Source organism: Lonchura striata, chromosome 18, assembly GCF_050655825.1.
Source record: "Lonchura striata isolate lonStrDom1 chromosome 18, ASM5065582v1, whole genome shotgun sequence".
Classification (NCBI taxonomy): Eukaryota; Metazoa; Chordata; class Aves; order Passeriformes; family Estrildidae; genus Lonchura; species Lonchura striata.
This window is the reverse complement of record NC_140720.1, coordinates 12,552,506-12,833,037: the sequence shown is the minus strand read 5'-3', so window position 1 is coordinate 12,833,037 and position 280,532 is coordinate 12,552,506. Positions and strand designations below refer to the sequence as shown.

General features: G+C 44.5%; 13 protein-coding genes and 2 long non-coding RNA genes across 28 annotated transcripts in view; 7 read left to right on the top strand and 8 right to left on the bottom strand.

Moving 5' to 3' along the window:
• The window catches only part of LOC146765836 (ubiquitin carboxyl-terminal hydrolase 42-like), a 3,561-nt gene extending 1,390 nt beyond the window's left edge, over positions 1-2,171 (top strand). The window contains exons 4-8 of the mRNA XM_085556465.1: positions 465-547; positions 780-891; positions 1,150-1,290; positions 1,843-1,943; positions 2,159-2,171. Coding sequence (XP_085412591.1) covers positions 465-547; positions 780-891; positions 1,150-1,290; positions 1,843-1,943; positions 2,159-2,171 — 450 coding nt within the window. The remainder of the gene's footprint in view (positions 1-464; positions 548-779; positions 892-1,149; positions 1,291-1,842; positions 1,944-2,158) is intronic.
• A 3,419-nt stretch (positions 2,172-5,590) lies between these two features.
• LOC110474901 (ADP-ribosylhydrolase ARH1) lies at positions 5,591-9,499 on the top strand. Its single transcript, XM_021538694.3, has 7 exons — positions 5,591-5,929; positions 5,997-6,220; positions 7,398-7,496; positions 7,567-7,672; positions 8,284-8,363; positions 8,434-8,617; positions 9,103-9,499. Exons 1-7 carry the CDS (start codon positions 5,919-5,921, stop codon positions 9,473-9,475), a joined length of 1,077 nt encoding a protein of 358 aa, XP_021394369.1. The 5' UTR covers positions 5,591-5,918; the 3' UTR covers positions 9,476-9,499.
• A 2,347-nt stretch (positions 9,500-11,846) lies between these two features.
• CCDC61 (coiled-coil domain containing 61) lies at positions 11,847-15,116 on the top strand. Of its 2 annotated transcripts, none has more exons than XM_085556533.1 (14): positions 11,847-11,887; positions 12,725-12,885; positions 12,966-13,048; positions 13,144-13,301; positions 13,375-13,503; positions 13,598-13,673; positions 13,756-13,838; positions 13,927-14,039; positions 14,134-14,212; positions 14,317-14,381; positions 14,472-14,550; positions 14,620-14,683; positions 14,775-14,841; positions 14,930-15,116. In XM_085556533.1, the coding sequence occupies exons 2-14, from the start codon at positions 12,738-12,740 to the stop codon at positions 15,025-15,027; spliced, it is 1,242 nt and encodes a 413-aa protein (XP_085412659.1). In that variant the 5' UTR covers positions 11,847-11,887; positions 12,725-12,737; the 3' UTR covers positions 15,028-15,116. The 2 variants fall into 2 exon arrangements, with proteins under 2 accessions (XP_085412659.1, XP_085412658.1); XM_085556532.1 differs by having other exon boundaries at positions 11,847-12,531; positions 12,591-12,885.
• A 260-nt stretch (positions 15,117-15,376) lies between these two features.
• BLOC1S3 (biogenesis of lysosomal organelles complex 1 subunit 3) lies at positions 15,377-16,944 on the bottom strand. Its single transcript, XM_021538696.4, has 2 exons — positions 16,804-16,944; positions 15,377-16,246 (listed from the first exon to the last, which is right to left on the bottom strand). The coding sequence occupies exon 2, from the start codon at positions 16,241-16,243 to the stop codon at positions 15,761-15,763; it is 483 nt and encodes a 160-aa protein (XP_021394371.1). The 5' UTR covers positions 16,244-16,246; positions 16,804-16,944; the 3' UTR covers positions 15,377-15,760.
• A 611-nt stretch (positions 16,945-17,555) lies between these two features.
• On the top strand, positions 17,556-25,047 carry DHRS7C (dehydrogenase/reductase 7C). Its single transcript, XM_021538698.3, has 7 exons — positions 17,556-18,404; positions 18,871-19,026; positions 21,146-21,258; positions 22,212-22,422; positions 22,686-22,778; positions 23,806-23,961; positions 24,452-25,047. Exons 2-7 carry the CDS (start codon positions 18,873-18,875, stop codon positions 24,658-24,660), a joined length of 936 nt encoding a protein of 311 aa, XP_021394373.1. The 5' UTR covers positions 17,556-18,404; positions 18,871-18,872; the 3' UTR covers positions 24,661-25,047.
• A 119-nt stretch (positions 25,048-25,166) lies between these two features.
• LOC110474896 (germ cell-specific gene 1-like protein) lies at positions 25,167-43,986 on the bottom strand. Its single transcript, XM_021538690.4, has 5 exons — positions 33,417-43,986; positions 31,682-31,729; positions 29,706-29,858; positions 29,375-29,486; positions 25,167-28,631 (listed from the first exon to the last, which is right to left on the bottom strand). Exons 1-5 carry the CDS (start codon positions 33,760-33,762, stop codon positions 28,376-28,378), a joined length of 915 nt encoding a protein of 304 aa, XP_021394365.1. The 5' UTR covers positions 33,763-43,986; the 3' UTR covers positions 25,167-28,375.
• Positions 35,229-56,240, top strand: GLP2R (glucagon like peptide 2 receptor). Its single transcript, XM_085556531.1, has 13 exons — positions 35,229-35,529; positions 39,976-40,084; positions 40,691-40,795; positions 41,805-41,926; positions 43,984-44,090; positions 44,674-44,830; positions 45,514-45,673; positions 45,796-45,856; positions 47,385-47,454; positions 47,900-47,988; positions 49,029-49,167; positions 53,424-53,465; positions 53,917-56,240. Exons 1-13 carry the CDS (start codon positions 35,425-35,427, stop codon positions 54,232-54,234), a joined length of 1,584 nt encoding a protein of 527 aa, XP_085412657.1. The 5' UTR covers positions 35,229-35,424; the 3' UTR covers positions 54,235-56,240.
• A 5,024-nt stretch (positions 56,241-61,264) lies between these two features.
• Positions 61,265-136,621, bottom strand: GAS7 (growth arrest specific 7). 7 transcript variants are annotated; one of them, XR_014949267.1, is made up of 14 exons: positions 136,369-136,621; positions 109,337-109,460; positions 98,619-98,690; positions 97,021-97,106; positions 93,621-93,674; positions 85,537-85,626; positions 84,635-84,750; positions 79,767-79,841; positions 77,104-77,182; positions 75,858-75,986; positions 73,937-74,060; positions 72,113-72,192; positions 70,758-71,008; positions 61,265-70,068 (listed from the first exon to the last, which is right to left on the bottom strand). XR_014949267.1 is itself a non-coding variant. In XM_021538702.4 (14 exons), exons 1-14 carry the CDS (start codon positions 136,549-136,551, stop codon positions 69,955-69,957), a joined length of 1,425 nt encoding a protein of 474 aa, XP_021394377.1. In that variant the 5' UTR covers positions 136,552-136,616; the 3' UTR covers positions 61,265-69,954. The 7 variants fall into 7 exon arrangements, 6 of the variants coding, with proteins under 6 accessions (XP_021394377.1, XP_021394378.1, XP_085412654.1 ...); XM_021538702.4 differs by having other exon boundaries at positions 70,758-70,856; positions 136,369-136,616; XM_021538703.3 differs by having other exon boundaries at positions 70,758-70,856; positions 109,337-109,457; positions 136,369-136,616.
• An 11,804-nt stretch (positions 136,622-148,425) lies between these two features.
• On the bottom strand, positions 148,426-175,771 carry LOC110474909 (myosin-4-like). Its single transcript, XM_085556515.1, has 41 exons — positions 175,648-175,771; positions 175,087-175,122; positions 173,380-173,596; positions 173,141-173,284; positions 172,893-173,049; positions 172,334-172,361; positions 172,133-172,244; positions 169,090-169,182; positions 168,930-168,993; positions 168,742-168,840; positions 168,543-168,646; positions 168,184-168,322; positions 167,701-167,819; positions 167,450-167,599; positions 167,200-167,370; positions 166,554-166,863; positions 165,502-165,581; positions 164,870-164,957; positions 164,081-164,198; positions 163,381-163,504; positions 162,795-162,931; positions 161,861-162,116; positions 161,006-161,248; positions 160,153-160,329; positions 159,417-159,562; positions 159,240-159,330; positions 158,091-158,480; positions 157,879-158,005; positions 157,298-157,416; positions 156,528-156,724; positions 155,856-156,039; positions 154,835-155,000; positions 153,927-154,051; positions 153,027-153,335; positions 152,734-152,937; positions 152,194-152,319; positions 150,929-151,099; positions 149,715-149,819; positions 149,540-149,635; positions 149,017-149,151; positions 148,426-148,679 (listed from the first exon to the last, which is right to left on the bottom strand). Exons 3-41 carry the CDS (start codon positions 173,581-173,583, stop codon positions 148,665-148,667), a joined length of 5,823 nt encoding a protein of 1,940 aa, XP_085412641.1. The 5' UTR covers positions 173,584-173,596; positions 175,087-175,122; positions 175,648-175,771; the 3' UTR covers positions 148,426-148,664.
• Positions 175,772-179,171: 3,400 nt separating this feature from the next.
• Positions 179,172-197,415, bottom strand: LOC110474914 (myosin-1B). 4 transcript variants are annotated; one of them, XM_085556514.1, is made up of 40 exons: positions 197,256-197,360; positions 196,919-196,957; positions 194,729-194,966; positions 194,482-194,625; positions 194,234-194,390; positions 193,897-193,924; positions 193,684-193,798; positions 193,512-193,604; positions 193,350-193,413; positions 193,174-193,272; positions 192,965-193,068; positions 192,746-192,884; positions 191,491-191,609; positions 191,239-191,388; positions 190,443-190,613; positions 189,716-190,025; positions 188,959-189,035; positions 188,576-188,663; positions 188,372-188,489; positions 188,009-188,132; positions 187,790-187,926; positions 186,803-187,058; positions 185,771-186,013; positions 185,494-185,670; positions 185,267-185,412; positions 185,089-185,179; positions 184,611-185,000; positions 184,134-184,260; positions 183,483-183,601; positions 182,971-183,167; positions 182,404-182,587; positions 182,152-182,317; positions 181,862-181,986; positions 181,364-181,672; positions 181,059-181,262; positions 180,519-180,644; positions 180,254-180,424; positions 180,062-180,166; positions 179,701-179,796; positions 179,172-179,470 (listed from the first exon to the last, which is right to left on the bottom strand). In XM_085556514.1, exons 3-40 carry the CDS (start codon positions 194,930-194,932, stop codon positions 179,318-179,320), a joined length of 5,826 nt encoding a protein of 1,941 aa, XP_085412640.1. In that variant the 5' UTR covers positions 194,933-194,966; positions 196,919-196,957; positions 197,256-197,360; the 3' UTR covers positions 179,172-179,317. The 4 variants fall into 4 exon arrangements, with proteins under 4 accessions (XP_085412640.1, XP_085412637.1, XP_085412638.1 ...); XM_085556511.1 differs by lacking the exon at positions 196,919-196,957 and adding an exon at positions 195,368-195,446 and having other exon boundaries at positions 197,256-197,324; XM_085556512.1 differs by lacking the exon at positions 196,919-196,957 and adding an exon at positions 196,987-197,087 and having other exon boundaries at positions 197,256-197,304.
• A 3,614-nt stretch (positions 197,416-201,029) lies between these two features.
• LOC144247224 (myosin-1B-like) lies at positions 201,030-216,345 on the bottom strand. The gene is made up of 40 exons (XM_085556510.1): positions 216,253-216,345; positions 216,016-216,059; positions 214,880-215,117; positions 214,651-214,794; positions 214,403-214,559; positions 213,769-213,796; positions 213,556-213,670; positions 213,384-213,476; positions 213,222-213,285; positions 213,046-213,144; positions 212,837-212,940; positions 212,618-212,756; positions 212,147-212,265; positions 211,906-212,055; positions 211,153-211,323; positions 210,604-210,910; positions 210,326-210,408; positions 209,819-209,906; positions 209,607-209,724; positions 208,798-208,921; positions 208,579-208,715; positions 208,220-208,475; positions 207,305-207,547; positions 207,028-207,204; positions 206,801-206,946; positions 206,623-206,713; positions 206,145-206,534; positions 205,903-206,029; positions 205,548-205,666; positions 205,103-205,299; positions 204,580-204,763; positions 204,328-204,493; positions 204,038-204,162; positions 203,583-203,891; positions 203,238-203,441; positions 202,492-202,617; positions 202,227-202,397; positions 202,035-202,139; positions 201,800-201,895; positions 201,030-201,296 (listed from the first exon to the last, which is right to left on the bottom strand). Exons 3-40 carry the CDS (start codon positions 215,081-215,083, stop codon positions 201,144-201,146), a joined length of 5,829 nt encoding a protein of 1,942 aa, XP_085412636.1. The 5' UTR covers positions 215,084-215,117; positions 216,016-216,059; positions 216,253-216,345; the 3' UTR covers positions 201,030-201,143.
• Positions 216,346-223,667: 7,322 nt separating this feature from the next.
• LOC146765835 (uncharacterized) lies at positions 223,668-245,166 on the top strand. Its single transcript, XR_014949268.1, has 4 exons — positions 223,668-224,025; positions 227,400-227,468; positions 227,547-227,657; positions 244,904-245,166. It is a non-coding gene; the product is annotated as an uncharacterized LOC146765835 (long non-coding RNA).
• On the bottom strand, positions 228,931-246,794 carry LOC144247225 (myosin heavy chain, skeletal muscle, adult-like). 4 transcript variants are annotated; one of them, XM_077787328.2, is made up of 40 exons: positions 246,715-246,794; positions 246,474-246,520; positions 244,890-245,130; positions 244,662-244,805; positions 244,414-244,570; positions 244,079-244,106; positions 243,866-243,980; positions 243,689-243,781; positions 242,621-242,684; positions 242,430-242,528; positions 242,233-242,336; positions 242,014-242,152; positions 241,647-241,765; positions 241,401-241,550; positions 240,522-240,692; positions 239,973-240,279; positions 239,810-239,889; positions 239,192-239,279; positions 238,981-239,098; positions 238,629-238,752; positions 238,410-238,546; positions 238,051-238,306; positions 237,336-237,578; positions 237,053-237,229; positions 236,826-236,971; positions 236,648-236,738; positions 236,170-236,559; positions 235,928-236,054; positions 235,574-235,692; positions 235,100-235,296; positions 234,646-234,829; positions 234,394-234,559; positions 234,104-234,228; positions 233,523-233,831; positions 233,168-233,371; positions 232,792-232,917; positions 232,527-232,697; positions 232,335-232,439; positions 232,101-232,196; positions 228,931-231,707 (listed from the first exon to the last, which is right to left on the bottom strand). In XM_077787328.2, exons 3-40 carry the CDS (start codon positions 245,091-245,093, stop codon positions 231,555-231,557), a joined length of 5,826 nt encoding a protein of 1,941 aa, XP_077643454.1. In that variant the 5' UTR covers positions 245,094-245,130; positions 246,474-246,520; positions 246,715-246,794; the 3' UTR covers positions 228,931-231,554. The 4 variants fall into 4 exon arrangements, with proteins under 4 accessions (XP_077643454.1, XP_085412632.1, XP_085412633.1 ...); XM_085556506.1 differs by having other exon boundaries at positions 238,981-239,279; XM_085556507.1 differs by lacking the exon at positions 246,715-246,794 and having other exon boundaries at positions 238,981-239,279; positions 246,474-246,559.
• Positions 246,795-254,634: 7,840 nt separating this feature from the next.
• On the bottom strand, positions 254,635-271,814 carry LOC144247226 (myosin heavy chain, skeletal muscle, adult). The gene is made up of 40 exons (XM_077787329.2): positions 271,707-271,814; positions 271,471-271,518; positions 269,721-269,961; positions 269,492-269,635; positions 269,244-269,400; positions 268,907-268,934; positions 268,694-268,808; positions 268,508-268,600; positions 267,589-267,652; positions 267,327-267,425; positions 267,121-267,224; positions 266,907-267,045; positions 266,176-266,294; positions 265,927-266,076; positions 265,046-265,216; positions 264,031-264,340; positions 263,829-263,911; positions 263,270-263,357; positions 263,059-263,176; positions 262,780-262,903; positions 262,561-262,697; positions 262,202-262,457; positions 261,275-261,517; positions 260,992-261,168; positions 260,765-260,910; positions 260,587-260,677; positions 260,109-260,498; positions 259,744-259,870; positions 259,526-259,644; positions 259,055-259,251; positions 258,513-258,696; positions 258,272-258,437; positions 257,988-258,112; positions 257,529-257,837; positions 256,609-256,812; positions 256,164-256,289; positions 255,899-256,069; positions 255,707-255,811; positions 255,472-255,567; positions 254,635-254,911 (listed from the first exon to the last, which is right to left on the bottom strand). The coding sequence occupies exons 3-40, from the start codon at positions 269,922-269,924 to the stop codon at positions 254,756-254,758; spliced, it is 5,835 nt and encodes a 1,944-aa protein (XP_077643455.2). The 5' UTR covers positions 269,925-269,961; positions 271,471-271,518; positions 271,707-271,814; the 3' UTR covers positions 254,635-254,755.
• Positions 261,344-270,518, top strand: LOC146765834 (uncharacterized). The gene is made up of 2 exons (XR_014949272.1): positions 261,344-262,733; positions 268,484-270,518. It is a non-coding gene; the product is annotated as an uncharacterized LOC146765834 (long non-coding RNA).
• Positions 271,815-280,532: the final 8,718 nt, after the last annotated feature.

Genomic DNA, 280,532 nt, shown 5'->3' with positions numbered 1-280,532 from the left:
CACTTGTCTTAAAAACCTATGCTGCGAGCACAAGGGAGCTTGGTGGTGAGTGGGAAGGGGAAATCACAGTCCTCAGTGTCCTCCTGCAGAGGCCATGGCACTGCTCTGCCCCTGCTGCTGGCTTTGGGCTGGACTAGCAATCATTACCCCCTCTGCAGCCTTGACACACTCTCCTGCTCCTTGATTTGCCCTCCCTCAATACCCACCTGGCTCCCAGGATCAGCTTTCACTGCTGATGCCCCTGCATGCCTTTGGTAGTTGAACTGCGTGGTGCCAACACAGAGCTCTTGGTGACTCTGGGAGCCCCTGGGACACGAGGGAGATGTTCAGCATCACACCCTCCTTCTGCCTCCTTCTGGGGTGATGCTGGCTCTCCTCAGCATCAGCTGCCTCAGGCTTCTTGCCAGCTCCTGGGAAGTGTTTGGGTGAGAGCCTTTCCTGCAGCTCCTTTCTCTTTCCTCCAGGCAGCCTCGTCCCTCACCACAATTCTGGAGGACTGTGTGACACCCAAGCAGCTGGATCAGAAAAGGTGCTTCAGATGTAGCAAGTAAGATGTTTCCACACGACATAATAACAGCAATCCTGCGTGAGGGGCTGCATGACACTGCACTCATCTTCTCAGGAGGTTTCATGCACAATAACAAGACACAACTTTTTTAACATGCCTCTGAATAACTTTAAAATAGCATAAGGATGTGTGAGATGGGGGAAAGGTTGCCCGGCCTTCCTGGGGGGAGACAGGGTGCATTTCAGCACTTGGCTGTGTGCTTGCTTTCAAGGTGTAAGAAGAAAGCTGCTGCCTCCAAGAAGGTCACAGTCCACCGTGCACCCCGAGTCCTCACGCTGTGTCTGGAAAGGGCTGACCAGCGGACTGGCACAAAGATCGACAAGGTGTGCATGCAAGGGGAGTGCAACTTTCTCTTCCCAAAGCAGACAATTCCCCAAAGCTCTGTCACAAGATGCTCACATTGGGATTTTTGCATTCCCTTCTGGGGAGAGGAGAATTCCCATGAAAAGACGAGGCAGGACTCTGTTTTCAGCCAAAGCATCTCTGTCAGAGCAGTTTCCTGCCACCCAAGCATGACGTGCTGAATGCTATTTAATGTGGTAGCTTAGGATCCTTCCTGAGCCCTTCTGGTGTCTTTGTAGTTTGTGGAGTATCCTGAGTACTTGGATCTTCGGCCATACATGTCTGACACAGCTGGAGGACCCCTCCTCTGCTCCCTGTATGCCATCGTGGTTCACAGTGGGGACACCTGTTTCGAAGGACACTTCTTGTGCTATGCAAAGGTAAAGAGCAACTTCCCTCCTGACAGGGGGAAATGTGTGCTGGGAAAGACAAACTTTCCCAGCAGTGTTACTGGCAGCCAAGGTTTTGGGGGAGAAGGTCTCCTTTGGGGCTTGATTGGATTTGTTTTTGTGTACTCCTGGTTTGGCAGTTTTCTGCCTTTGGTGTTGTGGAGATGTGGATGTGACAGTCTGGTCAGAGAGAAAAAGCTTTCCCATGGGTTGGTCTGGGAGCCTTTGGGAGCTGGAGAGAAATCATGATACAAAATGGAAACAATCCACAGGTGTTGTTTGTAATCAGCTGTTTTCCTCATAAGGTTGTTCACCAAAGGGTGGTTTCTTAATTAGCCAATGGTGGCAGTGTTTTGATGAAAGGACCAATTGGGTCCACCAGTAGTGAAGTCGAGTATAAAAAGGAAAGGGTTCCTCATAAAATTGTTGTTAGCCTTCTGAAAATGCATGTATGTCACACATTTATCTGTGTCATTTCTGACCCAACGGAGGCATGAAGAAACCCTGCAGTTCCTCTCCAGAACTGGGTGCCTTTCTTTGCAGGCCAGCGATGGGCTGTGGTACAAGATGGACGATGAGTCTGTGGATAGTTGTGACATCCACACAGTTCTAGGGCAGCAAGCCTACTTGCTGTTTTATGCCAGGTGAGAACCAGGATTGTGTGGTAAGAAAATGTTTCCTTATCCTGAATTAGCTGTTTGTCTTCTCATCCTCCGGAGTGTTTCTGCCATAGGAGACAATTTCTTCCTGCACTCTCCAATGCTACCACTTCTGAAATATCCCACTCCAGTCCTCCTCTTTCCCTGCCAGGCTTTAGGGTGCTGCCCTGTGTAAACTGCCTCTTGTCTGCTCTCTGAAGCTGGCTTGTGTAGAGGACTTAAAGGGATCCCCTTGGAAAGATGGGGAGAGCCTCCTTGTCAGGGAGTGTAGTGATGGAGGAAGGGGAAATTATTTTCAAGTGAAAGAGGGAAGATTTAGTTTAGATACTGGGCAGAAATTGTTCCCTGTGAGGCTGGTGAGGCCCTGGCACAGGATGTCCAGAGAAGCTGTGGCTGCCCCTGGATCCCTGGAAGTGTCCAAGGCCAGGTTGGACAGGGCTTGGAGCAACCTGGGATAGTGAAAGGTATCCCTGCCCATGGCATGGGGGTTGGAATGAGATTTCTTTCATCCAAATTCTAGGATTATGTGAAGTGGAGGCCATAGGGGGTAAAAAGATGAGGACTTTCTCTGACAGTGGCATACCTGGTGGGAAAACTTTAATTACACTCCCCACTGGTGACCTTGGTTAAATTTCTCTGTTGCTCCAAGAAAATCACTAAATCCCAGAGGAATCTACAAGGAATTCCTGAAGCAGAGATAACTCTGTTTTTCCTCCAGGTGCTCGGATTTGAAAATAAGAGAAATGATGGCTTCCTCACCAGCACCACCATATTCCCATGGCATGCTTGGTGAGGGAGGGGCCAGCCAGCAGCAGAGAGGTTCCTCAGCACCACAGGATCTGCCTGGCAGGATGAAGGAGATGCACAGTCAGAGGAACCATGCCAGGGAGAGAGCCCGGAGCAGATCCCCACCGTGGGGCGATGATCTCTGCAGCTGGATCATCAACAGCACCAACTATGGCAGTTTAACAGGAAGAAGGAGGAAGAGAAGCAGTCATTTAGACCTTGACCACGCTCCCAGGAATGCCACAGCTCCAGGGCTCGCTGATAGGATCTGCCAGCAGGTACCTGCACCAAGCCTGGCTTGGGTGCAAACCTTGACAGTACAAAGAGAGCTGGGCAGATCCTCATGGCAGGACTACAGTCTCTGGAGCCAGGCTGTGGAGATCACAAACTCTTACCTGATGCTGTGGAGGTCTGAGCATCCCAGAGATGCATGTCAGACAAACACAGCCTGGATGATGCAGCGGCCCAGCATCTGAAACAAACAAAAACCCACTTGTTTGGAACCAGCAGGCAGAAAAGCCAAAGCCAGAATTAACACCCCTTGTTGGGTCCTTGGAGGACCAGATCTAAGTATGTTTTGTCTCAAACATTCTGATTATTACAATAGGAAAGGTTGTCGGAGAAGACTGCTGAGGAAAATTCCTGCTCTGCTTTGACACTCATACTCACTTCCCAGAAGAGGCCCAAAAGAGCATGCACAAAGAAAACAGCACAAAAAAATTAGTCTGTGTCAGCGGTAGGCACCAAATTAACTACAAAAAGAAGCCAATTGGCCCCCTGGCTCTTTTTCTTTTTTTTCTCTGGCTTTTTTTTGTCTTGCAATCCCTGCTCCAGACCATCCACACTAGAATCAACAGGGAATCTATGGACTGGTGATAAGCTTTGTCCTCTCTCCCTTTTCTGTCTTTATTACTCGCCTCCCTTGCTTCATCTGGGCAAAGCATGGCAATGATTCTATCCCTTGCTCCAGACTGAAGTTTGTTGTGGGAGCTCGTGCAAGTGTGCTGTGCCTTGTTAGCCAGCACTTTGGGGGAGCTTGTGGTGGGAGTTGAGAAATTATTGAAATGTACTATACAAAATTAACAGCTTGTCAGCCACCACTCACGGCAGCTAATGTAGAATTTAAGGGTTTGTTAGCCAGCATCATTTTGCTGGTAGCCAGAGTTATGACAACAATAAAACATAAAGAATTCCATGACACATCATCCAGTGTCTTTGTTGAGCCTGATGACAATTTCCAGTGAACATCATGCCTCTGACTAGTGGGTTGTGACATCATATGAATAATTTACAGGGTGTTTCCTCCTTTGTAGGTTTTGAGGCAGCTGGTGGAAATACCCACAGTGTGATGTCTGTGTGATGAGATTTTGAGAGCTGTGTGCTTGCGTGTGCCCATCTAGCAATCTGTTGTTTTAAATATAAAGTTTAAGTCACTGGAAGGGACGTGGGCTGGATGTGCCAATAGTGACTGAAAAGGGCTGGAGAGCCAGGCCTTGAGGGTGGACCACAAGTATGGAGCCAGGAACCAACAGCACCTCCCAAGGGTCAGGGGCTGATCCTGTTTTGGATGCTGGGGCAGAGAGGGTGCTCAGCAAGCTGGCAGGGGACACCAGGAGTGGTGCTTGGGTCAGGGGGCTCACCCCACTCCAGCAGTGACAAGGGCAGAGTGTCAGCCTGGAGGAGGGAGGAGCAGGTGATCGGACTCCTGCAATGCCAGAGAGGAAAAAGAGGAGTGCAGGAAGTACCAAAAGTGTCTCTAGTAGGGAGCAGCTTGCACAAAGAGCAGCAGCAGACCACCCTGACTCTCCTCCGAGTCTCTAATAAGAAACACTCAGAGAAACACTGCAGCAACCTGCACAGCTCTGCCAGCTGCTCACTCGCCCACGGTGAGGCTTGGACACGAAGAACAGGAGTCCCTTCAGAAGTTCCCTGCTCATCCAGGCTGGTTATGATCCCCAGCAGCTCATCTCCCAGCACACAGAACAGCCTGCTGCTGTGCCTTCAGGATTCCTTTGCTGAAGTACATCCATCCTTCCTGGATCCCTTTGTTTTTAAGGGCTGCTTCCCAAGGAACTTTCCAAATCAGCTTCTTGAAAAGGTCAAAGTCTGCCCTCCAGAAGCCCAGTGTGGAAGGTTTGTTGGTGCCTCTCCTGGTTTCACCAATTAGTGAGAATTCAATTATTTCATGATCATCAACCTGGAGTTATGATTCAGACATAAACTTGCCTTCAGAAGCAAACCCTGAGGTGGCACTTTAATTTCTGTAGGGTGTGATCAAGCAAGAAAGAACAGAGGTTTGGTTGTTGGTGGGTTTTTTTTGTTTGTTTGGTTGGGTTTTTTTAACTGGGAAAAGAGCCAAATTGCCTGAAAAGAACATTTTGGAGAGGAAAAGCCTTGCTTGGAACTCACAACAAAGAGAAGTTGTGAACTGAAACATTCTTTGGACACGAAAAATGAGACTTTGTAGCCTAAAAGGAGCTGATTAGGAAGCCAGAACTAAGACCCTAGGAAGGAAACAAAGTTTCGGACCATCGAAATTTGGATTTGTAGCCTAGGCAGGATTTCTGTCCAATAAATGAGGGTTTGGATCCGAAAGATGAAACTCTGTGCCCTAAAAAAAGCAACAGCTAATATAAGAGAGGTTGGGAGCCAAAAATTAGGATTTTGGGCCTAAACTGGAGGCTTTAGGCATGAAAAAAATTAATAGGTGAGATGCCACAAATGACCATGTGGACCCTGCAATGGAGGTGATCCTCTCTGGCCCCAAGAAGCGAAGCTTTGGTGCTGACTAGAGGGCTTCAGGCACTCCAGTGGAAACTTCAGTGGTAAAAGAGGGTTTTGAACCCTCCAAAAGAAGGTTTCGTTCTTAAATAGGGGGCTTGGGGCTCTAAAAATCAACCTTTGAAAACAGTTTGAACCTTGAAGTTTGGTTTTGCGCTTTGTTGCCACAGTTTAAAGCTTTGTCCCTGAAAAGATTTGGGGCCCCTGGAGCCTCTCTTTCCCTCTGCCTCCCCCACCCAGGATGGCCCTGGAGTCCCTTGCTGCTTTCTCCCCCTGGCTGTGGGGCAGCAGCCCTGTACCCCACATCCCCGGAGTGTTCTGGTCCCCTTAAGGGCCCCTGGCCAGCACTGGCCGCATGCCCTGAGCCTGACAGGCGTTCCCAGCTGCTGCACCATGGAGGAGACGTGAGTGCAGCGGGACCCCTGGGGCTTCCCCCGCCACTGGCACCCCCTGAACCCTCTGTCCCCCCAGGGTGCCCTCGGTGGAGACCTACGAGGCAGCCATGGTGCTGAGCGGGGTGGGGGACGCGCTGGGCTACCGGGGAGCCCGCTGGGAATACTGCACCTCGGGCCCCCAGATCCACGGCGAGCTGGCCGAGCTGGGGGGGCTGGCAGCCATCAGCCTGGAGCCCCCCGAGTGGCCCGTCAGCGATGACACCGTCCTGCACCTCGCCACCGCCGAGGGGCTGGCCACAGGTGCGGGGACTCAGTGACGCCCCACCGACACAAGGGAGGGGTCCCTGGGGTTGGGGTCCCCGTTGTACCCCGGGCTGGCATTGGAGGGGGGTGTCACTGAATGTTCCCTAAGGGGTGGGGGGTCCCTGTTGTGTTCCTTGGGTTGCGTGGTTGGTGTCTGGGGGTGTGGCTGGGTGTCCCCTTATAGCCCCAGGATATGTTGGGGAGGTCCCAGTGACATCCCTGAGTCAAGCTGGAGGATTGCTGGGATTGTCCAGCTCTGCAGGGAGCTTTGGGGCATCTTTATTCCACTCTCCCCACCTTTTGGCAGTTTCCAGGGAGGCTTCAGGGGATGTGCATCCTTGTTTCCTCTAGGTGTGGGTGGTGTGGGGATTGTGAGTGTGTCTATGTGCATGGGGACTGTAAGTATGTCTATGTCTGTGTGGTTTCCCTCATTTATGTGCCCTTTTCTCCCATACTGGGTGCTGGAGACAGGGACACTCCCCTCCCACTTTGGGAACATGGCAGGGTACCCCTTTCCACTCAGCTTGCAGTGCTCAGGAAGAGTCCCCATTTCTCCACTTGTAGGAATGTGGCCCCTGTTGACGGAGCAGACAAGTTACCCTTTGTCTCCTTAAAAAGGAGAAAAGCCCAAAAGTCTCTCTCGTCAATTTGGTTAAAAGACATCTCACAGGACCTTGGGGACTTCACCTCAAACTTAAGGATAGCTAATTGGACATGAGCCAAAAAGTCCTGCCTAAGCAATTCACTAGAAAAGAAGAGAACAAAATAAAGAAATAGCTTTTGTGAAGTGTTTTAGCAGCAGCAAGAACCTCTTGCCCTGGCTCAGTTTTTCTCTGTAAAGAGCTTTTTTATTTTGCCTTTTATTGAAACTTTTTTGTTTCCAACACTGTCACAAGGGCCATCATACTACTTTTATGCCACCTGGGGTAGCTGAGCTATCAAGGGTATAATACTTGTCTATGAGAGCTTATGAGACCTAGCTCGAATAGACCAAGTATTATCCAGTAAACTTATCCTGCAGTTTTGGGGGGTCTGTGGGGCAGTGTGCCCTTTCCCCACATTTTTGGGGGTGGTGCAATGGGGGTCTTCTTCTCCCCTTTCAGTTTTGGGGGGTTCATGGGGCCTCTCCCTGCCAGCCTGGGTAACCTGGGTGTGTTCTTCACACCCTGCACAGGCCTGGAGGGAGAGCCCCTCCTGCAGGAGCTGGCTCGCCGCTATGTGGCCGCCATGGGGGACATGGAGGGACGCAAGCCCGGACCCAGCAGCATCCTAGGTGAGCAGGGCCCGAGCAACTGGGGAGAGGCAGGGGGCTCAGGGAGCCTCACGCCCCCGTGTCCCCCCAGGCACCTCCCAGCTGCGGCCGGGGGAGCCCGAGGGTTATCGCATCCCCTTCAACCCCCGCGGCACCGGCTGCGGGGCTGCCATGCGCAGCCTGGCCATCGGCCTCAGGTGGGCACGGGGACACCTGGGGACACCTGGGGACATGGGTGTGGGTATCAGAGCTGGGGGAATGGGGACGGGGATGTTAGAATGAGGGGGAGTGACATGGGATGGGGATAAGAGCTGGGGGAGTGGGGACATGAGGATGTGTGAGCTGGGGAAATGGGAGTGTCAGAGCTGGAGGGGAGGTGAAGGGATGGAGTAGGGTAAGAGGGACATGAGGATGTCAGAGGGAGAGGAATGGGGACACAGAGTGGAGTGGGGACATGGAGTTGGTAGAGCTGGAGGGGACAAGGTCCAGAGCCTGGGGACATGTGGTGCTGGAGCTGGGAGGCTGGGGGCAGAGAACATGGTGACAGCAATAGGGAAGAGGGACACCGGTCCCCAGGACTTGGGGACATGTGGTGCTGGACCGAAAACATGGGGGCAGCAATAGGGAAGAAGGACAAAGAGGGACACAGGTCACAGAGCAGCTAAGAGTGGGATGTGGAAGTGATGGGGCTGGGAGAATGGGCACAGCAGGGACAAGGAGAGCAGGGACAAAGGTGGTGGTATGGGAATGGGGACAAGACTGGAAATACAGGAGCAGGGGAGTGGGGACTGGTCTGATGCCAGCGCAGGTACCCACACGCCTCAGAGCTGCCAACTCTGATCCGGGTGAGCATCGAGAGCGGGCGCATGACCCACCACCACCCCACCGGTGAGTGCCAGACGGGCAGGGGAGGGCTGGAGGGAACAGCAGAACACCCCTGAAGCCCCTGTCCCCACAGGATACCTTGGAGCACTGGCAGTGGCCCTCTTTGGGGCACTGGGGGCTCGGGGCGAACCCCCAGAACGCTGGGGGGCTGAGCTGCTGCGGGTCCTGCCCCTGGCATGGGACTACGTGGAGGGCACCGGCGTGGCCGTGGAGGACAATGCTGCTGCCTGGCCATTCTTTGGGGAGGCGTGGCACCGGTGAGGGGGCACTGTGAGGGTTCTGGGGGGACTCTGGGAGCACAAGGAGGGGCTGGGAGGATACTGCAAAGGGCTCAGGGGTCCATTAGTGCCACTGGTGCCATCCAGGCTGTCTGACGGTCCTGGCAGGGCACTGCAGTGGTGTCACTGGTGCCACTGCTGACCCTGATGCCCAGTCTGTTCACAGGGCTGGCAGTGCCCATCGTGTCCCTCGTGTCCCTGCCAGAGATGTCATCCTCAGGGACAGTGACCTTTGTGTCCCTGGGTTCCTGGGGCATTGAGCTTTCTTGGTGTTACTGAATGCCCATGGCATCCAGTGCCTTGCTACCCCCAGTTTTTTCTGACTGTCCCCAGTGTCCCCACAGCTCTCTGGGGTCACAGGGGTGCTGGGGAGCCGCAGCCCAGTGACCCCCAGTTCACTGCTCACCCCATTGCGTGGTGACACCGGTGTCCCCAGCGACCTCCACGTCCCCCTGTGTCCGCAGGTACCTGGCCTCGCGTGGGCTCCTGGAAGGCGGCGGCCCGCCGCGGGTGCCATCCCTCGCATCCGCAGCGGAGCGGGACACCGAGTACCTCGGCTGGGCGTTGGACGGGTGGCCGGGGCGCAGCGGCCACGACGCCCCCATGGTGGCCCTGGAGGCGCTGCTGGCGGCCGGCGGGAGCTGGGAGGAGCTGTGTGCCCGGGCGGTGCTGCACGGCGGGGACAGCGATTCCACGGGCACCATCGCCGCCGGCTGCTGGGGGCTGCGGGGCGCGCTGGCCGCCGTGCCCCCGGGGCTGCACCGCCGCCTCGAGTACCGCGGGCGGCTCCGCGATGCTGCCCGGAGGCTCCACGCCCTGGCCTGGGGGGCACGCTGAGATAATAAACTGAAATAAACAGGGCTTGTGCCTTTGTTAATGGTCAGCTCTTTATTCAAAAGATCAGCTGGGCAGGGGGTTCGACACGGAGCTCGAGAGTCTGGTACTGAAATCCCCAGCAGCAGCTGTCCCCTCTCCTTTCCTTGTGATGACACCAGGGAAATCTCCTTTGTTCCTGCTTCCCACAGCCCACTCTAGTCTCATCCTCCGTAGGTGATGGTGACAGGTCAAACATCCATCGGGGGATGCGTTTTCCTCAGCCAGCATACCGTACCTGTCCAGCCCCCTCAGCTGTGTTTAATTCTTCATTTAGGGGTGTCCTTATCCCCCAAAACACGCTCCTATGGTTCCATGGCTTCCCCTATTTGCATCTCAGTCCTAGAATGGCAGCATGGGTGGGGGGGGTAGGTGATCTCCAAGTGGTTTAGAGAAAACAAACAGAGCAATTAGCTAATTAATATTTCAATATCAGCACTTAACTAGAGCTAGCAACTGTTCCGGTGTTGCCATGGGAATCAAGAAGGCCCCGTCCACCCAGCACTGGGAACTTTGTTCATTACAGGTCCCTGGGATCTTCTGCTGTCCCTCCCCACGGAAAGCTCCCGAGGGCACAGCAGAGACCAGCGTGGGGGTCACAGAGGGGCTTGGGGATGAGAGAAATAGCAGATTTGTGTTCACAAACAAGCTGTGGGTCTGCTGGTGGGTAAAACTGGCACTGAGAGGTAAAAGAAACAATGGGAAGGATTCCACTCATTGATGAATGGAAACAAGATGTTTGCTTTTACAAATAAGCTTTAGGTTCGCTGATAAATGGGATATTGAAAAGTGAAAGAAACAATGGGGGAAAACCCTAAATTCTGTAGGAATTAAAAATTTAAATGGAGTGCTATACATTAGAGAGAAATTTCTGGTATCAGGCACATCGGGAAGTCTGAGCCTCTCAAGTACTTCAGGCAATGGGGAAAGAGGAAGGGAAATGTGGAAAATTGGGGCTACATCCTCCAGAAACTGGAGAGACCCCAGGGGAATGCCCCATGACCTCTCCCTTTATTTGAATAAAGTAGAAGGACTCTTGTGTCTCCTTTTTGGACATAAACCTCTGATGTTTGTAGATTAATTTTCCTGACAGGGGTTAACAGGCCTTGGTGAAGCAAGGCCCTTCAGGGTGTGCTGGGGTCCAAGGTGTTATGTGTAGTAGATATAATTCGCACCATTTCTGGTATGATATATGTGATATTGAATATTTGTTAGAGTATACACGTTTGTATTAGGAGTAAAGCAAACCCCAGGGTGACCACCAGAGCTGTGGCCAGCTGGCCTCTTAGTCCTGCCAGGGCAGAGAGCCCAGAACCTGCCCGAGGAGCCCCAGTCACCCCCAGAGTCAAAAACACCTCCCGAGTCACTCTGGGTCTGCATTTGTGCCCTGCACCTCTCATCCTGCCTCTGCTTGTGCATAAGGTCCAAAGTGTTACTCTTCAGATTCAGCCCCAAGCTTCCCAAACCTTTATTTACACAACGCAATCCTCAAAATCAAGGGAAACAGCATCACTTTTAAATCACCAAATCCTACACGTGGAAGACCAGTCAATTTATGCTCCAAACCGGCATTTTTGCGCTACAAAACCACACTTATACATTGCAAGGTTTATGCTTTTAAAGCTCAAACTCATTTAGAGGGCCCGGAGTGCCATTTTGAAGGTCCCAAGTTGGATGTGGGGCGCTCACAATGCCACCAGTGCCACCCACTGCCCAGACAAAGGCTGAGAAGGGCTGCTGGAAGTCCCTGGGGCGGTTTTGGGGTGTGCTGAGGGCTGTATTTACTCTCCTCCCCAATGTTTTATGGGGGCCAACCTCCTGCAAGGTTCTGGAGCCTTGGGGATGCCCCTTCCAACCATTTCAGGAGGGGATCATCCCAAACACTGGGGCTCTCCAGTGCAGTCCTGCAGCCTCTAGGGGCATCCCGCAGTCCCTCACTGGTTAATAAAAGCAGGTTCGAGGTTCTTGTCGCTTCCCTCCTGCAGTGCCTCAGGTTCTGTCCTGTCCCGGGCACAGTATCCCGTTCGTATCCCACACGGGAACGGGACGCGGCCGCCATCAATGGCTCCACCCCACTCAGGCAGCAGAGAGGGCGTGGCTCCACCTCCGCCTCAAAATGAATGACAGCTCCATTAACCAATGGCGCAGCGCGAACAGGAGGCGGGCTTCGCCGGACAGCCAATAGCAGCGGGAGGCCGGCGGGCAGCGCAGAGCGGCTAACGGCATTGCGATGACGGACGGCTCCAGCAGCCAATGAGCGGCGGAGAGCGGCGCGGCCAGCCAATGAGGCGGGGGTGCGGCGGGGCGGGGCGGGGCGGGGCCGGGGCCGGGCGGTGAGGCGGGGCTTGGCCGAGGCGCGGCGGATGGCGGCGGGCGGTGAGGCTCCCGCGGTGCGGCCGCGCTGCTCGCTCGGCTGAGCGAGACCGCGGGCTCGGCCACCCCCGCTTCCCCTCCCTCGGTACCTCCTGAACGGGCCCGCCAAGCGCTGGGATTCGCACTGCCCCGCAGGCAGCACGGCTCTCCCCTTGTTCCTCTGTATTCTCTCCACCCCTCCGCGCTGCGCCCGCCCCCAGCAGAGCCCAAGTCAACAAAAGCTCCAGGGTCCGCTCGTGGCGTTGTGGGCTCCCCGTTCGCTCCTGCTCTGCACTCACCAGCCCAGAGCCCACCCGAGCTCCGCTGTTCCGAGCCCTCCAGCGGGGGTCCTCTTTCCCGAGGGCATCCTGTGTATCTCTGGGGGTGCCCTCTGTGTCCCTGGGGTGCCCCTCCCTGCCCAGGGTGCCCTCCGTGTCTCTGGGGTGCCCTCAGTGTCTCTGGGGGTACTCTCTGTGTCCCTGGGGTGGCCTCTGTGTCTCTGGGGTGCCCTCTGTATCTCTGGGGGTGCCCTCTGTATTTCTGGGGGTGCCCTCCGTATCTCTGAGGGTGCCCTCTGTGTCCCTGGGGTGGCCTCTGTGTCCCTGGGGTGCCCTCCGTGTCTCTGGGGGTGCCCTCTGTGTCCCTGGGGTGCCCTCTGTGTCCCTGGGGTGCCCTCTGTGTCTCTGGGGGTGCCCTCTGTGTCCCTTGGGCGCCCCTGCCTGCCCAGGTGCCCTCTGTGTCCCTGGGGTGCCCTCTGTGTCTCTGGGGGTGCCCTCTGTGTCCCTGGGGTGCCCCTGCCTGCCCAGGTGCCCTCTGTGTCCCTGGGGTGCCCCTGCCTGCCCTGGTGCGCTCTGCCCGCAGAGCCCCTGGTGCCATGGGCGAGCCGCGGTACCTGCAGGCCGAGTGCGCTTTCCGGCCCGGGGCGCACACGGTGCGGGTGACCCTGAGCCGCAGCACGCTGCGGGTGGAGGTGGAGGCTCACGGCACCAGCGACCTGTGGAGGGGAGAGTTCGATGCCGCCTGTGAGTGCCGGAGGGATCCTGGGGGCTGAGGGGATCTCCCACGGCTGCCACTGACCGAAACATCTCCCTGCTCCTCGCAGTTATCGAGGACCTGACCCGCAAAACGGGGAATTTCAAGCAGTTTGGCATTTTCTGCAGCATGCTGGAGTCGGCACTGACACAGGTGTGGCTGTGCTGCTCTCCCACACGGTGTTTTGGGGGTACCTGGGCTGGGGTGTGTGTTGGACTGAACCCTCCAGCTTCTCAAACTTTCTGCAGAGCAGCGACTCTGTCAGCCTGGAGCTCCTCACCTTCACCGACCTGGAGACCCTGCACAGTCGGAAAGTGGGAGCAATCAGCCGGCCTCCCCCTTCCACCTCTTCCCCCCTCAACACCAAGCGCTACCTCATCCTGGTCTACTCTGTGGAGTTCGATAGGTGACAAGGGACACCAGGCAGGAGTCACGGGGGAGTGACTCCAGCCTCACCCCCTGCTCGTGTTCTCCTCCAGGATCCATTACCCGCTGCCACTGCCCTACGCGGGGCGGCCGGACCTTGTGGCACTGGTGCGGGAGCTGCAGGAGCAGCTGGGCCAGCTCCGGGCCTGGCGCCTGGAGGAGACCCAGCACTTGCGGGATGCGTGAGTGGGGCTGGTGACACCAGGATGGGGTTGGGGGTTCCTGTCTCTCAGGGTGAGGAAGAACCCCCAGACCACCCCCTGCCATTCCTCCCAGGCTGTGGAAGGCGCTGGAGGAGAAGAGGGCAGCAGAGCGCCGGCACCAGTGCGAGTACCGGCAGCTGGCTGCAGAGGTGGGCTGGGAGGGGTGGGAGTTGCTCTGGGAAAGGACGGGGGCTGCCAGATGCACAGTAAGCCTTTCTTCCCCCCTCGAAGCTGGCCCAGGCAAAGGCGTCAGAGCAGAAGCTGCAGCTGCGGGTGAAGAACCTGACAGCTGAACTGGCCTCCTGCAGGAGAGGGTGAGGCTGGGGTGAACCCTACAGGAGGACCCTCACCACCGTGGGGTGTCCCCCTGTCCCCCCATGATGGTACTGGTCCTCTTGGCAGCCGCCAGAAATCTGCCAGCCCGGCCCCACGTGCCCGGGAGCGACGCTCGGCATCCCTGGAGAGCCACAGGAGCAGCCGGGGCCACCCCTCGCCAAAGTCCCTGTCACCTGCAGGTGTGGGACACTTGGGAGCACACACCCAGGAGTGGAGACAGGACATGGCTCGCTCCCTCCTCACCCTGATCCCCTCCTCTGCCTCCCCTGCCAGGCTCCCGCCCACCACGCTTCGACCCCACTGCCTTTGTCAGGGCCCGGCAGCACCGGCAGAAGGAAGCTGAGCTCAGAAAGTAAGCGGTGCTGAGAGCTCGTCACCATCCCTCCCTGGTACTCGGAGGTCTCCTCCTCCCTCGAGCCCCATCTTCCCCCTGACCACCATCTCCCTTGGGTGCAGCCAGCGGCGTGGAGTGGCTTCTGGCAGCAGCAGCCCAGCGAGGAGCCACCAGCGCAGCTCGTCTGGTGAGTGGGGGCAGGAGGAGGGCTGGGGGTGCACCCACTGCGTGCTGGGGCTCCTTCCTCAGCTTCCCCCACCCCCATTTCTCCCTGCAGCTGACAGCTCCCGGAGCTGGCGCCTGGGAGGGAGCCCTGGCAGCAAAGGCCATGAGCGCCCCGAGCCCGTGCCCTGCAGGTAATGCTGGGGTAGGGCAGGATGCTTGGGAATCCCTTCCAGCACCCTTTAATCACCCCCCTTGGGCAGGGACAGGAGAGTGACCCGTACACGGAGACCCCTGAGCACCTCGCTCTGCAATGGCCCCTCTGTGGTGAGTGGCTGCCCCTCTGGGGCTCCCCCGCCCCTCTTCATCCCAAAGCAAGGGGACCAGAAGGTCACTGGTGACCCCAACCTCCCCCCAGGTGCCTCGCCCAGCTGCCGGCCACAAGCTGCCGGTGCGCAGGACTGCTGGCAAGCACCCTGGTAAAGGTGAGGCCCTACCTGAGCCCCTAGATAGTTGAGGGATACCCCAATCCAGACCTTTGTTAACCCTTTTTTCCTGCACTGACCTCCCCAGAGAACCGCTCCAAGGAGCCCTCAGCTGAACTGGCTGAGATCGATGCCCGGCTGCAGGCTCTGCAGGAGTACATGGACAGCCTGAACACCTGCATGTGACCCCCCTCCAGGGACACACACCCTCTCCCTGTGTCCTCTGGAGTTTTGGTACAAATGTCCCCACAAATAAACCCTTCTTTGGCCCCAGAGCCAAGTGTCCTTCTTGGGATGGGGCGAGGTCAGTGTCCCCAGGGGGGGACACAGTGTTGGGGCTGGGGGCACCAGGGACATCGCAAGATGGTGACAGTACCAGTGCTTGGGGACATGGGGAATACAACCCAGGCCACCAATTTAATCCCCTGGGCTACCAGTAAACTCAAATGTGACACCAGCACCCATGTCACCCTACTCTGTCCAGCTCCTGCAACACTTCTGCCCTCACAGTGCTGGCCAAGCTCCCCACTATAGCTCTGACACCACCACAGCTTTATTCAGTTCCATGTCACATAAAACAGCGGCATTTGGGGACAATGGTGACAAGCCAGCACCAGGCTGCAGTTCAGGGATGGTGGCAGCTGGCCAGGGGAGCACGCAGGTCCTGGGGCACCAGGCTGGCGGTCTCTGTGCCAAAACCACTGTTTGGTGTCACTGTGGCTACACTGGTGACGATGCCACCGTGGTGAGGAGGTCTTCAGGGTCAGTGCGGGGTGCTGCAAACACGACTCGATGTCACCACAACTCAAGCCTCAGCAGGATGCTGCACTGACGACCCTGCCGCGGCAGATACAAGTGGCGATGCCGAGGACAGCAGTGCTGGTGCCAGCCGCAGCGGGGCTGCCGAACGCGGTGCCGGTCAGAGCTGCCCGCGGATGTCGGGCAGGAGCTGACACGCCGTGACGATGTCGATGGTGTCCGCCACGGCGCACAGGTCGCGGCGGGCCAGGCGCAGGCAGTGCGCGGCCGCAGCCGCGGTCACCTGCGCCCGGCCCAGCGCTCCCTCCAGCCCGCCCAGGCTGCGGGCGGCGCCGCCGTAGCTCTGCCGGAGGGCGCTGCCCACCGCCGCCCGCAGCCGCGCCGAGCCCTCCCGCAGCCGCTGCTGCAGCAGCGAGGGGCCGCCCGCCCACACGGCCGCCGGCTCCTCCGCCAGCACCGGCGGCGTCTTCGGCCTCTGCTGCTCCTCCTCCTCCTCCTCCTCCTCTTCCGTCTCGGAGGCTTCGCCCGGCACCTTCAGCCCGGCTGCGGGGGCCTCCCCGCCCGTCTCCACCAGCAGCTCTGGCTCCGAGTCGCTCTCGGAGGCTTCGCCCGGCACCACCCGGGGAGGGCGGGGGGCGGCCATGGCCTGGGGGGGCACGGGCGGCGTCAGGGCCGGCACCGGGAGCGGCACCGGGGGGACCCGGCCTCGACCCTGCGGAGCCGCTCCCCATCCCCCGCGCTCTGACCCGCTGAGCGATCCCGGGGGCTCCAGAGCCCCGCGGTGACCCCGAATCCCTCGGTGACCCCGAATCCCCCGGTAACCCCACATCCCCCGGTGACCCCACATCCCCCGGTGACCCCGAATACCCCGGTAACCCCGAATACCCCGGTGACCCCACATCCCCCGGTGACCCCACATCCCCCGGTGACCCCACATCTCCCCGGTGACCCCGAATCCCCCGGTGACCCCACATCCCCGCGGTGACCCCACATCCCCCGGTGACCCCGAATCCCTCGGTGACCCCACATCCCCCCGGTGACCCCGAATCCCTCGATGACCCCGAATCCCCCGGTGACCCCGAATCCCCCGGTGACCCCACATCCCCCGGTGACCCCGAATCCCTCGGTGACCCCACATGCCCCCGGTGACCCCGAATCCCCCGGTGACCCCACATCCCCCGGGTCCCCCCGGGTCTCTCCCACCTCCGGCCCGCAGCGCCGCGGGTCACATGACGCGCTGCCCACGTGACGCACCCGGAAGTGGCGGCTCCCGCAGGCCCAGGCGCGCAAACAACGCGCGATAAAGAGAGAAACCAGATTTCATATAATATAAATGCGTAATATCACACCATGGGGCTTCATAACCTAAAGCTGGAATTGCACAATTAACTCCAATATGCTAATGGAGCAGAACTTACCAAAGTGAGAGCCCTCGTGACCATTTTGGTTCATCTTGGGTGCAGCCCTGGCTGGGCTCTGGTACTGCCCAAGGTGGATCCATGAGGAGATTGTTTAATAAATCCCTGCTTTATTCTTTAGCTCTGTCCAGCCTCTGCTCTAGGCCAGCCTTCTCAAGGCATCACCCTCTAGACCAATTTTTAAATGTTCCTCTGGTGTTCCCAGCAGTGCTCTGAAGGTGGCAGTGCATAACTGGTACTTCTAGTATTTTCTCAGTGCATTTCTCTGGTATTTCTGACTCAGATTCCTGTGATTCTGAAGATTTGGGTGTTTTGGTTAATGCACTCAACGTATATCTGCATTTTACCAGATAACTCAGTTTTTCTTTACAATTTTTCATTATATTAATGGACATGATATCATTTTATCTTTACAGTCTTACACACTGTGGGCTATCTAGTTCTTTCAACTGAGTTTTTCCTAGTATTTCTTACATTTCTTATAACTTTATTCTGGTTCATTTGGAAACAAATCACTTGGAACCCAAATAAATCCTCTATCTCTAGTGTGTGCTTTGTGGTATTTTGTAATTGGACAGAAAAATTCAAATTGCGGGGGACAGGTGGTTGGTTATTGGGTTAAAAGTAAAAATTACTTAGGTGTCATTTCTTAATTGGATATTTTAGCCTTAAAAGACCTTGTAGAAAAAGATGGTTAGCCATTTTTTGGCTTGGCAGTAGAATGCTGTAGAAATCGGGACTTGCAAGACTGTAGATAGTCTTACAGATAAGAAATAATATAATAATAGATAAGAAATAATAAACATCTGAGTCTGAACACCAAATACCATCCTGAGCGCTTCAACCGCGACCTTGGCAGAGGCAGAAAAGAAGTTAAAAATCGACAGAAAAAGAGGTGGTTCTTTGTACAAGTCAATTAATACTGTTCTAAGAGCTATTCTGTGAAAAATAAGTTAAAAATCAAGAGGAGGAGATGTGGTTCTTGATACAGTTGAATTAATACTGTTTCAAGAGCTTTTCTGTGAAAAAGAAATTAAAGCGTTGACAGAAGGAGAGGTGGTACAAGTGAATTGATACTGTACGAAGAACTTTCCTGTGGAGAAAAAAAAGTTAAAAATTGCCAGAAGGAGGGTTGGTTCTTGGTACAGGTGGATTGATCCCGTTCTCAGAGCTTTTCTGTGGCTGCCCAGGCTGTTGGTGGGTAGGTCAGGCATGCAGATCACTCTGCCAGGCTATATTTACCCTGCCACCAGGCCATACATAGCCACTCTCACTCAGCCTCAACAAATCAGTGCTCTGTGAAAGTGCTAAAGGATCTTAATTAAACCTGGAATTGCAAAAATACAATAGAATGGTCTGTCTGTATCTGGAGACTTCATAGCCATGGTAAGTGATTGTATTTTCTCTGTCTTTTAGAACAGAAAAGGCTTCTGTTGTTTAATCTGAAATTTGGATTAAAAGCTTTTTCTCTGTTTTCTAATAATAGCAGTGTAATTAAAAGTTCAGTGTTTATATTTTGCCTCAAGGCATAATAGGATATACATATATTTATACATGCATACATATATTTTTTATTATTGTCTTGCCTACATACAGTAATTTTGCATAAAAGGAACCCAGATTTGCCTAGCCCATAGAAAGATGAGGAAAACAGACAAAGAAACAACATTGCCCTGTTTATTAAAAAAAACAATATTGCACCATTGATTGGACAATTACCTTCCTACTGTTTCAAATGCTTTGACATGCTGATCAGTATATTTTCTATATCAGAAAACACCAGGAATAACTGAAAAATAATGAATGTGTGTTGTGATTGCTGTACTCTCATGTGGTCTTTTGTTCCCCACAGCCATGGGTGTGTTTTCTGTACTTGCTCTGCCATTGCTTCTCTTGGGGATCAGTGGAATTATTTATATTTACCAGTCAGTCAGGTGGCTGCTGTCCAAGTCAGCGGTGCAGAACAAGGTGGTGGTGATCACAGATGCCATCTCTGGACTAGGCAAGGGTGAGTTGTCTCCTTTTTCTCAGAAGCAGCCAGATGTAGGAATGTGCTCCCTGTTGATGGAGTAAACAAGTTACTTTTTGTCTCCTTAAAAAGGAAAAAAACCCAGAAGTTTCTCTCCTCAATTTGGTTAAAAGACATCTCATAGGACCTTGGGGACTTCACCTCAAACTTAAGGATAGCCAATTGGACAGAAGCCAAAAGGTTCCACCTGAGAAAAGAAGAGAACAAAAGAATTAAATTACTTTTGTGAAGTTTTTTAGCAGGAGCAAGAACCTCTTGCCCTCGTTAGGTTTTTCTCTGTAAAGAGCTTTTTTATTTTGCCTTTTATTAAAACTTTTCTGTTTACAACCCTGTCACAGGAGCCATCCTGCTACTTTTATGCCATCTGAGGTAGCTGAGCTATCAAGGGTAATAATAATAATGCTTATAAATAAGATCATCACATAAGCTCTCAGAAATAATGTTTATTTCTGAGAACTTATGAGACTGGCTCCAAGAGATGAGTATTAGCCAGAGAGCGACCCTCTGGGTGGTAAACTTGCACACATTGCCTTGGATACTTTCAGAACTGGCTGGATGAAGCAGGAGTTAATAAATATATTTATAAACAAATCCTATGGTTTTGAAGTGTATCTTTTTAGCCTCAGCCATGGGAACTGTTGGTACAGGAGTAGGAGCTGCAGAGCTTTGTGTTTATTTGATTCAATGGAAGGAGAGGTTTTGGAAGAACACAGAGTGTTATTTTTAGCATGTTGCTACTGTAAGATCTCATTTCACAGGCTGTCAGTGCAGGGTGGCTGCATGAACAGGTGTCACCTTACTTTTTACATGTTCCTTTATATATATATATAATATAATTATATTTATACTATATTATATATTATATTACATTATATATGTTGTATATTGAATTATGCTACATTTATTATATTATATTACATTATTAATATAATATAATATAATATAACATTATATTACATTATATATAATATTATATTATATTACATTATATATAATATAATATTATATATATTACATTGCATTACATTCCATTACAGTGTATATATTGAATATTATAATATTATAATATTGCATTACATTACATTATTATATATAAATATACCTATGACCAGTATCCCATAGGTTGACCAGGATGTTATTTGCAGGCTTGAATGAGTCCAAATAATGCAAAATTAACTTTCCACTCTGGCATATGTGCTGGCCATCCATTCCAAGCTTTAAAATTCCAGCTGTGTGGCCAGCTGCTGTGGGTGTGGGCTCTAAGGAAACCACCAAATTCTTTTCCTACATGCCAGAATTTCTGGACTAAAGGGGATATTCATCAAAGTTAAAAAAGAGAAACAAATCTGTGATGATTGAAGATGTTTTCAGTGGTTTGTGATTGTTATTGAAACCTAGTTCCTGTTTCTTCTGAGTGCTGGAACTCAAAAAAGTTCAGGGAAGTTCTAGAGAACATCATTGGTTTCTCTTTTCACCTTGATTGCTGTCCACATTGGAGTTTTTTTCTCATTTTTTTTCACAAGATTGCCTCAACTGTTGTTTATAGGGAAAATGTTGCTATAATTGTTCTGGCAAATACTCTTTTGGGCATTAAATTAAGAATCCTTCTATGTTAGAAAAAAAAATAATAAAATTACTGTTGTAAATAATGAAAAAGATTACTTAAATAAAATCTTCCAGCTGCACAGGTTTGCAAAACTACAAGGGTGGATCCATAAATATTTCCATACAGATATTAAGAGTCTAACATAGTCATTTAAGAAATCTAAAATGGGTAGACTAGTATAACTGGATTTCCTGTGGGTGCTGAAATCTGGAGGAAATATTTCCTAGAGAACAGCAAGCCACAGCACTGGGGTTGTTCTGTTGCCCATTCAACACAGGCATTATCCCATTGCATTAAATTTAATTTTAATTTATTTCTCATCTATGTACTATCACAAATCAATGCTTTCTTTTTTCTCATATTATTTAAAATTAAAGAATTTTAAAGCAGGGATTTAACACCCTTTGCAAAATCAGCATCCCATTTCAAGCAAAATAATCAAAATCAATTTTCCACTATTGTAATTATTTTTTTAATGTCTTTCTCTCCTAGAATGTTCTCGTGTGTTTCATGCAGGAGGAGCAAGGCTTGTGTTGTGTGGCAGGACGTGGGAAAAGTTGGAAGCCTTGTATGATGCTTTAATTAGTGTGACAGACCCCAGCACGGTAGGTGTTCATAGCCTGGGATAAGCCCTGCTCAGGGACAGAATGGAATTTTAATTCCAGTAAAACAATGGAATTTTAATTCCAGCAAAACAATGTCCAAGAAACACGATTTGCTCTCAGTGATGGCTTTGGTCACCCAGGTACCAACAGCAAACACATCCAGAGAGACATGATGCCAAAATCCTGCTCTAATCCTGTGGAGCATATCCTGGGTTCTGCACAAGCCACCAGCTGGAAATCCTCAGCAGAGGAACTTGCCTGATAAATTGGATAAAATAGATTCAAATGTTTCCTTTAATGGCAGGAAGTGCTGTCAGTTTTTCATATCATTTGTTTGCTCAAGGAGTGGGAGATAGGTCTAAAGATCAAATTCATTTTGAGCTTCTTCATAATTTGGGGGAAAGTCTCAGGTATTTCACTCCACCCAGAGCCACCCCTGCCATGGCAGGGACACCTCCCACTGTCCCAGCTCCTCCCAGCCCTGTCCAGCCTGGCTTGGGCACTGCCAGGGATCCAGGAGCAGCCCCAGATTCTCTGGGTACCCTGTGCCAGGGCATCCCCACCCTCCCAAGGAGGAATTCCCCCTAATATCTAATTTAGCCATTCGCTGTGTCAGTGGGAAGGCATTCCCTGTGTCCTGTCCTTCCATCCCTTTGTCCAAAGTCCCTCTCCAGCTTTCCTGGAGCCCCTTCAGGCCCTGGAAGCAGCATTAAAATCTCCCAGAGCCTTCTCCAGGCTGAACAACCCCGGCTCTCATTGCTGAACTATCTTCTTTTTACAGTGAGATGATCTTAAAATCCTAAATTTATGTGAGAATGACAAAAACACTTCCAAGTATCAAGGTAAATTCATTTACAAGACAAGGAAATAGAAATAGAAATACAATTACAGATACAGTTTGTATATAATAAATATTCATTCAGACTGACTGAAATGAGGTTTTTGTTCACCAGACATATGCACCAAAGCTGATTCTTCTGGATATCACAGACATAAGCTGCATTCGAGATGTTGCCAAGGAAATCCTGAACTGCTATGGCTGTGTGGATATACTGATCAACAATGCAAGCATGAAGGTGAAAGGAGCAGTGCAGAGCATTTCACTGGAACTTGATAAAAAGATCATGGATGCCAACTATTTTGGACCTATCACATTAACCAAAGGTATTTTTTTTTTTTTTTTTTTTTTTCTGTTACCACTTAAAGCACATTGGCAATTAAATGGGTTAACACTGGAACCAACTCTGCATGTGGAATTCAGGTGAGGTCTAGAAGACAATTACCAGTTATTGGATTTTGTGATACTTTTTCTTGCAGTATTGAGACAACCTTTAGTGAATTTGTGCTATTTACACTTCAGCTGTTGCTCCTTTTCACTAAATACACCTTTACTTATGTGTCTCTTTCTTGTCTTTCTCTTTTTGCAGCCATTCTCCCCAACATGATCTCAAGGAGAACTGGCCAAATTGTTCTAATTAATAGCATCCAAGGGAAAATAGGAATTCCATTTCGTGCAGCTTGTAAGTCACACATTGCAAAAGCATTCATTCTAATGCAAAAGTTGTGAGGAGACCATGACACTCATCATAGGTTATTAAAAGTGCTAATTTGCATCCAAATTTGGCATTGCTACAGCATTTGGCTGAAATTTTTTCCAATTGGAAATAGTTAAAATGCTACCTTAGAAATGTGACTGCTGCCTAGGGGACTTGGGAGTTTTTACAATGCCCCAGCCAATATTTATTAGCATAAAGAAATAGAAATAGAAATAGAAATAGAAATAGAAATAGAAATAGCATGATATGAAGCTGCCAGAAGAAGGAATGTCAAAATGAGTGCATGGAGAAGCATCTCTCTATTCCCAGAGCCCACCTAGAAATGCACAGGTTGATTTTCCCTGTAAACTGAGGCAAATAAAAGTGATTGAGCACTTTGCAACTCTGCTGCACTGAGCATACAGTTCTGTTTGTTGGTCAAGATTCACACACTGTCATCTTATTCCTACTGTTCTCAATAAAAAGGCTCTAAAAGCAGATAAAGAAGTGTTCACTTTAGCATTGAAAGCTGCTGCAGGGCAAAGTGCTAATTAGTTTACAAAGCATGAGGAGCACTGCATTCCAGCAGTGCATGTGTCCCACTGCATTTTATGGATGTGTTACAAACTGCAGAAACAGGTGTGAGGACTCATCTCAGGGACAATTCCACCACCAAAGACATTTTTGAGCTGTCAGGATAACAGAATTGTTATTTCCTAACCCAGGATGTGCAGTTTCTGACTGGGAAATGCAGAATGTGCTCTTTGACATGGCCAAGAGACTGCATGCACAGATGTCCTATACAGATAATTTCTTATTATTCTTATTATTTCTTATTATTCTTATTGCTTGTTTTAAAGATGTCATACGATAATTTCACTGTCTGAAATAATTCTTTTGCATTTTGGTTAATCATTCTGTGCTCATTTTCCCAAACACTGGTGTTTTATTATACACCTGCTTCCATGAAATCATATCTCTAAACATTCATATGTGTGTTTTTTACTTTTAGATGCTGCTTCCAAGCATGCTGCTGTAGGCTTTTTTGATTGTCTTAGAGCTGAAATGGAAGAATTTGATATTTCTGTCAGCACTGTGAGTCCAACCTTCATCTGTTCATACCATCGCCAGCCAGCACCTGGCAACTGGGAGGCATCTATTTGGAAATGTAAGTCTGGGTGGATGAAGGTGAGGCACATAAAGCAGGAGGGAGGCTTTTCCAGGGTTAAAAAAAAAAAAAAGAAAAATAATGGAAATGACAGAAAGGATGAACGGGCATGAGGAGCAAAAGAAAAGAGATATTGGAGAGGTAATATTAGCCAGGTGAAAAGAGAAGGAATGTGAAATGAGACAATGTTAACATAAATAAAAAAGAAAATAAATGTATCAGCGCTTCAGGAATGGAGGGGGAGGAGAGCACAAAAGGTCCAAAAGGACAATTCCACTGCACTCAGATTTCTCCTACCCTTAGGGACTGTAAGAATTTTACCTCAATTATGAAAAGATCTTGGCCACATATTGATGAGGAGAATGGAGTGGGGAAGGCATTGAAAGTACATAGAAATGAAACTGCTTTGACTGATTCACTAGCTGTGTGCCTTTGTGCCTGCCTGCCTGCCTTCCTGCCTGTCTGTAGCTCTCACTCCTCTCTCATTTAGTCTTTTTCAGGAAGGTGTCCTATGGTGTGCACCCCGTGGAGGTGGCAGAGGAGGTCCTTGCCACGGTGAGCAGGAAGAAGCAGGAGGTGCTTATGGCCAATCCCATCCCCAGAGCAGCAGTTTACATCAGAACATTCTTCCCCGAGCTGTTTTTTGCCATTGTTGCCTCAGGGATTAGGGAAAAGCTGAAGACAGAAGAGGAAAATTAATTTTGTTCAGTTATTTTCCTTGCTTTTGACTTGGGAAAAAAAAAAGGTTTCTGTTTTGAATGTCAGTGACTTGTGCTGCTTTCTATGAGTAGAATAACACCACTATTATTGACACACACAATCATCTATAAAGCTTCTACTCTTCTGCTTTTAGGGATTATCCAATGTGCCACTGGAACCAAACTGCTCTTGCTGCTACAAATCCCATTGCTCACATAACTTCCAGCACCAGCTCACTTCTATACTGCGAAAAATGCCAATCACTTGGTTTTTAAAATTTTAAAAGTTTAATAATAATAAAATGGTTATAAAAATAGTAATACAATTAGAGTAATAAAGTTTAGAGTTAGGACAATTACAAGACAATAAAAAGCAAAGAATTACGGACATCCGGATGCTCTTGGACACTAAATTGTGAAAAGCATGACTTGTGAACAAAGGAATCACCTTTAAAACAATACACTTGTTGCATATTCATATATCCTTCATGGTTATGCATACATTCTATTTAAAACAAGAAACTCTGTTGTATGTCAACTGTTTCCTTTAATCCCCTGGCGTCTTCGAGTCTGAGCAAGGCCTGAAGAAATTAGTTTATTCTGATGAGAAAACCATAAATTCCTCTCCTTTGGAAGATTTAGGTGTTCCTCGAAGCAAGTATCTCATTCCTAAAAATAACAAAAAAAACCCTTCCCCCCCAACATACATAGTCTTTATTTTAACTACTGAAATCTTCATTTTAACTACAAAAGCACAACTAATCAATATCATGTAATACATATAGTAACTATCTGCATAGAGCCATATAATATGCATTGTTCACATATACCTCATTCATAACACAATCACCAAACATGAAAGGAGTTCTGGGGGCAAAGGAACATCTGTCATCTTGCAGGGACTTGAACCTTACACCAGTATCCCATCAAGAACGTTTCTAAAAACAGATTTTTTTTTAAATCTAGAAAGCAGAAGACAGTGATATCTTAATTAATGATTTTCAAATTCCTAAAATGTTCTGCAGAGAAGGCAGGACTGAACTGCTCTCTATGCCTGCTGGAGTAAGACAGTGTGCTAAAATTGCTGCCAAGGAGATTTACAGGCACAGCATTTTCTGCTAAGAATAGTTAAGCACAAAGGAGAGATTGCCACAGAAATTTTCAAATGCCTGTCTTCAGAAGCTTTAAAGAAGAGATTAATGAAACATCTGTAAAAAAGCAATGTAGCTTTAGTTTATCCTGCCTAAAAGAAAAGAAGGATTAGATGACCTTTTAAATGGGTCACACTTTTCTCTAATTCAGTGGCTTTTTCTCATCTTGAAGATGAGGTTTCTCCACTGGTATTTTAGACATAATATTTTTTTTTTTCCCTCTGGGGAAATCTATTATTTAATATGAAGTTTTCTATTTCATTTCTTGTTCTCTGTTTCTCTCTCTCACCTGTGGATAATATATTGCACATAAAAATATTATGATAAGAAAAATAAATATTAAGACAAGTTCAGGATAACAGGAATTGCATCCCAGAGGTGCCAATTTCTCTCATTAGCTTCCAGTGGTAACCAGGACTGCTGTAGATCTGTGCCTGAAATTTACTGAGATGCCATATTCATCAAAATTGATTGGATCTAATGAATCAGAATAAAAATGCTGCTGGTTTTCCTCTGCTTTCAAATAATGTGGTTCCAGGATGTACTGGGTGTCAAAAGTTAAAATAAGAGGCAGAATATAAAATTGTGGCTTTCAAATAGGGCTAAGAAATCTTGCATTTCATCAGGTGAATTTATTTACCAGATATCCAGCAGAAAACATGCAGCTTCTTGAATAGTTTGCATGAGAAAGACACACAGTTTGAAATTTAAGAATGGATCTGGGTGGATTCTTACTGCACAATAACGTAAAAAGCCCTTGCCCACCCACAGCACTTTATATGCATGCAAACCTGTGTAAGAAACAATCCTGAGGAAACAGCATATGGCAGAGACTGTCAGGCTGTGTTAGTAACATGCAGGCTAAGAAAAAAAACAAGGCACTTGCATAAATTGGATTTTTCAAAGGACTTGGAGGCATCAACCAAGTATGTTCCTGGACGAGGTGGAAATTCTTCCATGACATCCAGGAACAGCATGAGATGGGTAAAAATCTATTGTAAAGAAGAGTTAGGGTTGACAAAAAGCAGAAAGTCAGATGGAATCAGAAATAATTCCTCTGTTGGTGAAGATGTCAGAAACATATCCATCCCAAAGAAATGAGTGAATCGAGGGGAAGGAATCAAGATCTTGTGTTTTGGTCAAGGGATTGAGACTGCTCCTAACAGAGTGGGCACCAAACTCTAGGAACTGCTTTGTTCCCCTGCTGGACTGCAGGTGGCAGTTTCAGAGCACTGGAAAGGATAAAAACAGACTTTTCTAAAGATTACAGAGCAAACCTTACTGCTATCTGCAGCCACCTGGTAGGATGGTGTAGGGAATATGGAGCCAGATTCTTATCAAATATGCACAGAAGAAAGAAAAAGGTAGTGGGCACCAACTGGAACAAATGACATTCTGGTTTGATTCAAGAAATTGTTTTTACACTTGCAGCAGGGAAGCTTTGGGACCTGTTGCCAATGAGGTCAGGAAATCTCATTTCTTGAATATATTCAATACATGCACAAAAACTCTCCTCTCTTACCACCAATGATTTTCTTAATGATGCTTCTCTGTTATCAGCTCCACCTTATCCCTGGCCATAACCTGACCTGTTACAGTTCCTGCTGGCATAACAAGCTCAAACTCTATTTATTGCCTGAATAAAGATATATGGGGACTTTTCCAAAGCCCAGAGCTGCTCAGGAGACTGTGTAAGACCTGTGCCACCCATTGTTTCCCAAGGGGCTCAATAACAGGAGTAATCACCCAAGTGAAGGAAATCTGGTGTCCAACCAAGCAGGCCCACGGCTCAGTTCCATGAGGAAGCTCCATGTTCCTGATCTGTGATGATTGCAATCATTCCCACCTCCCCATCTTTAATCTGATTATAGATTCTTCATGTATAAATGTATACATCAAATTCTGATTCTTTCTGACTCTGTTCCCAGAATGATTCCTGGTTCCATAGATGAGTTGTGTGCTGTCCACAACCAGGTATTTTTCAGATTTCAGTTTGCCTCCTTATCAATCTTCCCAATTTTATTTTGCCTTCTTATTTTAAGTAAGTGTTTCCACTGAAACCTGTTCCCTCTACCAGCCTTCATTTCACAGCAAATCCACTGTGTGTGTGTGATGAAACTCTTGAACCATAAGTTGAGGTCCACAGATTTTCTTGGAGAGACTGAACCTTCCACCACAAAAAATTATCCAAGCTGTGCACCACATGCTTTATTTGCTGCCCTGCTTCTCATGGGTTTTGGTTTCAGGATGGAATTTTTTACTTTTTAATAAAGAATCAGGGTGGAGTGATGCTCTAAAATTCTAAGAAACTCATATATTCTCTATCACCATTAGAAACTGCTTAAAAACTAGACCTGGGGGGAAGCTGTGTCACTGTTGTTATCTGAACCGAGCCACCTGAATCTTCTTTTCCAATACCAAGACTTCCTTGAAACATCCAGGAAATACAATTTCTTTATTAAGAAAAATAAACAATGCTACACATTGATACATTTTATTCATTAGCACTGCTTTGTTTGGATCTAGGATTATGATTTACAGAATGCTTGGAGATCAGGTTCAGCTTTACAGGACTGAAATCGTGGCCAGGTGACGCAGACTTCTCAAGGCGTGTGTGGGGTCGTCTGTGGTGTTTTGGAAAGAGTTCACATACACATTGCAAACCTTCTCTGGAGCTGTGTGCTCAGGAAACCTGTACTGAATCCTAAAGCTCCTTTCCAGCTTTTTCCTTTTGTGCTTGAATTCCAAGATAGTTTTTGTGTATTTGTTGATAGTGGTGACAGCTGCAGCCATGCAGCAAGCGAAGGAGGTCCACGCAAGGCTGAAAACAAAAAAAAGAAAAATTAGCAGAAATTAGCAGGGCATTTTCATATTCAAGTCCTTCTATTTTAATTTTGAAAACACCTCTTATGTTTGATTGTGTTGCAAGGGAAAGATGAACAGGCTAGGTGAAGGAGAAATACTCTTGATCAATGACCATTTACAGGTCTTGTTGCAATATCTACATTTAGCAAACCTGTTTAATGAAACCCGACCTCCAATTTCTCTATTTAAGCTCTATTTAAGCTTTACTTCTCTATTAACCTTAGAGCTTAATATCAGAAAGTAGTTTATTAAAAAAAAAAAAAGAGGAATGCATAAAAAGTTAAAAGGTGCAGTTATTATGACTATAAATCTCACAGGGGACACTGAGAAAAATGTGAGGTACCCAAATGTGTTAAAAAGAGCTATTACATATCTCAGGAAAGCAGGTTCAGAGCATTGAAATGCATTCCTGAGGAAATGCATGGTGTGGTAAACAGAGAAAAAAGGACATCAACTCTGAAATGTTAAAACAGAATTTAAAAAAAATATTTAAAAATACAGTTTGTTAAAAATGTGTGAAATTAAAAGCAGCATGTAAAAATATGGCCACATGAGCATGAATTGGAAGGTTCAGGTGGGGTCAGGTTCTCCCAGGGAACAGTGATGACACCTGGTTACTGAGCTGCATCCTCAGAAGTGAAATTAGTTAAAGGCATTGCTTATAAATTAGACATAATTCAAATATAAACCAGTCAGTACCCATAGGACCAGCCATAATCCCAAGTGTGAGGTCTCCAGTCCTCAGGACCAAGATTTACAGTCATTTGAAATACAGTCGTGTACATCATGTGAGCAACCATGCCCAGAAGACCTAAAAAATACAATGTTATAGTAATATCAGTTATTTAGTCTTTGGCAACCAACCTGACAACGAAACAAAAAATGAGCAAATTAAAACAATTAAGTTAAAGATAGCAAAAGCCACAAATATAACATTTGAAATAGACGACATTAAGAAATGCTTAAGTGAAAATAATATTTTCCCATGTAATTTTGCTTCACTTTGTGAAATGGGGATGCTTAACTGTACCTGCTAACACGGTGACCACTGCAGAGAAGGCGTTGATCTTCAGCCCATCAATGACAGAGCTGTAGTAGCATATTTCTACTGACATGAGAATGTTCCCAGTCAGGAGCAAAACCACGTAGAGAAGCTCTGCTACAATAGACAGCCATAAAACCCCTGGAAACCAAATCAACAGCACTGATATTATCAGCAATCATTCCAGAATTGCACCATTTCCTTCTTCATTTGTATTGTTCATGCAAAGTTAAGCAGAAACACAAGGGCTGTGAGGATGCTGTGATAGTGAGAATATCTGTGGAGGACTCCAGTGTCAATGGACACCCCAAATTATAATTATTGGAAAAGCAGTTGCATGTTTCTCCTACACACTCAGAAGGTGGGACAGTGTGGTTTTATACTCTGTAGCTACCCTAAAATCACCATGAACCAAAGTTGATATAAAAAGAACCAAAGTTAATATAAAAGCTTTGGCAATATAAAAAGAACTGTTGCTGTCACGGTTCTGAGTGCAGAGAGGAGCAGCTAACAAACAGCCTGGAGGCCATGCACACACCTACACTGCCTGTGGGTCCAGTCATTCAATAAAATCTTCCCCACAGACTTAACTTTGAACCAAACAGCATCTTGATTGTTTTTGGACAGAGAAGCCTTCATGAGCCCAGACAGCCTCCAGGTTTCGCTGAGATTCATTTCCCTAGTAATCTGCTAATTCCCCTCTTTTTGGAGATCTGGTAATTACATCTTATGCAAGAAATTAATCCTCCCATTAAAGTCTCTCAGCCTGCTGTCTGACCTTTAGCGTGCTGATGTCCCACAGCCAGGAGCAGGAGGCCTCCTTGTGTCCAAATTTGCTGTAGCAAGATCTGGCAAATGGTCTTCCCCAAACTTTTTAAAAACCAAATGTGTCCTGAGACACATTGTAGATTCAAGCAGTGATTTCACGTGAAGATGTGCACAAACAATCATAATTTAAAAATTGAAACACTGCTGGGACACATCCTTGATTACCAGACACAACCAAGGGCAGGAGGCAGCATTTGTGTGGTGTGTAACTCAAATTCTGGCTTGGACAATTGATTCATGGGCCATTTAGACATGAAATTCTTGGGCCAAGTTATGTGTGGGTGTTCTTGGACATGGTTTTTTTCTCCAGAAAATCTATCTCTGTAAAAAATTATGATTTTCATCAGGAACTCCAGATGCTGCATTGCCCAACAGTTCTGGCTGCTCCAGCTGTAAGAGTTTGCATCTGAACATTTTTGGCCAGTGAGGCTTTGTAAGAAATGCACTGAACAGGGATCAGCCCTGTGTGTGAGAGCCAGGGGGGAGAAATTCGGGGAGGCTGAGCCTGCTGCACCCTGAGTTTGGCTCACACACCATGTGCAGAACACAAACCTGTTCTGGGCAGGGTTTCCACACAGCAATGTTTTATAAGAATATTGGAAATATTCCATAATTAGAATTCTAATTATTTATTAAGAATTCATTTTTCTTTATTAAGAATTATTGAATATTCTTTGAAAGAAGAGAATGGAAACGTCTCCTCACAGCTCTGAGTAAGGCACAGGGATGCAGATTCCACCAAGGCTGGTTTGGTGCACAGCAGAGCTCCCTCAATCCCCTCAGCACACAAACCTCCTGGTGGATGTTCACACACTGCCACAGAATTCCTGGCTGCAAATATGGAAGTATGAGGAGACAGAGGGCAAAAATACACAAATTTGGACTTCCAGCACCCATATTCAAATTTCAAAAGCCATTCATATTCTAGTGGTGTGTCTTCAGAAAGGCATGCATTGATATTATAAGTCATATAACCTTAATTTTGGAGTTGGAAAACTAAATAAAGAAGAAAAAATACTCTTTATGATTAAAGCGAGCATTTTTGAAATGGATTAATTTTATTTAATGCAGAATACTTATATTGGAAAGTGTGATCAGGAAAGTTTTGACTACAGACAAAAAATATACATGTCTACCTCGATCAGAAGCTGGAGTCAGACTGATAAAGCTTCTACATGTCTCACCTAAAAAAACAAAAAAATAAATCAAATTCAGGATTATTTTGGATTTTGTAATTATCTAAAGAAATAGATTAATAGAAAGAAGAAAATGCAGAATCTATCATACAGGCAGAAAGTGAGAAGATGGGGAGAGGCTGTTTTTAGTGTACACAGAGACCCTGGCACATCAACCTTCTCCTGGGGTTTGAGCAGAGTCCTCACAAGGTGGAACCTGCCTGGAAGACTTGGAGAAAGGCTGTGAATTCATTTCCATGGGGAGGTGGCTGTGAGAGCCAGGAGAGGAGAATTCCTCTGCAGAAGTGGCAGCCTGGGAGAAATCTCCTGTTAGGGCAGAGCTGCTCTCCTCACGGCTGCTGCTCACACAAATTCCCCCTAAGCTTCATTCCAATTTCTTCCTGTAAGCTTTGATTTTCAAACCCACATGAACTCCTGCCCCCCACACAGATGCTGTGAACAAAGCTCTCGGAATTAAATCTCTGATCTCAACATGCTGGGTGGTTTTTTTCCAGCTCCTAACTGCACCAAATCAGAAAACATGAGTTTCCAAAAATGAGGTTCCAAAGCAGATGCTCAAATTACACAAGCCTGGTGCCCAGAGCATGGGTAAAAAGTGGCTTTTGGACACGTAATTTGCTCTGATCTTTGACATTTTCCCCTTGAAACTGCACAACTTACAAGAACTTCTGGTAGAACTGGACTTCAGGACAGCTGACAGTGAAAATATTTGTATTTTATGGCATAGGTGACAGCTGCTTTGATTTCTCTGAAGTTCTGTTCTACCTGTTGCTTTCAAACTGATTAGGACAATCAAAGGAAAAACTTAATGTTGATCTGGTTTTACAAGAAATGCTCGAATTCTTGAATCAGCAATTCCCTTATACAAAAATACAAAATTTACTAGAAAGTTTCTGTAATGGCAAGCTAATAATTTCATATAAATATGAAAACTATTTCAATGATTTCCTTCTAATAATATTTACATATGCAGAGTGAGCCCAAATTAAATGCCACCTCTTATGGCTAGTAAGTCTCCATGTCATGTTTTAGCAGGATTAAATATTCCTCTTCTGCTTTGATTTATGCAAGATGAGATCACATTAAGAAAGTAGAAATATTTGTGCCCAAGAGGAAATCCAGGAAGTAATTTAGATCCCAAATATATATTAGTGCAAATGATTAAAAAAATAAAAATAAAATCAGTTTTTGTTTTTTATGTTGCCATAGGGGATCGGAAGGAATTATTTAAAGCAAGTATGCTTATTTTTGTCCGAAGGAATAAAACCACTGGAAAAATTAAATGCTTTCTTGTTAATGTCATTTGACTTGCTGTTACGGTGTGTGGAATAAAAACCAAATAATCTTTATGTGAAACAGAACCTGCCAGCTAAATCAAAGCCACAACCTGTCACCCTAATGTCCTTAGAATTTATTAGGAATTTATTAGGAATAAATTTTGGGAATTTTAGGAAAAATTGTAATAAATCAGGAATTTATTAGAATTTATTAGGAATTTTTTTAGGAATTGACTGGGCAGTATCCTCTAAGGTCCCCTTTGCCAGAGGAGAGCAACTTTTTAACGACGTAAACACCATAAAACATCGGAATTAATGAAGCAGAAGGGAAGGACGCACTAAATAAGTAGGAAGAGCCACGATGACTTAATGAAATAAATTTCCACGGCGTTGCTCACCTTCTTCATTGATGATTTCCTCACAGGAGTACCAGATGCCAGCGTGGAACTTCTTCTCCACAAACTTGTCATCGCCAGTCTCCCAGATGTACTGCACAGCCTGGCTGCCGTTGCCGTCGGCGCTGTTGAAGCGGATGCACAGGTCCCCTCTGCTGTCCCCTCTGCTGTCCCCTCTGCTGTCCCCTCTGCTGTCCCCTTTGCAGAAAGGTTTGGCCACTTTCCTGGTGCCTTCGCACCAGTGGCTGCTGCTGAAAGCTGTGATGGAGAAGACTAAAGAGAGGAAACTCAGGGAAAATGCTGCTGAGGCTCTGTGCCTCCTGTCTGCCTCCGGGATGGAGGTTGGCATCTTCCAGGGCAGCAGTTATTCCAGAAATTCCCTTTTGCAAATTTGTGCCCGATGGAACACCTGCCTGCCTTCACCACCCCGTCCTTCATCCCTCCCACAAAATTGTGCTGGCTTAGGAGTTTAAGGCAGAGAGCAGAGATCTGGGCATGACCAGAAATCATGTGGCAGGGGAGATTAAGAATAAAGGACAGTGTTGCTTGGCAGCAGTGTATTGTGAAAGAAATATAAGGAATTGTGACAATAAATGGTAATTTGCCCCATGAATCACACACAGAACACAGAAACATTGGAAGTACAATGTGCAATCACTAAAGTTTCATTTATACAAACAAAACATGTCTATTTACCTTGATTGGAGTCACACTGATGGAATCTCTCTATTCCTTAGCTAAGGAATAAACAAAATCTCACAGTTCCAAATGCTCCTGTGACACTGAACACTTTAAGTTGAGCACAGTTGTGACTTTTGCTATTAAAAAAACTGGTAAGGAGCTAAAACTGGTTGGTCAGCTCCAGATTTCACAGCATGCAGCACTAGAAGGGTGGCTGCCTACCTTCAGAGCTCCACCAGCCACAAATAAAAGTCATAAATTACCTGATTTGCTCTTGATGGTTTCCTGGGCACTGTCCAGTCTGTCCCCCAGGCTTCCTACACAAAGTTTTTCTGTGTTCTGAGGTGTTGTTTATTGGTTTCATGAGGTGCATATAAATATGCATACATATATTAAAAATATATACCTATATATAAAATAAATATGTATATATATATATATATAAATATATACATATATCTATAGCTGTATAAATATATATATGTTTTGTGAAGCTGTTTTGCATTATGCGTATAAATATATATGTGTGTAAATATATACATATGTATATATATCAATAAAAATATATGCATATATCTATGTATAAGTATATATGTGTGTTTTTGTGAACCTGGATTGCATTATGTGTATAAATATATATATCTATAAATATATACATATATGTGTGTGTATATATATAAATAAAAATATATACAGATATCTATGTATAAGTATATATGTGAGTTTTTATGAAGCTGGATTGCATTATGTATATAAATATATCTATAAATATATATGCATGTATATATACAAATAAAAATACATACATACATCTATATATGTATAAATAATATGTGTTTTTGTGAAGCTGGTTTGCATTATGTGTATAAATATATATGTCTATAAATATATACATATATGTGTGTGTATATAAAAATAAAAATATATGCATATATCTATACATGTAAAAATATATATGTGTGTTTTTATGAAGCTGGATTGCATTCTGGAAAAATCACTGGCAAAATTCCTGTGGAGCTTCAAGGAACAGGATCAGCCCTTGCATGTTTTAACAGTTTTCTGACTTCTCATTGGCTAGTGGAGCAGCTCAGTAAGCAGAGTTGCTGTGAAGTTTAGACTGAGCTCTCTGCCTTTACTCAGAAAAACCAAAACATAGTTGGAGTCTAGCAAAGCTGAACACTCCAGGAGACTTCCTCACTAATTTGGAAAGAGCATTCATGGAACAGTGGCATTCATAAAAGAAGACATTTTTACTTCTATTATTTTTTTATTATTAATATAATTGATCTTTAGAGTGAAATAGCAGCATATTGGGGACAAATTTATTCGAATGGGCATGGTGACACTTTTTGCTCTCCATTCCAGCATGGGACTCTGGTCCAGGATAGCTCCAACATCTGCCAGCTCTATCATGATATTGTTTCTTGTGAAACAGGTAAGCTAATTCAATAACTAATAATGGACTCTAGAAAAGTGAATTCCTAGCACGTAGCATTTTAACAAACAAAAAAGCGTGTTTGTTCCAAAGATCCATCCAACATAAAAATTTATTTTTATTGCTAATTAGTCATGAGAAATAAAGGCTGCAAAGCTGTAGAGTTTTATATTAGAACTCTCTCTGACTAGGGAATTTATTACCATTTTATTCTATTAATCCTCATTCATGCAGCGAATAAATTATGTTTACAACCATTTGCACAATCCCTTTTCATACCAGTATTGATTGGTATTGAATTAAATTTGTTTTCCTACCAGATAAAAATACTATCATGAATCACATTTTTTTTCTACTGTTTTTTCTGTGTTCTAAACCCAGCTGTGATTTGTTTCTGGCACTGACTTGTGAAGATTGAATCTCCAATTTGTGAAATCTGGCTGGTTTTGTTCTGCACCTCACCTTCATGCAGAAAGCAAATAAATCTAGATGAGATTTCTGCTTTTATTTCTTTTACGGATCCACTAAACCATTTTATTTTTACTTTTTGCCTAAATCTTTACAGAATTCTAAACACTTGGCTCTTACTTACCTTACAAATTGGAAAGGGTTTAGGTATTTAATGAGAAAATATCTCAGTGTAATTCAATTCGAGGAAATTTTCATGTAGGTTTTTAGTAATCCTTATTTATTTATTAATATCAATCTTGACTGGAATAAATTTTTTTTTAAATTACTGATATTTGGTAAATTTCAATTTAAATGATTAAAATTCACACATATATTTAGGGTACATTTCTTGGACATGTATGAGCATCAGGGCAACAAACTGAAGGTAAAAAGGTGCTTATATCCACTTATTCTCTATTTTCTTGGGTTTCTAAGAAAGTGGGTGTGCAGCTTTATGTGCTGTAGAGCCCATATATGTGTTTCTAACATTTTTATAAAGAAAAAATTACCAGGAGACAAATACATATATATATTTAAAGAAAATATTCCTAATATTTTCATATAATTCAAATCTAGAACTTCTCTGCATAGAGCTTGTGTTTATAGAACTGAAAGAACTCTCAGATTTGTGAGACACCTCACCCAAAGCATTAGTTCCATCAGTGCTAACAGAAAATCTCCCAAATACTTCTGCAAAGTCAAAACTTTGCTGGACTAATCACAGTGAATTAATTTGTCATAGTGGCTCTTGCAACTTGTTTAAAGAAATATGTGCTGCATTTCTTTATATTTTGTTTCATAAGAAAGAAACATTTAAAGGAATAACAGCCATAAATCACTATATCTGTATTTTCTAGCAAAAACCTCTATAGACAGGAAAAATCTCCACCATGCTAAACCTGGATCAGGGCTGGAAGAATGAATAAATATTTTTCAGCTTTTATTTTTAGTTTATGCCCAAACTGAAGGGGCTTTTTTCTGTCCATAAGGGCATAGTTGAATAAACAGAAACATTTCATTTCACTGCCAGCTTAGTATAAAAAATATAATGGGTTCAATTCTGACTTTACTGTGGTCAGTTATAAAAAACTTAAATTCAAATTGGTCTGCATCCAAATATAATCCATTTCCTAAATGGAAGCTTCAGGCAGCTTTTTCTTCTTCATCCAACAAATGTCTAAAGAGTGGCGTCTCCTTGGTGCTATCTCAGTAAATGGCCAGACACTTCCAGGGAATTTGGATTAAATTTCCTCATGGGTGAACTTCAGTGCAAGCAGGGGCCAGGCTGGCAGGCTGAGGCTGTTTCCTTTTTTACAAAAAAAAAATCTTCTGACAACCTGAAATGATGTCCAGTGTAGGGCAAAAGACCATGGGACTTTCTGAGCTTCTTTCTTGGCTTTGTGGCCAAAACAAATTTATCTCACAAATCTTTACACCAATAGTGACCAAGCATTGGCTATGTGACCACCAAAAGAAACTTATCTCACAAGTATTTATATCAATAATGGCCAGGCATTGGCTATGAGACCAAAACAAATTTATCTCACAAATATTTACATAAATAGTGACCAAGTATTGGCTATGTGGCCACCAAAAGAAACTTATCTCACAGGTATTTACATCAATAGCGATTAGAAATTGGCTATATGAGAAAAACAAATTTATCTCACAAGCATTTACATCAATAACGACCAGGCATTGGCTATGAGACCAAAACAAATTTATCTCATAAATATTTACATCAATAGTGATCAGGTATTGTCTTTGTGACCAAAACAAATTTATCTCACAGGTATTTATATCAATGGTGACCGTTGGCTATATGACCACCAAGAGAAATTTATCTCACAAATATTTACACCAATAGTGACCAAGTATTGGTTATGTGACCACCAAAAGAAACTTATCTCACAAGTATTTATATCAATAATAATCAGGTATTGTCTGTGTGACCAAAACAAATTTATCTCCCAAATATTTCCATCAATAGTGATCAGGTATTGGCTATGTGACCACCAAAACAAATTTATCTCACAAATCTTTACATCAATGGTGAACACGTATTGTCTGTGTGACCAAAACAAACTGATCTCACAGGTATTTATATCAATAGTGACCAATAGGTGCTGGCTGTGTGTCCGTGCCTGCAGATTTGAGGAAATGGACAATTCCATCAGGAAGGGATGTGGAATTGTCATTTAGGCCTAACCTGATGCTCACTCTTGTTGAGTGGGGAATCACTGAATTCCTCAATTCCAGGAACGTTCCTCCTCTCCAGGAACGGAGCTGCCAGTTGGCCATGCAAGGTTTCCTTGGGTTTCCTTGGGTTTCCTTGGGTTTCCTTGGGTTTCCTTGGGTTTCCTTGGCTCTTTAACGTGTTTGTTTATCAGACCCTGGAGTGTTCTTCCTCCAGCCCAGCAGCTCTGTCACAAATGCGTCATCTCCAATCTCTGCCTCTTCAGATGGGGTTCACTGACCCACGAGGCCCTGAGGAATCTCCCCTGGCTCCCAGAAGTTTGGGGCCTGCAGCAGGGAAATGTCAAGATGCTTTTTTATTTTGGAAACATGCATTCCTTTCTCATGGCTGCTGTAAATATTCTCTCCTTATCTTGCAGGCACATCCATGGAAGAATGATTAGAGTTTTTCTACTCCCTCATGCTTAAAGTGGGTGTCTGAAATTAGATGAGAGACTAAAAGCAGAGTATTGAGCAGGCAATACTCTTTGAAAGTAGTGAAATACACAGTGAAAACGTGCATGAAATAGTGATCCTGCCCAACAACTAATTCACCAAAACATTGTTCTTGTTTTGAAAGTAAATAAATATTATTTATTCGTTAAAATAAAAGCAAACCATAGGTTTAAAGGAACAAAGGTGAAGTTCACAGCCATATATTTTTCTGGTTACATAGCTCAAGCTCTTGGCACATCACCATGTTCAGGCAACATCAGGGCAACCACAAATGTGTTCAAGGCAGTTCTAAAGAAAGGGTGTAGTTCAGAGAAGAAGAAACTGACTTTTCCTGGAGAACTGAAAGGCACCTTTTAGTAAAAGTTTTTTTAGAAAACTTAAATATTTTCTTAGTTCTCCAAAATTTGCTCCTTAGAATTGGTAACATTTTCAACCAGTAATGAATGTTTAATTTTTGGTGACGTAGCAGCAGCAATCTTTGACTGCTCTGGCCTCTGAAAGCCCTGGTGTCAGGAGACCAGGGGGTTGATTGCACAGAGGGGCCCAGGATGGTGTTCTCTTCTATGGATAAATAATGATCAAGTCATTATTTATCCATAGATTCTACACTGAGCTGTAAGCAGCATCTCCCATTATCCCTCCTGACCTGCCTTTCTTCACCCAAATCATCAAGTGCTTTTGCATTTAATTCTTCTGGTTTCAGCCATTGCTTTCCTAAACAGCAATTATCAGCTGTGACCCCCTTAAAGACCCCTGCAGCCAGATAAAAATGTGGGTGTCATTTTATTGTGTGGGAAATCTAGAGGGCAAAGACTCTTCCCACCTATGGAGACAATAGGAAAGAAAAGCAGTGCCCTATTGAGGCAAAAAAGGGCAACACGGTGTAAATGGTGAATAAAACTAAAATATACAGAAGTGTTTCTTAAAAAAGAAAAAAAAACCAAAAAGGAAAAAGAGGAATAGAAAGATGTCTATGGCACAGTTGCAGCTGCTGGTGAAATAAGTGGTCTGTGAAATGCTGGGCAGGAGAACAGAATGCACCAGGGGAAAGGTGTTAGTAGCTAAATAGCATTGCCTATTCATTATTGTTTTATTCAACTGTTTTTTTGTTGTACTACTCAACCAGGTATGCTTGATTATCTTTAAATATATTCTAAAACCAAAAAGCCCTTTAGATTTTTTACCTACAATTCCTCCATTCTCCTTTCCTCTCCTCATTTCCATGCTCAGACCAGAATTTCTTGTAATGGAAAGAAACTTGTCATTAAGGACTAAAAGGTTCTAACTGATTTTTCTCGTGTACAGTATTTTCACTCCCAGGCCAAAGGTTCTCTACTGGAAAAAACCACTACTGGATGGAACAAATACAAACAGGAGTGCTTGAAAATGCTGCAGGAATCATCTGTAGATAGTGGTAAGGAATTAAGCAATGAAGAAATTTATTAAGACTGACAAATATGCAAAAATTATCTCGTATGTTTGTTCCTACATTCTAAATGTAGAACAATTCACCTGGCACAAATATCAGCCTGAAGTCCCTTGTTTATTTCCCTTTCTCTGTGGTTATACAATCATATAATCACAGAAAACCTGAGCTGGAAGGACCCACAAGGATCTCCCAGTTCAGTCCCTCTCCCTGCACAGACCCCCCAACAATCCCACCTGGACATCCTGGGGAGCCTGGGCAGTGCCAGCACCCTCAGGGGGAAGAACCTTTCCCAAAATCCACCCCAAACCCCTGGCACAGCTCCAGCCATTCCTTGGGTTCTGTCACTGTCACAGAGCAGAGGTCGGAGCTGTCCCTGTGCTGTTCCTCAAAAGGAATCTGCATACCCTGGAGAGGTCTGACCTCAGCTTCCTTGTGATTTTAAGCAATAAACTTATCTCATACACATTTATCTGCAACATCTGGTTACTCTGGAGTGGCTCACAGATTCCCTGGGACAGTGCAGAGTGCTTTCCCTGGCTGCCCGTTGTCTGCACAACTTTTGGTGAAACTTTTATTTGCTTCTCTCCCCAGGAGTCCATTGCAATGGGACATTTGATCAATTTGTTTGCTGGCCTTACTCACCCCCAGGAAATGTCTCCGTTCCTTGTCCTTCGTATTTGCCATGGCTGGAAAATGGTAATGTCAAAGTGGGAATGTCAAAGTGGGAATGTCAAAGTAGGAATGTCAAATTGGGAAGGTCAAATTGGGAATGTCAATGGGGGAAGGTCAAATTGGGAATGTCAAAGTGGGAATGTCAAAGGGGGAATGTCAAAGGGGGAATGTCAAAGTGGTAACTTCTCTTGGAGTCTGTGCCAGGAATTCAGCCAAAGGACACGTGGTGCTTGTCTGTCTTGCCCCAGTGTCCTCTGAAGTGGAGTCTCACTTCTTTCTACCACTTCTGAACTGAGGCACAGAATCATTTTTGATGTTTATTTGCTCTTTCTCTCCATCTGTGCTTGCCACAGCTCTGTATTGACAGCTGGAGAGCAGCACTTGCAAAGCCATGTAAACCTGTATAGTGGTTTTGGGTTGTCAGTTTGAGATTTTTTGGTTAATGTGCAAATTAGTGGGGTGGGTTTAGTGCTGTTCAATTATTAGTGCCCTCACTGGAATGTAATACTTATTACATTAATACATATTACTTATATGTATTATTACTCATTATTATTGTATGTACTTATTATTATTATATGCATTATTACTTATTACTTATTATTGCGTATATTGCTTATTAATTATTATAATTATTTATTTTATTATAATTATTTATTAACTATATTAATTATTACTTACATTCTACTAGAATGTAATACTTAGCTATTTTTTGATGTGATCACCCATTCACGAGCTTAATGAGGAAAAATGAATACAGGGAGATGAAGGGTTCTCTTTTGGATGTACTGTGTGGGTTTTCTTGTAAAAAACAGGTACATTCTGGGAATTCATTTCTGCTGGATTACATTCCTACTTTGTCCTTTGTAATGATAAAAAATATATTGATAAAGACAAAAGAAAAGTGGGTTTTATTCTCGTTTTTGAGTATGGATGGTGTGGAGGCTGTTGTGGAGGTAGAAATCTTTCAAATGTGTATGAAAAATGAAATCTCTATTTTGACCTTTCAAACTAAAACTCTGTTTACTTTCAGGAAGTGTAGGACATGTATACAGAGTCTGCTTGGATGAAGGGATTTGGCAAACAAAGGAAAATTCCACAGACATTTGGCGGGATAGTTCAGAATGTTCTGAGAAAAATCATTTCCAAAAAAATGTAAGTATGTTTTATATTATGGTTGAAAACTTTAATCATCCTAATCCTTTCATGAGTAACTGACAAAACATTTCCATTTAATACCTGCAAAGAATCTTCAGATGTCATTTAAATTACCAAATAGAAAGCTGTTATTTTATTTATAAGAAGCAGAAAAAAAATATTAAAGGGGATTCCTGCTTTACATGCCACAAGTTATTTTCTGTTCAGAGTCCAGGTGCTGATTTTCTCCTAATAAAATAGAAAAACACTGCAACTTGTCAAGCAAGTAAGCATCCCAGCATCTCCCCAAATCACACTGGTGTGTGAAAGTCAGACAATTCCTCCTTCCCTTCTGAGCCTTTCAGCATTTAATGAGCTGTTCATTGGTTATTTCAAAGTTAGCTGGTCAGAGACTGGAGGATTCACCCTTGTCTAATGCCATCCTTCCTGTATTTCTCATATTGCATCAGGCCAGGGGCTGGATTCTATCAGCCAAACTTCTTTTGCCATGGAATTCAGAATTAGGTCTCTTAGGTAAGCACTATCCCTACTATTTTTTATTTTTATTACTGACAGAGTGTTGTTTCTTACTTTATCAAGTAACACTGCTTTACTGATTGGTTATGAAACATTATTAGTTTAGTATCTCTGAGTATTACTACACTATTACTAAGCTCTTTATATGGTAAATACATGAGTTTCCAAACCTTCAGTTTATTTATGCAAATGTAATAAATATTCATAAATGCTGAGTGTTTTCCAAGGATTGTTGTCCATTCTGCATAGCATATTTGTTTCTGCAAGGCATATTATTTCATCTTGTGTGACAGCAGAAAATTTCTTTGAAAGCTTTAACCAGCTTTCCTACCAAGACTAAATGTGGGCTTGTTTTGTTTTATTTAATTGAATAAATTTTATTCAATTTGTTTTGTTTTATTTAATTGAATAAAAGGGACAATTTGTTTGTTTTATTTAACTGAAATCCCCCAAGCTGTTGGAAATAACCCAGAGCCAGTATCTTCACCCACCAGAGGAATCAGCTTGGTTTCATGTGCTTTGGTGTTGCAAAATTGAAATAGCCAAGATGATAATTTGGGATTTTTGCAAGGTTTTTACCTGCTGGAATGTTTCCATGGAGCAGAGTGACCAACAGCTGGGAATCTCCTGCCCCCACACTGCTTCAGCCCCTTCAAGAGAGGCATGGATCACTAGCATGAAATTATTAGAGAAAACTGCTGGCAGGAAAACACTGCCAAATCCCTGGTGCTGAGTAGTAGAACAAGAAAAACAGCAAAATCACTGAGGAAAATACACAAATTCCAAGAAATATATAAAAAATATACACATATCCTGTATCTCATCTTCAGAGATGCTTTCCCTGGGCTGGAAGTTTGGAGAGTTGGGAGGCAGACATAAGCAGCTAAAATGGAAAAAACTTAGGAAAAAGAAATGTTAAATTAGGGAAATTGAAAGGAAATTTGTGCAGGGGCAGGAGCTGGATTTCAACAATCCTGGTTGGTACTTACAATTCAGGATGTCCTATGATAATCTATGAAAGTGTGAGTGGTTCTCTTCCTCCTCTGAGGTCTTGTTTGTCATTCAAAGACATTCAAGACAGCTCTAATTTATTAATTATATTTTTTCCTTTGAATTCAAGACAGAAGTCAGCCTGTTTCAATAGCCAGAGCTGGCTCCCAGAATTGTGCAGAGCTGGTTGGTGGCTGTGTGTCCAGGCCACTCACGCACTTGGTGCGCAGGTTGTGTTGATCTCTGCAGCTGCCAACCCACCAGCATCCTCCTGGCGCACAAGAATCGTGGCTACCTCATTTGTGATTTGGGCTACAAGTGGTGATTGGGCAGGAGAAAGCTGGGATTAGTCTGGGAGTGCCTTTGGATTGAAAAAGGAGCTCGGCGTGCAAGCATCTGTGTCACACACTGATTTCAAAAGGCAGTGCAGAGAGCAGGGATCAGAATCCTGCCCTGGCTCCTTCAAAGTGATCCCCCAAGTTTCTGGGCTGTGTTTCTGCCCCGTCCCCCTGCCTACACAACACATTTTTCTTCTTTTTTATTCCCAGGAAGAAGAACATAAACTACTCACCACGTTACAGCTGTTGTACACGATAGGATATTACTTTTCTCTCATCTCACTGGTACTAGCTCTGCTTATACTTTCTTTACTCAGGTTAGTAAAAATTTACATGCATTTTAAACATACACAGCTGTGTACTCATACTCTCTTTTTTATGAAATTGAAGTAATCATTTAGTCTTCCAGTAACTGAAGGGGCTACAAAAAAGCTGGGGATGAGCTTTGGAAAAGGGCATGGAGTGATAGGACAAGGGGGAATGGCTTTGAGCTGAAATGATGGATTTAGTTTAGGTGTTAAGTAGAAATTCTTTGTTAAGTAGAAATTCTTTGCTGTGAGGCCCTGGCACAGGTCATCCAGAGAAACTGCCCCATTCCTGGAAGATTTTAAGGCCTTGGAACAACCTGATCTAGTGGAAGGTGTCCTTGCCCATGGCAGGGAGGATGGAATGGGATGGGTCTTCAAATCCTTTCCAACCCAAACCATTCTGTTGCTCCCAAGTAAATAACTTGTATTTCTCCAAGGAGCAATACAAATGCAGTTTCTAAGCAGAATGCATTGATGGCAATAATATGAATAAAAGAGTTGTTTTGCTGGGTTTTTGTTGGCTTTAAAAAAATTTATTTCTGCAAACTAGATATATTCTGGAGGGTTCATACATTATTTTTTTCCCCCACAGAAAACTTCACTGCACAAGAAACTACATCCATATGAATTTATTTGCATCCTTTATCTTGCGTGCTGCAGCAGTTCTGATAAAAGACTCTGTGTACTACAACATTTATTCCAAAAGGCCGAATGATGAAAGTGGATGGATATTATACCTCAGTCCAGAGGTAATGTGTTAATTCATAGCTAATAATAAATGTGTGCTTCTAGTGCTCATAACAGTTACAGGTTTTGGAAGTTTGCCCTACAGCATCAAGTGTTTGTAAGCTGAGCTTTGGGTGCTGGAATTTTGTTGATAAAAGTTGGGGTAATCAAGATGAAATCCTGATTGTAAGAGATTTCTTTTAAATGAACTGGAAGAACAAATTAATCGATTGTAATATTTAGAAACAGTCACTTAAGCAAAGCATCTTGCACCTTGTAGCCTTTAGAAAGAAATCCTTGTTTATTTGGCACTGATTATATATATCCATAAATAAATAAATATATATAATATATAATATGTATATATTATTATATAGAAGTATAATTATATAAATATATTATATATTATAATAAATATATTGTATATTTCTAATAACTGTATATAAAATATAAAGTGATTATATATTATATAGTTTTTATATATTAAATATATTTATAAATGTATATATTTATATATATATTTAATATATAAAAACTATATAATGTATATATGTATATTGTTGTAGGAATAGAGCTTGTCCACATCAACAAGGAAAATTATCTGCAAGATAATGAAAGATAATTATTATTTCAACACCTCATCAGTAAAAACCCTCACATGCAGATCACGACATCTGTATTTACTCCTGGTCTCTCATTCCTACAGATTGTAATCATTTGCAGGACTGCCCAGTTTTTCATGCATTACTTTGTGGGGGCAAATTACTTCTGGCTGTTAGTGGAAGGAATTTACCTGCATACATTATTGATAACTGTGGTGCTCTCTGAAAGAAGACTGCTCCAGTCATACATTGTCATAGGATGGGGTAAGTGCACTTAAAGTATTTCCAACACTGATTTTGCTGAGTCAGGGGAGGATATTTTGTAAAGGAAAAAAAAAAAATATTTCTACAAGCTTGGCTGGAATAGATTCTTCTTTTCTTTTCAGTTGTTCCAATCCTGTTTGTGGGCCCATGGGGAATAAGCAGATCCAGACTGGAGAATACTGGGTAAGTTATTAAATAAAATTTTCTTTGGAATCCTGACTTTGTTTGCTTGGCTGAAAGCCCTTGGCAGTTCTTGACACAAGAACTGAGCAGCAAATTATCAGATTATACAGCACCTATGTATACTTGTTATGTTTTCAAGGTTCCCTTTAGTACTTTTACATAAAAAAAAAAAAAAAAACAAAAAACTTCTGGGAATTCTCAGATTTACTTGTGCATTTAGCAAGGAGTAGAATGAACTTTCACTGTTCCTGAGGTGTTCATCCATTTACATGAAGCAATTGGATATTTTACCTCAGTCCAGAGGTAATGTGTTAATTCATAGCTAATAATAAATGTGTGCTTCTAGTGCTCATAACAGTTACAGGTTTTGGAAGTTTGCCCTACAGCATCAAGTGTTTGAGGTGTTTGTAAGCTGAGCTTTGGATGCTAGAATTTTGTTGATAAAAGTTGGGGTAATCAAGATGAAATCCTGATTGTAAGAGATTTCTTTTAAATGAACTGGAAGAACAAATTGTAATTTTTAGAAACAGCCTATATATATATATATATATATATATATATTATATATATGTATAAATATACATATATATAAATGCTATATATATATATACAAATTGTAATTTTTAGAACACAAACTTTTAGAATTTTGTGATTGTAATATTTAGAAACAGCCACTTAAGCAAAACAACTCACAACTTGTAGCCTTACTAACCTGTCAGTCCTTTCCTTGGAGACCACCTACACTTTGAGTTTATTTCATATTCACTGTCACTTTTTAAAGAAAAAAAGGAAATTGTAATGACAAAACCTGATAGTGACTGAGAGCTGATATTTGGTGAGGGCATCAGGGACAGTAACATGCACCAGTTTTTGGTCTTCAGTGATGCTCTTGGTGACATCACATGAACTTTGTGCTTTATGTATGGAATCTTTTTTTCTTCTCTTATTTTTTGTGGTTTCCGGAGAATTTTATTTGCAACATGGATAATAAGCAACATCCAAACCATATTTATGGTCTTACCGAGTCAGATGTCAGATAAATTCTATACGACAAGCCCCAAATCCTACAGTACCTCAGGCTAATTAGCAAGAAGAAATAAGAAAAAATAGAAGGTTAAAGCAGGAGAAAAAGAGACAGCTTCAAGAAAACTGTATGCATATTTTTTAGCAGATCGAGAAGGATGGTCACAATTCCCAGTTCATTCATTTCCGATCTCCAGTTTCAGATAGATAATTTAAGTAGGATTAATTCCATTATGAGGGTTTGGTGTCATGTTTTGTGGATTCAAAGACTGAGTTTGCCAGATTTATGGTCCAGGAAAACCTGTATCAACATTCATGTGGATAGACCTTCAGAGCTGTTGGTGAAACTCTTCCTAGTTATATTGTTTTATTCCATTTCTTTTGGGGGCCACCTGAAAAAACTGAACTTCACCAAATTCCTTTTGAAATAAATAGATAAGTTAACTGAGCATTCTTTTTTTTTTTTTTTCCTATGAAAATAATTATATTTTAAATTATTCTCCAGGTGCTGGGGAACAAATGAACACATGGGAATCTGGTGGATCATCCGAGGACCAATGTTATTTTCCATTGCAGTAAGAATTATATCACCTGTATTATTTTCCCCTCCTTGGTCTTTGTAATTAGTGCCATTTTTGCCCTTCAAAATTTTGGAACAAATAAGATACAGTTTTCTGACACAGAAATATCAAGGGAGACATAAAGTGACAGAAGGGATGACATTTTGTTCAAAAAATGAGGAAACAGGGCTCTGTGTTAAAAAAAAGAAATGTGATTTTGTAGTGGAAGATCATATATCAAATTATTTGTCAGGCTAAATAAGGCAATGCTGTTACTCAGTTTTGCATATTTAGTATGTAACAAAAACCAGCTTGTATTCCAGCCTCATCCCAGCTGCATTCCAGTTTTTTGGTGGCTAATTTTGCAAGTGTTTAATATCAATTACACATTGATTTAGTAGTTAACTGATGAGTGCAATAACATTTGCTGTAAATAAATCATTATGTGTTTTCCTTCCAGGTTAACTTTGGCATCTTCTTAAAAATTCTCAGAATGCTGATTTCCAAACTAAAAGCTCAGCAAATGACCTTCCACGACTACAAATACAGGTTTGTAACAAATGACACAGAAGTCCTGAAAGCTTTTTGCTTGAGTTGGGTCTTGTGAACTATTAGAGAATTTATCACACTTGAGATAGCTTGGCTACGTCAAGTGGCATCAAATTAGTAAGATGGTTTTTGAGGTAGTGTTGGAAACAGAAAAAGTTTAATAAAAGGCAAAATAACAAAGCTTTTTTAGAGAAAAATTGAGCTAGGGGTAAGTGGTTTTGGTTAAAACACCCAACCGAAGTGATTATTTCTTTTGTTCTCTTCTTTTTGTAGTGAATTACTTAGGTAGGGATTTTTTGGCCTCTGTCTAATTGGGTAGCTCTAGGTCTGAAGTGAAGTTTTAAAGGATTTATGAGGTGTCTTTTTATGAAATTGAGGAGAGAAACTTTTGAGCTTTTTGGTTTTTTTTTTAAGTAGACAAAGAATAATTTGGCCACTTTGTTAACAGAGGGTACATTCCTACAAACTCCTGGTCCTTTTTTAAATGTTTTGTCACATCAAAAACTTGTCAGCTCCCCCTAAAGATGTACCCACCAGCACCAGGTGTAATATATATTCAGAATATGGGAAATAGCTATATTCTGAATATTCAGAATAGGAAAGCAGGCTCCACAGACATTTCCATGTCTGGGGGGCAAAGGCAGCTCAGCAGCATTTTCACCAAGGTTCTCAGTGCACTGAGATCTCTGCTCTCAGGATCTCCTCTCACACCTGCTGTGTGACACATCTTTCCCTTTGTTTCCAAAACTCAGAAGAAAAGGAAAAACCCTCCAGCACTATGTTTGTGGCCTGAGAGAGAATCAGAATTACTTTATTCTGGCCAGGATGTGCCATGGAAAATATTTTATTTACACAAGCCTTTTAAATAGACTTTCCACTGATTTATGCATACATTATTCTCAAAATCACAAAACTGCTACCATTCCAAAGTCAGAATATTGAGGACATGTTTTTGGAATAATTTCTTTGTGTCTGAGCTTTTGATTTTTGTCACCAAGGATGTTTAAAAAAATACAATTATGAAACATTTTCTTTTTAAGATTGGCAAGATCTACACTTGTGCTGATTCCATTGTTGGGGATCCACGAATTTGTGTTTACCTTCATCACTGATGAACAGGTGGAAGGACTTTCAAGACATATAAGACTTTTCATTCAGCTGACAATGAGCTCATTTCATGTAAGTACTGTTTTGCAAATATTGGTTTTAGGGTTCATGGATCCATGTGCATTTACTGCTCACCACAGTTATAGTGAATTCTGGTTTAATATTATATCCCAACCAACAGTGTCTCTAAATACACTGTTGCAGTAACAAGATAAAATACTTATAAATAAATATAATGTTCTCAAACAACAAAAAAAAGGGTCTGACATTTTCAGAAAAAAAGGTAATAGGTAACAGCTTCTCACAGACCCCTGCAAACAGGATTAAAATGGTCCATTTAAAACACTCCCAGCCAAAATCACAACCATGAGAACATCTGCCTCATCCAAGGTTTGGGCTCGATTTTCCTAAAGGATGTTTGTTCTCCTTAACAGCAAAGTGACACTCCCAGGTGCACACTCACAGAAGTGCTGTACACCTGCAGCAAGTTTTAGTTGTAGGAGAAAATTTGTCAGAGCCCTCACATGATGGAACAGAAAAACGGAGCAGTATTGTAAATGCAGGTGAACCCAGTGGGAAGAAATGCTGATGTCTGACTCAGTTCAGAAGGCTGAATGATTTCTTTATTATAACTATGCTATAATACATTAATATACTATTTAATGGAGATACTAAAACAACAAACCTACTTTTTCTAACTACCATATCTAACTCACTTCCAACTTGTGACCCTCTCTGAGAGTCCAGCCCCAGGTGGGTTGGATTGGCCACCAGGCTCAAACAATCCTCACCAGAATCCAACCAAGCATCACCCCAGGTAAACAATTCTCCAAACACATTCCACATAGGAAAACAAGGAGCAGAAATAGAAATTGTTTTCTATGTCTTCTCTCTGTGCTCCTCTATGAAAAAATCCTGAGAGAGAGAGAATGTGCCTGCACAGAGCAGCATCTGCAGGTGGAAAAGAAGTTTCTCACCCACACAGGCAGGAGTGTTTTAGAGCTGTTCAGGTATTTGCCTTAGTCTGGTGTGAGTAGGAGGAAGCTGAGGTGAGGAAGGGAGCGTGGATGGATGTCAGCTGCAGGACTCGGGCTGAAGGAGCCACACTCCCATCCAACAGCCAGTTCCAGACCCCAGTGATTCTCAGGTGGCCACTCCTGCTCAGGCTGTGCCTCCCTGTAGCCATCTGCTCTCCAGTTTGCCAAGCCAGAGCACTGGGCACTGGCACAAAACATTGCTGTCTGCCTGTCCTGAGCGCTGCAGCCCTGCTAAGTAATTAATTTCTGAGAGTACTAATGAGCCTGCCAAGCAAAGTTGTCCTTTCCCCACATCTTCCTGCCTTGATCTGTCTGGGGCACCAGGACAACAATTTCCAGACCTTTATTTGCTGCAAAGCCCAGTAATTTCTCTGGTTCCAGGTGGCTGCTCCTCAGGAATTCACTGCTCTGACACTGCTGCCTTCTTCTGCAGCCTGAGGCCATCTGAGCATTGCTGCCCTTTTCCCACAGTTTATGATAATCCTGGTTTTCACCTTTGCACATATGCACCTGGGCTCGGGTGTATATATGCATCAGTGTTTTGGCACCATTATTGAGGCTCTACTTTAAAATTTCCACCACAGCTTGAGGGAAAAAAATATCCTGAGTGACAGCAGAGGATTCCTGGAGAGCCACAACCCCAAAGAGCCTGCTGACATGGTGTTCACAAAATCCCAGAGTTATTTGTGTTGGACGGGACCTTAATGTTGGAGTATTAATTTCCTTGGTTAGAAATATCCTTACTTGGAGAGGTTGCAGTGCCTTGATGTTATTTTAAAAGTGCAGAATCATTTTAAGTGAAGATTTTATTTACTGGCTTGTACAAAGAAATCTGATATATAAACCAGCTTATTCATCCTTGCTAAAGAACACAAACTTCATTCCTTTTAGAGAAACATGCATGAGCTTGGCAGCATGTCATGCTTTAGATGCAAAGCTCCATTAAAAAATACCCAGAGATCTCAGCCAATGTTTATTGCAGATTCTCTTTTTTAGCTGCAGCATTATTTATGAAGGGATTAGCCAAAAAGCACATAAACTGTACCCAATTACATTTGTTTAGTCTGTAAATCTTCTCAGTAGTTTAAAAAGGCAGTTAAACTGTTTTGTTAAAGAAAAACAATTATCCCTGGGATCTCAGCTGAAGGTTTAACTCAAACATTTTCAAGGAGCACAAAATTAAATTCTAAATAGGAGTTCTCTTGTAGGTAGGATGCTGCTTTGCTGTAGGAAATGAGGCAATCCAAACATCTTGGCTCCCTTTTGCATGGAAATTGTTACACTGGAAAAAACCACTGGTTTCTGGTGGAGATAACCCAGTTATGTGATGAGTAATTTATCACATTGCAATTGTCATTAGAACTGAAGAACAACTTTGAGGCTTAGGTGTGCATCTGTCCTTTCCTATTGGTGTCTCTGCTCATGAACGTTTCTTCTGAATTTTTGGTTCTCCGTTGTCACTCACACTGGGATAATTCTGAAAATGTGTGTTTGAGAAATCACAACGCATTGGGAAGCTTTCTAAGTGTGAAAATCAATTTACTGGGAGAAAATGAGTAAGCATGAAAGAAACCAGGATATGAAGTGAACAGCAAATATAAACAATCAGCAAAGTTTTCCACCTTCTGGTGGGATTTTCCAGTGCTCTGCCCCTGCAGCAGCAGTGAAGGAGATCCCAGAGGTATTTCCAAACTGAAATCAGCCCAGGGAGGCTCAGAGGCAGCTCCTGCTCCACCGAGCCTCTGCCTTGCTCACAGTGCCTATCACCAGGCTTAGCAGGCTCAGGAGTGGAATTTAAATCCTCTTTCTGCTTGTGGTGCCTGTGAGGCCAAATTTAGAGTTCATACCCGTAACAAAAAGCCCCCCAAAGCACCCAGCAGAGTAATGAACTTTGTACCCCCCAAAAAAGAGAATTGCCTCCAGGAGCAGCAGAAGTGCTGCATTAAAAGTTGCTTTTTAAGCTAGTAAATTTGTATTTAATATAATATATTTAAATATTTAAAATAATAGATGAGACTACATGATATATTTATGTGATATATATCACATAAATATCACCTGTTAATATCACCTATTATTAACTCAATAATCACCTATTGTCATTAATATCACCTATTAACTAATATCACCTATTATTAACACCTATTATTATCACCTATTAATATCACCTATTATTAACTCTAATTAACTATATCCTCCTACCATAACCCAGGTGAAGCATGAAAAATGCTAGAAATAAAATACATGGAGAAAGCAATTCTGTTTGCTATTTCTCCTGTCCCTATTTCCACTGCACATATGCTCAAGGAATTAATGACTCTAAATAATTCAGGACTGCTAGAAAATTAACAGCAGGCTCAGAAAGCTATCGGTTAATTCTGGGTATAATGAAAAATGTTGAAGCTTCTGTGTATGTGGATTTCTTTTTAAACTTTTGTCTGAGCAAAGCAGAAACGTTTCTGGGAAAATATGAGTGTGGGAACAATTAAATGCTGTCAACTGAATTGCACCTTTGTAGCTGTGATATAAATATTGCCTTGGGACTCAGAGTATTTATTCTCTCAATCAGAAGTTTTGTCACAGATGCCTTCAGACACGCCAAAAAAGGGCATTTCCTGAAGCAGTGGGAATAAATCTGCATGTCTGTGGGGCTGAGATGCAGCCTGTAAGCTGCTTTAGCCTGAGCTCAAACCCAGACAGAGAGAGGAAAATGGAAATAATAATTCTGGGGTTGGTTTAAAACAAGTTGCATCTGTAGGATTTTTTTAAGGTGCTCATCTGAATCAATTTCAAAGGAAAAACAGCAAATGGCCATAACACTCAATATAGCTGAACTTTGAACTAACACTAATCACTTAAAAAAGAAATAATTTGTAAAAAGAGCCCAAATGAGCTCTCGGTAGTATCATTCACAAACCCAAACAAGCATATAGATAAAATGAGAAACCAAGCTGCATTTTTTTTTATTTTAGCACATGTGGAAATAGCAGCAGTCATGGTATAACAGCAATAGTTTGAAAAAAAAGTATGTGGTAGCAAAATGATAAAACTGGGTTTTGCAATCTGTTCTTCAGCATCTGCACAAAATGTGCCCTGCACTTGCCAAGGAACTGCCCAAAAACAAGTGACTGGGTATGTCATTAATGAAGAAATGCAAGCAACTAGTTCCCTTTTTGAACATTAAGGAACACTGTTTGTATTTATGGTTTTAACACTAATGTCACCTTTAAATTAGAGCTTCAGGTATTTCCTGCATGCTGATTTTTTCCTCTCACTCCTTTTTTCTTACAGGGATTTTTGGTAGCAGTTCTCTATTGCTTTGCTAACGGAGAGGTAAGACACAACTCTGAGTTCTTAGTTCATTAGTAAAGTGTATTAATGACACCAAGAAGGATGAACACACTGAGCAGATAAATGCTTTAACAGAACAAAGCAGCTACACCAGCACAACACTTGGGTAAAGCTGGTGGTCCTGGTTGCCACAGCCCCTGGGCTTTCCTCCTCCTCCTCGTCCTCCTCCTCGAACAGGGGAGTCCCTTGAGCTCTCACACACATCCCATTTGCAGAGGAAAAACTTTCCTAAGTCAGGGTGAAGAGGCTGGACTCTTCAGATTGATTGAGCAAACAAATCTGTCTCCACCCTACAAGCAGCAGGTGCAAGGTGAAGCCCAAAGGGGCAGGAAGCTCAGCACCCCTCAGTTCCTCTCGCTTTACACCTGGTATTTGTGCCAGAGAGCTCCAGGGTGCCCACGTGCCATAGCAATGACCACGTTCTCCTCCTCAGGTGAAAGCAGAGCTGCAGAAGCAGTGGTCCCGCTTCCTGCTGGCAGATCCCTTTGGCTGCAAGCTCTGCTTTCTAGGGGAAAACATCAAATACCTCAGGAAGTGCTCACAGAAACGGCAAAAACAGCAGCTGAGCAGCAGGCAGCGCTTCTGCCTGGAGCTGAGCAAGCCCTGGGAGCTGCAGCTGCAGAAGGTGCTGGGCAGGCAGAGCACAGAGGCCACGGCAGGCCCTGCCCAGATGAGCATGTCCGACAGCAGCGAGGGAGAGGTCACCACCGGCGAAACCACCGAGGAGGTCTTCGAGGAAAGCGAAATTTAGGAAGCTGTCCCCCCGGGCCAGCACCTGCCAGCAGCAGTGCTCGGAAAATTGGAGTGTTCATCTCTCAGCTGCAGGCTGCTCGGGGTGTGCAGTGCAAGGACGAGGCCGGTGATAGCCCAGCTGTTCCTGTTTTCTTGCTCTGGGCAAAATGTTATTTATCGGGACATTGCTAACCTGTGTGGCTGGGGAGAAGAAGACTTCTGATGGAGCATTTTGGCTTTTGTGGAGTGCACAAGGAAGCAGGATGAACTCTGGAAATAAGTGGGCTCTGGAGACACGTTTTGGCACCTTCATCCACATGTGACAGGCTTTGAGTCACGTCATGAGCAGTCAGCTTTTCTTTTTCATAGGAGTGGCTCATAAACAGAGAGACGTGTGTGGAGAACTCCAGCACAGACTGAAATCATACTCCCTCTCAAGAAAACCACCCCCAATTTTAGGAGAAACCAGACCACACATATATGTCTGTGTGTGTGTGTGTGTGTGTGTGTATATATATATATATATGTGTGTGTGTGTGTGTGTGTGTGTGTATGTATGTATGTATATATATCTATATCTATATATAGATATAAAACCCAAAAAACAAACTTGGGAAGAACCAAGTTTTTGCTTTTCCATTTTTGAGCATCTTCACTGAAAGTTTAGTGGTGGAAATGTCATTATGAGATGAAAACCCAAAATACTTCCATGGAATGTGCCCAAGTGAAATGTTCTGATACAATTTTTGTTACCTTTTTTCTTTTTCTTTTTTTGACACAAGCCACTGTGACTTCTGGTTTGCCCTACATGTGTCCTTAATGACAAAACAGGGGTAATTGCTGCCTCCACCTTCCTCCCAGGGGACCCAAAATGGATAAAGACATGGGATTGTGACAGCACCAAAAGAGTATTGTGAAATCCTTCTTCCTCCAATTAACAAGAGCCATGGTGAAGTTTCATTTCTCACATCCAAACTCAAACCTATGAAATACAATCGAGTTTGTTAAAATTCTATGATCCCACTTATGTAACTTACCAATGCTTTTATGATTATTTATCAGGCTACAAAAGTTTAGCCATGCAACCTGTGGTATTTATAGTCTTTTATTGCAAAGAATAGATCAAGTCATTGACTAGCACTAGTTCAAGAACCTATTTCTGGCACTTTAAAAAGGTATTTCTTTTATAGGTCTATCTGTGTTAACCTATTTAATCAATACCAAGTTGTATATTTCAGTGATATATTAATAAACCGTAAATGTTCGATCCATTTTAAAATAATTTATCTGCAGTTTTTAGAGGGGCTTTTTACTAGAATAAGAATTCTGCTTATATAGAATTTTACTGTAATGGATTTCTTCAGCAGCCACTGGAAACACCAGACACCACACATGCACACTTTGCCTCTTCCTCAATTAAAAACAGACTGATTTCTTCTAGAGCCATTGTTTAAGACATTAAAGAGACTGAGGTGGTTTAGAATGTGTTTTACTTAGGTGTTAAAACCATTGACATTTTAAGATTTTATGGCATCTCAGTGAAAGAGTTTACTTTTAAATTGCATTTTAAAAATTTTCATTAGGTCAAGGAGCCAGTTTTCTGTGTTTTGAACAGCAGTCCCTCGAGCTACATTTTCTCCTCTCTATTATGTGTTTGGGCTTTTTGCCTCCTTCAGTTTATAAAAATCAACTCTTGTTATATAAGCAGGCCCTGTTGGCCTGAGGAATGATCCAGACAAAAACAACCATCACATGGATTCCTTCAGAAAGCGCCTTTCTAAGTAGGTAACAGCAAGAATATAACATTATTTATTTTACAGTATTATTACAAGCTCCTAATTTCTAAATATTTCTAAAGACAGCAGCGAACTTCACATATCTCAGTGAGAGCCAGGAATAGCTGACCGTCCTCCTGGGAACTTGGAGGTCAGGAATCCTCCTGGGATTTTCTTTCCACTTTTTGTGGAGCCCTTGGAGGGATAAAACCACCTGCAGGGGATACTGCAAGTGCAAGGCTGGACACAGAAACAGTGGCAAGGTGCCACTGTCACTGCCAGAAATCAAGGGGTGGGATTATTTTTAAGTTAAGAACGATTTCTTGCTTAGAAAAACATCAATAAGTGAGATTTTAGAGGAGTAGGCATTTGGCTATAGCTTAAGAGTAGTTACAAGTTTTTTTGTTACAAGGTAATATATAACTTTCTAATAATATATTAGAAATATTAGAAATAATATTAGAAATTATAATAATATTAGAAATAATTTTCATTTGGCTATACCTTAAGAGCAGTTACAAGATTTTTTGCTATAAGGTAATATATAACTTTCTAATAATATATTAGCAATATTACTCATAATATTATTAGAAATATTAGGAATAATATTATAAATATTATTATTAATAATATATAATGTTTTCTTCTATAAGCAACTAAGAGACAGTTGCTACAGGGTTTATTTTACTTTTCTAACTTACCAGTTTTACTCACTTTTTCTGCACTGTGGATATTTTTAACCAATGGGCTTCTAACTCATAGGCACACATCTGCTTCTGTTATAATTTCTAAACTCTTGGTTTATTCTATACAACCACACCCTTAAATTATCAATTTAGATTGTTCTATTGTATACATTGACATGAGTTTCTCCTGATCTTTCTTAAGTCCCTAAGCACAGTTTCTCATGATTATTCTTATGATTAAACAGTAATTATATTTAATTACTAAACAATCATCACATCTAACAATTATATCATTTATCATGTACTAGCTACACAGGTGCAGTTCTAGCAAGGTACAAGGTCTTCCTGTACCTAGGGTATTTTTTCTTTTCAGGGCCTACTAAGCTTAATTTTCCTTCTAACCCTAAATCCCCATAATTTTAAAACCTTTTTACTATCACTGGGAGTCTGGGCTCTGCTGAGTCAATCCACTGAGAAACACAAAGTGATCTATTAATCCTCAGGACATCAGAGACAACCCATGCCCAATCCTGACTGCACAACTTTGGAGTTTTCTTTGCCAAGGGTTTCACTTTCTGTCAAAACCTCCAGGATTAAAAAAAAAAAAAAAAAAAAATTTGCATTCCAAGCCCAGAATAGCCTGTGGGGGTCAGAAGAGCTTTGCCATGAGATGTGGTGTGATAACTGATCTGATATGTAAGATTTATTGATCTCAGTAATCTCCTGGGAGACAGGCTATTAATCTTTGATATTTTACTACACCTAGACCACAACCTCCCAGACACAGTGGCTCCTCCTACAGCCAGAGATGTCAACTGTATGCTAATTATTCATGTGTACTTACATTCTTTGTTAAATATATTGCTTCTACACGCCAGAGTCTGTGCCTCAGAGGCTCAAAGAGTGAAGCACAAACATTCCATTCTGGAAAGCTCTGTCAGTTATGCCTTGGAATTAATAATACTGATCCTTCCTTTCACTTCTTTTCATTTGACTCTGGAATTTTCTTCCCTTTTCCCATCAGTCTGAGCTCCCATTAAGGAAAATTCTGTGATCTGTAAAATCCTTCATGAAGTTATTTTGCTAACATCATCTTTCCCAACTCCCATAGAAACCACCATTCTGGATTTTTAGCTATTTTTTTTCCACCTGCCATTTCAAATCTCACAAATTCTCTGCTGTGCTAAATGTCATCTCGTGTTCAGATATTTCTGCAGTCCTTCCTGGAGCCACACACAACTACAGTGAGAAGCAGCTGCTTGTGAGCTTCATCACTGCAATTAGCTCCAGGAAATTAAAGTTCAGCTGCCACATACCCAGCCCTCAAAGGCTGTTTCCTTGTGCATCACATTGGCTCAGCAAAGAGGATGCAAAACACCACCCAGAAGAACTAAGGAAAGGAACAAAACCAACAAAAAGGCACTAGGAGGAATTCTTTAGCTTTTTCCTTTCTCCTTTGCCTTTCAGGGAAGGAAGGGGGTGGATTTATTTGAGAAAGGTATCACAGAGGATCAGTTATCAATCACTGACTAAACTGTCCATCTATTTATCTGTTGGGAGGCAAAAAATCTGTCAAGTGCTGTTTAACTCCAACACTGAAGTTCGCTGCTGTCTTCTAGAAATATTTAGAAATTAGGAGCTTGTAATAATTCTGTAAAATAAATAATGTTATATTCTTGCTGTTATCTACTTCCTGCTGGGGAAAGGTCCCTGAGCAGAGGATCCAAGTGTAATCTAGGGTTGAATCAGGATGTGTTCCATGTAATTCATGACAAAGCTTTCTCCTCCCACCCTTCCCTATGAAACTGGTGCTTACTGGTCGCTGTCATGCCAGCACACCTGGCTATGTGGACTAATCCAGAGTTCTACTTCTCCCAGATTTGGGAGGGAAGAAATGAATTTGTTTCTGCAAGAGAGGAAAAGCACAAGGCCAGGAAGGTCAGAAAGGCAGTGAGCACACACCTGCCTGTGTGTCTGTGAGCTGCACACAATTTGCAGGCACTCCCAGGAGGATGTGGGCCAACTGAAGCATCCCTGAGAGCTGTGAGCCGTGCTAGCAGGGTGTCTGGACTTAACCCCACATTTCCACATTCCACCACAGCACCATCCACTCTTCCTCCCTTTTACAAACTTGCAGAAAGTGGAAGGGCAGTGGGAAGAGCCCCTGAAGCCAGAAAGCAGAGTTGTAGAACTCAGCTTAAAGACATCCAAGCAGCTGGCATAAAAAACCCAGCCCCAGTCTGTTTGAGCAAAGAACCCGAGACATGTGACACAGTCTTAAAACATTTTCTAAGTCTAAAAAAAACCCAAAAAAATTAAAAAAAACCCCATTGCTCTGTAAACAAAAATATTGTAATTCTGCTGTAGCTCTGGGAGACTTGAGTGTTTGGTTTTCTACTTGATAAAACAGGAAGTCAGAATCAAATCTGAGCTGAAGGTTTTCATCCTCTGCTTTCAGGGACTTGTGAAAACAACAGTGCAAACAGCCTGCAGCACAGACCACCGAAGTTGGACTGTTTGTCCCTACAATAAATACTTCACCAGTGCATGTTTGTAATTTTTTTCATTTGTATAAGGACTGAGACAGCAACTTCCCCAGGGAAGAAACATGACATGAGTATTTCTGTGGTTCCAGTCAAACTGGAGGATTGTGACTGCTGAAACTTCCCTGTGTGTGAGCTTAGTTCAAAGTAAGCTGTGCAAATAGAATTCCCTGGGCCATCTGACCATCAGTTCAGAAACTGCCACTGTGTCCACTGAAACCACATATCACAAATGGTGCTAGTGCAGCAAACCAGATTACAAGATCTGAGTTAAACCAACTCCTTTAACTTTACACATCACTTCATTTTTACTTTACACATAGCTTTACTTCTAAGGGCCTCATGCAGAACACAGGTCACATTGACTTCTGAAGGTTTAAAACCCTTTTCAGCACATCCACCTTGTAGAACCAGTTTAACTGTTTCACTTGACTCCCAGCACTAGCCATGTCTACTCCTATTTCAAGGGCCATATGTGAATCCTCCCATGAACACTGCAAATCATCATGAACATCTGTGACCTTCTGCAGGCTGTCTGGCTGTCCATCCTAAGCCCTGCAAGGCAGAGTTGTCTCTTTGTGTGCCCAGTGGCCAACACAGATGAAGACAGATCCAACCCCCAGAAGCACCACCAGGACTTACCTGCCTTGGGGCTGGCCCGTGGGTCCAGGAGCAGTGCTTTAAGTTCAGGCCTGAGACATCTGTAGGTGCAGTCATTCCTGCTTTTCCCCTTGGATGGACATCAGAAGTCAAAGGCTTAATTACATTATGGAATCCAAGGTGATTTTTAAATTATTATGGCTGCAGAAGCCATAGCACAGATATTCCTATACAGAATGGTGTTAAGCCTTGGGACCTCTGCATCCAAATATTGCAGACTGCAAGGCTGCCACCCTGCCACTGCCAATACCTGCTCTGGTCCTCTAACTGTGATGTTTTGCTGGGCACTGGACTACACCAGCACAGCAAATGGCTTGTTCAGTATCTCCCCAGTTTGGGTTTCCAGGTCGTGTCAAATCCTCTCCAAGGAATTGCTTTTTGCTGTCAGGGTGCAGCTACATGAACCACAGCATGTGGAGGGTACTCACCAGCTGCTCTGCACCATGAATCAGAACCTGAAACAGCCTTCTGGGATTTTTTTAACATATTTAGGCAACTTGGGACAAGGTGCAAAGACACTGCTGTGAAAACCGAGCTTCCACCTGGAACTTTTTCAATGTTTAACCTTCAGTGTCTTCTCCTTTCTGAGAAGAGTGTGCACACCTCTGCCATCACTTCCCACCTCCATGCACAACCACAGAGTGCAGGGGGTTGCAGAAAGCAGGTCTTACATGAGTTGAAAACTGGAAAAATTCCTAGAAAGAATCTCCCAAGGGGTTTATGAGATGTATGGATGACACACCCTGCTGGAAGAGGGGCAGAAGTGTGACCCCCAGCTGCTCTGAGCCCCCTTCCACAGGCAGGTGTTGGGTTAGGCAGGGTTTTGGCAGGCCTGACTTTGATTTTGTCAGAAAACCTGTCAGCATGCATGTTAACTCAAATATCAAAAGGAGAAAAACTATTAATGAGGTTTTACAGCAGTGATTTCAACTGAGCTTCCAGGTGCACGTGAAGCTTGAAAGTAAAGGATTGACTGGGTGGGGAAGAGCTCTAGATCACTTAAAACACAAAACCACACCCATTCCATGGCCCCAGCTCTCAGGCTGCTCATGGTCAGCTTGCTTGCTTCAGAGCCACTTAACCACATGTAGTTTCTTAAACTGATTTCCAGAAAAAAAAAAAAAATTGAAAATAAAAACTGTAGGAAACCATACTTGTCTGAATATCACATGAAGATCTGAAAAGGGTAAGCACAAGAAGATTACACCCCAGTGATGTGGCTGCAAAATGAAGCTACATTAAGCTAATATAATAGTAATAAATAAATATAATAATAAATAGAATAAAGTCTATGCGGCACCCCACAATGTCTTTGATCAAACTGCACTGGTGAGGTTTGGGGCTGTGGGAGGAGAAAAAGCAACTGGGAAAAGACAATTCCATGCTCAATGTGTCTGTACAGTTTATTTTACAGGAGATGAGATGAGCACTATGGTGTATATAAACTTGCAGAACAATATAGGAAAATACAGTTTAACCATATGAAATTGTTTTACAGTAAGACAGAAAAATTACATAGAGGAAATACCTTCAACACTGAAGGACAAGATCCACAGCTGACATCAAGTAGCTTCTACTGAACCCTGCCAGTTTATTTGAGCTGAAGATCTGCCCCTTAAATCTTTTCTTCATTCAACTTAAGTTCAGTAAGTGATTCCTTCATCTATCCTTAGGGAACAAAAGCCATCCCATAATTTCCACAATGATCCAAGATCTACTAGTAACCCAGACAGAGGCTGTGTGATATATAAACTATTTAAGGGGTCTAGTCAGCCAAAATTTATGGAATTTATAAAATTTTGGTTAAGCATCTTTAAAAACAAGTCATTAGTACTGGCAAAAGACAACTTTCCTAGAAATTCAGAAGTATTTAGGAAAACTTACACAAAAAGGACCAAAGAAGCAACTTAATTTTGGTAGAAAACTCTGGTTTAGTGTATGACTGGTATCTGGCCTGCCTGGGAATCCCTGCTGCTGCAGAACTGCCCAGTGGAATTCTCAGTCTTGTGTTGCACAAAATAAGGGAATCATCTAAGGAGAAGAAAGTATTTTTGTCCAACAGTAGTACCTGCTGTTTTCATAATGGATAGAAGCTGCTGTCCCTAAAGAGCGTTTTTGACCTAAAGGAGTATGGACATCCCAATTCCTTAGGCTATTCTGATAATCTCAGCCATTTCATCAAAAAACTCCAAAGGAACAAGGGATTTCAGGTCAACCATTCCCAAATTCTGGGATTAACATGACTGATTATTTTGTTAGCAGATGTGAGATCCCTGAAATCAAATTCAGCTTTTGAGTTCCAGGACCAGAACATTTCTTCCCTGCAACTTCTGTAAAAAAAAAAAAATAATAAAAATTGTGGGCTCTTAAAAAAATTATTATTATTAATTAATATTATGCAATAGTGTAACAACTCTTTTATGTAAAATTATCACTGCGTACTATTTCTATGCAGATTTCCCTGCTTATTCTACTGAGACCGAGGATGGGTCCAAAGATTAGTTTCAATGCAGTTTCTTTTGAAGTCTTATTTTTTCTATTCCATTTTCAGGATTGAGAATTTAGGATGCCTGAGCTGGACAGCAAACTCGCAGAGCCAAAGGCAGGTCTCCTGGAGATGTGGCTGTCCTAAGAGGGAGCACAGTTCAGAGCAAGGAAGGGGCTGAGCCCAGTGGCTGCTCCTGAGATTTGGCAATTTGTAGGGTAAATCTGTATTTTTCACATGCTTGTAGCAGATAATATTTAAAGAGGCACTTCAAGGGGATTTACTAGCAGAATTTTAATAGGGTTGTGATACAAGCCATTACTCAGTTACTTGTTAAATCAGTAGCCCTAAAAGACTGCATATATTCAAAATTATAGTCCTGTCCACTCACTGAACCTGGATAGAACAGCTGGAAAGCTTTTCTTCTGAATATCCACTGAGTTTATCTCTTATGACACACCTGAAATAGTTCAACTTAATGTAAGTTGAGGGAATTAAATGTGCATGTCTCAAATCTATACATGTTTTTTTTTCCGTGATTATTATGTGGTTAATCTAAGACTTATTTTTTTTTTTTAATTGGTCTATGAAAGATCTTTTCCACATACAGTTCTTAGACTCAGATGCATCATTAGGCACAAAAGGTTTCTGCCTTGAGGAATGCATGGGATTAGAAATTTAGGTTGAATTGTGCTATGTGTTGGTCCCTTCAGAAAAACATCCAGGAAGGAAAAAGAAACTGCAGCTAGCACAAAAAGAAGTTATTACGCTTCCAAACCTGGTGGCTGATTAAAAAAAAATCCAAAACAAACCCCAAAATAACATCTCCAAAAAAGCTCTTAAAACCCTCAGAGAACAGCCAAAAGCGTGAAGTTTGGTTAGCACATTGAAATAACAGATATGTTCTACGGAATTTCAAAATTCAAGTGTTGTACTTCACTGATGAAGGGCTGGCTACAGTGACAACAGAGAGGCAAAAATAAAGAGTTGAAAGATGCACCTCATATGAATAAAATCTACTGTAAGACAAAGCAGTGGGTGTTGTTCTTACAACAGTGCTTCTCAGGAAAAGACAAGGGTTTGCTGCCAGGAAAGACTTCATTCCCACTGTGCATCAGCAGGGCTGTGTGCTCCAGGCTCCTGGAGCACAGCAGGCTCAGCAGCCCTGCCCTGGCACAGCCAAATAAATGCCAGAGCCCCTCTGCAGCCCCCAGGGCAGCACTGGCACCTGCACGCTTCCATGGGTGCAGAGCTGAGCTCTGGATCAGACAGACACATCCCAGCACTGATTTCCAGTGAGCTGGACAGCTCTGTATCAGACAGACACATCCCAGCACTGATTTCCAGTGAGCTGGACAGCCCTGTATCAGACAGACACATCCCAGCACTGATTTCCAGTGAGCTGGACAGCCCTGTATCAGACAGACACATCCCAGCACTGATTTCCAGTGAGCTGGACAGCTCTGTATCAGACAGACACATCCCAGCACTGATTTCCAGTGAGCTGGACAGCTCTGTATCAGACAGACACATCCCAGCACTGATTTCCAGCTTCTGAGCAGGACTGGGACAGTTCTGGGCTCCTCACTTATCATTACTCAATGCCCATCAGGGTCTGGGAGAGGTGCCACTGAAGTAACCACCTTCCTGCCCTATGTGTCTGCTGTAATCTGAATTTACCTGTGACTCTTGCCCACCTGGTTGAGATAGATGTGGCCAGCAGGCTCCTCTGGTGCTCACAGGATGCCTGTGGGCTGTTGCCCATCCCTGTGAGGGGATGGCAGGAATGTCCTCACAGCAGCAACTCCTCAGAGCCAACGCTGCAGCAGCCTCTGCCACGCCACTCTGCTATTCCAACACATGCTGGGGAGCAAAAAGCCTGCAGGCTTTCCAGAGAGCTCTGTGAGCTGAAAAGATCATTATTTTGAAAACTGCCTTTTTGACACTGCCTTTTGCAGATGTAGTTGCCAAATGAGAGGAATGTCAGGGTGAGCAGGACTGCCCTCAGGACACTGCTGCCATCTCTGGGAGCAGACACAGCAGGCTGCACCAGTGGACAAGAGCACAGGAGATACTGTGAAACAGTAAATCTGCTTTCAGTTCAGAAGGAAACATCCAATAACCACGTCACGAAGCCACATCTACTCATTCCAGGGGGACCTTCAAAGTGCTTGTCTGGATTTCTTAAGGTGCTTGGTAGTGAAGGACCCACCTGGGTAAGCAGTGCCCTTCCTCTCCCTGTGTGTGACTGAAGAAACAGATGGGCAGAGATTCTTTGTCTCTGAATTATGGATTTGAGTTTTTACAGCTGCTCCAGAGGTGTGTTCTGACTGCAGCCCCACACAAGAACATACTGGAGCTGCTGGGAGCTGCACAGAGAGCAACTACACTTTAATTATTTCTCATTTCTTAATATTTACTTTATCCATGTAGTTGAATACAAGTAAGGAAAGAAGAGGCTTGTGCATTTCTGTTTGTTAGCCTGATTTTCAAAGAGTCTTATCTCTTAGCTCCCTGTTGTATTCCAAGAAATCTCTGAGTGCTGAGCACTTCCAAAGAACAGGTGAGGAATGCCCATTTCTATATAATAAGCCTAACTTGCAGCCAATATTTAAATAATGACATTAAAAACAGACAATTCTAGGAAGTCCTAACAAAGCCTGAGAAACTATGACTGCTACAAGCATAAAGAAATTTCCTGTGAATGCCCCACATAAAACTCATTTTAGGGAAAAAAACCGCAAAAAACTAGCCCAAGTAAAGACAAAAAAAAAAAAAAAAAGCTGCATAAAGGGAAAAAGAAGCAGTGCACAAGGTTGCATGCTGCCTGTCAGGCACTCAAGAAGTGTGATTTCAGTGTTTATCTGTGCAATAATGGGGAGCACAGGGGGAAAGGGAGTCTAGAAACATAACAGGGATTTCTGTATGATTTTCACTGCTGTTACAGTATTTTAAAATAAAATTTAAAAAATTAAAGCTATCTTCTACAATTCCAGTGTCCAATAATGAACTTATGTCCCTATAAGGGAGCAACCAAAGTCTTTCAGAAGATGTCCAACCCATAGAAGTGATGAACAAGTGTGAGTTACAGAGATGACTGAACCTGGAGCAAACTGAGAATTGGGCCTTTTTGGGATATTACTCCAAGAAAGAAATTGGAATCTTGCTGCTAATGGGAGAAGAGTGCATTTGGCCCATGTGGTAAAGGACTCACTGCTTTTAGCTAATAAACTCCAACAGGAATCAGCCAACAGCACTGGATCCAGAATGAGTTCTGGCAGGAAATGAGCTGAAAGAATTCCTTAGAGAGAAAGATGTTCAACTTTGCTTTGGAGACACAGGCAGGAAGGTGTGGATGAGGAGTAAAAAGTTCTCATTCTGTATGGCAGCTGAGGCTACAGCTGGCAAATCTCACCAGCTGTGGCACTGAGCTGAAGCCATGGAGTTCAGGAAGCCCAGAGAAGGGCCAAAAGGCTCTGGCTGAAATGGAAAATGCCACAGAAATCTCCAGCACAGGACAAGAGTGTGACAGCATCACTCAGACCACGAGGGAGCTCACAGGTGTGGCAGCACTCCCAAAACATAGGTGGCTTAACAGGTCAGGGCAAGCAGAGCTACCTGCTAAGGGCCTGAGGAAAATCCCCCCTTGTTTCACCTCTGGCAGTGAAAGCAAACAGTGTTAGCTGAGAAATGAGCTGCTCTGTGACCTCAGAGCAGGCAGAGCTGAGAGAACCCTGCCAATCTGAGCCCACAGTGACTAAAGCAGCAAAAGCTCACACCAGGCGTGGGAGGTGCCAGATGAAATGAGATGATGCCAAAGCTCAGTACTGGAGGTAAAGGATTTCCTTTGGTATTCCATTAATCAGTTACACTGCAGCTGTGTCATGCAGCATCCACGCATGCTGGAATTTTAATAAAACACAAGTTTGATCTTGCTCTGGAGAAGCAGGAGCATGAAGACAGGCTGGGCTCCACTGCATATTTGAAAGTCAGTGGAAGACAAAGAGAGCAATGCTGAAACTCCCAAAATTACCTGTGAGAGCAGGAATCCATGCTCTCCTTTACATGTGCCACTTCCCTCTTTGAAGATGCTGCCTGTTAGAAGCAAGGAACTCCAGCATGGCCTGACCTGTAAGGCATCACTACCCAAAATCCATCAGTCAGAGAAGGCAATGAGCCAGGTAACACTGATCTGCAGGGTCATAGCAAGAGGGAGTAGCATCTTTTGAAAGAAATAAGCTGAAAATGGTTTACAAGCAACAGCAAAACTTGCACTGAGTACAGATGGAAGTGTTGTGGATGAACATCTCACCTGTGGTGGAGCAGGGCTGGGAAAGATCACCAGCCAGGTAGCTGTGCTCTCCTCTGGTCATTGAAGTGAAAACCAGACACAGCCTCCACCAAGAGAATTGCTGTTCTGGGCAACCCACATCCCTGAAACATTTCAAATGGACCGAGAGGTAGAAGCAGGAAAACTGTCTGGAAATAAAACCAGAAGTAAGGAAAAAAAAAAAAAAAAACAAACCATAAAAAACAACAACCCCAAACCAACAAAAACAACAAACCCTCGAACTAAGAATTTAGAGCAGCATAAATACACCTTAGCAGAGGAACCAAAACACATTACAGTCCCCAGAGAAACTTATGCTAATGGACAGTATTTCCAGTCCAAAATAGATAAAGTAACAAACACCTTTAAAGAAAGAGGAAAAATAAAGTGTAATTGCTAACGAATTATTTCAGGTATTTATTAAGGAAAATACTGTATAAAGTGCACAACTAGCTTTGTTTTGCAATCAAAGTAAGAACGTGCTGAGGCATTGTCAAGATTACCATTGTCAATTTACAATACAGCCTAGAACAGGGGGCAACGTGAAATGCAGTTTTCATGTATTCACATTATTTTGGCCACTGAAGTTTTCGAAGTTCAACCTGCACTTGTGGCTTAAAAAATAAAAAGTGCCTATCCTCTGAAGTGCAAGGCAAGAGTTCCTACACACTGATGTAGGAATGTGCCCCTGTTGACAGAGTAAACAAGTTACTTTTTGTCTCCTTAAAAAGGAAAAAGTCCAGAAGTTTCTCTCCTCAATTTGGTTAAAAGACATCTCATAGGACCTTCACCTCAAACTTAAGGATAGCTAATGGGACAGGAGCCAAAAAGTCCTGCCTAAGCAATTCACTAGAAAAGAAGAGAATAGAAGATGTAATTGCTTTTGTAAAGTGTTTTAGCAGGAGCAAGAACCTCTTGCCCTGACTCGGTTTTTTCTGTAAAAAGCTTTTTTATTTTGCCTTTTATTAAAAATTTTTGTTTCCAACACTGTCACAGGAGCCATCCTGCTACTTTTATGCCACCTGAGGTAGCTGAGCTATCTTGGGTATAATGCTTGTCTATGAGAGCTTATGAGACCTAGCATGAAGAGAAAAAGAATTACACTGATATGGCCAAAAATTAGTAAGACACAGAGTGAATCAGTAGAAAGACTGAAAAGGAGAGATCATCAACTGCCCTGCTTGAGGGCAGAAGGAAGGAGAAGAAGATTCCAGGGAGGCTCTCACTAAGCTCAAGGACACTCAGGAAAACCAGAGACTTCAGCTGGTGCTGCAGTGCTCTGTGCAGGAACTCAGGTGAGGCTTTTCCAACACCAAGAATAAAACTGGAGACCCAATTCCCAAGTGTGCAGCACAGAAGTGTCACACCAGGAGCAGTGATCCTGAGTGTGCAGCAGCCATGGCACTCCATCTGCCAACGTGCAAAGGATGCTAAGGGTTTCTAAAGGTCAATGAAGCAGCAGAGGAGTGGGTTATGAAGGCATTTGCAAGACAGGAATGAACCTGTACTAGTAAAGAGATGGTTGGGAAAAAGGGAGCAGTATGAGAACAATGCAATAATAATTTAGAAATAATAAACCAGAAAAATAACCACTGCAGCAATGTTACAAACGTGCTTCAGGTATGACTTTTCTGTGTCTCAGTTTTTATTTCCAAAGAGGAATATTGACTCCCAATGATCCAGACCCAGAATCTGCAGGATGATGAACAAAAACCTGGAGCAGTAGTAGAACAAAAGAAGGATGCAGTTCTGGGGTTGGGGAGAAAAAGACAGTAACAGTGAGATAAAATGGAACGAAACTGTGGATCAAATGAAATAGTATGGTTTGGGATATTGTAGCTAAGAAAACAGTAAACACTGAGTAAAGGCCACAGTGGTGAGAATCAAGATTTCTCCTGGATTGAAAGGAAGAATGTGAATAATCTTTGCATTGTGTGAAATGCTGAAAAAATATATTAACAGCAACTCTGAATACTCAATCAGAAATAACAGCAGAAGAAAATAAATACAATTTCAAAACCAGTCTCCAAACTACATTACACAATTTGCTAAGAGCAATGTTGAATTTTTGGTGGTTTGCAGTAAGGGTAAATGGCCTGGGGTGACTTTATGATGCTCATCATTTGCCCTAAACCAGGACAGTAACATAGAAAAAAACTCAGGCTAAGACTCTGATGGCACAGAAGTGCTGGGCACCTACATCTACACTGAATGCAATCTAGCATCACATAGTCATGGCACCTTTGAAAATCAGGCTCCAAAAAGATAACAGCCAAAATTTAGCAGGACAAACCCAGTAATTAAAAATACCTAAAGGCTGTGGCATTCACCTGAAGAAACCAAAAAATGAAATCTAAACCTGAATCCTAAGTAAACTATTAGAGGACTGTCTTTAAGGAGATTCTGTGGAAAAACACCTTGCATGAGCAGGGAAGATTTTAAACATCTCATTTATTCCTTGGAATACAACCTCCTTCTGTCATTGAGGGCACTCTGACAGCTAATGAGGTAGGTATAGTACAACCAAGTCTTTCCTGATAAAAAATTGTGATGGTAACATTTTCAAACTTACCGACTGGCCGACAACAGAAATCATGAAAATGAGTTTATGTATCCCTGAGAGGGAGTATAAAACAGGAAGAACAGGAATCCTCTCCGTAGATTTTGGGAGAAGGGCCATCACTTCACTGCCATGGTGAAAGACAGTGTTCTATGAAAGCAATGTATTCACACAACACTGCTGCAGGATACACAGATTTGATAAACGGGGGAGCCAGGAAAGCTAATTGACTTGCCTATGGCCATGAGAGCAGTCAGTGATAGACCTGGGATTCCTGATCAGGACCTCCTTGCCTCCTGCATCAGATTCAGTTCTCTCCTCGCTGGCCAGAGGCTCTCTGCCTGGTTGTTCTAACACACTGTATAGAGATAGTCATGCAAGGGGTGGAGCACAAAGTCACTGAAGAACAGGGCACTTTCTGTGCCAGGAAGCAGATTTCTCCTGGAAGCTGCGTGCAATTGGGAACCTCTGGTGGGAAGCACACATCTGCTTTTTTCACCCTGGAATGTCTGGTGCTTAAGGCTTAGCACAACGAGGACCATTGTAATGACTAAATGGAACAGAGATAGCCCATACAGGCATAAATTACAAGGTGTCTGTCTGGTAGTGAAACAACCTTTTCCCTATGCTCTTTTGACCCTTAAAACAAACATTAGCCTGCTTAATTCAGTGGACTCATCACATCCAACCATAGATCAGTCTATATTTCCATGTCCACAGGTCGGATATCTCCAGTTTTGTGTTCTTTTACCCACAGTTCCCTGTCTTTGGCAGGATCCACTTTCCGAAGCAACTGATCCACAAGTTCTACTGTCTGAAATGAAGAAAACAAGAATCCAAATGTCAAGGGCACACTTCAAGCAGAGAGTCATAGTTCTGACATGCAGAGCAGCTGTGGGCATGCATACACTGCATCTGCAGACAAGTCAGAGCTGCACCTACATGAGACTGGATGGACAAGACAGGTCTGAACAGAAGCAGAGAAGAGGGAAACTTAACATGATGAAGCAGAGACAGGTTTCCTGTGCCAGGCAGCAGCCAGGCAGCCTCTGACTCCCGTCCTGCAATCTGCACCTTACACCAAACACAGCTGTACTGAGTCAGCGTGCATTCCCCATACTTTAATATTTGCTAAACGGCCAGTTTTTAATAAGGAAAATATATATACGCTCCCTTTTCCAACAGTGAAACAATTCAGCACAAACAGAACACCACATGGAGTAGTACATCATGCTGGGAGAGCTACTAATGGCTCATGCTGGCCAAGTGCACTTCAGTTGGCTGTGTCTCCCTCAGGAAAGCGCTGTGATCCAGCAGTAGGAACTGTGATGAGAGAGTCCTGCACTGCAGGGAGGCAGCACAGCACTGCTGCAGACTAACAGGCTGCCTGCAGACACTTCCCCCACATCCTCTGACAAAAGCCAGTCAGAGCAGGTCAGGAGGGACCATTCTGCTCACTTGAGGGCAGTGGAGGCACAGAGAGCAAACGAAAAGCACACTTACACTTTGGTTGAACATGTCTGTCTCGTGCCGCAGCTGTGTGTACTGGCACAGATGCTGCCGAATCATCTCCACCCTTTCAACTTCTAGTCTCTCAAGCTCCTGGACATGAAGAAAAACAAGTCCATATTTTTACTGGAACCTGAGCTTGGAGGCCCAGAGAAAGGATGATACACAAAAGGCTGCCAGTAGGTGCGATACTGCCCCAGGGTCATGCTTGGGAGCTGGACTCTGTGGTTGCACATTCCTCTGCTCTGCAAAGAATAAGAAACAGCAAGCAACAGCAGTCATCTCAGCCTAGCAATGGAAAAGAAGGTCAAACCTTTCCAAAAGGTTCCAAAACTGAGAAAACCAAGGCAGAGAGTGGAGCCACTGCCTTCAGAGATGCTGCAAGCAAGAGGGAATCAGTTTCCTGCAAGTTTTGTGGGCTTTACTGCTAGCTACAGAAATCACAGTGGTTCTCTGGGGCAGCAGAAAGCACGCTGGGGGGGATGGCACCCCCATTCCAAGCAGACACCTGTTAGAGCACAGTTCACCAGATGATGAGCTGGGACAAGCTTCCACCTTGCTCAGCTGGCAGTAGGCAGAACCCAGCAACACTTTAGTTGGAAAGGCAGGTGATTTCTGTCTTTCCTCCTGATATTTTCTGCCTCCCTCTCGTTCTGGATTCTAATATTATACCCCAAAATCTGCATTTAGTCCTTCAGGACTGAATACACTGAGCACAGTGTGCAGTTTGGGGCACTACAGTATAAAAGAAGACCTTAAGCTGTTAAGAATGTCCAAAGCAGGGTCACAAAGACAAAAAAGGGTCTGGAGGGGAAGCCTTAGGGGAGGCTCTGGTAAGATCCCACCTGGAGCACTGCAGCCAGCTCTGGGGTTGGCAGCACAAGAAGGATGTGCAGCTTCTGGGTTAAGTCCAGAGGAGGCCACGGAGATGCTCCAAGGCAGCTTGTAGCAAGCCAGGCTGAGACAACTGAGGCTGTTAAGTCTGCAGAAGAGATGGCCCTTGGGAGACTTCAAAGAAAACTGTGAAATTGTGGAATAGAAAAATTCCTTAAGGTATAAATGGATTTGGTGATTTACCGTGTGTTTTTCTTGTGCTTTACTTCATCCTTCCTAAGGACAATTTCAGTGTTCTGGCCCCTAAGCAGCCCTGAACTGGTTTAATGCCTTCTGCAAAGAAACAATTATTTCTTCTTTCCCCTATTGACGAGTTTTTCTTAGGACTGAGAACGGGATAAACAATGTGAGATTCATTACCCAATTTTCCCCACTGCTTTGCACTGAACTTGCTGTGAATGATGAATACTGTAGGCTGTGACAATTCTGCAAGGGTTGTTTTAGTTGTTACATACCAGAGTGGTGGTCACCATCTCCTCAAACCACTTGGACTGGGCTTGATTGTAAAGATCCACACAGCGCATCAGGTCATCCCCTGGAAGAGTCAAAGCAGCAACATCACTCTTGTCTAGCCAGAGCTTAGCAGGAAAGTGCAGGTAGGTTTTGTAAACCCCAAGGATTTGAAGATGAACCCTGGTGGAGCTCAGAGGAGTTGGACCAACATTTCAAGTAAATGCATGCACTTGATGTATGGCAAAAAAGCAGGTGACTGGGGTGAGAATGAATAGGGGCAAGGACAAGAGTTTGAAAGAAAAATATAAGCATTAAGAGTAGTATTTTACAAAATGCCCAGAAAAAAAAAAAAAAAAAAAAGGCAAGTTACTTCAGTTTAAAAAAAAAGCCATAGATGGAAAGTTGTCTTTGAAAAATAAAGTAGTTAAAATGGGAAATCAGCAATGGTGAGTTCTGGAACTGCAGGGCAGCGCTCTGTAGGTGAGACTGCAGTCTAAGGGGTCTCTGTCTCAAAGGGGAGGGATGCATCAGGCCCCAGCTGTTGGATGAAGGAATGCCTCATGCATGTTCCAGCCTCTGGAATGCCCAATTCCACCTATCCTGAATTCAGAACTCTTATGGACCACTCTGACAAGGAACAGCCTTTGTTGAAGGGATGAATCATGGAAGGCCTAGCTAAAACTCCAGCTCCTTCTGTAGCCAGGGCAGTAGCACAAGAAGATTCAGTCCTTCCAATTTTGTTCTTTGTTGCAGGACTCTGCACTGACAGAGGGGGAAAGGCAGATGGCAAATTTGGAAAATAACTCTCAGAGATTGCTGCTTTCCAGGTAGGAAATTCTCTTTGTTCCTTAAATGAGGCTCTATTTCTTTTCCCTCTCTGATCTTCAGCTCTCCCTTGCTTGTTCAACAAAAATTGATTATGAACAATTTCTAAGGACCTGAGGAACAAAGAGAGACTGTGAATTTTCAGGTGAAAAAAGACCATCTCTTACAGAGCCTCCTGTTCTTAAGTCATAACTTTGATTTCTCCTCAAATGATTGCCTGTACACATGGTCACACTGCCAGGGACTCTTCCCAGACTCCTTAAAGCCCAGACACATATCCTGAACTTTTAAAAACCTCAAAACTTTGAAGGACCACTCTGCCAAGGAACAGCCCTTGTTGAAAGGATGAAACATGGAAGGCCTAGCAAAAACTTATTTTCAGACAAGGTACTAAGCTGCATGTATCAGCTTTGCAGATCTCAAAAAAGTTCCTGATGGATCCTGCAGATGTGGCTTGAGCCTCTGTAAAACATGCACGGGTCAGAGGAACTGGCTGTATCCTCAGTACAGGACAGCACACACTACTATATTCTCAGCATTCCTAGAAGAGAAATTATTTTAGTCACTGAGTAGCAGTGGGAAAAAAAACCAAAAAAATCACTTTCAAGGAAAAAGACAGTAATAGTAAGTGTAATAGCACCCACAAAGTTGTGGGTGAGTGTGATTTAGGAAAGAACCAAGGAAGGAACTCTGATTTATGGAAGAAACACCCTCAGCTAAGCTTCTCTGAATCTGACTTTGGAAGTTCCACAAACATTCAGTAATCTAAGGACACCTTCATGAAACAGATAACTCACCCTACTTTTGCCATTCTTACCTCAACTATCAGTAATTTGTGACATCTGATTTGGAAATACTAGGCTTGTTTCTTTTGAGGATTTAACACCATACAGATTTGTAGCATGGTCCACTTTGACTTTTTTTTACAATATTAAAAACAAGCGCTACGTGGGTGGATTCCACGTGGCTCTTGCTGTGTGCTGAAGGGCACAGGCACTCACCTGCCTGGGTGGACTTCCTTCGGGCTTTCTTGATCTCCTCTTCTGTCTTGTTGCTGAGTTTCACCTCCAGCTGCTGTGTTTTCATTTCCAGATCCTTCTGCCTCTCTGTCAAGGCTTTCCGGGCCTTGGAGTAATGAAGGAGAGTCAGAAGTTACAGAGAAAAAGATCTGGCAGCTGCTTTCAGCCATGCAGGACTCCTTCACACAAGTGGTTCTCAGCAAGGAGTCAGTAACTTTGCATGGAACTGGGTCCTAACAGGGATTCAGGTTCTTACAACACCATGTGGAGCTCACAGAAGTGTCCTGTGGCCACAAAGGAGTCACCACCAACAAATCACAAACTCATCTGAACTCCTCACAGTCTTAGAAAGACAAGGACTAATGTCATCATCAGGCTCTCCTGTTTCTTAATAGTTTTCTCATTGTTTCTGGAAGAAAAGAGAGCTGGAGCCTCTTTCAAATGTCTTAAACAGCATCATGACCAAGACACCTCCTCCATTCACTTTTCTTAGGATCTGAATAGTTGAAGTAATTTCAGGTATCTTACAAAATTTGTCTTTAAGTAAGTTCTGGACTCAAGGTACACCTATCACAAACTAACAATAGGAACTTAATTCAGAAAAACTTATTCAGGTTCATGCCAACAGTAGAAATCAAGCACCTGAGGTCTGGTTACAACTGGTGACTTGAACTACTTTACTTAGAAGTTCTTCAAGCTGTTAAAACCTGATTTATCAGTACAAATATATATTATATAGGTAAATTAGTAGAGTACCTTAACAAATAAACATTGTTACATGCTGGCTGATAAATACATAAAAATAATTCGTTTTGCATGGATTTGTTATAAAACATGTCACATTTGTTCTTTATACTGTACTAGTGTTTCAAACTAAATTGGCATATTTTCTTAGAACTTTGCAGTTTTTTACAGTCACACCAGCCTAAAAGTTACAGGTCTGATGAAGCATTCCTGGAATTTTTTCCATGTGCAGTTCCAAGGCCCTGGTGGGTCCTGCAGGTCTGGAGATGGAGCTGCAGGAGAGCTGAAGGGAGTGCAGAGAGTCACAGCTCTTCCCTTCTTCCCAAGGTAATTCTGAATTCACTCTTCCCAGTATTGCTATTGAGTTGCTTTGCAGATAAGAGTGTGAAGAACTTCGTGTTTTGCAGAAAAATGCCTTCCCTGCAGACACTCAGCCTAACGACTTTGTGTATCCTGCCACAGCTCTGTCCCTGGGGAACTCCTGCTGAGCTTTAATGAAAGTACAAACAGCTTCGGGGATGACTGGGAATGGTATTTTCCCTGCCAATTTACGCCCAAAAGCAAACTCATGAGGATACAATTTGGCAGCTGAGACACAAGCATCCCCATTTCTGCCAGCTGCTGCTGGGAGATCATATTTTGTGAGTCTAACTCCCTGCAGCACAACCTCAGCCACCTCCTGCTTGGTGTTACATCAGCCCATTACTGGGTGCTCCTGCTGTTTGGATTTTTTCAGTGAAGATGTTTCTTGTGAAGGGTTTGTGATTTGCCAGGCCAGGGTCCAGCTGCTTTTGGCCACTGAGCCAGGTGAGTCTCTGACCTGACCCTGCTGCCATTCTGAGGCAAGGTGCCCTAAATTTTGAAGACAACAGATGCACACTAATAAGAAGTATTTGCATGAAGTTTATTGCCCCAAGATGGCAAGGGGAGGATGAACCAAAAAGCCACTTCAGCAGCAGGATGTTTGCCCCTCACTTGCCAGAACTCAGCTAAACACTGAACTGTTTCTGGGCAAAAAAACCCCTATTTCTGGGGCTGGGCAAAGCACAGCTAACAGTGAAAGCCCTCAACAGGAACAGCTGTGATAGAACAGAAACTCTCGATGGGCAGCTGCTCTTCTCAAAGCAGCAGTGCCTCAAAGCCTCCAGGCTGCTCCCACCTTTTCCACAGCCGTGTAGCGGCTGGCCAGGTGCTTCCGCAAGTCCGCGATGTGGTGGTCACACTTCTTCATGTCCTTCTTGAAGTTCTCTCTGAAGTTCAGCAGGGGTTTCTCTACCTCGCTCTGGAGCTGGCAATGAAAACAAAGAAATGGCACTAATGAGGAGCCAGGCAGTAATTCCTGGCTCTTCACACAGCCACAGAATCGCTAAGCTGGAAAAAACCTCCAAAATCATCAAGTTCCGTCGTCAACCCAGGGCTGTCAGGTCCCACCACTAAACCCTGCCCCTAAAGTGCCACATCCACGTGTTTCTTGCACACAAACAGTAGGAAGGATTTGGAGGATGCCACAGGAGTTTCTGTGCAGAGTTTAAGGAGAAATAAAATAATGGAAAAGCCCCTTTCGACCTGTCCTGCCTACACACACACATCATTCCAAGGTGCATTTTTCCTTTTGGAAAACAATACAGGGGGACAATGGGGAGCAAAAAGTATTTCACTAATTACAGGCCTGATGTCGAAGTTTAAGGCAGAGCAGTGGGTTACCAAGGCAGCAGCTGGTTGCCTGAGTAACCTCTGCTGAATTGCTTACAAATGGTGCAGAGCTATAATTTTCCTCCAGAACATGGCTGTTGTGCTGAGATATCTGCCACTGTATTGAACTTGAACACCTACAGAGGTTACCAGAATGTAACAGGATTTAAGAGCATGTCACATGTGGTGGAAAAAACCCAGATAAATACCATAATTTGTAAAAGAAATCTCCTTGGGCATCACTTGAGATGAAACCCAAAAATAACATGATGTTCCCGGCAGACTTTTGAGAAAGGCTAATGATACAAAAAAAGCCAGAATTCTGGTTCTCTTCCTTCCAGACAGATAGAGTAGATTCTTGTTGAGAAGCCAAATATTGCTTTTCATTTCTTCCTTTGCAGAAGTGAAGTGTACAAGCATTAGTTAAATTTACTGGCTGGAACACAGAGCCCAGGTGAACAACATCTAGAATCAGTTTGGATTCTTTTTTATGAAAAATTAAAGATAGATGTGTTTTAATTTACTCATCAGGTAGACAAAATAACCTGATTTTGAAAGGAAGACTGGACAGAGTTTCAGTAAGTTTGTTCACCAACTTATTAATTCTTCTAAATTTGTACCACATGCATGTGTATTTACCCCACTAACATGCACTGAAGGGAGAGGCCCACCAATTGAGGGCAAAAATCTTTGGAAAAGAAAGAACCATTTACCTTGGAAGAAAATTTGAGATGAACCTCTGCTTCATCAGCTAAACTCTTCTTGAGCTGAGCCCAAGCTTCTCCCAGTGTGCTAAAGGAAGAGAAGGACAATGATCAGACCCTCTGCCATCCTTCCTCGTGGGATCTGTCACAGAAATCTGGCACGACACTTTGTACCATATCTTGATCAGCAAAATCATGGAAAAGGGTAACAGAAATCTGAGGAAACAACCAACCTTTGTGACCAAGGCAGAATTACGTTGGCACTGCTTGCAGCAGATCTTTGAAAACCCAGTTCATGACAATCTCCACTTACAGAGACACCAGAGCCTCCCTCAGCAAGACTCTTCAGTATCTTATCCTCACCATAACAAAGAACCAATGCAGTTTTTCTGCCTCCTCTACTTTACACCCTGCTTCAGAGAACAGATTTTCACTTCAGCTGAAAAGTCTTGGAGAAGCTTTTCAGCACTTGAAAATATCACTGTTGTCTTTTTCCTTCAGATTATTTCCAGGACAGTGTCAGCTGAGGTACACTCCTCCAGATCCTCTACGACAGCCCAGACTCCTCTTAAAGCATCATAACTAAAACTACACTGTCCCCAGCACAGTACAACTCCAGGGGCTAAACTGGTAACAGATCCTTTTGTATCAGACACTCTTCTACATATTTCAATGCGATTGCCTTTTTAGACAACAGCATGAAGTTGTTGATGAATAAGCTTGTGATTCACTATAGCCAGATCCTTCTCCCACAAACTGTTATGTAACTGTATCTTTCACATCCTGTGAAAGTATAAAACCCGCTGCTTTGTCCTCATTAAAATGCATATTTTTTTCAGTTAATTTATCCATTTTAACATGAGAATTTTGAATTGCAACCTTTTCTTCAAATTACACATTCCAACCCTCCCAGCTCTGTCATATCTCTGAATACAGTAAATCCATCATTTCTTCTATCACAGGTTGTTCATTACAAAAACATTTTAAAGCCCCCTGGACTGAGGACAAACCCTTTGGGATCTCATTCCACAGCTACTTTCTGCAGTTTAGTTTCTGTAAGCAGTGGGTTTTTCCTACCTAGTTTTTTGCACATTAAGTTTTATTTAGGCCAACATTTCTCTTGTCTGCCTACGAGAATCTCCCATCACAAAAAGCAATACTAAATTAAGAGCTGTGATGCTTGACCTACTCTCTTACTCCATCACTGAAGGAATTTAGGTTGGCTTGGCATGGTTCTCTATGCATATAAAACAACTGCTCATCTCCTTTTTGAAAATTTGATGGTTTATTCCACCACTCTGCAAAGGTTAAATAAAGCTGAGTCTACAGTTCCTGGCTCTTTCTGTCTCTTCCCTAGCCTATTTTCAAGGATAATGAGATTTGACTGCTCTGATAGCCTGAAAAATCACCTGTCACCTGCAATCTCAAACGAATGATCTGTCACCTCTGATGCTGCTGCAGGGACTCGAGTATGGAGTGTGGTGTTCATCAGCTAAACAACTTAGATACACCTACAGAAGTGCTCCCAATATTGCTCCTTCCCTGAGGTCATCGCCCACTGCCCAGTTCCCACTGACACTAATTACACTAATTACAGGTAACACTGTTATCTGATCCAGAAGAGCACCACTGGACAGTGCTTTCAGCTCCCTGCACTCTGCACTATGCCCTTTCCAGCCCCCTGCTTCAACATTTTTTAGGCTTGAGTGCTCATTCCCTTTCTCTCTTTTCACCTACTCTGGCCTAGTTTCCTTCCCCTTCATTGTTTGTCATTCCCTCCTTTTCCCATTGGGGGCAGGAGAAAGTGGAAGGAAGATGTGGAAGAAAGTGGGTTTGGCTTTGCTAGGATCAGCTGAGCATCCCCTAAGGAGAAAGGAGGGCAAAAACCACTGCCACTGGAGGTGCTCAGGGCAGTAACAGCCCAGTTATCCTCCTGCAATTTCTGTCCTTGACTCCTGGAAGCTGAGCAAAACACCTCCTGCAGCTTCAGTGCTGGCAGAAACACACTGTGTCAGAGGTGAGGACAGTGATTTCCAGCTTTGGCCTCCAGTGCTCAGAGGGTTTCTGGTGAAACAGACAGGCAACCAAGGTCTCATCCTTCAGGAGTGGTGCCTTTGCATTATTCCTGAAGAACTGCACTGCCTAGTCTCTTCTTAATAACTTCCTGAGTGTGCAAATGTTGGAAATAAGCAGTAGTCTGCTGCTTTTCTTGAAGAGCCAGAACCCTGATGAGAAGAGACTGCTTTATCCTCCCTCCTGTCTGTGCTGCTCTGATTGTACCAGTATTGACCTCACACATCTACTCTCAGTAGTGCATATATTTATATATATATTCTATATAGCCTTCCATTTTCAAAGTAGTTTAGCACACATACTTGCTAATCCTGGAAGGAACCAGCCCTGGCTACAACAAGGACAGCATATAAACCTGACTGGAAAGGCATCATTTTATACACATATTCCTAAAACACTTCTCACTAACAACCTAAAAAAAACCCACCCAAACAACCAACTCCGAAGCAATTCCATCTTCCCCAACATGCCCAGGGTGCTAATCTAAATAAACCTCTACTCAGAGGGAGAGAGCTGGGGAAAATTACTTGTACCTGCGTGGGAGAAATGCCTTTTATATTAAAATTCATCTTCTGTGGAAGTCACAGAGACACACTTACCCTTCTTCCTGAGCAGCCAAGGAATTCTGAGACAGTTTGGACAGGTTCTTAGCATATTCCTCCTCAATCTTTATCCTACACTCACATACACACAGAGAGAAAATAAAAAGACAGCAGTAAGTAAGCTTTAAGGCAGAAACCCACACACATAATTTGAAGAAATTCTGTGCATTTTAACAGATTTTGCCACAGGAATTTTCCTTTCAGTCTCCAGGGCTTGGCAGCTCCAGCACCAGTTTGATGAGCTGTCTTCTCCCCCCATATGCTAAAAATGCAGAGGCAAGAGCAGGGCTATATGCAGGATGGCATGTGAGACAAAATTAGCTGCAGAAGCTGCAGTTCTGGAGAGCAAGTAACAAGGACAGAGTGTTTCTGCTGTGCAACACGGGCTGTCTGCAAAAGCAGAAGCACGTGGTTCAGTCTGCTGTGAAATGTGAGGCTGCACATCCTTGAGGCAAAAACGAAGGTGTGGCGACCCAGGGAAAACCCAAGTGAGATTTGGGGGGCTGAAGTGCCCCTTTCTCAGGGACACCAAAGGCTTCCTGCTCTCTGTTATGGGTGGCAAAGCATGGCAGAGATGGCACACAGCTGGTGCAACCCTTTCCTCTCACTCATTGCCCATCCTGCTCTTCACCCACTTGGAGGCACCAGGAAGAGGAGCTGAACTTGCCAGTGGCAAGGAAGCAGTGGGAAAGGTGTTGGCACACTGCTGCTGTGGGAATGACTGCAGGGAGGAGGAGGAGCTGTGGATGAGGGACAAGGTCTGTGCTGACAGCCCAGCAGGGAGGAATGAGCAGCTGCTGGTGCAGAGGTGATGGCCATCCTGCCTGAAACCATCTTCTGCCAGCAGTGAAACAACTGCAAGGTGCACATGCTCCCAGGCACAGCAAACAGCTGTCTGGTCACTGGTTTTCAACCCAGCTCACCTGACAGAACATTTCTGACAGAGCAGTGTGGCCCCCAGGTATAAAAGCTCCTAATTCTGTGCCAACTATGCACGAGCAGGGGCAAAACCTGCTCTGAAGTGTTTCTCAGGTGGGATATTCCTGGCAGTCCCATTTGCAGGAGTTAGTTGAGCAAATGCACTTTTGTGGGGTACATCTGAGCTGAAAGGGGTTCCCTGAGATAGCTGAGAGGGATCTGATGCTCTGGGCTGCTGAAAATATCCTGGTGGATGGTGTGGGAGGGGAAGTGCCAGCTGTTGTTATGCTCACAGGAGCTCAGGGGAGGAGCAGGTCTGGGTGCCACAGCAAAGCCATTGATTGGGATGCTCCATCCAGCTGATTGGGATGCTCCATCCAGCTGACTGGGATGCAGCTGCCTGAGGTCCAAGGTGATAGCCAGCTTGGTGTGACACAGTCCTACAGACCTTACCCAGAGCTGGGGTCCTCTTCTTCCCCCTGCCATGAGGACAAAACCAGCCAGCTCCCCACGCCTGCTCTGACAAAACCAACAAACACAGGCATCAAAGGCTCCACTGTGTCAGGACCTCACTATGAAAAGGGTGAGGCAGGCACATTTATCCAGGCACATTTCACCTAAGGTACTTTAAAGACCTGCTTCAGGATGAGACTGATCTTGTCTCAGAAGTGACAATTTCTGTGGACTGGAAAAAGAGAATGGGTCAAAAGTAATGACGATGCAAATGTCTCTCCCCAGAACCAAGGCTCACTGCTTTGGGCTCAGTTTCCAGCCAAATCCTAGTCCACAGCCTTCATCATGAACTTCATTCCTGCTGAATTTTGTCTTTAGGATGCCTTTGAGTGATTTTCTGTGGATGCTGGCTGTTCTGAGCAGCAGACCCTCACAGAACCTGTGTCTCAGTGCTTTGTCTCATGAACAGAGGAGTAGCTGACCATCTTCCATCAAAAAGGCCTGCTGTGAAAATATTGAATTTAAAATCCTGACAAGTTCTTCCCTGCTACTACTGAAGCTGAGGAATTATTGAACATAATAGGACAGCAGCAAGCCTCATGCCTTCAGAAGGGAGGAGAGTAGGTTTAGATGAGATATTAGGAAGAAATCCTTGCTGACAAGGGTGGGGAGGCCCTGGCACAGTGCCCAGAGAAGCTGTGGCTGCCCCTGGATCCCTGAAGTGTCCAAGGCCAAGTCACACAGGGCTTGGCTCAATCTGGGAGGTGTTCCTACCATGGCACTGGGAAGGGTGAAACTGGATGAGCTTTAAGGTCCTTTCCAAGCCCAGCATTCTGTGATTCTCCTGATTTCACAAGCACACACAAGACACCCTGTGTCTGGTCTGGTGTCACCAGTGCCTGTCCTAAATGTGGCACCAGGCAAGCAAAGCCACTGGCTTTGATGGAAGAGCTCCTCACTGGCTCCAGCTCTGGCCCAGGCTCCAGGATTTTTTCAGGGATTTGAGGTGTTACTTGTACTGCAAATGGATGGCACTACTGAAAGGGCAGGCTGCCTGGCAAGGAGGAACATCAATAAAAGATGAAAATAAAAAGGTGAAATGTCTATAGTGAAGAACTTCAAATATAATAAAGAAATTATTCTACCCCAGCCTGGTTTCCTGTCACCATCTGTAGCCAAAAGGGGCTAAAAACCAAGATAAACCTCAAAGAGGGGAAAAAAATCTGCCTTTTGACCCTGCTTGATATAAACACACTGCAAACTCTGGACTGTGGTGACTGTAAAACACAAACATGCCACAACTCCTGAGTCCATTTTCAGACATTCACGTGGCTGTTTGGCAGTAATTCCACCTTCCTAACAGAAAAAAAAAGCTACAAGCTCGTTTCCACTCATTTGTTTGAGAACTTTCAGGATTTCACTCCCTATATAGTCAGAAGCATTATGGATTTTAAGTGCATTTTGACCCATACTGACTTTACTAGTTCTAGCTGATCTTTGGATGTTTAGTTCCTGCTCCCTTTTACTTTTTTTTTTTTTTTAAGTACTTTGTGTGCCCACACTGAAATAATTTCAGTCCTGACATATTATGGTGGTTGAAGAAAAACTAGAGAGCTGCAAAGGGAGGCAAAGATGATCTGATGTGACTGCCATGCAAGAATAAACTAAATAGATGAAGACAACAGGGAGAACAGGGAGAAAAGGTGGTAGAGGATATCTGACAGACAGCTCCACAACTGCCACCGAGGGAAGACTGAGTCTTTTTACACTGCTCCTCCAGATGAGTAGGGAACAATGAAATTATCAGACATAATTACTTCTCCTGTAGTGCAGAGACTGCAGAAGTCTTCCACAAATTGCTGCAGAAAAACAGTGAAAGGTGCATATATGGGTCTGCTGAACATGGCAGAAGCTAAATAATCTGCTATTTAACTTACATTTTCTAAACATAGCACTGCTTAATTAAGAAGTGAATAACGGAAACACTTTGTTAATGGAAACACTACTTCTTATACCTGGTGCTTCTCAGGGCAGTGTGCAGATGGTTTTGGCTGTTTTGGAGCTTTCATGAATGCAAATTCCGGACCTTATTTTCACTTTTGATTTAAAGTTATACCTTCTTTCACACCAACACCCTGGATTTTTTCAGCTCAGTATATTTATTAATTACTTTACTCCCTTTCTTGAGGTTTGTCTTCCTAAAAGTCAAAGTCTGTGACTATTTGACTTTCATAACCCCACCTCTGTCAACAAGAACTGAATGAATATGTATTTGCTCAGTCTGAAGTCATATGTGCAAGAAGCTCCTGGAAAAGCATCAAGTTGATAAACCAAATTTCAGTTAGCTTCCTTCTTGATGGATATTTGATGAAGAAATCTGGTTGTCATGTTTTATACCAGCTTCCTATTGAAGGGCCATTTTTAATAGCTGCCTGAATCTCACCTTCAGCAGGCTGATCTTACAAAGAGAATTTTCTGGACATGAAAATTCCCAGTTAAATGTGGTCTTGTGTTCCCCAAGGCACCTGATGGTCATCATGAAAACCTCATCAGTATTTCAGCCCTCTTAGTGGGAACAGAGGTTCCCCTGATGGCCTGAGCTCTGTTTCCATGAGTAATCCCTCCAATGTTCAACACCACCCTCCTCCCTTTCCACACAGAGCAATCCTGATCCTTTGTTACAAACAGATGAAAAATGTAATAATCTGCCTGTAACTCTCATCCAGACCCTCTTCACACTCAATTCCTTATCTTTGTTTGTTTCCAGCACACAGTGGATCTTTTCTTTCCTCTCCAACATGCCTTCTTCTTCCTCTGCTGAGGACAAACACGCCTCCCCACAGTGTCAGAGCTGCTCTCCTTGCTCACTCTAATTTCACACCAACTTTCCTTTCCTCTTGAATGCATCCTGCTTTTATTTCTGTCAAATTTCATTATATATTACTTCCTTTGAAGCAGCTTCCCCCTCTTTTCCCTTGCTATCATAATTCTGTTTGCCTTCCCATCCTCTCCCTTAGGATTCCTATTTCTCAATTGCATTTTTCATGTTTATGTCCCTGCCATCCCAAACCATCCTGTGGTTCAAGCTCAAGCCCAAAGTGATGTCTTTTTACATCTTCCTCTAGGAGACTGTGCCTAAGCTCCACGTGGACAAATTGCTTCTGTACTTTTCAGACAAAATATTTCCCTTCTAAGTATCACCTCCACTCTGCTTCTCTCCTGTTTATGCTTCTTCCTTGAATCTGCAGCTTAAAACCTTCCTGGTTCCCTCTAAACAGCCTTGGTGCAATCCAACTCAGACAGAGAACAAGAGACAAGTGAGAGGTGGAGAACACTGGAAAGTGTGGATGAACACTAAAGAAATATGAAACATTCATTAAGAACTTGTAACATATCTTTTATGCAGTTCAAGCTTTAATATATTTAAGAAATATCTAAACTGGGAAAAAAACAATTGCAATAAATATTGAATTTGATAACCAAGTGCTAATTACCTTTCTCGAACAAACTCTGCCATTTCTTTCTGCATTTGTTTCCCTTTAAGTTGCTTTTGAAGAAGAATTTCAAATCCTGACACTGTGTTGTTCCCTTGTGAGTCCTTCTTATCTGCCTGAAAGAAATAAAAGGAAGTTCAACAACAAACAAACCAAACCCACAGAGATGTGGTGCCTGAGGAACCCTCCCCTGAAAACAGCTGGTGGCTCTAGCACCCCAGACCCTCTCAAAGAAATAGCCCAACACTCTCCTGCTCCTCCTACTCATTTTTTGGGTTATTTTAATTTAAAAAGGGAAGCTTTACAATTATCCTTAGCCAGCAAAGGATGCTGTGGGGGACAAAGGGTTGGATGGGATATTGGGAAATAGGAATTGTTCCCTGGGAGGGTGGGCAGGCCCTGGCACAGAGTGCCCAGAGCAGCTGTGGCTGCCCCTGCATCCCTGGCAGTGCCCAAGGCCAGGCTGGATGGGGCTTGGAGCAACCTGGGACAGTGGAAGGTGTCCCTGCACATGACAAGGGTTGGGACAGAGTGAGATTTAAGGTCCTTTCCAACCCAAAGCAGTCTGGGATTCTGGGATTCTATTCTCTTCCTCCTGCACTGTCCTTTTGCCTGTGGTATTTTGAGATACATGGATTGTCCTGCATCCTCCCTGTTTCTTGAGCAAATCCAGCTCCTGAGAACTGCCCTTGCCTTTTTTTCTCTGATGATCAGCCACATCTCAGACTGGTCAGATGTTTCCAGGAGATCCTCATTGGCATCCCCAGTCTCTGTGGTACTCCCTGAACACATTGTATCTCAGCCCAAATTCTCCTTTACCTTGTACCACAAATCAAGCTGTTTATTCCACTTTCTTGGAAGCTCTGGAGCTGCATGTGGCATGTGGCTGGCTGCCCACTTACCCAGAAATAATCACAGTAGCTCCACTCTGAAGGTTTCAGCAACTGCTGCTCTGGCATTACGTCAGGGTGGGGGAAAGTCACACAGTTGATCTGTTTAAAAAAAAACAAAAACAAAAAAAAAAGGAGAGTTAGACAGTAATGAAATTTAGCTGGTTAATGAGAAATACGTAAATCAAAAGTTATATCCATCAGAAAATCTGCAGTGAATGCATGCCAGGGAAGAAAAACTGGCTGTTGCATAGAAACAGCAGCTAAGTATTCCCAGAATGCTATTCTCTGCAGGCAGGAGTGTTGGCTCAGAGGGAAATAAGCTACCCATTTCACATGTAGAGGAAAACCTACTGGATTTGGAAAGCACCACCCAGGGAGTTCTCCCAGATCCCTGAAAACTGTGGTGAGAAATCTGATGTGAAACACCCTGAGCACACAAACAGTGAGCACCAGAGAGCACTGCAGGCACTGTTGGTGCTAAACACCTTTGGCTATGCCAGTCTCCTACAGGATGACAAAAAAAAAAAAAAAAAGAATTTTTTCAGTGCATAGCCCTTCAATCTATGTCTAGGACCTTTTCAGATGGAAGTGATGCTCTGTAGAAAGGAGCAGGGGCTCTCTGGAGTCAGTGAACCTTCAGTGTTCACAGAGATCTGTCAGACAGGGCTCATCACACGCTCATTAAACAACAGCATCAAAAAGTCCAAGTGCTCATTAAGTTATCCCAGTGGAACACTGCAGCCTGCTAACAGCACAGAGAAGGCAATGAGCATCACAGCTACTGCAGAGCAGCCCTGCACACAGCTGAGCCTTTCAGAGGAAGCACCAGCAAGAGTCAGAGCTCGCTGCCAGTTTGTAAGGCTCACCCCAGATCCCTGCTGGGCAGGTACCCTAAAATCAGCCCCTCTCAGGGTCATGGGAACACAAAAAGCACTTGAGTATTTATCAAGGGATCAAGAGATATTGGGGATGGGATGTTACAGATGTAACTGTATGGGGGTGGGGTTTGTTTTGGATCTGTTAACTCTCACAGGAAACCCACACACAAATCTGTGGGTAGGGCTGGCACAGCTGCAGGGGCAGACCCAAAGGCACGCAGTGAATCTGCCTTTGGGCTATCCAGGGAGGATCAGAAAGGATGTGGCTGCTGGCACAGCACAAACCCACCATGCCAGAGCAGAGCAGGCAAAACCTTTAGCTGACACAAGCTGCTGCTACAAAGCCACACTGGTTCTGCTGCCTCTGCCCAGGCTGCAGGTTCTACAGCTGTCCTGTAACAGTGCAAAAGCTTGCTCCACACAAATCATCCTGCCCAGAGCTTGCCAAGCCCATCCCAAAGCAGGTTGAGGACCCTGTACATGTGCTGTCCTTGGCTGTCACCTCAACCAGATCCTCAAACCACGTATCTCACTTCCCAGCTCCCACCAGGCTCCAAACTGACCTGCAGGGCAGAGATCTGGGCTCTGCAGGCAGTGGCCATGCTCTGGTGACCCTGCACCTCCAACCAGGAGCCAGCCTCTCCAGCTAGAGCAAGAATGTCCCGTCAGAGCCAGCACCTCCAACCAGAGCCAGCATCATCTCCAGTCAGAGCCAACATCTCCAGACACTGCCAGCCTCCAGCCAGAGGCAGGATGTCCAGTCAGAGGCAGCACCTCCAACAGAGCTGGCACCTCCAACCAGTGCCAGCCTCCACTGGCCACAGGGTCCCAAGCACAGGCAGCACTGCAAACACCCTCCCTGTTCCTTTGTGTTCCCCATCAGAAGAGTCATGCAGCAGGAGCTCCAGAACATCAGCTCATTTCAGAACAGGATGGCCATGTCTAACCAACTGCACCTCCCAGGTGTGTTCTGCAGCCTCTAACTGAGTTCTGGGCATCACAGAATCATGGAAACATAGAATATCTTGAGTTGGATCATTGCATCGTGGCACTGCACACCACAACAGGGAGGTGAGCTGCAGTGGGGGGCACAGGAATTGTATCCTGCAGCTTAAAAAACTGCAGAGAGAAAGAGCATGGGAAATTCCCACTCCCTGCTAAAGGCAGTGCCTGCTCCACAAAACTAAATCTGTGCCAGTTGGAGGCTGCTGATTAGAGATGTGACAGTGAGTCTCAATGTCCTGAAGCAATAACCACAGAGTCACTGGAAATGCCAAGGCTGGACTGGTGACAGTGTCTCACTGCAGTGGACAGAACTCCAGGAATGCAGCAGGAAGTGGAACAGTGAGTGTGCACATCAGCAGGTGATGAAAGCAGGGTTAATTAAAGTGTTTCTCAAAGTTTCAGGAATAAATTGAAATATTTTTTACTTATCCAAAGACTGAATTGTCTGGAAATGATGCTGAATTTCTGGAAAAAGTCATGAGGCCATTTGGGTCTCACTTTTAAAAGGGAATTGGTGCCAGAATTAAAAAATCAAAAATGCAGAAGCTTTTACAATCTTAAAAACAAAAGCAAAGTATTATGGTAAATGGAATTTAACAGAACTTACATCTTTTTAGACTAAGTCCCACCAGGGGGCATGAAAATTTTCTAAACTCTAGAAATATTACTAAAAATTCAATATGGCTACATAGGTAATCCTGTGATTTTTCTTTCCTTTCATTACCCCAGATTTCTTATACTTAAACAAGAGCTCTTGGACTGGTATTTCCTAGCATTTCTAAAACCTCTCAGGATTTCCCAGCAGGAGTGGAACACCAGGCTGGCACTGAGCAGCAGTGGCATGATGCTGTGGCATTCCATCCTCCCAATCCTCCCTCTGAAATGCTCCTTTTCTTCCTTCTAAAAGCAAAGAGAGCTGAAAAAAAACAACAAAACAAAACACCCAACAAAAAAACCACTCTCCTTCACCAGCTTGGTGCCACTGGTGAGCTGAGTGATGCTAAGGACAGCCAAAGCATCTCGTGATGATGTCCCCATGTCTGACAGCTCTGAACAGCCCCATCAGTCCCCTGGACAATGACACTCCCTCCATGCAAAGGAGCAGTGCCCTCACTAATTTTGAGAGGCCACACTTTGCTCACATCCCTGAGAGCTGCCCAGGCTCCATGCAAGCTCCAAATCCACACCTGTGGCAGTGTGGATATTTTAATAATGCTGACTTGCCAGCAAGGCCCAACAAAAGCTTGCAGAAGGTGACTATTACAGCTGTAATTGCCAGGAAGAAACAAAACTAATTAAAACACACCTCTCAGATAATGATGGAATCACAGAACAGGAAGAGAAAACAAGGTGTGATGACCTGCATTGCATTCCCACAAGCTCCACTGGGACAGCTGAGGTGATAATCAGCCTCACCATGATATTAAGTTCTTATGCAGCCTCTTTGTCAAAATAATGGCTATTGTCAGTTTGAAACAAAGCAGAATTAATAACAAGGCACCAGCAAGGCAAAACCCCAAGGAAGAGCTGAGCAAACCTGCCAGAGGACAACAGCTTGTCTTTCCAGCTGCCACTGGCCACGAGTGGCACCAGGAAACCTGTCTGGGAGCCACTGGATGAAAGAGGACAGAAGGTTGAGAGTCAGAGAAGGAAAAACATGGTGACAAACAAAGCTTGGTGGAGGACACACACAGAAGGGATCAGAGAAGCAGCAAAAATTGATGCATTTCTCTTGACAAACTGTGTGCCAGACTCAATGGATTAAAATACTTTTGCCTGTGTACTGATCATGAGCAAATGCAATTATACTTTTAACAGCTGAATATTCCAGCTCCTGTTTCCCACGAGTACATTGGCAATAATGACAAAACGAGCTGTTTATATTGTAGGTGACTCTTAATTATGTCTGAGACACAAAAGGGTGACAGAAGAGGAACAGACCCAAGGAGCCAGATGAATGCACAGGATTTGCAGAGGAAAAACAAACTTTGTTGGGTTGGACATGCACATTAATCTCCTGGATTTCAGAGTCTATACAGGCTTTGAAGTAACTCACCAGTAAATGAAACATTGCCAAGCAACATGAATAAAACAAGAATAATTTGATCAAAGCTTAGATAATCAACTACATGTTTATTACATCAGGCACAACATAAAGAAATGAGCAGAGAGCAGGATTACTTCCTGTGCCACACTCAAGTGACTAAAGCAGGGCAACATTTTTGCTTATCTCTTCAACTTAAAAATGGACATTATTTTTTTTGATTTCTACACATTCTCAGCATCTTAAACACAGAAGAGATATGCCAGACTGCCTCACTTCAGTATCTTTACAACTTCAGCTGAGACCCAGAAAGTACAACATCCAACACTGAGTTCATATGGCAAATGGAACTATTTGGGTAAAAAAAGCCAAATGCAAAGGCTGGAGAAGATCTCAGAAGAGCTTGGGCAGCCTGAAATCTCCCCAGACAGGGAAGCCCAGAAATGCCCAGGCTATGAGTTTGCCCTGGGTTTTAGCTCTGGTCGGGTGATGCTGAAGCTATGGTACCACAGAAGGGAAGAACACACAATTCAAGTCCTCACTGTTAACAAATCCATTGATTCCTTCCAATTCCAAAGGAAATATTCTGCCAAAAGTGTGAGGAGCCCTCTTTACTTGGTCTATCTGCAGAAAGGTTCAGAGACTATTCAGGCCCCTGCCCAACCAGGGCTTTTCTGACAGCATCTACCACAGTCAGCCCCAGGCAGAGGGGGGAACTGTGCTGAACATGCAGCCCCACGCTGTGCTCATCACAACCCTGTGTGTGTCACACTTCTCAGACACAGAGCCCAGCAGGAAATCCCAAGTTCCTGTGCACAGGCTGCCCATCTTCCCATCTGCAGCACGTGTTTTCTGACGTGCCCAGCACATGCAATCCAACCACCAGCGTCTTCCTGCACTATCCTAACAAGAGAATTTTTAAGAAAGAAACCCACACTCAGAAATACCTCATAATCAGGCAGCTTTCCTGCTATTCCAAGTAAGACACAGCTCTGTTCCTCAGGTGATATCCCCCTGTACATTCTCCATTTAACACTCCCTCACCTATTGTATCTCCAGCATCCACAGACAGCTCATGGCCAGAGGCTTCAGGAATCAGCCAGCAATCCATCCAGCTTTAAAACAGCAAGTTCACCCTGAAATTAATTGTAAAACCAGCAGAGACCACACACCTGCAGTTTCATGACAGCCTCTGACATACCCAGCTGGAGTTTCTCTTCCAAAGAAGATGGAAGACCATGAGAGTAACATTCACTGACCAAAGAGAAAATATCAGATTATTCTTGTTGGTTGCACACAGATGGGAAATCCTCCAGCTCCACCTTCCTTCAGGGTTTTCAGAAGCTGTGCTACTAAATGCCACTTGGATGCAGAGGAGGCAGATGCATCCTGAGGAAGATGCTCCCACTCCTCTGCTGAAGGCGATGACGCAGCAACAGCTTGGCTGGACATCACCTGATGTCTGCAGCTTGTGTGCCACAGGATTTCGGTTTGAAGGGAGGTTTCCTGCACCAAAAGCCTTGAAGTAAATCACAGAATTCCCCTGCAATAAGAGGTTCTGCCTGAGCACAGCTACAGACCAAGGAAAAGCATCTGACAGCAAGCTAAGCACATGCCCTGAAGCTCTGCTAACCAGAACATCTCCACGTCAGCTTGAGTGGCACTGAGCACACAGATCCTCCTAGGAGACAGTGAAAACACACTGTTTTACAGTTTACACTCCTTAAGAGATTTATTTTTCACAATGCTGCCTTGATGGAGGCAATGGCTTGGAGCAAACAGCTGTTAAAATTAGCTTATTTTTGTCTATCTGATTCATCCTCCTTGAAAGCTTTGAGCTTCTGCTGGAGAAACGCACACCCAGTGACCCTGACATAACACACAGTTTGCTTTGCAGATGTTACCTGATGGCACATGGGCCAGCAAATATGGAAAAGCACCCTCAGAGAACAGCCTGGGCCTCAGCCCTGTCAGCAGCAGGGATTGCAGGGAAACAAGCACTCCTGCTCTTGTGCTCAGCCCAGTGCACCCCACCCTGCGTGACCATGGCTGCCCCCTCTGGACATGATGTTCAGCCCATGATTTACCTCAATCCCCCAATCTGAGCAGGCAGGGGCTGCATTCAAGGGCTGGGACATGTTTCCTGTCCCAGCCACGCATCCCTGGAACAGCTGATTCTCCCAGACATCTGCAAAAATATCTGAACATACAGATTTATGCTGGCTTCAAAGAACACTGCACTCTCAATAAACCAATTACCAGTACTAACATTGGTAACAACCAATTTTTATAACTAATATCACTGATTGAAGTGTTTTTTCTTTTCAAAAACTGTTGAAGATTTCTCCCTCCTGCCCTAGAACACTGTACCTGCATGGCAGTGGCTGACTCACATCTCAGTCAGAGGCACTTCTGTGTGCTTCTTTTGAACCCTGGTCTCAGCCACCAGCAGTCCAGCCCTCTAAAGAATAAATCTGTAGGCTGTATGTGACAATGCAGACAACCATTTCCTCCTCATAGTAACAATAACAAGGATGTATAATATTAAATTATTCCTTTTGTTCTCAGGGACTTGATACTCTGCCAATACTTGCAGCTGCAAGAATTGCTTCCCCTTTATTGCTGAAAATTAATTTATCTGTTCATTTATTCTGATTTCCATTTAAATAAAACTTTATAGCATTAGCCACTTTCATTCATCTATTATGATTTCCTTTCTGGTTTTAATCACCTGTCCTGCACTGAAGAGCCCATAAGTGCTAATTGTGTTCCAGATAAGGTCACCAAGCACACAGAAGTTATATTGTAATGTCTGTAAACTGAGCTAGATGATACAACTGAGAACATTTCCATTCATAACACAGAATCATAGGATGGCTTAGCTTGGAAGGAACATTAAAGCCCATCTTGTTCCATCCCCCTGCCATGGGCAGGGACATCTTCCACTATCTCAAATTACTCCAAGCCCTGTTCAGCCTGGCCTTGGACACTTCCAGGGATCCAGGGACAGCCACAGCTGCTCTGGACAGTGTGTACCAGGGCCTCCCCATCCTCACAGGGAACAATTTCTTCCTGCTAGCTAATCTAAATCTTTCTTTCAATTTTAAACCATTATTCCCTGTCCTGTCACATGTTCATGTAAAAAGTCTCATCATTGAGACAATTATACTTCATTATAAAGACTAAAAGTAAATGTAAGATTGACTTCACACTGAAATATAAAATCTCTGCCTATACTTTCCACCAGAAATCTTCACTTGGACACTCTGCCACAAGAAACCTTGACACCTCAAATACAAATTGAAAAAAAAAAAAAAAAGATCTTGCTCTGTCTTCCTCTAACTCTTCAGTACGTCTCCCAGTACCGACGCTGTTGTGGAGGGGGGATGATCAGATGAGGAAGTTTTTTCAGGACCCCTGGTTCACCTCTTAAGGCACCGCGTTCCCTCCTGCTCCTTCTGGAACCATTATTCCACGGAAAACGGAAAGATCCCAAACTCTCCGCGGGTTTAGCGGCGTTTGAACCAAAACGCCGCGGGGACAGGATGCTCCGGCACGGGGTGCCCAGCACGGAATCCCCGCGGCTGCCCAGCTCCATTGCCCGGTGCTTAGCACGGAATCCCCGCGGTTGCCCAGCTCCATTGCCCGGTGCTTAGCACGGAATCCCCGCGGTTGCCCAGCTCCATTGCCCGGTGCTTAGCACGGAATCCCCGCGGCTGCCCAGCTCCATTGCCCGGTGCTTAGCACGGAATCCCCGCGGTTGCCCAGCTCCATTGCCCGGTGCTTAGCACGGAATCCCCGCGGTTGCCCAGCTCCATTGCCCAGAGCCCAGCACGGAGCCCCGCGGTTCCTCAACCCCAGTACCCAGTATGGAATCCCCGCGGTCCCCAGCCCCGCTATCCCCGCGGTGACCAGCCCCGGTACCCGGCATCCCCGAGGTCCCCAGTCCCGGCGCCCATCACGGAACCCCCGAGGTCCCCAGCCCCGGTACCCGATATCCCCGCGGTCCCCAGCCCCGGTGCCCGGTATCCCCGCGGTGCCCAGCCCCGGTGCCCGGTATCCCCGCGGTGCCCAGCCCCGGTATCCCCGTGGTGCCCAGCACGGAATCCCCACGGTTCCCCAGCCCCGGTATCCCCGCGGTGCCAGCCCCGGTGCCCCGCTCTCACCGTCAGGCTGCTCTCCTTGCTCTGCCGCCGCGGCGCCGCCGGGGATCCCGGGCTCTGCGGAGGGAAGCGGAGCGCATCATCGCGGCCGCTCTCGGAGCCCAGCATGGCTGCGCGGGGCGGGGAGAGGCGGGTCCCATGGCACGGCTCGGCTCGGCTCGGCTCGGGAGGCAGGGATGGAGGGAGGGGGAGCTGCGGGACGCCCCGGCTCGCTGCTCCGCCTCTCTCGCCTCCGCCGCACCGAGCGCGGAGCCGGGGCTGGCTGCGCCGTGGGACGGTGGCACCGCTGGCGGGGTGGGAAGAGTGCCCTGCCACCGTGGGACGGTGGCACCGCTGGCGGGGTGGGAAGAGTGCCCTGCCACCGTGGGACGGTGGCACCGCTGGCAGGGTGGGAAGAGTGCCCTGCCACCGTGGGACGGTGGCGTCACACCCCCCTGAGGACCGGGACACGAGTCTGGGTGTCCCGTGCGGTGGCACTTTGCTAGGTACGAGAACAAGGGACGGTGACATCCACTGCTGCGGACAGCGATGGTGGCAGTTCCTACTTTTCTGTGGAATGGTGGCATCATATCCCCGTAGGACAGGGACACAAACGTGTCCCAGAGTCCCCCAGGGGGGCAGTGCCCTCTGTCCCTATCGCAGGGTCCCTGGTGGGGCTCAGATGCTGTGACTGCTCTGCAGCACGTGAATCGCTCCTGGCATCATTTGGGACTCCCACCCCAAATCCCACTGCTCGGGCACCCGGTGCTCGCCCTGGGACTCGACACCCAGCAGCAGCAAGGTGCCAGCACCACACACGTGCAGTTCCATGGCTGTTCTGCTGTCCCTTTGGTGGCAGTTGTGACAACTTGAACGGGCAGCATTTAGCTGCTCTCTAGGAAGCCATAAACAAGGTTTGGCTGAGTGCCCAGCACAGCATAGCTCCGTGTTGTTCTCACTTGTGGCTTTTCCCCCCACCCCCTGACCTGTTTCCAAGAAATGTGGCTGAGCTTGCTGTGAAGAGATTTTGCCAGCATTTGTTTGCATGGTGGCTGCTGCCCAGGTCCAAGAAAGCATCCTGGCCAAAGCCTAGGAGCTGCTCCACAGTGGGAGCCGGCCCGTGCCAGCAACAGACAAGGAAGCAGTCAAAGCAGAGCAGCTTAGAATGGCCCAAGACATGCAAGGAGAGAGAGAGAGACAGGCCAAAAAGACTTGGAGGATATGCAGAACAGCTTCTTGCAACCACAGGTTTATGGTCAGATGCTTTCCTTAGTAAGGACTCTTCTGCAAAAGCTGCCACAGCCCCCAGGAAAAGCAGCTTCCCAAGTGGGCGTAGACACAAGCTGTTCTGAGAATTAATGCCACCAGCAGCCAGTTAGGGATTCAGAACTAATTCAAAGCAGGTTCAAAGCAGAGATGAAGCCAGGAGTTCAGTTTGGAAAAACCTGTAACAAAGGAGAAGTGGAATGGAGGCAATGAAGGGAATGAGAAAAGTCATGAAAGGGATTTCTGACAGGCTGATGTTTGAGTCAGCTGAGCAAAGCACTGCAAGGCACTGAAAGGCTGAGAGAGCCTGGAGAAGAGAGGGCTCCAGGAAGACCACAGTGGAAACTTTCAGTACCTGAAGTCAGCCTACAAAAAGCTGGAGAGAGATTTTGGACAAAGGCCTGGAGTGATAGAAAAAAGGGGGAATGGCTTCCCATTGACAGAGGGCAGGGTTAGATGGGATAGTAGGAAGAAATTGTTCCCTGTGAGATTGGTGAGGCCCTGGCACAGGGTGCCCAGAGAAGCTGTGGCTACCCCTAGATCTCTGGAAGTGTCCAAGGTCAGGCTGGACAAGGCTTGGAGCAACCTGAGATAGTGAGAGGTATCCCTGCACATGGCAGGGGTGGCACTGGATGGGCTTTAGAGTCTCTTGCAGCTGAAACCATTCTGGGACTCCATGACTCCTCATGTATCTCAGATGTGAATTTGAGTAAGACTCAGCACTGTAAAAACAGAAGGTGGCAAATGTTGCTACAAAGGAAGTTTTGCAAAAGTTAGTTAATCTGTGCTCCAAACCAACTACAAAAACATTGGAGTCAGATACCTTAAGAATATATATATTTTTTTTTTTGGGCACAAAGATTCACAAGGGACTTTTTGAAAGAAGTCACAGCCTACAAGTTTATTTGGGTTCCCTGACGGAGTCACAGAAGGTGTGTGGACAGGGATGTCTGGTAATGCACTACATAAAATTCTAAAATTCTTTTGACCTAGTTTAGGTGCTCACTGTCTTCAGCCTGGGCAAGCTGCTCAGAGAAACAGCAGCACAGGGAGTTAGTACAAGATGTTTGATGTGGAAGAAGCAGGGAATCCAAAGAGCTGGACTGTATCAGGAGAAATGCCATGAATCTAAAATAGGAATACTGACCTAGGTGAAAGGCTGAAGGGAATTGCTTAACAGAGAGAGGGTGAAGGCAAAATGGGATTGTTATCAGACAACACAAAACTTAGACCAAGAAACAGAGAATGTCAGAGCCACAGAGAGCAGCAGGCAGGCCAGGGCAGCAGCACACCAAACACTCATTTCCCCAGGGATGTTTAGCACTGCAAAAGGACTCACCACTTTCATACAGAAAGGAAACAGAAAACTCAGGTCTGGGACCACTGAGGGAAACACCAGAGGGTGGGGAAGCACAACTGGAGTGTGATGCACCAGCTGTGGCAGTCATGTGGTCATATGGTGAGGTTTTGGCAGGGAGCAAAGAGTTTCATGGGAGGAGCTGGAAGAGGGCCCTGTGCTGCATCTGCAGACCTGTGGGGAAGAATTTCCCAGGGATATGACGTGTTGCAGGCAAAAGTGCAGAGATATTTATTGGAAATTTGGATGAAGGCAGGGGAGGCCAACTGTTCACAGGTCAGCATCCTGTAGGTTAACTCGGGGTGATGTGCTGGGTGAGGCACTGAGGAGGGGCTGTAAAAGGACAGGCCAGAGTGGATGAAGTCATTGAGAAAAAAGCTTTGGATGAATTCTTTGTGAATACTGTCTTTGGGAGGGAAAGCTGGAGCTGCAGGAAAATACAATGAGATACAGACATGGGCGGATGTGCAAGTGCAAAGAGAGGACTGTGCTGGACACAGGCCCAGAGTTCAGGCTGGAGTGACACGAAAATTCATAGGGTTGTTAATAGTGACTGAAGTGGCTTGGTGGATTTTTCAGAAAGGAGTGATAGGACAAAAAATCCAAAGGATCTTGGCTTTTTTTACTGTTTTACCAGCTGGACACAAAGACTAACTATGCTACATGCAACAAATCTGTCTGATCTGAGTTTCTAAAAGAAAATGACCTCTTGACTTCTTGCACTGCGTGGATTCCTAAACTACTTAAGTGGAAACCCATTTTTTCTTGGATCCTGCTGTTTGCCTTTTCCCCAAAACTTACCTGGGTGTCCCCACTGGGTTTTCGGAGGCTCATGTGACCCGACTCGAGCTGGTGGACTGGGGACCCAGAGATGTAGTAGCCATTCACTGTAAGAGCAGATGGAGAGTTAGTAGGCTTGCTGCTGATAGCCAATGCTAAACTGCACAAATTAAAAGCTAATCCCATAACTGAATATGCAGATATATATCACAGTGATTTAAGGCTTAGTTGTATTTCTCATTACCCTACTGTGATTTGATGGGTAATAGATTAAACATTTTCCTGAGTGGAGTCTGTTTTGCCCATGATCATAATGAGTGATGCCTCCCTGCCCTTATCCCAACCCTTTTGTTGTATTTTTCACCCCCATTCACCTGAGGAGGAGAGTGACAGAGTGGCTTGCTGGGCACCTGGCATTAAAAGTACTGGTCCAAGGGAGTTAAGTTTTCATGTCAAGCCTTGCAAGAAGTTTATGGTTCCTGCGTGGAACAATAATTGGCCTTTTTTCTCATATACTGAGCAAGGAACAATGCTCAAGGTAGTGTTGAAACAAGATACTCAACTACATTATAATTCCTTTGGTCACAATAAAATGAACAATCTTCACACAGACTACCTACCCAGGTCTGCCAATAAAGAAGGACATCAGTTCAAAAATTTCAAAGGAAAACATCCTCTAACCTGCTTTATTTATAGTCAGCTGGCAGCAATGGCCTTCACATTTAACACTTTTTATTCCAGAGTAATTTTTGCTTTGCTTTGTCATTCTGCAGTACCCAAGAGCTTTTCAGTACTGTTATACATCTGACTGTTAACTTGTTTCCCTGCAACCTCAAATCGAGACAGAGATGATCTATATGGTCACCCCTGTAGCCACCACATGCTAAAACTCTTTGTTGTGCCTATGTCCTGCGTGGAAGAGCATCAGCCAGCCCACGTGTGTCTGCAGCTCTTTGATTTCCCTGCCCTGTCACAAAGCAGAACTGAGGAAGTGCTTGTTGGGCCCCTCTTTGCCTCTGTGCACCCAGAAGGAGCCGCCCCAGCTCCTGAGTGGACACTTCAGACACCCACAGAAGATGGAGTGGCAGGGCAACAATAGTGCAGAGGATGTGTCAGGAGGGAAAGCCCCACCATGTTTGCTCTGCTACACTCTCATGGCCATGTAGCCTGGAGAAGAGAAGGGTCTGGGGAGACATTAGAGTCTGGCAGGGATACAAGAGAGATAGAAAGGGACATTAGGCAAGAGCTGGAGTGACAGCACAAGGGGAAATGGCTGTAAACTATGTGAGGATAGACTGAGATCAGAGATTAGAAAATCTGTGAGGGTGGGGAGGCCCTGGCACAGCATGCCCAGAGAAATTGTGGCTGCCCCTGGATCCCTGGAGGTGTCCAAGGCCAGGCTGGCCTGGGCTTGGAGCATGTTCCATAACCTGGGATAGTAGAAGGTGTCCCTGCCCATGGCAGGTGGAACAAAATGATCTTTAAAGTCCCCTCCAACCTGAACCATCCCATGATTCTGTATGTCCACCAAGTCTCTCTCCCCCTATATCACAGCACTTCCCTTTGCTTTGCTGAATGGCAGAGAAGCAGATTCACCCAGGCACAGCATCAAACATCACCTGCAGAGCTCTTCTGTGACACAGGGCTCTTGGGAGTGCCAGGCACGCTGCTCGGCCGCTCCCACGTCGTTTCTGTTGAAGGGAAACACCAGTGGCAGGGTGATGGAGGCTTTTGCACACATACCACAGTTATGACTATTACACACAAACCAGTGGCTCTGACCCTCACTGTCCTCTGAACCAAGTTCTGACCCGGTGAGAAAGATGCCTGCACCTCCTCTCTCCCCTCATCTCTTCCTGCCACGGCTGGCAGCTGGGATGGGTGGAGACAGAGCAGACTGGAAGCTGCATCACTGGTTCTTCCAGGTCACTGCCTAGGAACACTCAGCTGGCCTGCACTGACTGCCTTCCCAGGTGCACTGAAGTCCAGCCCAGCGTGGGCACTGCCACGTGCCAGCCGTGGTCCTCAGCAGGGGACAGAGTGCCTCTGCCCCTGCTCTCTCCAAGAAAGGCAGCTGTGAGTGACTCATAGATGTGGTTCCAGTCACATTTACACAAGCCTTAGCACCTTTTTTCCGCCTAAAAAATACTTATCTGGAAAATTCCCTTTTTTCCACTCAGGTCACTTAGCAGCTGGAATATGCAAATGTTTGTCACACCAGTTGTGATGCTCCAAAGACTGCTGCTGCTTTCCCCCCTCAGTTGCTCTGTATTTTAACCATTCTACTCATTTTATCAGCAAATGGAAAAATTGTTTTTGACCACATGCTGAAGACACAAGATTTAAGTGCAAAACTTTTTAGAAGTTGTGAACAGAAGACAGGAGAATGAGAGCAGCAACTTTCACAGAAGTCCAGGTAGAAAGCCCAAGGAACCATTCCTTTTGAAGGCACAGGTCAGTTCCAAATCAACTACACAACACTGATTGCCAGATGGTATCAATAAGAAAATTAGCAAGTCACTGTAATCAAGTCTGAGGGCTACTTTGGCTGCTTCACTTGAAACTGCTGTTTCCCAAATCCCAACAAGCAACCATCTAATTCTGCCAAAGCCTGAAATCCTGCACCTGTGTCAGCATTCTGCATGCCCGTGGTAAAGCAGGGATGGAGGAAAGCCCTTGTGCATTAACAGTTTAGGCTTGGCAGTGAGCACCTGCCTCAGGGCACAAAAAGCCTCCTGTCCCGGGTCAGTGCTTATTTGGGCATCAAGCAGAATGTTAACATGCTTCAAGAACCATAAAAAGCCTATTCTTAGATATAGATTCATGCACATGTGTATATTCATATATGTATCTATATGCATATAGATGTCTATGTGTATATATATGCACAGAGATGTCCTCAAGGGTTGTGTTAGATTCCTTATTTCAGAAAGAACTCAGGATTACAGATCCCAAATGGAAGCAGGTGCCACACCTGTAATGTTCCTGAGATACATGCCCTGCCCCTCCCCATCCTTCCCCTCTCACCCCCTCCCCAAGCCACAACATGCTTCTGCCTGCAAAGAAAAATACTTTGAGCTTTTTCTTCCATTACAAGTGCAAAACCTGAACTAGAAGCTTTGCTGGGTCACGGGGGAATATTTAAATTTTAGCCTGTTTTTGTGAACTGGGTAGTAAATAAATAAATTCCATGCTAGATCAATAAAGAAGCACTGAGGAAGTGTCTTCACTAAACAGAAGCAAAATCAAATGCAAATAGTTGTCTTTTATGAGTCAGCCTCTCTTTGCTTACAATTCACAAGTGCATGGTTAAATAAAGACAAATTCTAATTTACTGTAAGGCAAAGGTAAACAATACAGTACACACGTGTCTTGAAGATTTTAAAAAAAAATTAAATTGTCGATTAGTTAGTAATAATAATGTGAGTTGAGATCTGTGGGAAGGGACTGTGATGCCCACTGATGCTGAGCCCCAGTGCAGTCAGTGAAGTAATTTTTTTGCCAGCACTGAGTTTGATGTTAGCAGTAAAGCAAGCTACCTTCATATTTGGCTTGGGGGTTTCACACGAGCATATCTATCTCCAGATTTCTGAGACCCTGCAGAGGAATGCACCTAAAAACCTACAAAATATATATGAAATGTAATGAATTGGTTAAAGTGACGTGGCTCAGCTAGCCAGAGCATGGTGCTAATAAATAAAGGTTGTGGGTTTGGTCCCTGGATGGGCCATTCACTCAAGAGCTGGACTTGCTCATCCTTGTGGGCCCCTTGCACCTCAGAATGTTCTGTGATTCTGTGAAAATCACCAGCTGCTTCTTGTATCTGCTCTCTGCTCTGCCTGTGGAGCTGCTGTGCAGTGCCTCATTCTTCCCCTCTGCCACACAGAGGACCCAGACACAGAACTTGAGGGCAGAAAATTCACACATGAAAGAGCAGTGCCCAGTGGTTAGCAGATTTGTGAATCCAATCCAAAACATTCAGTCTCTTGACAAATTTTTCAAAATAAAATTACTCTGGAGTTAAGCACATTGAAAAATAAAATTTAAAAAAAAGCTATAAAATGCATTAAATAGAGAAAACATATTTAATTAGGTAGGAAATTAACAAGAGTGTTTTAACTCCATTTATTTTGAGCATTAGGAGGAAAAAAAGCCCACTTCTGTGCAGGGATTATTCTGGCAGCTCAAGTAGGGACAGGAACTAATCTGGATCAGGACTGCACTGCTGGAATGCCATCTACTGGAAGCAACTATGTTTACCAAGGTAAAACTGTGACATTACAAATTTCTTTGCAGCTTAGTCATGATTAGAAGTGAGAGTGGGGATTAGAAGTGAGGGGGGGATGACTTTTTTTACAGAGACACAGAGAAGGCTTGTTGAGAGACAATGCACTGTCTGATCCAGCAAAGGCAGAGTCCTGTCTGGGAGTGCCACATGGAGCCTTCAATCCTGGTGCTTGGAAAATCAGAAGGCTACTTGTCACCCTGTGGTAAAACAGTGATCATGGCTTTTAGGAACAGATTCCACATTGGCCCAGATTTTACATCCCACACAGTTTTTCCAGTCAAACTAAACCCTTGTACTCTGGGTGCAATTTAGCACTGGCAGACTAACACCAACAAGTTCTGTCCTCCCTTATCAGCCAATGTTAATGAGACCATTTAGGCAGTGTGGGGAAGGAATAACCAGCAGTTTCCTTGAGAGAGCTGACCCAGCAGACAAATGCAGACAATTCTGGGCTGTGAACAACAAGAAATAGTGCAGCCCTGGGAGATACCCAAGGCCAGGGCTAGGAGCCATCTGGTCCAGTGGAACATGTTCCCTGCAGGGAGCTGGCACAAGGTCCCTTCCAACCCAAACCATTCCGTGGTTCTGTGGAATTTAGTTAGTGAACAGCGTGGCAGGAGAAAACCACTTGTTAAAACTGAAATGACGGAGTAAAAGGAAAAACAGTTACAAGATCCAAGCTCTACTGCCCAACGGAACCGGAGAGGCTTTTCATAGAAGTGGTGAAACATTTCCTACCAGAGGAAAAGTAGAAACCTGTGGTGTTTGGGGGAAGCAAGTTCACTTCTGTTTGGCAGAATGAGAAATGACATGATGTGTCAGAGAACTACACACCCTGGGATGTTGGGTTAGTCAAGAAACATAGCTTCTGAGAATATCCTGAAGAAGACAATTTTTGTGATCACACTGAAGAATGAATTGCTGGTCACTCTTCCATGAATTCAGTAGCAGTCTAAGGTGACAGGAGCTGCTTTCCAGTTTGAACATACATCATCAGCCAAATGTCAGGGCTTTATGTACCAGCACAATCCCTCATGAACGTGCTCATATTCCTTTCATTTTAGTACCTCAGCATGGTGTCATGTGTAGTTCTATTTTTGGAGCCAAACACTCCATAGTTTCATTGTCTGAACTATGAGAATGGGGCAGATCAAGCCAGTGGACCTCTGGGTTTGCTTACTGTGCAGAAACCTCTCGGGGTCTTAAGGATCTGTAGCACCTGCCCTTTGTCACACAGATACTTGTGCTAATTCACATCTTTATAAATAGATTTGGAGTTTATTTTGGCTTTAACTGCAATAAATCTGTGATGCTGAGCAGCTCCAAACCCAGTTTCTGCCCTGAATAACCTGAAGCTGTGCAGGTTGCACAGGCCAAGGATGAAGGTGCACAGACAGGGATGAAGAACAGCAACAGAACATCTCCCTCCTCAATGCCACAAGAAGAAACCCCAAAAACTTCTCCCAAAGTGGTCCTGAAAAATAGCAGAACTGGAAGTCATGTCTGCAGAAGGGCAGAACAGGCCCACACAGTTTTAACTCCTCCTTTTTGGATTCACTTTTGCCAATGGCAGGAAGGAAACACCTTGCAGACAGTTTGCAAACCCTCCATAACTTTTCTATGCTTCTCCACTGCATCTCCAGAGACTCTCAGCAAGGTTTGTGGCCTGTCCATAGCTCCCCAGAGGGTAAAGATTGGTTGTCCCTGTGACTCAGAGGGAGGGCAATCAGCTTTGCTTTGGAAACAGGTTCCAAAGATTTGCTTTAGCAGCCCAAACCTCCCATCTGCCTGGAACACCATGCTCTGAGCATCGCCTCAGCAGCCAGGAGCAGAGAACTGTCAGGGGTGTCACACCTCATGCCCCCTTTCTGGCTAAGATCTTCCCCCCATTTGTGAGGAATTGGCAACGTCTTCATAGCATTTCATTTCTTGATACTGTGTGTGGCAGAAAAAAGCCCAAAGGAATGGTCAAGGGAGTGTGAGGCCTTGGGCATGCAAGGAGGGAACTTCACTCACAATGCCCCGAGACTGGTGTGAACCCTTCAGGACTTTTGAAGTAGAAGGAGTGGGTGAATGAGAGTGCAATGAAAATATTTTCCCTTCTGTTCCACAGAGGATGTGTAGTACAAGACTGTGTTTCACTGGAACAAGGAGGTCTCACCACTGCATCAGTCCACAGAAGTGACTCAGACCAGCCCTAACCTCCTGCAAACCAAAGGCTGTGGACTCTCCTGATTCAACACAGCAGTTTCTTCATCTTTGTGCTCCCACATTTTGGTCCACTGAGCCCTGCAGTACTGAATTCCTGCATGGGTCACCTGTACCAGTGTCAGCTTGAAATGCCCAAACCACCAGCCCATGCCTGAGCCTCTGAACTGCAACACAGTGACCTCACACTCCTCCATTGGCCTCCCAGGATGTGGCCTTTACTTCCCTCTTTATACCTAATAAAAAGAGACAAAAAAAGCAGGCAGGACTCACCAATGCAAATCTCTCTGCACCTGCATCAAACACAAGAGTCAAGCACACAAGTGTGCAGGCAGCACATTAACTTGGTCAGCAGAAGTTGAGGTGTCAGAACTGAAACCCACTTCCATCCCACAGGCAGTTCAATAAAAGAGAGACTGAGGCTGCCAAACAGCTTTTGACCTCAGTCTTGAAAGACACACCATGGAGACAGGCACCACCCAGGAGCTCCTGAATTCCTCTGTCCATGTTGAATTGAGAGGTGCTTGTCACCACCTCTACAGCACGGGAAAAGCTGCTGACAAAAGCTCTCACTTGATCTTTTAAAATGATTACTGGGATATCTACCGTGCCCCTCCTTTTGCAAACACCATGTGACAAAAGTGAACCCTCCACTGCAGGCTTAACAGTGATAATAATGCTATTTCCAGCACTTTCTGAGACACGCTTTGTTTTTCTAGCTTTTAGGCCACTTCACCAAGGCAGGTTCCTATACCACCCTTTAGCTATAGCATCCTGCATCAGAGGGGAATTGTCACTGAAACATTTTAACTGTATGAGAAAAAACATGAAATAAAAGTCCTTGATATCTCTTTGGTGTCTCCATAGATGACTTACTCTTTGAGCTGCAGTTCATAAGTTTGGTTGGAGTAGGAGCTGACCATAGTTGGTGAGGTGTGAATAAAACCCCTCAACTCAGACACCTTTCAAGCAAATGACCTCTTTCAGCTACACATTTCAGGACTGCCCCACAACTTACTGCTGCAGGTGGCATTTCACTAATGATGCTTGTGATTATAAGAATATAAGGACTTTAATTAGGATCAAGATAACATGAAAGTAGAAGTCCCGCTTTCCAGGAGATAAAATGCTGTTTAGTAAATGGGAAGGACCTTAGGTAAAAGACAGGAAAAGGCTGGAAATAAGAGCAAGCCACGTTAAGCTGACCTCAGCTGTGAAAACAAGGTGGCAGTAAGCCATACAAACATTGGTGTCACAAGTACATAATTCATTTTTAATGTGATGGGCAAGGTAGCTGGAGTGCTATTGTTTGACTAATGCAAGAAGTATTGCAGCTGCAGCCCATCAGAGAATTTCTTCAGCATAATGAAATATTTTCTTGCTGAATCTACCACCCACACACAATTGAAAACCCCTCCTACAGACACTGAGTAACTCGTTAACCACGTAGTGGCTGTGCATTCTGGGCACTCTGCCTTGTGCTTTGCCATGGCAAGCAGGGCTGTCTCTGGATGTTGCACAAGGCAGATGCCAGGCACCCAGCTGTAATGGCACTGGTGCACACTCAACCTTCCTGTGGCAAGACCATGCTCAGGAAACCTTGAGTACACCTTGAAAAATTTTTGTGGGCTTCATTGTGCAGACTGTATCCAGCTCAGAGGCCCTTACAGTGGTTTTGGGATTGAACCTGCTTCAAAGGATGATAAATGTGAAGTGTTTATCTGGTGGGATATCAAGAGGAGACAGACAGGAATGTGCTGTTTGTCATCTCTGCACATCTGTTTGTTCCAGGGTCACCCCAATTCCTTCATTACTGTTTTTCCTAACATTCTTCTTCCACATAAGAACACTGTCTCATTTATATTCTATTTCTTTCTAGTCAAGAACCAATTCCTTGTGTTTTTTTCCTGTAAAGACAATGAAAATTAGACCACACAACAACACATGGTGGAAATACTGTTACGGTCAGATAAGATCACAAAATCACAAAATAGTCTGAGTTGGAAGGGACCCAGAAGGATTATGGAGTCAGATTCTGAGGTGAGTGGCCCATATGGGGATTAAACCCACAGCCCTGGCATTATTAGCACCCTGCTCTGACCAGCTGAGCTCATCTCAGGGTTGAGATGTACAACAAAGGCAGATAATCCCAGTGTGGAAGGACATTGACCACTGGAAACAACGGTTACAATAACAGTAATGCCTCACAAGAAGGGAGGCATCTCTGTATTTTGAAGGCTCAGAAAAATCAGGATTTTACTTGACCCTAAAATCCCACTTCCCCTCCCAAGGAACGTGTGTGGACACTTCTGTTACCACTTCTGAACAGTTCAAGCACTAAGAGCAATAAAACAATTTAACCCAAAACCAGACATCTACACTGAGTCAGAGAAGATGCACCAGCAGGCATGGTCAGAAAGACAGGCTGTTGAACAGGTCACCCAACACCTCCTGTCTTTAGGAGGAGGGCACAGAACTACACACAGGGTTCATCTGGGGAGCAGCATGGAGCTCCACCACATCAAATTTTGTAGAGCTTTAGCTTGCTGACCTTCTTCAAAGGCTCAGCCCATGCTGCCAGCCATGCAGCCATCCCAGCAGATCTGTGGTGTGCAGCCCACCCTCTGCTCTGCCTGGTGACATCCCTGGCTCATCCTGCCTTTCCCTGCAGAGCTCAAGGGCAGGACAGTCCACGGAGGGGCAGGACCTGCCCCAAAACACAGCAGGAAGATTCAACACAGCTGCAAATGAAAAGCACAAATAAAATGCTCCTTTGAACTTATATTAAGATTCTTTGACTTAGACAACCAGAAGAAGCAAACCAGCAGATGAGTGACAAGAGCCTGGTTAGACGTGATGATTGTAAAAGTTGGGGAAGTACAAAGACACCAAATAAAGAACAATTTCCACTGATCCCAGGCATTGGTCAGTTTCTATTTGATAAATATTTTTCATGTCATTTAGGCTTTACAGACTGAAAGAAACAGGCCTCACAAGGATTTCAGGAAGTCATACTGCCCCTGCTCTACACCAGAGAAAGCCAACCATGAATTTTCATGGTTTTGCATTACCTGCTCTGGTGATACAGACTCCCAGACAACTCTGTACTCCCACACTTCACTTCCAACAGAGCTTGGAAGGGTTAGCTGTCCTGGTTGCAACTGAAATGTGCTCTAGTAATGGAAATTGAAATCAAAATTTTCTGGTGATGGCAGGCATTGCAAACAGCCTTCTCCCACATGGCATTTGATGCACTTTAAGCCTGCTTTCAATACCCTGCACACATCTTTGCTTTCTAAGGGCAGACATCCCCAATCTCTCAGCATTTACCCACAGGCTATGTTTTCCACATCTTCCATCACTTTTGCTACTCTCTTCTGGGCTTTATCCAGCTGACTCACATATTTCCTGAAGTACAGAGTCCAAACAAGATAAAATATTCCAGCTGAAGCATTATAATTTCCTTGTAAAGTTGCAGGCTTACTTCATGCCTCACAGACAACACTCCTATTTATACAATGGAAAATGCTGGCTGGTTTGTACTAACACAACACTGCTGGCTCTCACTCAACTTCAGATCCTCCAGAGCCCCAATGTCTTCATCTGTAAACTGTTCCATTGCCTGCTTTGGCCACTTAATTCTTGTCTTAAATGCATCTTTACTGAACAATATCCTCCTATTCCAGGGTGATTGTGAATTCTGAGCCTGTTCTGTGCAGGAGAGAACGCCATGTTCCCTCCCAGCTCCAGTTAAAAGTTATTTTTTGAGTAAGTGCTCTCAATGTCAACCTGCCATTCATCACAGGAAATACTGCCTAGAATGGATTCTCGGGCAGATCACTGCAGGATTCCCTTCAGTACAAACCCCCTTGCACAAGGGACCATTGATGACCATGCTCTGAGGATGAGCTGGCAAACAGTTATGCAGCAGCTTATTGCAATTTAACTATGGTCCCTGCTTTGTTTTCCCTTTGGTCAGCTTTCAAAGTGCCTTTGTTGCTTTTAGGACCTGTTTGCCCATCAGTGAAATGCCTTCCTTCACACAGTTCCCCTACCCCCAGACCCTGCCTGGATGCTGGGTAAATGTTTAGCCACAGTCCCACACCTCCTCTCACCAGAGCCTTTCAATGATGGAAGTGCTTAACTGGGCTTAGGATTAGTCTGGTGAAGAGATTCTCATCTAAACAGAACTTGAATAAATGATCCCTAAAGCAAGGCTCAGAACACAGAAACCCCACTTATACCCTCTCTTGCATGCTGTTATTCTGAGAGCCACACAACACTGTAATAGTTGAGAGCACAACCACAGGTGGTTTGGGCATTCTCCTGAGAAAGATTGGTTGGAAGTGACCTCTGGAAGTCTTCAGCCCAGTTTTTCTGAGCAGGATCACTGCTAACAACAGATCAGCCACAGCTCTGCCCAGCCAGTTTCTGAGATTTTCCAAGGACAAAGATTCCCCCGCCTCCCTGGTCAGCCTGTGCCAAAGTTATCCTCCCTTCCTAGAGGAATCAGAAATCTGATTTCTGGCCTGAGCTCCCAGGCAGGATATGGCAACTGGCCCTTGTTATATTACTTGTAACTTTTGGGAGGGAAGTACAAAACTGCCTGACACTATGGAGAAATTCAGTCGCAGTCCCCCACCTTTCTGAGGCAGGGTCCCTGGGACAAGAGCTCTTACCACAAAAGAAACAGGCTCTGCCTCTTACTCCTTTCACCTGGCCTCAACCCAGTGAGTATGGGTGCATCCCAGTGATGGCTCAGAACTGAGGATAATCACCTCCTCCCCTGCATTTGAACTGCAGTGGGGATGGGGTATCTAACTCCTGATATCTCCCCAGCTGTGCAGGGGATGCTGCCCACCAGCAAGAGAAAACTCTGCTTGCAGATGGAGGCAGGGTTAAATGGAAATGCACCTTCTGGAAAGAGGGTCCTGTAAGATGAGAGTGCATCAAACTCCACTAAATAATGATTTGGCAAAGTTCTGGGCCAAAAGCTTCTTGAAATAAAATACATCAGCCCCTGAACAGACCATGAGGTGCCCATGGCTCTCCTTTGTCAGACAAAGGAATGCCAGAGGTCACTCCTGATGGCTGCAACTTCCCTGTGAACAGCTCCTGCTGTTCTCTCCTTCATGCCACTCTAGCATTCTCTTTGCTAAAGAAATGTGGATTTGCTGGTCACAAGACCCTGTTTTGCAATGCTGCTGTGAGCTCATGATGAGAAGAGCAGGTCAATACAGAGCCTCAGGTAAACTGGAGGTGGTACAAGTTTGGCAGGTCTTGAGCAGGTGATAAGATCATGAGTTAGGTCTGCTTCCCAACACGACAGTGAATAGAACACACAAATACAGACTGAAAGCTTTGTCTGTGTTGTCCCATTACATCTGTTTGTCTTTTCTTGTCTCCATGGACAAGCTGAGTCTGGCCAGTTCACTGTTTCTTTTTTCCCCAGTAGTGATTTAGTGATATCTGATGCTCTATCAAACTACTTTACATGTATGTATATATATAGACATAAATATCTCCAGGCAAAGGAAATAGGGAATGTGGTAAAAACTGTATCTTTTACAGTGTTTCATATTCTAAAACACTTATGATGGGGCATTTCTACTTTACATTCTCTGTCTTTTTGTCAACGTTTCAGACATCTTCTGATGATCAGAATTAAGATGAAAGACTATCATAATCTTCTTGTATTTTCTTTCATATAGTGTCAGGATCATATCAATTACTTTGGCACTGCAGCTACTTTTGTTATCCAAATCAACTAGCAAGATGATTTCCTGAAACAGATCTGTGCTGCTATGGTGAAACATGTACTGGAAAGCCACCCCCACTTACCATTTGTGAAGGTGTTCACGTAGTACCTGCGACCCTGGGGAGACATGTAGCTCTGCCAGCCAGGGGGAAGGTGGCCGTTCAAGGTGTCCTCTCCTGGCTGAGGAGTTGCCTTTCGTGGTTTCTGCTGAGAAAAGAAAAAAAAGAAACAACCTATTAAGTCAATATCGAGGTAATGTAAAGTCTAACCAGATACACAGCTGGAAGGAAATGATGTGGTTTGGCATTCTACAGATTCCAATAGACCCAAAGAATTTCAGTCCATTCTTCCCTTCATCTGTGCTAGCTTCATGTAGAAGGATGAAGGTTGCCCTGGAGAAATCACCCTTTGGGACAGAAATGAACCCCTCTGTATTTAATGTCCCAAGAGCACGTGGAGCTGTCCAAGAAAATTACTCTGGCTGAGCAGAAAAATGCAAAGCATAAACTGATCAAATGTCTGAGAAAGAGAAGCAGGCACCTGGCCCTCCTTTACCTTCCCATGGGGAGAAAAAAGCACTGATCATGGAGGTGCTGTCACAATTTAGTTTACAGAGGCACCATCACCTGAACCACAAAACCAGACTCTCTCCCAGGAAACTCCACTGGATGGCACAGAGTTGGAACAAATCCTGGGACAGCTCCTCCACCATGGGAAGAATGGTTCCCTGTTACTTTTTGCAAAAGCACACTGAAGAAAAGGAAACTCTGCAGTGTGGGAGTGCACCAGCTCTGGAAGGACACAGCAGCAGGTTGGTTCCCTCATACTCCCTTCACAGATATCTGGCCTTGAAAATAACAAAGAGACACCAGACTACTTGTGCTGTGCATGAAAACCTCATAAAGAGGACTCTGGGGTAATCCAGCCCAGGGTTCTGTTTCAGAAGATCCAGATTCACACAATTTTGCTGCACGCTCACCGTTTCTGTACTCAACACTTTCTTTCCCTTCTGGAACTGAAGTCCCTCCATTCCCACTACCCCTTCTCCTCAATTTGATTCTACAGTGATTCCATGTGCCAAGCAGGTCACCATTAAGCTCAGATCACTTTAGGAGCCCATGGTATTCCTCTATTTTGCACAGTTAGCACCAGAGCCCTGCAAGGACAGACATTAGCAGTTTGCTTAAGGCAAGCTCTCAATTGCCCCAACATCCTTTCAGTCACATTTTCAATGTGCTTCATGTCTCTCTGCTGGACTGCAGGAAAAGCAGAGGTCTTTCATAGGTGAGTGCCATGGCTGCATTCTGAAACAAAGGCTATGCCAAGAGACAGATGAGGATGGTGTACAGTAAAGACCAGCAAATGTTGGATGGAAACAGTATAAAAAGCAAAGTTGACCCAGTGTTTCAGCAGTAGTCCCTGCCAAAATGTGCATCACTTCAAAAATCATAAAAGCATCATGTTTTGCTGTTGCTAATTCTGTTTTTGGTTACTAATATTTCTACTTTTGCTTCTGATTTTGCCAATCAAGAAGTGCTGTGAGCACTGCAGTCTCTATCAATGACAGTCAAGAGGGAACCTCAGCACTGCCAAATGCTGAAGTTCTTGCAAACAATGAGGAAACAGTTTGCTTTTATGTGCGTGTATTGTGGTTTAACTCCAGCCAGCAACTCAGCACTACACAGCCACCCACTCCCTGCCTCCCACCACTGGGAGAGGGAGGAGAATCAGACAAAAAAGTAAACTTTGTGAGGGGAGAACAGTTTGATCACTGACATAAAGTAAAAGATAATGATAATAATAACGATAATGATGATAATAACAAACATGAGGAAACAAAAAGAAAGAGGAATAAAACCCAAGAAGGACAAATGATGAACAGTACAATTGAACACCCATACCCAGCCCTTCCCTGAGCAGCATTCTGCCCCTCCTAGCCAGCTCCCCCAGTTTACACACTGGGCATGACGTTCTGTGCTGTGGAATATCCTTTTGGACAGTGTGGGTCAGCTGTCCTGGCCTTGCTCCCTCCTGGCTCGTTCTGCAGCCCCTTGCTGGCACAGCACAGGACACTGATGAGTCCTCCATTTAGGGTGAGCATTTCTGAGCTAAACTAAAACATCAGGATGTTATCAACATTATTCTCACACTGAATCCAAACCCAGCACTGTACCAGCTGCTAGGAAGAAAACGAACTGTACCTCAGCTGAAACCAAGGCAGCGTGGAGCATGTGTGGATCTCTTCTCTTTGTTTTAGACAGGAATTTGACTCAGCTCACTATTAGGCAGGACTCATTCCCCCACGGAGAGTGCAGAGGAAGATCCATGGAATGATGGGACCATTTCTGTGTTAGAGCCCCTAACTGGTCCCAGTACAATCCCCTCCCAACAACACTTGGACTCTGACTTCTACAGCAGCTTTAGGGGGAAAGAGGAACTGAAAATGCCATAGGGGAGGAACTGAAGAAAAAACAAAACTTGACTTCATACACGTTTCCTAACCACTCTCCCCTCACAGAATCACGGAATCACCAACTGGTTTGGATTGGAAGGGACCTTAAAGATCATCTCATTCATCCCCCCTGCCATGGGTAGGGACACTTTCCACTATCCCAAGCTCCAAGCCCTGGTCTGGGACACTTCCAGGGCTCCAGGGGCAGCCACAACTTCTCTGGGCAGCCTGTGCCAGGGCCTCACCACTCCCACAGTAAAGAATTTCTTCGTAATGTCATAATCTCAATCTACTTTCTCTCAGTTTAAAGCCATTCCCCCTTGCCATACCACTACAAGCCCTATTCTCCTCATGTAGGAGCCCAGGATGCTCTGATATAGATAGTGTGAGATGAGATCTGGGATAGAAGCACATGGGCCTGGGCATTATAGTGCACAACAGATTAAGAACCTCCTAGTTTAGGCACACTCAGCAAGCCATCCTGTTAGAAATGAGAGTGCCAGAGAGGCCATTGTGGGTAGCACATCGTCCCTCTTCTGCCAAAACAGGTTGTCTGAGGAAAAGGGGAGATTTTTGTGTTCTGTTTTTCTCAGCAGACACAAGCCTGTTCCAGCCAGGCCATCTGCAGTCCCTTCTTCTTTCATGAGCACAGTTAAACCAGGACCGTGTTTGCACACCTCTGTGGGAGAAGTCTTGGTTACTGTGGCAAGTGATGACAGGCAATCCTGCTGCTGGGACACAGCAAGGACATGGGACTGCACAGGGAGCACAGACAACTGGCAGGCAGTGTCCCAAGAGGCCAGCTCCACATCTGGCACAGCTCCACATCTGGCACAGCAGCCAGACAGGCTTCAGAGCTCTCCCAAACCCAGCTCCCATCAGGGCACCCCTGTTCCAGCCACATGGAACAAGGAAAGTGCTTAGAGGTACCCATGTGTAGATGCAGCTCTTCCTTAGATCAGCAAGACTGGACTGTTACTTTGATTTCTTCTTCCTATTTTAGGGGAATTATTGCCAGGATAATTTCTGAGAACAGTAAATCACAAGAGAAGATGTCTGCATGGAGAGAAGGTTCCCTGTCAGCAGAGAGCATTGCAAGCCAGCAGAGAGGAGCAGGAGCAGGCAGGGACTGGAAGTTGAAGAAAAGCTGAGCTTGAAAGAAATCTGCCAATCATGAGGATAAGAATCAAGGCTTACCAGGGAGCTGTGCACTTCTTGTGGTTCCTCCATCAAGATTAAGTGCCGCTTTCTAGAAGTTCTGCTGTATTCCAATAAAGAGGAAAAGGCAGGACCCTGACACCCCTGCCCCAGCTCAGGCTGGGTGGGCTTGCAGTCCCTTCTGCTTTCTAAACCTTCCCACAGTGCCTTTGAGCTCAGAAACGTTCAAGCCACTCCCCTCACTGTCACTGCTGGAAGTGTCACCAGCTGCTGTCACCATGGTGGTGGACAGGCAAGTCTGGACCCAGAAAGGATGTCTGCAACACATGCTCGAGGAAACAGGAAACCTGAACAATGTGAGCAGTGAATGTGTGACCCCAGTGAAATCCTCCTCCATCTGTATTGGATGCCTGGAAAAGGGATCAAAGTGTCTTGCAAAACATTAAAATCCAACAGCACAAGCTCTTCTCTCCCATGAGATTTCCTAGGAAATCAGATCAGAATTCCGTGCAGCAGGGGAACATTGAAGAGCCAACCACCCAACAGGTCTGGTTCTACAGACAAGGGATGGTTTTTGTCTGCTGCCTGCAGAAACACAGGGATGGAATTCTCCTGATAAATGCACAGCAGAGAAGAAACAGAACTGAGCAGCAAATGCAGAAAGGGCACTGGTGCTCTTGAGCACCAAAGAGAGATGAGAGAGAGAGATAGCAAAGGCAAGCACGTGGAATAACAACAGATCTCTGGGTTTAACTCCCCTAATCCAAGAGAGCAGCACTGACATAGGTCAGAGCACACAAACCTGACCATTCTCTGTGCTTCTTCCCCTGCATCCATGGGCACTGAGCCAGGGATGCCAAGAAGAGGACAATCTGTGTGGGCCAGAGAGCCACCCCAGAGCACCACAACCCTGACCAGGAAATACTGTTTCATCTGTGTGCTGCCGTCCCCTGATGGTCTGGAAGCAGGTCTGAAGAGGACACCTGGGTCAGACATCCTGGAGGCTGCACATGAAGAAGAGCAGCAGCCTGTCAGAGCTCTGACACTTTCTGTCTGGCTGGGCCAGCTCAGAACAGAGTAGCACAGCCAGCAGGGAGCTGGTGAGTGCTTCTCCCACTCCACCTCTTCTGACTGTTCTCTTTTTCTTATCTTTCGTCGTCTTCTTGATCAAGTTAGCAGCAGTCCAACTCATTCTGTTCCTTTGGAAAAGCCCTTGGCATTGTGATTCTGTTCCAGTGGTGGGAAAAAAGCCAAATGGAGTTTTATGTAGCAAAGTGGGGTAACAGGGAGTAACACACATCAGTTCAATCCACGATGACTTGACCCTGAGGCAAATTCTGCCTTGCTCAATAGAGGAAAATGACTTCCCATTTTCAAACTGCAGGAAATCCCCATTCTCCTTCAAAGAGGGATCCTGGGAGGAAACATCTGTGTGTTGACAAGCCTGAGCTCCCTGAAGATGTATGGGCTTGCACAGTGCTCCAGCGGAGCTCAGACCAGGGGCAATTCCCAACACACAATCCCAGGGAAAGGAAAGAAAAACAATCCCAAACCCACAAGTTCAGGCCTAGAGCAACCTGATATAACTCTGAACAAGGGGCTGGAACAGAGACCTTTAAAAGTCCCTTCCAATTTAAATTCTTCTGTGATTTTATGATCCTGTTTAAGCAGAGAATGCAGCCTTGGAGTAAATGAAGAAGAGCCTCTGGCTGTGGGACAGAGGGCAGATCAGCACACTCACCTGCTGCTGCCACCTGTGCAGTCCCACCTGCAGACCCAGCAGCACCAGGAAAGGCCACAGTGCCCAAACAAGCAGCTGCCCTGCAGTGCTGGAGGACCACTGGTGACAGAAAGATGGGCAAAGTACGGAGGGGAAGCTCCCTGCAAGGAGCAATGCAAGGACACAGCATCAGTCTGCCCCAGAACTGCCTCTGTCCTGTGGGGAACAGCTTGTTCTGCCCTGACAATGCTGAGCTTATCTTTCTAACTGCACTTTGTGTGACCACTGAGCTTGGAAAAGGTGTGTGTCAGTCCTGGTGCAGAAAAGGCAGAAGCACAGAATCATGGAATGGTTTGGGCTGGAAAGGACCTCAAAGCTCATCTCATTCAACCTCCCTGCCACAGGCAGGGACACCTTCCACTATCCCAGGCTGCTCCAAGCCCACCCAACCTGGCCTTGGACACTGCCAGGAATGAGGCATCCACAGCTTCTCTTGAGCAACCTGTGCCAGGGCTTGCTCACCCTCAGAGTGAAGAATTTCTTCCTAAAAGCTCATCAAAACCTGCTCTCTGTCACTACAGGCCCTTGTCCAAAGTCCCTCTCTAGCTGTCCTGGAGCCCCTTTAGCTACAGGAGGGTGCTGTATGGTGCAGTTAAAGAAGTGGGGTCTGTGTTTGGCTTCAGCTGATGCCTCTACCAGCCTGTGCCCTGCCCCAGGAGAAGGCCTGGGGCACCTTCAAACCCCTGGGCCCTACCCACAGCCTCTCTCTGCCTCGTACTTTGAGTCATTCTGTATTTTGTTCATTTTTATGCAACCTTCCTTGCTCAACATTTGGTTTCCATGGAGTCACATACACTGTGTGAAACAGATTTATATATAGAAAGTGGAACGGGTCATATGATCTGTCCTGGTTGTCTGGGCAACCAGCACAGCTCCTCTCGGGCTGCATAGGATGGCACGTTCTGCTGGGGACAAGTCACCCTCCCTGGGTGGCCCTGCCATGCCCCGCAGCCCTGCTGTGCCATCCCTCTGCTCCGTGCCACCAGCCCTCGTTCCCCAGAGGACAGTCCCCTTCCCGTGCTGAGCTAGAGCATCTCAGAGTGCTGAGCTTGAAGCTGTGGGCTGAACTATGCCCCCATTCCAGTTGAGCTGGGCAGCTCTCATTTCTCCCAGTTTTAAAAATCTCTTTGTACTAGAGTAAGTTTCCTCTGTGCCATGCCACTCTGCCTCACTGCTTCCTAAATAACTCCTGTGTCTCCATGCAGCTGCTGTTGCCTGGGATGCCATCTCTGCCACCCTCCCACCAGCTGATGGTGGCTGTGACCAGGAGGAATGGGTGGCCAACTCTCCCTTATCTCTGCACTCCTCTCTGTCTGGTTTGGCTCTGGAACACTGTGCATGCCTCCCACCCAGCTCTGCCTGCTCTCCAGCCAGATCCACAGCTGCCAAAAGCCTCCCTTCTCACCCACCCAGCTCCTGGCTGTGGCACAGGCATGTGCCCAGGACTTTGCTTTAATGTAATGTACATGAAAAGCACTGTGTAGAGAGTGAGCCTTCTGGGACTAGGATATTTTTCTCCATCAGTACCATAAATGAGGGAGAAACAAGCTGTTTTTGAAGGATACATGACCCAGGGAGACAGAGTGGGTGATGTTTTCTGCCTCACTGCTGTGTGAGAGACCAAAATGTGTGGGAAGAGAAATGCTCTGACCTGTGAATCCCACCCTGACCCCTTCAAAATAGGGGCTGCCAAACCAAAACTGAAAAATCTGAGTAACTCCAGTGCAGCTCAGCCCTCTCCCTTCCTTCCCAACATGTGCCTGGTGCACAGAGCCATGTGGCAGACTGGGAGAAGTCACAGCCCTGAGCTGCAGCTGAGCCTGGCCCCCGTGGTGGGTGACATGGGACTCCTGGCACCAGGGCTGGTCCAGATCCTACCACAGATGATGCTCACTCCCTGGCAAAGCAGCAGTCCAGGGAGTGCTTGGCTGTAGAAGTAAGTGGGTTTTGGCTGAGGAGGAAAGCTGGGCAGGTGTAAGAAGTAGGAAGCATAAGAAAGATGGCAGGATTGAGATTCAGCGTGGAGAAAGAGCACTGGGAGTGGGGCCCCGGTTTGAAGAGGGTGGTTAGCAAAGAGACAATAAAAAGCCTTTGATAGCAGGGATTTGGGGAGTGGGCAAGTGAGCAGGAGGGTGAGAGCAGCCTGCAAAGGACAGCCCAGCTGTCAGCCTTCTCTGCCTCTTGCTCTGCCTGAGCTCTGCTCCCCTTTCTGCACTCCTTTCTCTGGGTGCTCTCAGGGGGTGACAGCATTCAGCACTTTGTGACAAGGGTGCAGAGATCTGGCACTGAAAGAGCAACCAAGAAGGGGGAAATCAAGTACCACCTTCTCACCAAGGTGCCAAGGAGATGGACAGCCAGATGGGAGTAGTGTCTGCTCTGAGAAAGCCCATCTAGAACACACTGACCACAATGCACCCACAGGGAGCTCAGGGATCACCCCCAGGAAAACACACGGTTGTTTTCCCTTCTGTGCTAACAGAGAAATCACTTAATGGACAAATCTGTCCAGTTCCCTTTGAGCAGCCCCTCTTCTGTATCCAGCTGAGCCATGCATGGTCAGATGATGGCCAGACTGACACTGGGCAGGAAAAATGCTGTGGCCACATCAGGCAGCCACAAGGATGCAGGATGCAGCTTCTACAGCACAGCCCTGGAAGGCCAGTGAGGGATCCTGTAGACAGACTGCTGCCAAATTAGGCAAGATTTCTTCACCAAAAGTGTGGTCAGGCATTAGGAGAAGTTGTCAAGGCAAGCTGTAGAATCAGTGTCCCTGGAAGTGCTCAGACAATGAGCAGATGTGGTGTTTAGGGACATGGCTCACTGCTGGACTTGGCAGCACTGGGTTAGAGGCTGGATCTGATGATCTCAGAGGGCTTTTCCATGCTTGGGGGATCTGTGGAGGGCCCAGCTCCACACACAACAGAGCAGAGAGGAACAGGAACAGCACATAGAGGGGCAGTGATGGGAGCTGAGATAACCTAATCTCACAAACACAGCCCTCTGTGCAGTCACCCTCATGGTGAGAGCCATCAGGCCCTTGATCTGGGGTGGAAACCATCACAGTGAGTCACAGGAAAGATTCTCTAGACCATGGACTGCTAGAAGGATGCAGGGAAAGAGGTATTATACAAGACAAGGGATGATTAGGGGTAGATGGCTAAATGAAAAAACAAGGATGGGGGAAGGGGTGAAACCAGTGAAGGGTAAGAGGATTCAAGGAACCAGTTAAATAGGCAGCTGGTGATGACACTTGTCTGTCCATGCCCTGACTGATGACTGCAGTCTGTCCTGTCTAAAAAGCAGCTACTGAAAAGGGGCAGATCTTGGCATCAACACGTGGCCTTGGACACCCCTGTGGGAAGTCAGCATATGAACCACCCAGAAGTTAGAAGTCCAGTTAAAGAATGCCAGGAAGGACTGGGCTGACACCTCTTACCCATTCCCAAGCATATCTGTGACCAGCTGCCTCCCTGAAACATGGAGCAAACCCTCCCAGCAGCCTGTTTCCCTGCAGGAGTCAAGCAGTTTTTCTGAACTAGCTGAAGTCTTTTACCTTCTTCCCCAAAAGAAATACAGAAGTTAGCACTTTCCCGTTCCTCTGTTTTCCTTTCAGCACCAACGCTTCCTGCTGTTCAGAGAGTTAATATTTGGAATCTCATTTGCTAACTAGCAGAGGGGGTATAGGCTCTGGAGGTCTAGGCAGGGTTCATCTGCCAGGACACAGCCAGCACACTGAGTGCCCTGCTCTGCTACTTTTCTGTCATCAGAAAATGAAGCCATGCTGTCTCCCTACCACAATGTCTCCAAACAACACGATGTAGCCAGCTGGGACAAAGCTGATTTCTCAAGATAGCCAGAGCTGCCATGAGCACAGTTTCATGTTTCTATGCAAAAGCTCTGCAGGCTGCTGTGTAAACTCAGCCCGCTGCGATGTGACAGAGTTTGACATAAACTACTTGAGGCACAGCCCCATCCCCTCAGTGGAAATGGGGACCCAGAGCTCTGCCACAGGTTGGCAGGAGCTGGCTCTCCTGGATACTAAAGCTTCCCTAAGCAGGAGTTATCACACCATGGCTTGGTAGGGTAGGAATGGGCAGAAGAAGGTGAAAGTCTGGGGGTGAGGCAAATGCCAGCCCTCCAAGAGCCCTGGGCTGGGTGTGTCCAGTGCCAGAGCAGCCCAGGAGCAGGCAGGACCCTTCCTCCCTTTGCTGTGGGACCCCCAGTGCTCCAGGGGGAGCGGAGGTGTGACCTGCAGGTTGTGCCAGGACTGGGGGAATGGCTGGAGCCCCTGGCAGGCAGCTGGGAATGGACACTGAGAACACTGACCCTTCCCCTGACCAAGGGCTCAGGGTCCTGCAGGGTTGAACAGGGCGTGTTTGGTCACCCAGGGACTCTGTAGGAGCCAGAGAACAGCAAGAGACCCTGGATAGAAATAAAAAAATAACCACTGCAATGGGTATGTGGATTGTAAGGCTGTAAAAGCCCAGGGATTCCTTTGTTCGAGGTCTCTACCCAGGGCTGTTTCTAGCCCTGTAGCACTCAGTTATTAAGCTGTTTTCTTCCCAAAATTGGATGCCTGAGACTCCGCTATGGGAAACCTGGAGCAGAGTTTTTTTACAAGCCTCACCCTTCTCAGGAGGGATGTGCCACTCTGTCTCTGACACCAGCATCTGCCATGAGGCAGAGCACCAGGGCCAAGTACTCTGAAGGACTGTGTTGTTCTGGGCATCCGGGGACAACAGGGCCATTGTTGAGCAAACCTTGTACTGTCAGAGTCACCCCCAGAAGCACAGAGAGTCACAAGCCCAGACCAAGCCAGCTGCAGCATTACTGCTTGTCTCCAGTTTGGAATGACAAATTGGGGACAAATCCCTCCCTGAGTGACTGCAGAGCGTGGCACACCAGCTAGATGGGCAGAGGCCCGAGAGGCAGCCAGGGAGCTGGGGGCATGCTGCCTGCTCCAGGTGTTCTGCCCTGGAAGGGTGACTGGAAGCAGTTGAAAAAAGAAACTTCCCACAGACTTAAATTTGCTGTCTGACCCCTCTCTCTGGGCCGTGGCATGAAAAAGGGGAGTAGAAAAGTCACTCTCAGCGGGCTTGAGGGCAAACAAAGAGCTGGGCAGCACGGCTGCCTTCTGGAATTCTTGTGCCTGTGAGTGCAGCTGGGCTTGGAGGAATGGAACATCTGGGAATAAAGCCAAATGTTTTAGTGTGGGGCCTCCAGGCTGTGCACTGCAGGAAGCTCAGCCTGGCTGAATGCTTTCTCTACCTGCACTGCAATCTACCTGCAGCATCCTCTGCAATTCCAGCAGCTGGATGCAATTCCAAACAATGCAATTCCAGCATCCTCTCTCCCATCTGTGCTAGGGTATGCCTTCCATGTGCCTCATTTCTCACACATAACTGGGGTTTTAACAAGCCCCATTCTATTGTTGCGTTCTGCAGTTTCCCAGACACAATAAAAGCACTTGATAGCAACTAATAATTAGTGTCCTTTCAAGAAGGAAGGGATTTTCCTTTAAAATACAGAGACTCCCTCCCACATGCACACCCAAGTATGCATAGCAGAGCTAAGGCACAGCAACCTCAAACCTTGCTGCAGTCATCTGCCAAAAATGTGTTTACAGAAACATTTTGGAGCAAGTAACGTATCTATAAGTTAGAAAAGCAAGTAAAAGCATAATAGATAAGAATCTTGTCAGATCTCCAGAGTTAGAGTATTCTTCTCATGAGAAATTAATAAAAAGACATTCTGAGAATGTCCAAAGAACAATCCCTGTTAATTTTCTGTATTTATCATAGAACCACAGAATGCTTCAGGTTGGAAGGGACATCAAAGCTCATCCCACTCCAACTCACTGCCATGGGCAGGGACACCTTCCACCAGACCAGACGGCTCCAAGCCCTGCCCAACCTGGCCTTGGACACTTCCAGGAATAGGGCATTGATTTATTTAACTACTTTTAAAAATACTTTCAGTAATCTTTTCTCTTTTAGGCAGAATGTTGGACAAGGTGCCTTATGAACCTTATGATCCACATTTCTCATAATTTTATTATGACTACTATCTAAAAACACATTAAATTAAAACAAAATTGAAATAGTTAGCTCAGATTCTGTTCCTGGCCCCAGGCCTTAAGCAATGTTTTGGCATATTATAGCTACACTTTCCTCTACTTTAAAATGTAATTTGCTTCCTCCTGTTGCTGTGGTTGGGCAGATCCCTGCCTTACTCTTTTCCAAGCACTAACCTTTTACTTACAAACACCCTCAATTCTTCTTGAATGGTGTTTCCCTGCAGAGGAAATCTGTTCCCTGGATTAAATGGCCCTCCATGACCAAAACTTTGGGAACCTCAGATGCAGAGAAAGCAGTGAAATGGCCAAGATACAAAGTGCTGCCAGATGCACATTCCTGCGCCCTCCCTTGTAATCTCTCTCAGGCGTGGGGAATGTGACTGTTGTGCCTGCAACCCCGCAGCACAATGCACTCACACAGACACACCGCCTCTATTTTTTCATTTCTGCTGCCGCTACAGATCTTAATAAACGAGCAAACAAACAAACAACAAAATAAGGCACGGGAGGAAGGCCATTCTGAGCACTTGGCACGCCTGAAGGAGGCTGCAGGAGCCCCCACACGCAGCCGTAGCTCACCCTGCCTGTGCTGTGGCCAGACAGACAGACAGACAAGCAGCCAGGCAAACGAACAGGAGATGCACAGGCAGCTCTGAGAGCAGGGCCATGTGCCCATGCCTCCTGGCAGGACAGGGTGGCACAGGAAGGCCAAGGGACTCTGGGGGCAGTGCAGAATGCTTGGTGCCCCTGGCAGAGGGGACACAGACTGCAGCCAGGCTCAGCAGGCAGGGAGAGCCCCACTGACACCAATTACTGCACCTGCAGCATCCTTCCAGGCTCCTTCTGTGCCTCTGTACCCTGCCAGAAGACTGAGATGTCCCTCGGGAAAATCTCCTTCTCCACCAGGCTCAGTGGGGCTCTGGGGGTTGCTCAGGCATGACCACACGTATCTCTGCCTGCCTGCCTCAATCCTGTCCCACAGCAAGGCCTGGACAGCCACAGCAGAGCTGTTTGCTGGCTGAGATCAAGGTGTGTGTGTGACATCCAGGTAATGCAGCAGCCTGAGAAGCCCGGGGTGGGCAGAGCAGCAGAGCTCTGCAGGAGCTCACTGGTCCCCTCTGCCCTGTGCTCCTGGAGAGAACTGAGCTGGCTCTCATCAATCCATCAGCACCAGCAGCTCTCTGCAGCTGCTGTCCCCTTCTCCAACACCCCTGCACAGTGGTTCTGCTCCTTCTGGCTTTTCTGATTTGGAGGAGGACACAAGCAGAGGACTTCTGTGTGTTTCTTCCACATGCAACCTTCCCAGGACTATAATGTGAGCAGCCATTTCACCAGATCAGGCAGACCTTGGTGAAGTAAATATCTCTTATCTATGGCTGAAATTAAAGGGTTTGTTCACATTTACCTTCTAATTAGTGGCCTACCTTTGAGGTAAGAAACTTTTTTCTTGTCCTCACAGCTGCTGCTCCTGGCCCTCTACATGCTGAAGGGAGCTCGGATCTCCTTTTCCTGGTTTATCTCTTTTTAATGAAACTCCATCATACAAACATTTCATCTGAGAAGAAGAATATCCAGATCATCACATTTGTGCAGAGGAATTCATTCAGTCCTGGTCCATATGCGAGAATAACATTTAAGGCAGCACACTGCCAGTGGTGGGGAGGACTGCAGAGATGAGGGATGGCAAAGGCAGACCTCAAGGAAAGGGCTGGGAGGCAGCAGAGACAGCTGAGCAGGAGACCTGCTGCTGGGACAGGACCAACTGCTGATGGGCCAGATGCATGCAGAAAAAAATGGAGCAAGCAGAAACACCCAGGAAATATTAATTCAATATCTGGTTTGGAAAAAGTGCAAGTAGGAGAAAACAGCCCCCAAAAAAGCCAGCGGGGGAAATCCCTGGAAACAAACAGTTATTGATGGATTTAATTTGCCCTGTGTGGTAACTGAGCATCCTCAGAAGAACACAATGAATCACTGGGTTCCCTTCACCCCCTCTTTTTTCCCAGTCAGTCTCCTGTCTCACTGGATAAAGATGATAAATAAACTGGCCATTTTAAATTGCCTGGCACCTCAATCCCTGGGACTATCCTGCCCAGAGGATGCTTTTCCAACGTGGTGCAGACACTGTGACCTGCTGCATACTCCAGATTCATCAAACCACACTCTTGAAGCAGATAAACAAAATCCATTGGCTTGATTGCTCTACACATAGCAAGTTAATCTTGTTTATGGAATTGGGCATTTCAATATCTGTCTTCCTCCTATGTCCATTACAGCATATTATTAACTGCTACTGCATCAGTGAATTTGAATAATTGCAATATGGAAACTTCAGAAGTCATTGGGACTGGGAAGCCTTTGTGCTTGGTACTAGGCATGTAAGAGAAGGAACCTTTTAGACTGCTTTTAAATTTAAAAAAGCTGCCAGCTATTCCTATGACAAATACAGAAGTGTAGGTGCAAAAGTAGATAAAATCGGTAGAAAAACATTAACAGGAAATACTTTATAAATGTATATTAAGAGCTTGTCCTGCCCAGGGCACCTCAGTGTTTGTGCTACTTCCCTTCTGAGACTTCCAGGGAAGTGCTGGGGAACCTCTCTGTGACACCAGTGGTGCTGCACCCAGCTGCCTGAACACTTGAGCTGGGCTTTGACAGATGCAAGGTGGGGAAAAAAACAATCTGGGAAAATTTAATTCAAACCCAAGAGCTGTTTTCTGGGCTGTAAAAATCGTATTTGCACCTTTGTGCTCTGCTGCAGCAGCTTTGTTTGTGGAGGAGGGAGTGGGGAGGCTGAGCACAGCCCTGCATTTGCAGGCAGGTCCCACCTCCTGGACACCAAACCTTGGCCTCATGCCTGGGAAAGAAGCGGGAGGATGCAGAGCAGATGCTGAATTCAAACTCCAGATTGATAACAACACCCTCAGGCTCCTGCTCTCTGACTTAGCAAGAGAAAACAGCTTGGCAAGACACGAAAACTACATCTCAGTGCAGTTCCTTGTGGGGATTGCTATACAGCCTGTTTGAGCATACCCACAGGCAGAGCTGCTCCATCCTCTTGCCTCCACTCAGGACTGCAGACCTCAGCTGAGCAGGTGCTCACAGCTCTCTGATCACCAGGGAGAAGAAGAACCCAGCTCCTCCAGCCTGGACATCTGAAAAAGCACTGGGAGTGTCTCACCTCAGGGGTTTCTCTTCCTCAGCTGGCTGTAAAAATCAGAGTGTTCTGTCTTTTTTAAATAAGGATGAACTTGTTCTTGTCAGCAGGACTGAGAAGTTCCTGCCCCAAGGCTACTCACCTGCCCATGCTGGAACACAACAGCACAAACCATCCTTGAAGCTTATGAGAAACCTGCCATGCCCCTGGACACCCTGTGCTGGCACTTCTTATGGCCCCCTGGGGCAGCAGGATGGTCACAGCACGCACAGCAGCTCCTGAGGAAGTATGTGGTGTTTGGCTCCATGCAGAGAAGAAACTGCAGCCATGTCTATCAGTTTCTGCCCTTGAGCTGCTCACCTGGCACAGGAGGTTGGCTAATCCTCCTCTCCTGGAGACTATAAATGAGCCAGTGGTCACCAAACACACACAGCCTCCATCAGGTACAGAGGAGCCCTTGCTCACCCATCTATTTTATTCAGTTATAAATAAATTTCTCGCCTTAAGAAGAAACTGTGGAAGTTGTCAAGGAAGGCAACATCATAAATAAAAGAAAAAGCTTAAAAGAGAGAAGTTCTCAGCTTTCCCCTTTCACGTGCTGCTTGCAGTTGGTGGTCTCTGTGGGCTCCCTGTCCTCAATGTGGGGCTCCAACATGTCCAGCACACCTCCTCTCCTACTCCAGCAGAGTCCCACCTCTGAGATGGGACAGTCCCACCTCCAAACTGACAAGATTCCTGAGGAGGGTATCAGAGACATGCTGGAAGAAGTAAAAAGTCTTGGGAAGACCTGGGGTTTTATATTGTAAAATGGATCAGACCAAGGTCCATAAGGAAGGTGTGTGATGTTCCACAGAGTGCTCTGATGAGGTGTTGCATGATTTTCAGCAAAGAAGGGACACAGCAGATGTGAAACTGCAGAGGATCTGCCCTGCCCAGTGTTGCCAAAGCAGGGGCAAACTGCAAGGCTCTAGCCCATCACAGAGAGAGAAAGCAGGGGCTCCTCTGGGCTGGAAATTGAGTCTGGAATAATCAGCCTGTCCCACAAGTACTGAATTTTCATCTTTGTAATGCCTGTTCCATGCCTGTTCCATGAGCAGGCAGCATCCTGCTTGGGGCACACCAGGCAGCCCAGAGCACTGGCCACAGGGATCACAGCGTGCTGGGAACAGTGATTTGCACCAGCAAAATCTCCTCCCCATCACTGCCAGCAAATTGCACAGCAGAATTTGCCACGGTCCCATCCCAGAGATGAATTATGTTTCTGGCCCATGATTATGTTTTTGGCAAGCACTGAAGGAAAGCTTTGTCCCTCATTGAAGATTCAAATTCAGCCTTAGTAAATGGTGCTGGTCTGAGAGCAGAGGAGGGAGCTGGAGCAAGGGAGTCCCCAAACCTGGGGGCAGTGCAGCTCAGAGAAACTCTGCACAGGGGTTTGCTAATTCAGGTTCATTGCAAAATTATTGTCCAAAAGATGATTTAAACATAATTTCTTCTTGGAAATACCTGAAGTTCTGTTCTTCATTCTGTAACAGACTGAGGTTATTCCCAGTCTTCATTTGGTCTCAGTTATCACTGTGATGATCAGCAGTCTGCAGGGCAATGAGACAAGTCATAGGCTCTCTCCTAAATCTTGCTATTGAGAGTGATTACTTGCTTTGGGTAATGAATTAGTCCTATTATACAGCAGCTGGCACAGTAGAAGCTAATCTGCTGCTCAGGCAGCTCATTACATGGGCAGGGCTGGAAGTGCTCAGCTGTGTGCTGCACACACGGCCCTCAGCAGCATTTTTAAACTGAATTCTGCACACAGTGCTTCAGGACTACAAAACAAACTACATCTATCAAACCAGTTTCTGTCTGTTCCTTTCTGAGTTAAGCATTTGCTCACCCCTTGGAAATACAATTCCTCTTCTGTGCAATTTCTACATGGCACCTTGCCATATCTGTATCAAATCCAAACTCTGTTAATTCTTCATTCTCTGCCAGCCCTTGCAAACTCTGTCACTCCTCATCTCCATTTTTCTTCTCCAAACTCCTCTGTACCAATTATTCCATCTACCCCACTACCAAAAGCTTGCCAGCTCTGCCTCCTCTATGACCAAATTTCACTTCTGTAGCAACTGGAACTGCTCCTGTACTGCACTAGCTTGTCACTGTAGGTCTGGCTTTGTGGTGTTGTAGAAATGGCTCAAGGAGGAGCATTTCAGCACAGGCCAACTGCAGGGTTTCATTCTAGAAACATGAGCAAAGGGCTAAATAAGTGAATTAGAAAGGATCAGGAAGACAAAGCAGATCCAGGCAGCCAATTCCAAAGAATGTTCTGAAAGTGCTTAGATGACCACAGTCAAACTAAGCAGAATGACAGAATAAACTCAGTAGCAATGTTGTAGCCATGGTGGCACGAGCATCTCTGTATGGTACTTTTGGGAATGCTGGTATATCTGCTGCCTGACCAACTATCACAGGTATGCTTGTGAAAGCATAAACTCCTTTCTATGAAGACTTCCAGGAGAAAAGAAACAGCCAGGGAGTGAAAAAACTACTATACAAAAATAAGAAATAGGTAAGCCAGAAGGCAAAGAGCAGAAGCAAATAGAATCTTCCTCAAACCAAAGGTCAGCCTCAAAGGTCTGGTTATGTGTCTGAGGAGTGATGATGCCAATCACTCCTCAGGCAATTCAGGAACACAAGAAATGTGCTGTAAATATGTTCAGGTTATACACGATTGTTTACATGATCTCTGGTAAATCTTCAAACAACAGGCAACAACACAACAAACAAAACACACTGGGAATAAATGCAAAGTATTACATATGGAGGTAATAACTGAAATCCTGTTGTACTTTTCATATCCCAAACAATGTCAAGCTCAAAGATCCTTGTTCCTTCCCTCAGACTTCCACAAAAGCTGGTCTTTTAGCAGCCCAGGGAGCTGCTTCATGTTAACCCCTTCCATGCTCCCCATTTCACTGCTGCATTTTTCTCAGAGCTGCTTGGCCTGTCCCTGGTGAAAGGGCTGTGAGGGGGTGAACAGGAGCCACATTCAGGGCTGAGCTGACAGGAAGGACACTGCAGGTGCAGTAAACAATGATATTTAACATTTAACCCTGAGCTAGCAGATTTTATTGTGGTTCCAAGTAAAACAAGTTTGGGAAGATCAAACTGAGACTCACACACTTTCCTTATGGACCTTGGTCTGATTCATTTCACAATACAAAACCCCAGGTCTTCCCAAGACTTTTTACTTCTAATTACCTGTTATTGAGGGCATTTTCCACAGTGCAAAGAGAGGAAAGAACTGATGGATATGGGCACATGAAGTGATAGCCAGCAAAGGAGTTAAAGCTGGAAAGATTTTGTTCCTGGAGACTGTGGCAGCAGAGGCCATTCCAAGTGCCACAGAGCTGGGAAAGTCCTGAGAGATCCGTGCAGTAAACAAACCCAGTGCTCAAACAAACACTGGAAGACCACGGTGCTTTTGCTGCCAGCATCACAGTGGGAATATCTGTGGCTCAAGAACAGTCTGCACAGTCTACTCTTACCAACCACAAATGTAGGAAAAATGCCAGACAGGTCTCAAACAATGTCAAAGGAAGATTTTCAACCTTTGCTTCTGCACCTGTTGAGGAGCTCAAAGATTAGTGACCAAAGTCATCTGTCAGTCAGCCTAAATTAACTCCAAAGTGCCTCATGCTGATGGCTGAGTACTGAGGGGACTGCTCACAAATGCTGACAAAAGTGGATGTTAAAAGATGCTGGCCTGTTCTGCTGCCAGATAGACTCTACAAAATGCAGAGTGGCAGCTCCTGAGTAACCCATGGCACCCCTTTCTGGAATGTGCCAGCAAAAAAGCAAACCACAGATGCACTAGGCTACTACAAAAGCTATTTTGATAGCGTGATGTGGAAAACTGGATTACTAGTACAAGCAAAAAGCTTTCTCTGCTATTCCATATGCCTGTAAAAGGACTGCTCCCCAGGGCAGTCACCACAGCAGGTACTGAGAAGGCACCACAGCAGGGAGGAGTCTGTATCCCAGGGAAATGTGGAGCCTGCTCTCCCTCTCAGTCACAAGTGCACTTCTGCAGCTATGGCAGGTATGCAAGGGGCTCTGCCATGCCTAACCCCGTGCTGCAGAGCCTCAGCCTGCTCACCTGCTCTGCAGGTACAGGGCAAACCTGTTAACAGCCCTGCCACATACCAACCCTGCACAGCAGCTCCTCTCAACAGGCAATGTTTTACACAGTGGCGGGGCATAAAAAATTCCAAATATGCTGAAGCATACTTAAATTTTTCAAGACAAACACTAGTGGAAGCACAAACTTGGAAAATAGTGGCTGAGCAAACTGCTGGCCCTGGTTTCACATTGTTCTGCATAGTCAAGAGCTCATACCAATAAAATGGAGTGTGACAGGTAATTAAATATGCCAAATGACACTTTGTGGTGACATGAACTGATGACAGTTTGCAAAGCAGAGTGTGGGGAGCACCAATTCCATTATGCTGCTTTCAGGTTTCCCCAGATCCTCTGTCCCTGTCTGCAAAGCAGAGCTGTGCAGGCTCCTGGAAATGAGCACACAGGGAGCAGCCACTGCAGCCCAGCCCCAGCTTTTGGGAGACTTCAGCAAACCTGCCTTGCACAGGGAACAAGGCACAGTCCAGAAGTGCAGGATGCTGAGAAAGCTGCCCAAAATGAGTTCTCCCTGGGAGTGTCAGAAATCAGAGACAGAAATATCAGTGCCTTATGTCAAACTCCAAGACACAAGTTAGTAGTGGCTGGCTCCCTTTGCTGTCGATGGGGGGAAGAGGATGAACACGTGCAAAGTGAGAAACTCCTCCTGCCCTGAGTTGTAGTGTGGTCACAATGAAAACAACTGCAACAGACCCAAATATTTTCAAAAGAGATACCACCTGCTGCTGTTATTGTGAAGCTTCTCCAAAACAATGTCCTATCTTCGGGAGAGCACTTGGTGTCAGCAGTCAGCAAAATAACAAAAATAAAATAACAAAATAACAACAACAAAAAAAACCAAGTCCTGAGAACACACTCAGATACTTCAGATTCTGATGATGAGCACTGGGGCACATTACTGATAATAATGTACTTCATGGGCATAAGCAACCATGGAAGATAAGGAATCATGGAGCATAAAACACAGGTTTAATCTAGTTAGTTAAATGACTAGTTAATTCTACCTGGTCATTTATTATCCCACAAGTAAAAGTGAAATAAGTAGAGAAAACCAAATCCTATCAAAGGTGCCAGAATCCTTTGGTCTTGATTACAGAGACAAATTTTCCATTTTGGACACCAGAGTAAAGCTTTGTATTTAAAAAATAAGCATCTGACATTTTCTCATTATTCCTACTGTGTCTTTTCAAACGACATTGAGTATAAAGTTCTGTGTGGTACATTCAGCACTGGTGTTCATGGCAAAACACTTAAGGCACTGAAGGTGCATTTTGCATCCAAACTGGAAAGTGAAACTTGAGTTCTCCATGTTTGCTTCAGCAGAAATCACTCTTGTATTTTCCTACAGGACATGTGCTCCATTCAGAGCACAGAATGAGCCAGAAATTCTTTAGGGAACTAAGCAATCTTCAGGGGAGTCTTTAAATGATCCACATTTTTCACAGTTGCTCTATAGCCAGCCTTAAATTGCAGGTGCACAGAAACTTAATGTTGCATTTTCATGTGCATTTAATAATGCACATCTAGAAGGCAGATGTCTGCAGGGAGAGTGTTTTTAGACTCTTTTTGTAATCCACAGGCCATAAGAGATACTCCAGTTTAAGCCTTCCATGACACTTTTTCATCTTTTAGCTAAGGAAAAGGAAAAACATCTTTTAAAATTGTGTCCTATGCAATTTTTGTGAGGCCAACAGTGTGACTGTTCTCACCTGCTACAGAAGCAGCACATATGAGCCCAGGTTCTGCAACACCCCAACTTCTGCAGGGGACACAAGAGCTCATAAAAAATACTGCAACCATCTCTAAGACCCTTCTCTGCACAAATTTTGGCTATGTATGGTACTATTCAGTTTTTACATTTTATCTGTAACTTCAACAGAGCGAGACAGTTATTGCTAGATGGATAACAGGGATTGTGAACTGCAGCCTCACATCCCCTTCACACTCTCTTAGGGCTTTAAATTCCCTCAGAACTTGATTAAAGAGCGATTTTCTGGCAGCAAAACATAATTTCCTCCCCCTTTTCTATTTGATTTCATTCACATTTGCCAGAAATATCAGTGGTCAGATGATCACAAGTTTCAACTCTAAAAAATACAGAAAGTCAAAGAGGGGAAAAAAGCCTGTGTGAAACTAAACCACAAGGCAATACCACAGGATTCTCACTGTCATTCTCTCATGAACACTTTGAACAACAGTTTGCTGTTGAATCATGCAGAGCAGACCAGCCTCAGCACCTGTGAGCTTTGGAAACTTCACCTTTTCCCTTAGACAACACCCACAGCAGGTTCCATCTACAGCCACGCAAATCTCTGCCTCTGCCTTCATCAGAGAGCCAGCCCTGCAGCAAGAGAATGAAAACCAATCTTCCATGGTAGGGGAAATACCATCCCCACTTCAGCTGTGACTGCTGTCCCAGGGGCAGCAGAATGGCCAGAACACTCAGGATGGTGTCACAAGCACCCCCAGGCAGGAGATAGGTTATAGATCACCCCAGCTTGGCAGTGATGCCACACACTCTTTGGATTCAGCATCCACAGCCTTACCACACTAGATTAAAAGCCAGATTCCTTCCCCAGCACCCAAGACTATAGATTGGAGCATTACTTGCTCCGCAGAATATCCTTAGAAAAAAGCAGTGGCAGCAGTCACATCTGTGCCTGAGATCATCACACATCCCCCTCAGCTCTTGTGGCTCTTCATGAATTTTATGTTAAGCTGATTTTTAAGTGGGGAGGTGGAGGAATGAGAGAGAGTGAGACAACAAACTCCAAGGATGTAGAAGAACCTTCTGAGAAAGCAAAGCACCATTGCTGCATGCAGGAGATAAGGACACCATGTACAAATAGCTCAGGGCTCAGGTACCCACAGGCATCCAGGTGCACACTTTTTATTCTCCTCTGTGCATCAGGAAAAGCTCTGTTCCAACAGGTACCAACATACCCTCCCTTTTAATACATATCACACACATCATACAGCCCCCATGACAGCAGAGAGCAGTTTAGCACAGAAATCCTCTACACATTCTCTGTTATTACAAAATAAATTCATAAAAGCCATTTTGATTTCCACATATTCCGTCCATCCTTTTTTTCTATGTCTCCCTAGGCACAATGAAGGAAGCAGTCTGTGCCATGCCATGCCATGCTTCCTGCAGCTGGATGCTCAACCACCTCCAGGCTCAGCTGTTTGCACATTCCCATCTGTCCCAGGTTGGTTTAGGTGAGGTGAGTTACCCACTGAGTATGACACAGCAGTGGAAGCAATGAACCATCTGTCTGACAGCTGCAGGTGAAGCCTGCACCAGGGAGAAGCACACCATTCCTTCCTAAGTGCCTCACAGTTCTGGTAAATCAAGCTGTGGAGTGCAGATAAGATCAGTGGCAGCTCGAAGTCCTACTCAGTCCAGCCCGCTCAGTCAGATTCCAGAGCCACCTCCATCCATTCTGGAAGCACACGCTGTGCTTCATACAGAGACTTGCATCTGTGGGATGACTGAAGCTATAAAAAGTGCTGACAATTTCCAGCAAATTTGCATATGTTGCTGCTGCTGCTGCTTATATAAGTGATTTCTAGTTAACTACAAATACAAAAATCAAGGCCCAAAAATAGGTTTTCAAAGAAACCACTTGCAAATGTGACTGAGTGATACATCTATCCAATACTCCAAAAATCACTTGTCTAGAGAAATCAGACACAACAGAGGTTTCTCCAGAGGGTCCCATGCAAAGCACCTCCTGGAATACACACTACCCCACTTTCTCAACATCTGTGCTGCCCTGCACCATAAAGGTTGTCACAAACTGGAGCACCTGAGCCTCCTGCCAGGTTGCCCGTACTTCTGGAGATGTACAGATCTCTCTACACACATCATCATCCCAAACACCCTGATGCAGCCGGGGTGAGGAGGCAGCCAGCCTCAGGATAAGAAACATGAGCTGTTGAGAAATCCCTCAGTGCATCACACACCCCACTCCATTGGCTCTGTGTGCACCACCTCCTCACCTGCATCTGCACAGATTCCCTCTTGCTCCAGGCTGGGAAGGCCAATTTCCTAACCCGGGGCTGCCACAGTCTGGTACTGAGGGGCCCTGTAGGGCTCTGCTCAATGGTCAAAAGGTCAGGCAAAAATATAGAGCACACAGGAGGGAGGAAAGGGTCAGAAAATCCCTGATTTTCAGGTCTCACAGCTGCCATAGCTATTAATCACCAAAAGAGAGGTGAGGGTTGAAGTTGATGGTATCTACTCAATAGGCTATGGATCAACATCTTCCTTCCCTGAGCCCTTCATCTTGCAGAAGGGTGTTGCTTGCTCATACAGCAAGCTCAGCCAAAGGAAAACCAAAGTGCCCATGGATTCTCACGCTCAGGAAATACTGCTTAGGGACCATTTCTCCATTCACCTACTATCTACAGCAGTGTAAGAAACTGTACTTGGTTTTCCAACATAAGGAAGACAAGGACACACTGGAGAGAGTACAGCAATGGGCCATGAGGATGATTAAGAGTCTGGAGCATCTGTCACACAAAGAAAGGCTGAAAGAACTGGGACTGTTTAGCATCAAGACAAGAAAGCTTGAGAGGGATGTTATCAATGTAAATAAAAATCTATGGGTGGGATAGTAAAAAAAATATATAGACTGTTCTCAGTGATACGCAGGGAAAGGATGAGCTGCAATGGGTACAGATTAAAACACAGAAAATCCCTTTAAAGGGACACAGACTCCTTTAAAGGACACAAGAAAAAACTGTGAGGGTAGTTAAACACTGGAATACATTGTCCAGAACACCTTGTGGTGTGCACCCTTGCACACACTGAAAACCTAACAGACATAGCCAGGCAAGCCAGACTAGCTGATCTCCAAAGGTCCTTTCCAACCCAGTGATTCTGTGATTAAAACCACAGCAGCCTCTTCAACTGCTCCCAACCAGCCCAGCCTCAGGGAATCCATCTGGAGCCCCACCACGAAGCCGACACCCTCCCTTTCTCTCTTTGCTCTCTGCTTTTGATAATTTTTTGGTTTATGTTATCACTTTTCCTCTCTGATAGTGGTATCCTCTCCAGAGCTCACAGAGACATGCCATTTCTGGCTTGTCCCTACCATGGGCTCCTCCAGTCCTCCTCCAGCTCTCACTGCTTCCATCACTGCCTTGAGCAGGAACCTCCAGCCATCACTGTTTTCCTCTAACTCTCCACTGTGAGCTTGCAGCAGCCACAGGAGCAGGAAACAAAAGGATGCCAAATGTCTTTACCTCTCTACCTCTCTATGTCTCTCTTGCCCCAAGGTCTTTTCCTTGATCTCTGTGATGAATGAATTGAAAACACAGTTTCCCCTTTCTGGTGTTCTTCACACCTTTCTCACTTCCCTCTTTCAGCCCAGGACCAAAACTCAGCACAGACTTTCAAACCAGTGCTGTCATATGAGATCCCTGGATTGGTAAGTGTAAAGCCCCACAAATCAGAAAATCAAGCCTTCCTGTCTAAACACGGTGCAGACTTCAAGTCACAAAGGCTTCAGAAGAAGACCACCTCCTCCTGGTACCTCCCAGCCACCGATGGGCCTTGCTGAGAGAAGAAAGGGTGTGTGCTGTGGAGGCAGGCAATGCCACGAGGCATGTTCAGTCTCTGCTGTGGCAGAAAATGCAGCCAGCTCTCCTTCAGGCTCCAGAGAGACCACAAGTGGCTGCTGGGGTAAACTGGGCACAAGGAAATGAGGGCAGGACAAAGGGAGAGAGTAACATCTTCCTCTCCAAACAACCATGTGTGCTCAAGTTCAGCTGAGGACAAGAGCACTGAACCTTACTGAGAGCTGCAAGACCAGGGCCACCAAAGCCCATGGAAGGGCTGCCTGGTACAGAAAGGAGACTGATGTCCATGGCCCCATCTGGACATGCACTGTGACCACCTCCCTGACATCGGTTCCCATGTCAGCGTGGCTGGGCTGGGACTCGGATCAGAGAGCAGAGAAGGAGAGCATTCCTGTTGTGGCGTCTTTCAGATTGATCAGGTCCCTGAGCAAGCTGCACACAAGGGATAAACCACCTGTAGAGAAGGGAAAGGCTAACTGAGCAGAGCCATGGCAGACACACACACACAGAGCTTCCTTCTCACACATCTACTCTGATGTGCGCCAAGTACCTGTGATCCCATGGATTTGGTTAATTAGCTCTCATTTGATGTATTTTTTAACTCCAGCTCACAGTCCTTATTAGGTACCATTTCTGGAGAAAAGGAAAACATGCCAGAGTGAACACACTCAGCCCTTGCCATTTTTCTTGCCTTCTTTCTTTTTTCTTGCCCAAGGGAAAGGGGGCCAGGCTGTGTGGACAAGTGGTCTCCATCAAAGCTGTGAGTGGTACACAAGCCAAGGGTCAGAAAGTAACATTTATGGGGTGTAGGCATGGTGAAACTTGCTCAGACTTAAGCAGGGAAACAAGAGTTTCTGAGAAGGAGCTGATGGGAGAGCAAAGTCATGGTATTTTGAAGCAATTCCCCACTGCCTCTGCTGAGCAGAATCTTTTGCATCTCATGATACATTTTTCCTCAAACAACTCCCAAGTTCCTAGATGTGTAAACATTTAGCAATTTGTGAAACCACAAACATTCATGTACCCCAATAAATGATCTTGTAGGTGGCAAAACTGACAAACAATAGGACTCTCACATTCTGAAACTAACAAAAGAAATCCCAAGTGCGTCAGCTGCACGGGAAAGCCCAAGGCCTCACTCTTGTAGCCCTTCCTGGGCAATTCTTGCTTCTACTTCCCTGTCTTTCCAGGAAAATTAGTAAGAAACAGGAAATCAGTGGAAACATCATAGATTTTTAAATTATTTGGACAAGAGAAATCCAAAGGCAGCACCAGATTTGTGGGCAAAATGCCCTTTTGCACAGAATCTTTTCCTCACAGAAAAGCTCTACATGCAGCTGGTGGGCAGGTTTTGCTCAGGACTCTGCTTCTCTGGATTCCCTGGAAGTGTGCATGGAAAACTGGGGATGAGCACTGCCTGCCTTACATATAAGCAAAGCAGGCTGGCTGATTCCCCTTGGAAGGGGAGGACAAACAGAGGCTGACCTGAGAAATGTGCTGTGAATGGCTTCAGCCCAGTCACCACAGGGAGATGCTCCTGGACACCACTGCCATGTCCCCAGCCTTGGAGACCGTTCCAAATGACAACAGGGAATGGCCAGGGAGGAGAGGACTGATGGGGTCACGGCAAGTTCTTGCTTTAGTGCATGAGATGTTTCAGAATTCACATGCAGAGATTGTGAAGGCACTCTTCATGGACATATTTTTTACCCTCATATGGTGTCTTGTTTGCATGGACTGAAAGCCGTAAACACATTCAGGCACAAGCAGTCCCGAGGTGGGAATCCAACTGTCATCCCAGCTGTCAGGGCCCTGAAAATGACTGAAGCTGATAGAACTTTTCAGTATCCTGACAGAAAGTCCATGGGTCTGCACAACCTGCCTTAACCCTGCTGGGGTTCCCTGAGCCATGCCACAGGTGCGAGGTGACAGCAGCTGGCTGGGGAACTGCTGCAACAGAGGGAGAGAAGAGATGGCTGCAGGGAGAACTTAGAGAATCGTCCAGTACCTGTAGATACTGGGGAAGGACACTGGAGAGGGGCATGGAGTGAAGGGGGAACAGCTTCAAGCTGAAGAAGGCCAGATTTATAATAGACATTAGGAAGAAATTCTCTTTTGCGAAGGTGGTGATGCCCAGAAAACCTGTGGCTTCTCCCGGAAGTGTCCAAGGCCAGGCTGGACAGGACTTGGAGCAACCTGGTCTAATGGAAGATATTCCTGCACATGTGAGAGTGGGTGTAATGAGATTAACTTTAAGGTCCCTTCCAATCCAACCCATTCTGTGATTCCATCATCCTATACCTGAATTACCTCTTCCACAACATATTCCACGACGGGCTCAGTGAAAGGTAATGAGGAGCAGAACTAGCCCAGCATCCTCGTGAGCGACCGACACGGGCTGCATCACCGCAGCCACTCGCTGACTTCTGCTGCCAGCGCCTGTGAAAACCCAAGCGCCCGGAGCAGTCCGCAGCTCGTCACGCACCTGAGCTCTGCCTCTCCATGGCTACAGCTACGAGCACCAAACGCTGCTCTGGCTGCCGGGGCGAGGCCGGGCGAGCGGATCCTTACAGCACCGGGACACCTGCCCGGGGCAGGGCACATGGATATCGAGGGGGATCCCACAGCAGCACCGCGACAGCCCCGGGACCGCCGGTTCCGCCGCGGGACATCGCCGGGCCGGCCCCTCCCGCCCCGCGGCCCCGCTCCTACCTCCAGCAGCTGGACGTAGCTGGCCGGGAACCAGCCGCGCAGCCCGTCCTCCTTCTGCCCTTCCCACCAGCCGCCGTCTGGCACCTGCAGCACCGTGATCAGCTCACCCGCCGCGAAGCGCAGCCCCTGCCGGTGCCGCTCCCCGGAGAAGGGGTACAGCGCCTGGCAGCGCGTCCCCGACATCCCGCCCGGACGCGCCCGCCGCCGCCGCCGTGAGGGGGCCCCGCTCCGGCCCGGCGGGCGCCAGGCGCGGGCAGCGGCAGCCGAGCAGCCCCGGCCGGGCGCCCACACGGGCAGCGCCGGCTCGGGGAGGGGCTGGCAGGGCGGGCGAGAGGCGGGACGGGCAGGGCGAGGGGGGCGGAGGAGCGGCGGGCGGAGCGGGGCGGGCGGTGCGTGCGGCGCTGCTGCCGGCGGGACAGCGAGAGGGACGGAGCGAGCGAGTGAGCCGAGCGGCAGGCGGGGGCCAGCGTGTGGGCGAGGGCACGGGAGCGCCGCTGCGTGCCGCAGACACTGCTGCGAGCGACGCTGTGTGCTGCCTGGGTGCTGCACAGCCCTCTGTGGGTGATGGACGCTGCTCGAGGGACGCTGGGTGCTGCACATCCCTCCGTGTGTGATGGACACTGTTCGAGGGACTTCTTGTGCTCCACATCCCTCTGTGTGTGATGGACACTGTTCGAGGGACTTCTTGTGCTCCACATCCCTCTGTGTGTGATGGACACTGTTCGAGGGACTCTGTGCTCCACACCCCTCTGTGTGTGATGGACACTGTTCTGAGGGACTCTGTGCTCCACATCCCTCCGTGTGTGATGGACACTGTTCTGAGGGACTCTGTACTCCACATCCCTCCGTGTGTGACAGACACTGTTCGAGGGACTCTGTGTGCTCCACATCCCTCTGTGTGTGATGGACACTGTTCTGAGGGACTCTGTGCTCCACATCCCTGTGTGATGGACACTGTTCTGAGGGACTCTGTGTGCTCCACATCCCTCCGTGTGTGATGGACACTGTTCTGAGGGACTCTGTGCTCCACATCCTTGTGTGATGGACACTGTTCTGAGGGACTCTGTGTGCTCCACACCCCTCTGTATGTGATGGACACTGTTCTGAGGGACTCTGTGCTCCACATCCCTCTGTGTGTGATGGACACTGTTCGAGGGACTCTGTGTGCTCCACATCCCTCTGTGTGTGACGGACACTGTTCTGAGGGACTCTTTGTGCTCCACACCCCTCTGTGTGTGACGGACACTGTTCCGAGGGATTTTCTGTGTGCTCCACACCCCTCTGTGTGTGACAGACACTGTTCTGAGGGACTCAGTGTGCTCCACATCCCTCTGTTTGTGATGGACACTGTTCTGAGGGACTCTGTGCTCCACATCCCTGTGTGATGGACACTGTTCGAGGGACTCCGTGTGCTCCACATCCCTCTGTGATGGACACTATTCGAGGGACTCTGTGTTCTGCCTGTGTGGTCCACACCCCTCTGTGTATCTCTGTGTGACATTGTTCTGAGGGACTCTCCGTGTGCACCACGCCCCTCTGTGTGGCTGCGTGTGACAGACACTGTTCTGAGGAACTCTCTGTGTGCTCCACACCCCTCTGTGTGTGATGGACACGGTTCGAGGGACTCTGTGTGCTCCACATCCCTCTGTGTGTGATGGACACTGTTCTGAGGGACTCTGTGCTCCACATCCCTCCGTGTGTGATGGACACTGTTCGAGGGACTCTGTGTGCTCCACATCCCTCCGTGTGTGATGGACACTGTTCTGAGGGACTCCGTGTGCTCCACATCCCTCTGTGGGTGATGGACACTCTTCCGAGGGATTTTCTGTGTGCTCCACACCCCTCTGTGTGTGACAGACACTGTTCTGAGGGACTCCGTGTGCTCCACATCCCTCTGTGTGTGATGGACACTGTTCTGAGGGACTCTGTGTGCTCCACATCCCTCTGTTTGTGATGGACACTGTTCGAGGGACTCTGTGTGCTCCACATCCCTCTGTGATGGACACTATTCGAGGGACTCTGTGTTCTGCCTGTGTGGTCCACACCCCTCTGTGTATCTCTGTGTGACATTGTTCTGAGGGACTCTCCGTGTGCACCACGCCCCTCTGTGTGGCTGCGTGTGACAGGCACTGTTCTGAGGAACTCTGTGTGTGCTCCACACCCCTCTGTGTGTGATGGACACGGTTCGAGGGACTCTGTGTGCTCCACATCCCTCTGTGTGTGATGGACACTGTTCTGAGGAACTCTCTCTGTGTGTGTGTCTGTGTGTGTGTGTGTGTGTGTCTGTGAGTGTGTCGGGGACAGATGCTCTGTCACCCTGTGGGTGCATTAGTGATGCCCACCTGTAGGTCTGTGTGTGCACGAGAGGCACCGTGTTTGTGACAACGGGACACCCGTGTGTGTCAGTGTAAGGTACTGGTCTCACTCAGACACAGGGTGTGCCTGAAGCATGTGTGACACTGTGTGTTTGTCACCTGTATGTGTGTGTGTGCAACACCTGTGCACCTGTGAGATGGTGGGTGAAGCACCGTGCATGTCCAATAGCTACACATATGGCCTTCTGTGTCAGACACTGTGTTTGGAGAGAATCGTATCCGTGAGAGTGTGAGACATCTCTGATGCCTGGGACACTCACTGTGTGCGTGCATTTGTCACACACAGTCAAGGGTGTGAGAGGAAGACATGATGTGACACACTTGAGCACGTGTGAAGTGCGTGGGACACATCCTCAAGTGCTTGTGTCCCTGCAGCACTTGTCTGAGTGCACACCTTGCTTCACGTGTGTCTGACTGTGGCTCGTGTGCAAATTTCACGTCTGTGTGGCACCTCTGTGTGGCACTCTGGTTTGTGGCCTTTCTCAGACCTTTCAGAAGGTGGCTTTCAATGTAGCTGTCCTTCATTTAGCACAGATCGGAGCTGAGCTCTGCCGGGTTTTTTATTAGGATTCTTTCAGCAATATGCAGCCTTTTTTCACAATTCTATTTTTGAGTCTCTGGATTGTGATGAATTGCTTAAAATCACCCCCTTTTGATATGTATTTAAGATGATAACTACTGATCTATGATCCATTATGTGGTATTATCACACCAGCTGTGGCTTGCTTGGCAAAACTGCACAGACCTGATAGCATGGCACACATCCAGGTACATCTATCAGCAGTATTCTCTAACAGTGCCATTTATAGATGGCAAGAACTGAAATCAAAACAAAATCCTGTCTTTTTCTTCAATACATACAAACCCAGCGTTGCTATGTTGCAACTCAGATCCACATAAAGGGTTCATGTAAAATAATTAATTTTGGTTTAAATACTGCATTTCTTATGTTTGATATTGACAGAATGCTTCAATATTTTCTTTATTTCCTCAGCTTGCAGGATGGCGTTGCTTCCTGAACAGAGAGTAGCTCTTGCCAAAGGCTTGATTGGACCTGTGCTTGCTTCTGCATCACGTCATGTTTGTATTGTGAAGGATGTTAAAGCTTGGTGTGTGAGGAAAATTATTTCTGAGCATAGACATCTTTTTTATCTAGCATATCAGAGACAGAATTATGATGAGGTGCAGAAGCCGTCCCAGAAGAAATCTTAGTTTCAAGAAATGCTGTCTGGGAATGAGAAAGAGCCAACTTAATAGAACACTGCAGAGTGCCTCCCCTGTGGTCATCCAGTCAGAGAGAGAGCTCATTCCATGATTTCACAGCTTGTTCTTGGGCCTTAAAATGACACCACTACCACAAATCCTGTACAGGTGGGCAGATTACCTGAAAAGGGACCTAAGAACATCCTGAGAGTACCAGAAGAAGGTTCACCCTTGACAGCCGTAGGAACAGCATGGTCTTTTTTTTTTTTTTTTTTTTTTTTTTTTTTTTTTTTTTTGTTCAAAGCAGTAATTGACAATGTCTAGCCTGTGAAAAAGATCCAAATGACTCCAGCTGTCTTCTCAGCAAAGATCCTGCAGGGTTCCCAATGAGAATGGGTTAGCACAGGAGTGTGGGAGAGCTTTATAACCATGATGGATTGGAGAGTCACATGAATAATTGATTGGCCATACCTGTTCTCAAGAGACAGCACCACCACCATGTCTCCTGAGGCCAGGAACCAGGAAAGAAAGACTAAAAAGAAGCCACATGTAGCCCTGGATCTTTAAATGATCTTTGATATCTAAGAGACTAGCAGAAATTAATTCTGTTTTTGGAGAGTAAATGTTCTGAGCGTGCACACAGAAGACACTTTCAGTTGTTAAAATGCTTAAAAGATTTTGGTGGAAGGGGCCATTCTCAGTATTTTAAACAGCAAAATTACCAGAACAGACCCAGGGGCTCAGAACAAAACTTCATCTGGTCTACAGTCTCGTTTTGGTCGGCAACTCACAGAAAATGAATGTCCTAGACCAGATACTCATGAGAATCACACTTGGAAATTTAGACATCCAGGACTTCAGACATTCTAAGAAGAGGACTCAGATTTATGAGTCATGTTCATCTGATCAAATATGTGATTCAAACAAGAATTTAAAAAAAAGCACCAAAGGATACAGCTCGGCTTTATCTTTGATTTCTGCTTTTAGAAATTTTTCAGGTGGCTCTGCTGAACTTGGAACTCCCTTTGTACAAGTTCAACCTTAAAAATGAAGTCAGATGTGCAGTGCCTGGCCTGGCTGTGGTTGTAGTAAAACTTTGTGATGTTCCAGGTCAGGTTTAGTCATCTTTGTCTTAGCAGTGCCCAGGGCTGTATCTACTATTTTAGAGTCAGACATAAACAAGCGTATTCTCTGTCTATAAATGGACAGTGGTATTACATTAACAACAGCTTGTGGTGATTCACATGAGAATAAACTGGATTTTTCTGCCAGGATAATTCACCTGAAGAGATGACTGCTTCCATTCACTTCCTTTCTTGGAAGCAGGATGAGAATAACAAACTGTTCCGATAACATCAGCCTAATTCCAGTCAACATATTTCCTACTGAGAGGCAGGGCAGGCCCCACCCTTTGCATGACAGGCAGTAATTGGTCCTAGAAATGTGACTCATAGCTCTGACACTTGGCCTCAGAATTAGGTGGCAGCAGCAGCCAGTTGTCACAAATCCCTCTCTGAAAGAGGGATGCCAAACCTTCCCTCCAGGAGTCCAGTGTTCACCTCTCACTTCTCAGGGCTCTGAAAAGCCTCAGTCTCAGCCATGTGCTCCTGTTAGATGGCTGCAGAATTTCAAATCAGAGTTTCCCTCTGTCTTGCTACTGTTTCTTTCTCTTGCTGCAAACTAAACATTCAGGGCATCCAGGGCAGTTCATGATGGTCAGTGTGCCCACAAAGAGAGGACAAACCTCATTTCAGACCACCTCAATGATTTCTAAGCACGTATATTTGTTGAAGCAGACACTGTTGCAGCCTAATCCTCTCTTCTTCCAGCTCTATAAACACTAGGTCATTAAATGTTTAATGGTTTTGAGTTTATTGAATGTTTAACTATTTCATTCTAAATGGAAAAGTCATTGAAAGGAAGAAAGGCATTGTCTATAAATCATATGATTACAGTATTAATAACAATGAGCTGTGACTATATGGATCTCAACTTCCAAGTGTTAAACAGCAACATAAGACAAATAACTGTGAATCTGACTATCTGGCTTATTATCATGTCTCCAGCAATACCTTACAGCAGAAGTCTAGGGAAAAAGGACAGGTAGAGAGAGACATTTCTGAAAACACCCTCTTCATTTCCAGCAAATGATAGCTCATGTCTTCCCCAGTTAGAGGTGGAATCACATAATTCCCCATTTATTTCCATTATTGAGGCTAGTTTTTTTGGGGGTTTTTTTGGTTGTTTTTTGGTTTTTTTTTTGAGCCCATGCAAACTCTTGGCATACATAACATTCTGTATCAAGGGTTTCCAGTGCAGGCATGGTATTTTGGAACCTGTCCCTTGCCTGTTTCATCTGAGGGTTGTGCTGGCCCACAATCATAGCTCAACCCACTCACAGGGACCTTTATCTCCTAAGAGCTGCACTGGAGTCCAAACCTGAACCACGACTCTGAAATCTACCTGCACATGGAGATGTGGGCATGAACCTACTTTGAGGATCCTAAGGGACTTGCCAAGACTACATGGAGAGGCACTGCAAAAACAGGAAAACATCTCAAGAGGACTCTAGTGAAAGCACCCAAACTTTCCTTCAAATATTTTTCCAATCTTAGTGGTATGATTTGGGCTTGCCAGATAATCTATAACAGCTTGCTGGATCCCAGAGCGTCTGATCTTGTCTTTTGAGCCCATGGAGAACCAGGCTTCTGGCCAGCTAAGGAGAACAGTCCAGCCAGGCAGCCCTCTGGCCAGCCTCCCTCTGGGTGTGCTAGCTTGGACATTGATATTTCCCTGACACTAAGCTTTCCTCTTCAACATGAATTGCTCGTTACTTGAATTCCATCAGGGATTTCTTGTGTCATGAAGGAGTGGAGGCTCTGCCTGAGCACACTGAACAGGACTGGCTGCTTTCTGTGGATGAAGCTGTTGATGTGTGTGTGTGCCTGTATCTGCAGGACATAGATGTCTCAGTGTTTGCCTCTCAATGGTGCCTCTGTTCTACAACCATCTGTGTATAAAGCTGTTATTCTGCCATGAACAATGACTCATACAGGAAAGTCTCGAAGAATTAGGCAAGAACTATGTTCATCCTGAGGACTATTGAAGATGAGGATCCAATCCCATAAATTCTTGGCAAAACTCAGCCTTAGTTTTCCCTTGACAGCTTTAATTGTTAAAATCTGCTGTTGCTGATACGCATTTACAAACAGCAGGTTGGCAGCAAACTGTCTCTGTCAGTGGGCATCACACATCCACTGCTTGTCTCTGAGCCTTGCTCACTGTGACCAACTTCTCCTCACTCCATTTTTCAGCAAGGATTTTACTAGTGACTCTTCCATCTCCTGTATTCTTCTGAGCCCCCACAGATTATTCTCTCCAGTCCTTTTCCTTATATTTCCAGGCTACTCTACTCCTCTGCCAACATCAGTGGGTGAGTGGGAGACAATAGGGTCACTATTCCTGACCCCCTGCAAGCTTCACCTGGACCTGGAGCTGCCCAAAAACTCTGTGAAGGCTGTAGGGACTGTCTGGAGCAGGGATCTACATTGGTATCAAAAAAATCACAACAGTCTCTGTTTCAAATATCTAGCCAAGTTTGGGTACTCAGGAAAGAGCTGAAAGGAAGGAAATATCCAGAGGATTTTATCAGACAGTCTCCTGTAGGCAGAATGGATGCAGAAGGAAGAGTTTCTGAAGATCAGCTGAGCTTCTCTGACTGGTGGGGAAGGTTTAGTTTGTGGCACCACTGTAGAAAGAAATGATTGCAGGGTTCTTATATTCCAGTGACCCAGAAAGGAAACTGTCTGAGGAACAAAGATTAAGATGATCAAGAAAGTTTAAAACAAATGGTGACATACTTGTAATGTAATCATAAGAAAATTCCAGGTATGTAAACCATACATACAAAAATTACACACAATAAACACAAGTTTTCAATTGGTCTAGAATTTAATTAATAATTTTATTCTCAGATTTTGAAATTTCTCTAGGTACCAGGTCTGTGCTTCTTGACCTTTCCAGTGAATGATCAGTTCTCAAGCTGCAGAATGCAACTTCCTTCCTGCTAGATTAGTGAGTTCAGCTGAGTCAGTGGAAAACGTGCATTGGAATCCCATCTCCTACTCCAAGCAGGGCTAACTTCAAAGTTGGCTGAAGTCACTGCAGGGTCTTGACCACATGTATCCTGGAAATACCAAGGATGGAGGTGCTACAACCTCCTTGGGCAGCCTGTGCCAAGGCTGCAGCACTCTCCTGGTAAATGGGGTTCTCCCTTTGTTGAGAGAGGATTTTGCTGGCTGGCAACATGAGACCATTGCTTCTAGTCACTGTGCACTTGCAGGAAAAGCTTGGATGCATTGGAAGTCTTATCCCTCTCCTTGCAGCAGCATCTCTGCAATGAGATCCCCCAACCTTCCCTTCTGCAGGCCAAACCCACCAAATTCCCATCTCCCCTCACCCAGCACACAGTCCTGCTGATGCTGGGGCTGTGCTGGAGCCTCTCCAGCGTGTCAGCATCTCCCTTACAATGGGCTGTGTGTGTTTGAACACTGCACAGGGTGTTGCAGATGCAGCCACACCAGAGCCAGGCAGAAGGGAGTGACCACATCCCTGCACTTGCTGACCACTTGCTAATGCAGTCCCATGACTGGTGGGTGTTGCTGCTGCAGGGGAGCACTGCTGACACAGGTCCAGCTTGTTTTCCAGGAGAATCCCAAGGCCTTTACTGCAGGGATGCACTCTACTGTCAATCCCCAGTCTGCCCTAATACATGGAGTTGTTTTGTCCTAGGTTAAAACAAATAAAGAGGTTGTATTTTTCACAGAACAGATATATGAGGTGGATTAGAGCAAATTTATCATGTGATTGAAAAGGGTCAAACCCTGAGTCCTCTTGTGCTGAATGTGATGCTAACACAAGTACAGGTCAACAGTGGCACCCAGGAGCAGCATTTCAACCTGAGAAATTGGGGTTTTCTGCAGAAAGTTCTGATGTCAGTCACAGACTTAAGCAAAGGGGTTGTTAACTCTCAGCACAAATTACCCTTTTCCTACAGGCTTGAAAGACAATCTTGTAGGCCACTGGAATGAATCCCACTTCTATCCATTCCCCCAGGAGCTCAAAGGAGGAGCAGGCACCATGCCTAGAGGGGATGAGCTCCGTGTGTGCATGGTGTGGTTTTAAATCAGCATTTTAATCCTACTGTTGGTTAAAAATCCTCCTTGCAGATAGGCAAACTAGCAGGAATTATCCTTTGGATACATTAAGATAGGATGCAGCTCCATCTTCCTTAATCAGCTACTTTTTACTGTTCTGAAATAACGAGTCTTGCCCTTGTTTTTTTATTTCCTACTAGAGGAGATATTTATATTTCATGTCACTTCTGGTTTGACTAAATGAAAAATAGCATATTACTTGTTCTCAAACAAATAAATCAGTTCATTTCATAAACCTAGCAGTTATCCCATTTCAACTTCCTTCCAGCTTTCCACACTTTTTTTGAGGGACAAGCAAAGGACTCAGAGGGCTCTGTGGATCTCATGGCAACTACAAAGCACATCAGGAAGCTTCTGGGAATGCAAAGCATTATTCAGACAAAGGCTTTTCTTTCAGCTTTATAAATGTGTTTTCAGCCATCTCATAACAGAGCAAAAAATAGCCCCAAGAACACTCCTGGCAGAACGAAACTCCCATGCAAGAGCTGTTTCTCATTCTTTCAGTTTTTTCTTCCTTTATGTACAAACAGGCTCGTGTTTAACAAAAAGATAAACCCTGCTAATCTACTGATTTGTCAGCTAGCCCCGTGGTTATCCCAGCAGTGTTTGTTGGCCAGGGCAGAGGCAGTGCTGATGTGCACAGCTGTGTAGAGAGAACAGCAGTGTGTGTCATGTGAGAGCGTGGGCAGGAGCTGCCACTTCGGGGCTCGTGGAAACCCAGGGCACTGGGAATATTTCTCTGTCTGTTCTGGGGTGTTTGACCCTCATTCATGGAGAAAACTTCCAAAGCCTCAAGGTAAACTAGAAACCACAAAAGTGTGAAATAGATTGTAGAGAGTAAGTAAGTAGTGTAGTATGTCCCATGGGTGAGAAATTTAGGTTTTAGGATTTTTAATATGTTATAGAGGGTTCAAGATGGAGGATATAGGGTGTTGTCTTGAGTTCCCTTCTTCTTTCTTCTTATTTCTTCTTCCTTCTTGGGTTTAGGTGGTATCTTATAATTGGGCAGAAAAATCTGCATTGCGGGTCTTTAGGGGTCAGTTATTGCGTTAGAAAGGAAAATAATTTAGGTGTCACTTCTTAATTGGGTATCTTAGTTTTTGATTAGGCTTAAAAGGCCTTGTAACAAAGAAATTGTTGGCCATTTTTATGCTGTTTTTCCTGCACGCAGAGCCTGCTGCAGACAGTGTGCTGAAGTTTTGATAAGATAACAATAAACAGAGCCTGAAGACTGAAAAAGTCCAATGCATCTCTGGTTCCTGAACACAGAACTGCTCCAGGAGGGGCTCCCCTGGCAGGGGAGTCCCCAGGGAGTCGGGGCCCACGAACTCACAGGGGGTGGACACAGCAACTGCTCCAGTCACGGGCTGCTGTGTTTGTGCTCAGGCTGTCCACCTCCATCTCCGAGCACAGTGCCTGCCCTGCTGCAGGACGGGCCAGCCAGAGCCTGGGTGGCAGGTAGCCATGGAGCTGGGGGATGGAACAATGAGAGGATTTTTGTCAGCTTGACAGACAGACCATTGCTCCATGGCAGGGCACTGTCCAAGGGGCGTCAGCAAACATCGTGCCAGGGAGTTTTGACTGGCACAAAGAAGCCCAAATGTGAACGGGAGGATGAATGGCCAGTCAGGAGGCATGGTTAACAGCCAGCTGTGATGACAGGGTATAAACACAGGATGGAGATGACAGAAGCCTGAATGGAAAACAATGTATGGGAGCAATTTAAGCAGATAAATACACAGAAGAGAAGGAATGATACAGGAGGAAGGGACACAGAGTGCTGGATGTGCATGGGAGGAGGCAGGAGCCTTGGCTGGGGTGACCAGCAGGTGTGGGGTGATGGCACTGGGAAAGAGGAGCCAGAGCCACTGGCTGTCCCCTGGGCCACCCGGCTGAGCACAGCCCGGGAGCAGAGCCCAGGATGAGCACGGCCAGCGGAGGATCCACGTGGGATCAGCTGTCCCGGTGCAGGAGCGTTTCAGAGACACCGCGGTGAGCCCCTGGAGCTGCCGCTGTGCTCCCGACACGGCGTCCTCGCCGGCACAGCAAGGAGCAGCTCGGCAGCGGCGTGCGTGGGGCACCCGCACAAACCGCACCTCGCATCCGCCACAGCCCGCACCCTGCACACCGCACACCCTGCACCCCGCACACCCCCATCCCCTGCATCCGCACACCCTGCACCCCGCACACCCTGCACCCCGCACCCCCATCCCCTGCATCCGCACACCCTGCACACCGCACACCCTGCACCCCGCACACCCCCATCCCCTGCATCCGCACACCCTGCACACCGCACACCCTGCACCCCGCACACCCCCATCCCCTGCATCCGCACACCCTGTACCCCCCGCACCCGCACACCCTACACCCCCTGCTCACTCCGCACACCCTGCACCCCGCACAGCCGGTACCCCCGCACAACCCCATCCCCTGCACCCCGCACACCCGGTACCCCCGCACAACCCCATCCCCTGCACCCCGCACACCCGGTACCCCCGCACAACCCCATCCCCTGCACCCCGCACACCCGGTACCCCCGCACAACCCCATCCCCTGCACCCCGCACACCCGGTACCCCCGCACCCCCCGCGGGCAGCAGGTTCCACAGCGCCCCCTCGCGCCGCACTGGCGCAGTTGCGCCTGGCAGCGCTCCCGCCAGCCCGCGGGCACGGAGCGCACGGCGAGACACGGACACACGGACACACGGACACACGGACACACGGACACACACGGACATGGACACACGGACATAGGGACACACGGACACGGGGACACACAGACAGACGGACACACGGGCACACGGACATGGACACACGGACACACACGGACATGGACACACGGACATAGGGACACATGGACACAGGGACACACGGACAGACGGACACACGGGCACACACGGACACATGGACATATGGACACAGGGATACACATCAGAGAGACACATGGACACATCACACGGACATGGACACATGGACATGGTCAGAGGGACACACAGACACGGACACACAGACAGATGGACAGCGGGACACCGACACATGGACACAGACATGGACAGCAGGACACACACACAGACAGACTGAGAGACTGAGACAGACACAGACAGATAGACTGTGAGACCAGCACGGACACACGGACGTGGACAGACAGACTGAGATACGGGCACGGATGCTGAGACACAGACAGACAGACACAGGGACAACCGGACACACACAGATACACAGACAGACATTTGTCTATCTCATAGTGAATCAACAGTCTGTATAGTCACTGAAGCATCATCCAGGTTTATTTTATATATATATATATATATATATAAGTAAATATATATATATAGATAAGTAAATATATATATATCAGATTTCTCACAGCTTTACTTAAGGGTTGGCTAAATATATCAGTTACACACAAGCACACTGGGTTACTTGAAGAAAGTAATGGATATCTGCTGGATGCACAGAAGTCTTTATCAGGAGGGAGGCTGCTGCAGCTCAGGACAGGAACCTCATTTCTCTGATTTCTAAGTACAGAAAAAGGAAGGTAATGTAGAGGGTATTGGAGGAACTGAGTTATTTGTGGTCTTGTTTCAAGTCTGTGGCTGTTGCAAGTGTTCTGCCATTTTATAATGAAGAAGTAATATCTCCCAATTGTGCTGAAAGACCTGGATTCTTAGAGTTGATTGTATTTGGTCTGATTCCAAAAGCCCTGGCAAAATGCACTGCTTTTGAGTAAGTGACAATTTCTTTGCGAGGCCACTCCAGTGACAGAGTGGTAGGAATGCAGTGTGGCCCTTTGGGCAGTGACCTTTGTGACACCACCTGCACAGGAGCGTCCCTCTCTGCAGCCTCCAAACTCACCTGGCCTTCCATGTCGCGGCTTTTGGCTCGCAGCTTGTTCACCTGCCCTTCGGCGATATCAGCTCGCTCCTTCGCCTCCTCCAGCTCGTGCTGCGCCTTGCGGCACCGCGAGAGATTCATGTTGGCCTGCTCCTCCTGAAAATCACACAGCAGTGGCACAAATGGCACTGCCATTTGTCTGCACCAGGGACACCTCTGCTGGCCTCACAGGCACAGCCCTGCATCGCCAGTGCTCCGTGTTTATATCCAGCACGGCCACTATGGGGGCAGAACAACGACCCCACTCAGCTCCAGGTGGGAAAATTGGCTTGTGTGGCTCCAAAAGTGCCACACCAAGTGCCACACCAGTTCCAGGATAACTACAGCTATGCCCGCTCTGTTGTGAGCCATAATTAAGAATATTCAAAGGTAGTGTGGCTTTAGCTGCCTTGCCAGACTCAGTACTCAATTATTTTAATGCTCTAGAGAGTCTGCCTTTCAGAAATCTCCACCCAGGCCCCACTGAAAAGAGTCCTCCACTCACAGCTTCCTCAGCCTGTTTCTTGTACGCTTTCACTTTTAACTGCAGCTTGTCCACCAGGTCCTGGAGCCGAAGAATATTTTTCTTGTCTTCTTCAGACTGTAGGAAGTGAAAATGGAGTCAGCCTTGGCAGATGAACTGAGGTGACCCATGTAGGAGGACAGAGGATTTGCAATACCTGGTAAGTGAGCTCCTTCAGCCTCCGTTCGTACTTGCGAGCTCCTTTCAGGGATTCTACTCCTCGTTTCTGCTCAGAATGAAGCTCATTTTCTAATTCGTTAATCTGAAACACAGAATCATGGTGAAGATGGCAAGAAAGGCTGCAAGGCAGTGTCCTGCAGCTGCTTCTTGGGTCTAGCCTAGCTAAAATATGCTCCCCATGTTATGTTGGTGATGACATAGTGTGTGAATCCATAGTTGTTTATAAAAGGAACTTAGCTGTGCATACCTAGAGAATTTGTAGTCAAAATTAGGTTTAAATTTGTCAGAGAAGAGAAAATTGAAGCAGGGAAGGGTGGGTTCTATGAATGTTCACCAGGTAAATGGGAAAAATCTGTTTCATTTTTTTGTTTCTCGTTTGTTATCTTTGGGAGTGGCAGTGGCAAATATTGTTTAGGGACAGCATGGAAACCTGGCTGCTGTCTTCCCTTTCCACTTGTCCATCTTCCACAGGCATTGAAATCGAGATGTAAGGTGGCATATCTATGCCTGTGCCTCTCTGTAAGCCTGCTGATTTCTACTCCCTTTTTGAACCTTTTATCAGCTGCCTCTACAGCCTTCCATGGTGTCAGTTTTCTGAATTTCAATGCCCACTCTGTAAAGTATTTATTTTTATTTATTTTTAAGGTGAAGATGGACTGGTCTTGCTCAATGGCAGAGTCCTAGCCTTGTTTGTCAATATTCATAAAGCTTTATCTTGCAGATCCTTCTTGAGTTGCAGAGACTAGAACTGCACATGATATACTTAATATAGTGGCAAGAATGTGTTGCCATACAGCTCTGTCTTGTTCTCAGTGCCTTTCCTGATGAAGCCCACATTTTTTTCTGTTTTAGGTTTTCATTTCTATTGCACATTCAACAGCTTCTGAAGTCTGTCCATTACCAGTTCCAAATTCATCCCCAAGTAAATACAACTTAAATTATTTTTCCCGAGCCAAAATTACCATCTATGTCTCATTGATGTCCATCTGCCCCCATTTTTTCCCACTCAGTTTTTTTGAGGTCACTCTCAGGTTCACCACCCACAGTGCAATATCTGGCTACTCAGCACAGCTCTCATCAAACCTGCTGGGAATACCTGGGGCTCTCCCTGTTTTCACCCTTCCAAAAGGCTCCAGCAACCAAGGGCCCAGTCAGAAACTTCACCTTAATCTACCCAAGTCTTCACCATACCCTGGCCTCCAGCTTCTGGAGCTGCTTCTTCCCTCCCTTCAGTGCCAGCTGCTCAGCCTCATCCAGACGGTGCTGCAGGTCCTTCACCGTCTGTTCCAGGTTCTTCTTCATCCTCTCCAGGTGGGCACTGGTGTCCTGCTCCTTCTTCAGCTCTTCTGCCATCATGGCTGCCTGGTTGTGGTCACAGTTGTGTTACAAATATCCCCATCCCAGCAATTCTGGGTACCTCAGAAAAACCCCAGCTTCACCTTGGTGAGTGACTCTGCACATTCTCAGTGCCCATGGCTGTGCTAAGGCTCTGTCATACAAACAGGATCACTCTTTCTCAAAGTCTGTGTTTGTAAAACTGCTTCACCCCAGAGAACAGACAGGGTTGATAGAAAGAAAAAAATAATCAAGGTGTGCAAACAGATTGGTACCAAAGTTCTGTTTTAAGTCAGTCAACAGTGAAGTACCAGCAGCTAGCACTCTGCACCTCTGGGCTTCCTCATGACTTTGAGTATCTGGCTGTTTGGTGCTGAAATTTGCCAAAGAGTCAGACTTCTGAGCAGTTTTTGCCAGTGAGACGAGCCCGGGGACCCCAAACTGCCCTGAAAAGCTGATGGCTGCTGAGGTGCTCAGAAGCTGGGATTGACAGCAGCCACCAACATGGCAGAGCAGAGAGGTCAGGGATCCTGGAGCACTGCTGCTGGTGGGCAGTCAGGACCAAACACTGGTGCACCAGGACTTGATGCAATAATGTCACCATTCTCTGTTTAATTTTCTTATACCTTTCTTAGATGGTTCAGGTGTTGTTATTTCTGATAATGTGGGACCCTTAGCTTCATTTAAATGAAACATTTGTATTCTCTCTTTTTCTTTCTTACATGTCTAGCATTTGTACAGAATTGTGTATGATTTTAGCCTTAATTTCTGCTTATCTGTGCTGTGTCTAGACAGGCCTTTGTTTCAAACTACTCTTTTTCTATTACAATTTTGCCACCATCTGTTCTATCCTGCCTACTACATTTACTCTGGAAGCAAAAGGGAATGGGTATGGAGAAGGGGAGAGAGAGGGAATGCCTCTTCAATCCAGACAGCCAGCAGGACATGAGGGTTCTTCTGTGACACCTGGTAGGGCACTGGCTGCACGAGGCTCTTGTAGCAGGGACTGTGTGTCACAGATATTTTCTGTCAAAGAATTGGTTCTCCTCCGTCTGACTCCTGCCTTTCTAAAGTGTGAAAGTGTCTGTGGTAGTACAAAATGGAAGAGCAAGAGGACTCACATCTGTGATTGCTTTCTTTGCCTTCTCCTCTGCATTCCTGGCTTCCTGAATGCTGTCTTCAACTTCAGTCTGTAAATGAGTTATGTCCACTTCCAGTCTCTTCTTGGTGTTGAGGAGGCTCGTGTTCTGTTGGGGCAGTCAGCAGGCAGGTCATTCCCACCCCTAATTTGTACTAATTAGTATCAATAATTTGTACTAATTAGTGTAAATGAGCTGCTGCCTAAAAATTAAGAATTCTAGAGTATTGAATTAATCCTAGTCCCTGTGAATTCCACGCTTGAGGAATCAGAAGCAGACAGGGGCTGCATTTCTGGTGCCTCCCCAAGCAGGGAGCCCAGCGTGGGGGTGCTCAGCCCTGCCAGGCACCTGCTGGTCCCTGCCCCAGCCGATCCAGCCCCTCGTCCTCCTCCTCCAGCTCCCCACCCAGCCCCAGCTCTCACTGTCCTCACACAGCAGGTGAGTTTGTGCCACTCCCACCCCATTTCTGCCATTCTCACAGGCCTGTGGTGACCTCCTGTAGTGCCAGGAGATGGCAAATACCTGTGAGTGGAGCAGCTGCACTCTCTCACTGGCGTCTGTCAGCTCCTGCTCAGACACCCTGCGGGCTCGCTCCGTCTGCTCCATGGCAGCTCTCATCTCCTCCATCTCCGTTGTCATCAGACCGTTCCTGCGCTCTACTATAGCCAGCTGCTCTTTCAGGTCATCGTTCTCTCTCAAGGCATCATCCAAATGGAGCTGGGAATCCTTAAAAGGGGAGAGCACCTTTTGTGAGGCCCAGAAGCAAGCAGAGGGAATGGCAAAGGCTCAGGGGACAGCAGCCTTGTGGTCCCTACCTTGAGCTGCCCTTGCACAGCTTTTAGGTGCTTCTGTGTCTCTGCTACCTGACAGTTGGCATGGCTCAGCTGGATTTCCATGTCGTTCAGGTCTCCTTCCATCTTCTTTTTCAGCCTCAAAGCATCATTTCTGCTTCTGACCTCGGCATCCAGCATGGTTTGCATAGACTCTAATACCCTCTGGTGGTTCCTCTTCAGCTGTTGAATTTCCTCATCTTTCTCTGCAGTCCTTCTGTCAACATCTGACTTCACCTGGTTCAGCTCCAGCTGAACCCGTAAGATTTTCCCCTCTTCATGCTCTAAAGAGCCCTGTGAGGGTTGAAATATTACAATTTGTGTCTGTAGTGTCCATTGCTGGGAAATGCCCGTGCAGAAATGTGACCCTTTGCAGCTGAACAGGGAGGACAGGTGGATTTGCTTTACTGTGGACCTTCAAACCAAGCACTGAAAAAGCTGACTGCTATTCCATACTCACTGTGCCCCAGCTGGATATTAAATGGTAATTTAGGAGTAATATTCCTTAGGAAAATGCCTCAGATACCACAAGGTCTGGGCACTGAAGGCTGTGGTGACACTGGAGAGGCAACAGATCATGAGAAAATATAAAAAAAAGGAGAGCTACTGTCAGAGTTTTGAAATGTCAGTGACTTTTCTTCAGCCTTCTGTGGAAGCAAATTCAAAGAGATGATGCAAAATGAGCTCAATTTTAGACTGGATCTGAGGGGGTTTTGTACATGATAGCACAGCAAGGAATGTCACATGGGTATGGCAGGGGAGCAGTCCTTGTGCTTTTTGGTCTCTGTGTGCTGTCTTACTGGACAGCAGGAATATAAAAGATATAACCAAATGTTCTCTGTTCTTGATTATGCCAAAAGCAAGCCCCTGACTGAGGACACTTGCCTCTGCTTCTTCTAATGCTGCTTGTAGGTCACACTTTTCTTGCTCAATTTGCTTCTTTGCTTTCTCCAGCCCGTGATTTGCTTTTCCAGACTCAGCAATCTGTTCAGTCAGATCAGAAATTTCCTCTGCAACCAGAAAACACATACTCAGTGCCTCTCAGACAGTGTGATCAGTGGCACCTGCAATTGCTCTTTGGTAATGGGAGTGACAAAAGAGCCTCTGGGTGTAATGGGATGTAACAGTGAGAAGAAATAATACATTTTGTCTTGTGTGCAATCTTTATTTCTGATAACCTGCACATCCCAGCTCAGTGTGCAATTTGAAAATGAGAGGGACCAACTGGAGTAAGCTCAGAAAATAATGTCAGCATCTTCTGGGTAGTGAAATTACATCTCCAGAGACAGTCACGTTTGATTGATCTCTTTATGCCTGGATAATTCCCAGTGATCATTCAGTTCACAAAAATGATCTGAGTTGTATTTCCTTTCTATAGTTAGTTTGCTTATTAAATACCAATCCATTGTGCCACAGCTGCATGATCCTCCAATAATCAGGAAACAGACAACAGCCCACCAGATTTTTTCTAGTAGCAGTGACTGAAGCAATCTGAATAAAACCTGAGCATCATCATAATTTCTGTCTATTCAGTTAACTTGGTCCTTGTCCATGCATAGGATTATGATGGTTTGAAATAGGGGAACATCCTGAGGAAGCAGGATGCTGTAGAGATGAAAGTGTGTGCTTGCCAGGTGACTTCATGCTGAGCTGAACAGGAAAGAAAGTCACCACCTTTGTGGGAAAATCATAAAGAACAAAACCCTGGGAAGAGGCAGAGCTCTGGGAGTCCAGAAATGTGGATGCATCCGTGGGCTCACAGTGAATCCAAGGTGACAGACACGTGAACTTACGCTGGAGGTTCTTGTTCTCCCGCCTGACGGTCTCAGCCTGGTCGAGCATTTCCTCGTAGGCATTCTTCATCCGGAAGATCTCGGTGCTGAGAGAGCGAGATTCCTTCTGGGCAGCCTCCAGCTCAGTCTGGCTCTCCTGGTACTTCTGCTTCCATTCAGCCACGATCTGGAGTGACAGGAGAAGAATGACCCACTCTGACACACTCCATCTCTGCAACTTTATGTGACAAGAACCCAAGAGGCCTGGCCTAACTTAACTGTCCTTTGCTTTGGACTGTTCTCTGCCTGTGACAATAACTCCCTGTGATGCATACTCTGGCTGTTTTGGTGAGATCTACTTCAATTTGCCTCTTCAACCAACACTAGTGCATGCCCCAAGCTGTCAGGAAGGAGTTTGGTTTGACACCAACCCAAACATAATGTAGCTGGTCTGAAAAAGGATGTATGAGACTTGATAATGTTGCAGGAGCCAGTGGTCCTGCACTAAGCCCACCAAAAAAGGTCATTCTCTACCAATTCTCTCCTCACTTTGATCCCACAGTCCTGTAAGATCCTTTTTTAGCACAGTGTTTTCACTCACACAGGGGTATGCCAAGACACAGGGCTGTGCAGCATCACTTGGACAAAAGTGCAAATTCTTTTAAATGTTAGTAAAGGCAGTGAACTTGGAACTTTCCATGAATCTGAGGCTCTGTCTAACCCCAAGGTTAGGCTGGTAGAGTAGCACCAGGGCTTCTTAGCTTGCATGTGAGTACTCAGTCTGCTTGAACAGTCTCCCCTGTGAAGACTTCATGTTTTTTAAAATGATCAGCAGGCTGATTTATTATTTGCTGCAGTCACCTGGGGTTACTTACACAGTGACTTTACCATATGTCCCACCATGAGGTCTTCACCATAATTTTGCTTTGGGTAAGATGCAGTTTATTTTACTGTGTGTGCAGAACTTTGATGATTTCAGAATTTGTCCTGCCCTATCAAATATCTGATGATGTTTAGATCTGGCATGATCTTTTGAACAAACCTTATCAAAATTCCTCTGCTTTTTATCAAATGCTGCACAGACTGCATGTGACCTCTCCATGTCAATCATGAGGTCATCCACTTCCCCCTGCAGCTTCTGCTTTGTCTTCTCCAGTGAAGCACACTTTGCATTGACAGCCTCAATCTGCTCCTCTGACTCCTGCAGGCGCTGGGCCAGCTTCTTCCTGCAGGATGGGACATTCAGCACTGAGAAAAATAAAATTCTGACCTTCTCAGAAAATGGGCATGCAAGGAGTTTGGAATGGGGAAGATGGGCAGAGAGAACAATATATAATGCTGTGGTGCCAGGAGCCTGGGGTGGCACAGCACTCTGAAGTGGTGCATGGACTGGGAGAACATGCACCCAAGGGTGAACTGTACCAATGTGGAGAGGGACCAAAAATGTGCTTTCGATACTGACAGTGTAAAGAATGTGCTCTTTCAGCTACTATGATTAACTCAATGCATTGGAATTCTCCTTTATGTAGACACCCCCGAGCCTCCACTCCACCTCTCCTTTAAATATCCACTCACTCCCCTTTTTCACTTCTAATACATTAAAAAGCACACCGCTCTGCATATTACCCCTACAAACACATTCTGGTTTCCTTCAGCTCTGCACTTGTCATGCTTAAACATCCTTCTACTTGCTCCAAGCCTTCCCTCCACGTACTTGGCCTCCTCGAGCTCCTCCGTGCGCTGAATCGCGTCCGTCTCGTATTTGGTTCTCCACTGGGCCACTTCGCTGTTGGCCTTGGACAGGGCTCGCTGCAGCTCCCCCTTGGCCTCCTGCTCCTCCTCATATTGTTCCCGGAGCAAGTCACAGTCGTGGCGAGCGGACTGCAGGGCGTGGGCCAGGGCGTTCTTGGCCTTGGTAGTTAAAATTGAACAAGTTGTCAGAACACGAATAATTTGAGACTGGATATTTTTCCTCTGGTCTGATAAAATATTCGTATCTCCCTGTCAATGTGCTATAGTTGCTAGAGAAACAGAAGGAGGAAAATTAATAACATTAGGGATTTTGTGATTCAGGCTTGATGTTGTTAAACAGGGTCAGGTGCTTGCCCATCTTATCTGGGATAACAGCTCTCAAACACATCTGCACCAGGTGTTTCAGGCAGAGGCAAAATAAATCCACCAGAAAACAAAGTGCAAGCATTCCTGCTTGGTTTCCTTTGTTTGGCTGCTGCTGTTTGCTTTGTCTATAGGCACAGAGCTGCTTTCCTTCACTTCACCCATGTTTTCGATCTTCAGAATGCATGAGGAGAAAGGCAAAACTGTCTTGCTCATTTAATTTTTAATGTCTCCTCCCTGTGTTGTATTTCAAGGCAAAGTTCAAAATTTTCACTACTCTGATATCCCTTTTTTGGGGAGAAATCTCATTTGGATTTTTAGCACGTTGATTTATTTTAAAATTTGCTGTTCCATATGAAAGGAAGTCACCTTATTTTCTTCCTCTAGTTGTCTCTTCAGCTCTTCAGTCTGCTGAGTGAAAGTATGTTTGCCTCGAGTTAATTGAGAAATCAAGGCCTCCTTCTCCTCCAGTTGTCGAGTAAGTTCACCTAATGAGAAAGAATTTATTTTTTTTAGACAGAGATACAAGACATGAAACAAATGAATGAGAGCAGCTAGCTATGTGGAAAGTCATTGCAAGATATAAAGTGGTAATTTGAAGGGAGAGTAGTAATTGCATTCTCACTGATAGGAAAAGTTGTGCAGTCCTCAAAGAATAGAAGATGAAGTGACCACAAACTCACATTTTCATTTTGACTGACAGTACTCCTGGTTTGGTTTTGTGTTTCCTTGGGTAGGTTTCTATGACTGCCACCAGAAAGAGATTCTACATTCTGTAGAATGTTTTTGTAGAAAAAACATTTCTGTAGAATCTGGTTTTGGTCAGATTTCTGTAGAATCTGGTTTTGTTCAGATCACCAAGTGATGAATATGTTACAAAACACACGGGCATTCAGGCAGCATATTTAAGTACACAATACTGGAATATTACATTTCATCAGGGGGCGTACCATTCTCAGTCTGTAGGCGTGTTTTCTGTGTGTTCAGATCATTAATGAGCCGCACATGTTCATCATCTTTGGCTCTGACTTCACTGAACTGGTCTTCAAGAGCTCGGCACATCTTCTCCAGATTGCTCTGTGAAGAGGTAAAAAACAAATCCCTCAGTTCATCCAGCAGTTCAGAACAACGCTAACAAAGACAAATCTTCCTGTGCAGCAACCTTGGCTTTGGAGACGGACTCCATGTTGCTGGCCAAGTCGTCAATCTCCATCTTCAGCTCACTCTTCTCCTTCTCCAGCTTCTGCTTCACGCGTTGCAGGTTGTCGATCTGCTCGCCCAGCTCAGCTGTGCTGTCCGCGTGCTTCTTGCGCAGGGCAGCAGCCGTGGCTTCGTGCTGCAGCGTGGCCTCTTCCAGGTCACGGCGCATCTTCTGGAATTCTGCCTCTCGCTTCTTGTTCATCTCCACCTGAGCTGCTGTGGCCCCTCCTGCTTCTTCCAGGCGCTCGCTGATCTCCTCCAGCTCCCTGGACAGGTCGACTCTCTGCTTCTCAGACTTGGCACGGATTGCACGTTCGGCCTCAATTTCCTCCTCCAGTTCCTCTATCCGAGCCTATGAGAGTTAATTGGTTAAAAGAGGACTTTTGGATGGATAGATTTAAAATTATCACTGAGGAATAAAGAGGAAACATTCACATCCATTAACACAAGCATAGAGAAAGAAGTACCACTAGAAATTTCCTGTATTGTGTCCTAGGACAAATAATACTCAGTTTTGGAACAACGTTGAATGTAAAATCTGATATTTTACAGCTCAGAATGAATTTATTATTTTGTGAAGACTTTAGAATTGCATTTCCCTGAAGAAATAGAAAGGGTGTCACTGGAAAATGTAAATAAATGTGAATTTCTTAGAAATTTCCTAGAAGTCAGACCAGAACAAAGCAGTGTCCTCTCTCCATCAGCAAACAGGATGGAAGGACCTTCAAGATAAACAGTCATGGGATAAGAGCATTGAAGAGAACTGTCTTCCTGGTTCTGCACTTGGAAGGTGATCATTGTCCTGATCATGACGTATTGAGTCACATTCTACTGTTTTCTTAGAAAAGCAACTCCCAGTGGCTGCACATCTGTGGCATTTTCAAAGCCTGCCACAATGTTCATGTAAGAAATTTCCTGTGTAGTCATGTAAGATTCGAGGCCAGAATTTCTGTAAATGTGCCCTGAGATGGGAACAGGACCATACTCCCATATTAATGGTTTTATTCATGTGACGGAAAATATTTTTGTAGAATGGTCTAAAAATAAATACGAACTAATTCTAAGAAATTTGTGCTTGCCACTGAAATTATTAATAACTCCTAGACTTTACCTGAATCTCCTTGATTTTCTTTTGCAGCTGAGAGCTTTGAGCCTGCTCATCTTCAATTTTACTTTGCAACTGGCTAATTTCAAAATCCTTTCTATTAAAGAAAAAGAAGGCAAATTCAATTAGGTTAAGATAAAACATGAATTTCAAAATTCAGAGCATAATAAGTCAGTGTAATACTTTTTTAGCCTTTCATCCATTTGTTGCTTATCGTTTTCCAGATCCATGATGGAATCCTGAGACATTTTCAGATCACCCTCCAGTTTCCTCTTTGCTCTCTCAAGGTCCATTCTCAGCTTCTTCTCTTGTTCCAGAGATGCTTCAAGCTAAAACACATAAAACATACTTTGAAATACATAAATTATACTTTGAAAGTAACTATTCTTAATTTTAAAATCTAACTAAGTTGGAAATTGATGAATAGAGAAAATAATCAGGGCATCTCCATGTGTGCTGCACTCTCACCATGAGAGAGGCATTGACATCTTGACTGTGCACACATGAAATATGAAATATTGAAACACCAGTTTTTGGAAAAATATAAATTAAAATTTTCCAGTAATTGCAGTTCCTAGCATATAGGCTGCTAAATATACACAAATTCCCAGTATTTATAACTTCCTGGAGTATATGTGCACACAAATAACTCTGAAGCAACCTTCAAACTGTCACAGGTCTCCTGCTTCAGCTAATGGTATAAATCAGATCACAAAAGTCTACAGTGCTGAAATACCCTGTGATGAACATGAAAGATGTGTTGGATTCCACAATTTTCTGTAAATTAGCAGTGTTTTATTGGCTGAAATTATTAGAGCTGGCTTGTCTTCTTTAGGTGTTGCTTATGCTCCAAACTACAGATTTCTATTCTACTGTAATCTGTCACAGTGTGTATATACACAACCCAAAAATTACTTACATCATCCACTTGCTGCTCCAGTTTGGTCTTGGCTTTGGTGAGGGTGCTGACTTTGTCTTCCTCAACTTGCAAATCATCCAGTGTCTGCTGGTGGGCTTCCTGGAGGGCCTTTTTCTCCTTGGTGAGTTTAGAAATGTTTTCATCCAGAGCTGCCATCTCTTCGGTGAGGTTCTTTACCTGTCAGACAGGCAGCATCCATCCCATGAGGGGACGCCTTGGGAAGTGGCAGACTGAGAACACAGTGACTGCATCCTTGCAAAACCTTGCATGGATGTAGTAAAAATGCTCTCTGCAGAATGTTTCTATTGATTGCCATGAGAGCAGCAGCACATATCATACCTGAAAGTCTCATCTCTCTGATCCTGCAGTGATAGGAAGTCTTGCTTTAGTTGTTTTTGATCCCCACCCCTATCCTACTAAATTTTAAAGTAAAAACTGCTAGATCTTCCCTTGCCTTCTGAGAGTTTTTCCTATTTGGATTAACAAAATCCCACCGAGTTGCTCTTGCTCAAGGAATGTCTTTCCTGCATATATTTGCTGTGAAAACAGCTGTAATTTCTCAGCAAGCCATGTTCTTTTAAAAGAGATGATCAAATGCTAAGCATAGCCAAAAATAGGTTAAGCTTTTCCTAAAAGTGAAACAAACCATAATAAAATGACAAAGAAACTTAACAGAAAAAAATTCTGTCAGCTGATTGATTAAGTGAAAATATCTCTCTCCTTATGCATTGGACACATCTGATTCTATTCATAGAACTTATTCCATGAATAAGTGGCTCCATTTTCCCACAAAACTGACAAGTTGTATGGGAGCACAGTCTGGGGAAGAAAAATTCCCTGATTCCTCTGTCACCTTATTCTCTGTTGCATGCTTCTCCTTTTCCACTTTGGCCAGAGTCATTTCAAGATCATCAATATCTTTTTTCAGCTCCGAGCACTCATCTTCAAGTTTCCTCTTCTTTGCTGTCAGTTCAGCATTTGTCTCCTCTTCATCCTCCAGTCTTTCATTTAGTTCTTTAATTTTAGCTTCTAGCTGGATTTTACTTTTAATGAGTCCTTCACATCTCTCTTCAGCATCAGCTAGATTTTCACTCTCCTATCAGAACACATTGAAGGCACATTATATTTATCATAAAAATGACAAAATACAGTTAAGACCCTTGGTGAGTGAAAAAATACAGGGTTTTTTTGGAAACTAAACTGATTTGAAAGCACATGGCAACAAGTGACAAGTCCACTTGCACCAAACTGCTCTTGGCCATGTAATATTTTATTACCTTTTAGAACCTGACAGGTGCAATTTCAATCTCTGTTCAGCAGTATTCCAGAGAAAAGCAGTTTCCACACTTTGAGTCCTGCCTCTGACAGAAAAGCTCCATATTACAGTGGCAGCAGATGTGGAAGCAGCCTATATTCCATCCAGAATCAGACACCACTGTGAGGAGCACATTACATACACTGTGGAATGTCTGATTCTTCCCCTGGTGATAGCATTGGAGCTTCCTGTATTCTTACTGGTGTTAATGTTTGGTGCATGCTTTGCATCTTGCTTTGCACCTTGCTTAGGTGTAAGGGACAAGACCAGACTCATAGCAGTGGAGGCTTTGTCCCCATGACATGCCTGTTTATAGAGGACAATGGAAAAGAGGAGAAAAAGAACAGCAGAGAAAGAGAAACTGGGGAGAATCTGGAAATGGAGGTTACTCACAGACTGAACTTGGAGCTGCAGGTCATTTTTCTCCTGCAACAGGGTCACCATTTTCTCCTCCAGCTCCTTCCTCTTTGCCTCAGACTTTGCAAGCTCCTCCTTGGTTTTCTCAAACTCTTCCTTCATGTTGGCCATCTCCTTCTCAGACTCTGCACTCTTCAGCAAGGGTTTGATCTTGAAGTACAGCTTCATCCATGGCCAGTGTTTGACGTTCATGAATGCACGAACGTTGTACTGGATGATATAAATGGATTCTCTGAAAACACATGAAACCAGTTAATGAAGGTGGTGAGACTCGAGCTGGAAGCATACTCTGATTATTTTCCACACAGCATCAGGATTTACCCCAAGAACTTTTGCATGAGACTTTTTTCCCCTCATCTCCCTTGCTTTTATTAAAGAGTCATTTCAAGTCCTTACTGCAAAATGACTGGTCCAGTAGCTTGAATAATATATATTGTCTGAATATATAAGGAAGAAATATTACAAAACAGACAGACTTCTCTGGCATATTGACTGGGAATCCCTGAGGCTTTTCTCAGTCGCAAGGAGAACACAAGAGCTCAGGTAAATACAGAGTGAAAACTGATACTTTTGAAGTACTGCTGCTAAGACTACAAATCCGGCAGTTACTGTCAATTGTGGAAACAGTAGCTTGATGCTTTTTGGGTCACTCAAAATAGCAAATACCATATTAGAAATTTTTAAGACAGAAACTGAAAAAAAATAAGGAAACATTTTAATGGAATTGAATGCTAAACAGCTGCTGCCAGAGTTTCTGAGACTGTCAGGAGGAAGCTGATTGCACTTGCTCTGTTCCCCAGTAATTTCTAAGGTTCTTTCCCAAGAAACAATATATTTCCCTGAGACAATATATTTAATGGATGTACCTTTGGTCTGACACAGTACAATTGCTGGTATTTTCTTACTTTACCTTCTTTCATTCATCTTTTTAAATTCCATTCTCATGAGGTACCCTCTGCACATAGCTTGTGTATGAGTGATGAGGCTCACAAGCTTCTCATCTCTCATCTCTTCTAGGAGTCCCAGGAGACCTGCCTTGAAGAATACCTAGAACATAAAAAAGGGTCAAACAGCTTGAGGCTTAAGTGGATACATGGCCATTGACAGCCGATGCAGGGTAGTACAAGATAGTTTAAAAAAAATGTCTGCAGAGGAAAGGTTTAAGAGCCAGAGAAATTTTCTATCAGTATTCAAATCCTCAGTGTTCCTGTGATTCATGACAAGTCACTCTGTGTATGATCTAATCATATTGTTGCAGTGTTAATTGATGTCTGCTCCACTGTAGTTTATGGAAAATTTAGCTCATCTCTGCAAGTGTCCAAGGCCAGATTGGATGGGGCTTGGAGCAACCTGGGATAGTGGAAGGTGTCTCTGCCCAGGACAGAGTGGTTGGACTGTTTATAATCATCATGAAGGCTGATTTAGTATGCAAGGAATACTTTCAACAAACAAAATATTTTGCTTAATTATAACCTACTCTTCCACAAGGACTTTACCTTGGTGTGGCCAAATTTATATTGGTTGTGGTCAACATCAATGGAGGAGAGGAGCTTTTCTGAAGCCTTTTTGCTGTCAATGAATTGGCCTTCTGGAATGGCTGAGGCATTAAGGATCTTGTACCTGTGGTGAGACAGGTTGCAAGAAGTGATTTCAAAGACAGAGAGGGAAATAGGATCTGTTGTGTATCATGGGTAAGTTTCACACCAGTCCAGCATGGAAAATGCTACATAAAACTAGAAGAGCAGACAGTTCTGATTTGGCATTCTGTGGTGACTGAGCCCCCATGAACCAGTTTAGCTGTCTCCATTTTTAAGATGAAGGAAACAAGGCACATCATGCAGGCCAGAGCACTGTGAGGAAGCTCGTGTGGATTGACTTTGTCTCAATACTCTGGAAGACTTCAAAGAGTAGTGTAGAATGGCATCTTACTCATTACACTGCAAGTTTTCTGTGTCTTGTTGAATCATCAGGCATTGGCTTCATTTTAGAAATTATCCTGATTCTTATGTTTGGAGAAATCTCTGGTCTGGTGAGAGAGGGAAACGCTGGGGTAACCTCAAACAGTATTAATTCCTTGGTTCCCACCAATACCACTAATCTGGTCTGACTGGGAAAGTGTCACCAGGCTTGTCACCTGAACTGTGTGCTTACTGAGGCCTTTTCCTAACAGATGGTCAGTAATAACTGAGGACCTACCGTTGCTTAAAATCTGCATAAAGGATTCTGCTTGGAAACCCTTTCCTGCAAATTCGGATGCCTTCTAGAACCCCATTGCACCGCAGCTGATGCATCACCAGGTAATGGTCCATTGCACCTTAAACAAAATACATCCATCATGATTCCATTTTAATCATTTTAATCCCAAGGAATCTTCATGTGTATTAGCATTTCAGAATTGTCTTTTTTTTTTTTTTCAATTCAAACAGCTCTTGATTAAAGATGCAGGAAGTGCAGACAGAACATGCCTTCAATTCATAGAAGTTGTGGAGAGTTTCATCAGCGAGTTTTAAGTTTTACTAAGAACACAAGGGCTAGCAGTGCTTGTGAAAAGGCATCAGGCCACAATTCTCACAAAATGGCAGGATGGTGCTTTAGGAGACCAACTGAAAAGTCTTCATCAGCATCAGCCTCCTCACTGGATGTAAGCAAAGGTGGCACAGTGAAGTGCAGTGACATCCAGACAAAGGATTTCCCAATGCTGTTACCCACAACAGGCAATTTTATCAGCTGTAATCAAACCCATCTTTATCAACCTCAGTTCTGTACACACATTAAGCAAAGATGAGTAACTGTTGTGGACCATGTAATGCTCAAATTTTTTCAGTCACAGTAGACAGCACAAAAAAGTTCCCCTTGTTACTGTCTTGCAGGCCAAGCCCCCAGAAGGACTTCACATGCAGAGGGAGCTATTTGGGAAGTTGGTGTGGAAGATAACAGGACAATTCCTGCCAGCGCCATGTCTTCAGAGTATAGGGATGGACTTACCAGGTGTCTTGGTCTCGTTGGGAATCAGACAACGCACAAAGTGAGGATGGGTGCTCCTCAGGTTAGTCATCAACTTGTTCAGGTTTTCCTGTGATAGAACGAAACAGGGGCTTCAGCTTCAAGATACAAAGCTTTTGCATTCTTATTTGAATTCAGGGAGTTGTTGAAGTTCAGGGAATCACAGAATGGTTTGGTTTGGAAGAGGCCTTTGAAGGTTATCAAGTCCAGCATCCCTGTCCCACTACCCCAGGCTGCTCCAAGCCCCATCCAACCTGGCCATGAACACTTCCAGGGATGGGTTAGCCACAGCTTCTCTGGGTACCCTGTACCAGAGACTCCCCACCCTCAGAGTGAAAGATTTTTTTTTTCTTATATCCAGCTTAAATCTACCCTCTTCCAGTTTAAAATCAATGCCTTTTGTCCTGTCACTACAGGCCCTGGTAAAAGGTATTTTTCTGTCTTTCTGATAATCCCCCTTTTATATATTGAAAAAACAGAGTATGGTGTGCCTGGAATCTTCTCTTCCCCAGGCTGAGCAGCCCAAACTCTCTCAGCTGATTTTCTAGAATAGGTGTTCCTGCCCTCAGATCATTTCATGGAAGCATGGCTCATGCAAAAAGAAATTCACATACCCTGAACACAGCAGACACTGTCTGGAAAGAGCCCCCCTTCTTCTTAGCACCCTTCTTGCCACCACCACCAGCACTATCACCTTGGAAGAAGGAGATGGGAGGTGAACAGTTAGAAGATGCAGTACATTTTGCAGGCCTCATCTTCTTTGGCCATGGACAAAAAAAATATTTCATTTTAAATAATGGCACACTGCTCCCTGAGAGTTTAGTGAACTGCTGCTAGGTAGTTGCTGATCAGCATGTGGGATATTTGATCTCAAATGCAAGATTTAGCTTGCTGGTATGGAACAGTGTGGCCTGACCTAAGTTTCCTAACAATGTACTCTGTGCTACTGTCACATACTGCTTTAATTATTACTCAAACCCCATTTAAATTTTTTTTTAATTAGGTGAAAGACCTCAAAAATGTGACTCAGCACCAAGCACCCATTTATCAGGGAAGTCTTATATAGAAAAATCTCCTAATCCAATATTCCAGGAGAAGAATACAGTTCCAGTCTGAGTTACAATAGGAAGCAAATTTTAGTCTCAGAAATACAAGTCCAAGCAGGCCAATGTCTTTCCATAGTTGCTATACTGTGAAGCCAATTAAATTGAAACTTATAGAGGACTTCTAAATTTATTCTCTGTCTCTTTTCCATTGCAACACCAGGACTGCTCATATCGAATTGTACCACAGTCTTCTTTCTGTTCTTCCAGTTCCCCTCAAGAAACAAAACCCTCTCTACAAAGGCTAAAATGCTTGCACTTTGCACATTTATCTGGCCCCTGTTTAGTGGCTGAGTAAGCATGCAGGTGATTCACAGCACAATTAGTCAGGAAATATATAACTCCTGTCACTTGGGGTTGGACTTGCTGTGCTTTACTTCTCTGCAGCACATAAATGTGGTGTTTCCAACAGTTCTGCATGTTGGTGTCCTAGTTTTGGCATATCTGAAGGCACACAAGGTCACCCTAGGGGCTGGTAGCCTTGAGTAAACCACTGAGAGGAGAAGCAGAAATAGGCTTTAGTTGATTTTTGCCTTATTGGCCATCACTGAAAAGGCACTTACTGGTTTCTGCACCAGCATAGTTAGAAAAAAGGAAGGACAGCAGTTTCAAGGATGATTTCTGGTACAGCCCCACAACAGTTTCATTCAGAGGGTCCTTGTTCTTGTCCAGCCAGCCAGAGATGTTGTAGTCCACTGTGCCAGCGTAGTGCACCAGGGAGAAGTGAGCCTCAGCCTTGCCTTTGCCAGGTTTGGGTTTCTGGAAGCTGCTGCACTTGCCCAGGTGCTGGTCATAGAGCTTGTTCTTGAAAGAGGTGTCAGTTGCCTTGGGGAACATGCACTCCTCTTCCAGGATGGAGAAGATGCCCATGGGCTGGGGGAGATATGAACACGTAAAGGAAGTGAGGGTGGGGAGGGAAGCCTTTACTGCTCTTCACTGTTCACCTCACTCTTTAAAGGCAGTTGTTAAAGTCATCGATTTAACATTGTGTAGGCATTCTCCCTTGCATCCCAGACACATTGTTCAGGAAACTATTGTTTCCTGAGTTGCAGAGACAGCTGTTGTTCCAAAATATTTGGTTTTCTAAGCTGCCTATTTTGATGTGAAAAGGTAATTCAACAGTAATGCATCATTTTGTCAAGAATGATTGAACGAAAAGAAATTATCATGAAAGAAATGTACACTCCTACAATGAAAAGGTTTTCCCACCTTCTCAATGAGCTCAATGCAGGCAGCCAGGTCCATGCCAAAGTCAATGAACTCCCATTCAATTCCCTCCTTCTTGTACTCCTCCTGCTCCAGCACGAACATGTGGTGGTTGAAGAACTGTTGCAGTTTCTCATTGGTGAAGTTGATACACAACTGCTCCAGGCTGTTGAACTAAAAATTCAAAATACCAAAAAAATGCCAGTTAGTTTCAAGCAGCCCTCAGTGGGCAAGAATATCTACAGTAACTCACATCAAAGATCTCAAAGCCAGCAATGTCCAGGACGCCAATGAAATGCTGTCTGGGCTGTTTTGTATCCAGCTGTTGGTTGATGCGAACAACCATCCACAGGAACATCTTCTCATAGACTGATTTAGCCAGTGCACCCACTGAATTGTACACCTGTAAGAAGCACAACCATGGCAGTAACAAATGTTGAGTTAGCTTTTAAATTTGAAAGAACACTCTGAAGAAATTGGAAAGCTGATGAGCTGTTTATATACCTGCTGGACATTTTGTCCTTTGGTTACATATTCATTCCCGACTTTCACCCTGGGATAGCATAAAGCCTTGAGCAAATCAGCAGAATTCAGACCCATCAGGTAGCCAGCCTTGTCAGCCACTAAGATCAGAAACAGCAAACGAGTTCAGTAGAGACAATGAAAAGTGTCCTGGTCCTCTGGGATGTCTCTGTTACTTTTGGCACAACTCAAATGCAGGTATTATCAAGAAAAGATCCTCTCCAGTCTCATGGAGAATATTCCCCTTGCTCCAAATGCAATGTCTCATCAGCAACACAATCCTGCGTCCATGCCTAAAAGGCTGCAGCAATGCTTATGTCTTTCTGTTTCCTTGTAGAGGATAAATAAAATCATTGACTTTGTGAAACCTGAAACAATCTTTATAAAAATTAATTTCTGGAAAGAAAAATAATTTTCAAAGTGTTGGGGGTGCAGTTCACAAGCAAACTCTGCAATCAGCCCTACCTTCTGTGCCATCAGGCTCTGCCTGCTCCTCCCGCTGCTTCTGCTTGAATTTCATGTTCCCATAGTGCATGACAGCCCCTGTCAGCTTGTAGATCCCCACCTTCTCATCAGGGCTGAAGCCCAGGATGTCCACAGCATTCTGCAGAGGCAACAGGCAGGTTGGGAAAGCACAAAGGCTGAAGCACAAGGGGCAGGTGGGGTTTCTGTCCCTGCCTGCACTGTCCCAGCACCATCCCAGTCCCGTGGCCAGCAGTGCTGGGTCTGGCTGGCCAGGCCTGCCTGGCTGCAGCTGGACTGGCTGCAGGGCTGCTCTGCTCTGCTCTGCTCTGCTCTGCTCTGCTCTGCTCTGCTCTACTCACATCTGTTGCCAGCAGCTCCTCGCTGTCATCAATGCTGGCAACCGTGACTTCTCCTTGGCTCACGTAGAGGAAGTCATAGGGGTTGGTGGAGATCAGGAGGAGATCTGCAGGGGTGGGGGTCACCTTTAGTGGCACTGGGGAGGTCACAGTGGGAAGAGAAAGCACTCACTGAGCCAAGCCCAGCACTGCTGCCACTCACCAATGAGCTCCGGCTTCTTGTTGGACATTATCTGGTAAAAAATGTGATAGCTCCTTTCGCTAGACAGCTGAAAAGTCACTCTGGATTTCTCCAGGAGATCTAACCAAAAGAGAGGTGCTGTTAGTGTCTTGATAAATTAGAGTTTGCAAATGCATAAATTCTGCTTGCACTGAGTTGCTCCAACTCACAGGTTTCGATGTCTGCTGAGGCCAGCTTGCCAGTTGGCCCGAAGTGAATCCGGATGAATTTCCCCTATCAAGCAGTGCAGATCAAACCATTGGTTATGACAATCAATGAATGAGACTTGCATTAAATGCATTCTTTCCAACAAATCTGAAATGAACTCACAAAGCGTGAGGAGTTGTCGTTCCTCACAGTCTTAGCATTGCCAAAAGCCTCCAGCAGTGGGTTGGCCTGGATGATCTGATCCTCCAGAGTGCCCTAGTCACACAAGAAAATGCTTCTTTATCACTTTGCTACTTAGTAAATAACAAATATTGCAAAAGAGATATTACAGATCATTTTTACACATCACAAAGTAATTTAAACCTAAAAATTAATAGAATTCTTAATCACTCATCAGCCAACACTCATGGGTATTGCCATGGGTTTCAAAGGGAAGAGTGCTGAAAGGCAGATCTGGGTTTTGCTTGTTTCTTGTATCTGATACCACATATTGGGTATCACACAAAGTCACTGCAGTGGAGTTCAGGGCATTTGAAACCTATATGAGAGGTGTTTCTGCACTCCTGTTGACAAAAGTCTTGGCAGCTAAAGAAAATGTGAGAAATCTGGAAAGTTTTTTGAAGGTTTCTCCAGCCTGATGAGTACAAACACCTGCCAAGGGAGAATGTAAAACTTTGCAGTTGCATTCAAACAACAGCAGCCTTTCAGCATGCAGGAATACAGCTCTTGGCATTCTTTGAAAACTAGATATGGAGAAAGCCTGACACTCAAATACCAGACTTAGATAAGCACAGAACAGAGACTGTTCTTTTTTTTTTTTTTTTTTTTTTTTTTCTGTGCTGCATTACTGCAGAACAAAAAAAGCTGTGACATTATGTCTCTCCTTTCAGTGCAATATAGTCCAGGAAGCAGAGTCACTAGTGTGACTCTAGCAAAGTCATGACTGATCCTACATAATCTGGGCATGAAAGTGTTGCCAGGGATAATTTCCAAGACAGATGGAAAACCAAGAATAAGGAAGGAAAAAAAAAAAAGATAAATTGGTTTATGTCAGATGAAAGGTGAGTGGCTCTTTCAGTTACTGCATCTCTGTGCATGCAGTAGTGCAGCCTTGAGGACAGAGGAGAGGCACTGCCATTCCCAGCACTGTCTGCAGATGGCATGGCAGGTTTAAATTAGTTTTTGTTAGTCCACCGTGAAGATGGAACTCTAAAATTAAAGCAACGCAGTAGCATAAGAAACTCTATATCCTCTTTTAAATAAAATATCCTAAATCCATAGACTAATGCCCTCTCACATGTACCTTTCAGAGAGGGGAGGAGAGAGGAGAGAGGTGCACAGCTGTAACCAGAGAACTAAAACAGGAGCACTGTACATGGATAACAGTGTGGAGGAACATGACAATTCTTTACACAAGCTCATTTTGGACTCCTGTTTACAGGCTGGGTGACAAAGCGCTGGAGGCTGAGACCATATTTTGGGAAATGCTGTTACACACTTCCCTTACTCCTGTGCCATTGCCTGGCATCTGACTTCATCTTGTATTTGCCATTCAATGCTGTGCTACACAGAACCATAATCTGTTTTATTTAATGTTCTTATAGAGAGGAATATACTATTGTCACAGAAACTGGAATGTTAAAAATATATTTTATGAATACTCAGAAGAGGGCAGAACAGATTACTGTCAGTCTGAGAGCTGGGTGATTTTCCTGCTATCACACAGGGTCTGTACATGTCTCAGCTGTCTTGAAGCTTTTCTGAGATCAGTCCTGGCATAGTGAGCAGCTGATGAAAGTTGAGACCAAGAGATTCTAACATGGTGCTGATGGAAAGAAGGCCTGTGTTGAACTTGCCTTGCCCATAACAACCCATCAGTCACAGACACCTGCCTCTGAGTGAAAGGATATTCAGCCTTGGAATCTCCTTAAGCTCCACTATCCCCTTGGGTACTCAAATAACATGCTGACACATGTCACACGCTTTGCTGAGCATCTCACAGGCTGTGGTGGCACACACTTGTGCAACAAGGGTGTTTGTTTCTTGCACTGTGCTGGGGAATGAGGTCTGTGGCTTGCAAATGCACCAGAGGGCTCAGATTGCAGCAGCTGTGCTGCTCAGCAAAGGGACATCGAGGCAGGCACTTTCTCTTCTGCGAGGATCCTTTCTGAGGTTACTTTCTGACTCACAGGAAAGTGCTCCCAGCTCTCCCAAATCCAGCCCCCTTCTCATGCTGTCCCTCTGGGCCATTCTGTTGAGCACAGACAGAAAAACCAGCCAGTGGAAACTCCTGCCTGAAGGAATTGAGATGATGCTTAACTTCAGCACAGCCACTCTGGAGTGCAGTTTCTGCACTTCCCCCGTCAACAGGAATGAGCCAAGGACCAGGAAGGGCACAACCATGTACCAGGGAACTGACTGCTTGTCACAGCACATGTCACAGTCAATACAGCCATGATACACAGAGTGTCACCACACAATTCCAGAAGGCTTTAAACATTTGCCCATTCAGAGTAATATCACTTCAGAAGGCTGCAGGCATCTGCCCCTGCTGTTCTTTCCCCAGATTTTACACCCTGATGTCCATGCACTGCCCTGGGTGCCCTCTGCTCCCTTGGGTGGCTGCTCAGCACCCCTGGGCACTCCCTGGCTCATTGCTGCCAGTGCTGCTCACCTGCTTTGCACAGCTGGAACATCTGGGGATGGGGTCCCACTGCCAGGGACACAAACTGTGCCACACAGAGCCCAGGGACACAAACTGTGCCACACACAGCCAGGGACACAAACTGTGTGCCACACACAGCCCAGGGACACAAACTGTGCCACACACAGCCCCAGTGACACAAACCCTGTGCCTACAACTGCTCTCTTTTCACCTGCAGCACTCAGGTGCTGTGGATCTCAGAGGACACTGAAGAATAGGTACAACCAGCACAGAGAAAGCTGCTGTCTAACATTATCTCCCCCTCCCTGGTAGAGATTACCCTGTAGGCTGTCCTACATTGACCAAATGGTTTTATAAGTGAGAATTCAGCAGATTTGAGGCTGGGCATCAAGGGTGAATGAGCATAGGTGTGCTTGGGTTGTGCATCCTGACTGTCTTCTCAGCTGCACAATGCTTTCTGCCTTTAGATGTTCCCACAGTCCCGAAATACACATTGGTCTTTTCTCCTCAGTGTTGGCAAAGGGGGAGCTGATTTCATACCTGCATTTTGCCGGGCTGTGGATCTTTCTTTTTCTCACCAGTGACTGCAATTGTTGCAAAGTACTGGATGACACGCTTTGTGTTCACAGTCTTCCCTGCACCGGATTCTCCACTGTTAAAAAACCATATTAATTATGGCAGGAAACAGGAAACATCATCACTTTTCTGTCAGCTTTGTCACTAATACCAAAATATACTCACGTGATGAGGATTGACTGGTTGTGACGATCTGAAAACAAAATCACAGAAAGAGCTGTTCAAATGAGATGTGGAGGGCGTCAGTTCCTCACACACAAGTGACTTCAAGGGAAAGAACTGTATTATATCAGTATTTATCATATTCACACAAGGTAAGTGATGCATGAATACACATTAGTTTGCATCTGGACTTTTTTTTTTTTGGTACAGACAGGGATGAAGTAGCGCAAAATTTAACTTCAAGCAGGGATTCTTTACAAGGGTTCCCACTTACTGTTTGTTTTCTTTTATGTATAGATCTTGGTTTAAATACTGTTTAATTATAATCTGATTATTTGCTGTGATTCTCCTTTAAATTCCTTACAAAGAGAGGAGGCACAAAGCCATACAGCCAGTTACTGCTTTTCCTTCATTATCTGATAACCCACAGATCAAGATTTTCATGGTGTGATCTTGCATTGTGCCGTAGGACTATGGGACCACCGAGCAGAACCTAAAATCCCTTGACCAAATAGCCAGCCCTACATATATCAGGGTTTTCCACTCTTGGCAAGTAACTCACCAGTGAGCATGAACTGATAGGCGTTGTCAGAGATGGAGAAGATGTGTGGAGGGGCCTCCTGGCGCTTCTTGCCTCGGTAGCCAGTGACCACCTCGGGGTTGTACACCGGCAGCCACTTGTAGGGGTTGACGGTGACGCAGAAGAGACCCGAGTAGGTCTGTGAGGAAGGGACACAGCACTCAGGCTTCCCCTGAGCCTGGCCCAGCAGCTCCTGAGGCTGCCCAGAGGAAGCTGCTGCTGCCACTTACGTAGATCATCCAGGCTGCGTAACGCTCTTTGAGGTTGTACAGCACAGCGGGTTCGTGGAGGTGGGTCATCATGGCCATGTCCTCGATTTTGTCAAATTTGGGAGGGTTCATGGGAAAGACTTCATCATCCTTTACAGTCACAGTCTAGCAAAAAAAGAGAAGAGAGCAACAGGAGAAATCTAAAACAAGGAACTGCCTGACCTGGATGATCCCATGGGAGTAACCATGGCATTACTTACTGTGTCATCATATTTTTTAACGGTGACTTTGTCACCTTCTTTGCTCTGTATGGTACCTTTCACATACATTTGCTTGTCATCTACTACAAAACAGGCTGACTTAGCATCAAATGGGCGATTCTGGGCTTCAATTCTCTCCTTCTCTGGCTTCCGTAAATAGGGAGCAGCTTCTCCAAAGATTGCCATCTCTGCGTCTGAGCTCATGTCTGCAGTTACTCTGGAGGAATGTGGAAACATTGCAGAAAGTCTGTGCATTTGTAATTTACAGTTATCCAGACAATGGTCATGCTCCATGACTAATAGGAAGAGGAGGACTAATCAGGCACTTAACCTCTGCCTCAATTTTATTTATCCACTGAAGAAGTGCTAATAAAGAAAATTCCTTTTGTAGACAGATTGTCTTTGAAGTCATCACAATTAAATAGGCCTATGTAACCAAGTGAGGGCAGAGAAAATATCAAGCTGAAGCCTTCAAAAGTTGGTCCTACTCTATCTTCAGCTGCTATTCACAGGTGTGGCTGCACAGCCACATCATTATCAAACCACATTCACAAAGCCACTGACATTATGGCATTGGGCATCTAAAAATTTAGTCAAAAAGTAAGCTCTGTGAGTCATGTAGAGTGGCTCTGACATGTTTAACCCCCTCTGATGATTTTGATGTTTGAATACCAAGCAGGGGAAGTTCAACTAGTTTCTGTCTATACCAAGCAGTGGAACAAATTGTGAATGTCAGTCATCACCTATCTTAAGCCAAACCTGATTATTGTGTGAACCAAATATAAAACATTTTTCCAGTTATATTGCAAAATTGGCCAATAAAAGAATATCTTGTATATTACAAATAAGAATAATGAACATAGTATTAGCTAAATAACATAGTATTTAGGTAAGTCAGTATGTGACATAACATTTCAAAGAATCTCAATTCTAACTTGAATCATATTATAGCTTGAACATATTATATTAGTTATGAATCATTAAAAGACAATGACCAGTGCTTCCATGCCTTTCAGTGCAAGTTTCAATGAGAAGTTTTTGGGTTTAGGCTAGAAGGCAGATGTGTGGAAGGTTCCTCCTGTGCTCTGCTGCACACTCCCAGTCACTAGCCTTCCCCAGAAAACCCAGAGGGGAGTGGTGCACGTAAGTTCTCTGTAAAGGTTACTCTTTGGACATGGAGAGATCTGCCTATCCAGCAGGAGACAAGAACATTCTGAGCTTTGTCTGGGTTCAGACAAAGTTCATTCTCTTCATTCTGTTCATTCTGAACAGTGCCTGTGTGATAAACCAAAGTCAGTAAATAATTTTCTAGACTTTACCCCAGAATAAACTAACGCTTGAATATTACTTTGAGCCTCCTCTCCGAACACAACCTCAGGCTTCCAGCAGCTGTGCAGATGGCAGGAGATGAATTTTAATAATCTACAAATCCCAGAAATCAAAGTTACACCACAAAAAGCCATTGCTCTCTCTGTCAATCATGCCCTCTTGACGAAGTTTGAGCATCTGTAACTTTTCTTTCCCAATACATGGGTACTACTGCCAAGAGCTGTGACTATTGCTCATGTTGATTAAAATACTATATATCCTTTCCAGTGATCCTGGTTTCTACTGTCTTTTGCACCTGCCCTTTCTATTGTCTGGGTGAATTTTACTTATTGCTCAGGATCAATTAGCAAAGGTATGTGTTATTTGTTAAACCCCTACCTTCAGAGATCCCACGAGGAAATCTGTGTTCAGAACCTGTGTGGAATGGTTAAAGAAAGGACAGAGTTATATCAAAACCAGTCCATTGTCCTGAGCACATGCCACATCAAACATTCCTATGCCCTGTGTAACCTCTCCAGATAGCTGAACTGCACACAGTGCCTCAAAATTCCTGCCCTAGAGCAAAACTCCACAGAGAGTCTTGTGTGTTCCTTCCCACATTTCTGTAAAATGCTTGAAACAAATCTAATGCCCAGGAAAAAATTAGCTGCTTGACATATTTAATCCCAGTCAATTCAAGTGCCTTCTGAGTTAGTCTTCCTGTGCCTTCCACAGGACTTGGAGGTAGTAAAGTTGGTAGAAGGCCCTTCCAAGGACTGGCATGCTGTGACTCTCCTGCTTTGGAGTGGTTTGGGTGGTAAAACCTTGACTCTGCATGTAAAGCATGACCTGGAGTGTTAGATGAGCAGAATGAGAAGAAAACACCCCTTCATATTCCACCTTTTTGAGGATCTGTGGAGATGCCATGGTCAGAGCATGAAGCAAGTGGATGGCACTTACCGTGAGATGCTGAGGTAACAAATCACAAAGTTGCCTTCAGCTGCAGCTCTTTATACCTTACCTCCTGCCCACACAGCACTCCAGAGCTCTATTTTTGGTCAATAATAATTTACTCTTTAGTTGTAAACGTGTTGTAGCTCTGATCTCTCTGCTAATTACTCAGGGACAGGGTTGGTTTAAGGTTGTATGGAGTCAGCTGCACTGACCCGTCCTTTTCACATTGATCTGTGCCAGGATGGAGGATAGAGGAACCCAAAGACAGCTCTGATAAAGCCAAATAAGGCAACACGGCTCTGCACTGCAAGGGTTTGCCTTAGTCAGCAGGATGGGGCTTTTCTAATTGTGCACAATTCCTTCTTTAATGATGCAATATTAGTGGGTGCCCTCCTATCCTCCCTGATTGTCTAGACATGCTGCTAGATAAGAAGAAAGGCTTATTGAGGCAATTTTTTTGATACCATTGTGTGGGGTGCTGGCAAGCCTGAAGCCAGCCTCAGTCTTGGGACAGCACAAACCAGTGGCATGATCACATCTTCAGGTTGTTTCAGCAGCTGCAAAGTTAGCAGCAATCCATATTCTGTGCACCTTACTGACAAGAACCCTGTGGATTGAGGGGCTATTTCACCTTAAATGACAGATCTTCTTCCTTATGCCCTTTTAGAGGCAACAAAAATGAAAAAAAAAAAAAATTACCAGAAATTACCAGGCTATTATTTGTACATTGCCATTCTGAAGCCAACAGAATTTTTTTTTTTTTTTTTTTTTTTTTTTTTTTTTTAATCTGAGCCATACCGGTAGCAAAAATAGAAGTAAAGGCAGAAGCAATTGAAATAATACTGAAATAATACTGGAATAATATTGTTTGCTTCCACTTACAGCTGATCTCATATCTGTACTGTATCCTTACACAAGAGCAAATAATACTGTGTGTTTGGGGTTTTTATATAGTAGCAGCAGAAAAAAAAATCTGTGTTGAGATAAAAATGGCTTGACTTCCATACCAGAATTTTTCAGCTGATTAAATGATGAGGATTGTACATCCTGCCAGTTGCCAAATAGACAACAGAAATAGTCAAATACAAGTGGCCAAGAGCAGAGGGTACTTACCCAAGATTTCCCTAAAGTTATGGAGATGTAACATCTGGGCTATTGGCTGTAGTGTGGGAGCTCTTACTAAAGCTGCCTTGCTTTTGGAGATCTGGAAGTTGTCTAGTAGAATTCTGATTTTTTAAAAGTGTTTCAGGGAATGGTGGCCCAGCAGACCTAGTGCCAATACTAGGAAAAAGTAGAAGCTAATAATGATTAGAATTTGAGGACACAGTGATAAGTAAACATATTGAGCAAAACAGCATTTATAAAGAGAAATAGTGTTCCACAAAACTAGTGGAGAATCAAAGATATGTGGATATGTGGGAAAACCAGATGCTACTGTCTAAATGACTATTTCTAAGCCATGTGAGAAGGTATAGCTAAATCTGTGTCTGTGATGGTATTTACGATAATTTTGAGAAGTGATCCTGGACAAGGGCAGGCTGATAATCCTGCTGCAGATATGTAAGTGTCCCTGGGGATGGGGTCTGAGTGTCCAAAGCGGCTTGATCTGAAGCAAATCCCAGGAGCAGCTTGGGGGAAGCTCAGTCCAGCAGCTCTATTTATGTATATATTGCATTGGGGCCCTCCTGGGATCCTCTTTGTCCTTGATGAACCTCACAGCCCTACTCAGTAATGTCCCCTATACCCTTCTGTCCTCCTGCACTGCTAGCAGGTTATGAAACAGCCCTCAGTAGGGATTAGCAGGACACAGGAGGAACTTGCCTGCTCCTCTGCTTTTTGTAAAATATATTCTGTGTCTGGGACATCAGCACTGTGCTTTGCTCGAGCTGTTTCCGAGCAGGCATTGTGTGGAGGAGTGAACTTCTGCCACAGCAAGGTTGCTTCTCCCTGCTGCCTTCTGACCCCCCACATCAGCCTCACCTTTCACCTGCAGTGCTGCCAGCAGCCAGGTGCAGGGTTGGGTCACTGGGCATATATAAATATGTATATATGATTTTGTATGTACATATACACGTGTATGCGGGCATAAACTGCCTTCCTGGGCACAGGCTGGGTGAGGAATGAATCAGCAGCAGCCCTGAGGAGAAGGACTTGGGAGTATTGCTTGACAAGAAGCCCAACGTGGCCATGTGTACTGGAGCCCAGAAACCCCCTCTGTGCTGGGCTGAGCCCCATGGTGGGCAGCTGGTCAAGGGGGGGATTCTGCCCCTCTTCCCCTGTGCTCAGGTTGGACTCCACCTGCAGAACTGCCCCAGCCCTGGGCCCAGCACAGGAGGAGCTGGAGCTGCTGCAGAGCCCAGAGGAGCCCATGGAGATGCTTCAGGGCTGGAGTCCCTCTAGAGCCAGGCTGGGAGAGTTCAGGGTGCTCACCTGGAGAAGGCTCCAGGGAAACCTCAGAGCCCCTTGCAGGGCCTGAAGGACTCCAGGAGAACTAGAGAGGGACTGGGGACAAGGCATGGAGGGACAGGACACAGGGCAATGGCTTGCCACTGAAAGAGAGTAGGTTTAGATTAGATATTAGGAAGCACCTGTGAGGGTGCTGAGGCCTGGGCACAGGCTGCCCAGAGAAACTCTGGCTGTCCCATCCCTGGAAGTGTTCAAGACCAGGTTGGATGAGTCTTGGAGCAACCTGGGCTAGTGGAAGGTGTCCCTGATGGTACAACCCATCCCAGAAGATGAGAGTAACCCAGGCTTTTGTTAATATATCACTTTGGAGCGCATTAGCATGAAACAACACTGTGGTTTTTAAAATGTGAACATGGATTTCTCTGATGTTTGCTGATATCCACAAAGAATGAAAACCCACATTTTGAGTGAAGCTACATTGGGCAAAGTTATCAGGATTACACTGGAGACTTCATAGGAGAAAAGTGTCTGCCTGACCAGTTTAGAAAATTCAGGGTAGTTTTGGAAACAATATAGACAATGACCAACTGACTATAAGATTGCTATTTATGGTGCCCGGGGAATGTTGGTTTTCACATGAATTTCATTACAAAAGTTGGAAGTATATCTCATTTTAGGTTTAAATGTCCTCTAAACTATGTTCCAAAGTGAATTGAAGGATTGAAGAAATTTAACTTGAAGTAAGATCTTGCAAAGAAGACACAAGAATTAAAAGAATGATCAAAGATTAAGTGGGAATAGGAAGGAAGGTATAATAAGTTCTTATTGTTTGGCCAGAACATTTGAGATAATATATATTTTATTCCTAAAGCAACAGTTATAAGGGATAATTACATTCTGTTTCAGAGAATAAATTATTTTCTCAGTTAAGGAAGTATTAGATGAAATTTTCTGATGAGAAAAAAGCAGGATGTCCAATTGGACCACTTTAAAAGTGGCTGAAATACTTTGAAATAACTGAAGCAAGATTTTTAATTGAATAAATAAGCTTAAAATAAGCAAGGTAAAATGTAAACCTTAGAAGAAATCAGAGTAATGATTAAAATGCAGCACTCAACTCCTCATTATTTACATGGCATAAGCTCTAAAGTTTTTATTATTTAGGCATTGCTCATCTACAGATTAATGAAGGACAAAGCAGTGACTACAAATTAAAGTGATAGAATGTCACATTCTGTGCAATTCTCTCACTTTACAGCACTGGAGGCATTTACTCTTCACTTTCTGCCTTCTTGCTGATTTCCCGGCTCTTGGCTCGGAGCTTGTTGACCTGTGACTCTGCAATGTCAGCCCGCTCCTCGGCTTCCTCCAGCTCGTGCTGGATCTTGCGGAACTTGGAGAGGTTGACATTGGACAGCTCCTCCTGGAGATAGGAGGAAGCATAAAACAGGTTTTAAAACAGTTCCACTGTAAAACCACTAGGTGAAAATATGAAATAAAGGAAGTGAAACGAAGCAGAGACCTACAACCACAATGTTGAGACCTACTACCACAATGTTGACCTGGGTTCAAACAGAGCTACACAGGGGAAAACATCAACACAGAATCTCACTTCCACCTGGATAAAGACTGACTGAACCCAGTGATACTTACAGCCTCCTCAGCTTGTCTCTTGTAAGCTTTCACCTTAGTTTGCAGCTTGTCCACCAGATCCTGCAGCCTGAGAACATTTTTCCTGTCTTCCTCTGACTAAAGAGAATGAAAAGACAGAGAAGCATCTCTTTTACCCTCCTCTGCATGAAATGGAGAGTAAAATTTATATTTGATATTCCTGCCCCGTAAGACAGAAGTGATAAGTGATATTGTTAAAATGACAACAAAGATAGTAACCTTCTGGTGCTTTCATTATTCTCCTTTTTCTATGTGCGATTCAGAACAGAGAGAAATCTGTCAGGGCTACATTTTGGGTTCCAGGAATAAGAGTGTATCAACATGAAGGAGATTCCTGCCTTACCTGGTAGGTGAGTTCCTTCACCCTCCGCTCGTACTTGCGCACGCCCTTCACGGCTTCAGCGCTGCGCTTCTGCTCAGCATCAACCTCCCCTTCCAGCTCCCGCACCTGCAAGGACAAGCCCATCCCTGCAGCTTCCCTGGCAATGTCTCTCCAAGGACACGCTCACTCAGGCACAGCCCCAGCCCTACACACCCTGGCCTCCAGCTTCTGGATCTGCTTCTTCCCTCCCTTCAGTGCCAGCTGCTCAGCCTCCTCCAGACGGTGCTGCAGGTCCTTCACCGTCTGGTCCAGGTTCTTCTTCATCCTCTCCAGGTGGGCACTGGTGTCCTGCTCCTTCTTCAGCTCTTCTGCCATCATGGCCGCCTGATCAGAGCAAAAGGTCAAAGCCATTTTAGGAATGGAGATATTTTGGGGAGAGTACATTCATCCTCAGCAATGCCAGGAGTGCCCAACTCACATCAGTGATGGCCTTCTTGGCCTTCTCCTCAGCATTGCGGGCTTCCTGGATGGTATCTTCCATTTCACCCTGGATCTGGGCAATGTCCGTTTCCAGCTTCTTCTTGGTGTTGATCAAGCTGGTGTTCTGTTGAGCAGCAGCAGAGGTTTGTTTTTGTAAGTTAATTATTTGAAATCAAGAACATTACAGGATTTTAAATAATTTAAGACATAATTATGTGGAAAAGCAATACCAGACATTTTCTAGTAAAATTTCTTTTCACTAGGGAAAAAGCATTTTGATTTTTTCTTTCTCCATTTTTCATTAATTTGAAAAAGTGCTCAGGAATATAATCTGTGCCACATCTCATCCACCAAGGATGGCACAGGAAATTAACAAAATTAGAGTAAGGGAAAAATTAAGAGTGCACACTTTTTTTTTCAGCAAAGATCTCTTTTAGTAACATGATAAATAATCCAGAAAAGAGGACTGTCTTCCTCCAAGTTGAGCATCCAATGGTGATTGGAATAAAGCATAAAAGTGTTTACCAGATGACCTCACCTGGCTGTGGAGGAGCTGAACTCTCTCACTTGCATCCAGGAGCTCCTGCTCAGCCACTTTTCTTGACCGCTCCGTCTGCTCCAGGGCTGCCCGGAGCTCCTCAACTTCAGCCTGCAGCAGGTTTGCTCTGCGCTCCACCATGGCCACCTGCTCCTTCAGGTCTTCTTGTGACCTGAGAGCATCATCCAAGTGTATCTGGGTGTCCTGTAGACCCATTGAACGAAATTATAAGCAGATTTAGAGCTCCTGTGGACTGAAAGTATTTATCAAGATATTTCTCTACAGGCAATTTCTGTTTAACAGACCTTGAGCACTCCCTGTGTATTTCTCAGGTTCTTCTGTGCCTCTGCAGCCTGGCGGTTGGCATGGCTCAGTTGGATTTCTATTTCATTCAAGTCGCCCTCCATCTTCTTCTTCAGCCTCAGGGCTTCATTCCTGCTCCTGATCTCAGCATCCAGGGTGCTCTGCATGGAGTCCACGACTCGCAGGTGGTTTCTCTTCATCTGTTCAATCTCCTCATCTTTCTCTGCTATCTTCCTGTCAATCTCAGACTTCACTTGGTTGAGCTCCAGCTGCAGGCGCAGGATCTTCCCTTCCTCATGTTCCAGGGAGGCCTGGGAAATAAAAAATAAGAATACTTTTCAGGTGACAAATGTTGAACCTGAAGCTCTGAGTAAAAAAGAGTACTATGTTTAGATAATAAGTCCACTTTTGTAAGACCTCTTTTCCACATTTCTCTCAGAATGAGATAAGCAAGATAGAGATCCAAGACACAAAAGACAGGAAGAAATAATGCTGTGTACCTCAGCTTCCTCCAGGGAGGCTTGCAGTTCAGATTTCTCCTGCTCAACCTGCTTCTTGACTTTCTCCAGCTCATGAATTGCCTTTCCTCCCTCCGCAATCTGCTCCGTGAGGTCGGAAATCTCCTCTGTGGGAACAAAGATCAATGGCATGGTCAGGCTCAGAGCAGAATGGGAAGGGCCCTGTCCCACCAAGGTGACAGGCAGCTCTGCAGACCTGCAGGCACAGACCCATGGCCAATGGAGGTGATGGCTGATAGTGAGAAAGGCCAGGGAGGAGCAGAGGGACTTACGCTGCAAGTTCTTGTTCTCCCGCTTCATTGTTTCCAGGTGGTCCAAGGACTCCTCATAGGCATTCTTCATCTTGAACAGCTCCGTGCTGAGAGAGCGCGACTCCTTCTGCGAGGCCTCCAGCTCAGCCTGCGTTTCCTCATACTTCTGCTTCCATTCTGCCAGGATCTGAAGAGAAACAGGGTGTGAGTAGGGCTGTGGCCATCACGGGGCCATGCTCTGGCCAGGAGTGCTGGTGCTGGAAGCCAAAAGACCTTGTCAAAGTTCTTCTGCTTCTTATCCAGAGCAGCACAGGCAGCATTGGATCTCTCCACATCAATCATCAGGTCTTCCACTTCATTCTGCAGCCTCTGCTTTGTCTTTTCCAGGGAGGCACATTTGGCATTGACAGCCTCAACATGTTCCTCTGCATCCTGCAGGCGCTGGGCCAGTTTCTTCCTGAGAGGAGAGCAACACATTGCCGTGTTTGAACTTGGATGGGTGTCAGTTCTTTACTGTCATGAGTTTGTCACTTTGGAAGTTTTGATCCAAATGCTTTCCACAATATTTTTTATTGCCCATGAGTGCATGCAGCAAACAAGATCTATCACTCCTGTGTCTTTTCACTTAAGGAGGATTAGGCCTGTCTTAGTACTTCTAGTCCTAAAGCCTGTTTTCCCTTCCAATCTGTTTTTCTCTCCCTCCCTCTCTTCCATTTTTTCCAAATACACTATATCCTTGCCTTTGTGCCACCCTTGTCTTAACCCACTCTGAGAGATTCCAATTTCCCTTGACCAGTTTCGGTCTGCTCCAGTCATTTGCCATCCTGCTTCCCCACGTACTTGGCCTCCTCGAGCTCCTCTGTGCGCTGAATCGCGTCCGTCTCGTATTTGGTTCTCCACTGGGCCACTTCGCTGTTGGCCTTGGACAGGGCTCGCTGCAGCTCCCCCTTGGCCTCCTGCTCCTCCTCATATTGTTCCCGGAGCAAGTCACAGTCGTGGCGAGCGGACTGCAGGGCGTGGGCCAGGGCGTTCTTGGCCTGGGGGAAGAATAGCAGTGTGACAATGAATGAAAATATCCTGGGAGTTCTCCTGACAGAAATGCTGATGGGCACTGATTCTGCTGTGAGTAAATGGCAAGCTACTGAATGAAAATGGGAAGTCTGGGAATCTGCAAAGGAATTAACATGCAGGGAAGGAGGAACAAAACTAGTATGGCAAGGCTTACACTATATTACTTAAGTGGATTTTTCCTCCCTTTCATCTTGTTGATTCTGTACTTCCTTTTGTATCTAAAGCTTCTTCTATACAGAAGGAATCCAATGGACAATTCAGAATTTGGGGAGCCTTCTTACCTTTATCTCTTCCTCTAGATGCCTTTTGAGTTCCTCAATCTGTTGGGTAAAAGCCTGTTTTCCTCTTGACAGCTGAGAAATCAGAGCATCTTTCTCATCTACCTGGCGTGAAAATTCACCTGGGAGTGTTCAGATGAGTAAAAAAAAACTTGTTATCACTTACATAAAAGTATTAATCTTGATAATAAATGCCCATATACAAATACTTTGACTTAAACTTTTACTTCTTTCCTGGATTCCTAATCACTGATACCCACATTTCTTAGAGGCAAGAAATGGTGTATCATGTAAAATCCCACCAGACTTACTCTGCATTAAGCCTTGAGTTTACAGAATGAGTACTACAGTGCCATCCAGAGGGATTATGACCCATGGGAATCTCAGGAGGTTTAACAAGGCCAAGCAATCCAGACAAGGCCTCATGTGATGAGTAGGGGGAACAATCACTCTCTGCTAACCCGTTGGCAATGCTTCTCCTAATGCAACTCAGGATTCTCTCAGCATTCTGTTGGCCAACTTCATCACAAAACACTCTTTGGCTCAGTTTCAACTTAGTTCATATTCAATCCTTCAAGACTCCAGGTGAGTTTTACTTATTTTTAAAGGACACAGGTAATATACAGTATTCTATTAAAAACATAAATATCTTACCAGATTCTGTTTGTAGCCGAGCTCTTTGAACACTAAGGTCATTAATTATGCGCTGTTGTTCCTCCTCCTTTGTCTTAATTTCACTGAGCTGATCTTCTAGTGAACGACACATCTTCTCCAGATTTGCCTGTTTACATGAGGAATGGAAGGAAAGATATTTAATGGTTCACCTTATAATTTGTGAGAATATGAAGTCTTATAAAGTAAGTAAGAATTATTCAGAAGCCAAAATTTCTCAGTTAACTGATATATATTTCCATGAAGTTTGTGTCCTCAGTTCCAACTGTATATTCCCTGCCCAGGGTAGGGTGGATGAAATGATATAATCAAATTGTTTGAATAATACTGAAATGCTTAAACACACATTGAGGTTGGAAAATGCAATAATTTATTCTAAACAATGACTAACTAAAATTTCTATGTTAAAATATAAATATCTGATTATGTTTGAATTGATGAGGAGAAATATCTATGTACCTTGGCTTTGGAGACGGACTCCATGTTGCTGGCCAAGTCGTCAATCTCCATCTTCAGCTCACTCTTCTCCTTCTCCAGCTTCTGCTTCACGCGTTGCAGGTTGTCGATCTGCTCGCCCAGCTCAGCTGTGCTGTCCGCGTGCTTCTTGCGCAGGGCGGCAGCCGTGGCTTCGTGCTGCAGCGTGGCCTCTTCCAGGTCACGGCGCATCTTCTGGAATTCTGCCTCTCGCTTCTTGTTCATCTCAATCTGAGCTGCTGTGGCCCCTCCTGCTTCTTCCAGGCGCTCGCTGATCTCCTCCAGCTCCCTGGACAGGTCAGCGCGATGCTTCTCTGCTTTGGCACGAGAGGTTCGCTCTGCCTCAATTTCCTCCTCCAGCTCCTCAATACGGGCCTGCAGAACACCAGGGACCCTTCACACCCGTGCCCTCCTCCTGCCTGAGCTGAGCCTGAGCAAGGCAGGGGAAGGAACAGAGACTTGCCTGCAGCTCCTTGATCTTCTTTTGAAGTTGCATGCCCAGGGCTTGCTCATCCTCAGTTTTACTTTGGATCTGGCTGATTTCAAAGTCTTTCCTTTGGGCCAAGTGAACCATGTTAGAGCTCAAAGCAAAGAGACAAGTGCTCCAGCCCAGCACTCAGGTGCCCCAGAGCCACACTTACTTCTTCAGTTTCTCATCCAGCTGCTGCTTATCATTCTCCAAATCCATGATGCTGTCCTGGGCCAGCTTCAGGTCTCCTTCCAGCTTCCTCTTAGCTCTCTCCAGGTCCATGCGCAGTTTCTTCTCTTGCTCCAGGGACCCTTCCAGCTAAACACAACAAGACCATCAGGGCTCTGCCAGCCAGGTCTGGCTCCATACCTGTCCTGTTCCTGCTCTGTGTGTGCTTACATCATCCACTTGCTGTTCCAGCTTGGTCTTGGCTTTGGTCAGAGTATTGACTTTGTCTTCCTCTGCCTGCAGGTCATCCAGGGTCTGCTGATGGGCCTCTTGGAGGGCTTTCTTCTCTTTAGTCAGCTTGGCAATGGTCTCGTCCAAGGCTGCCATCTCCTCAGTGAGGTTTTTCACCTTTGAGAAGAAAGGGGCAAGCACAGGCAGAAAATGGTGCTTAAAATTTTCTAACAAGACAAGTCTTTCCAGAGTGCGAGTGAGTGGTTCTACCTCATACCTTATTTTCAGTGGCGTGTTTTTCCTTCTCCACCTTGGCCAGTGTTAGCTCAAGGTCATCAATATCTTTCTTCAGCTCTGAACATTCATCCTCCAGCTTCCTCTTCTTGGCTGTCAGCTCTGCATTCATCTCTTCTTCTTCTTCTGCTCTCTCTGTCAACTCCTTAATTTTGGCTTCCAGCTGGATTTTGGTTTTGATGAGCTGGTCACACCTTTCCTCAGCATCAGCCAAACCATCAGCTTCCTATATGATTAATTTAATAAAACAGTTTTCAACCTGGGACTAGTCTCTCAGATGTACTTTTAGTCTGTAGACATCTAAATGGCATCAAATACTTGCTTGTAAATGAACTTTTAAGGAGATGAATGATGCTACATTCTTATTTCGAGGGAAAAAGGGAAGCAGTGAACTTTCACACTGTGTTTCTTGAAGAAGCAGGGACCATAAATGCTAGAGCCCTTACTCCTTCAGCTGATTTCACTTGTGATTCTCCAAACTAAATATGTTAGGACATCCAGACAACCTTAATTGGTCAGTTGATATCATATCAGAACGGTAAAGTATATGAATTTCTATAAAGATGTGATAGAGACTCCGGGATAGCTCCTTTGGTTGGAGCATGGTATTAATAACACCGAGGTTGTGGGCTCAATCCTGATATGGGCCATTCACTTAGGAGCATCATGATCCATCTGAAACTCTTCCAACTCAGACTATTCTGTGATTCTAATTGCTTCTGTTAGTTACTGTGCAGGATTAAAATGACATACTGCAAACTCTAATATTTGCTGACTGGAAATTGATTATTTCTCTCATGATTTAAAAGCATAAGGAACCATCTGCAATAATTAATTGCAGATATAATAAGGTTTCCTGATTTCAACTTAGCAATTCTATGTGGTTTTTATTCCTATTTTATGAAATATGTGTATATTTTAAAATAATTGTTATTTTGGGATAATATGTCTTACTGATACATTTAGGATGATTTTATATAGGATGTTACAAGTAAAAAAGTTTAGCAATACTCACAGCCTGCACTTGGAGCTGCAGGTCATTTTTCTCCTGCACCAAAGCCACCATTTTCTCCTCAAGCTCCTTCCGCTTTGCCTCAGACTTTGCAAGCTCCTCTTTGGTTTTTTCAAACTCTTCCTTCATGTTGGCCATCTCCTTCTCAGACTCTGCACTCTTCAGCAAGGGCTTGATCTTGAAGAACAGCTTCATCCATGGCCAGTGTTTGACATTCATGAATGAGCGAACATTGTACTGGATGCAGAAGATGGACTCCCTGAAAGGTAATAACAAAACGTATTTTGGTACATATTTTTAAATCTATAAAACATATTTAGCAGTATATGTTAGTATATATAACATGAAGTTCAACACATAATACTTCTTAATTGTAGATATACGTAGTATCTATATATAGTATATTTGTATGTATATATAGTTCTGTATATATCTATGTGTAAAATATTTATCATTTATTATTCAGTAGATATTTCTTAATAATATTTAGATCACATTTTATATATAATAGATATATTTCCCTGAAAACCTTCTAGTGTTATGTAGAGTATCAACCTGTATGTAAAGTTTTGGAGTCCAGGTGTTTGGCTTATTTTTATGGCCAATGAAAAGGAACACTTCTGTAAGTTAACTCAGTCACTTTTATGAAATTTATCAAAGGGAAGAGGATGCTTCTCATATGATAGAAATATGTCTTTCTCTCATTTTATTTAGCAGTGACCTAAAATAGTTTGCTTAGGCTAGATATTAAGTTTCACAACACACATATGCTATAGCTATTTAATGACTTCAACAACGAAGTATTAAAAAAATTGTTTTCCTAAGAAGGACTTTTTTACTACTTCATCTGTTTTCAGGGTATACTTTCATATTGGCAAACTGAATTAATGAGAAATAAATGAATCTTTTTGTGAAGCAGCTTATTTTCAGTTTTGTTCATGCCATTAGTATCTGATTACAATTGTCCCAGCAAGCCAAGTAAATATCTACCTCCTCTCCATCATTTTCTTGAACTCCACCCTCATCAGGTAACCCCTACACATGGCCTGGGTGCGGGTGATGAGCTGTGCCAGCTTCTCATCCCTCATCTCCTCCAGGAGTCCCAGCAGCCCAGCTTTGAAGAACACCTTGAGAGAGGCAATGTTGCAGCACATCACTATCAAGTAGAGAGAGCAAAGCCCAGGCAGGCAGTGAATGGGGGGTTTGTACCTTGGTGTGTCCAAATTTGTACTGGGTGTGGTCCACATCGATTGACCCAAGGAGCTTCTCAGAAGCCTTCTTGCTATCGATGAACTGTCCCTCAGGGATGGCACTGGCATTAAGCACCTTGTATCTGTGGAATCAAAGGAAGATAAGGAATAAATAACAGACCTTTGAAAATGTCTTTTTTTTTTTTCTTCTAAGTAGCTATAGAAAGAACCTAAATGACTCACTTGGACAAATTACTTCTGTATATCTAAATAAATAGAATAGTATATCTAAAGGCAACTTCCACAGTACTTAAAACAATTAGGAAATGCAAATGATTCAGCATTTGTTGATATGGTGGAGGGTGATGAAACGTAATCTCACCTCTGTTTGAAGTCAGCATAGAGGATTCTGCTGGGGAACCCTTTCCTGCAAATCCTGATCCCTTCCAGCACGCCATTACAGCGCAGCTGGTGCAGCACCAGCTCGTGCTCCATGGCACCTAATAAATCACAGAATGAAATTGTATGTCATTTCACTGCACAAAGAAGATCAGATATATCACACCTCTGAGCTTCAACAACTTACCAGGTGTTTTTGTTTCATTAGGAATAAGGCACCGCACAAAATGGGGATGTGTACTTCTCAAATTGCTCATCAGCTTGTTTAAATTTTCCTTAGGAGCAAGAACAAAGCCTTGAGTTTAGAAGTGTCACTTACACAATCTCAATAGCAGGTGAAGATAAAAACGCTGCAATAAAACCATGATAAGTAATTTCTTTACAGAACTTTTGGGCAGTTCTGAAAGAATACTTCCCAATATTCAGTAAGAATTCCTCTTTACTAGAAGCAAATTATTTTATCCTTTCTGAACACTAAGATATATTAGATCAATCTAAGGCATTCCTGAACGGAATCTTCTGTTTTTCTTTTCATAATGTGGTAAGTTTAGAATGATTATTCTACAGTACCCGGAAGAGAGCCGAGACGGTCTGGAAAGAAGAACCCTTCTTCTTGGCGCCCTTCTTGCCACCACCACCACTGCTCTCTAAAAAATAATAATTTTTAAAATATAGATATAAATAATAAATAATAATATAAATATTATTTTATAATAATAAGGACGTAAAAAACAAAAGCACACAGAATCTGAAAAACCTTATATGTTCATCTTAAAAAATCTAGCAAAAATAATAATGTGATCAAAATTTGCAAACTCAGACTGTGGTTAAAGTTACAAAAAGAAGCTTGAATTTTTCAGATGACAGTAGAAGCAAATCTCATTATTTCAAGCTGAAATTTAGAAAATAGAGTTGGGAAAAAAACCATAAGATTTTGCATAGAAAGATATTTGAGGAACTGAACAAATAGCTAGTAAATACACCAAATGTTTATGTATTCTTATGTCTAAGGGTGTGCATAAATTTAACAGCACGTTGATACATTTGACTGCACTCACTGAAGTATTTGAGAATGGTCCATATTGCAGAAATTTGGCTTCTCAGCTAGACTGGCTTAATGGTCTAGTACAGCTGCCTCGTTCTAAAACCTATACCTCTATTAAGGTCTCTAGGGAGCAGTAACATCCTTTATTAGACTGAGATCCAAAATGTAGATGAGGTTTTGGGTTTTCAATTTTAGAAATGTAAATATCATTGCAAAATATGTTTAAAAATTTTTCATTTCTTATTCTGTAAATTATAGTAGAACTGATTTCAAAAAAATCACCTGCTTCTGCCCCACCAGCAGATGCAAAGAGCAAGGCCAGGGTCTTCAAGGATGACTTCTGATACAGCCCCACAACAGTTTCATTGAGAGGGTCCTTGTTCTTCTCCAGCCACCCAGTGATGTTGTAGTCCACTGTGCCAGCATAGTGCACCAGGGAGAAGTGGGCCTCAGCCTTGCCTTTGCCAGGTTTGGGCTTCTGGAAGTTGTTGGACTTGCCCAGGTGCTGGTCATAGAGCTTGTTCTTGAAAGAGGTGTCAGTTGCCTTGGGGAACATGCACTCCTCTTCCAGGATGGAGAAAATGCCCATGGGCTGGGAAGAATAGCAACATGTGAAGGAAATGTGGAAAGAAGATACAGAGGCAATGTATGTAAGAAAGAGGAATGGAAGATAAAAGTTATACCAAAAAATCCTGCTCAGTGTGCGTAATCTTATGTTTCCCAGAAAGGACATTTTGTTAGTGGATATGCCATGAGTTATACAAAAACAAGCTCCCTTATAAGATTCAGGGTTGGGATGTAATAAAGATCTAGCATGTAAAAATTAATTTTGTACATGTTTGGTGAAAGTGGAAAGCAAAATGAATTAAAGTAGTAGCATTCAGATATAAGGAAGAGTTTAAACTTCCTAATATGCTCTTCCTTTAAAACAAGACAGAAAATTTCTTAAGAAATATTAATATAGAGATTTTATAACTGAAAAACTATTAAGCATGTGGGGGCAAATAACCTTCTCAATGAGCTCAATGCAGGCAGCCAGGTCCATGCCAAAGTCAATGAACTCCCATTCAATTCCCTCCTTCTTGTACTCCTCCTGCTCCAGCACGAACATGTGGTGGTTGAAGAACTGTTGCAGTTTCTCATTGGTGAAGTTGATACACAACTGCTCCAGGCTGTTGAACTGCAGAAGGCAAATATTTACTTACTTGTGAATTTCAGTTCCAGGAACACCTTCCATCTTCCAATAGGCTTTATTCTTATCCCATTACGGTCTCCAGGACTGGAATCTTGAATTTCTAGTGCTGGAACTGGACAGGTGTCTTGCATATTCCATCCTCTAATATATCTAACCTTTTAGGCTCTGGCACTATCTCAACATATTTCTAAGCTCTGAATTGATCTGCAGAGCTTAGTCCAAGTCTAGCTTTTCATTTGTTTTAATTTGTGTGCATGACCACTGTATTCCCAAGAATTCATAGGAAATCTGGCTTCAGCATTAATAAAATCTTCCTTTAAAAAGACATATATTAATTTCCTCAAAGTCTCTCTGCTATTATTTGTCAGCGGTTCAACAGTTTTCAATGCATTTTTCACTTCTTCATTCAACAACAAACATCTACAAATACATACAGCTCTGGGGGATACTGCATGCAATGAGAACCAGAAGGATGCCTTTCCTAGAGGAAAGGCAGGATTATCCAATAAACAGAAATATCCCATAACTGAAATAAAGCACACCCCAACCCTAAATATTCAAATTTCCCAATGCCTCTTCCAGGAAATCTTTACAGAGATCCTTCTCTTACATCAAAGATCTCAAAGCCAGCAATGTCCAGGACACCAATGAAGTACTGCCTGGGCTGCTTCGTGTCCAGCTGCTGGTTGATACGAACAACCATCCACAGGAACATCTTCTCAAACACAGATTTTGCCAAGGCACCCACTGAATTGTACACCTAAGAAAAGGTTAAAGGAAAGCTATGATCTGCAGCAGAAGAGAAAGACTGAAATTTTTAATTCAAGTCTTTTTTTTTTTCCTATTTTCACTTGTCTCTTACCTGCTGCACAGTTTGGCCTTTGGTCACGTATTCATTCCCCACCTTGACGCGGGGGTAGCAGAGGGCCTTGAGCAGGTCTGCTGAGTTCAGACCCATCAGGTAGGCAGCTTTGTCAGCAACTAAGGAAATGAGCATAGAGCAGGATCAGATATTAGCTCTCCAGTGAAAGGGTCTTGCAGTAATTCAGATTTCTACAGAAGCCTCATATATGTTACCATGTCCTTTAAAATATTGTAGTTTTTCTTGACTTGCTATTTTTTTCTGATTTAGTCTATATGATTAATAAAGGTAAATGTTATTCCAGTATTTTTACAATGAACATGCAAGAGGGCCATAAAAATGGTAGATCAGTCAATTTCTGAATAAACAGAATGGGAAAATGGTTGGTATTCAAGTACACTGCACTGAAAATTGTAGTCAGCAATACTCTCCTGTCAATGGAGAGAGAGAGGCAGATCAGTGAGGTATAATGCTAAAGGTATGACAAGGATATCTTGTACAGCTTTCACAGTCAGAATATATTGTACCTAAGGATAAATATCAAACACATTAAGTCTTTCCCAGTTCCCATTTTATCTGCAGCTAGATTAACAAATACAAGCACCACAGCACAGCAGATAATCTGTCATCACTTTCCAATTTGCTGTCTGTCTTGTCCCACGGTGAAGCTGATAGCAAGCACCCGTATTATTTACAGAGTTCTTCAATGTGAGAAGGCCAAACCTCATTATATAAGATTTATACACAGATGCTAATGTTGAGCTGCTTTTATGTGTTATTTCCAACAAGACATTTAAAGCACATACATACTAGAAAGATGAAACAAGAAGAAAATTTCAGTTTTGTAGATATATATGTATGTATATGCACACTGTGGTTGTATATAGGCTACTCTGCTATAATTATATAATTATTCATTAGTACTTGAGAGATGTTCCTGTTTCTGTGTCAGGTCTAGGAAGTTTCCATCCAAAGCAAAGTTTGCATTACTGTTGCCTGACTCCTACTCTGACAAAAAACAGAAGCATGCTTTAGGAGTCACTGGACTTAATTTTTTCCTTTGTTCAAAATAATCTACAGGTTCCACTGAGTTGTGTTCCTCCAGAGAAGTTCTCTGGCTAGACCCACTATGACTCTACAATATTGACACCAGGGAAATGCACAGGCTGAGTCAATCATTCTGACCCTCACGGGCTGCCTACAGCTCAGTGAGTGTTCATTGTCTCCCGTGCTCTGGGATGGGTTGTGCTGGTACCTTCGGTGCCATCAGGCTCTGCCTGCTCCTCTCGTTGTTTCTGCTTGAACTTCAGGTTCCCATAGTGCATGACAGCCCCTGTCAGCTTGTAGATGGCTGTTTTCTCATCTGCACTGAAGCCCAGGATGTCAATGGCACTCTGGCAAAAGAGTTGTTATGGTGAGTACCCCAGCTGTTAAAGGTCAGAGAAATTAAATTTCATGTGAGAGAAGTACTTACGTCGGTAGCCATCAGCTCCTCCTGGTCGTTAATGCTGGGAACTGTGATCTCACCCTGACTCACATACAGATAGTCATAGGGGTTGGTGGTGATCAGTAACATCTCTGAAAAGAAGGGCAAAACAGAGCCAGGTCAAATACAATTGACACAGAAAGGAATTCAAAGTTGTTCCATGATCTTTGCATGGAGGAGTTCATGATCTTTCCTACCAATTAGCTCTGGCTTCTTGTTGGACATGATCTGATAAAAGATGTGGTAGCTCCTTTCTGCCTTGAGCTGGAAAGTGACTCTGGACTTCTCCAGCAGATCTGGAAAGTAGGACACAGTCAAGCACAAGAAGTGGGGAAGGCAGGAGGGAAGGGAGATCGAGCCAGAAGGGTCTTACATGTTTCAATGTCAGCAGAAGCCAGTTTGCCTGTGGCACCAAAATGGATTCTGATGAATTTACCCTGGAAGCAGCAGGACAGTAATTTGAGATTTATTTTGCCAATCTGGACAGCAAGAATATTCAAATTAGTGTTGACAGTTGTCCCAAGTAACAACTCACAAAGCGTGAGGAGTTGTCGTTCCTCACGGTCTTGGCATTTCCAAAGGCCTCCAGCAGTGGGTTGGCACTGATGATTTGATCCTCAAGTGTCCCCTGAAGGAGATATCTTCTTGTCATGGTCTAGCTCATCAAGAAATTGGATAGTTGCAGGTTTCTATCCCTGGGACCTCACCTGCATTTTGCCTGAGGTCTGCTCCTCCTTTTTCTTGTCCCCACTGGCTGCAATTGTTGCAAAGTACTGGATGACACGCTTGGTGTTCACAGTCTTCCCGGCCCCGGATTCTCCGCTGCCCAAGCCAAGAGAGAAGCAGAGGGTGCGTGGTGAGGCAGGAGGGGCCCTGGCACCGGGCAGCCCCGCAGGGACCCGCGCAGGGGGTGTACGTACGTGATCAGGATGGACTGGTTCTCCCGATCTGTGAACAAGGCAGAAACATGGTACTTAAAATTCATGAGCAACAGAGAAAGAATGAAACATACATAATTTAATGTTTTGCCTGATGTCAGCTTGACTTGAACAAGCAAACCTTTCCAAAGCACATCACTTAATGTAGAGGTGTCTTTAATTTAACACAGTGGAAAAAATGCTATGAGGATAGCAAACTCCAACAGATGTGTGTGTCAGAGACAAGAAAGGAATGAAAAAGTCTTCACTTTGCTGAGACAGAGTATCCCTTCAGAGAATTTCATGGTCCAATGCCCCTGAGGCAGACAGAGCCACTCACCAGTGAGCATGAACTGATAGGCGTTGTCAGAGATGGAGAAGATGTGTGGAGGGGCCTCCTGGCGCTTCTTGCCTCGGTAGGCCAACACCACCTCGGGGTTGTACACCGGCAGCCACTTGTAGGGGTTGACGGTGACGCAGAAGAGACCCGAGTAGGTCTGTGAGGAAGGGACACAGCACTCAGGCTTCCCCTGAGCCTGGCCCAGCAGCTCCTGAGGCTGCCCAGAGGAAGCTGCTGCTGCCACTTACGTAGATCATCCAGGCTGCGTAACGCTCTTTGAGGTTGTACAGCACGGCGGGTTCGTGGAGGTGGGTCATCATGGCCATGTCCTCGATTTTGTCATACTTGGGAGGGTTCATGGAGAAGATTTGATCTTCCTTCACGGTCAAGGTCTGTCAGAGGGCAGGAAGGTAAGAGCCAGAAGGTCAGAGGACATGTCAGCTAAGAGCCAGAGTGGGAATCTACTCTTGTTTGTAAATTTATCATTTTACCCACCTCTCCCCCTTCAGTCTTGACAGTGATTTTTCCTGGTTCCCTGCTCTGGATTGTGCTCTTCACATAGGACTCCTTTGCATGTACCACAAAGACAGATGACTTGGCATCAAAAGGTTTGTTCTGGGCCTCAATTCTCTCCTTCTCTGACTTTCGGAGGTAAGGGGCAGCCTCCCCAAAAATGGCCATCTCAGCGTCTGTAGACATGGCTGCTGCTTGCTACACGTAATGCAGCAAGTATCTGTGAGGATAGAGAATATATTAAAATAGAGGGTGATGGAATGAACACTTTTATAGCATGTTATTGCTCTTCCTTAGGTATCAACTAAATTGCCTTTTCTTTTTCTGCTAATTCAGAGTTCTCTTCTGCAACTTTTTTTTTTTATTATTATGATTAGTTTTTGTGGTCAGACTGTTAGTTGTACTGGACAATTTCATTTACAGAAGAATGCTTTCTGTGTTTTTGTATTTGGGGTCCCAGCAGAGGGAGGACATGGAGCTGTTGGAGTGAATCCAGAGGAGGCCATGGAGATGCTCCAAGGGATAAAGCCCCTCTGCTCTGAAAAAAGGCTGTGAGAGCTGGGCTAGTTCAGTCTGAGGAAGAGAAGACTCCAAGGAGACCTTCCAGCAACCATTCTTTACCTAAGCGAGTTCCAAGAGACTTGAAGGGGAGCTTTAGACAAAAGCCTGGAGCAACAGGACAAAGGGGAACAGCTCACAACTGAAATAGGATGAGTTTAGATCAGATATTAGGAAGAATAATTTTTACAACAAAAAAAAATTACTTTGCCTTCTTAGCCAAAGACAAACTTCATGACACAAATTGGTGTTATCAATTCAAGTAATGGGTGGGATTTCCTGACTGGTTTTGTCCATAAGAACATGTTTTTCCACTTGATTAATATGTTATAACTCAAATGAGACCATTCCATAACTCCATGTTAAATGAGACCATTCCATAACTCCATATTATAACTCAAATGAGACAAAATAATCATGGAAGGTTGAAAAATTGTGCCAGATTTTCACCAGCAATTTTAACATTGCTTATATTATCTCACATTTTCTTACAAGATTCCTAACAGGAATAATACTAACTCTTCCTAGGAGGAATAAGATTGCTATATTATATATCTTAGTATATACTATGTCAGTATATATATTATGCTATTATATATTACAGAATATTAGTTTATATTTGTGTATTGTACCTATATTGTACATTGTGTTATTTTATAGAGACTGGATGCTCTTCTCAGAATATATCCTTCTGATACTATCAAAAACTATAATATATATTGTAGTTTAGTAAGCATTAATATATGTATGTAATGTGTCAGCAAACTGACTTTTAAAAGCATTAAACTGTTTTCTTTCGATTGTTTTGTTTGACATTTCCTGAAATTAATGCTATGCTAACTCTCCTTCACTGATTCAAAGCATGCTGGTTATATTCCTTACAAGATTGCTTGTTGACGTTTTATAATTTTGAGGGATATATTCTAGTGACAACATTTGATAAAATTAATATAAATTACTGTAGAAAGTAAACACAAATAGTTTATTTTCCTCAGTGTAAATATTTAAAACTGAATTTAGATGCAGTTTCATCTCTCTTCTTCCAGTTACCAACTAGGTATAATCCTTTATTCAGTTCCTTATGATTACAAATATTTACTTATATAATTTTGTCACAATTAGGCAATACTTTCAGAGGCAGAAACAAGCCTATAAGGAAGCTCAGATTGAAATGCTTGCTTTTAGCATTTTGATGTTTTCATACACAAAATTCTAACCATGTTCCTCAAGTTTCCATGTGAAAAAAAGAACATATTAACATTATTTAAATATATATTTCTTTTCCTGCTGCTTCACAGTCAGTGTCATTGACCCTTGATATTTGATATAAATGCAAGAAACCCTTCCCAAATAATTGGAAATTATTATAATTATTATAATTTGAATTTCTGATGGGGTTTTTTTGTTGTTTTTTTCCCTCAGGACAGTTTCTCCAGGAACTGGTATCTACTAGAGATCCCTGGGGAGAGTGTGGGCAATGCTGCAGTGATCAGTACTTTAAAGATCACACTCTTTAAGAATCTTGTGGCAAAAATAACATCAATCCAGCCCAATTCTCATACTGCATTTATACCATGGACACAAATATAATGACTACCAGGATTTCCAGCATACCTGCATAGAAGCCTTGCCTTACAGCAACTCTACCTGTCCCTAAAAAAGTGAAGAAATCAAGACCTTACCTTTTGTGAGACAAAGGATTGCAGATTGGAAGACAGACAATATTAAGGAACAGAATTAGTAACTTTCTTCTTACTGCTGCACCCCAGGCAACATTGATAGACTGAAAACAAATGGATGTTTGGAAAGCAGACTGAAAATCCCAGCTGACACTGGCAGACCCCCATTGAACAAATGTGAGCATCCGTAGGAATGCACTGGAACTTGTGGAATGCAGAGCCAGTTTCCCTTCATTCCCGACCTCCCTAGTCCCAAGCCCTGAAACTCTTACCTTAGAGATTTCTGAGAAAGGACAAGACACACAGATCTCAGGGCACTTTTATAGGATCTGATCTGCATAAGTAGCCACCACCTCCTCTTTCTTAGGTCAAAACATTTCTGGCAATCTTAACTCCTAACAGAATTGCGATTCGTATTAGAAGTGAATGGATATAATTAGACATAACAGGTCTGTGAATCAATGTCCTATAAATAATTTGACAAGAAAGCATGAGAAGGGGGGGGAAGTGGGAGGGTGTGCTAAAGAAGATGAAAGGGGCTTCATTGGTTCTGTAATCTATCAGATGCTGACTCGCACAGAAAAAGTGAAGAGTAAGAGCCAGTGTGTCTTGTAGGAAACCTGTGGGGATGGCGACAAGTCACAGCTCCTGCCTGCTGCAAGCATTTGGAGTCCTCAGTGTGGAAAAGCAGGAGGGGTCCTACTGAGAGGCAGGAATATTGCTGGAGGAAGAAAATCCCAGTGCAGGAGGAAGCATCTGAAAAGGAACAGAAGCTGTGGAAGTGAGAATCAAGAGATGATAAGAATGACCAAGGACTAGAACGGAGTAAAGCCAAAGCAAGTGAAGAAGGGAAGAACGAGTCTGAATGTAGTGATAAGGAGGGATATGTGAATAAAGAAGAGGAAGTCCCTGGAGGTGTTTGAGAACAGGCTGGATGAAGCACTCAGTGCCATGGTTTAGTTGATAAGGTGGTGTTAGGGTAAGGTTGCACTCAATGATCTTAAAGGTCTTTTCCAACCTAGTTGACTCTGTGATTCTGTGAATTAAACAGAGATGTGATTCCAGTTGGCTAACAGCAAGTCACCATAGAAAAAATAAGCAATAAAAGACCAGAACAAGTTTAGCCTAAAGATAAAACTTCAAAGCCTGAGGTCATCAAGTTAAGTCCCAGACAAAAGGCACAGGAATCAAATTCTTGTTTTTGCAGATAAAGGTTTTCAAAGATCATATGAACAGCACTATGTAAGCGTTGTACTGAACTTAAGAGATATATCCTATTGGAATCAAGAGAGATGGCTGCTGTCTTAACATAGGGTAGTCATTCAACATTACTTTTGAAAATTAAGTGTGCGAGGAAAGATTTAATAAACTTACATCCTCTAAACTCGAGTCAGTCATACCGTGTGCTGCTTAGGAAGACAGGCAACTATTTTTAGAGAGATCTGAACCTCATGATAGTTTGTGTAAAAGCCAATCTACTGTTCTGATCTCTGGGATATTCCTTATCCAGATTAAGGAAGGAACATGTTTTATGTTCACAAGGATCAGAGCGGTGAAGAGAACAGTGGAACCATTCACTTTACTGAGAAGCAATTTCCTCCCCATGCAAGAGATCTGGATTTGTTCAGGGTTAAGGGGTGTATGGTTTTGGGTTGGTTTTTTTTTCAGTGTGGGGTTTTTGGCTGGTTGGTTTGCTGGGATTTTTTGTGTTTTGGGTTTTGTTTGTTTGTTTCTTTCTTTTCATGTATTGGTCTTCACTTTCCAAACTACAGTTCCTACCACAAACAAGGAAATCTGAAGTGAGTCACATCTCAGCAGCTTCACCTGTCCCACAGCAATTACCTCCCCAATTACAGTACCAGTTGTGCTCCTGTCTCTCTTAGCATCTCCTACTCAGAGGTCTGGATAAGAAAGTGAGGTAATTCCTTCCTCCTCTTCTCTCAGCTGTCTGTGTCTCTGTGATGGCACTGTAATCCTGGGTGTGGGAAGGAGATTGACAGACATCAGTTTCATGGTTGGAGTAAATCGCTTGGATAGGCCTGGCTTTTGCAATAAACAGATTCCCTTTTGCACCTGCCTGCATATCACTCTGCATAGTTGCAGTTCAAGGCTCTGGTGGGGGTTTCCCATCTCTCCTGTTGTGCCCAGCCAGTGTCTTGCTCCCACTATTCCCCTCCCTGCCTCGCACAGCTCCCCTCCCACGCCCTGCTTTTGCAGCAGAAGGAGCTGCATGTAGGTGAGCAGCTACATGGGGAAATACAAATGAATTAGCATTAGCAGAACAAGGTTTTCCCTCTTGTGCTTCGTTGGCAGAGGCCCCTTTTGGTTATTGCAGCTCCTGAAGCTGGCTCCAGGAACATTTCCACCAGTGTTGTGGCCTTTGTGGTGGGCAGGAGTCTTGTGGGGCCCCACTTCCAGCCAGGATCTGTTCACACAAGGGTTCTGACACAGCAAAAAAACCTATGGATGGAGGATAAATGCAATGTGCTGGAAGAGCAGAAAAGAACTTTTTGCTGCTCAGCTCAAGCGCAGTTCACTCGTTCACCCTGCCACCTTTTCTGAAATGCAGCTGGGACAAAACCAGTGATCTGTTAATGGAGGTCTCTGCTGAGCCCTGAGAAGAGCAGGGCATTTAGAAGCACACTGACACGTCCTGTGATGGGCCATGCAGCTGGGCTGGGCTTGACACCACCAGAAGCACAGGTTCTGCTCATACAAAGTGTGCAGCAAGGGCCCAAAGAGTTCAGAGGAGCACCAAAAATCCCAGAGATGCTCAGCTGTGATGGATCCTAAATGATCATTTCTACAATGGATGGAGTAGTGTCCCTTCCCAGCTCCAGCTGTCATCTGCTGCTCAAATGTTATTTTCATATTTAATTATGAATATTTATAATATTAAAGCAGTGGTTTTACTGCACTTGTAGACTGGCTGAAAGATTAGGAAGGATATCCAAAAGGGACATATGAAGGTCAGCTAGAGACTGACAGTTCTGGTGGGATGCCCAAAGGTGTTTAGGACTTGCTTTAAATAAACATCAAGTTTGAGAGAGCTGCTAAAGCTTGACAAAATACCAGCCATGTCAGTATCCCATTCTGTGTCTGGCAAAAACAAGTTTATCAGCAGCAGGAGGGCCCATCCAGCTTTGCTTTAATTTTCCAGGCTCTTAGGCATGTTGAATGTATTCCCAAACAATCTAATTTACTTACCCAACTGTAAAGTGTGATCACTATTTAGAAACGTTATGCAACCAAAGTTGTACTTTGCCTTACTTTTCCAATCAACATATAAATATTGACTGTTTAGCTCAACTTAATGCAAAATACAATACTGTGGGCTAATAATCAGTTCTTAGGAAAATGAGCAGGCATAGTATGTTGTGAATGACAATAAACAGACAGAACAGTTAGGTTATGTATAGAGCAGAAGGGTTGAATCTAGAAAGGCAGTGGAAGTTTCCACTGAAATTATAAATTGAGTCCTCAGTCTTAGCTATTCATTCTTCACAGTATTTTAAATATGGATTCTACATGTGAATGGATATAATTTTGCACTATACGTGAAATAGAATTACTTAAGAGAAAGGGAGTGGGGATATCTCTTCATGCCACTTCCTCACTATGTTGGTTTGACTGCTTGTCACTACTTGGAATGAAATTTGAGTTTCCCATACTTTTAATCTTAACCAAATAACCAATATTTTCCAATTAATAAAAATTATATATATAATTATATATATTTTTATATATGTGTGTGTGTATGCTAAATGCTTCAGGTATCTTTACTCCTATTATTTTATTTTTTTTCCTAAGAAGATGAAAATCACTTGAAAGAGTGCAGTCTTAGTCCATCAAAGAAATGCATACTTCTCATTGCAAGAGGAATAATAAATCCATATAATTATTACATTCTTCATTAATTTAAAAAAATGTGAATGTAAAAATGCTTTGCTGTTTGATATACTTGTAAATGTGAAGATGAACTGTGTACAAGTACTTCAAAACTAATGAATACTAGAATAAATAAAACATCATAGTCACTGTTCATATGCATGGGTCTCTACTGTCTTTATTACCTAGACATAAATGATAACTACTGAAGAAAGCAACACAGAGGTTTACATTTTATGCATGCCTCAGGTCACTTTTTAGTCTTGGGAACCTCATTCCTCTTCTTCTATCTTCTTGTGAATTTCCCGGCTCTTGGCTCGGAGCTTGTTGACCTGTGACTCTGCAATGTCAGCCCGCTCCTCGGCTTCCTCCAGCTCGTGCTGGATCTTGCGGAACTTGGAGAGGTTGACATTGGACAGCTCCTCCTGTGTGGGGAAAGGGAGTTGTAAAAACAAAACGCAGTGAGTTGGACATTTGTTACCAGAAAACTGGGCAAACAAAAATTCAAATGTCACAGCTGGGCTAGCAGAGCAGATTCAAAGCCAGGATGAGAAGCTACTCAGGGTGTTATGTGTGTCAGAAGAGAAAAGAATATTGGAATGTCAAAAAGACATTATACACAACATGGGCTAGGCACAGTTCATGTCATCGTCCTGAATACACAGACTGACAGATACTTCTGGAATCCAGGGCAAGATATAAGCAAAGAAATAGAGTGGGAATGAGGCTTAAAGCAAAAAAAAATGGGTTGGGGAAGTATATTTCTTCCAAAACGAAGCAAGTCTTCTTCCCACATTCTTCATTGCATCAAAATATCATCATGTTGCGTCAAAACAGTCAAGGTTTCGAAAAGCTGTACAGAGGAAAATATGAATAGGGAATTCCACCTCCACCAGAAGAAAGTCTGTTTGGACAAACTGGTACTTACAGCCTCCTCAGCTTGTCTCTTGTAGGATTTCACTTTCATTTGCAGCTTGTCCACCAGATCCTGCAGCCTGAGGACATTCTTCCTGTCTTCCTCAGACTAGAGTGTTTCACAAACAAAATAGAGAGTCAGTTTTTGGTTCTGCATCACATGACATTAACAATTCCCCTTGGGGACGGTGTGTACAAGATGTGACTCACTGTGGGAAAGCCCTGTGAGAGCAGAGTTCCTGCCTTACCTGGTAGGTGAGTTCCTTCACCCTCCGCTCGTACTTGCGCACGCCCTTCACGGCTTCAGCGCTGCGCTTCTGCTCAGCATCAACCTCCCCTTCCAGCTCCCGCACCTGCAAGGACAAGCCCATCCCTGCAGCTTCCCTGGCAATGTCTCTCCAAGGACACGCTCACTCAGGCACAGCCCCAGCCCTACACACCCTGGCCTCCAGCTTCTGGATCTGCTTCTTCCCTCCCTTCAGTGCCAACTGCTCAGCCTCCTCCAGACGGTGCTGCAGGTCCTTCACCGTCTGGTCCAGGTTCTTCTTCATCCTCTCCAGGTGGGCACTGGTGTCCTGCTCCTTCTTCAGCTCTTCTGCCATCATGGCCGCCTGATCAGAGCAAAGGGTCAAAGCCATTTTGGGGCTGGAGATATTTTGGGGAGAGTACATTCATTGTCAGCAATGCCAGGAGTGCCCAACTCACATCAGTGATGGCCTTCTTGGCCTTCTCCTCAGCATTGCGGGCTTCCTGGATGGTATCCTCCATTTCACCCTGGATCTGGGCAATGTCTGTTTCCAGCTTCTTCTTGGTATTGATCAGGCTGGTGTTCTATGAAGAGCATGAACATACCATATCATACCAAGTACGACATAAGTGGGTTTTTTTTAAATATAGATTGTGCCGTCACATCACATTGGTTTCGAAGAAAACTACTGTTGTAGCTATTAATTTCTCAGGTATTATGTGCTTTGGTATTTCACAAGCATCCTCTAAGAAGTCTTTTCTCAGACAACAAAGAAGGAAGTTAGACTGAAAAATGAAAAAAAAAATGCTTTCCTTACCATTTTCACTCTAGTGACCATAAAACTTTAAGATGGTTCTATAGAATACTTATAGTGACATTGTTAAATTACATTAATGACAAAGTTAGTGTGGTCCTATTTTGTTCATGGTCAGCATACATTTGTCTGTAAAGTCTCAAATGGAAATGTGAAAAGTGTTGAACTCAAGCAAAATAGTAAGAACCTCACAAACTTCTCTGCATTTATTAATTTATCCATACTGTAGTCTACTGGAATTCATACTCTGTCTATATTATCTATCACCTGTTACTTATTTACTGTGAAAGCCCCTGCATTTAACAAAACACTATTACAGCTCTGAAAGGCTTAAGTTCATTTAGACCTATGGAGCAATAGTATAAATACTAAATATGTTTATTAACTGACCTGGCTATGGAGGAGCTGCACACGCTCACTGGCATCCAGAAGCTCCTGCTCAGCCAATTTCCTTGACCTCTCCGTCTGCTCCAGGGCTGCCCGGAGCTCCTCAACTTCAGCCTGCAGCAGGTTTGCTCTACGCTCCACCATGGCCACCTGCTCCTTCAGGTCATCCTGTGCTCTGACAGCATCATCCAAATGCAGCTGAGTGTCCTGGAATGAGAGACACAATAGATTGGGAGGTGTGTATTTTCTATGTTTGTATTTCCTATTTTCTCATCAACGTAGAAGTCAATGAGTTGTAACAGAGAAAAAAAATTTAGCTGTGTCAGAAATCAGAACATTGTGCCATACCTTGAGCACAGCCTGCGTGTTTCTCAGGTTCTTCTGTGCCTCTGCAGCCTGGCGGTTGGCGTGGCTCAGCTGGATCTCCATTTCATTCAGGTCACCCTCCATCTTCTTCTTCAGCCTCAGGGCTTCATTCCTGCTCCTGATCTCAGCATCCAGGGTGCTCTGCATGGAGTCCACAATTCTGAGGTGGTTCCTCTTCATCTGATCAATCTCCTCATCTTTCTCTGCTATCTTCCTGTCAATCTCAGACTTCACTTGGTTGAGCTCCAGTTGCAGGCGCAGGATCTTCCCCTCCTCATGTTCCAGGGAGGCCTGCACAATTCAACACAGAGTGTCTTACTTTCTAAGTAATCTTTTATGCAGGTCCACGTTGAAGGTGAGTTTGCTTTCCTGCTCTCTCTCCAAATGACTACACCCATACTCTTGGTGGAGACATCATTTATTAGCAATGTTTGTACCTCAGCTTCCTCCAGGGAGGCTTGCAGTTCAGATTTCTCCTGCTCAACCTGCTTCTTGACTTTCTCCAGCTCATGAATTGCCTTTCCTCCCTCTGCAATCTGCTCCGTGAGGTCGGAAATCTCCTCTGTGGGAACAAAGATCAATGGCATGGTCAGGCACTGAGAAGAATGGGAAGGACCCTGTCCCACCAAGGTGACAGACATCTCTGCAGACCTGCAAGCACAGACCCATGGCCAATGGAGGTGATGGCTGATAGTGAGAAAGGTCAGGGAGGAGCAGAGGGACTTACGCTGCAAGTTCTTGTTCTCCCGCTTCATTGTTTCCAGGTGGTCCAAGGACTCCTCATAGGCATTCTTCATCTTGAACAGCTCCGTGCTGAGAGAGCGCGACTCCTTCTGCGAGGCCTCCAGCTCAGCCTGCGTTTCCTCATACTTCTGCTTCCATTCTGCCAGGATCTGAAGAGAAACAGGGTGTGAGTAGGGCTGTGGCCATCACAGGGCCATGCTCTGGCCAGGAATGCTGGTGCTGGAAGCCAAAAGACCTTGTCAAAGTTCTTCTGCTTCTTATCCAGAGCAGCACAGGCAGCATTGGATCTCTCCACATCAATCATCAGATCCTCCACTTCATTCTGCAGCCTCTGCTTTGTCTTTTCCAGGGAGGCACATTTGGCATTGACAGCCTCAACATGTTCCTCTGCATCCTGCAGGCGCTGGGCCAGTTTCTTCCTGGAAAGTTGTAAGCATAAGTAAGACTGTGGCATGAAGCATAATGTTTTTCACAAGAGTAAACTTAGCCTCTTGGTACTCTGTGACACTCATTCAAAGAGGTGTAAGCTACTCTATTTCCATGTCTGAATTCTGGAGCAATCCTGCAGCAGTTCTGGCCTTTGTCTGCTATTCTAGACCTTCCTGCTTTTCCCCAGTGCGTACTTGTTTTCTGTCATATTTTGTCTCATTGTGACTCCACCCAAAGGAGAACGCTGATTTCCTCCTCGCAGTGTCACTGTGGGCTATTCAAATTTCCATTCTTTGTCTCTGAGAGTGTTCTCCACATTCCCCACGTACTTGGCCTCCTCGAGCTCCTCCGTGCGCTGAATCGCGTCCGTCTCGTATTTGGTTCTCCACTGGGCCACTTCACTGTTGGCCTTGGACAGGGCTCGCTGCAGCTCCCCCTTGGCCTCCTGCTCCTCCTCATATTGTTCCCGGAGCAAGTCACAGTCGTGGCGAGCGGACTGCAGGCCATGTGCCAGGGCGTTCTTGGCCTTGTTAAAAAAAAAAAAAGAGTGGGAAATGAACACAAATAGATTGGGAAATCTTATTAATTAGAAGATCTTAGAAAGACCTGTAATGGGAAAGATCTGTGAATTTGCAAAAGAATGAATTGATATATAGGGAAAGAGAAGCAATGATATTATGGGAAAACTTGCACTGCATTATCAAAGTGGCTATTTTTGTCCCTTTCCTCTTGTTGGTTAACTGATTTTATATATTTAAGTAAACACCTTCTCACCTTTATCTCTTCCTCTAAATGCCTCTTGAGTTCCTCAATCTGTTGGGTGAAAGCTTGTTTGCCTCTTGACAGCTGAGAAACCAAAGCATCCTTCTCTTCTACCTGACGTGAATATTCACCTGAAAAAATTTGCAGATATGTAACAGTTTTAATGCCATTGGTCATGATACTGCAAACATTTGAGGATGTAAAATCAGATGGTTCACAATTCATGCTGAAAATTATGATCCCATTTCATGTATTTTGCAAGAGATGTGAAACAAAGTGTGTTTAAAAGACCACGTGTAAAGAAGAGTAGTTTTTGCAATAACTCTGAGACATTATTGATCTGCACATGCAGATGGGGGTGTCTCACCTGACTCTGTCTGCAGACGAGCTCTTTGAGCATTGAGGTCATTGATCATGCGCTGATGTTCTTCTTCCTTGCTCTTAATCTCACTCAGCTGATCTTCCAGTGTGCGGCACATCTTCTCCAGGTTGGCCTGTGTTTCAGCATATGAGAAGTCATGAGTTAACCATCCACATCCTAAATAAGACCAGGTGCAAAAACTGTGTGGTATTCCATTGGGTCACTGAACCGATAAAATAATTGTGTACCTTGGCTTTGGAGACAGACTCCATGTTGCTGGCCAAGTCGTCAATCTCCATCTTCAGCTCACTCTTCTCCTTCTCCAGCTTCTGCTTCACGCGTTGCAGGTTGTCGATCTGCTCGCCCAGCTCAGCTGTGCTGTCCGCGTGCTTCTTGCGCAGGGCGGCAGCCGTGGCTTCGTGCTGCAGCGTGGCCTCTTCCAGGTCACGGCGCATCTTCTGGAATTCTGCCTCTCGCTTCTTGTTCATATCAATCTGAGCTGCTGTGGCCCCTCCAGCTTCTTCCAGGCGCTCGCTGATCTCCTCCAGCTCCCTGGACAGGTCAGCGCGATGCTTCTCTGCTTTAGCACGAGAGGTTCGCTCTGCCTCAATTTCCTCCTCCAGCTCCTCAATACGGGCCTGCAGAACACCAGGGACCCTTCACACCCGTGCCCTCCTCCTGCCTGAGCTGAGCCTGAGCAAGGCAGGGGAAGGAACAGAGACTTGCCTGCAGCTCCTTGATCTTCTTCTGAAGTTGCATGCCCAGGGCTTGCTCATCCTCAGTTTTACTTTGGATCTGGCTGATTTCAAAGTCTTTCCTTTGGGCCAAGTGAACCATGTTAGAGCTCAAAGCAAAGAGACAAGTGCTGCAGCCCAGCACTCAGGTGCCCCAGAGCCACACTTACTTCTTCAGTTTCTCATCCAGCTGCTGCTTATCATTCTCCAAATCCATGATGCTGTCCTGGGCCAGCTTCAGGTCTCCTTCCAGCTTCCTCTTAGCTCTCTCCAGGTCCATGCGCAGTTTCTTCTCTTGCTCCAGGGACCCTTCCAGCTAAACACAACAAGACCATCAGGGCTCTGCCAGCCAGGTCTGGCTCCATACCTGTCCTGTTCCTGCCCTGTGTGTGCTTACATCATCCACTTGCTGTTCCAGCTTGGTCTTGGCCTTGGTCAGAGTATTGACTTTGTCTTCCTCTGCCTGCAGGTCATCCAGGGTCTGCTGATGGGCCTCTTGGAGGGCTTTCTTCTCTTTTGTCAGCTTGGCAATGGTCTCGTCCAAGGCTGCCATCTCCTCAGTGAGGTTTTTCACCTTTGAGAAGAAAGGGGCAAGCACAGGCAGAAAATGGTGCTTAAAATTTTCTAACAAGACAAGTCTTTCCAGAGTGCAACTGACTGGTTCTACCTCATACCTTGTTTTCAGTGGCGTGTTTTTCCTTCTCCACCTTGGCCAGTGTTAGCTCAAGGTCATCAATATCTTTCTTCAGCTCTGAACATTCATCTTCCAGCTTCCTCTTCTTGGCTGTCAGCTCAGCATTAATTTCCTCTTCATCCTCAGCCCTTTCAGTCACCTCCTTAATTTTGGCTTCCAGCTGGATTTTGGTTTTGATGAGCTGGTCACACCTTTCCTCAGCATCAGCCAATGCATCAGCTTCCTATTAGAGAAACAAGGATTTTTTTACTAAACACAACTGTTTTTAAAAGCTGAATAGAGAAACCTTTTCTTGGAAAGACTGTCTTTGAACTAATTTTATTTGAGCAAGATAAATTGATATATAATCTTGGTGCAATCAGTGGTTTCAATTTGAACCTGAGTTTATTTTGAATCTTTGTAACAAACATCTTAAGACACAAGGTAATGCTTAAATATTGAGCCATCCCTTAATCTCCCAAGGGATTTAGGAGGTACATATAGGATCGTGCCAGAATGCTGAGGGTTTTTTATTCTCCGGGAAAAGTGGTTGCAGAGACACATATGACATAACATGAATCATATAAAATGGCATGGAGGCTTTTTATTTGTGCAACGGACTGAAACCAGAGAAAATTGTCAAATGAATTGCTCCACCGACTCTGCTACTGTAAATTCTAAATCTCCAGTGACTACATTGGATGTTATATTGTGAGCCTGGAGAAACAGACCTATGCGCATACATGATTCAATAGCCAAACCCAAGCTAGAACCTCGTATTATAATGGTGACACAGAATGGTCTGAATTCTACCTTCCATTATTCATATTAAAAGATTTTCTCAGACAATTGATTGTGTAATATGAGAGTTATGTGCTGTGAGGGTACCTGGAAGAAATACACTAATAATACTTACAGATTGCACTTGGAGCTGCAGGTCATTTTTCTCCTGCATTAGAGATGCCATTTTCTCCTCAAGTTCCTTCCGCTTTGCCTCAGACTTTGCAAGCTCCTCCTTGGTTTTCTCAAACTCCCCCTTCATGTTGGCCATCTCCTTCTCAGACTCTGCACTCTTCAGCAGGGGCTTGATCTTGAAGAACAGCTTCATCCATGGCCAGTGTTTGACATTCATGAATGAGCGAACATTGTACTGGATGCAGAAGATGGATTCCCTGAGACATAATTAAAAAGTACAATGAATATTCTTGGTCTGTTGAGTATCAGCACTTTCCCATGAGCAAAATGAGTCTGTAACAGAAGAAGAGGAAGGTGTACCTCCGCTCCACCATTCTCTGGTACTCCACCCTCATCAGGAAGCCTCTACACCTGGCCTGGGTGCGGGTGATGAGCTGTGCCAGCTTCTCATCCCTCATCTCCTCCAGGAGTCCCAGCAGCCCAGCTTTGAAGAACACCTTGAGGGAGGCAATGTTGCAGCACATCACTGTCAGGTAGAGAGAGCAAAGCCCAGGCAGGCAGTGAATGGGGGGTTTGTACCTTGGTGTGTCCAAATTTGTACTGGGTGTGGTCCACATCGATTGACCCAAGGAGCTTCTCAGAAGCCTTCTTGCTATCGATGAACTGTCCCTCAGGGATGGCACTGGCATTAAGCACCTTGTATCTGTGGAATTGGAGGAAATGGAAATGAAGACAATGTCCAGTCATAAGAATGTTCTGTTTACTGAAAGCAAGAGCAGTGTTTGCAGCAGAATCAGGCTGAGGAAGTTTGAATTCCATCCATTGTTTTGAGATACCCTTCTGATGAAATCTTAACTTGGTAACAACTTTAAGAAAACTTTTCCAGCCTTTAGGGGACCATCCATGATCAAGAAGAGATTGATTTCCAGTGAGTTCAATCCATATCCTTTTACTGAAAATATGCTGTATAAAATTACTTGAGAGTAACATTGCCACTATCCTATACCCTCTGTATTGGAGAAAAGCTCTTCCCCTGAAACTTGCAGCTGGCCAAGGAACTCATAGTTTGTTATTTTTGCCTGAGAACCTGCTGCCACCAATCCCAAACTGCATTTATCAATCTTGTAATCACTGGCTTCTGCAGCTCTACTGAGCTTCCACACTCACATGCCCCAGCAGTCAGTGAGGACACCTGAAACTCTTTATTTCTCAACAATTTTTCTTCTGCTAGCCATATATGTTGCCTCTTGCTACGCACTTCAACATTCCCTTTTCTTCTAGTTATAGCCAGAAAGAGGTAGTGTTAAAAAATATCCCCAAGTGATACAATAGTTAAAACATAAAACTTTGGCAGGAAAGAGAGGATGGAAATCAGAAAGGAAACTGACCTTTGCTTGAAGTCAGCATAGAGGATTCTGCTGGGGAACCCTTTCCTGCAAATCCTGATCCCTTCCAGCACGCCGTTACAGCGCAGCTGGTGCAGCACCAGCTCGTGCTCCATGGCACCTAAGCAATAAGACAATTATTTGATAATTCATGATGAAACATAGAGAATAATGGCTGCATCACACTGTTTTTTGTCTTTTCTTGGGATTCTTACCAGGTGTTTTAGACTCGTTGGGGATGATACAGCGCACAAAATGTGGGTGAGTGCTGCGCAGGTTGGTCATCAGCTTGTTGAGATTCTCCTGTGGGTTCATGAAGAAAGGTTTTTAATTAACAAATAGTACCTCCTCAGTTACACTTTCAGATGTGAGAAAAGTCTTGTAAAACATTAACAGTTTATAATTCCCAACTAGACCCATTTTTATTGTGAGTTTTCTTCTGTATTTCAATCTTGAGCAGGAGACAAAAGTCACAAAATTTTGCAATGTTTTTTTACAAGACTGGTGGATATATCTATATCTTCCTCAGCTGGCCTCAGCCATCTTGCTGTCAGCTCATTTATGGATAACCAAAGAATTATTCTTGATACATAAAAACGGTAACAGCTGCAGTTAAATGGCCTTATTGCAGCTAGAGTGAGGAGTTATGATCTTCAACTAAAACAAGCAAACAAACAAAAAAATAACAGGAAAGAAATAGAGTGAATTACTTCTGTACTCACCCTGAAAAGAGCTGAGACCGTCTGGAAAGAAGAACCCTTCTTCTTGCCTCCCTTCTTACCACCTCCACCACCACCACTAGCCTCTGAAGAACAGCAAGAAAAACATAAAAGGAAAAAAAAGATGGTTTTACACTTGTAAAGATCAAGTTTCTTTTCATATATAGCAGTCATGTTAAGAATGGAACATGGAAAAGAACAATAGCTGATGTTCACAGGTCTGGTAGAGCCAGAATAAACATGTTAACTAAACATGGAAATTTGAATTTCAGAGAACCGACCTGCCTCTCCTCCAGCAGAGGCAAAGAGTAAAGCCAGTGTCTTCAGGGATGACTTCTGATATAGCCCCACAACAGTTTCATTGAGAGGATCCTTGTTCTTGTCAAGCCACCCAGTGATGTTGTAGTCCACTGTGCCAGCATAGTGCACCAGGGAGAAGTGAGCCTCAGCCTTGCCTTTGCCAGGTTTTGGCTTCTGGAAGTTGTTGGACTTGCCCAGGTGCTGGTCATAGAGCTTGTTCTTGAAAGAGGTGTCAGTTGCCTTGGGGAACATGCACTCCTCTTCCAGGATGGAGAAGATGCCCATGGGCTGGGAGAAATCACAAGGAAGGAGGGAGGACAAGGTGAAAAGGCAGAAAGACTCAGAGATTAAATAATTTCCTGAGTGGGACAATATTACTGCTCTCAAGGATTGTTCTGCTCAGAAAATTGTAAAATATTACAAACTGATGCATCTGCAGTATCATATTTACCATTTCAAGCTGCATTTAGAAATATATATAAAACTAATGCATTTCTGAAAATATCTGACATTGTGAATTACAGAAATACCTTCTCAATGAGCTCAATGCAGGCAGCCAGGTCCATGCCAAAGTCAATGAACTCCCATTCAATTCCCTCCTTCTTGTACTCCTCCTGCTCCAGCACGAACATGTGGTGGTTGAAGAACTGTTGCAGTTTCTCATTGGTGAAGTTGATGCACAGCTGCTCCAGGCTGTTGAACTGCACGATTACAAACCAAGATTATTATGAATGTAAATTAATTAAGTTAGGGATAAATAACAGTGCTGCCTATTTGTACAAAACACCGGGGATCTGTAAGTACTCCAGCTTAATTGATCCAGAAGTTTGGAATTTCTGTCAGTGTTTGTCAACCTGAACTTTATCCATATATTTATTATTCTAGAATCTTAGATAATTTTCATAACTCAGACTTTGTCATCTTTGATATCTACTATAAAGTGCTAATTCAGTTACAGGAGAGTCCACAGCACAACCATATATCTTATATTCACAAATGTTAATTTCAAATCATGTGCCAAACCTTCAGAACAAAAAAATGTGCGCTTAAGGATTTCATTGGCATATGTGCAAAACAAAAACCAATTTCCAATTAAAACCCTGTCTGAACCAGAATGCTCTAGATGCACTATAAAAGATCAAACCATTTATTTTAAAAAAACAAAACAAAACAAAAAAAAGAAAACAAAAATCCACCAACAAACCAGTAGCAGTACTCCAGAAATATTTTGTCACATAGCAATGTGATTTTAACAAGCATGCTAATAAACCCCTGTTCCTTACATCAAAGATCTCAAAGCCAGCAATGTCCAGGACACCAATGAAGTACTGCCTGGGCTGCTTCGTGTCCAGCTGCTGGTTGATGCGAACAACCATCCACAGGAACATCTTCTCAAACACTGCCTTTGCCAGGGCACCCACTGAATTGTACACCTGAAATATAAAACAGAAAGTGTGTTGATATCATGGAGGACAAAAGAGAAACTCCAGAGAACCTATTCTCAAAACAGGGGGCTGTTGTTACCTGCTGCACAGTTTGGCCCTTGGTCACGTATTCATTCCCCACCTTGACGCGGGGGTAGCAGAGGGCCTTGAGCAGGTCTGCTGAGTTCAGACCCATCAGGTAGGCAGCTTTGTCAGCAACTAAACATCAAAACATTCAGTTGTTAAGGTACAAGTAGACATCACTTTTCCTTTAAAAAAATATATTAAAAGGCAAGTCCAGTAAAAATCAATGTATTAGTAAAGATTAAAAAGTCATTAGTGTTAATGGCAGTACTATACGGGAGACACGGGAGCCTACAATTTTCATTGTACAAAATAATCTGATTTATGTTCCTCCAGAGAAGTCCTCTGGCTAGGACCCACTGTTATTCTACAATACTGGAACTGAGGAAATGCACAGGCTGAGTCAATCATTCTGACCCTCACGGGCTGCCTACAGCTCAGTGAGTGTTCATTGTCTCCCGTGCTCTGGGATGGGTTGTGCTGGTACCTTCGGTGCCATCAGGCTCTGCCTGCTCCTCTCGTTGTTTCTGCTTGAACTTCAGGTTCCCATAGTGCATGACAGCCCCTGTCAGCTTGTAGATGGCTGTTTTCTCATCTGCACTGAAGCCCAGGATGTCAATGGCACTCTGGCAAAAGAGTTGTTATGGTGAGTACCCCAGCTGTTAAAGGTCAGAGAAATTAAATTTCATGTGAGAGAAGTACTTACGTCGGTAGCCATCAGCTCCTCCTGGTCGTTAATGCTGGGAACTGTGATCTCACCCTGACTCACATACAGATAGTCATAGGGGTTGGTGGTGATCAGTAACATCTCTGAAAAGAAGGGCAAAACAGAGCCAGGTCAAATACAATTGACACAGAAAGGAATTCAAAGTTGTTCCATGATCTTTGCATGGAGGAGTTTGTGATCTTTCCTACCAATTAGCTCTGGCTTCTTGTTGGACATGATCTGATAAAAGATGTGGTAGCTCCTTTCGGCCTTGAGCTGGAAAGTGACTCTGGACTTCTCCAGCAGATCTGGAAAGTAGGACACAGTCAAGCACAAGAAGTGGGGAAGGCAGGAGGGAAGGGAGATCAAGCCAGAAGGGTCTTACATGTTTCAATGTCAGCAGAAGCCAGTTTGCCTGTGGCACCAAAATGGATTCTGATGAATTTACCCTGGAAGCAGCAGGACAGTAATTTGAGATTTATTTTGCCAATCTGGACAGCAAGAATATTCAAATTAGTGTTGACAGTTGTCCCAAGTAACAACTCACAAAGCGTGAGGAGTTGTCGTTCCTCACGGTCTTGGCATTTCCAAAGGCCTCCAGCAGTGGGTTGGCACTGATGATTTGATCCTCAAGTGTCCCCTGAAAGAGATGTCTTCTTGTCATGGTCTAGCTCATCAAGAAATTGGATAGTTGCAGGTTTCTATCCCTGGGACCTCACCTGCATTTTGCCTGAGGTCTGCTCCTCCTTTTTCTTGTCCCCACTGGCTGCAATTGTTGCAAAGTACTGGATGACACGCTTGGTGTTCACAGTCTTCCCGGCCCCGGATTCTCCGCTGCCCAAGCCAAGAGAGAAGCAGAGGGTGCGTGGTGAGGCAGGAGGGGCCCTGGCACCGGGCAGCCCCGCAGGGACCCGCGCAGGGGGTGTACGTACGTGATCAGGATGGACTGGTTCTCCCGATCTGTGAACAAGGCAGAAACATATAGACTTTGTAAATGAAGAACACAAAAATACTGAAAATTAATGTAAGTTCAGACAAGAAAAAAAAACCTGTATTTTCATTTTTTCCTTCCAAGTCCTTTTTTTCCATTTAAATTCTTTGCAAATCAATTTGCACTTGCACTCTTTAGTTGAAACATATTGACCAATGTCCCTCCAAATATCATAGGGAAGGGCCAGGACATTTTTAATGATCCCTTCCAGCACAAAACATTTTGTTATTCTATAATTCATGGCCATGGACATTTAAAACCCTTGAAGAGCCATATGCTGCTTCTCTGTTCCACTCTATGATCTTTTCTTTATCCTAGATATAGTAAATAATTTCAATTTTCTTCTACACAGACTGCTTTTAGAGCAGCAGAGAAAGGGAGAGTAAAGACCCATGACAAAGAAATTCTGATCATGGTTAACACCTTGGAATTCCACAGCACAGAGAAAGAGTGGAATGAAAAAAGCAGAAGCAAAACTAGCCACACTACATAATCCTATTTCATTTTTCATTACAGGTTTTATCAAGACAAAGCAGAACAGTTGTGCTCTGATGCTTACAATGAGAGCCACTCACCAGTGAGCATGAACTGATAGGCGTTGTCAGAGATGGAGAAGATGTGTGGAGGGGCCTCCTGGCGCTTCTTGCCTCGGTAGGCCAACACCACCTCGGGGTTGTACACCGGCAGCCACTTGTAGGGGTTGACGGTGACGCAGAAGAGACCCGAGTAGGTCTGTGAGGAAGGGACACAGCACTCAGGCTTCCCCTGAGCCTGGCCCAGCAGCTCCTGAGGCTGCCCAGAGGAAGCTGCTGCTGCCACTTACGTAGATCATCCAGGCTGCGTAACGCTCTTTGAGGTTGTACAGCACGGCGGGTTCGTGGAGGTGGGTCATCATGGCCATGTCCTCGATTTTGTCATACTTGGGAGGGTTCATGGAGAAGATTTGATCTTCCTTCACGGTCAGGGTCTGTCAGAGGAAGAAGGATACACATGTCAGCTAAGAATCCAGAGTGGGGATCAAATGTTTTCTTTCAGCCTTGTTTTTGACTCACCTCTCCCCCTTCAGTCTTGACAGTGACTTTGCCTGATTCCCTGCTCTGGATTGTACTCTTCACATAGGACTCCTTTGCATGTACCACGAAGACGGATGTCTTGGCATCAAAAGGTTTGTTCTGGGCCTCAATTCTCTCCTTCTCTGACTTTCGGAGGTAAGGGGCAGCCTCCCCAAAGATGGCCATCTCAGCGTCCGTAGACATGGCTGTGGTTTACTGCGTGCAGCAAGGCACAGCACTGAAATGGAAAGGCACTTCTGAGTGAAGATGGAAATTTCATTTTAGCAGCAACCTTAGGCTGTGTAGTGTTCTGTTCTGCCTGTTATTACAGTCTTCCTTTCTGCTTTACATGCTTTTTACCCTAGATATCTTTTAATTTAAAGAAGATAGGTGGCTTTGATTGAGGTCAAAGTTTTTTTCTTTTTTTCCAGTTTACACTTTCAGTTCATTAGATCTCACCATGTTTTAGCAGGCTATGCAAAAAATTAAATTGATTGGCAGATTCAGTGGTAGTCAAAGATGCAACAGAAATACCAAGCAGAAGCAGAAGAGATACCAAGAGAAGTCACCTTATCAAAATTATAAAAGCCAATTTATATTCTTTCTCTCTCCCATTTCACCACATGTAATTTGTGCCAATTATAGAGATGGAATCCCATCAGGGAACAGATGTGGAGCAAGCAGAAACTGAGGTCTGATTTGTCTATGCAAATGTTTGTCTTCTGTGGAGAAACCAGAGTTTTGTCTTCTCCAATTGTTCTGCCTTTTCCTCTTCAAGATCACCCTTTAATATTAACTTGTATAGAAAAATGAAAACTTCTCAGTAAAAAGCATTTGGATGGATTTGACAAAATCTTAAGTACACATGTGTTGTTCATTCACCTTTTCTTTCCTGGATTTCTGTTTACAGTCAATCTCCTTTTAAGAGTTCTGTGTGTAAGTGGTCAATTATTTCCCAGCAGATACCAAAGAAATATGTCCAACACAGCTATGAAAGGAAATTTGCTCTTTTAGACAGCACAGAATTGCACTGCTTTAGTGTGCACAGATGTAAAGGGGTATGGGAAGTGGCCTTAGAAATGCATAAAGAAGCAAACCCGGAGTCTGTTCCTATGGAGTAAGTAAATCAGTCTTACCTCTTGTGTCACCAGTTGACTCTAAGCCTGGAAGCTGGTCAATACTGAAAAAGAAAACGGACAACTTCTTTCTTATCTTTACACAAACTCCCAAGAATAAGTCACAGGGCAAAAACGTGCTGGGGACTTCAACAGAGAGGGAACCTGTCTGTTGAGACAGTTCTTTGAGGAAAGCAGTTCTACAGGCATCAGGAAAGCTGTGGGGTTCTGCCAGCACCCAACTGTCCCTATTCTTACCTTTAATCCTTCCACAGAGGCAGAACAGGCTTGTCCTACCCGCGCTTTTATAGGTTCTGGTTTGCACATTCAATTCCCTCCTCCTCTTTCTTAGGTCAAAAAATTTTTGGCAAAGCATTGTTTGGCAAACTTGACTGAGTGTATGATTCCCATTCGTGCTTGTGGATATATTTAGAAATATTTGAGGTCTTCCTAGCTATGTGAATAAATCTCCTATAAATATTATGACTAGGAATCTAGGAAGGAGGAAGTGCAGTCCAGCAAATAGAGCACGACACTGGATCTTGGAATTGTTGGCTTCTCTTCTCCTATTAATTGCTGTTTGACATATAAGATTTGTGTGTCTCAGGACTCAGCAGTAGTTAGAAGGTTTAATATTACAAGAACTTTGGAGCAAACCTATTCTGAAATACTCTGGAAAAAGAATAGAAATAATCTAGTATAATCTAATTCCAAGACTGGATGACCATGTCATGCTTTTATTGCTGTACCTGTTTACATCTCTTTATCTTTTTGGTGGGTACTTCCAAAAGATCAGATCATTCCCCTTGATTCATATATTTAATTACATCTTTTACCTTCTTGTGAAGTATTACTGAGTGGCTGTGATTTAAAATTTAATTTAAAAGGTTTTATTTTGCTATTCTCCATATCTGGCTGTTTTGATTTGCTCTGAAGTATGTCCAGCAGAAGTTGAAGTCAGGTCACAGTAGCAATTCTTAAGGATGCATTATGAATCTTTCATCTTTTAGGCTTATTGGCAGTTTTAGCTCACCAACCTCCTTCTGTTTTAGAAACCGTGGACAGTGACTGTGGTTACCAAATGCAAGAATGGGATTTAGATCCCAAGCTGTCCTCCTCCAGCTTTCCCAAGCACAAACACAAATGCCACTGAAATATAGAGAATTCCTGGGAGGCTTTGCATTTCCTTTGAAAGAATTAGGAAGGATCTGCTGTTCAAAGTTCTTCCATGGAGCTGGGATGTGGTGTGTTTCTCTACTATATTCTGAAGACTCACATTTTCTCTTGAACATCAGGAAGATGAAGCAATGTAAGAAGAGTTAGAAGGATGACCAGTCTTTTCAACTCACTTCTTTAAAAAATTTGTGTGCTTATAACACTGCATGTATGACTGAAACATCTGTGATCATGTATTCTTTTAAGAGATTGCCAATGTCTTTCTGTAAAATATATGTAGTGATAATTTCTATTTGAAAAATAATATTGTGTGTTTGTAGAATTGAAGAAAACATCATCCTCTGGTATAGAAAAGAGGGTAAAGGGAGAAAAAAATGGAGAGATTTTCCTTCTTCTAATGTATTACATAATATATTAACAAAGAATAGACTTGATTGTTCTTTATGTGCTACATGAAATTAACTCCAAGATGAATTTGCAGGTTTTTGATAAACTTGTCTCTTACTGCTGACTCCTGAGTTGTGTGGGAACTGTAAACTTTCCAGTTGAGAGCTGTATAGCCATAGGAAAACTCCCATCCAATATCTCCTTTTACAGTTATTACTATGTTTAGGTGTCTAGTTGCAGCTGCAAAATGATTCCTCATAATTCAATTTCTCTCCTGGGTTCTCTGCACATGTCAATTAAAGAAGATGACATGGATTCCAGTGCACTGGTTCAAAGGTCACACTTGTAGTATCTCATCCTCTCTGTCACTTTGATATCTTGCATTTTGTTTCAACTCCTAGTGTAATGGGAATCATCTGGGAAGGCAACAACAGATTCAAGAAGAAATGACAGATTACTTGTTTTTCTGTTTCTTCCTAACCTGACAATAAAGCTTACATTATTAACATAAGCTTTAACTTAAATATCAATGAGAAAGACAAATTGTGTCTGTATCAAGGGGTGGAATGTCTCAATCCTGACCAGGAGACCACTGTACATGGAGAAGTCAATGATGTGCATCACAGTTAACCTCAGCGTGCCCAGGCCCACACTGAGCTGTGCTGCCCATCCTGCACCACCTTAGGGCTGTGCTGTGCATTTCTCTGTGAATCCTCTTTCCTTGTAATCTCTGTCATTAGCATTGCTGCTATTACTGTTCCCTTTCTTATATCATTGCTATTTCCAGTAAATTGTCCTTATCTCAGTCTCTGATCTTTGCCTTTTGTGCCTCCAATTCCCCTCTCCTGTGTGCTCAGGGGAGGGAAGGCCCCTGGTTTTACAGGGAGGACCAATCTGGAGAATATAATTCACTACACTATCTTATTCAACTGGCTGTTTTATTAAACCAGATTTTCTTGGACCTTTCTTATTGAGATCCACAAAAAAACCCTGCATTGTCCATCTCCTCCTCCTGCCCGCTCCCATCCGCCTGCAAATCTGCAGCTTGTTCACACCTTCTCACTTCAAGCCATGATTTCATCTTGAGTTACTGTGAAAATCCTTCTTTGCGGGCTAATTGGAAAGAGCACATCTTTCTCAAAGACAAAAATAACTATCTAACTAGGTATGCTAGGACAATTGGACAATTTGCTTAACTGCCTTCCCAATTCTTGTGCAAGCAGGAACAGGGAGCAGGATGAAATTATTTAGATTTGCCAATCTGAGTGCAGTAAAAGAGGGGCTGTGACCTTTCTCAGCTTCTTTATGGTTTGTTGAAGATAAACCCAGATAAAATGAATGATGTGATCAGCATTTGTCAGGGCATTCTTTGGAATACAGAGCTTTGGAATTCTTGGCTTTCATGGAGTTTTTATTAGTTCTTTCTCACTCTTCTCTGCCGACCTAACTTTCTAGAGGGATTTGCCTTTCATACAGATTCAGCAATATCATTTTTCTGTAAAATTCATGCCAGAGCCTAATTCCTTTTTCTCTCCTGTGAGAAGCAGCCTACTCCCACCCACCTCCCACAACAAATCCATAGGTGAGCACTTCCTAGGAAATTATTACAGGGTCCTTTTACTTTGCCCTACTACAGGGTCCTATTACTTTGGTCCTTTTAGATGTTCCGCACGTGAAGGGTTTTTACCATTTAACACCAAATTTACTTGAAGAAGTTTGATGTTGCACATGATTTTGATTCAGCACAATGGCACAGCAGTGTGATGGAGTCACAATGCAAACACAGCAGAGTGATTGCAATATGGAGTGGGGTCACAAATCACACCTGAGTGCTGTCACCCAGCTCCACACACTCACCACCACTGAGGGGCCCCAGGTGCTGGGAAGGAATGTCCCTCCCATGCTGCTGGCAGAGTTGTCTTCCCACTCCATAATGGCCACGAGGGCATGACACAAATGGGTTAAAAGCCAGTCTGGACATCCATCTCTGCACAAAAAGAGGCTTAAGCTGGAATTGGTGCATGAAAAAAGTTATCTAGAAACCACTGACTTAAGAAGCAGCAAAAACCAGCTTGTATGTGAAGGGTAGTTAATACCACACCTGTCAGTGAAAAGATACATGAAAAAAACCTTTCCAGTAGCAGGAAAGAGGGCTTGGTCTAAAGAACTGTTAAAAAAGACCATCATAAAACTGCCAATAACATAACGTGGTCACAAATAACTCTGGGTGAGAATCTGGTTTCTGAAGACTGTTGTGTAGCCTTTGGGTCAGAAGGTCAGAGGGTTGGAGCACATGAAAGGAGAAGCTAAAAGAAATGTGTTTATGCAATCTGATGAAGAAGAGCCTAAAGGGAGATCTTACTATCTACAGGTGTCTGGTACAGTGAGAGTGGACACAAGCCGGAATGTGGGAAATTCAGATTAGACATAAGGAAAATTGTTTTTATCATGAGAGTGATCCAAGTCAGAGACGTTCCATGTTTAGAGGTGCTCGGGATATGGCTGGACAAATCCTGAGCAACCTGAAGTAATTTGGCTTGCTTTGAATAGGGTGTTGGATTAGGTGACCCTTGAACAGCCTTGAAATCTCAGCTATTCTGAATGATTTCATTGCCCTAGCTGGAGAGCAGACTAAGCAGCACAGCAAGACTTTTCTACTGAGGGAAGAAGAAGCAGCACACATCTGGTTCAGGCATTGCTGCCTGGCTTTGCAGATTGTGGTACAGGTGTGCAATAATAGCATGGCTCACTAAATTAGCTTGTAATCTTGTCAGACGGCATGGACACTGAAGTTATGGGCCAGGCACTGGAGAAGAAACCCAGGATGTGTGATGAACTTCAGCAGCTTTGCTGAAATCCCTGCTGGTGTGTCCCACTGCCCTTAGCAGCCCACGAGCGGGCATTGCCCAGCTGTGAGCAGCTCCAGCCGTGCTGTGGTCACACTTTGGCACTGAACCCAGGGGGCTTCTGAGACTGTGGCTCAAGCCCCATGAGATGGATGCAAGGGGCTTTTCCCTGCCAGCTGTGTGCTCTGCCCAGAGGCACAAATAGTGGCTGTGTCTGGCACTGCCTGTGCAAACAGAGGCTGTCCTGGCTGCAGAGCAGCAGCACCAGGCTCTCCATGGCCTCTTGGCAAGGGGGACATCCCTGCCCTGCTGCTGCCTGTTGGCTTCTTGTGACAGATGCTCCAGGACACAAAGGCCAGCCCAGAGCATTTTCCTGGCAGTGGTTTGATGGTGGCTGAGGCTGGGCAGTTTGGGAAGTATGAACAGGCAGATGTGCTGAGGCTTTCCCTAAATACTGCCCCATTGCTCAAGTGCTCCTGGCTCGGGCACATGCCAATCTTGATGTCTTGGTTGTATGTGGAATCAGGAGTCTGCACCTGGTTCTGCTCCCATGCATTTGTGTGGCAGATCTTCGAATTAATGAAAACCTTCAGTAGCCATTGGGTAGGTGGTGATGATCGGAGTAGATAACAATGGCTGGTTTGAAGCACCCTGTCCCTCTGTGCTTGGCCACAGCTGACTTCACTTGATGCCCCTACTTCTGATACAGGGAAGTTCAGCAATCCATCCCCTCCCTTTCATTGTCCTATCTAGATTTTACAGACCTTATCTTACATCTACTGGCTGCTTGAGGGGCACAAGGCTGACGGAGCATTTTCAAGAGCTGACATTTCAGATGCCTGTGTCGGATGACACTGAATGCTGTTTTCAGTGGGAGTGCAGGATGCCTGAAAATATCCCTCATTCTGGTTCATGTTAGTGTTGGACAGTTGAAAAAGTTGTCTGTCTGCAATGTACATAAAGCTTACGAGGTTCTCAAAATGAACTCGCCCGTGCTGGGAAAACCCACTGGAGCTTGATTTGGTATGAAAATCTCTTGGCTTAGCAAATCCAATACAAACACATCTCTGATGACCCCAGCTGATGGGCCTATTTTTAAGACTATTGATATCAATGCCCTCAGGGGTCAGGTTTCAGAAGAAAGAATCTAATTTTTCGCTGACATTGTAAATTTGAGGGGGAGGTTAGAGGTCTCTGAAGCATTTGACTCCACCAGCTGCAAAGGGAATATGATCTGGGCCAAATATAAGAGCTCAGGGATTTATACATTTGTTTTAGATGCTAGAATTTTATTTAAAGTGATAGTTCTCCTCACAACCATACCCACATATGCCTGTCCCACACCATTTATGGTATTCTAATGTTTCTGATCTGTATTTGCCTTGCTGCTGTGCAGAGTTTGAAGCCCTTCAGGGAGTGAATGTCTGTGTGACTGTGTAGGTGGATTAGTTTTTCCTCAGAGAACTATGGACACTGTTGACTGTGGCCATATTCTCTCCCTTTTTTTCTATTTTGTTGTCCCATTTCTCATCTAAGTATTTGAAACAGCATTCATAGCTGTGTCTGAGAAGAAAAGAGGTTCCTGTGTGTCACAGAGTAAATTTTTTCCTCTTATTAGGTGATAAAATTGCTCCAGAGATCAAATTCTCCACTTTTCCTTTTGCATTGGAAGTTGGAATTATTTCCTCCTTTGGCAGTAGAAGTGTGGCTGTGGAACTGCAGAAAAAGGACCCTTGTATCCTGTTGGACTAACTCCTACCTGTGTAATACAAGAGGAGGGAGGTATCCTATGTGGGATCCGATTTCCACAGGGAACCAGGATCATTGTGTGTTTGACTCATGAGAAGTGTTTGCAACATCATCTCTGTTCTCTGAGTCTTCAATATCAGGAGTCTCCAGAGGCACTAACTCAGAAAAAAAACCAGAGGAAAGTTGTAGACTGCATATCTGAATGTCATGGAAGATTTCACTTAGCAGCCTGTTTCATGCTCAAATGAGTTCTATCCTCCTTCTGTTCAGCCAGGAATGATACATCAGTGCCAGAGAAAACAGCATGTGCTCCCTGGTCACAGAGGTATTCAGAAAAGGGTGTCCTGTTATTGGGAACTTGACAATGTACCACAGAGACTGGACAATACTGGGCTGTGGTTGCCAATGACTTGAATTTAGCTACAGGGAAGGTGCTAGGCTTCATGCAGTTTACTCTTGCTAAAACAGCAGTTCCGTCTTGTCCTCACCTGAGTTGTCCATGCAGCAATCCTGACAGTGGCAAAGGGTAGTTAACGTGCCCAGAAATCAATCCACTTATGCAATGTCTGCTTGAGCTGTTTGGGAAAATGCTGTGGCATGGCATCTATTAATCTGCAAAACAAGGAAGATTGGCTTCCACATCATGGAAAGCATTCAGGGTGCTTCCAGCACAGGCAGTGTGTTAGCAGGGAGGTATGCACAGAGCAAGGAGTTCAGAGCAAGGACAGGCACAGGCTGGGTGCTGATACAAGCACAGCTTTGTTGTCTCAGAAAGGAAAAGGGAAATAAATGGTTTGGCTGTAAGATAGAGAAGGAAATGCTGGAAATATGTTACTTGAAGTGCAATTGCAGATGATGAGGGAAGCATTTTTGGGCTACATAACTGTGAAGGAGAGTGTGTGTATGTCTGAGAGTTTGTCTCTGTGAAAATGAAAAGGGGTTCTCACACACATCTGCATTTTCTATTGCCTTAAACCAAATCTCTTCTGCCAGGAAATATCCCAAATAAATAAGCCTGATTTGCCTGTGGCAAAAGGCTTTTCCTGATAGTTCTCTGAGGGCATATTGGGCTGGACACTTTCATCACAACCCCACCATTCTGGCTGGTTTCTCTCCCTTTTATTTTGATCTATTTGCTTCCCATCAAGCTTCCTCCCTGTCAGCACTGAGCAAATAACACGTGTGGCTAATACAGAAAAGAAACAGGGAAGTTGGTGCCTTCCCAGCCAGGTCAGCCAGAGGAACTTGCTAAATATGTTTGTCATTCACTTGTTGTCTCGGACACTGCCAGAATATTTTGAGCAGCAAAGGCCCCTGCAGCCCTGCTAGCTGAAGGGCATCAGCTGGCAGATTATCTGCCAGGTGGGAAGTGCTCCTTTCCCTGTCTCCCAGTGCTGTTTCCCACCTTAACAGCAGTTTCATGAAGGATTTTCTCCCCAGGTTTTCTTGTCAGGTAACAAGGCTGAGCCTGACACTGTGACAGAGACAAGACTGCCACAGATCCAGGTCCAGGTCCAACCAAGTAGTGAGGCTGAGCAAGAATTCCCAGAAGGCAAAGGCACATGGAGAACACGTTGTGTACACAAATACACAGCTGGCCACATGTGCCCCATGAACACACTGAGCACTCCCACAAATAAGAGGGCACAGAGAGCTCACCTCATTCCCCTCGGGCAGTTCAGGATGAGGTCCCAGTAGAGTCAGTGCAGATGCTCACAAGTACAAGAGGAACCTGCTGGTATCTGTCTGGGCATGGACACTCCATGTGCCCAAGGCTTGTCCCTGGATCCCAGTCTCCTCAGCCACATGGTGTGTTCCTCATGACTTGTACAAAGGCAGCTCTGAGAGGTGTTGGATATCTGAACTTCTTCAGGTAACCTGAATTTGATTACCTACTGCCATTTTACAAAGAAGGTTTATGGGTATAACTTATGCAATTTTTAGGGTGTGCTTCAATTTTTTTTTTTTTTTACTAGTCTGTTACTGTTAACAAGAATTGTTTTTTTTGGTTTTTTGTTTTGTTTTGTTTTTGGGTTTGTTTTTTTTTTTTTTTGTGCAAAATCCTGTCTTTTCAAGCTCCTGAGTTACATCTGGTTGAAACCTTCAGAAACCTGTAGCCTGTGATTTTTTCCAGAAGTGTTTGCATGTCTGGGCTCCAGCAGCTCCAGTTCTCTGATGACAATAATTATTTTGCAGTTGTCACCAGATTTGTTCTGGGCTTGCCTTTGTAGAGCAGAAGTCAAGTGTGCTGCTGCTTAACTGCACTGCATGATGGATCAGTTGCTGTCACTCACGTGGATAAAACTCTTCCATTGTTCAGCAAGGGCTAATGGCTGGATAATGAAAAGGAGGAAATGAACTGGGGTTACATATTCCTTCCTTTGTGCAGGACTGGATGTCAGTGTATAGATTCCTGATGGGAGACTCATTCCTGCCCTTTGTAGATGGTTTGTTCTTGATCTGTATTGACATCTGACTTGTGCCTGATCCCAAAAATACCATGGCATTGCACATTTCCTCAGCTGAGGAAAATAACTCGTCCACTTTGACCCTGCTCCATTCCCACATCTGAGAGTCAGAAACCAGAGCTATACCTATATGGGTATCCCAATGGATTTTCTTCCCCAAAATTTTTTGAGATAAAGTATGCTTGCAGAAATGTCATTGTAAATTTGTGCTGTGGCTGTGCTGTGCCCAGTTTTGGTGTCAGAAAGTCAGAAAAGCACTGCATGCCTATGCTGCTATTCAGCCCAGAGACTGTATTACAACCACTGATTTCTGTTACATTTAGTTTCATAGAGAGTCTTATTCACTATTATTGTTTTATTTTTTTTTTCTAATTTCTTTATTAAGGTTACCTTAATTTTCTTACTCCAATCTACAGTTTGGGACTCTGCCTTCTTTATTTTTTTTCATTTTTTTTCTCTCTGGCCTATTTATACTTTCATCATTTCTGAGATTGTTCTGCTGGGAACCCATTCCTGCCAATCATTCCCATGGGCTAATCAGGATAGAATACCTGATAATGTTAGTAACATTGATTTTAAGATATTTGAAGCTGGCCCACATCCAACATTTTGATATTTCTGATAATGTCTATGAGGGGGTTTGGTAACAATATTGATGAAGCAAACTCTTATCTCAAACTTCTTTCCTCCTGTGTAGAGAAAGACAGATATTTCTGATATTGTACCTGAACTGAATAAAGGAACAGACAAAGTTAAAAGTAACTATGCCAAAAAAGAGGGTGTCTCATAGTCTCTCATGTCTCTTCCACTTCAAACTTTCTTCACAAATGAACTGCCTAAGTTGAATCCCACTGTCCTAGGAGAGATCTTAGGCCTGCAATGAAACTAACAGTGTTGTGGTCAACTCTTTGTCATCTAAATAGATAAATGAGCTACTATCAATGGAAATTCAGTTTTCCTTTATAACATTTTAGATATTTTTTTAGCTATAATTGATCACAGCTCTGCACTGGAGTGGTTCTGGCCTCAAGCAGAGTGCTGGCAGGAAGCTTCTGATGCTGCCACTGAATTTCTCTGCTCCAGCCTGAGCACTGAAGTACCCAGCATTGATGATGACACCTTTTTGCACACGCTTTGGTTTTACTCTATAAAAGCTGTATTGGTACTTTCAGAATGTTTTCTTCCTTATTTAGCAGTGTTTATTGGTACTTAAAATACAAGTGCTGGGATATATTCTCAGATTCACTCCTGAATCCCCCTAAAGCCTGATATTTTGTTTGCAATTTCCATTTCCCTGGCATTGATTTGAGCACTGTTTATATGCACAAGAAAGTAATTCAGTTTCTTCAGATTTTAGTTCATTTAGCAATATTGGATGAGTACCCTCTATTCTTGGTGCACTGCTACTCTTTTATTTTTCCCAACACCTATTGTATAAAAAAAAAAAAGCAGGAACATTCTTAATTGTTTTCTAGTGAAAAAAATAGCTTTTCTGCACAGGTCTGTGCTTTTTTTATACCCTGATCATCTCTTAGTTTTTAGATGCTCTTGAAATAATTGCAACCAAAAAACTTACAAGCAACTCCCATGGGATTTTTGGTAATCTAGAACTAGCTCCACAAAGAGCTTCCATTTAAAAAGAATTTAAAATAATTTTCTCTTAATCACATTGATAAAAATTATTCTTGGTGCAGCACTGTTGCTATTACAGCATGTCTCTGAGTGGTCAACAAAAGCACAATTATGCTTTCAGACAGCCCTGGCTAATTTTATCACAGAAGCAATTTTATTCCTCTGCTATGAACAGCATTTTTTCTTCTTTATACTCATTTGTGCCAGCTGTAAATCTTGTCAGATGAAAAACTAAAGTGTGATACGCAAGTAATGAAAACCATCAAGATTTCCAGAAAAAGAAAAAAAAAAAAATGAAAAGAAGGGGAAAAAGGTGGTCAGATTTTATAAATCTGTGGATCATTCAGTGCAACACTATTTGAAAAGCATTCCCCATGGGATTTTCAGCTTGCCTGCGCTGTTGTCAGCCATGCTGTCAGTATGACAGGGCATGCTGGAGGCATCAGCGTGCTCTGTGGACCCCTGATGAGCCCTCTGACAGGGAATGCTCAGCTCCTGCTGCAGCAGCATTTCTGCTGCCCTCTGCGTAAAACGAGAGCTGCCAGGAATGTTAGCACCAAAGAAACAGAATTGCTGAAACACTGATCATTCAGAGCAAGGCTTCTCATCCCAGCACTTCCCAGATTTAAGATACAGCTGGGCACTGGACTCTGGAGATGGTAGGACACATTTTCCTTAACCTAACATCCCTTTCTCCTGTTGACTAAAGAAGTGCATGGATTTGGTGAAATGCATGCTTCCCTGCAGGAAGTGTCTCGTCCAAAGTGGTGTCATAGTGCTGTGTAGTTCAGAAATTCCATATGAAGTAAGACTGTAAGGGTTAATTGATTTTTGAGTAAAACGGGTTGATGAACAGAACCCCCAGAATCTTAAAAATATTCAGGGGGAGAGATACGGAATAGGTACAAGGCAATTTTGGTCATGGCAAAGGTAAGTTAGTATTTCTGGGGCTAGAACTTACTTCTGAAGACTGCCCTGTCCCCTGCACCAAAGCATGGAGGAACTTTGAGGATCCTTCTGTCTCCTAATTGTACTCTCTTGAGACTGCTTCAAGGTTATTTTTTTCAATGCATTTATGGTATAGCTTAATGGTATAGCATTATATGCCACATAAGCCTGTATAATATTTCACACTTGTGTATTTCAGAAAAGAGAGAAGGAAGAGAGAAACTTCAAAGATATCTCAGCATCACTTGGCTGTGAAGTGGAGCAGAAGGTAAAATTATAACACCTGGGCAGGTGCTGAGTGAGTATCAAAGTTGAACAGTTCCTTAGGCTCCTCCTGTCTTTCCAGGAAGCATCCATGGAAGAGAGCTGGAGAGTGGGTCCTGGATGAGGACGTGACCTTCAGGATGCCCCTTCCATCTCTCACCAAAGCAGCTGAGGAGCTCCTGTTACAGAACAGGTGTGTGGGGTGAGCAGGCTGGGCGGTGTCGGGGGGGAACAGTCAAGAAGAAAGGCAACAGGTGGTAAAAGGAGTTGAAGGTGGAAAAGGATCTGGATCAAAAGGGAATCAGGGTTACTGAAATGGTGCAATTTTGAAAGAGTGATTGCTCCTCCCAGAAAACATTGGAGAACATGTTGAACAGTTGAAATCACTGAGAGACAACAGGTGCCATAAAGGCATCTGGTTTTGATAACCTTGCATTTGAATGCCATTACTTGAAGAAACATAAATATTATCCTCGGCTGAGATGTGGCTATACTCTTCTTAAGAATTGTCACATGTTACTTATGACCTAAACACTGATTTTAACACCCATAATACCTCCTGCAATAACACCCTGCAACCTCCTGCAAGGGCCTCCAGGCAGTTACACACAGAACTATTGTGGGTTATGTTGTATTATGTTTTTCATGTCAGTTTTCCCCTCACTTCCACAGGGGCTCATTCACCATATCAAATCACTCCTAGGAAAAGCAGATTTTTCTCTCTGTTAATTCTAAGCATCTCCTTGTTTGATTTCAGTAGTTCTGTATTGCAATGTGGACATAGTCCATTCTTCATTAAAGACAGTTTTTTGTCTAACCAAGGCAGGTATCTTTCAGGATGGGACAAACATTAAAAAGTGTTTTGGAATACCAAAAGAGGAGGAAATTATGAACATTTTCAAGAGCATTTAAGCATTTAACTTCCTGCCTAGCTTAAATTCTAATACTCTGTGCACTGACTTGCGTGTCCACCATGAACACCATCACATTTAGACTGTGCCTCGAAGTGTTACAAGTGTGCAAAGCAGTTGGATGTCATGCAAAGCCTGCAGGTGAACCCATTCTCCTCTCTCTCCAACAAGTGTCCCACATTCTCCTCCTCCTTCCCAGCCCCCACCAGCATTTCTGATTTCCCAAGTTGCCCAACTTCAGTGTTTTCAGCCTTTTCTTATAACATCACTGCTCACAAGGCCTTGGGTGAGAAGGCACCAGACACAACCTGCCTGCTCCTCCTGCAGTGCCAGAATCTCTGCTCTGCATTTCTCCAAAGCAGAGATTCAGACAACAGATTTGTTTCTTAAGGACTCTCTTACTCCTCTTAGCAAGGCACCCATTTGGGGGTATTGGGTGTGATATGTGTTGGTGAACAGGGGGTTCACAATAGCAGTGATGAAAAGCAGCAGAGTTCAGTCCAATGTAAGTTTGTCAGGTAGAAACACCCAAACAATGCTAAATTGTTTGCTCTCTTCCTTTCTCTTATTTTTCCTTCCTTCCACCTCTACTTTCTGTCTTTCTCCCCTCTTCTTCATGAATTTTCTTGCTTCCCATCTCGATATCTTTTTCTTAATCTTGCTTTCTTTCTCATGTTTCTCAGTATCTTCCTCCCTTTCTCTCTTTTCTCTGTCATATTCTGTTTTACTCTCTTTCTCCATTTCTTACAGTATCTACCCAACCCACTTCTCCTCTACTCTCCTTCCTTTCCTTTTTCTCTTCCTTTCTGTCCTTCATTTCCTGGCTCCCTTATTTTCTTCAGTAGGGGCTTAAAGCCCTTTCTGGTCAAGGCAGTGTTGCTGTGAGCTGAGGGAATAGCAAATGAGTACTTGGAGAACTAGAAAGCTGGATTGTTGGCAAGAAGCCTCTGTGAGGAACCTGTGTCTTCAGATCAGAAATACTTTCTCCATGTCCAATTGGCCCTTGAAGAGCTGATGCCTTCATGCCCAGGAGACACAGTTGTCCATGCCCAAGCTGTTGAAGGTCAGAGAACTCAATAGTCCACATGGGACAGCAGCTCTAGTGGAGCTCATCAGCTGCATCTATTTTAAACCTTCTCTGAGAGTTGTTTCTTTAGGCCAGTTATGGGCCCATGTTTTTTCCAAGATCAGTTACCTGTGCATCAGCACATTTCAGACGACAAGCAGCCTGACTCCAGAAATAGCGTGTTGATGCAAAACTACTCCTGTCCTCCAGGCAAAACAGCAAATCAAAAGTGAGGAGAAATTGGTTTTCCTTACTCATCCCTTTAATATTCCACTTTGATTCCAACAAGTCTCCTGCCCTGCTCTCCAGGATGGTCAGTGGCAAGTCCAGGTCAGCACAGTGCAATGTGTGTGATTTCTCTCCCTCTCCCACCTGTGCAGTTGGAATTCTGGCCCCAGGTTTTGTCTCTTAGGAACTGAAATGTTACTTTTCATCAGCTGAACATTTGTAATAAATCCTCAGGCCATAATTTCTTATAGGTGGAAGAGAAGCCCAAACCGTTTCAGGTGCTTCAAATGCATCCTGATTCTTCCACAGTCAGAGCAGCTTGTTCATTTTGAAGGGTGATTGTAATATTGTTCAAAGGGAACAAGGAGTTTTGGCATTGAAATATGGTCCCCAAAGTTGTTGTGGTATTTACTACTCTGTCAGCAGGTCTAAAAAGGTACCCAAGGTTTCTTTTCCTTGTTGCCCAGATATCACTGGCACTGATGAAATTTTCACAGCTTCACACATAGAGATGATGTCTCTGAAGAGCATCACTTACAGTGACACAAGAGTAAACGCAGGGCATCATCTTTTCCTTAAATATATTTAGCTTCTGCCTAGCAAACTACTTCCATATTTAGTTGTAACATGGGAGGATTCTATGGGTGTAAACCTCAGTGTGTTTGGGAGGAGGAGGAGGACCTCCCAGTCCTGAATGCTGTTGCTGCAAACACAGTGGCTGCTGCTGTGGTCAGTGCAAAAGGCTGCACAGTATCCCCAGCTCCCCTCCCCAGCTGTTTCACAACTCTTTGAAGTACTCCCTGTAAATGGAGAGGTGTAGAGATAGGCAGGAATATTGAGGGATCTGTAAGTGTCCCTGTAGTCAAAGCCCAGTCTCATTTACCATTCCCCACATCTGGTTGCAGAATCTTCCCTCAGCAGCTTCCTGACGTGCCTGGGTCTAGTAAATGGTATGTTAAGCTGCACTGCTGCTTGCTGTGCAGGGTGCCTCCAAACACCTATTCCAGACAAAGGAAGCTCCAATGTGAGTGTCAGGGTGATGTCCCAGTGGGCACTGATCTCTTTGCTTCAGTGTGGAGGTACCTGTGTTCTCCACCTGCTCAGGCTGCACAGCCCCAACTGGGGCACTGAATGAGAATGGCTGGAGGTGGGAAACATCCTTTCTGCCTTGCTCTTCCTCATGGTCAGCTTTCCCTCATATTTGTCCTGCTCATGCATTATATTCTACAGTGTTACCCCATGTGGGATGAAAAAAAAAGCCAGGGTCTATCAGCTACCTTTTTCCATCCAGTTTTCAGTTTCCTTATACAAAAAAGTTCATGCATTGCTGCAAAAGTAAAACAGGAAGCACTGTTTGGCAGTGTGGAAACACTATGTTTAGAGCTTCTCTGTATTCTCAGAGTATCAGACTTGGAGATTTCTTTATGGTGTCATGTTAACAGAGATGCTCTCAATTCCAGTGAAAGAAAATGAAAACAATTCTTTTTGATATGTATGCCTCTTCCTAAAGAACATTATTTATTCAATATTTATTTATTCTAACTTTAAATCACAATTCCACTGCTGGGAAACACTGTATACAGTCTAAAATATTTTGTTTGCTATCATGCTATTACTCTTAATGTAGTTGGAGTACTGGAGTTTCTGAATCTTACTCTAGAAAACTGAGGAGTTTACTCCTGAATATTGTCTTAACACAATCAACACCTAAATAACTGCAGAACTAAAATGTAACTACTGCTTTTTATGCAAAGGAATCTGCGATCTTTAGTCATTAGACTAAATTGCAAAATTGACAAATTTGTAAAGCCTCATTGCAGAAGGAACTGACAGAAGGTACACATTTTGTGCAACCCTCAGGTCACTTTGATGCCTCAGGACATCTTCACTCTTCTGCAATTTTCTTGCTGTGAAACTCCCGGCTCTTCACTCGGAGCTTGTTGACCTGTGACTCTGCAATGTCAGCCCGCTCCTCGGCTTCCTCCAGCTCGTGCTGGATCTTGCGGAATTTGGAGATGTTGACATTGGACAGCTCCTCCTGTGTGGGGAGAAGAAATCAGGGCTCAGGAGCACAGGGCAGGGGTTTCATTCCTGCTGCAAGTCAGCCTTGTGGGGCTGCAAATCTCCCTCCCCCTCCCACCACTGCTCACACAGAGCTCCTCATCCTCCCCTTTTCAGGACCCTACTGGGACAAGCTTCACCAGGACTGTGGCACAAGTGAGGAGAAATTTCATAATTTCCATTTGTCATTTCTGTATTTATTCTCCCACTTGTTTAGTGCTCATGTGCTGGGGGGCTATATCTGAAAGACGAAGTTTCCCTCCTCAACTGATGATTCTTGATATTTAGAAAAATTCTGATACTCCTCTCCAGGACACCTGTGTAACACCCAGAGGAAACAATGCTTTTTATTTCCCCAAGCAATACTCACAGCTTCCTCAGCTTGTCTCTTGTAGGATTTCACTTTTGTTTGCAGCTTGTCCACCAGATCCTGCAGCCTGAGAATATTCTTCCTGTCTTCCTCAGACTAGAAAGTAGGCAAAGCAGAAAGAGTGAATTATTGCTTTCTGCACACCACAATATACTATTTACTATTGGAGTCCAAGAGAACCTCTTTTGTTTGATAGAATAAGGGTGCATCACCCAAGGAGGGCTCCTGCCTTACCTGGTAGGTGAGTTCCTTCACCCTCCGCTCGTACTTGCGCACGCCCTTCACGGCTTCAGCGCTGCGCTTCTGCTCAGCATCAACCTCCCCTTCCAGCTCCCGCACCTGCAAGGACAAGCCCATCCCTGCAGCTTCCCTGGCAATGTCTCTCCAAGGACACGCTCACTCAGGCACAGCCCCAGCCCTACACACCCTGGCCTCCAGCTTCTGGATCTGCTTCTTCCCTCCCTTCAGTGCCAGCTGCTCAGCCTCCTCCAGACGGTGCTGCAGGTCCTTCACCGTCTGGTCCAGGTTCTTCTTCATCCTCTCCAGGTGGGCACTGGTGTCCTGCTCCTTCTTCAGCTCTTCTGCCATCATGGCTGCCTGATCAGAGCAAAGGGTCAAAGCCATTTTAGGACTGGAGATATTTTGGGGAGAGTACATTCATTGTCAGCAATGCCAGGAGTGCCCAACTCACATCAGTGATGGCCTTCTTGGCCTTCTCCTCAGCATTGCGGGCTTCCTGGATGGTATCCTCCATTTCACCCTGGATCTGGGCAATGTCCGTTTCCAGCTTCTTCTTGGTGTTGATCAAGCTGGTGTTCTATTGAAAGAAAAAAGCTTATTTTACTTCTCCAGTTGCATCACACCATTTTTAGAAAAATCAAATTTCCTATTCTTATTTATGTTTTATTTACAGTTTCATATGAAGAACACAAATGACTGATAAATGGCAGTGGTAGACTGCTGAATACTAATTGTTGTATTATAATTAAAAAATGAAAACAGACCTATTATTAATTTTAATTCTCTAAATCCTGTAGGTGTTATATGTCTTCAGTTCTAGAATTTACCTGTGTGTGGAGGAGCTGAACTCTCTCACTGGCATCCAGAAGCTCCTGCTCAGCCAATTTCCTTGACCGCTCTGTCTGCTCCAGGGCTGCCCGGAGCTCCTCAACTTCAGCCTGCAGCAGGTTTGCTCTGCGCTCCACCATGGCCACCTGCTCCTTCAGGTCCTCCTGTGTCCTGAGAGCATCATCCAAGTGTATCTGGGTGTCCTGGAAAGAGAGAAACAACAGATTGGGAGGCATGTTCTTCCTATTTACTTGTTTTCCATTTTCATATTTATACAGAAAAGATAGAACTGTAGAAGAGAAATATTTGTAGCTGCATGAGAAACCAGTGAGCACTTGGTTGGTAATGCCTTACCTTGAGCACAGCCTGAGTGTTCCTCAAGTTCTTCTGTGCCTCTGCAGCCACACGGTTGGCATGGCTCAGCTGGATCTCCATTTCATTCAGGTCTCCCTCCATCTTCTTCTTCAGCCTCAGGGCTTCATTCCTGCTCCTGATCTCAGCATCCAGGGTGCTCTGCATGGAGTCCACAATTCTGAGGTGGTTCCTCTTCATCTGATCAATCTCTTCATCCTTCTCTGCTATCTTCCTGTCAATTTCAGACTTCACTTGGTTGAGCTCCAACTGCAGGCGCAGGATCTTCCCCTCCTCATGTTCCAGGGAGGCCTCAAGAAAGTATAAAATGCAGTTAATTATAAAAAATAACAATGTCAACAACTCTACATGAATTGTTATATCAAAGAATAATGTATAACCAGAGGTCTGAGATTGCAAGAAAGGAAAGAAAAAGGTATACCCATGGATTCAAAGATTTTATGGTGTGATAAGATCTTGCTTCCTATGTCTCCACTCAATTCTCAGGGCAGGGAATTATTTAAATGTTATCTGAAGTTGCTGAACTGTGTTGAAACTAATTAGTTAACAACAGAAGGCTTTACCTCAGCTTCTTCCAGGGAGGCTTGCAGTTCAGATTTCTCCTGCTCAACCTGCTTCTTGATTTTCTCCAGCTCATGAATTGCCTTTCCTCCCTCTGCAATCTGCTCTGTGAGGTCGGAAATCTCCTCTGTGGGAACAAAGATCAATGGCATGGTCAGGCTCTGAGCAGAATGGGAAGGGCCCTGTCCCACCAAGGTGACAGACATCTCTGCAGACCTGCAGGCACAGACCCATGGCCAATGGAGGTGATGGCTGATAGTGAGAAAGGCCAGGGGGGAGCAGAGGGACTTACGCTGCAAGTTCTTGTTCTCCCGCTTCATTGTTTCCAGGTGGTCCAAGGACTCCTCATAGGCATTCTTCATCTTGAACAGCTCCGTGCTGAGAGAGCGCGACTCCTTCTGCGAGGCCTCCAGCTCAGCCTGCGTTTCCTCATACTTCTGCTTCCATTCTGCCAGGATCTGAAGAGAAACGGGGTGTGAGTAGGGCTGAGGCTATCACAGGGCCATGCTCTGGCCAGGAATGCTGGTGCTGGAAGCCAAAAGACCTTGTCAAAGTTCTTCTGCTTCTTATCCAGAGCAGCACAAGCAGCATTGGATCTCTCCACATCTATCATCAGGTCCTCCACTTCATTCTGCAGCCTCTGCTTTGTCTTTTCCAGGGAGGCACATTTGGCATTGACAGCCTCAACATGTTCCTCTGCATCCTGCAGGCGCTGGGCGAGCTTCTTCCTGTATTAAACATATCTCATGGTTTCAGAGAAAAGGGAAAGCTATGGCATGTGGTTAATGGGCTTTTCCCTGTATCTCTGCCAGTCCCTGTCTTCTACATGTTTGCCTGTGATATTTTCTCCCACACCACATGCATTACAGAATTTATTTGCTGCTCTTCTTTCAACCCAACCCCAAGAAGAGCACTGACTTCTTCCCAACAATATCACAGTGGTCTCCAAGAATTTCTGGTCTTAATCTTTCCTAGTCTTCCTCACTTTCCCCACGTACTTGGCCTCCTCGAGCTCCTCCGTGCGCTGAATCGCGTCCGTCTCGTATTTGGTTCTCCACTGGGCCACTTCACTGTTGGCCTTGGACAGGGCTCGCTGCAGCTCCCCCTTGGCATCCTGCTCCTCCTCATATTGTTCCCGGAGCAAGTCACAGTCGTGGCGAGCGGACTGCAGGGCGTGGGCCAGGGCAGTCTTGGCCTGCAGCAACAAGGGTATTGGGCCATGGATAAGAAATATCCCAGGAAATCTGATTGAATTTTAATCGGACAGTGGACCATGCTTCTATGCAAACAGACAACCATGCACTCTATGAGGAATGAAGCTGGGACTTAAACAAAGGGATAGTGGATAAACTCAGTGTAAAAGTTAGCATGAGATGACTTGCACCAAATTACATGAGATTTTTTTTCCCTGTCTCATCGTGTAGTTTAGTAGCCATTTAAGTGACTGGAGGACCTCTGAGAGGAGAAATCACCTTGATTTCTTCCTCCAGGTGCCTCTTGAGCTCCTCAATCTGTTGGGTGAAAACTTGTTTGCCTCTTGACAGTTGAGAAACCAAAGCATCCTTCTCTTCCACCTGACGTGAATATTCACCTGAAAAAAATTTGCAGATATACAACAGTTTTAATGCTGTTGATGGTACCACTGCAAACATTTGGCAATACAAAATCAGATAGTTTGCAATCCCTTCAGAATCTTATTATACCATTTCAAGTATTTAGCAGGAGGTGTGACTTTGTGTGTTTAAAAGACCACGTGCACAGAAGAGTAACTTTTGCAATAACTCTGATGCATTATTGATCTGCACATGTAGATGTGGGTGTCCCACCTGACTCTGTCTGCAGACGAGCTCTTTGAGCATTGAGGTCATTGATCATGCGCAGCTGCTCTTCGTCCTTGCTCTTAATCTCACTCAGCTGATCTTCCAGTGTGCGGCACATCTTCTCCAGGTTGGCCTGTGTTTCATCATATGGGAAGTGATGAGTTAACCATCCACACGCTAAAGACGGCCAGGTACAAAAACTGTGTTGTGTTCCACTGGGTCACTGAACCGATAAAATAATTGTGTACCTTGGCTTTGGAGACGGACTCCATGTTGCTAGCCAAGTCGTCAATCTCCATCTTCAGCTCACTCTTCTCCTTCTCCAGCTTCTGCTTCACGCGTTGCAGGTTGTCGATCTGCTCGCCCAGCTCAGCTGTGCTGTCCGCGTGCTTCTTGCGCAGGGCAGCAGCCGTGGCTTCGTGCTGCAGCGTGGCCTCTTCCAGGTCACGGCGCATCTTCTGGAATTCTGCCTCTCGCTTCTTGTTCATATCAATCTGAGCTGCTGTGGCCCCTCCAGCTTCTTCCAGGCGCTCGCTGATCTCCTCCAGCTCCCTGGACAGGTCAGCGCGATGCTTCTCTGCTTTGGCACGAGAGGTTCGCTCTGCCTCAATTTCCTCCTCCAGCTCCTCAATACGGGCCTGCAGAACACCAGGGACCCTTCACACCCGTGCCCTCCTCCTGCCTGAGCTGAGCCTGAGCAAGGCAGGGGAAGGAACAGAGACTTGCCTGCAGCTCCTTGATCTTCTTCTGAAATTGTATGCCTACTGCTTGTTCATCCTCAATCTTGCTTTGGATCTGGCTGATTTCAAAGTCTTTCCTTTGGGCCAAGTGAACCATGTTAGATCTCAAAGCAAAGAGACAAGTGCTCCAGCCCAGCACTCAGGTGCCCCAGAGCCACACTTACTTCTTCAGTTTCTTATCCAGCTGCTGCTTATCATTCTCCAAATCCATGATGCTGTCCTGGGCCAGCTTCAGGTCTCCTTCCAGCTTCCTCTTAGCTCTCTCCAGGTCCATGCGCAGTTTCTTCTCTTGCTCCAGGGACCCTTCCAGCTAAACACAACAAGACCATCAGGGCTCTGCCAGCCAGGTCTGGCTCCATACCTGTCCTGTTCCTGCTCTGTGTGTGCTTACATCATCCACTTGCTGTTCCAGCTTGGTCTTGGCCTTGGTCAGAGTATTGACTTTGTCTTCCTCTGCCTGCAGGTCATCCAGGGTCTGCTGATGGGCCTCTTGGAGGGCTTTCTTCTCTTTTGTCAGCTTGGCAATGGTCTCGTCCAAGGCTGCCATCTCCTCAGTCAGGTTTTTCACCTTTAGGAAGAAGGGAGCAAATGTAAATAAAGGAAGTAGCTATAGAAGTCCTGTCATAGCACACAGCCCATCTTCTGGAGTGCCATTGACTTGTTCTACCTCATACCTTGTTTTCAGTGGCGTGTTTTTCCTTCTCCACCTTGGCCAGTGTTAGCTCAAGGTCATCAATATCTTTCTTCAGCTCTGAACACTCATCCTCCAGCTTCCTCTTCTTGGCTGTCAGCTCAGCATTAATTTCCTCTTCATCCTCAGCCCTTTCAGTTACCTCCTTAATTTTGGCTTCCAGCTGGATTTTGGTTTTGATGAGCTGGTCACACCTTTCCTCAGCATCAGCCAAGCTATCTGCTTCCTGGTGGGTAAACAAAGATTCTGTTTGTTTATAACATTTGAATGTTTCTCTTTTTTATCTTTTATCCTGTCAACTCAAACGTGTATACAGTGTTTTCCAGTTACCTTCCTGGGAAAGAGATTTCCAAGTTCTCTGTTCAGAATATTAAAATTTTCTTTGTTGTTTTTTATTCTTTCAAAAATATCACTCTGAATCTATAGTTGTGATAATAGTAAATGGTGCAGGGTGGTCATTTACAATCCTGTATTGGATATATATAGATGGCATCTTCCTCAGAAAAGCAGGAGCCCTTAAACCCACTTGAAGAACCTTGCTTCTTTTACTATCTTTAAGAGATATCACCATGCTAATGCAAGATGCTGCTTTCTAAGCTTCATGTTTAATATAATGGACACTTGACCTTCTCCGTGAGACAGAACAGTCAGAATGAGTAGGTGATTTTTCTGAGTGGGAAGTAAATGGTGATACTTACAGCCTGCACTTGGAGTTGCAGGTCATTTTTCTCCTTCATTAGAGATACCATTTTCTCCTCCAGCTCCTTCCGCTTTGCCTCAGACTTTGCAAGATTTTCCTTGGTTTTCTCAAATTCTTCCTTCATATTGGCCATCTCCTTCTCAGACTCTGCACTCTTCAGCAGGGGCTTGATCTTGAAGAACAGCTTCATCCATGGCCAGTGTTTGACATTCATGAAAGCACGAATGTTGTACTGGATGCAGAAGATGGATTCCCTGAGGCGTAATTAAAAAGTGCAATGAATATTCTCAGTCTGACAAGTGTCAACAATTTCCCATGAGCAAAATGAGTCTGTAACAGAAGAAGAGGAAGGTGTACCTCCGCTCCACCATTCTCTGGTACTCCACCCTCCTCAGGTAACCCCTACACACTGCCTGGGTGCGGGTGATGAGCTGTGCCAGCTTCTCATCCCTCATCTCCTCCAGGATCCCTATCAGCCCAGCTTTGAAGAACACCTTGAGGGAGGAAATGTTGCAGCACATCACTGTTAGGTAGAGAGAGCAAAGCCCAGGCAGGCAGTGAATGGGGGGTTTGTACCTTGGTGTGTCCAAATTTGTACTGGGTGTGGTCCACATCGATTGACCCAAGGAGCTTCTCAGAAGCCTTCTTGCTATCGATGAACTGTCCCTCAGGGATGGCACTGGCATTAAGTACCTTGTATCTGTGGAATTGGAGGAAATACGAAGAAGATAATCTCCAGTCATAAGAATGTTCTGTTTACTGAAAGCAAGAGCGGTGTTTGCAGCAGAATTGGGCTGATGAAGTTGGAATTTCATCCCTCCATACTCTATTTCATCCCTTTATACAGAGATCCTGGCAAAGCTCATTTGTGTGATGGAGAGCAGTTCGTGAGGACACCTGACTTATTTCTTCATTTCATAGCTCTCACCTCTGTTTGAAGTCAGCATAGAGGACTCTGCTGGGGAACCCTTTCCTGCAAATCCTGATCCCTTCCAGCACGCCGTTACAGCGCAGCTGGTGCAGCACCAGCTCGTGCTCCATGGCACCTGGCAATGCAGAGCACAAATGAGTGACCCAGAGTGCAGTGCAGAGGGGAATGGATGTATCAGAGCAAGGATCTTTCTGCTTGGGGCTCTTACCAGGTGTTTTAGTCTCATTGGGGATGATACAGCGCACAAAATGGGGGTGAGTGCTCCGCAGATTGGTCATCAGCTTGTTGAGATTCTCCTGTGGGATCATGATTTAGCGTGCATTTATGAGAAACGTGGGAAAAATAGCCCTTTGCAATCTTTGAATTTAACATGAAAGACCCATCAATGGAGATACACCAGGCTGAAAATTGTCAGTTGAGAATGTCTCAATTAATTGCTCAATTCTCTCTGATTCCCAGCACTAAACCTCACCTTGAAGGACAAGAAAAAGCTTACCATCAACCCAGTGAAGAGTAGAAAGGAGGCATGTTTTATGTTTATATAAAGTCTAAGTTTAGACTTTATATAATGGCACTTTACAATTCCATTTTTCATTACATAATTTTTTTGTTTCCAATGGTGGAGAAGTTATACTTTGAATATCTGTTGGTTGGTTGAAAAGAGAAATTATACTTCGACTATATGTTGGTTGGTTTCTTGGTTGCTTGGTTGGTTGGTTGGTTGATTGATTGTTGGGGATTTTCTTTGCTTTTTTTTCTGTGTCTGAGCCAGCTAAAAGTACAGCATAATTCTCTGCATATATGAAAAGAAAATGTGTTTACGTACCCGGAAAAGAGCTGAGACTGTCTGGAAGGAAGAACCCTTCTTCTTGCCTCCCTTCTTGCCACCACCACCACCACTAGCCTCTGATAAAACAAAGATAATGGATCATCTTTTGCTTTGGGAACCAACCACTGTGCATCAAAGAGATGAATTTCAGAGAACCGACCTGCCTCTCCTCCAGCAGAGGCAAAGAGCAAAGCCAAGGTCTTTACAGATGATTTCTGGTACAGCCCAATGACAGTTTCATTCAGAGGGTCCTTGTTCTTCTCCAGCCACCCAGTGATGTTGTAGTCCACTGTGCCAGCATAGTGCACCAGGGAGAAGTGAGCCTCAACCTTGCCTTTGCCAGGTTTGGGTTTCTGGAAGTTGTTGGACTTGCCCAGGTGCTGGTCATAGAGCTTGTTCTTGAAAGAGGTGTCAGTTGCCTTGGGGAACATGCACTCCTCTTCCAGGATGGAGAAGATGCCCATGGGCTGGGAGAAATCACAAGGAAGGAGGGAGGAAAAGGTGAAAAGGCAGAAAGACTCAGAGATGAACTAACTTCCTGAGTGAGACAATATTACTGCTCTCAAGGATTGTTCTGCTCAGAAAATTGTAAAATAATACAAACTGATGTATCTGCAGTATGATAGCTACCATTTCAAGCTGCATTTAGAAATATATATAAAACTAATGCAATTCTGAAAATATCTGACATTGTGAATTACAGAAATACCTTCTCAATTAGCTCAATGCAGGCAGCCAGGTCCATCCCAAAATCAATGAATGTCCATTCAATTCCCTCCTTCTTGTACTCCTCCTGTTCCAGCACGAACATGTGGTGGTTGAAGAACTGTTGCAGTTTCTCATTGGTGAAGTTGATGCACAGCTGCTCCAGGCTGTTGAACTGCTCAGTGGAAAAAAAACACAACAACCAGCTCTCATCAATATTCCCAGTTCTTCATCATTCTCCTCCACCTTTTATAAATTTCCCCAGTTAGAATACAACTGTATTATCAGGACTACACCATAAGAGAACCTTTATGCAGCTCCAGAAAAAAAAAAAACCTACATAATGAAAATGAGAGATTTTTTCCAGAGGAGATGTTTTTAACGAATCTCCTAAAATTATTAAAATACTTTGGCGTTTTCTTATTCTGCAAACAAGATGAGTACATGCTCTTGTCTCCAAATTGAAAACCCTTAATACTTCTGATCACACACATAATTATTAATTTCTTGGTTCTTTAAATACTTTAAACATCTTTAACTCACTATATATTTCCTAATGCATCTCCTAGCTCTGCTCCAGATGCTCTTTTATAAATTTGTTGGAAATATTTTGGGTAATTTAATCTGTAAGCTCAAACAATTGTAATATTGCAACATATAAAATTCTATTTGCTGCTTCTGCACAAACAACATGACTCTGTGCTTGTACTGATGGAGCTTTTGAAAATTTTGTTTTCTGCTAGAAAAGAAAATGACTGGCTTTTTTTTCTGCATAAAATCGCAAATGACTAGCATGTTAAACCTGCAGAGGAATATTACTTGCAAGTCCTCTGATACAACAATCCTTCCCTTCAAGAGCAGCCCTCAAACCTGATATCCTTACATCAAAGATCTCAAAGCCAGCAATGTCCAGGACACCAATGAAGTACTGCCTGGGCTGCTTCGTGTCCAGCTGCTCGTTGATGCGAACAACCATCCACAGGAACATCTTCTCATAGACAGCCTTTGCCAGGGCACCCACTGAATTGTTCACCTAGAGCAGAGGAGAACGAAGTAGAAGGAAAATAGTACCCGAAGGGAGAGAGTAAATCAAGTGAGAGTTTCCCAGTCACCAAGTGGTTGTTGTTACCTGCTGCACGTTTTGGCCCTTGGTCACGTATTCATTCCCCACCTTGACGCGGGGGTAGCAGAGGGCCTTGAGCAGGTCTGCTGAGTTCAGACCCATCAGGTAGGCAGCCTTGTCAGCAACTGCTCACAAAGAGACAGGGAAAAATTAACAGAGGAGAAGTGATAATTGAAAGTGGATATCTTCTAAGATATATTGATTGGTCTCAGCACTGAAATTTTGTGATATCTTGAAGGGAAATTTAGAAGCATGAATAGTCTGGAAGCTGAGATTGATGTATTTGTGAAAGCAAATGGAAGGACAATATCTGATTGCAAACTACCTGCTATGTAACCACTTCTGTTATTAGGAGTTTTATAAGACTTAATACCTTCAGTGCCATCAGGCTCTGCCTGCTCCTCTCGTTGTTTCTGCTTGAACTTCAGGTTCCCGTAGTGCATGACAGCCCCTGTCAGCTTGTAGATGGCTAATCTCTCATCAGCAGTGAAACCCAGGATTTCAATGGCACTCTGAAAACAGAATCCTTCAGATATACCTCTGGGCCATTACAAGGAAGTTTCACCACACCAATATGCTCTGTGAGACTTACATCTGTGGCCATCAGCTCCTCCTGGTCGTTAATGCTGGGAACTGTGATCTCACCTTGACTCACAAATTGGTAGTCATATGGGTTGGTGGTGATGAGGAGCATGTCTGTAAAGAGGAATAGGTTGTATCTGGGAGTGAGAATGAAGATAAATATTAAAGACCTTCAGATTTTATCAAACAATTGATAATACTTCATACCAATTAGCTCTGGCTTCTTGTTGGACATGATCTGATAAAAGATGTGGTAGCTCCTTTCTGCCTTGAGCTGGAAAGTGACTCTGGACTTCTCCAGCAGATCTGGCAAGGAAGGTGGGACAGAGTCAGGCCCGAGAAAGAACACTGAGGTGGAAAGGAACAAAGGAATGGGATCAGGTCTGGTGGTGTCTTACAAGTTTCAATGTCAGCAGAAGCCAGCTTGCCTGTGGCCCCAAAGTGGATTCGAATGAATTTGCCCTTTTAGAGGGGAAAGAAAAAAAGGCATTTTGAAATTTCACCATGATTGTGAGCATGCAACATTACATTTTCCACAGAGGACAGGTTTCAAACTTATAAGTTTTTTCAATTTACTTTTTCTTTAACAAAGCAAAACAGGACAAAACAAATTCAGGAAATTCTTTATACTGCCAATACTAGATAGATCTGAGCTTTTTTATCCACCACTATTTAATAGATAACCATGAATGCACATTAATGAGAAGACCACTAAAAAGCATTTTATTGGGTCATTTATGTTGCAATTCAAACACATGGATATACTGAAAGCCATTTTCTAATCAGAAAACATTCTGTGAAGGCAGATTTTGGTGGTATAAAAGTTTAATGAATATTTTTAGTCTTCTGGAAAACAGAAGTCAGCTGTTTCTGTCTGAGATGTAGAGATAGAAGCAACACACCCAAAACAAGGAGCTTTAGGCTGAGAATGTGGATTGGTATTGTGATTTTTCAAGGAAAGTCACAGTTAATGCAATAGAACTTATGAATGGCTTTTTGCATTAAAACTTACATCAAGGTCTGAACAGTCAGATTAACATACCTGCCCAGTTTCGTGCCTAAAACCCAGAAAGTAATCTTTTGCTGGTCTGATGAAGGCCAGTAAAATTTCTATCCAGCAGTTTCTACCCTGTATGCCCCATTTTTCATTTCTTCTATATTACATCAATTTCCACAAAATTGTGTCTTCAGTCTGTATGACAGACTCTAAGAATATGTACATCTATATTTATAGATATGCAATTATATAGATATACAAACATATTTAAATCATCCCCATTTGTATACTGCATTTTCCTTCTAAGGATATATTTTTTTAATTAGATAGTCTACTTTAATTGGTAAAAATATGCAGAAAACAGTCATTTAATAAATACAGTCATCTGACTTTGATACTTCAGATATGACAGCATGTTCTGACATACTTGTTCCCATATAAATGACAACTTCTCTAATGAAAAACTCACAAAGCGTGAGGAGTTGTCGTTCCTCACGGTCTTGGCGTTTCCAAAGGCCTCCAGCAGTGGGTTGGCGCTGATGATTTGATCCTCAAGCGTTCCCTGCAGGGACATCATTATTCAGTGTCTGTGTTTGGTTGACAGGCAATGGCAGGCCAAGCATTCTGTCTGTCCTTTCTGACTCACCTGCATTTTGCCTGATGACTTCTCCTCCTTTTTCTTGTCCCCACTGGCTGCAATTGTTGCAAAGTACTGGATGACACGCTTGGTGTTCACAGTCTTCCCGGCCCCGGATTCTCCGCTGCCCAAGCCAAGAGAGAAGCAGAGGGTGCGTGGTGAGGCAGGAGGGGCCCTGGCACCGGGCAGCCCCGCAGGGACCCGCGCAGGGGGTGTACGTACGTGATCAGGATGGACTGGTTCTCCCGATCTGTGAACAAGGCAGAAACACGGTACTTAAAATTCATGAGCAACAGAGAAAGAATGAAACATACATAATTTAATGTTTTGCCTGATGTCAGCTTGACTTGAACAAGCAAACCTTTCCAAAGCACATCACTTAATGTAGAGGTGTCTTTAATTTAACACAGTGGAAACAATGCTATGAAGATAGCAAACTCCAACAGATGTGTGTGTCAGAGACAAGAAAGGAATGAAAAAGTCTTCACTTTGCTGAGACAGTTTTCCTTCAGAGAATTTCATGGTCCAATGCCCCTGAGGCAGACAGAGCCACTCACCAGTGAGCATGAACTGATAGGCATTGTCAGAGATGGAGAAGATGTGTGGAGGGGCCTCCTGGCGCTTCTTGCCTCGGTAGGCCAACACCACCTCGGGGTTGTACACCGGCAGCCACTTGTAGGGGTTGACGGTGACGCAGAAGAGACCCGAGTAGGTCTGTGAGGAAGGGACACAGCACTCAGGCTTCCCCTGAGCCTGGCCCAGCAGCTCCTGAGGCTGCCCAGAGGAAGCTGCTGCTGCCACTTACGTAGATCATCCAGGCTGCGTAACGCTCTTTGAGGTTGTACAGCACGGCGGGTTCGTGGAGGTGGGTCATCATGGCCATGTCCTCGATTTTGTCATACTTGGGAGGGTTCATGGAGAAGATTTGATCTTCTTTCACGGTCAGGGTCTGCCAGGGAAAAAAAAGATCCTCATATGTCAGCTAAGAACCCAGTGAGGGAAGAAATGTCCTTGAATCTTGTTTTTGACTCACCTCTCCCCCTTCAGTCTTGACAGTGACTTTGCCCGATTCCCTGCTCGTGATTGTCCCTTTCACAAAGGATTCTTTGGGATGAGCCACGAAGACAGATGTCTTGGCATCAAAAGGTTTGTTCTGGGCCTCAATTCTCTCCTTCTCTGACTTTCGGAGGTAAGGAGCAGCCTCCCCAAAAATGGCCATCTCAGCGTCCGACGACATGGCTGCACTTTGTGGAGAGGCTTGTCAGCAGACAGCACTGTGGAAGGGAAGATATGTTACCCAAATGAGTCAATATTTTTTCTTGTCACACACTTTATTGATAGACCCTAACAGTGTAATAGAAAGTGTGATTTGGGAAGAATCTTGAGTAGTTCTTTGGTTTACCTTCCTGTGGGACCACGGCAAATGGTGGATGCAGGTTCCCACAGTGTTTCCAGACAAGTTTTTATTATGTCAAAGAAGAGATTTTTCTCAGTCCCTTTGCATCTCAGTTTAATGTCTAATGACCCTGATGGTGATTTTTTTTTTCCTATTTATTGCCTAATCAAAATTTCTGTGGCTGTAACTTGTGTTTTTTATCCCTCAGGCTTTTACTCTTCCCATTTGAGACATCTACCTCTTTCTATGATATAACCATCCCCTTTTTGTTTAAGATAACAATAAGATAACCACTTTTTAATTTCACCCCCAGTGTAGACAAACCCCACCATTGCAGCCTCTTCCCATACATAATTTTTTCCTGCTTATCTTTAAAGATCTCTGCTGGATTCATTCCAGAATGTCGCTGTCTGGTAACCAGAGAGTACCAAACTGGACATAATGCTCCAGATATGGGAGCTGAATGCAGGGAAAGAACCACTTGTCTTTAGCTGCTGACAATGCTTTCATGAGTGTCTGACAATGTGCTGCTGACCTACCTTCCCCCAAAGGCACACTGTGACAGAATTCATGACCCTTTTCTGCAAAGTTGTTAACAAAGTTCTGCAAAATGTTGACAAACATTTGCAGCTACTCCTAGTAGCATGCAGATCTGCCATTTTACTCAGTCTTCTTTCAGAGGAATAGGAGCAGTACCTCCCCCTTTTTGTTGTTTGGTTAGTTGGTTAGCTATTTTTGCATTTTTGTCAAGTTTACTAGTAGGAGGCCTACATGCATATTATATCCCTGGAGTATCATTTGGAAAGTATTTTCATTACATTTATTGGCCAGTTTCATATGCTGTAATAATTACAATTCACAAATCTGTAAGGTTTTGCAATATTCTCTTCTGTTGGCTAGCTCTGTCTGTCTGGACTTCATGCCAGAATAGACCATTGACCTCACTGTTCCATAATTAAACACAAGGAATCCCCAAGAAGCATTTCCTGGCATTACATAGTGGCTGTGTGTTCAAGCACAGCCACTTACAAAATCTTGCTAGCTGTGAGCAGCCTGCCCAACCATTAGCATGCTTTATTAGTCATAGCAGAGCACCGGCCAGGAGCACATACAGCAATTGCCTACAGAATTTTACAGTGATTTGTCACCATGAAGAAATCTGTTCTACAGAAATCTTCCACCTTTTTCTGTCCCTCAAATGCAAGCAAGTGTGGCTCTTACCTCTTATGCTATGAGAAGATGCCTTGCAGGCTGGGAGGTGATCGGCGCTGCAAAGCAGAAACAGCAGATCTCTCATTATTGCTGCACACAATTCCACAGACAGATCACAAAGTGAAAATACCATGCTTTATGATAGAGATATCAAATCCTTCCAGGTACATGTACAAACACCAGGACAACAGGGCTGGAGTGGGACTGCAAGGACACTGTTCCTTTCTGCCAACCACAGACATGCACTTACCATGAAGTTTCCTCTGCAGACAGAACAGCCCAGATTCAAGGACTCATTTATAGGGTCTGGTCAGCGCATGCTGCAGATGCCTCCTCTGTCTTTGGGCAAAGAATTTCTGGCAAACCTTGTTTCTGGCAAAGCATTGTCTGGCAAACTGAATGTACTGAAAACTGGAAAGTGATGTTACTAGATATAATTAGAAAATTTTGGTCTCTTCCTAGCTATGTGAATAAATCGCCTATAAATAATATGAGAAGATTCCTAAGGAGGGAAATACAGCTAATGATGACTAGAGGAATGAGGGTAACCACTAATAACTGTAAGGCCATGGATGCTCCATGAATCTGAGCTAAGGGAGCAAGGGAAAACCATTCCCTGGGCAAGCAGAGTGACATTTGGATGCATACTTCAACTTATTCTGAGGACATCATATGTCTGATGACAGTTGTCCTTTCACAGAGCTCTCTACTTACAGATCTTGGATATGATACATGGATTTCACTGTTGTCTGCATTGCTTACCTTAGTCAGATTATTATATATTACTCTATATTCATTTATCTCTGCAGGGCTGGATTCCATCGATGCTGGAAACAAAACACAGCCCAGCTGAACAAGACAGGACAGAATGGAGGATGTGTAAGGGAACATCTGTTCTGCACAGAAATGCAGCTTGTGCAAAGCACTGGAGTGCTGATATTCTCCATGGAGGAAAAGGAATTCAGGCATCCTGAAGACAGGCTCTTGATGAGAAGATCACAGAATGACAGAACCTGGTCCTCTCCATGAGCAGGACCACCTGAACCTAGTTGCCATCTAGAGCCACTCCAGCACTTGCCTCACTTTCTGCCACCACTTCTGATCCAACTGCTTCTCAGCCATGTTCTGTGATTATTGAAAAGAGTCTGAAAGAAAGAGGCCACATTTTAAAACAGACTGAATTGTGGAAATGTCTCAAGAATGTTTTTCTGTGACCCTGTAGAACTCCCCATGGCAGATTTGAGTCCTCGTGGTTGTCTGTATCATGGGGATGTGTTGGGGGATATTTTTGGTGTGTGTTTCTTCAGGTGTAGCTGGAGTGGAGCTGCAGGTTGAGCTCTGGAGGAGCAGGAGCTTGAGCCCACAGCAAGAGGCTGTGAACTGCAGACCCTCTGCACAACCAAGGGCCAGGGGACTTGTCAGGTGAGGGACACTCAGAGACATGGCAGGAGGTGACAACTCCAGATTTTTCCACCCTTAGACTGTGAGGGGATAAAAACCCAGGAGTTCCTTTGTTTGGGGTCCCTCCTTGGAGGCACTAGCTCAAGATAGTTATTGCAGCATGATTACATTATTTTAAGGATCTGGACATCTGAGACTCAACAATGGGAAACTTGGTGTGACTGCAAGATTGTGAGGTTGCAGTTGTGAAGGGCCTTGGTCCCAGCTCAGGTGGTGGGACAGTGACTGTGAGAGTGGCTCCTGGATGATTGGACAGGGGAGTTAATAAATGAACATAAGAATATCTGTACCTAGATCTTTGTAGCTCCTTCCTCTGACACTTCCCAAGAGACGGGTCCTCATTAGAATATGCAAACATAACATGCATGCCAGTGATCTTGCTGAGAATGCTCCCACAGCCTCTCTGATGTGTTGCTTAGAGATTTTCTGAGTCAGTGACAATGTCTTTGATGTATTTTACATCTACACTGAATTTTTATATTATGAATTTGCCCATTATCTGGCATCAAGGATAATGACTTGATGTTTGATCCATATAAGCTGTGTTACAATCGGGTAAATACAAATTGTATATAAATTTATAATATAATTTAAATTATATATATTATATATTAAATAATATAAATTTATAATAAATTTATATTCTATATAAACTTTGAGGTAGGATGAGAGCTTGTTAGAAAGAATGCCTGAGAGAGAGTTCAGAGCATCAGAAGAAGTCACAGGAGTGCTGTAACTCTTCATCAAGAGGCAAGATAATGCTGAGTTAATGAGCTAACACTACCGGCATGGGGTAAGACCCTGATGACACAGAAATGCCCTGTACAGTCTCAGCCAAGTCTGCTGTAAGGGAAAAACATTCTCAAGCTTCAACTCACCCAATGCAGCAAACATTTGCTCTGCTCCAGACCTGAGGCAATGCGCTTCAGGATCACCACGTCTACCCAGCTGGCACCCATTTCTGCCACCCTATTTGCTCCTTTTTCTGATATGGCACTTTTCTGGCCCCTCAAAAACCCCAAAGGCAGCTGATGGTGTTTCAGGCCTGCCATCAATCCCAGTCATTCAGCTTCTTCTCTCTCCAAAATGTGACAGCCTCATGTTCTTCCTTCAGAACACCTCCTCCCTCTGCGTTTGGCCAGAACCCAAGGGGCACCACTTGCTTTTATGTCGATGTCTCAGGGTTCAGAAGGTCAGAGTGACCCCAAGATTGTAAAGAGTCTTTGCCTGCTAGCCCCATGGCCAAAGGAGGAGCCTGGAATGCATCCGATTTCATTTTCAAGGTTGTTTATTTCTCCTTACCTATAACATTCTTTCTCTGACCTGCTGAGCTCTGGCTAGCAAGGAAGCCATGGCCATCTGCCCTCGAGCCCTGGGCTGCTCCCTCCTTATATACTCAAAACTACGTGTCTATGTTTACAATTTATTACCAATTCCCATCACCTATGTTAGACTGTGAATCTCTAACTTAAACCAACAGAAAAGTGTCACCATCACAGCAAGACATGGAGGGCAAGATGAAGGAGAAGAAGGCTAGGACATGCCCAGATTTCTCCATCTTGTACCCCCTGAATCACATGGTAAAAATCCCAAACTTCTACTTTTCCACCCTGTGTTAGTTCAAATATCACACTACTAAAACTCTTGTGGCTTATATATCCTCATACAGACTTGGCTTTTTCCACAGGCCAAAATTGAAGCCACAGGTGTTTTTCATTTCATGCTAGGGTCTCCGAGACCCCTGCCAGGGTCTGGAGCCAGCCAGGGCAGCCAGAAGGATGTCCTGGACTCCTACATTTTTAGGTGGGACAGACATGCCAGGAAAGAACACTTTTCTGTGGTTTTCCCTTTGAAAGCTTCTTCTCTTTTTTTTGGACCTGGGAAATGTCCCAAATAAACAAATTTGGCTCCCCTGTGACAAAGATTTTATCAATATTTCTCTGAGGACATACTGAGCTGGACACTTTGATCGCAAACCCACCATTCTGGCTGGTTTCTGTCCTTTTGTTTTGATCTATTTGCTTTCCATCAAGCTTCCTCCCTGTCAGCACATATGGTTAATACAGAAAAGAAATAGGGAGCTTGGTGCCTTCCCAGCCAGGTCAGCCAGAGGAATTTGCTAAATACATTTATCATTCACTTGTTGTCTCGGACACTGCCAGAATATTTTGAGCAGCAAAGGCCCCTGCAGCCCTGCTAGCTGAGGGGCATCAGCTGGCAGATTGTCTGCCAGGTGGGAACTGCTCCTTTCCCTGTCTCCCAGTGCTCGGTGCCTGCCTGTTTTCCACCTTAACAGCAGTTTTCCTGCTGGGTATTTCCAGATCCTGGCTGTTCTTATCCAGCTAGATCAGGAATGCCACAGCTCCTTTGCCTGGACCGTCTCATCTGCAGAAGATGACAGGTTAATCTGTCTTGGCCTGCTTTTGATAAACTGCCTTTCATTCACATTTCCTTGTAGTTTGGACTCTGTTGCAGGTCTTGATGAATGTCACACCCCTCTGGACAGTCATTCCTTACCCAGACTTTGTCATTCCCAGTCCTTACTCTAGTCCATACATGGTGTGTGTATGGTGTATGAAGGCACGTCTGAAAGTCCCTCCTGAAGGGGAACTGAGCAGGTATGGTCCCAGTGGAACAGATTTTCTCCCCAGCTTTTCATCTGGTCCCACCAAATGTTAAACTATGGTCCAGTCTCTGAAATGGCCACATGAACACTCCATGGCAACCTCTCCAGAATGAGCTTTCAGTGTGCAGAACACTAAAATCTCATGATTCACAGAGGCATTCAGGGCTGGCATGACTGGTGGGAGAATCTTCCCCAGCCTCACTGAGAATTCCTTGCCATTCTGGATCATTTAGCCAGTCTGTTATAAATCTGAACCAGAATAGGGTCCAGATAGAATAGGGGATATAGGTAAACTTCAGCTTTTTTGCCTACAGGCAGGCAGCAGAAAGGAACTGCCTTTGTTATCATGAAAGTTCACTTCTGTTTTTGATAGAGGGCTTTCACTATATGTGCCTGAGCCATGGACTTCCTAAATATAATTCCCAGAACCGAGGAAACTCCACAAAGTAGAATGTGATTAATCTTAAAGGTTTCAGGGATTGGTGAACAGTAATCTTCTGTTTTGGTGGTGAGCAGATGCTTTGCCTTGCCAGAGGGAGAACCATCCATGTGTAAGTGAGGGGTTGATGTCTTGTGTGGTGAAAGGATTAAGGTGTTTAGTGTGGATGTGTCCTGAAGGAAGATGAAAAATGTTCCCCCCACCTTGCTCCCCACAGCCCCCACATTGTGAGGAGGACCTTCAGGAGCCTCATAGCCCTTGATGGATTTTTTTTTTCCAGAAATTCACTGGTTTCTCCATTTTTTTAATGAGCTTTCCAAAAACCTCACAGACAAACCTACTGTTATTTACTGCTTACTGCTATACTACTTTAAATTATCTGATACACCAGATATTTTATTCAAAAATAAAATATCCCCATGAGATCTGCAGCCTGCTAGTGCTGTAGCCAGCCATGCTGTCATATGAACAGGGCGTGCTGGAGGCATCAGTGCACCCTGTGGACCCTGATTAACTGTCTGGCAGGGAATATTCACACTCTGCTGGAGCAGCATTTCTGCTGCCACTGTGTAAAACGAGAGCTCCCAGGAGCATGAGCACATGCTGAGAACAAATGCTGATGCTCTGATCTGCTGGAGAAAAACTTCTCATCCCTACCCTTCTGCTAAGACGTAGCTGAGTACTGGACCATTGCAATGGTAAGGACATACTTTGAATATAAAAACCAGTAAGAATCAGATTAGACTAAAGTAAAGTATATTTCTTGCAGGCTGTTTGTGTGTCATACTGTGGCTGGCGTGATGAGTTGCCAAGCAAAGAAATAAGGTTTGAAGATCTATTAGGTATCCCTAATCCATGCTGGTGCAGGAATGAAAAAAAAAAAAATAGTAAGAAACATGAACTGACCTAGAAGAAAGTTACTAATTTTCATAAGTTATGACAGACTTGACTTGAATACATCCTTTGGGATGAAAAGCAGTTCAGGATGTTCACTGCATGGGCTATGAGATATGAGAGCTAAAATCCATGGAAGTAGAGCATAAGCCCCTGGAAAATGCTGCTGGTGAAATTGGGGGGGGGGGGGGAGGGGGGCAGCTGTTTAGGTGCGGATTTTTTTTTGAGGGGAAGAGGGGAGCGAGGCTGCTTTTTTCTATTTGTTTATTTGTATCTATCGGTGGCTTTTCTCTCCTAAATCTCTGTTCCTCTAGTCTTAGTGGTTGCTGTGCTTGTGATCTTGCTTCATTTCATGGAAATCAAAGGGTTACTTTTCCTGGTATGGACTGTTGTGAGTTACATGCTTGTAAATGTGATGCTATCCTTTTTCAGTGTGGACTCCCAAGTGGCTTCCTGAAAAGCTGCAGTGGCAGATTATCTGCGGTTAAGAGGAAGGTGTCATTTCACTGAGCAGAGGAAGGTAAAAACTGTGACCTGGAATGTCAGGATAAACAGTTCTTGAAAGTGCATCAGAGTTAGCTAATCATTCTCCTTCTCCCAGTACAGCAAACATGAGAGGATGACATCTGAGCAGTGTTCTAAATAATATGAGAATGATGTAGAGGATACTTTTTTCACCACACACTGGAGCTTCAGTTACATAGAAGATGAGCAGCGTGAAAAGACTGATAAGCTAATGGGAAGAAGATTAATGCCTGGAAATGTCAGAGATGTTGGAAAGTGAAGCAGAAGTGACAGAAATCAAAGTTCAGTATTAGAAAGAAAAAAAGGCCAGCTTGTACTGAGAACAGAAAAAGAAAGGATGATGACGTGTGACTCACATATAATGTCCAATTGCCCCTTGAAGAGCTGATGCTTTCATGCCCAGGAGACACAGTTGTCCATGCCCAAGCTGTTGAAGGTCAGAGAACTCAATAGTCCACATGGGACAGCAGCTCTAGTGGAGCTCATCAGCTGCATCTATTTTAAACCTTCTCTGAGAGTTGTTTCTTTAGGCCAGTTATGGGCCCATGTTTTTTCCAAGATCAGTTACCTGTGCATCAGCACCTTTCAGACCACAAGCAGCCTGACTCCAGAAATAGTGTGTGGATGCAAAACTACTCCTGTCCTCCAGGCAAAGCAGCAAATCAAAAGTGAGGAGAAATTGGTTTTCCTTACTCATCCTTTTAATATTCCACTTTGATTCCAGCAAGTCTCCAGCCCTGCTCTCCAGGATGGTCAGTGGCAAGTCCAGGTCAGCACAGTGCAATGTGTGTGATTTCTCTCCCTCTCCCACCTGTCCAGTTGGAATTCTGTTTTCTCATCCTCTCCTTTCCAACATCTCCAGCTCCCTTCCCCAGCAGTTTCACAGCTCCTTGAAGAACTCCTCATAAATAAAGAGGTGTAGACCTAGCCAGGAACCTTGAGGGACCCACAGATGCTCCTGTAGTGTGATAGAGCCAAGTCTCCTTTACAATGGAAAAATGGAAAATGGTATCTGCTTTAGAATCTCCCCTTGGCAGCTATGAGATGTGCCTGGGTACAGTACTGCTACAAATGGTGTTCCCTGTTTTAAGTACTGCTTCTTGCCTTGCAGGAAACAGCCTGACATTTGTTTAAGACTTCAGACCAGTACACCTTGTAGATGTCTTGTCTCTTCTCTGTTCAGCTCAAATACAGTTGGTATCTACATTCCACTCCAGTGCTGCAAGAGTCAGACAGGTAGGACACAGTTTGTCATCACTGTCTATGTATTTTTACCTCTGTAAAGTGTTATATTTTATGATTTCTTCCAAGTTGTAATGTTCTCAGTATTATTTCTTGAAGACTTATCTTGCATGATAAAAACCAGTTCTTTTAGCTTTTTGTATTTGCACATTACTCTTAATTATCCTTTAGAATAAAAACTCATAAATTTCAGTACTGGAAAGATGATATAGTAGTGCAGCTGTTCCCACTTGTTCTGGCGGCTCTACATGTTACACTCCTTGGGGTTAATCCTCTTGTTCATTCTTCTACTAAGCTGTTCATTAAGTTAAATTTAATTTACAACTGGAAAATACTAATATTGGCTATTCTGCCTCTACAGAGGCAGTAAGACATTGCAATATCCTCTTATCCAAATAATATATTATTTGTTTTTCTTTGAAACTGATTGTTATCATTATATTTGTGATATTATTAACAAGGCTGTATGATCTTTAAAGTTCCTCAGTAACAAGCCACTCTCTAGAGTTATTGGCCTTCACTTGCCTTGTTCTAAGGCAGCACATCACTCCTTGCCTAAGCTCCTTCATAAGGACTCAGAGACGTACAGATGCTTTTGGGCCTACAGATGTTTTCCCTTGAGGAAACTTGCCTCTAAATACCACTTGGCCAAGTGACAATGGGACCATCAATGAGAACCTCTGAGTACTGCACCCAGGTAGAAACACGACACACAAAGGCAAAACAATTTTTTCTATGCCAGGACAGAAAAGGTGCTTGTCCTGCCTTTGTCCTGACCCTCTCCCAGAATGGAAATTAAATTAGTTTTATTCCCTCCTTGGAAATGGAGTAAGACAGAGTGGAGAAAAATACTGGAGTTGCGATAATAAAGCTGTACTGTTATGAAAAGCTTAAAGTGAGGTAAGTATTTCATTTGAAAATGCCCTAAACTTGTGTAACTGCAGAACTGAATAGTAATGACTAAAATCACTGATTCTGCTGAGTATGCGACGAAATCTATATTCTTTATTCTCTACATAGCAACATGATTATGAACACTTGAAGAAGGACAGAGGGTTCACATTTTGTGCAGCCCTCAGGTCACTTTGATGCCTCAGGACATCCTCACTCTTCCTCCCCTATCTTCTTGCCAGAAATCTCCCGGCTCTTGGCTCGGAGCTTGTTGACCTGTGACTCTGCAATGTCAGCCCGCTCCTCGGCTTCCTCCAGCTCGTGCTGGATCTTGCGGAACTTGGAGAGGTTGACATTGGACAGCTCCTCCTGTGAGAGGAGAAGAAATCAGGGCTCAGGAGCACAGGGCAGAGGTTTCACTCCTGCTGCAAGTCAGCCTTGTGGGGCTGCAAATCTCCCTCCCCCTCCCACCACTGCTCACACAGAGCTCCTCATCCTCCCCTTTTCAGGACCCTACTGGGACAAGCTTCATCAGGACTGTGTCACAAGTGAGGAGCAATTTCACCCCTTCAATTTATCATTTCTATATCTATCCTCTCACTACCTTGTGCCCAATTATCAGTGCAACTTACTGGGTTGGGAAGATCATGAAACCTTCTGCTGCTGATAATTAGCAGAGATTCAGGAACCTGTCAGTGGGTGTGGCCTCTGGGTTTGTTTACTCTGGCCTCCTGTATGAATGAGGCTGTAGAACTTCACTTAATGAATGTCCCTGACTGCAGGGTGCCCAGAGCTCCCCAAGGTCCCAACCCAGCATGGTTCTGTCTCGGGAGTTTCTTCCATACCCCTCTCCTGGTATTCAGCCTCACTCAATGTGTGTCCTGCCTCAGTGGAATGTGGCCTTTACCCTTTATCCAAGCAATACTTACAGCCTCCTCAGCTTGTCTCTTGTAGGATTTCACTTTCGTTTGCAGCTTGTCCACCAGATCCTGTAGCCTTAGAATATTCTTCCTGTCTTCCTCAGACTAGAGTGTTTGACAAACAGGAAAGAGAGTCAGTTCTTGGTTCTGCATCACATGAGGTTAACAATTCCCCTTGGGGACGGTGTGTGCAAGATGTGACTCACTGTGGGAAAGCCCTGTGAGAGCAGAGTTCCTGCCTTACCTGGTAGGTGAGTTCTTTCACCCTCCGCTCGTACTTGCGCACGCCCTTCACAGCTTCAGCGCTGCGCTTCTGCTCAGCATCAACCTCCCCTTCCAGCTCCCGCACCTGCAAGGACAAGCCCATCCCTGCAGCTTCCCTGGCAATGTCTCTCCAAGGACACGCTCACTCAGGCACAGCCCCAGCCCTACACACCCTGGCCTCCAGCTTCTGGATCTGTTTCTTCCCTCCCTTCAGTGCCAACTGCTCAGCCTCATCCAGACGGTGCTGCAGGTCCTTCACCGTCTGGTCCAGGTTCTTCTTCATCCTCTCCAGGTGGGCACTGGTGTCCTGCTCCTTCTTCAGCTCTTCTGCCATCATGGCCGCCTGATCAGAGCAAAGGGTCAAAGCCATTTTAGGACTGGAGATATTTTGGGGAGAGTACATTCATTGTCAGCAATGCCAGGAGTGTCCAACTCACATCAGTGATGGCCTTCTTGGCCTTCTCCTCAGCATTGCGGGCTTCCTGGATGGTATCCTCCATTTCACCCTGGATCTGGGCAATGTCCGTTTCCAGCTTCTTCTTGGTGTTGATCAGGCTGGTGTTCTGTTCAACAACAAAATTTTGTACAGTTATTTGCAAAACAGAACAATTAATTAAGAAATTTACTGTTTCACTCTAAAGTTATCCTCTAAAGGTCTAATATTAGCATCTTCCTGACCTATCTTGTCAGGTCATATACAGCTAGATAGCAGAGAATTATTGAAATTTGAAGCAGCTCTTCTGACTGCTAATGCAATCCTACTCATTTTGCTCTAATCCATTTTTTGGACAAGTGTAATAATTCTGGTTTAAGGACTTTATTAGAAGAGTAGATTTAGGAATTTACACAGAGGAAAATTGCCCATGAGATTTTGAATCTAACCTGAGTGTGGAGGAGCTGAACTCTCTCACTGGCATCCAGGAGCTCCTGCTCAGCCACTTTCCTCGACCGCTCTGTCTGCTCCAGGGCTGCCCGGAGCTCCTCAATTTCAGCCTGCAGCAGGTTTGCTCTGCGCTCCACCATGGCCACCTGCTCCTTCAGGTCCTCTTGTGTCCTGAGAGCATCATCCAGATGGATCTGGGTGTCCTTTAGAGAATAAAGAGAAATTATAAGGCAAAGAATCAAGAGAAATTATAAGACGATACAGCACTGTTGCATACTGGCAATTGCCACCAGTCCCATAATTATTATGGTAGTATAATATATATCATTATAGGAATACATTTATATTTGGACTTATTGTTCATCTATGCACAGCATCTTAGAAAAGTCAGTTGGAGGTTGATTCATGAGAATCTGAGACAGCTGAAGAGTAAGGTCAAGTCCCTGAATTTTAGGAGAGTCATTTGTATTTTTCAAGGAATTCCTGGATGGAACTCCCTTGAGAAACTCCTCTCAAGAATAAAGATGCAAAAAAAAAAAATATATAAGAATGTTTTTCATGGAGTGCAGAAGCTCTCAGTTCACATATGTAAGTAGTCAGGCAGGCAAGGCAGGAGATAGCATGGCTGGCAAGGACTTTCAGGTCAAACTGAAGTGTAAAAAGGAAATGCATAGCTGGTAGAACAAGCAACAAATGTCTTCAGAAGAATACAGAGATGCTGCCAGGGTATGTGGGGATAGGATTATGAAAGCCAAGGCAGAGCTGGAGCTGAATTCCTGTTTTGTCTGGCCTCACATTGAGTATTGCATCCAATTCTGGGCTCTTCAATAAAGAAGAGTTATTTAGGAACTAGAGGACTGCAGCAAAGCCAGTATTGGACAAAGAAAAAAACAAAGTGCACATTCTTAGTGTAACATACCTTGAGCACAGCCTGAGTGTTCCTCAGGTTCTTCTGTGCCTCTGCAGCCACACGGTTGGCATGGCTCAGCTGGATCTCCATTTCATTCAGGTCTCCCTCCATCTTCTTCTTCAGCCTCAGGGCTTCATTCCTGCTCCTGATCTCAGCATCCAGGGTGCTCTGCATGGAGTCCACAATTCTGAGGTGGTTCCTCTTCATCTGATCAATCTCTTCATCCTTCTCTGCTATCTTCCTGTCAATCTCAGACTTCACTTGGTTGAGCTCCAACTGCAGGCGCAGGATCTTCCCCTCCTCATGTTCCAGGGAGGCCTGGAGAAGTGGTCATAAATATTGATAAAATAAAAAATATTTTCAGAAAGCTCAGCTGCATTCCCCAGCCAGAGCAGAGGGGAACCAAGGCCTTTTCAGCACTATTTCCTCATTTATTTACTGCAGATACCAGTGGTTGGGGTCACGTACCTCAGCTTCCTCAAGTGCAGCCTGTATTTCAGATTTCTCTTGCTCAATCTGCTTCTTGACTTTCTCCAGCTCATGAATTGCCTTTCCTCCCTCCGCAATCTGCTCCGTGAGGTCGGAAATCTCCTCTGCAAGGAAGGGTGGAAAGCACCATGGTCATGCAGAGAGCTGAATGGAGAAAGGCTCTGGTGCATCAAGGTGACAGGCAAGATTTTAACCCTGCAGGGCCAGAGAGTGGAAGATAGACAAGCTTGTGAGAAAGGCCAGGAAGGAGCAGAGGGACTTACGCTGCAAGTTCTTGTTCTCCCGCTTCATTGTTTCCAGGTGGTCCAAGGACTCCTCATAGGCATTCTTCATCTTGAACAGCTCCGTGCTGAGAGAGCGCGACTCCTTCTGCGAGGCCTCCAGCTCAGCCTGCGTTTCCTCATACTTCTGCTTCCATTCTGCCAGGATCTGAAGAGAAACGGGGTGTGAGTAGGGCTGTGGGCATCACGGGGCCAGGAATGCTGGTGCTGGAAGCCAGAAGACCTTGTCAAAGTTCTTCTGCTTCTTATCCAGAGCAGCACAGGCAGCATTGGATCTCTCCACATCAATCATCAGATCCTCCACTTCATTCTGCAGCCTCTGCTTTGTCTTTTCCAGGGAGGCACATTTGGCATTGACAGCCTCAACATGTTCCTCTGCATCCTGCAGGCGCTGGGCCAGTTTCTTCCTGGGAGGAGAGAAGCAGAGTTGCACGTTAGAGCTTGGAATGGCGTCAGTTCTATTCTGTCATGAGAGGGTAGTTGATGACTTTAAGGGTTTTGAACTGAGCACTATTCACAGCTATATAAGGATTTATACTTTGCTGTGTCCTGTCACCTATTCGGCCTGTCTTAGCACTTCTAGTCCTAAAGCCTATATTTTCCCTTTTTCTCTACACTTTTTCTCTGCCTCCCTCTCTCTCCTTTTTTACAAATCTCTATCCTTGCCTTCATCCCATTCTTGTCTAAGCCCACTCTCAGAGATTCCAAATTTGTTGACCATCCTCCATTTTCTCCAGTCATTTGCCATCCTGCTTCCCCACGTACTTGGCCTCCTCGAGCTCCTCCGTGCGCTGAATCGCGTCCGTCTCGTATTTGGTTCTCCACTGGGCCACTTCACTGTTGGCCTTGGACAGGGCTCGCTGCAGCTCCCCCTTGGCCTCCTGCTCCTCCTCATATTGTTCCCGGAGCAAGTCACAGTCGTGGCGAGAGGACTGCAGGGCGTGGGCCAGGGCGTTCTTGGCCTAGATAGAGAGTGTGGTTGTGTCAAGGAGTGGTAATATCCCAGGAAATCTCTTCCAATGAATTAATTTCACACTACAAACATGACTGCTGGAGGAGTGTTTGCAATGAAGGACAGATGTAAGCCTGGAGGTCAAAATCCATTTATCAAACTTATTGCAGAAACAAAAGCCATCCCCCAGGATGGCTTGTGCTAAGCAGCACAAGCCTGTCCCTACTAGACAGTGTGAAACTACAAGTGTTGTCAGTGGCCAGTGGTAAGAAATTAGGAATAACCTTAATTTCTTCCTCTAGATGCCTCTTGAGTTCCTCAATCTGTTGGGTGAAAGCTTGTTTGCCTCTTGACAGTTGAGAAATCAGAGCATCTTTCTCATCGACCTGGCGTGAAAATTCACCTGGGAAAGCCCACAAATAAGAAGATATTCTAATTGTCATTTATGACCCAAACAAGCTGCTTTAGTAGTCATGCTAAAACATATTCGAGTCTCTCTAACCTGCTTCTGTCTGAAGACGAGCTCTTTGAGCATTGAGGTCATTGATCATGCGCTGATGCTCTTCTTCCTTGGTCTTAATCTCACTCAGCTGATCTTCCAGTGTGCGGCACATCTTCTCCAGGTTGGCCTGTGGAGTTCACAGAGAATGAAAGAGGATTAGTATCTAGATTCCTTCTTGTTATGAGCAGCAGAATTCCAACCAGAAAAAAGTGAACAGATGTGCAAATTATAGACTGTTCCTTGGAGTTAGACGTTTAGAAAAAAACTTCCATGCAGAGATAGGAGCCAGATGGTAATCTGGCCATAATTTAAAAGGATACACTTCCACATTATTTATTTTCATGTATTTTCATATTTTTCCATACCTTGGCTTTGGAGACAGACTCCATGTTGCTGGCCAAGTCGTCAATCTCCATCTTCATCTCACTCTTCTCCTTCTCCAGCTTCTGCTTCACGCGTTGCAGGTTGTCGATCTGCTCGCCCAGCTCAGCTGTGCTGTCCGCGTGCTTCTTGCGCAGGGCAGCAGCCGTGGCTTCGTGCTGCAGCGTGGCCTCTTCCAGGTCACGGCGCATCTTCTGGAATTCTGCCTCACGCTTCTTGTTCATCTCCACCTGAGCTGCTGTGGCCCCTCCAGCTTCTTCCAGGCGCTCGCTGATCTCCTCCAGCTCCCTGGACAGGTCAGCGCGATGCTTCTCTGCTTTGGCACGAGAGGTTCGCTCTGCCTCAATTTCCTCCTCCAGCTCCTCAATACGGGCCTGCAGAACACCAGGGACCCTTCACACCCGTGCCCTCCTCCTGCCTGAGCTGAGCCTGAGCAAGGCAGGGGAAGGAACAGAGACTTGCCTGCAGCTCCTTGATCTTCTTCTGAAATTGCATGCCCAGGGCTTGTTCATCCTCAATCTTGCTTTGGATCTGGCTGATTTCAAAGTCTTTCCTTTGGGCCAAGTGAACCATGTTAGATCTCAAAGCAAAGAGACAAGTGCTCCAGCCCAGCACTCAGGTGCCCCAGAGCTACACTTACTTCTTCAGTTTCTCATCCAGCTGCTGCTTATCATTCTCCAAATCCATGATGCTGTCCTGGGCCAGCTTCAGGTCTCCTTCCAGCTTCCTCTTAGCTCTCTCCAGGTCCATGCGCAGTTTCTTCTCTTGCTCCAGAGACCCTTCCAGCTAAACACAACAAGACCATCAGGGCTCTGCCAGCCAGGTCAGGCTCCATACCTGTCCTGTTCCTGCTCTGTGTGTGCTTACATCATCCACTTGCTGTTCCAGCTTGGTCTTGGCTTTGGTCAGAGTATTGACTTTGTCTTCCTCTGCCTGCAGGTCATCCAGGGTCTGCTGATGGGCCTCTTGGAGGGCTTTCTTCTCTTTTGTCAGCTTGGCAATGGTCTCGTCCAAGGCTGCCATCTCCTCAGTCAGGTTTTTCACCTTTGAGAACAAGGGAGCAAATGTAAATAAAGGGAGTATCTATAGAAGTCCTGTCATAGCACACAGCCCATTTTCTGGAATGCAACTGACTGGTTCTACCTCATACCTTGTTTTCGGTGGCATGTTTTTCCTTCTCCACCTTGGCCAGTGTTAGCTCAAGGTCATCAATATCTTTCTTCAGCTCGGAACATTCATCCTCCAGCTTCCTCTTCTTGGCTGTCAGCTCAGCATTAATTTCCTCTTCATCCTCAGCCCTTTCAGTCACCTCCTTGACTTTGGCTTCCAGCTGGATTTTTGTTTTGATGAGCTGGTCACACCTTTCCTCAGCATCAGCCAAAGCATCAGCTTCCTGGTGGGAAAGTGCAGGAAATATTATTTAGTGCTGAAGGAACCTAAGTGAATTGGCAAGATTTTCAGAATTACTTTTGGGGAAAAAACACACTGTGCAGTTACATTGCAAACTAAAAATCTAAAAAAAGTTTTTGTTAGTTTTCTTGTTGATCCTTTTACATCTTTAATTCAGCTCTGTTTAGCTACATTTCATTTCACTCTATATTTTTTGGGTATATTGGAAAGTCAGTTAGATTTTTTTTATATTTTCCTTTTCTCCTTTCGAATATGATTTTGTCTTATTATGTACTAAATTCAAATTTATGTGGAAGTGTTTAGAAATGTAAATATTCATGTTGACAACTGATTTACAGAGTAGTAGGTCAGTCAAGCTACTGTCTCTGCTCCACTAGATACACTACAGTGACTGCAATAAGGCTTTTTGTTTCACAGAATGCCTTTCTTATTGCTTTATGAAGTCACACGGACACGTGTAGGTATGAAGTCTAAAAATTCGCACTTTTTAAACTCCAGCTCACAATAGTAATAATGAGGGGAGAATTTGACCTTTATTTTACCTTTAGTAACATGGCATTAGGCTTAAAGTATTTTAGAAAGCTAAGTATGTAATTTCAGAGTCTTGTATTAGGAAAGAAGAGTTAGATCTTATTTACTTATAAAACTATAGAAAAATGTTACTTACAGCCTGCACTTGGAGTTGCAGGTCATTTTTCTCTTTCATTAGAGATGCCATTTTCTCCTCAAGCTCCTTCCGCTTTGCCTCAGACTTTGCAAGCTCTTCCTTGGTTTTCTCAAATTCTTCCTTCATGTTGGCCATCTCCTTCTCAGACTCTGCACTCTTCAGCAAGGGCTTGATCTTGAAGAACAGCTTCATCCATGGCCAGTGTTTGACATTCATGAAAGCACGAATGTTGTACTGGATGCAGAAGATGGATTCCCTGAGGCGTAATTAAAAAGTACAATGAATATTCTCAGTCTGACAAGTGTCTTCACTTTCCCATGAGCAAAATGAGTCTGTAACAGAAGAAGAGGAAGGTGTACCTCCGCTCCACCATTCTCTGGTACTCCACCCTCATCAGGAAGCCTCTGCACCTGGCCTGGGTGCGGGTGATGAGCTGTGCCAGCTTCTCATCCCTCATCTCCTCCAGGATCCCTATCAGCCCAGCTTTGAAGAACACCTTGAGAGAGGCAATGTTGCAGCACATCACTGTCAGGTAGAGAGAGCAAAGCCCAGGCAGGCAGTGAATGGGGGGTTTGTACCTTGGTGTGTCCAAATTTGTACTGGGTGTGGTCCACATCGATTGACCCAAGGAGCTTCTCAGAAGCCTTCTTGCTATCGATGAACTGTCCCTCAGGGATGGCACTGGCATTAAGCACCTTGTATCTGTAGAATCAGAAGAAGATGAGGCTAATTTTTTCCAACCAACACACAGTAGCCACTAAGCCCCATCAACTGTTTTTGAAAACAGAGCAGTCTAAATGGAGCCATGAATGAACCAACATTGCTTCCAATGATGCTGACAAGCGCAGAGCTCTCACCTCTGTTTGAAGTCAGCATAGAGGACTCTGCTGGGGAACCCTTTCCTGCAAATCCTGATCCCTTCCAGCACGCCGTTACAGCGCAGCTGGTGCAGCACCAGCTCGTGCTCCATGGCACCTGGCAATGCAGAGCACAAATGAGTGGCCCAGAGTGCAGTGCAGAGGGGAATGGATGTATCAGAGCAAGGATCTTTCTGCTTGGGGCTCTTACCAGGTGTTTTAGTCTCATTGGGGATGATACAGCGCACAAAATGGGGGTGAGTGCTCCGCAGATTGGTCATCAGCTTGTTGAGATTCTCCTGTGGGATCATGCAGAGTAGTTTAGAAAGAAATTTAATTTTGCATATTTTGTACCTATATGTCAAGGAAATAATACAATAAATATTAGAAGAAGCTTTCAAATTCAAAATTTATTTTTAATGAAAACTTCTGTATACTTTTTTATTGAAAAGTATTCTACACCTTTTTTCAGAGGAAGTAAAACATTATAAATATTTTAACAAATGCCTTTTTGGGATAAATATTTATATTTATATTACGAAAGATTCTGAAAAATATTTTTTAAAAAAATAGGAATGAATTTTATAAGAAATTCAGAGAGCCAAATGAAGATCAAATCCTGAATTTGAACAGAAAATCAATATGAAATGCACTTCATACTTAGTATCGCTTCTTTTGAAAATCAGTGCCAGAATACAAACCTTAGTGTATTTAGCTCAGTTTTCACATTATGTTCATGTCACTTTATAGAAACAAAATCCATACATTACCCTGAAAAGAGCTGAGACTGTCTGGAAAGAAGAACCCTTCTTCTTGCCTCCCTTCTTGCCACCACCACCACCACCACTAGCCTCTTAAAATAAAATTAAAAAAAAAAAAAAAAAAAGAAGTTTTTCAATATAAACATATAACCTTTTTTTGTTTTATCTTTACATATCCCAAATGTTCAAAAAGAAAATTTAGAAAAATAACCTGCTTCTGCTCCGCCATAAGAAGCAAAAAGTAAAGCGAGGGTCTTCACAGATGATTTCTGGTACAGCCCAATGACAGTTTCATTCAGAGGGTCCTTGTTCTTCTCCAGCCACCCAGTGATGTTGTAGTCCACTGTGCCAGCATAGTGCACCAGGGAGAAGTGAGCCTCAGCCTTGCCTTTGGCAGGCTTGGGCTTCTGGAAGTTGTTGGACTTGCCCAGGTGCTGGTCATAGAGCTTGTTCTTGAAAGAGGTGTCAGTTGCCTTGGGGAACATGCACTCCTCTTCCAGGATGGAGAAGATGCCCATGGGCTGGAAGATAGTTCAATAAACAAGAGAGAATGCATGTAGAATATATTAGTATGGCTTGATCTCAAAGGGAATGTGGTAAAAGACTGGAAGATGAAATACAATGCCATGTAGAAAATTTATTTCTAAAAAGTGAGTTTAAGAGATTCACCACCTTGATTTACACTTTGACATTGTGATTCAGGAATGTTTTCAATGCCAAAGACCATGCTAAAGTTCATGAGGAGAAAGAATACATTTTAAAGTATTTTTCACAAATTTGTCCTTTGCATCTTTACTTGATTATAAAGAGCTACAAGAAATCTGTTTCTTCCTCTCAAAGGTCAGGCACTGTATTTGCTTTGCTGTAAACCATACAGAACCATTACAGATAACTGTATGGATAACCATATGGTTATCCATTTCCAGATAATGTTATTCCAGAACTCTAGGAAGATGTTTTCATTTTACTTTAGGAACTGCCCTGTGTTTTTGAAGATAATATCCTTTAGCCAAGCAAATGGAGATACCTTCCATGCAGAAAACATGTGAAAATTACTTCTATAACTTTTGGTGGACTTTGTAATATCTATAATCCATAATTCGCAATAGTACAGGTCAAGAAATATTTAATACACTTGTATTAAAACCGACTACAAGAATCCAACCATTGGAAATTTAAAACAATGGGTTTTTGAAAATGGAAGACATCTTGAATCACAAACATACCTTCTCAATAAGCTCAATGCAGGCAGCCAGGTCCATCCCAAAATCAATGAATGTCCATTCAATTCCCTCCTTCTTGTACTCCTCCTGCTCCAGCACGAACATGTGGTGATTGAAGAACTGTTGCAGTTTCTCATTGGTGAAGTTGATGCACAGCTGCTCCAGGCTGTTGAACTGCTCAGTGGAAAAAAACCACAACAACCAGCTCTCATCAATATTCCCAGTTCTTCATCATTCTCCTCCACCTTTTATAAATTTCCCCAGTTAGAACACAACTGTATTATCAGGACCACACCATAAGAGAACCTTTATGCAGCTCCAGAAAAAAAAACCTACATAATGAATATGAGGGATTTTTTCCAGAGGAGATGTTTTTAATGAATCTCCTAAAATTATTAAAATACTTTGGCATTTTCTTATTCTGCAAACAAGATGAGTACATGCTCTTGTCTCCAAATTGAAAACCCTTAATACTTCTGATCATACATATAATTATTAATTTCTTGGTTCTTTAAACATTTTAAACATCTTTAACTCACTATATATTTCCTAATGCATCTCCTAGCTCTGCTCCAGATGCTCTTTTATAAATTTGTTGGACATATTTTGGGTTATTTAATATGTAACATTAAGATCAAACAGTTGTAATATTGCAACATATAAAATTCTATTTGCTGCTTCTGGACAAACAACACAACTCTATGCTTCTACTGATGGAGCTTTTGAAAAAATTGTTTTCTGATAGAAAAGAAAATTACTAGCTATTTTTCTGCATAAAATCGCAAATGACTAGCATGTTAAACCTGCAGAGGAATATTACTTGCAAGTCCTCTGATACAACAATCCTTCCCTTCAAGAGCAGCCCTCAAACCTGATATCCTTACATCAAAGATCTCGAAGCCAGCAATGTCCAGGACACCAATGAAGTACTGCCTGGGCTGCTTCGTGTCCAGCTGCTCGTTGATGCGAACAACCATCCACAGGAACATCTTCTCATAGACAGCCTTTGCCAGGGCACCCACTGAATTGTACACCTAAACCAAAGGAGAATGGATCAGAAAAAATGCAATGTCCAGAGCAGATAGTAAGGGATTCAAGTGAGAGGTTCCCAGTCACCAAGTTGTTGTTGTTACCTGCTGCACAGTTTGGCCTTTGGTCACGTATTCATTCCCCACCTTGACACGGGGGTAGCAGAGGGCCTTGAGCAGGTCTGCTGAGTTCAGACCCATCAGGTAGGCAGCCTTGTCAGCAACTAAGGACAAGGAGATAGAAAAATTAGGGCTACCAAGACATGCAGCACTTTGAGTGACGAACCGTTCCCAAAACAGATGGAATATTTAATGTTCTTGTGATCAGATATTGCTTTCTGGCTCTCAGAAGAACCATGATATAATTATTTAATTGAAATTATCTTTGCATTGAATGTTTTACAGAGCAGTACATCTAAAGGCTATATGTGTCTTTAAAAATCTTCAGAGAAACATCTAGAAAAAATGTATTTATTAAAAATTATTCCTGGAATCTATAAGTAATTTTGCCCTAAATAGTGATTTATGAAGTAGGAGTCCTATAATTGAATATAATGCCTTTAATTTCTTTTAAGTATCAAGCAGAAACAAATTTTTTAAAAACATCTTTTCTTTCTCATTTGGTCTAAGCACACTGAGAAAGTTATGCTGATTCAGAATGGTAGCTCAGGAGAGGTTTTTAGACATATATGCACTTGGTAGTGCAGATAATGATGAGCAGTAATTGAAGAAAGATTGCATTTTGGTTGGCAGTTTCATATCATCTCACCTAAACACATTTCTACTCCATCTTCCAAATACTGAGTTATTACTACCACTTCTATTTTTTCTGATACCTTCGGTGCCATCAGGCTCTGCCTGCTCCTCTCGTTGTTTCTGCTTGAACTTCAGGTTCCCGTAGTGCATGACAGCTCCTGTCAGCTTGTAGATGGCTGTTTTCTCATCAGCACTGAAGCCCAGGATGTCAATGGCACTCTGCAATATGAACAGCAAAGTAAAAGCTTTGCCTGGGAGATTCCAACAGTTACAATAATCTGAATTGCTACTTACATCTGTGGCCATCAGCTCCTCCTGGTCATCAATGCTGGCGACGGTGATCTCGCCTTGACTCACAAATTGGTAGTCATATGGGTTGGTGGTGATGAGGAGCATGTCTGAAAATAAGAAGATGGGTAATGTAGGCTTAGTTTAGTCAAGCAAGTAATATTGTGAGCAGATATTCAGCTATCTTCCTCCAAGTTAGTAATTCTTCCTACCAATTAGCTCTGGCTTCTTGTTGGACATGATCTGATAAAAGATGTGGTAGCTCCTTTCCGCCTTGAGCTGGAAAGTGACTCTGGACTTCTCCAGCAGATCTGGAGGGAAAATTTAATTAGAAACAAGAAGAAACAGCAAAAGAAAAAAGAAAATACATGATGAGAGGAAAACAGGGCGGGCAGTATAGATGGTGGGGTGAAAATGTGTTGTATGGATAGATAGAGGAATGGATGGATTGTGAACTGCTGTGAAGTGTCTTACATGTTTCAATATCCGCAGAAGCCAGTTTGCCTGTGGCACCAAAATGGATTCTGATGAATTTGCCCTTTAAAGGAATAAAAGTGTTTTAAGATTTACAAGATAGAAAGTATATCCGAACTTAAGAAGTTGGCGCAAGTTTTCTACTTAGAGACGTTTTCTTAAAATCTCTGTATTTGTACCACTAACATAAAGTTATCTTCTTCATTTTTGACCATGAAAATAATCAGCAGTGGCAAAACTGTATTTTAAATATGGTGAGTGTACAAATGAGAAGGAATATGTGAAATTCATTCCATAAATTATGCTAACTATATCCTGCACACAGAGAGCAGTTACCTTAATGATACAGAATCAATTTAAGTAGTAGTTAAGCAGTTAAGAATCAATTTAAGAGCTGCTTAAATCTGAATTGTGACCTAACTTCAGTTCTTATTAACTTAATCTGAAATACAGCAAATATATTATTCAATTAGAAAATATATCTTTCTTTTCTCTTCTCTTTCTTTCTTTCTTTCTTTCTTTCTTTTTCTTTCTTTCTTTCTTTCTTTCTTTCTTTCTTTCTTTCTTTCTTTCTTTCTTTCTTTCTTTCCCATCTCTCCTAACCTCATTCCCTTTTTTCCTGCAATTCTGTCTGTCTATTAGAAAATTAATGAAAATAAACAGAGCTATTTTTTAACATTACAATATGTTCTAGGAGAAACACCACATGACATAGTATTTTTACTTGAATTTTAATGTAAAACAGAATTAATTTTTTGTGTTGTGAAATCTGGAGAATGATCTTTAGGATAAGTGGCAAAGCCATGATAAGAAAATACAGTTTTACTCTTAAAAACATGATGGCTGAACAACAGAAAAGAATGACTGACATAAATTCCTGTTTACTATGTTACAGGAATTATTTTGTTAAGCAACTCACAAAGCGTGAGGAGTTGTCATTCCTCACGGTCTTGGCGTTTCCAAAGGCCTCCAGCAGTGGGTTGGCGCTGATGATTTGATCCTCAAGCGTTCCCTGCAGGGTGATAATTATTGCTAGTTATCCTTTCCAAAAATCATGTCAAGAACCAAGGAAAGCATTGATCCCAACATGTATCTACTAATTTACCTGCATTTTGCCTGATGTCTGTTCTTCCTTCTTCTTCTCTCCACTGGCTGCAATTGTTGCAAAGTACTGGATGACACGCTTGGTGTTCACAGTCTTCCCGGCCCCGGATTCTCCGCTGCCCAAGCCAAGAGAGAAGCAGAGGGTGCGTGGTGAGGCAGGAGGGGCCCTGGCACCGGGCAGCCCCGCAGGGACCCGCGCAGGGGGTGTACATACGTGATCAGGATGGACTGGTTCTCCCGATCTGTGAACAAGGCAGAAACACGGTACTTAAAATTCATGAGCAACAGAGAAAGAATGAAACATACATAATTTAATGTTTTGCATGATGTCAGCTTGACTTGAACAAGCAAACCTTTCCAAAGCACATCACTTAATGTAGAGGTGTCTTTAATTTAACACAGTGGAAAAAATGCTATGAAGATAGCAAACTCCAACAGATGTGTGTGTCAGAGACAAGAAAGGAATGAAAAAGTCTTCACTTTGCTGAGACAGAGTATCCCTTCAGAGAATTTCATGGTCCAATGCCCCTGAGGCAGACAGAGCCACTCACCAGTGAGCATGAACTGATAGGCGTTGTCAGAGATGGAGAAGATGTGTGGAGGGGCCTCCTGGCGCTTCTTGCCTCGGTAGGCCAACACCACCTCGGGGTTGTACACCGGCAGCCACTTGTAGGGGTTGACGGTGACGCAGAAGAGACCCGAGTAGGTCTGTGAGGAAGGGACACAGCACTCAGGCTTCCCCTGAGCCTGGCCCAGCAGCTCCTGAGGCTGCCCAGAGGAAGCTGCTGCTGCCACTTACGTAGATCATCCAGGCTGCGTAACGCTCTTTGAGGTTGTACAGCACGGCGGGTTCGTGGAGGTGGGTCATCATGGCCATGTCCTCGATTTTGTCATACTTGGGAGGGTTCATGGAGAAGATCTGATCATCCTTTACAGTCAGGGTCTGTCAGAGAAAGAAGGATACACGTGTCAGCTAAGAATCCAGAGTGGGGATCAAATGTTTTCCTTCAGCCTTGTTTTTGACTCACCTCTCCACCTTCAGTCTTGACAGTGACTTTGCCCGATTCCCTGCTCGTGATTGTCCCTTTCACAAAGGATTCCTTTGCATGTACCACGAAGACAGATGACTTGGCATCGAAAGGTTTGTTCTGGGCCTCAATTCTCTCCTTCTCTGACTTTCGGAGGTAAGGAGCAGCCTCCCCAAAAATGGCCATCTCAGCGTCCGAAGACATGGCTGCACTTTGTGGAGAGGCTTGTCAGCAGACAGCACTGTGGAAGGGAAGATATGTTGTTCAAATTTGCCAAAAAATAAGGTCTTGTTAGGAGAAGAAATGAGAAGTTGTAGAGAATGAAGAGATTATATTAATACTGCTTGTAGCCTTTTGGAAGGAATTGCAAATTTTTGCATCAGTGCAATTCTGTATTTAAGTAAAAAGTCAAAATTATATTTTGAGAGTGTATTTGGTTTATACTGAAATCAGATTTAAATAAGCTATAGACACTTAGAATTTAACTATCCGGGCACTGTACTGTGGAACTAAGAACCTCAAAAATCCTTCCAACTGATTAAGCACTCTTAAAATTCATTTGGAATTATTATAATACTCTTTTCTCACATTGATAGTTTTTCACAAAGATCAGAATGCTCATACTCCGCTGTCTGAACTGCATACTGAAAATTCTAGCTTCTTAATGACTCAGTTTCAGTATTTAGAATTTTTTTATAATTGTATTAATAATATAATTTTCTCTAATTTTAACTCCTTGAATCTAGGCAAAAATTGCAATATGACTGTTAAAAGAAGATTAAAGCTGTTCAAAACGCACTGAGATAGCTCCTTTTCCAGTACTTTCTTTTGCTTTTTAAAAATTAGCGGAATTTTAGAGAAAAACAAAGTCCAAAGATTTAAAGCTCTAATGAAGTATTTAAAAATAAGGAATTTTAAAGCCTGAATTAATTTATCTGAAATATATTTTTCTTCCTCCTGCCATGAGGAAAAAAAAGCCAAAACAGTGAGCAGCTTGGGAAAACATTTGAATATCTCTTTCTGTATAGAGTTAGGTATCTGATATTTACACAACATTTAATCTTGTGTTTATTGTACTAAAATGAGAAAACATAACATGGTATTTCTTTGTTTGTCTTTGGAGGAATAGGTAGTGGATTCCAGAGGAGGGGGGCTTTATCTTCCATTTCTTGTGAGGTAAAGAACAAGCACAGCAGGGAACAAAGGGCAGCATTGCCTTTTACAGAGGTGACAATCAGAGCTTGGTTTCTTATATTACAGCTCTTACTGCTTCAATGATTCCATGGCAAACTTCAGACAAAATATCACACTACATATTCTACGACAAAATGCTGAATTTTGCAGTTTTCCTGCTGTGTCCCTAGTTACACAGCAACAACAGCAGTGATGGGAAGGTGGTACACTCACTCCCTGTTAGGTGAGTTAAGCAGAAGTGAAGAATGTCCCCATGGGGATTTTCTGGCCTGCCATGAGGAGTCAGAGACTTCAAACACAGCTCCTTAAAGAGTGCACCGATGATCTTATGAGACCCCTTACAACCTGCACTGTTTTATGATTCAATAATTCACTTGAAAACCTTACCAACCTTCAGCACCTCACCACCTTATACTGTGACTACAGTGGATTTAAGAATATACAGTGAAACAGTGACCATTCTACAGTGAAACAGTGACCATTCACTCAGCCATACACACACCCCACCCAAAAGGATCTGTCTCTGCCCCTAAGAATTAGTAAATCAGCTTCTTACCTCCTGTGACACCAGATGTGTGGCTTCTGGGCTGGCAGCTGGTCAGTGCTGTAAAACACAAATGGCAATTCCCAAATTGCTGCTGCACAAAAATCAAGAGTGAAAACAGGCAGGTGCTTTGAAAACAGATCCGTAATGGAGTCCCCTCCTGCACAGGAGCACTGGAGGCAGCAGCAATGTGGTGGCACATTAGGCTGCCATCCCCTTCCTGGCAGCCTGCAGACCCCATCTCTTACCTTGGAGCTTTCTGTGGAGCCAGGGCAGACGTGTTGCAGGGACATTTTATACGATCTCGCCTGCAGATGCTACAGATGCCTACTCTTTCTTCGGTCAAAAATATTTTGGCAAACCCTCTCTGGCTAAGCATTGTCTGGCAAACTGAACTAAGGGCATAATTGTCATTTGACATGACTAGATATAATTAGAAAATTTTGATGTCCTAGTGGCTATATGAATACATCTCCTATAAATAATGTGACAGGGGTGTTAAGGAGGGAATGTGGACTAGTCAAAGCACTTAAAGAACTTGGATTCAGGACTTATGGATTCTATTGCTGGCTTTCCCAGCGACTCGCTGCACGACCTGGGATGGATTGCTTGGTATGTCTGTGCTGCAGCCATCGCAGCTGTACAATGGGAATGTCAGCTTTTATCTTGCCCTTGTGATGGTGTGAATCTTGTAAGAAATGCCTAAGAGGAAAACATTAGGCAAGACACTAAGGGGGAAGTAAGTATTACAAAAAGCATTTGGCGGATGTGGTGGTAAGATTCTGAAAGCAGAGGAGCAATCTCTGTGATAGTGTGATAGTGCTGGTACCTGAGAGTCATAGACAGGGCAAGATAGTATAAGGGACAAAGATTTTGTCACAGAAATAAGAGTCTGGGTGTAGCTGAACTATTGGAATAGGTCTCAGAGAGAAATGTGAGGTCACTTCTGATACATGAAGAGGACCATACCTACATTAGTGCAGATTTACCAATTTGTACACTTGCAAAAGAAGTGGGAGATTCTCCAAGAAAGAATAATGAGCACATGGATTTGTGCTAAGGAGAGTATAATAAGATGTGCTGTGATTTATGCTTAAAAATAGATGTTTCTTTCTTTTCTTGATGATGTTTTAATTAATCAGAAAATACCAATATACAGGACATGACTCAGTTGTTTCTTAGGTCTTGCTGGCTAACAAAGAGACAAAAACACCTTTGAGTACCTCAGCTTTCTCTTGATCCCAGGTAATGAGGTGACCTGATTTCTTCCAGAGAGAGCCCAAATTCTCCTATCTTCTTTTGATCACCAACATTCCTACAGAAGCTTTTCTTGTTGCTTTTGATGTCCCTGGCCAAATTTGATTTTATCACAGCCTTAGCTTTCCTCTGCTCCTTGTCTGCTTGGACAATTTCTCTAAATTCTTCCCAAGCTACCTGTTTCTGCTCCCACCCTCTGTAGGTTTTCTTTTGAGTTCATCCAGGAGCTCCTTGCTCATCCATGCACATGTCCTGGCATTTTTGACTGACTTCCTCTTTGCTGAGATGCATCACTCCTGAGTTATCCTTCAAAAGCCCAAAGTCTGGAGTCCACGGCAGTGAGCTTGTTGTGTCCTCTCCTCCTGCCCCAAGGATCTCTAACTCCACCATTTCATGGTCTCTGCATTCAAAGCTGACCTTGGGCTTCACATTCCCCATCAGCTCCTCCTTGTTGGTCATAACAAGATCCAACACAACCCTCCTCCATATTGGCTCCTCTATCACTTGAAAAAGAACTTACCATCACAAGAAAGTCCTGGACCAGTTAGAGTGGTTCCAAAGGAGGGCTAAGAACTGGAACACCCCTCCTATGAAACAAACCTGATGATGTTTATATACACTCATGCATAATGACAAATTCAGGTAATTTTCAGTGTACAGAGAAGAATAGAATTATCTGTGCTCTACCAGGGAAGCTGGGGAAAATGCATATGCACTGAGTTTCTCTAAAATATGATAAAATATATGTCATAAAAGAAACTGTCCTGCTGCCTTTTCCATAAGACACACATCTAGTGCAGCACTGACCCATCTTCTCCATGTGACCTTCAAGGGAGCCTTTCAGGGCCCTTTTAAGTTTAGAGCAACAGCTGAGAAAAGAAGTCGCTGATTCCCATTGCTGCCAGGAAACTTAATGGAAACTCAGCAGGGGATGGCTGAAGAAATTAATTTCTTCTTGTGTGTTCTTTCTGATATTAATGTCTGCTGCTCCTTGCCCACCTTTTGCAGGGTGATATATACCTGAACCCTTTTCCTTGTCCCTCTCAAGTCTCTTTCCATGTACAAGCACAGAGGGAAATAAGATCATGCTGAGCTAGCACAGCAAAAGTTTGCAATGCTGCAGTATTTGGTTCACAAGATCTAGGATCAAGGTAGTGGATATGATCTCAAAAGATGCGTTAATAAAGCTTATATTCTTCAGTATATTTATTCCTGGTCTAGCTCTGGTTCTACTCAACAGCAGGTAACTTTTGACAAGCATAGTTGGGGCAGTACTACATTTATTGAAGAATGTAGTCTTACATTTGAGTTAATTCAGAAAACTCAGAGTTCAGTGGAGAATTAGAAGTATCTTAATGGTGTTCTGGCATGCTCTGTCCACCTGAGTAGCAAGGAAAGTCATGGCTCCCAAAGACGTATCATATGACAGAAGCCGTGCCGTCTCAGTGGCCGTGCTGTAAACATGCTCCTGCAATGCCAACATCTCGCCAGGAATGGGAAGTTCTATTTCTTTCAAAAGCAGGTGATAATTTAGAGACAGCTTAACTAATAGCTTGGGAGGACTTCAGCCTTGTGTCTTGTAGGAAATATTCAATATCTGATGAACTCAAGGACCAATTAAACTTGAACAACCTATAACTAGATTTATTTCAGTATGGAATGAGATTTAAATAATTATGGTTTCAATATCAGGACAAAGTAACAGCATAATTAAATAGCTGGAATGAAAAGCTGAATTAATGTATCCAGATTCATCTTGTTTGACACTGTGTGACTGAGAGATGCTAAAGTCATCATCAATTCCCTATAAGCTTCAACAGAGCAGGAAGACAAAAGGTATGGGCAGGCAGCATAAATATCTGTTCACTCTAAGCATGATAGAGGGAAATGGCATTACTCTGAGTGTTTCTAACTACTACATAATTGCATTGCAAACTACTAGAAAAACTTTCAATATAAAAAGACATTTCAGCGTCTTAGTTGTTTTAGTGAACTATCATTAGTCTTCACAAATCTGGTTATCTTGGTCTAACAAATCCCAGCTGACAATGCCTGGTGACATCTCAGAGCATGTTTTCTGTTCCAGAAGAAGTCCCTTGCTTACATTAAATGTGGTATGCTGTAAACATAAAAATGAATATTTAAAAATATTTATTTCTTTAAAAATTTCACTCTTGTCTTCTACCTTCACTTAAATAAGAATATACAAAAGGGACAATTCTTTTGTTGATATTTTAGTACACTGCTGTAAAACACCTTGTTCATTGGAAGAGAGAGCTACAGGCCAACTGAAAAATGTTGACAGCTTTTGACATTTTGACTAAAAAAATCAACAAGTATTAAGAAAAAGAATTTATATGAAAAATGTAGGTGATTTACACATCTTGCTTGAAAATGCATTGATAAAATCATTCCAAAATAGCATGGTGCCATGAATGACTTGGATACATGTCAGAAGTTTGGCAGATTATACAACCAATGATATTAGCACAGATTTGCACAAGTCTTCCAAGAGAAGATTTATATATTAGCAAAGGCTTTGCAGGGACTTAATCAATATTGCCAGTAGTGCTTTGAACTAGGAAAACACACAAAGACAAAGGAAGCACACGTAATAAATACTGAAGAGGAATTTAGCTTAAAAAGTTAAACTAAAACATGTGGAAACAATAAGCTGAAAACCTCTTAAGTAATATTTGAGAGAATACTGGTGTGTTTGTTTTGGGTTTTTTTCCATCTTGGCTCCTTGTTCACAGGCTAGGAATTTCAGAAGTAACCTCAATTAATAATATCAAGGCACATAAACTAAACATTACATTGAAGTTTCAAGGCAAAGTGGGAAAGAAAAAGTAATTTGGACTATGTCTATAGAGGTCAAAGATGGAGATAAATGTGAGAAGAACATCACAGAAAATCAGTGGATATCCAAAGTTTTTCTGTCATTGAAACTACCACTACTGATAGCACTTATTTAATTTCCTGCAGTGAAATTAGAGAATCAATTCTAAAATGGATTCATTTGGAAAGAGCCTGAAAGAGCCATGGGACAACTTCTACTATCCCAGGCTGCTCCAAGCCTCCTCCAGCCTAGCCTGGGACACTTCCAGGGATCCAGGGGCAGCCACAACTTCTCTGAGCAACATGTGCCAGGGCCTGCCCACCCTCATAGGGAAGAATTTCTCTCTAATGTCTAATATATAACTATTTTTCAATTCAAAACTGTTACCCCTTGTCCTACTGGAGAAAAGTCCATTTCATGCTGCCTTTCCTAGAACGCTGCCTCATGCCAGGGAACGTTTGCAGACAGGGGCAGCCAATCACTTATACTGATAAATCATTACCACATTTCTTGTCAAGCTTTTGACCTGTGCCAACAACACATCTCCGAAACAGATTTAAAGTCATAAGTGGACAGCTGGCATTTTCTGGGACCCTTCCCAATACAGTCTGCATCCAGCCTCTCCATGCTTGATACGGAAATAATTTACTTCTATAAGCACAAACAGTTCCATGCCAATTGGCCTAAGTTCCTGGACATGCTGAATTTCCTAGTGGAGCTGCAGTGTTACTCTGGGAAGGTTTGGAGGAGCAACAGCAGTATCTATCCTTGGGAAAGGAAGAACCTGCTGGAAGAAGCAACAACATCTTGATGAAAAAAGGGAATTAAGATTGATTGTGACTCTATTAACTTTCTGCCAATGCTTCCATCTCTGCAGGGCTGGGCTCCACTACCGCTGAATGCAAACACAGGGGAGTCCAAAGAGAAGAGGCAGACTGAGGGTAGACTCCAGCTACAAGCTGGAGTTCAGACTCCAGCTACTGCACAGTAGTGAGGAGAGGACAAGGATCTGCAGTGCTGACATTCCCATGGAAGAGGGAGGATTTTATTGTGCTGAAAATAGATCCTTCTTGAGATGAAGATGGGGCAGCTGCCTCACCCTTTGCCAACTCTTAATCATGACTTCTCCTGCCCCTGTGTTCTGTGACTGGCTGTGAATTCAGGAGCATGGATTACAGCAAGGCAGCAGAATCAAGTGGGAAAGTGGAGACACCTCAACATTACTAGTCTGTGTCCCTTTAGGACATTATCCTGAGCCCCCATCCATGTTTTTATCATGGTACCATTCAGCTCACAAACTAGAAACTTGACTTTAGTGTGTGCATGAGGAGATAGAGGTGGAAATAACACATTATATGAAATACCTTGCATAAGGTATTGAAACCCCTGAGGCTGTGTAAAGTGTTTTCACAGTGTATCTTGCAGGCATCTCATTTGGAAGCTGAGGATGCCCTGGACAAATGGGTGGTTGTAACCTTTGAAAAAATTGTCTGAACTGTCTCAGCTGTTCAATCAGCAGCTAATTAGTAGCTGGCTGGCAGTTGTTAATGAGAGCAATACCTCTGTGGCTCACAGGAGTCTTATCTTTCAAAATCTCCATCAAAGCCCTTGGAGTGAGTCACAGGTTGCACCTTTGCAAATTTGCCAATAAGGTTAAGGGATTGGAGTGACAGAGATTTAATCTGCCTGCAACTTTGAATGAATAGGGCTGGTCAGATAAAGCTTATTGCAGTTAACTGAGTTTTTCTCCTTCCTAAGGCCAGTTTTAGAGATTCAGATGCATTCAGACTCTTCCCAGCTATTGCAAATGCAATCTTTTGTGCACATCCAGGGATGTGTAACTCCTAGTTCATTCACATCTCCTTTTTGTTGCCCTTGCATTCAGATTTCTTCTGCTTGTAGTTGTGGTAGCAACCCTCTGCCTCAGTGAACATGGAGAGTCCTGGTGTTCAACATGCCAGTGACACTCTTACCTATCTAATGGAAGTTGGAGCCAGGAGATAAGAACACAAACTCCATGGATAGCCATGCCCAATACTGTTCTTGAGCTACTGTAGTCCCAGCTAGACAAGGCAGGGATTATTCGTGGTGGCAAGCAAGCTCAAAGTCTTTCCCAGTTGGGAATTCAAGCTCTAACAAGTAGAGAGCAAAAACCTGTCTTTACATATGTCACTATTTCCTATAAGTATTAATAAAATGAAGCCTTTAAAGAGAGGCACAGTATGAAAACAGATGTTTCACAGACAAGAAATCTCTCAGCTGTGCTCCTGTATCCTGTAGCCAAAAAAATGGGATAGGAGATACTGCGAATATTTAGGGAAAATTGTCTCAGCATAAGGGAATCATGCACCTCCATCATCCAGAGGGCATTAAAAAGCTAAGTAATAGATGCATTTTGGCTTGAAAATGAGGGCCTGCTGGAGCCTTTCCTGTCAGCTGCTGGCTGCTTGTTACCTTAAGCAAATGAAAATCACACTCGGAAGGATAGAGTTTGTGATGAAGCCATCAGTAGGGCAGGTGGATTGCAGGCCAGAGCTACAAACCACAGACTTACCTCATGGGGATGGCAGGAAAAGGTCAGCAGGGATGTCAGGACCCAAGAAGAAGCACATTTTTCCCCACGTCATGGGCTGACCCTCTCTTCACATCCATGAGCACGGGGCTTCCATAACCACCAGAGTTATCAGGGTGCTGACCTTACCCAGCTGCTGCTCACCCGAGGGAGACAAGTCACTTTGAGGAAGGGCAGGCAGAGTTTGCAAACTCTCTGCAGGTGGATAAAGGGTCCCTGAGGGATGCCCCAGCACGTGGGTGTGAGTGGCACTGCTGCCCATCGCTGGCTCAGCTGCTTGTCTGGATTATAGGTGGTGAAGGTTTGTTGTAGGTGTAGTCCTGTCCTGCTGAGAAAATTTCAGGTCACGATATCTTTCCTGATCTGCAATGTAGGAGGATTTAAAAGGCAATGGGGAGGGAGAATAAAAGATAATTCCTGTGCTTTTTACTGGAATAGCAATTTGCCAGTTCTTAAAACATATATTGGGCATCAGCATCAGTCAGCTCAAGGCTAGCAAAAAGTTCTAATTAAAGAAACTAATAGGAAATCCCAGGGTGAAAGAGCAACAGGAGATATGATGTCACTTTTTTAATTAGCAGAGTTCTTCCAATACCTCTTCTGAGAAATAGGGAACACCACAAGCCTTGTGGGAGAAGCCTGTACTACTCATTAAATCCCTTTTATCTAAACCCAGTCACAAGTGTACCAAGTTAGCTGTGACTGCTGGAAAATCTGCATTATAACATGAAAATCTGGATTGCTTGTTGCTGTCTTGACAACTGAGATGGCAACAATATTTGATCCACTGCTGTGTAACACTGCAGTAAATAAAACAATCCCCCATTAGTTCAGAGGTAAGATGAGAGCACAGCAGCAAAGAGTGACTGAAAATAAGAGCTGAGAACATTAGCAAAAATCACGTGTTCTGTGGGTTTCCCAAATAGGCACAGTGATGTGGAGTGTACCAGTGTGGCACTTTGGGAACTGTTAGGGTTGCTCTGTATAAAGTTCTGGTGGCACCTCTGCTGAAATATTCTGTGCTATCCCAGCATTACACATTCAGAAATTACTGACTCAAGGGGAAAAGGGGAGTTTGTGAGGACAAAGAAATTCCCTTGAGGGAAAAGCTTGGAAGAGTTCAACTTAAAGCTCTTTGTCCTTGGCCAGGACCCAAGGGGCACTAGTGAGCCACCCATTTTGCTTTCAGGTGCTTCAGATCCTTACAAATCCATCCTACATCACCTTGCCTCCCCACATTTGTTCTCAGGCACTTTGCAAACTTGACTTGCCAGGTTTGAAACCCACATCAGCCTGGAGACAGAATCACCTGGCTCAGGCACATCCCAGTCCTGCTGCCTTTGTTCTGTGCGGGATCAGGAGTCTGCACCTGGTTTTCCTCTCATGGATTTGTCTGGCAGATTTTTGAATGAATGGAAACCTTCTGTAGTGGTGATGAGCTGTGCAGATTAATTACAGGTGTTTTGAGGGGAATATGTGACACTAAATGGTCTCCAAAGGATGGTTCTTCTCATAGGGGAGACACTCTTTGGGCCATGAACGTTCTCTCTATTTTCTGCCACACATGAACCGTAACCTTTCCAGATTTATGATGTGGACATCTGTACTGTCTTGGCCTGAACAATTCTGTCAGCAATTCATCCCTAAGGATCCCAGACCAGTTATTTTTATGGATGGTAGTATCATTGCTCCTTGGGGTTGGGTTTCAGAAACAGGGAGATTGTTTTTCACTGACATCTTAAAATTTGAGGGGGAGATTAGAATTCTCCAGGGAGTAAGTGTGGCATTTGTCTCTGTCAGCTGCACAGAGTATATGATCTGTTCCTATAAATAGAACACCAAGATTTATACAATTCAGGACACCATAAATTATGCCAAAATGTAGGAGTCTTCCTAATTCAGGAAACTGAAAAGTAAATTAATGGAAAAATGAAAGTACACTCACATTTGCCTGCACACTGTTTACATTACTCTCATATTTTCTTTTTGTGTCAGTCCCGCAGTGACTGTGCAGAGCTTGAACTCTTCTTGAGAAGAAATTTCTGCATGAAAGCACAGAAAGGGTGAAAACCTTTGTAGGCTGTTTTACTGAAAAAATTCCTGGAAAACAGATTTTTCCAATGATGATTTTCCATGTAGGTGGGGAGGACACCTTTTCTTTTTTGGCAGGAGGAAAGAGGTGATAGAAATGTTCCTCTTGTCTGGTTTACCTGGACAGATATCACCTGTGTGGCATCAGGGCTCCTTAGGGAGCCCCCCAACTGCCCCCATTCCCATCTTCAGTATCAAAAATTGCAGTAGGCACTAATGCAGCAAAATTGTCAGGGAATTTCCTGAATTTCCAGAAGTTCTGGGAGTAGGGGTTAGTGAGTGGGGGTGCTGTCATCCTCTTCTGCTGTCATCCCA

Coding starts and splice junctions, on each gene's coding strand:
- LOC110474901 (XM_021538694.3), top strand. Junction 7,673..8,283: donor AGCCTGGCCATCGGCCTCAG/GTGGGCACGGGG, acceptor ATGCCAGCGCAG/GTACCCACACGCCTCAGAGC. Junction 8,618..9,102: donor TTTGGGGAGGCGTGGCACCG/GTGAGGGGGCAC, acceptor CTGTGTCCGCAG/GTACCTGGCCTCGCGTGGGC.
- CCDC61 (XM_085556533.1), top strand. CDS start 12,738: ATGGGCGAGCCGCGGTACCTGCAGGCCGAGTGCGCTTTCCGGCCCGGG. Junction 13,504..13,597: donor ACCCAGCACTTGCGGGATGC/GTGAGTGGGGCT, acceptor CATTCCTCCCAG/GCTGTGGAAGGCGCTGGAGG. Junction 14,551..14,619: donor CCCGAGCCCGTGCCCTGCAG/GTAATGCTGGGG, acceptor CCCCTTGGGCAG/GGACAGGAGAGTGACCCGTA.
- BLOC1S3 (XM_021538696.4), bottom strand. CDS start 16,243: ATGGCCGCCCCCCGCCCTCCCCGGGTGGTGCCGGGCGAAGCCTCCGAG.
- DHRS7C (XM_021538698.3), top strand. CDS start 18,873: ATGGGTGTGTTTTCTGTACTTGCTCTGCCATTGCTTCTCTTGGGGATC. Junction 19,027..21,145: donor CATCTCTGGACTAGGCAAGG/GTGAGTTGTCTC, acceptor TTTCTCTCCTAG/AATGTTCTCGTGTGTTTCAT. Junction 22,779..23,805: donor AATTCCATTTCGTGCAGCTT/GTAAGTCACACA, acceptor TTTTACTTTTAG/ATGCTGCTTCCAAGCATGCT.
- LOC110474896 (XM_021538690.4), bottom strand. CDS start 33,762: ATGCCAACCTCCATCCCGGAGGCAGACAGGAGGCACAGAGCCTCAGCA. Junction 29,859..31,681: donor GACTCCAGCTTCTGATCGAG/GTAGACATGTAT, acceptor TTTGGTTTCCAG/GGGTTTTATGGCTGTCTATT. Junction 28,632..29,374: donor GATTATGGCTGGTCCTATGG/GTACTGACTGGT, acceptor TTTTGTTTTCAG/CCTTGCGTGGACCTCCTTCG.
- GLP2R (XM_085556531.1), top strand. CDS start 35,425: ATGGGCATGGTGACACTTTTTGCTCTCCATTCCAGCATGGGACTCTGG. Junction 35,530..39,975: donor TATTGTTTCTTGTGAAACAG/GTAAGCTAATTC, acceptor TCTCGTGTACAG/TATTTTCACTCCCAGGCCAA. Junction 41,927..43,983: donor AAAATCATTTCCAAAAAAAT/GTAAGTATGTTT, acceptor TTTTATTCCCAG/GAAGAAGAACATAAACTACT.
- GAS7 (XM_021538702.4), bottom strand. CDS start 136,551: ATGTCGGGGACGCGCTGCCAGGCGCTGTACCCCTTCTCCGGGGAGCGG. Junction 97,107..98,618: donor GTCACAGAAGAGCTCTGCAG/GTGATGTTTGAT, acceptor CTGCTCTTACAG/TGAATGGCTACTACATCTCT. Junction 79,842..84,634: donor GCAGAGTTTGTTCGAGAAAG/GTAATTAGCACT, acceptor ATGTGAGTGTAG/GATAAAGATTGAGGAGGAAT.
- LOC110474909 (XM_085556515.1), bottom strand. CDS start 173,583: ATGAGCTCAGACGCAGAGATGGCAATCTTTGGAGAAGCTGCTCCCTAT. Junction 166,864..167,199: donor GCATTGAGCTCATTGAGAAG/GTGGGAAAACCT, acceptor TATCTCCCCCAG/CCCATGGGCATCTTCTCCAT. Junction 156,040..156,527: donor GAGGAGCTCGAGGAGGCCAA/GTACGTGGAGGG, acceptor CCCATCCTGCAG/GAAGAAGCTGGCCCAGCGCC.
- LOC110474914 (XM_077787433.2), bottom strand. CDS start 194,932: ATGTCTACAGACGCTGAGATGGCCATTTTTGGGGAGGCTGCCCCTTAC. Junction 188,664..188,958: donor CCGTCTCGGCTCTCTTCCGG/GTACTGTAGAAT, acceptor CTTGCTCCTAAG/GAAAATTTAAACAAGCTGAT. Junction 183,602..184,133: donor TCGGCTACAAACAGAATCTG/GTAAGATATTTA, acceptor GAACACTCCCAG/GTGAATTTTCACGCCAGGTA.
- LOC144247224 (XM_085556510.1), bottom strand. CDS start 215,083: ATGTCTACGGACGCTGAGATGGCCATCTTTGGGGAGGCTGCCCCTTAC. Junction 212,056..212,146: donor AGGGCCAAACTGTGCAGCAG/GTAACAACAGCC, acceptor TTTATATTTCAG/GTGTACAATTCAGTGGGTGC. Junction 207,205..207,304: donor AACACGCCACTGAAAACAAG/GTATGAGGTAGA, acceptor TTCTTCTCAAAG/GTGAAAAACCTCACTGAGGA.
- LOC144247225 (XM_085556506.1), bottom strand. CDS start 245,093: ATGTCGTCGGACGCTGAGATGGCCATTTTTGGGGAGGCTGCTCCTTAC. Junction 243,782..243,865: donor AGTCATCAGGCAAAATGCAG/GTGAGTCAGAAA, acceptor ATGTCCCTGCAG/GGAACGCTTGAGGATCAAAT. Junction 234,830..235,099: donor GAGGAGCTCGAGGAGGCCAA/GTACGTGGGGAA, acceptor TGTTTAATACAG/GAAGAAGCTCGCCCAGCGCC.
- LOC144247226 (XM_077787329.2), bottom strand. CDS start 269,924: ATGTCTTCGGACGCTGAGATGGCCATTTTTGGGGAGGCTGCTCCTTAC. Junction 266,295..266,906: donor AGAGCCTGATGGCACCGAAG/GTATCAGAAAAA, acceptor CCTTGTCCTTAG/TTGCTGACAAGGCTGCCTAC. Junction 260,678..260,764: donor CTGGATGAGAAACTGAAGAA/GTAAGTGTAGCT, acceptor CTTGGCCCAAAG/GAAAGACTTTGAAATCAGCC.